This window comes from Rhinopithecus roxellana, chromosome 14, assembly GCF_007565055.1.
Source record: "Rhinopithecus roxellana isolate Shanxi Qingling chromosome 14, ASM756505v1, whole genome shotgun sequence".
NCBI lineage: Eukaryota > Metazoa > Chordata > Mammalia > Primates > Cercopithecidae > Rhinopithecus > Rhinopithecus roxellana.
In genome coordinates, this window is record NC_044562.1 from 115,431,094 (window position 1) to 115,719,451 (window position 288,358).

Consider the following 288,358-nt stretch of genomic DNA (forward strand, 5'->3'; position numbering starts at 1 on the left):
TGTATTCACTGAATATCTGAATTTCTTCTTGCTTGAGAAGGGCATTAATTCTCCACCAAATGAATTGGAGCCCTATTTGCATATGTTGAAAGATTATCAGCATCTTTTGAGGATTTGGGGTGTTTATATTCCTGTTTAACCTACTGATTCTTAGTGTAAATGTACAGGTCTGAGATCTTGTGAGAGGACACTGGAGCATGAATCCTTTGGAGGCTAACCAGTGCCAGGACACAGGATAATTTTTTTTCTGCTATCATAACAAGGAGACTTCCCTACCTTGGGTCACTAGAATCGTGTGTCCATGCATGACATTGTGTATGTAAAGCATCCTCATTCTTGTGCTTGGTTTGATTAATGGTGCATGAGAGCCAGACAGTAAACCTCTTTCCCTTAATTGATTAAAAATGGAAAGGATAGATGTCAAGTGAACGTGTAATTAAGGGCACTGCAAATGGTGTGCTTTTATGCTGTCTTACCCATCTTTTTCGAGATTGTTTTCTCCCAAGAACTCTGAAGAAGTTTCCAGATACCAGATTGTTAAAAGTGACTTATGTAGTAAACTTCAAACGTGGTAGTTGAATATTCAGTTGATGCCTGTGTGTTATAGATAGGAAAGCAGTTCTCTGAAAGAACCAGATTACAAAGCAAATTTCAATATCAATGGGAAATGACTCCCACAGATCCCAGAACACAGCGGCTCTGCGATGCAGTCGGACTGCATTGATACCAGTGTTCTCTTGGTTCCTGCAAGCCTTTCTTGAGGTTTCTTGTTTCGCCAAGCTCTGAACTGGCCTCTGGCTTTGCCTCAGAAGCACAGAGCTGGAGTATCTGTGGGAGAAAGTGGAACTGGACCAATAATCTGCAAAGGCAATTACTGGTGATGTGTGTATTGGCAGGTTTCATTCTAGCATTTGTGACAGGTCATGTCTTGTTATTTGTCTTGTGTACATAATACACTGAACAGAGGTAGGAGTCACCTCTTGGATGACACATTAGTTGAAAATGTGGGTTTACTTGACAAAAGGCATCCCGAGCCATGGAGTTTTCACTTTCCTTTTGGTGTTTGGTGGTTCTTCGTCCAATTTGCAAAGAAAACACCAATCTCTCTGTGTGGTTAGTTGGGTTCAAAATAATGAAAAAAAAAAAAAATCCCATAGGTAACCACTGTTGGTGGTCTTTCTGCCTCCAGTACGCTGGACGGCAAAGGCTGGGATTCTCCACCTGCTTTGCTTCAAGAGCAGTTTGTTCTGGACTTCCAGGAAGCCCTCTCTGCCATCGAGCACCTTTCAAACCTTCACCCTTCCCCATGCCCGGATCGCAAATGATTATCATAGTGTAGCTGTTCAAGATTTACCTACAACAATATTTTATTCCTTCAGAACGTACATGAAATTAAGAGAAATTGACAAATTTGTTCTGGATGAAACGAAACAGCATCAGAATCTTGTAATGCTCAGAAAGCTACAATAAGCAGTCAATTATTTCCAGGGCACTATTCTGGCTGTGTGCCAGACACTGTTTTAAGTGCTTTACATGTATTAATCCATCTAATCTTCCTAATAACCCCATGAGGAATGCACCATTATCTCTCCTTTACAGGTAAGGAAACAGGCGCAGAGAGGTTAAGTAGCTTGCCCAAAGGTCTCACAGCTGGCAACAGGAGGCGCCAGGATTGAAACCCACACAGTCTGCTTCTAAGGTTCATGTTCTCAACAGGTGTAATACTGCCTCTCTGAATAGTGATTGGGATATACATATATGTGTGTGTGTGTGCCTCTCTCACTCACTCTGTCTCTACAGTGATAAATAGCAGCCAACCTCAAAAACCCTTTTGTAAAGAATTTATACAAAGCTTTATGCCTTTGCAACTTTTCTGTTCTCTCCTTTCATTGGAATCTGAGACCTTATTGTTATTTGAATTACTTTAAGCAATCAAATGCATCTAGGAAAGAAACAATAATGAAGGAGGATGCCTTATATCAAGGGTGCCTGATGACACTGAACTCTACAGGAAGGCTGCATTTCAGTAGTGCCCTTGTCAGAATCTTTGTCATACCTAACATACTTAGAAGAAGTGTAGCCATTAATCTGTCAGTTTTCAAATTGTGTGTCGTAAGAATTTAACTTATCATCTATGTGGATTTATTTTTCTTTAAGGTACTAATTCTGTCTGCATTAAAACATGTATAACCTATATTCTTCTGCTTCTTCAGTAAAAAGCTCTCAGTACTCTCTTGCCCCACCTGAAATGGCTCTCAGGGAAGGGTTGAGGGGCACTGGATGGGTTTCCTGTCATTCCCAGGGATGTGTGAGGCCTCAGACGAGGCTGTCCCTTACCTCACCTCTGGCCCCATCATGATGATTAATAGGATCTCGTTTCAGAGCTCTAGGTTTTAGAAAAAAGAAACATGCCAATCATACCATACATGCATGTGCAAGCCCAACCACAGAAGGCTGAAAACAGTGGGGTTCCCTTACAAGCTCCTCCCTTTACCTGTGCTTCTCTTGTCTGAGGGTATTCTGATGGGCTACTGGGGAGCAAGGCTGGTGGCAGATGTATCTAGGTGACACGATGCTGACTCCGTCAGCCAGCGTCCACCTGGCTGCCTGCCTGCAGACCGCAACCTCCAGCCCAGTGTCCTTGCTGCCCTGCAGCACCTTTCTGGGACCTACATGGAACAGCAAAATACCTCTGGAGTACTGGCTGGCAGGCGGTGGTACTGCTGAGTACCACATGGAAAGAATGATGCATGCAGGACCTGGATCCAACTCTCAACTTCCCATCCACCAGCTGGGGGATTGTGGTCAGTGGTTTAACTGTGCAGCGTCTCAGTGAGCTCGTCTCCATACCTGAATTTAGCTCATGATGCTCCATTCTTCACAGTGCCTTTTGGGGATCAGATGAGAAACTGTAGGAAGACATTTTACAACAGTGCTACTCAAATATAAGGGATTGTTATTGTCAAAAACTTCCTAGGAGAAAGTATGGTCATCTTGGACCCCAGCTATTGCCTTCTACCTGGCATCACCAATATTTAGAGTAGAAGAGGAGAGAATATGCGGAGACATTTGGAATTGTCTGATTCTACCCAGTGACATCAAATCTCTTTGTAGCTTTCCATGTAGGGTTCTTTCTTTTCCCACGGTCTTGGTCAGCAGGGGCTGCTATAACAAAGTGCCATAGACTGGGAGGCGTATAAACAACACATCTAGTTTTCACAGTTCTGGAGACTGGAAGTCCAAGTTCAGGGTGCCAGCCAGCACAGTCAAGTTCTGGTGAAGACTTCTTCCTGGTTGCAGATTCCTGACTTCTTGCTGTGTCCACACATGGTGGAAGGGAGGAGAAAGTTCTCTGGGGTCCCTTTTATAAGGGCACTGGACTCATTCATGACTAATGACTACTAAACTCACCGTGATGACCTAATCACCCCAAAGGGCTCTACCTGCTAATATCATCACATTGGATTAGGATTCCAGCATATTAATTTTGGGGAGACACACACATCCAGTTCATTGTACCCACTTCTCCACCCTCTTTCCTCTTGGGGGAAAACACACTCTTAGGCTATTTCATGAGTAGAGAATATGACCTACCCTCTGAAGTGTGGTGCAGGGAATAGGGTTTCAGGCTAGTTTCCACGCTTTATGCCTTGTGGCTTTTTACACCAGAGGGCTCAGGTAAGTGCCCTTCACTCAATGTCCTGGCGCTGGATCATGAATCAAGTCCATTCAGTTTCCCATACATGGAGGCAGAAGCCCAGTAATCACGGTTAATGCTGAGAGACAAAATCCTGGCAGAATATTAGTAGGAGCTTAACAAGTTCCCCAAAGGGAGATTAGAGATGCTCAAGGAGTCACTTAGCCGAACCAGCACACAAAAGCACACTCGGCTTCTGCCAGCATCTGGAAACAAGGTGTCTGCTTCCCTTCCATAACCCAGGTATTGGAAAGTTCCTGTCCCAGCACACACAGCAGAGGCAGGAACCCACTGTTCAGTGCAAGATGACTGTCCACATGCAGGCCGGCTGCTCCTAAACACCAGATGACTGTGATAAGGGCTTCTGCTTTAAATGCTTTGTCTCCAGACTGTCATAAACCTATGAGAACATCAAAATCCAAAGAGTTGAAGTCACGTGTCCAGGACCATTTTGTTAGTTTTGACTGCAGAGCTCAGGTTCCGTCCCTTACAGTCCTCTGCTTGTCCATCTCTGTGGTACAGGTTGGAAGCTGCTATAGAATCCCACCCCCAATCTTCCCTATGAGTTGTTGTCAACAAATAGTGCTTTCCAAATAGCTCTCCCTTTCCTATATTGAACAAATAAGTTGGAGAGTTCTTAAAGAAATAAAGAGTACACCACCATGACTTAGAAGAGAGGACTGTGAGGGACATTGGGTATCATCTGGTTCTACCCAGTGAGGTCAAATGACTTACCTTGCACCATGCACACCCTCAGGAGAGAGCCCAACCCTGGCGCGTCACCCCGCCTCCTCAGGGCTCACTCTGCTGGACCAACCCTCAGCAGGCAAAGACCAAAGCTAGTCACAAGAACGGCACTAGCAATGCACCTTCCTGACTCCATTAGCCCAAGTATTGACATTAGTTGTGTGGAAATGTTTTGCCACAGTCATCTGTTGAGTGAGTACTGTGTGGCAGGAGCCGTGTGATCAAGAGTGAACTTCGGCAGTGTAGAGTGGAGTTCCAGTAGTTCCAACCCTTTCCTTATCAATCAAGTGCCTCAAACAAGTTATCTAACCTCTCTTAGCATCGCTCCTGGCTCACAGTGCATTCTGGAATGGCTAGTCCTTCACATGCATTCTGGAATCTCTTCCAAGGAATGAGTGAGGGTGGCACTGTTATTCACCCAAAATACAGATGAAAAACCTGAGGTGTGGAGATGTTAAGTGAGTTGCCCAACATCAAAAATCAAGGTAGAGGTGGAGCTGGCTCCAGAGTCCACATTCTTAACCAAGAGGCTGAGCTCTCCTGGGGTCACATGGCTGCTGAGGAGTGCAGAGGGACTGGGTTCACATCCTGCCTCACTTCCTGAGCTGAGTTTACTCCCAGATCTAAGCTGCTTTGTATGGAAGCAGCTGAAATTGTCATGTGATGAACTGAAAAAGCCTTTTGTAAAAACGTTAGTGTTCATTCATTATTTCAATAAATATTTGAGCACCTATCTTATACCAAGGATTGTTTTCAGAGCTGGAGAGAGAAGTGAATAAGACAAGATAGAGTCTTCATTTCCTTAGAAGCAAATTATAAACAAACGAACAACACTTTCTAAAATGACTTACTATATTCAAGTGCTACGAAAAGAATAAACCAGGGTGCTGTGATGGCAAGTAACTCCAGTCTAGTTTTGACTGGGCAGTCAGGGAAGGCCTTAGTGAGTGAGGGAGGCAGCCATGCAGAGACTGGGAGACAGTTGCAAACAGATGAACAGGAGCTGCAAAGTTCCTCAGGAAGGATTGTGCTTGGTGTTTTAGTGGTAATAGAACTCTGATTTTACACAGATAATGTTCTCCACACTGGCATTTCTTTCCCTCATTTACCTATCAAAAGGACAATGAGGGCTGGGTGCAGTGGCTCACACCTATAATCCCAGCACTTTGGGAGGCCAAGGCAGTAGGATCATGTGAGGTCAGGAGTTCGAGACCAGCCTGGCCAACATGGTGAAACTTCGTCTCTACTGAAAACACACAAAAAAATTAGTTGGGCGTGGTGGCACATGCCTGTAATCCCAGCTATTTGGGAGGTTGAGGCAGGAGAATCGCTTGAACCCTGGAGGCGGAGGTTGCAGTGAGCTGAGATCGTGCCATAGCATTCCAGCCTGGGCAACAGAGTGAGACTCTTTCTCAAAAAAAAAAAAAAAAAAAAAAAAAAAAAAAGACAATGAGTATGTTTGTGTTGCCTTCAGAAGTAAGAAGCAAACTGGAATAATCAACTTCTTCTTTCCTGGAAATACAACGCCAAAGGCATTTGTGCATTTTTGTGGCCAGCAATGTTGTGGGCAGACCCATACATTTGTAGCCCACGCTTCAGTGCCTGCTCTGAAACCCAGGTAAAAGAGGACAATTTCATCCTGGCTGATGTGTTTTAACCAGCCAGGCAAATTCGCATGGATCCACAGGCCCTGAGAGTGTAAAATATAATACTGAGGGATACATATGGAAAAGCTGATTTGCTGCCCAACCTCAAGGTCAAGCACAGGTCTGAGCGGGCCACCTGTATCTTTCTAGAGTCGTCTTCTCAGCGAAATGGAGCTGCTGCTACCTGCCACCTTGGAAAAGCTGCTTGCTGGCCTCGTACGTGAGAGGTATGCCCAACTCACTTCGGGGAGGTTATTTCAACTTTTTGCTACATCAGGACTCTGTGACTGGTGAACATCAAAAACCCGAAGAAACACACACGCCCTTGCCTGCCCTTGGTAAGCCTGGAGAGAATTTCACTGGTCAATAAGAGATTATTCTGAATTTTGTCTGATTATTCTGGAGCTGACATTTTCGGGCGTCACATTTAACATGGACATTTTTGAAGCATAACTTTGATAACCACTCTTGCCGAGGCAGCTGCCTGCCTGTTCTTGCTTCAGATTCAGTTCCTGCTGAGATCTGCATGGAAAGAAGTATTTCCCACTATGGGGCTCACACAACTAAATGGCACCACTGAAATCCCCTGTCAAGCCCCTGGTTGGTGTCTAATTAGTGTATGACTTTAGGAAGCGGGACAACACGTTTACATTTTTGCAGGCTATTACCTGAACGTGATCGCTGAATAGCCTCGGCTGTTCAAATAGCAATGCTGCATACAATGAGAAATATGTGTGTGTGTGTGTGTGTGTGTGTGTTTGTGTAGGAGGACACACCCCTGCTCACTGGCAGAAGTGACGTATCTGCAATCCTGTGTCAAGAGGGGTCTAGGCTTCCTTAAGATTTAAGCAGTGAACACAGAAGTGGCTGCATTGTTTTTTTTTTTTTTTTTTTTTTTTCTGGGGAGTGGGAGGCAGGAATGGAGTCTTGCTCTGTGGCCCAGGCTGGAGTGCAGTGGTGCGATCTCAACTCACTGCAACCTCTGCCTCCTGGGTTCAAGTGCTTCTCCTGCCTCAGTCTCCTGAGTAGCTGGGATTACAGGCACTTGCCACCATGCCCTGCTAATTTTTATATTTTTAGTAGAGATGGGGTTTTGCCATGTTGCCCAGGCTGGTCTTAAACCACTGACCTCAAGTGATCTGCCTGTCTCAGCCTCCCAAAGTGCTGGGGTTACAGGTGTGAGCCACTGTGCCTGGCCAGCTGTACTTCTTATTATCCTCCTACGAGAAGCCCGATTTTGTTTTCGGAGTGCTCCTTGTGTGAACTGGGGTTGTGGGAAGGAGTGACATTTCCCCTCCTTTGTTCAGGTGGGGTGAAGACTTGACTCACAGGTGACTGACGTGGGGTGGGAACTGTTTCGAGCTGTCCTCATCTCTGGGCCTGTTTCCTGACCTGTGAAATGAGAAGGTTGGGTGGGATCAGTTTCCCAAGCTTGCCAGTAGTGAGTAGCCCCTGGAGCGCTCATTCAAAAGCTGCTCTGCTCTCCCGAATGAGAATGTTTAGGAGTGAACTCTGTCATGAGCAGACATCCAAGTGATCCTCCCCTTCAAGGATATTTGGAAATGGTGGTCTGAGCAGTCTCTAACAGATCTTCCAACTCCCAAACTCCTGTCCCGGCTATGTCTGGAAGGCAGTGACTCCTAACTATTCCTGAGACCCAAATGGCTTTGCAAGTCTAACGACAGCTGTGGATGCTCTGTTTAGTAAAAATGTATACAGACACAGAATATCAAATTCAGTTGCAGGGTCTGTGGCTCTTGATTAAGAATTCCTACTCTAAGGTTAACCCTTGAAAGAGAATGTAAGCATTCACTTGAGCCAGGCATGAAGCAGCTGCTCACTAAAGGGCAGTTATTATGCTATTTCTGTCTCTCAGCTTTTCTATGAAATTCTAGTATTATTATCTCATTGTATAGATGAGGACACTGAGGCATAGTGAGATTAGCATGCATTGTAAGTTGTGGCTGAATTTGAACTCAGTGTGATTCCAGAGCCAGTGTGAACTTAAAATCTGGGCTACCTGATAAAGTGGTTATCAGTTTTGCCTACTTGAATTCATGACACTTTCTGCTCCTAATATTTCTGGCCAGTTCCCTATACTTCCTTATAGTAGTCATAATTAACTTAGCAGCTACTATGTGCCAGGAATGCTACACACATTGTCTCAGAAAATGATATACAGTTTTTTTGTTTGTTTGTTTGTTTTGAGACGGAATTTCACTGTTATTGTCCAGGCTGGAGTGCAATGGCACAATCTCGGCTCACAGCAACTTCCGTCTCCTGGGTTCAAGTGATTCTCCTGCCTCAGCCTCCCGAGTAGCTGGGATTACAGGTGCCTGTCACCATGCCTGGCTAGATATACATTATTAATGTACATGTTGAGTCCTAAGTAGAAACAGGAAAAATTAGGAAGGTAAATGTATCCTAAGACTCAGAAGTTTTTTGGATTGTTGTTTCTTTGGATAATTTATATTTCATTATACTATCAGAGAACTAGAGATAGAGCAGAAACTGAAGATTTTCTAGTTCAAATATCATTCTCCTAGAGACTAGTAGAGAATAGCAATAAATAGTTATTTGCAAGGATTAGTTAATTCATTCTAGAGTCTTACGAAGTCTATCAATGGTTTTGTCTCTATTTCCACCATTTTAATGTTGATCAGATGTGGGCTGGCTCTCTTTGCACTGCTAGGCAGAGCTACTGTTCACTGAGTAGGTGCTTTGTGCTGGCGCTGTGCTCAAGCACTTTACATGGATTATTTCACTTCAGATACCCCTTTTAAGCAAAAAACTTCAAGCAGAGATCTTGTCTGATTTCATGGCTGCACATTTTCCAAGTAGGAGAAATATACAATTGAGGAACACGCCCAAGGCTGCTCAGCAAGCCCAGGAGAGAGAGTGGGGTGGGGAGGGAGAGATCACATGCAAGCAAGCACTGGGACAGAACCTGTACCCTCCTGATGATTCTCAGGCCTGTCTGGGTGGCATCACTTGGCAGACTGGCCCAGCCAAGATCACACGGACAGCAGGAGGATCCTCAATCACAGGGGATCACATGCTCTACTGACTGAAACCAACACATAAAAAGGTCTAGGCCCATTTCATGTGAGTGAGATCCAGAGGGGCTCCTTTGCTCAGCCCTACCTGCTGGTGCAAGTGGCTGTCCCAAAGCGCAGGCCCCACCACAGCCCCACCCTGGGACACCAGACTCCCTGCCACCACAGAGGGAGCAGCAACAGGTAGGGCACACCTAGGTAGGGCATCCCATATAACCTTTTCTAGGTTGGCCTTGCCCAGTGTGACGTAGCCAGCCAGGCAACACCAGATCTGAAATACCCATCTGTGCAGAACCCACTGAAGGGGTTGGGTGTCTAGACTTTAAGAGTGTTGGGCTTGTTGTCGGTGGAGGGGTGGAGCAGGCTTCTTGGCCCTGACCTCACCTTAATAGAGATCCTCCCATTTTGGCCTCGGAGGTTTAATACATAGTCACAGAAGTGTACTGAAATAGTCACAAGAAGGAATGCTCTCCATATAACTTTAACGTTGTACAGTGCTTTCTGAGTGAAATGAATTTTTTCATGGAATGGATTTTTTTAACGAGTCTTGAAATTAACATGTGAGTAGCAGCATGACACATTACCTCGTGTGTGTGTGTGTGTGTGTGAAGGCCATTTGTTAAATAGAACGCCTAAAAATACCATTGTTTTTGTTTTTGCAGTTGTCAAGGGCCTCAATAAATGCAAGCTGGCTCAGGTGATGCTTGACCTGAGAGGTATGGAAAGACAGATTAGAAGTCTCAGCAGAGAACCAAACCCAGACACCACTTCTGCAGAAGTTCTGTACCCCGGTTTCCCCACTGCAGGCATAACCAGCAGCCCCTGAAAGGCCCCAGAGCAGCCCATTGTCTTTAGAAATGCAGGCCCAGGATCAGCTCTGCTACCAGCCGTGGGATCTTGAGTCAGTGGCCCATACTTTGAGCTGTGTTTCCACAGTGCAAGCCTGGCTGGACAGTGTTATTTCAGAGTTCTCCTGTCTGTGGCATCTTCAGAAGTTAAAGATTTGCTTGACCACCATAAGGTGCCCTGGGAGTGTAGACCTCCCACAACCCAGCTGCCTGGCTGGCAGTGGGTGGGCAGTAAGCAGTAGAGAGAGGACAGGTGGCCTGGAAGCTGACAGCCTGCTTCTGGATTCTCCCTAGTAAGCTTGGAATGACGCTGGAGCAGCTCTGGGCCGGGGGGACCAGCCTAAGGCTGGACGCAAAAGACTGGGCGCCACCTAGTCTGCTCATCAGGTATTAAGTGCCCTGAGTTTTCAAAGCTCCGGTAATTCAGTAGTGGACAGGTAAGGTTCCTGCCCCTCCTGGGGCTTCCCGTCCGGGGGTGGGGAGGACGTCACTATATGAAATTATCTTATTTATAGCTTAATGTCATTATTTAAAGGGGGGACATTAAATACTAATGTCATTATTTAAAGTCCCACCCTGACTTGTTCATGGTTAGGCTTCCTCCAGGATGCCTTACTTGCTGACACCATCACGGAAGCCAAGATTAGGCCTTGCCACTTGAGGGGTGGGCAAGGTGGGGACGGGGTTGGATGGAATGGTCAAAAAAAGTCTTTCAGAGTTCTTCCAATCCTGAACTAACTCACCTGCACCCTTTGGCCCAATCATTTTCACTCCTGAGGGTCTGCAATCTTCGTTTCTACATTCTAGGAAGAAAGGGGTTGGACCCTCCCTCTTTAAGCTGGGTGGGGTCCGAATCCCGTGTTTCTTTCACTTCCTGAGCTGGGCTGGCTGGGTGGGAACAGGCTCCTCGCCGCCTCCCAAGCGCTGGCCCCTACCACACGGCCGCCCGTCCGGGCCTCCCTCCAACCTCGTGGCAGAGCCCTGCGGTTTCCCAGCGGAGCCGGGCCCGGGACTGCTCCCTCGCGGGCGGGGCTCACCTGTCCCGGCCCGGCCCCCTCCCGCGCCCCAGGTGGCTCAGGGCGGGGAGGAGCCGCGCCCCGCCCCGCGCGGCCGCAGCCAACGCCGGCCCCAGGCGGGCGCGCTGGGAGCCGGTACCGAGAGCCGGGCGAGGGAGCCGAGAGGCCCGGCGGGCTCGGGCGGCGAGGTGAGCGGGGCCAGTGCAGCAGGCGGGGGCGGTGGTGGGTTCCGGACGGCTCACCCCGCGCCGGAGCGAGTGCGGGGCCACGCGACTGCGGCGGGAGATGCGCTGCGCCCCTGCCCGGCGCGCCGGGGCAGCCAGGAGCTCGCGGGGCCGCGGCGCAGTGGCGGCGTCGGGGTCTCGTCGCTGCCTCGGGGCGAGCAGCTGCCAGCATCTGGACGGGGCGGGAGCAGGGGGCCGGGGCAAGGCTGGAGCGGTGTGGGTCTGTAATCGTCCAGAGCCTTGTGGGGCCAGTGACTTCGGCAGAGCCGAGGGGAGAGGAGAGACTGGGGGCCAAACTGCTGGAGAGAGCGCGGAGCTGGGGCTGGGGTTCAAGGCCGATCGTGGGGCCAAGAGCGAGCGAGCGAGCTCCAGTGTTTTCCTCTGGGCGCTTCACTCGGGGCCAGCGCGGGTGCCGCAGCTTCCCCTGCCCCGGCTCTTTACTTTTGTTGTTGAATAAACGACCTTACACATTGGTTAGTTACCTGGGGCTTCTCAAAAGCTGGGTCTGGAGGCTGCTCTGACTCCAGGGGGCTTGTGTTGTCAGGCTTCAGGTCTGTATGCCCTGTGGCGTTTGCGGGGAGCTGGTGGGTGGAGGGGTACTGTCCACCTCCCAAAGCCAGGGGATCAGGAGTGGGAAAGTGGGAAAAGTCTAGAATGCTATTTAAATTCCAGTAACTAGCTATATGACCTTGAGCAAGTTACTTAACTGCTCTGAGCCTCAGTTCCCTTAAAGTAAAATAGGTATTATTAATATTATAATCATTACAACAGTCTTAGGTTATATGATGTTCATGGAGTACATAGCATACTGCTTGATTTTTTCCCCCTTTGTGTTGATGTGGTGATGTGTGTGTTGTGGGGTGGGGGCATTCTTTCCCACCCTGGCTTGTTCATGGTGAGGCTTCCTCCAGGATGCCTTACTTGCTGATACCATCCCCAGAGGTCAAGATTAGGGCTGCCAGTGCACAGGCCCTGCAGATGGAGGGGGTGTTGTCAGACTGCCCTCATCATTACCTGTCGTATTTGTCAGAATTGTTTTCTTTGGGTTGGGTTTTGGTCACTTGAAAATTGCCTTATACTATGTAGAAATTGATGGGGTAACATAAATGAAAAGGTCGAGGATTTTGGCTTAAAGCTATAGCTAGTTCCAGAGGCTCATATAAGGTTCCAGGGCTAGTTCTCTCTTGTGTATATCTTAGCTGTTTTTCTCTCTGTGTTGACTGGTTCTTAGTATGGACGATAAATAGGACTTGCACCTTCAGGCTTATGTGCTCCTTCAGAGAGAGAGACAGAGACAGAGAGGGAGAGAGAGAATCCCATCTTCTCTATCCATATAGCAGTCTCTCTCTTTTTTTCTTTTGAGACGGAGTCTTACTTTGTCACCCAGGCTGGAGTGCAGTGGCATGATCTCTGCTCACTGCATGCAACCTCTACCTCTCAGGTCCAAGCGATTATCCTGCTTCAGCCTCCCAAGTAACTGAAATTACAGGCGTGGGCCACCACGCTGGGCTAATTTTTGTATTTTTAGTAGAGATGGGGTTTCACCATGTTGGCCAGACTGGTCTCGAACTCCTGACCTCAAGTGATCTGCCCGTGTTGGCCTCCCAAAGTGCTGGGATTACAGGCATGAGCCACTGCACGGCTCCTTATAACAATCTTATTGACATACTGGACCAAAGCAGAGCCAAGCCATCTCAGCAGACAGGAAGAGGTTTCCACAACAGGAATGGGCACATGACCCACTGTGATTGATAGACTGGCGCACCTCAGCTGCAAGGGATGTCGGTAGGGGGCGCAATTCCCAATGAGAAGTCTGTCAAAATAGGACATGCTCATTGTACTATCTCTGTCTTTGCTCACCAGCATCTAAAGGTAGTCTGCAGTAGAATGTAGACACCCTGGGGGCCATATTCCGTCAGTCAAGTCTTTATCTAATGCATGGAAGGCATTCTGTGTGTCTATCCTTTCATTCATTGTTTTTTGTTTATTCATTCATTCGACATTTAATAAATGCTCAACATATGCCAGGGCCTCTGCCAAGGGTGAAAATGCTTGCTTTTGAGAAGCTCACAGTCTAGTTGGAAAGACAGATATGTAGATAACATCGTCTAGGACTCATCTGTTTGGGGACATAGTGAAGACTCCCCGAAGAAACTGTAGCTGAGCTTTGAATTGAAGATGAGAAGGACAGGTCTAGGAGAAAAAGTTGAGAGATTTTCTAGGCCATGTGGTAGGATTCTGGAGGGACACTTTTTGTTGTAACATTATTTAGGTTACTCTACTGTCTTGCTTAGAACATCTGAAGGTAGGTCGTTCAAAGTGGCCACAGCTCTTGGGTGGCTTCTAGAAAATTATCTTGGTTTTCCAGGGTGACTAGAGCTCCATCATGCCTTTACATGACAACATCCAAAGCAGAAAAAAGAAGGTCAGAGATTGCTGCTTAGTCTTTCCATAGATAACAAAGAACAAATTTTCCCCGCAGTACCCTGTGTCACTGGCCAAAGTGGTCTCATGCTTACCCTGAAACCAGTGATTGGCAAAGGAGAAGAGGGGCCTATGATTGTTTTGCTCAAGCTATTTTCTGGAGCTGTAGTAGGGGCTCACCTACTCTGAGCATCCATGCCCCATGTCTGAACACAATCAGAATTTTGTTAGCAAGGAGGAAAGTGAGACTGCCTGTTGGGCTGTTATGTAGGCAACCAACTGTGTCTCTCAGAGGTGGAGACAGGTGATGCAAGGTCTGGCATAGATTGGTAATCAGAAGTCCAATACCGTGGGAGACGCCTAGGGTGTGGCTGAGGGGAGGAAAGGAGCTGAGGTTGGAAAAGTAAGTAAAGACAGGATTACCCTGTATTAGATTCTGTGGATGTTACTAAGAAGCATAGTAAATCTTGGTCCTATTCCTCTGCGAGCTTACACTTGAAACCTGGAAAAGCTTTTCTGAGTTTTCCATACTCTCAATAGTAATAGCAGCAGTGGCTCACTTTATGGTGGTAATTCTCAAGGGGTGGATTGGGGTGGAGGAGTTTCAAACCCTTTGTAGTTTGAAAAGCCTCACAGATGATTTTTCTGGGCTACCCACTGCCTACCTTCCCTGGTAACTCCCCGTCCCTCTCTCGAGAACACTTACTTGCTCTAAATCATGTCTTTGTTTCAGTATTGTTAACTGTCTTCAAACTAACAGGCTGGGACTTGGTGAAGATGCAATTAATGGTAGATCCTGGACTAGAAAACAATTCTCCTGATGCTAAGTCCAATGAGTGATAGCTTTGATAGTTGCATTTAGTAGGAAACCAGCCTCTACCATGAACTGCTTTGAAATCATTTATCCTATTTTCATCTGAAACATGAAGTGGGTGCTGCACTTTGTTTCTGCTTTATACAGTAGACATTGGTGGACATTGGTGCTGGACTTTTGGAATTAGATTGGGCAACCAGGGATGCCGCTTTTCATGATCCTCTGTCCTCAATATCTAGTTAGCAAAGAAATTGGCAAAAAGACATGGTCAGTAATCCTGGAAGAAAGCAGAAGTGGAGGGCAGCATATCTTCCTATTTTCAGCAACAATACTGCCATGGGCTGGCCAGGATCACTGGAAGAATGTGAGGGAATGAGGTAGAGAGAAATGCCTTGGGCAGTCATTCATTTCACAAATATTTACTGAGCATCTATTGTGTGCCAGACACTGTTCTAGGTGCTGGAGATTGGAGCTTACAGTCTACTGGAAGGAGACATTTATTTATGTTTTGTCTAATAAGTCAGGCAGTGAGAAGTATTGTAATAAAAAATAAAATAGATCTAGACAAGAGTGCAGTCATTAGAAACAAACTGGATATAGTGCTGGAAATCATGGCTTATTCTCTCTTGTTTCCAGCAGAGCAGTATGGTCTAAGCAGGTAGGGTTTTGGGCAAAAAGGACAGGTGTTCACTTGGAAAAAGAGAGTTCCATATTCAATAACTCAATTTTATAGGATTTCTTTTATGCAGAATTTCTTTGGTTGGTTGTTACACCTCACAATGTTCCTAAATATGATTTATAATGACTTACAAAAACATGGTACCAGGTCATGAGAAATAAATGAAGAAATATGAGTAAAGGGAAAATAAGGGTCATTTCTTTCATCATTATGTTCCAGAATTGTTTAGTTTTGGTAGCACGGAAAGGAGAAAAGATGGTGATTACAGATGTGGTGATTCATGCTAAGGGTTCGTTATTTATTTATTTATTTTTATTATTTATTTATTTATTTTGAGACAGAGTCTCACTCTGTCACCCAGGCTGGAGTGCAGTGGCGCGATCTTGGCTCACTGCAAGCTCCACCTCCTGGGTTCACGCCATTCTGCCTCAGCCTCCAAAGTAGCTGGGATTACAGACGCCGGCCAACACGCCCAGCTACTTTTTGTATTTTTAGTAGAGATAGGGTTTCACCGTGTTAACCAGGATATTCTCGATCTCCTGATCTCGTGATCCGCCTGCCTATGCCTCCTCCAGGAGATTTTGAATTTATGTCCTGAATTCAAAGAAAACTAACTTTTTTTTGGGTCAATATAAAGTACACCAAAAGTTAACAGATCAAAAATCCAATTCCAAAGTTAAATAATGTGCTACAGATACAAATTGATGAGAGGTTATGTTTGGACCCATTACTGCCTGGAAAAAACAGAAATGCAAATAAAATTTTAAAATGTTGAAGTGTTATGCAGAGGTAATTTTAACTACCTGTTTTTATTGAGTTTTCTTGTTGTTCAGTATAATAATCTAGATATAAGTCTGGTGTCAGAAATGTAATTTGTAGATTACTTCTCCCAACGACTGCCTTGTCATTTTTATTCCCTTAACAGTGTCTTCTCAGAGCAAAAGGTTTAATTTTGATAAACCAATTTATCAATTTTTTAATGCATCCAACTTTTGTTGTTGAATTGAAGAATTCTCTAACCAGAAAGTCTTGAACATTTCTATTTTCTTCTAGAAGTTTCATGTTTTATGTTTCAGTTTTATGTTTTACACTTAAGTCTATGATCCATTTTGCTTTAATTTTTGTATAAGGGATAAAGTATGAGTCAAAGGTCTTTTCTTTTTGTTATGTGGAAGTCCAAATGTTCCAGCACCATTGTGTGTTGAAATGACTGTCCTTTCTTCCCTTGAATTGTCTTAGAATTTTGTCACTAATCAATTAGCTAAAATGTAACGGTTTTATTACTAGACTCTCAATTCAGTTCCATTGATCTGTGTGCTTACTTCATGCCAACACCACAGTGTCTTGATTACTGTGGCTTTAGAATACATTTTGGAAGCACATAATGTAAACCCTCCAACTTTATTCCTTTCCAAAATTGCTATGACTCTTTTAGTTCTTTTGCCTTTCCATATGAATTCTAGAATTAATTTGTCAATATCTACAAAAAATTCTCCTGGGATTTTTGAATGGAATTGCATTGAATCTACTGATTAATTTAGGAAGAATTGACATCTTTACATTATTGAGTCCTGTAGTTCATGAGCAGGATATAATCATCCATTTATTTAAGTCTTTGATTTCTTCCATCAGCACTCTAGTTTCCAGGATATAGATCTTGCACATATTTTGTTAGATTTATACTTAAGTATTTCATTTTGGGGATTGCTGTTGTTGCTGGTATATAGAAATACAATTGATTTTTGTATGTTGATATTGTATCCTGTGGCCTTGCTAAAGTTACTCATCTGTTCTTAGATTCTTTGGAATTTTCTACATAGACAATCGTATTATCTGTAAATAGAGACAGTTTTATTTTTTCCTTTCTAACCTAAATGCCTTGTCTTTCTTTCCTCCCTCTCTCGTTCTCTTCCTCCAACTTATTACACTGGCTAAGAATTGCAGTACAATGTTGCATGGCAGTGATAAGAGAGAACATCCTTGCTTTGTTTCTTATCATAGAGCAGTCAGCAATAAATCTTTCACTGTTAAGTATGATGTTAGTTGAGTTTCTTGTAGATACAATATGATGTTAAGGAATTTCCCTTGTATTCCTAGTTTATTGACAGTGGTTTTTTTTTTTTTTTTTTTTTTTTTTTTTAAATTATACTTTAAGTTCTAGGGTACATGTGCACAACGTGCAGATTTGTTACATATGTATGCATGTGCCATGTTGGTGTGCTGCACCCATTAACTCATCATTTACATTAGGTCTATCTCCTAATGCTATCCCTCCCCCCACTCCCCTAGTGACAGTGTTTTTTTAAATTATGAGTGGATTTTGAATTTTATTGAATTCTTTTTTTTACCATCAACTGACAGAATCATATGACTTTTCTTAATATTTAATATGGTGAATTGCACTGATTGATTTTCAAATGTTGAACCAGCCATACATTCTCTGGATAAATTCCACTTGATTGTAATGTATTTTTGGAGGGGACTATGTAGGATTGGTATTATTTATTCCTTCAGTGTTGTGTAGAATTCTCTAGTGAAACCATTTGGTCCTAGAGTTTTCTTTGTTGGAAGGTTTTTAGCACAAATTTAATTTTATAAATAGATATAGGACTATTCAGGTTATCTATTTCTTCTTGATAAGTTTTGTTAGTTTGTATCTTTCAAAGATTCAGTCCACTTCACCTAAGTTGTCAAATTCATTGATATAGAATTTTTTGTGGTGTTCTTTTATTAGCCATTTATGGTCAGTAATATCTGAATGGTCAGTAATAATACTCCCTCTTTTATTCTAGACAGTATTAATTTATGTCTTCAGTCTTTTTCTTGCTCAGTCTGTCTAGAGACTTATCAATTTTATTGATCTCTTCAAAGACCCAGATTTTGGTTTAATTTTGTTTATTATTTTTCTGTTTTCAATTTCATTGATTTCTGCTCTTATTATTGCCTTCCTTCTCTTTGCTTGGGTTTAATGTACTCTTCTATTTTTTAAGGGATGAGCTTGTATTACTGATTTTTGTTTTAATAGAAGTATTTAATGCTATACATTTCCCTCTAATGCTTTAGCTGCATTATACAATTTTGAAATGTATATTTTAATTTTCATTTAGTTTACATATTTTAAACTAAATAAATTAAATAAACAAAATGAAACTAAATAAATAAAATAAATTTTAAACTAATTATTTTAAATAGTTTAAATATTTTAACATTTCTTTTGAGACTACTTATTGACCCATATGTTATTTTAAAGTATATCATTTAATTTTAAGAGATTTGGGGGTTTTCTAGAAGTTTTTCTGTTAGTTTAAATCTTTTATTATCCTAGAATATGACTTGCATGATTTCTGTTCTTTTAAATTTGTTCATGTTTGTTTTATGACCCAGAATGTGGTTTATCTTGGTGAGTTTCAATGCACACTTGAAAATATGTGTATTCTGCTATTGATGGGTGGGAAGTTGCAGAAATATCAATTAAGTCAAGTTGCTTGATAGGGTTGTTCAGGTCTTCTGTGTTCTTATTAATTTTCTACTTGTTTTCTCTATAACCAAGATAGGAATGTTAGTGTTTCCAGTTACAATTGTGGATGTTTCTATTTTTCTTTTTAGTCATATCACTTCTTAATTCATGTATTTTGACTCTTTGTTATTAAGTGCATGTTGTGATGTCCTCTTGGAGAACATCTTTATCCCTTTCTTATTATGTAATATCCCTCTGTATTTCTGTTAATATTCCTTGTTCTGGAGTCTACTTTGGGTGTTAATAATATAGATACTCCAGCTTTTTTTGATTAACGTTTGCATTGTATATCTTTTTCTGTTCTTTTATTTTTAACTTATATTTAGGTTATAAAGTAACCTGTATACTTAAGGTTGCTTTCTTGTGGCAACATATACTTGAGTCTTACTTTTTAACTAATCTGACAATATCTGTCCATTAACTGGTATGTTAGACCATTCACCCTTAACTGTGCTATTGATATGGCTTAATTATAATTGACCATCTTGCTAGTTGTTTTCTGTTTGTTCTATCTGTTCTTCTTTTTCTTGTTTCTTGAGTTTTTGTTGTTGTTGTTGTTTGTTTTTTGTTTGTTTGTTTGTTTTGAGACAGGGTCCCACTCTGTCACCCAGGCCAGAGTGCAGTGGTGCAATCTTGGCTTACTGTAGCCTCGACTTCCTGATCTTGCGCATTTTTTTATATTTTCCTTATCTCCACTATGGACTTCTTGTCTATGCCTCTTTAAATTTTTTTAGTGATTGCTCTAGAGTTAATAATATGTATCTTTAATTAATCAGAGTCTGCTTTCAAGGAATATTATACTGTTTCATTTGTAGTCTTACAGCAGTATATTCACAGTTCTCTTTTATTTTTTGTGCTATTGTTATTATCATTTTTTATATCAGCTATAAATTTTTTGCTTTATAGGGTCAACAAACTTTTTCTGTAAAAGAGCCAGAAAGTAATTATTTTAGGATTTGAGGCCATAGATGGTCTCTGTTGCATAAACTTTTATTCTTAAACAATTCTTTAAAAATGTATTTCAAAAAACATTCTTAGCTCATTGGTTATGCTAAAACAGACCAGGGGCTAGGTTTGGCTTGTAGGTTATAGTTTGCTTACTCCTGCTTTAGATATTCAATTATCTTTCATAGCAATTAAAATTAAGAGAAAGAAGAATTTTGTTTGATTTTCATTTATATCATTTCCATCATTCATTTCTTTGTGTAGATCCAAGTTTCGGTCTGGCAACGTAGTTCTTTTGCCTGGATAACTTAATTTAACATTTTTTGTAGTGTCGGTCTCCGGGCAATGAATTCTAAGTTTTTGTTTGTCTTTGATGTCTATTTTTCTTGCATTTTTGGGAGGTATTTCACTGGCTATAAAATTCTGGGTTGACAATTTTTATACTTGACAATTTTTTTTTTTTTTTTTTTTTTTTTTTTTTTTTTTTGAGAGGGAGTCTCGCTCTGTCGCCGGGGCTGGAGTGCAGTGGCCGGATCTCAGCTCACTGCAAGCTCCGCCTCCCGGGTTTACGCCATTCTCCTGCCTCAGCCTCCCGAGTAGCTGGGACTACAGGCGCCAGCCACCTCGCCCGGCTAGTTTTTTGTATTTTTTAGTAGAGACGGGGTTTTACCGTGTTAGCCAGGATGGTCTCGATCTCCTGACCTTGTGATCCGCCCGTCTCGGCCTCCCAAAGTGCTGGGATTACAGGCTTGAGCCACCGCGCCCGGCCTATACTTGACAATTTTTATACTAAAAGGCTGAGAAGCAATGGGTTGACATTAAAAAAAAAATTTCAGGACTTTAAAAATGTTGCTTCATTCTCTTCTTGTATGCCTCTGACAAGAAGTCTTCTGTAATTCCTATCTTTCTTCCTTTTTATTTGATGTTTCATTTTTCTTTTGCTGCTTTTAAGATTTTATTTTCGTCTTTGGTTTTCAGCTCTTTGAATATGATATGCCTAGAAGTTGTGTGCGTGTGTGTGTGTGTGTGTGTGTGTGTGTGTGTGTACATGTAATTCTCAGCAATTATTTTTTCAAATATTTCTTCTGCCTATTTTCTTTCTTTTCTCCTGAAATTTCAGTTACACCTAGGTTTGAATTTATGATACTGTCCCACAGCTCTTGGGCACTCCATTCTTTTTTGCTTGTTTTATTCATGTTTTTTTCTCTTTTTATTTTAGTTTGGGTAATTTCTACTGATCTATTTTCAAGTTCAATGATTTTTTCCTTTGCTGTATCAAGTCCACTGAAGAATGCCTGTTGAAAGCATTCTTTGTTACTGTGTTTAGCCTTTCAAATATTTCCATTTGATTCTTTCCTGCAGTTTTTCTCTCTGATGACTTTTTCCATTTAATCTTTCAGGTTGTCTACCCTTTCTACTAAGGACTTTTATAATTAATTTGTTTATTTAAAATTCTTTGTCTGATAGCTTCAGTATCTAGGTCTGGTTCTATTCATTGCAGTGTCTCTTTGTAGTATGATCTTTTCTTGCTTTTCTCATGCCCTATAATTTTTTTTTGTTGTTGATAACTAGATATCTTACATAGGACATTAGATATGGAGATAGGCTTTATGCATGAGAATGGACATGCCATTCTCTTTTTACCAGGCCTTTAGTGTGAAGATTGATCAATCTAGTCAGAAGATGAACTGGGTTTGACGGTTCTCATTCCTCTGGTTATTCTCAGTGTACCCCCAGACTTCAAATTCCTCTAGTGATACCTTGTGTTTAGGATTGGAGCTGGCTTGCCAAAGGCCTTTGCCATTCCCATTTTTTGGTCTTCCTGTGGTACTGGGCCTCAGAGTGGTCTGTCTCCATGCTCTTTCAACTCTCTCAGTGGTAGTCCATTGTTATTTGCGACCTGATGCTTGTTAGTCAGTGTCCAGGTACATCTGCCTCAAGTGCTCATGTCTTGTCTCTTCCTGCAAATGCCTCTCTAGATTTTGGGCTAGTTTGTTCTCCTTTGCCTGAGTTTTCTCATGGATTTGAGAAGATTATGATCTTGTGCTTTACCTGGCTTTTTATTTTTTGCAAGCATGGTAATAATGTTCTTTTCAGTTCTCTACATCCTGAGCAAAAATCAAAAGCCCTGATTTCATGTTTTCAAACTCTTTCTTTTGGTGATCTTGTAAATACTGGTGTTGTTTCCCTTCCCCTTATGCTTTTTCAAATATAATTTACACATTTGGTACATATAAATCAATGGTTCTCCACCCTTACTTGGGAAGCTTGAAAAGGAAAGAAATTTTGGGCCCCAGTGTTTCAATTGATATACGTCAGGATTAGGTATGGATATTATTTATAAGCTCCCCAGGTGAGTCTGATGTTCATCTGCATTCAAAACTCTTGGTCTAAGTATCACTTTCAATCTTGCCTTTCACAGAGGTGCTATTCCAATATAAATGGCCAAATGAAATCTCAGCCTGTATACGTCCACCCTATAGAATCAGTTCTCTCCTAATTGTGCCTTCAGTGTGGTACACAGTGCCTGTGATCTAAGCTGATAGTCTCATAGAATGGGGAGAAAACTTAAGAGTTCTCCTCATTTAACTTTCAATGACTCTCTCATCATTGAAATTTACCCATCTTTAATCTGTTTATGTAACTCACTACCTTGCAAACTGTTTTGAAAGAAATTAGTTTGCATGACTCAGTATATGAGCATGCGTGCATGCACGTGCATACACACACATACATGCTCTCATACATGCGGCAAGCACTTTATGAAACAGTAGTTACTCTTACAATAAGTCTTGTACCTCTAAATTGATTACATGATCGCCCATGTGTTGCTTCTTACAGTATGAAAAACGCTTGCTCAGTCCATCTTCCAGTGGACAAGCTTTTGAAGGTTTCAAAACAGGTTCCTTAGTACCTCAGAGCGTTCTTGTGTCTGGTGTAAAGCTGATTTCTCCAGCAGTGTTTCCAGCTTCTTCACTACCCTGGCCAGTTTTACACACTAGATACTAGAGCCGGTGCTAGGTAACATGGCCAGGATTTCAGAGCTTATGGCTTGTTTGGGGACACATGATATGCTAAGTGAGTGTCAAAAAGTTAGTTATGTTGTGGGTAAGTGCTCTTAGAGGTCACAGATGAAAGAAAGATCAGACGTGGTCAGGAAAGACTTGATTGGGGCCTTGAAGGTAAGCATCAGATATGTATGGAGTGGAAGGTATTTGGGGATGGGGAAGATTCAGAGGGAGGAAAAAGCTATGTTAGCAGTCTCCCAACACCTTGGCTGTCTCTAGGAGTGACTTGGATTCACAGTAACTAAGAGAAACTGTAGGTTAGATACAAAGGGGAAATCTAATTTGAATTGTTTCTATAGCAGAGGATAGACAAAATCCACAGAAGGTACTAGACTCAACTCCCCACATTCCCCTTGCCCCCCAAATCAGAGTCTTCAGGGGCTGTGACTCTGACAAATGTAGTTTGTGTGTTGCTCTGGATTCTGTTTCTTGTCATGGTGAGGTTCAGCTTGCAAGGGGTCAGTTCAAGGCTGGTAGATTTAAGACCTGCCTTTTTGTGACTTCCATCAAGTTTTGGAGCAATCACCCATAGTTACTGACCTAGTTTTGTCCACCTTCTCTTCTCGGGGGCCCTTAACCAGCTGTATTACTAAGAAATGTAATTCTCAAAGTATGCTGCACCTACTGCTCTTCATGATCCGTTTCACCCTGGACACAGTTCTCTGAGCGTTCTTGCTCATTGTGAAACCATGTCACCATCAAAATATTGCACAGAAGCCAGATATTACATCATTGGTGTGTTGAAAACATCTCCTGCATTTTAGGACTATTTCACTAGGGTAAAAAACAGAGAATGAAGTACATTACTGAAAAATAGGCACAGTGTGTTTTATTTGTCTTTTAATAAGGTGTGGAAACCACAGTTTTTAGGCAACTACAGGAAAGTTAGAACAAAGATGAGGGCCGCAAGTAACCCCCTGCTGTGCCAGCACCGTAGAGGTGGCATTAGTGTTACTGAGAAGTGTGCGTTATACATTTCTCCTAGAATTTGGTGCCAGGATGGTAGTTTGTCTCCTGGGAAGAGCCAGTAGATCAAACAGGAGATGCCTCTGTTTTATATTTCTCTTTTTGCCTTGGCACCCAGGAAGTCCAGAGCTAGTTGTAGTGATAATTTTATTTCAAGTTATAAGTTCAGAGATTTCCTGTCTTAATATGATTTCACGTTTTTAAAAACAATAACTTTTTTCTTATTACAAAGATGATATATATTCATTATAAAAGATGTCTAAAATAACATGTTCCCACTCCATCCAGATATTTTCCTACCACATAGAAATAGTCACTGTTTACATTTTAATCTTAATCATTCTAATTTATTCTAAATGTATATGTATATATGTATACATATAACAAAAATGAAATACCTTTCACCTTACAACTCATGTTTAAAACATAACATTTATCAACATTTTCTATGTCATTAAATATCCCTGAACAACCGTTTTTCTTTGAGACAGAGTCTCGCTCTGGCGCCCAGGCTGGAGTGTCATGGTGCGATCTCTGCTCACTGCAAGCTCCGCCTCCTGGGTTCATGCCATTCTCCTGCCTCAGCCTCCCGAGTAGCTGGGACTACAGGCGCCCGCCACCACACCCGGCTAATTTTTTCTATCTTTTAGTAGAGCTGGAATTTCACCGTGTTAGCCAGTATGGTCTCGATCTCCTGACCTCGTGATCCACCTGCCTCGGCCTCCCGAAGTGCTGGGGTTACAGGCGTGAGCCACTGAGCCTGGCCAACAACATTATTTTTAATGTATTTTATATTTAATCATGAAGGTATAGCTGTTGCTATACTTTCAGCTAGAATTCTGCTTTTTGCTGTTACAAACACCTGTCATATACATTCTCATAGCTGAATCTCTGAGCACACCCATGATTATTTTAGTAGAACAAGTTTCTAGAAATGACATAATTGAGTAAAGGGCTATATATTATTATTATTATTTATTTTTGAGATGGAGTCTCACTCTGTTGCCCAGGCTGAAGTGCAGTGGGGCAGTCTTGGCTCACTACAACCTCCTCCTTCTGGGTTTAAGCAATTCTCCTGCCTCAGCCTCTTGTGATCTGTCCGCCTCAGCCTCCCAAAGTGCTGGGATTACAGGTGTGAACCATGCGCCCGTCCAGGATCATTATTTTCTAATTCTATGTTAGGAGTCAGAACTTCTGGCTTATGGCCAAATGAGGAGGTCGGCAAGTTCTCTCTCCCAGAAAGCTACTATAAATCTGGACAAAAGGAACAGAAGCAGCCATTTTATCACTCTGGTAATCTATCAAAGATGTGCAACAATCTGAGAAGATATTTATTTGTGGAAAATTGCTGAACTTCAAGTAAGGACAGTGGGAGTCTGTGGTCTTGTCTGGGGCTGCTCCCTATACCCCACCACCCACAGCTCGGTGGGTGCAGAGGTGTTGCCTGGGCAAAGGAGATGATGAACACCAACCCTACTGCTGTCCAGATGGAAGGGACTTGCTCAATTTGCAGCACACCAAGTGGGTGACTATCCTGTGAGTGTTTTTTGAGTCCCCTTCTTCCCTGTTTTAGTTTACCTTGACTCTTTAAGAAAATAATAACAGTGTTATTTTATTCTAAACATTTATGTTTATTAAAGAAAAAGGGGAAAATAAACATAAAAAGAAGAAAATGAAAAGCCCCCATAAGCCCATTTGGTGTTCATTCTTCTCTATTGGCTTGTTTCAATGGAGGCTTCTGCCATGATGGAAATGCTGTCTGCCACCCAATACGGTAGCCACTGTTCTTGGGTGGTTATTTAGCACTTGACATGTGGAAAGTGCAATTAAGGAGTTGAATTTTTTAATTCTGATGAATTCTAATTAATTTATATTTAAATATTCATATATGGCTACCAGCTATGGTGTTGGACAGAATAGTTTTATGATTTTTATAATATGGGGGTGTGATAGATACCTTTCATACATATATACATACATATATATGGAGGTAAGATAGGTACATAGTTAAACAAAAATAGGATCATACTTCACATTGTGTTTTTATACTCCCTTGTCTTGTTAACAGTATATCATAAACATAATTTTAATGGCTGAATTGTATTCTGTTGAATGAATGTACCGTAAATAACAAAGTCTTAATTGTACCTTTAGGATATTTCCAATATTTTGATACTATAAACAACATTGCAGAGAACATGTTTACAGCTAAAGTTGTAACATTCCTAATTATTTACTGAGGTTAAATTCTTAAATTTGAACTATTGGGTCAAATATAATACCCATTTTCAAACCTCTCTTCCAAGAAGTTCTATCAGTGAACATTTTCACCAGTAGTATTTGAAAATATCTCACTATTATTATTTAATTGAGATATAATACACATACCATAAAATTTACCTCTTTAAAGTATATCGTTCAGTGGTTTCTGATATATTTAAAGAGTTGTGCAACCATCATCACTATCTAATTCCAGGAGGGTTTTATCACTCCAAAAAGAAATCTCATACCCATTAACAATTGCTTCCTGTTCCCACCTCCCTCCATTCCCTGGCGACCACTAATCCACTGTCTGTGTCGGTGGATTTGCCTTTGCCTACTCTGGACATTGCATATAAATAGAATCTTACAATATGTGGTCTCTTGTGTCTGATTTCTTTCACTTGTCATATGTTTTTGAGGTTTGAGGTTCATAATGGTTTCAAGGTTATAACATAAGCCAATACTTCATTCCTTTTGATGGCTGAATAATATTCCGTTGTACGAATACACCACATTTTGTTTATCCATTCATCAGTTGATGGACGTTTGGGTTGTTTTCACTTTTGACTATTACAAATAATGCTTCTGCCAACATTCATGTATAAGTGTTTGTGTGGAATGTTTTCAGTTCTCTTGCGTATACAATTAGGAGTATACTTGTTGGATCATATGGTAACTCTATGTTTAACCTTTCAGAAGTTGCCAAACTGTTTCTAAAGCAGCTGTGCCATTTTACATTCCCACAAGCAATGTGTGAGGGTTCCAATTTTTCCATATTCTTGCTGACGATTTTTTTGGTCAATCTCTTTGCTATAGTCATTCTGGTAGGTGTGAAGTAGTATTTCTTTGTGGTTTTAATTTGCATTTTCCTAATAACTAATGAGTTGGGAATTTTTTGATATGCTTATTGGCCATTTGTATATCTTTGGAGAAATATCTGTTTAAATACTTTACCATTTTAAGGTTTTTTTTTTTTATTCTAAAGTTATAATCTTGTTTTTACATATTCTGGATAGTAGACCCTCATTGGATATAAGATTTGCAAATATTTTATTGCATTCTGTAAGCTCTCTTTTCATTCTCTTAGTAGTATCGTTTGAAACATGAAACACGAAAGGTTTTAATTTTGACCAGTGCAGTGGCTCACACTTGTAACCTGAGTAAGCCCAGGCGGGAGGATCACTTGAGATTAGAAATTCAAGACCAGCCTGGGCAATGCAGCAAGATTCTGTCTCTATAAAAGAGATAAAATAAAATTAGCTGGGTGTTGTGGCATGCACCTGCAGTTCCAGCTACTCAGGAGGCTGAGGCTGGAGAACCTCATGAGCCCAGAAGTTTGAGACTGCAGTGAGCCATGATTGCACCACTGCATTCCAGCCTGAGTGACAGAGTGATACTCTGTTAAAAAAAAAAGTTTTTAATTTCGATGAAGTCCTATTTATTCATTTCTCTTTCTTTTTTCGCTTGTGCTTTTGGTGTCACATCTAAGAAACCACTGCTTAATCCAGGGTCACGTAGGTTTCTTCCAAGAATTTTACAATTTCAGCTCTTCCATGTAGATATTTGGTCTATTTTTAGTTAATTCTGTATACAGTGTGAGTTAGGAGTCCACATTTATTCTGTTGCATGTGGCTTCCCAGTTGTCCCAGCCCTGTTTGTTGCCAAGAGTGTTCTTTCTGCCTTTGAATTGTCTTGGCAACCTTGTCAAAAGTCAACTGAGCATAATAAATACATGGCTTTATTTCTAGATTCTCAATTCTATTCCATTGATTTGTGCATCTGGCCTTATTGGCAGTACTACAAAATATTGATTATTGTTGCTTTGTGAGAGTTTTGAAATTGAGAAGTGTAAGTGTTCCAACTTTTTTCTTCTTGTTCGGTATTATTTTGGCTATTCTGGGTCCCTTACATTTCCATGGGATAAGCTTGTTAATTTCTACGAAAAAGGCCAACTGGAATTTTGCTAGAGGTTGCACTGATTTTGTAGATCAGTGTGAAGAGTGTCGCCATCTTAACAATGTAAGTCTTCCAATCATAAAAACGGGATGCTTTTCCGGTTATTTAGGTCTTCTTTCATTCCTTTCAATGATGTTTTTATAATTTTCTATGTAGAAGTTATGCACTTCTCTTGTTAAATTGATTCCTGAGTGCTTTATCTTTTCTGATGTGGTGTAATGACATTGTCAGTTTCATTTTGGTAGTTCAGTTGTTCATTGGTAGTGCATAGGAATACAGTTAATTCTTGTGTTTCGATCTTGTATCCTGAAATCATGCTGAACTTGTCGATTAACTGTAACCGTTTGCTGGTGAATTTATTAGGGTTTTCTACATACAAGATCATGTCATCTCTAAATGGAGGTAGTATTACTTCTTTCTTCCAATCTGAATGCCTTTTATTTCTTTTCCTTACTTAATTGCCTTTGCTAGAAAAGACAGCACATAGTGCTGAGAGTAACCTCCTTGTCTTGTTCTGTCTGATGTTCCTGATCAGTGAGATGGCCAGTGTGATTTATGCTGTTTTTCTATGATCACTTTTATACTCTTAAGAATCTGAGTGATAGAGCAGGAGGTACGGGCTGATTTCTTTTAGGGAATATTTCCTTTGTCCTGTGCGTAGGGAGACTTGGTATAATGGCTACTAGAAAAGACGTATTTTAATTGAAGAACATACTCATGTAACATATAGGTGCCAAGGAATTTGACTAACATTATCTAATATGTAAACATTCAATATTTTAAAATAAAATTTAAGTACTAGCTTTCTTTCCTGCCTTTCCACAATTTGGGGTGCCCACTGTATGCTTCAGGTACTGTGCTGGGATCCCAAAGATGAATGAAATACAGGCCATGTCCCCAGGGTGCTCATGGAGTGGAGACACACAGGGATTAGGAAGTTACATATTCTGGCAAGTGGTTTCCATCAAAGAGTAACCACTGTCAGAAGGAAACAGGTGATCGACGTGGGCTTCACCATCAGGATTTTGGGGTCTCAATGTGCTGTTGGAAGATTCACTTTCTACCTTGTAGAATCAAAGAACTGTAGAACTGGAGCCTTGGAAATCCTTTTTTCCAATCAGTCCACATTTTTCTAAGAGGAGGAACTGCTTTTGTTCTCTCTCATCAGTAACTTATTTCTCTGAAATGTTTTATCTTACACAACACATGCACGTACATGCATGTACACACATACATACATCCTCTGTAGGGAGGTAATCTGTGTACACCCCACTCCTGGCTCCATTTGTTGTGTCTGGTTTGGGTAATCTAACACCAGCCACGGGTTCATCTTCAATATGACTCATCTAGGATTCCTGCTTCTTCTCGCCTGCGAAGGCTTCTCAGCATTGTCCACAGATACTTATGACCGGGAACTGACAAGGAGCGGGACGTTATCCGACTCCAAATCTGAGTTATCTATAAAGCTTTGGGGATCCTTCCTGTTCTTATTAGTTGTATGTTCAGCTTTCTTTGTAAAGAGTATACCCCATCTGTTTTAAATTTGTCAATTCAGAAGATTAACTAGGATGCCTATAAAGTCAAGCCAAGCCTGTGTGCTTACTGCAAAGTCATCTTTCCAGAAAAGAGTGAACGTAAAGCAATTACATAAGTCATACCTTAAAATAGTTTACATAGTTTTGTGGTAAGTCAATTCAGACTTGTATGCTACATGTCTTTTCGTTTTTACTTTTCTATTTAAAAAGAAACTCTTTATTCTACTTTTATTATATATTATTTATTATTAGGATGAAAATAACATCAGGTTACTTTTTATCATTCTATTGGTAAAATGGAATGCAACTTTACGGTCTTAGGCTACAAAACAAAATGAATTGTCTCCACAAACCTTTCAAGTTTAATTAACTTTTAAATAAGTACAAAGTTCTAGTCTCCCACCCTGACCTTGTCCTGCACTTTTTTTTTTTTTTTTAATTACAGTGCATTTTTTCTTTTGATTGTATGGGAGAGTGAGATAAGGATGTAAAAATGCTTTCGGGTTCACATTGTTAACTGCATATGATACAGCAGCCAATTCAATCAGAAGGGAAATAGGAAAATAACTACTCTATTTGTGCCTTGTAAGCGGTTTGTAAAGTCCCCTCCAGTCCCTATGATTAAATATTGGCTTCTCTCTTGCAGCTCTCTAAAAGGAAATTAAAAGTGGAGCAAACAGCATTTTAAAACCAAACACAAATACTGTGTAGGGACGAACCCAGCAAATGGAAGAATTACAGCATTGCAGGCAGTCCTTTAATTCAGTGTTGTAAGAAATGCAACAGAAGAGGAAAGGGGTGGAAAGGGGATCCTGAGAAAGTCGCAGGTCATCGCAAGCCTCTGATGATTTGACCATGTCAGGGGTGAGCTGGGGTGGGGATTGGTGGTCATAGCAGGGCTTTCCCTATGATGTGTGATGAATGCATCTGTAAGACGTATTGTTACTCAGTTACTGTTTTCCATAGCCTAAGCTCTCGAGTGGCCTGGGACTTGCTAATGGGGACCAAGAAAGGGAAAGTATGGAGGTCCATTCCTAGGAAAGGGGTGGCATTCAACATGTAGAAGAAAGGGCATTTGGACTGGCAGCCAGGAACCTGAGTTCTGTTCTTGGTCCTTTTGCCTTTTGACCATGTGACCTTGGATGAGTCGCCTTGGCCCTCTGAACCATAGTTTTCATAGCTGCAAAATGCAGGTTTGGACTAAAGGCATGATTTTCCAATCAAATTCCCAGGCTTCCATCAAGCCATCTCAGAGGTTGTCCCTGCACTAACAACTGGGGTGCCTGGCCCCTGCACCCCAATGGGAGCAGTCTCAGTTTCCTCTCCTATATTTATGCTTTTGTAAACTTTTGTTTGAACAAAGTGTTTTTGAAAACTACTAGGTGCCCTGATCTCAAAGATCTCTTCTGATTCTTATATTCAATTGTCTGTGACTCTGCATTTTGGTCCAAGCTTAATGTAAAAGAGACCAAGAAGCATCCATTATTCTGGGGCTCCCCATCTTTCTCAGGTAACACAAGCAAGGAATGTGTGTTTTCAGCAACAGAAACACTGCTCATTAGTGATTATGAAGCTGTCAGTGGGGACAGGAATTTGTGTTTATAGAGTCTCAGCCTCTGACTCTAGAAACAGTCCATTTCACATTTTATTTTTTATTTTATTTTATTTTATTTTTGAGACAGAGTTTCGCTCTTGTCATGCAGGCTGGACTGCAGTGGTGTCATCTTAGCTCGCTGTAACCTCTGCCTCCCGGGTTCCAGCGATTCTCCTGCCTCAGCCTCCCCAGTAGCTGGGATTGCAGGCATCCGCCACCATGCCCAGCTAATTTCTGTATTTTTAGTAGACACGGGGTTTCAGCATGTTGGCCAGGCTGGTCTTGAACTCCTAATCTTAGGTGATCCACCCACCTCGGCCTCCCAAAGTGCTGGGATTATAGGCATGAGCCACAGTGCCCAGCCAGTCCATTTCACTCTTCTTGGATATAGTTCCCTTTTTGCTGCGTGATTGTGATCTGTCTCTTGTAAGAGGCATGGAGATGTGAGATTTTGAGGGCAGCCACAGTCTCCATCTTGGGCCCTGTTCAGCTCTCTTGTCGAGAGAAGCCTGAGGGCGCGGCAGTGATAACCACCTGTCAGCTGCACAGGATTCTGAGCGTTGAGCCTCCCCATGAGTCACTTGATCGCTCCTGTTAAATAAGTCTTTTTGACTCCATATCTAGTCCCTACCTATCTGTTCTCTGTCATGGGAATCTTTTCCTTTCACTCCTTAATAATGTGCCTTCCTCTGCCACACACTTTCCTCCATTTCCTTTGGAAGCATGGTACAGGGACTTTTGTGTTGCCAGGAGTGAATGTTTAGGAAGTAGGCCTTCAATTCCTCCTGCGTTTGCAAGCCAATACAGTGCCTTTTGTCACTTGTCCCAAGATACTCTGTTGAACACATCAGCCTGCAAGGAAAGGCTTGGCAGAGGAAACCGTCATGAAAGAAAGATTCCAATTGAAGAATAGATAGCTGGAGACCCAGGGGTGTTGAGCAGTTTAATTAACGTTATTAGAAATGAAGACTTGGTTATTTTAAAATGAAATTTCAAATCTCCTGTCTCTCTATCCATTTCTTCATTACAGCATTGTTCCTTTCACCTGCCTTTTAATGTAGCCAGTTTTTACTGCATTCTCACTATGGGAGCAGGCATCCTGTTGACCCCTGGGCTGAAAGATGAACAGATCTTAGGCCATGCTCTCAAGGGGCTTTCATCCTGCTCAGACATGAGCTAAGCAGACAGCCACAGCCTGGAATCCTTAGTGCTCCGTAGAGAAGTTTCTGGAGCCTGGGAGAACACTCAGAATAAAGCAGCCTGTGCACTTGTCTGGGGACAAGAAATGGTTCCTTCAGAAGTTTTCCCTGGGCCTGTCTCCCGGAAGGTGACCTAAAGGTGGTCCAGGCAGAAGGAGTGGCTGGTGCAAAGGTGTGAGGGAGTTGGTGGATTTGGTAAACTGTAGGCTTAGCAGGGTCGGAGCAGGCCTTGAGGGAGGGGTAGGGAAGGAGAAGGAGGAGGAGGAGGAGGAGCAGGAGTCTGGACAGGATAATCAGGCACTGAGCTATGCAGGGCCTTGACTACTGTACTAATTACTAGTGCTGGTCAGGTCAAATGTTATCCAGAGGGCATGGGAACCCACAGCAAAGGGTTAGACAAGGTGGGCTTGGCGCTTTGCAAGGCCATTTAGCCTAGAAATTACGAGCAAGGGCGCTGGGTCCAGGTGACTGGGGTTTGAATCCTGCCTTGACCACTTTCCAATTGTGGGCAAGTTACTTAACCGTCTCTGCTGCCATATCTTTAAAATAGGGATAAAAATCCTATCTGTCTTGTAGGGTTGTTGCGAGCAATAACTAAATAAATTCACCTAAACCTCTCATAACAACAGCACATACAAAAATCTAGTTATCCTTTTTCTGGGAAGGGGGCATATCATATTTTCTATGAGCAGTCCCCTACGCTATGTAGTAGTTAACTACTGGCATAATAATACCATGTAAAAATACTGTAAAACACAGTGGCTTTAAACAACAATTATTTATTATTACTCCTGCAATTGTGAGTTTCCTGGGGTTTGGCTGAGACCTGGCTGGGCATGCAGTTGGGTCTCATGCCAAGCTGAGGGCAGTGGCATCCTGGGCCAGCTTCCCAAGGCAGTGGTACAGCTGTCAGGGGTAAGAGGAAACTTGCAATCCTCTTAAGGCCTAGGCTTCCACCCAGCAAAGCCCAGAATCAATGGGCAGGACTTTATATTGCTCTCCTATAGTAGGAGGAGCTACAGAGTCACTTGTAAAAGGGTAGGAGCACAGGGAGAGGTGAAGGATCGGGGTCAACAATGTGAGGCACAGGCTGCATTTAATGTCTCCTGATCTACATCTTTGTAGCTTCCCAGAGAGAACTTCCATGAGGGGCAGTTGACACCCACCTTGAGCATGCTTGGCACCCCAAGGGTCCGGTTTCAATTAGTGACCTTCCTACAGTCATTTAGGACTTAACCTTTGGGCCTAGCAAATGTGTTCTTTCTCTTGCTTTCAGAGCCTTTGGGAGAGAAGGGAAAATATGCTGTTGTGGATTTGGATCTAGACTCTGTGGAATGAGATGGGGATGGTGGTATCTCCAGTGATACTTAATGGAAAGCTTAGAGATAAGCAGAGGTGTTTCTGCAGGCATGCTCTGTAGCCTTTCTCAGACTTACCAGGCTGCAGTGCAATTTTTTTTTTTTTTTTTTTTTTTTTTTGAGATAGGGTGTTGCTCTGTCACACAGGACGGAGTGCAGTGGAGCCATGATAGCTCCCTGCAGCCTTGACCTCCTGGGCTCCAGCAATCCTTGCAGTGCATTCTTGAACATGTGAATTGCTATGATAAGACTTAATGTTTAGATTTAGTAATAAAATATGTGTTTGTTTGTATGTGTTTTTAGGTCACTCTATCCCAATATAATTGAAGGAGTTGCATTTTTGGTGGACTCCTTGGGGTTTTCTTTCTACTCCCTGGGAGTCCTCTGTGAGGTAAGCCTGACTCTCGAGTTGACATCCTAGGCAAATGCTGGGAGACAGGACAGGGGGAGGTAGCCCGGTTAGTATTTATTGGTGTGTAACTCTACCTCTCAGTGCTCCTGGATTCCCCAGGGCTTGGGAGAATGGGGGCAGAGATGGAAAGAGTCAAATACCATTCTTTTGCCAGCATGTAAAATAATCTCCCTCCTTTTCCCTGGACTCCTTATGCTGTGTGACAAGCATATCCATTCTTCCCAGACAGAAAAGAGAGAAGTGGGAACGGACAAGACATTCTTATAGGGTATACTTTTCTATTTTACATTGGAGAATACAAGTACATTATAAAAGTAAGCATCAGATTTCTTATAATGATAGTTATTTATTAGGTTAAAAAGTTAAACAATATCTATAAAATTACACCTAATAATTAAGTGCAAGATTAAACTGAGCATTTTTTCAGGGATAGGAAGGAGAAACATCGTAGAATCTTTTGGATAACAAAAAAAGCACTGAAAATCACATGTAAAATATGTAGCAGTGTGATTGGCATCTAGAAGATGCTCAGTAAATTGTAGCATTGATGATGATCGTGACGATGGCAGTGATTTCTCTAGCCCATTTATTGGAGAAAGGGATTAAAAGCAGAGATTACAAAGCTGAGGACTTCTTCAACTCTATTGATCCAGAGGAACCTCTCTCAGGCATTCCTTCCCTACATGGAAAAGTGAACCCACAAGAACTTAAGTTATAAAATCAAGCCAAATGTATACCTGAGAAGTGATGATTTTTTTTTTTCTTAAAGTAGTTGCTTCTAAAAGGCAAAATTCAAAATAACCACTACAAGAATAGACATGCCGAAATCTTAACGGTGCAATGTTATTTTGTTGAGTAAAAAATAGGGCTGGATAATGACAAATCATAGCTATGCAAATGAAAAGAAAGATCATCATGTCCTGTGCTTCAGGGTGTGAATTGATGGCAAAAACCTGTCTGTATTAGTCAGTAGGGGAGATGAATTCAAATAAAAGCTTTCAGTGATACATGTTCTCTTTTTTTTTGGTTAAGTATCATTTGTGGCCGAAGTCCTGAAATAGTTGTCTAATGGCAGGTTTTCATGAGTGTCCCCTGTAAGCAAGGCTCAGTAAAGAAGGAGCTGCAGGTTCACCAAGTCCCTTCTTCCCTCTCTCCCTCTCTCTCTTTCTTCCTTCCTTCCCTATTTAAGCACAGCCTTTGCACTTCAGGAACTTATATCTTAATGGGAATGGCAAGATGCAGACATTAGAAACCAAACAAGAAGTGCAAATCTATATGGTACCTATCGTGTATGTCAGGTTTCTAATATATCTGGAGGAAAAATCGATAGAGTGAAAATGGTGGTGCCAAATCTTGACCAAATTAAACAATGAATTTTACTTCTTTACTTTTATTTTTTTCAGGCCAAGGGGTTTTATTTTCAGTTGTTTCAGGGTTAGAATAACATTGCCACCCAAGAAGTAGCTCCTCCCTAGAACACTATTGAATTCAAACAGTAGTTGATGACTCAGCTACCATATACTTATATACCCTACAATTACATTGTCAAAGTCTTCTGCTGAATAGGAAGGACTGATTTTAACGGGAATTCTTAGCTGACTGATGCTCCAGTGAGGTAGAAATGGCTTGATGATGATTTGATTTGTTGATAATGTCTTACTGAGATTTCTTAAAAAGCTGCCATGTATATTTGAGTTTTTACTTTGAGTTGTTTATGTCTTATATTTTAAAAGTGAATTAGGATAATTTGCCAACTACATGTAGCTAAAGTTTTCAACATAAAGTAGTGAGAAAGGATTATTTAATACAGGGGTTAAACATCATAAAGTATCAATTTAGAACCCATCAAACATGCCATATCCCAGAAATAAACTCCAGAGGGTTGAATATTGCAAATCAAATTATAGAAAAAGCAGCAGAAAACATAATATATATTAGGTTTGTATAGGAGCGACCATTTCTGGCTTTAAAGCAAAAGAAGCAACTAGCAAGGAAAAAATGAACAAGTTTGAATATTCTAATTTAAAACTTCTATATAAAAGACTGGGACAATTCACAGTAAATTTGTGACACATAAATGATTAACAACATGTTATAACTGGAATATATTGCTAACCCAAATGCAGAAGTAAAGGGCCAGGGCCATAGCAGATAACTCTGGAATTTAATAGCTGCCATTTACTGAACATTTTTCCATGCCCATATAGATTTACAAAATCTGATTATACTGATTGTTTTTTATACAAAATGTATTGTAACCAGCTTTTCTGATATAGCAGCACAGACTGTGTTATTAACTAGTCTTCTAAAACATAGTTTTAGAAGTACAGTCCTATTTTGCCTAACTATGTTTTCAATGCCGGATGTTAAGGTTATGGAAAACTAACTTAGGGTGACTTTTCCAGTATCTTTTCTCCTTATGAAGTCTTGATTAGAGTTATGGTTATGGACACCCCCTTGAATGCATCCATGATTTACAAAGAAGCACATTCAATACCGCTTTTATCAACAGTTTTTTAGGTAGTATTTGCCACTAAAACCTGTTTTAACAAAAGAGAAAATATCATTTGAGATCCCACACTTCTGACAACATGTCATCAGTTATCTTTAAAGGCCTGAGTAAAAGAGACATGTTAATTACAATTCCTGTGAGCATCTTAAGGATAGCAGTGACTCTAGTATTATATTAGGGCACTTTCTCAAGCATGTCTTTCCCTTATCATGCTTTTATAGCAGAGGAAATAAAGGCACTAGAGACATATCTTTGAGGTCACACAACAAGTTAACAGCGGATAAACATTAGAACCGGCAGCTCCAGAATTCCCACTGTGTGTAATTAGCTCACTGCAGGCAGGAAATGACAGCACCGGGAATAAATGGCAGATGTGGTGTTTGGGGACCTGGAGGCTGGTGGGAATTCTCTGTGCTCATCTGAATGGTTAATTAAGTTATTTCCTCTCAGGGGCTGTCACTCTCTGGAATGTGGAGGCCTCTCAGCCAGGTACCTTCTTCCTTAGGGTGTAAGGAAACATGATGGTCACCCTCTGGTGCTTTGATGGGCTGGCCTGGTGGAGGGGTTTGAGTGGGGCCTGAGTAATTTATTAGGCACTGCATTGTATTACTGAGGTTTCATGGAGTTTCTGAGTATGATTTTTGGCATTGGCTCCCAGAGGACTGCGATGTGTCTAAGGAGTGCATAGTTGGGAGTAAAAGGACAGGGACTACCTGGACTGTTTTGAAGTTCACCCTCCCTCCCTCTTGGGCAGCTCATGAAGTGTCTCTGCCTTCTTTTGTCTCCTTATGAGTGATAGATACTGAATTCATGGACTACCTCCTATTCTTAGACATCCAACAAAATCATTTTTTGGAAATGATGGAAATAGTAGGAAACAATGTGGTGTTTGAAAACTACTGTCAAAATACTTGCTAAGTGTGTGGCGAACTCTAGGGAGGGCAGAAGCAGTCTGCCAAGTTGATCCAAAGGCTGGTTCCATCAGATGCTCTAACAAGCTTGTTAGTCCTAGAATCATGATTATCTTAAATTTCATTGACCCCCTAGTAAGGACATGACTTAGCATTTAATCATCAGGGGTTGATTAGAGAGAAATGAATCTGTGCTCCTGCTTTAGAACTCTGAAAGAAGGTGGAATCTTGAGTTCACTTTCTCTTCTGCCCAATCTAGAATAAGCGTGGCATGCTTCCTGTGAGAGAACCCAAGCTAGACTCCAGTCACTTCCTGCTGCATCAAACCTGGTTACTCAAAGTGAGCCCGGTTGATTGGCAGCATCAGTACTACTTGAGAGCTTGTTAAAATGCAGATTATCAGGTTCTATTACCTGTGGGGGTCTTCTGTGTGTGCGTGTTCCAATACAACTTATTTATTTATTTATTTTTGAGGCAAGATCTCACTCTGTTGCCCAGGTTGGAGTGCAGTGGCACTATCTCTGCTCACTGCATGTGAGCAATCCTTTTTGCCTCAGCCTCCCAAGTAGCTGGGACTACAGGGGCGTGCCACTGTGCCTGACCCCCTTTTTTTTTGTATTTTTCGTAGAGACTAGTTTTTGCTTTGTCACTCAGGCTGGTTTCTAACTCCCGAGCTTAAGAGATCTGCCCACCTTGGCTTCCCAAAGTGTCTGGATTATGGGTCTGAGCTACCGCACTTGGCCCTCCTACAATTTTATTTACAAAAATAGGCTGTTAGTTCATGGGCTATATAGTTCACTGGCCCATGGTACAGATGGGGCAGTACCATTTTTGGCTACCCATTTGTGTCTTGTGTCTAGAGACACTATGTTCTATTAGCCATTATTTGTTTCCTTTTTAAAATAATTTAAACTTTTATTTCAGATTTAGGGGGTATATGTGCAAGTTTGTTACATGGGTATGTTGTATGATGCTGAGGTTTGGGGTACAATTGATCTTGTCACCCAGATAGTGAGGATAGTACCCAATAGTTAGCTTTTCAACCTTTGCCCCCCTTCCTTCCACTCCCCTTTAGTAGTCCCTGTGTCTATCGTAGCTATCTTTACTTCCATGAGTACCCAATGTTTAGGTCTCACTTCTTTCTTTCCTTTTTTTTTTTTTTTTTTTTTTTTGAGACGGAGTTTCGCTCTGTTGCCCAGGCTGGAGTGCAGTGGCCGGATCTTGGCTCACTGCAAGCTCCGCCTTCTCGGTTCACGCCATTCTCCTGCCTCAGCCTCCTGAGTAGCTGGGACTACAGGTGCCCGCCGCCATGCCGGTCCCAATACAAAATTTTTTGTATCTTTAGTAGAGACGGAGTTTCACCGTGTTAGCCAGGATGGTCTCGATCTCCTGGCCTCGTGATCTGCCCACCTCGGCCCCCTAAAGTGCTGGGATTACAGGCGTGAGCCACCGCGCCCGGCCTAGGTCTCTCTTCTAAGAGCGCATATGTGGTATTTGGTTTCCTGTTCCATGTTAATTTGCTTAGGACAATGGCTTCTAGCCACATGCATGTTCCTGCAGAGGACATGATTTCCTTATTTTTTATGGCTGCCTACCATTCCTGTCACCTGTATTTCAGCACACTCTCCAGGTGGTTCTTATGCCTGCTTCAGTTTGAGAAGCACTGGTACATAATATGTAAATGATTTATCTGGGAAAGGTGGCATGGTCAGTGGTGAATGCTTTTTCCTGATCATATTTTATATTTATACATTATGACCCTTAATAAACATTTTAATCTTTGAATGTTTTAATAATTTATACATCCTTTAAAAAGTTGTTTTCCATTATAAATTAATACATACCATGAGAGCTTCAGAAAACAAAGAAAAGTAAAAAGGAATTTACCCCTCTAGTATATTTATTGATAAGATTTGAAATATGTATATATATATTTCATATCTTTTCTGTATATACTTTTTTAAAACTTCCTTTTTTTTCTGATTGTGGACATTATATATTATCCTTGTAGGGCTATAAAGTGGTACTATGTAGTCTTTGCTTTTTTCCTTTGGTTTAAGGCAATTCTCTTAGATAATCTTTGTCTTGAAAGAAAAGTTTTTCTCTAATTTTTATTTAAATTTTATGTAATTTAGGAAGATTCCTGGTATAATCATTAATGTCTCAAATAGTTATTTTACAGTCTGAATGGAGAATTTATTATCTTCTTTGTGCAACAGAAAAATGTAATTGACTACTCACTGGTAGCATGTATTCTGTATTATATATGAATCTTCTTTGACCAAAACTTTCTAGAGGGTAGAAAAGCTTTTGCTTTGGAAGAAGGTGTGACCCCCCTCCTCTCAAACTGGCCTGATAGGAGGGGAGAAGGAAGGAGTGCTCTCAACAGAAAGTCCTGTTTTTCTAAGGTGAGTGGGGAACATCTCACCACTGTGAGGAAGGAGGTTTTTGTTTCTTGGGCTTGTTTGCTGAGACTGGAAAAATCTTTGCCCAAATCTCTGCTTTGTTAGGCAGTTTGAGAAGAAATCAGCATGTAATTTTTAACCTTTGTAGAATAACTGGCTTCTGTGTTTGAGGTAGGGCAGGAGAAGTCTGGCCATGACTTTTCCTGTAGCCCCTTTACCATGCTTTGTTTTGGAACACATCATTGCCCTCAATAATGCAGAATGTATTATGTTAAGTGAAAAACTTGGTGCATTTCTTATGTCCACGAGTTAGACTCTTTCTCCAAGTCCAGTTGTTCCTGGAGTAATTGATACAACTTAGCTTTGAGAGGAACACAGTTCAGAAACTGAAGTGGACAAACAAGTATTTCTGAATTTTCAAGCTTCATTTGCATCTTTCAGAGAACATTAGTAACACTTTTTTTTGTTTGTTAATATTTTATTGTCACCCAGATGGCAGTTGGGTATATAGTCTCTATACTTTATACTTTTTGTAAATAAAAAATTACAAATTTTAAATAGCCAATGGTTGGTTATGTTTTCAGAAAACATGATTAGACTAATTCATTAGTGGTGGCTTCAAGATTTTCCTTATTATTATAGCTCCAGAAAATTCACCTACCTTTTCTTCCTTCTTAAAAAGCTAGGTTGGCGTGCATTTGACTTCATACTCTGAAGCAACATCCTGACAGTCAGCCACATCTACTTTGAGGAATATCATGTTAGAATACTTTTCAGAGAGGGAATGAAAGAAAGGCTTGATCGTTTTGCAAGGCCCACACCATGTGGCTGAGAAGTCAACTACTCCAGGTTTATCACTTGCAGCCTCCAAGGCTTCCTGAAAAGCAAACTTCTACTTAATTTGCTTCACCATTTTGGCTGCTGGGATCTTCTAAGAAACATTTCTAAAAAGTATCTCCTTTGTCTCTTGTTCCACACTGTTCCACTTCTTCTTAAAACTCATTTTTACTTCCCTATCCATACCTTTCTGATGTTTCAACTGCTTTCCCCCAGCCCTCACCCCGAAGTTCTTTATTATGTAGCCTTTTTTTTTTTTTTTTTTTTCAGTTTTGGTATAACTTCTAACCAAGGAGAGCCAGAAAAGTGACCCAGCCACAGGAATTTGTCCATTTTGTGGGTGGGCTGGTGGGGGTGGCCTCGGGAGAACTTGATGGAGGCAGGATTATGACTGGTCATTAATAATCATAACTGTTTTTTATATTTTTAGTTTTTCTTATTACACAAAATATCCATGTAGCATAATAGCTAGTTTTTGTTACACAGGACATGCCTTGTAGTTGTGCTTTTTGCCTTGGCGACATAGACTGTGTGTACCTAGGAACAGTGGAATCACTGCAGTGGAATTGTTTATGAATGTTTCGTAATGGAAAACTGTTTATGTGATAAATGAAACTGGGTTGATTAGGATTGAATAGAATTGGAAGATAGCAGATCTTAAGGTACCACCCCAAACCCTGCTGTGTCACACATTTTGGCTGATAGCATCTTATTTATGTTGAGAAGCTGGTTGGGCAGGAAGGATGTGTGGTCTGGATACTGCATGAGTCAGCTTGGCATTTAAATTTGCCAAAGACTTCGAAGCATTGCCACATTAAAAAAAAGTCCCTGTGGTAAATTTCAACATTCCCATCTCCTATAACTCTGCATATTATTATTTTTAGCCAGCGTGACATCTTTCCACAGCATCACCGAGTGCCCAGTTGTCCATGGTGCTGAGCAGTGTCCACTACTGTGAGGCCTGGTTCCAGTCCTACAGAGGCTTACACTCAAAGCCATGAACAGTTTTCATTTTTATTAATAGAAACTTAAGAGTTTTCCCCAGGCAAATATGTTGGCTAGCTGTACAACTTTTTTTTTTTTTTAATTGCAGGGGTGGGTGGTGTGTGTGTGTACGTGTGTGTGTGTGTGAATCATTTTCTTGAAATACATAAATTCTTAGAAAAATAATGGCTGGAGAGTTGTGAGTACATGAAAATTTGGTAAACAGGTGGCTTTTCTGTGATGAATAAAAATGCATATGTTTTGGAAGCAAGGTGCTATAGAGTCTTGCCCCCTGCTTCTCTTGGGGCCTATTCCTTCCATGTCTCCCAGTGAGCACGAGGCTTCACCACACTGGCTTCCTTAATGTTCCCCAACACGCCAGCCATGCTCTGCCACAGGACCTTAGCATTTCAATTTCCTCCCCCTGCAAGACTCTTCCCCACTAACCTACAAGGCTGGCTTTCTCACTTTCTTCAAAGAGTGGCTTCTCCCTGAGGATGTTTTTGGCTACCCATCTGCAAGTTTATTCCTTCTGCTGGGTCTTCGGGATTTCATATTCTGCTTCTTAATTTTTCTTCTCTTTAGCACTTATTAATATCTAGCACACTATAAAATTTTAAGCTCTTTATTTTATTGATCTCCTTCCTCCCTCATATAACCTTCCTAATACTATGGTAATTGTAATTTTTGATGGTATTCCCAGTGCCTGGAAGAGTGCCTGGATCATCACAAGTGCTCAATAAATAATGGCTGAATGGAAGGAGGGAAGGAAGAAAGGTTGTGAATGACTCTTGTTGGCTTCTATTCATCATAACTGACCTTCTCCATAATTAGACAACCCATTGGAAGCTAGCAATCAGCTTATTCACTATGTAGAACAGCCTGTGATTTTGAGGTGAATTTTGAGGTGTTCTGGCAGGCTTCTTGATTGATAATCATAGGAAGTAAACTTTCATTAGTATCTGGTGTATAGAGGCATGTTCTGTGAAACCAGTAAACACCTCTCTCTCTACATGATTCTACTATTTCATACATTTCCAAGAAGTCAACAGGTAGTAACAGATGCAGCCTGATTGATTTCTGGGAGGGTAATGACAGAGCATATTTGCCGTGGGATAGGTAAATGGAATCCTTGGCACTGAGATTCCATTATCTTTTGTCTACAGATAAAAGGTGTATGACTTACTTATCATTTAATTCCACACCCAGCATTAGCAGGACTGATAGGTGAGGGGCTAGGAAGAGAGGGACTTGTGCGTGGCTTTGTAAATAGCGATAAAGCAGTGGGAATGTAAAACGCAGCTTGGCAGGGTCTGCCTGGGATTTTGCTGAGTCCATAGCAATACTTAATTAACTGTGTAAACATTCTATTCAAGATAAGACTATAACAGTTGCCTTGGGGAAAATTCTTTCAGTCAATATTTGTTTGATCTTTTGTATAGTATTTTGGCTTTGCTGTTCATGCTATAGCAAAGCTCCTGTTATAAATGCCGTTTTCAGGGATTTGCTGTATTTGCATACCAGGTCAGTCCCGGGAGAGGTAAAGGATTGGAATCACTGTTTAAATAGAGGTTCTAAGGGTTTTCAAGCAAATCTTTAAAAGTTGAAATACTTTGTTTCAATCAGTTGTCAAATAATTATTGAAAACCTGGATTAAGTACTCTGGGAAATCTGAAAACATAGGATAAGATCTTTGCCTTCAGTTTGCTTATGCTCTAGCTATAGAAATAAGACTTGAATCAGTAGATATAATAGAAGGTCCATATACTAAATAATAACAATGGCTGTGATTTCCTGGACACTTAACAAGGACTGAGCACCATCCTGGTACTTTTCTAAGCATGAATTAACTCATTTAAGTCCCCCAGTAGCACAAAGAGGCAGACGCTTTTGGTTAGTGTGAAGTTTTGCACAGAATAAACAATGTCATTTGGAGAAAGAGAAGACCAGGGAATCAAAGAGCCACGAAAGGAAAACTTCAAGGACAAGGTCTCTCAGTCCGGATGTTAAAGATTGGGAGGCAAATGGCTTTTGCAATAGGAAGAAGAAAAAGGGCATAATGGCATTGGTTGTTTTGCTGGTAACATTCCTTTTCTCTCTTGAAAGTTGTTTTACCCCCCCTTTTTTTTGAGCTAGAGTCTTGCTTTGTCACCCAAGCTGGAGTACAGTGGCGCAATCTCATTTCACTACAACCTCTGCCTCCCAGGTTCACATGAGTCTCCTGCCTCAGCCTCCTGAGTAGTTAGGATTACAGGCACACACCACTACACTTGGCTAGTTTTTGTATTTTTGATAGAGACAGAGTTTTGCCATGTTGGCCAGGCTAGTCTTGAACTCCTGATCTCAAGTGATCTGCCCTCCTCAGTCTCCCTATGTTTTACCGTTTCTTGATTTTCAGCACACGTTCCTCTGGTGAAGAGGATAATAAACAAACACATAAGTAAACATACAGGAGGTCAATATAGTAAATGCTGTGAAGGATAACACAGGAAAGGGAGAATGCTAGAGTGGTGAAGGAGGGGATTTGTTATTTTATTTGATTTTATTTTTTTGAGACACAGTTTCACTCTGTTGCCCAGGCTGAAGTGCAGTGGCATGATTTCAGCTCACTGCAGCCTCTGCCTCCCCGGTTTAAACAATTCTTGTGCCTCAGCCTCCCGACTAGCTGGGATTACAGGTGAGCACTACCATGCCTGGCTAATTTTTGTGTTTTTAATAGAGATGGGGTTTCACCACGTTGGCCAGGCTGGTCTCAAACTCCTGACCTCAAGTGATCTGCCCACCTCGGCCTCCCAAAGGGCTAGGATTACAGGTTTGAGCCACCAGTGCCTGGCCTGGATCTGCAATTTTAAATAGGGTGATCAGGAAAGCCTGAGACATTTGAGTCAAGATGGAAGGAGGAGAGAGAAAATACTGTAAAGGTACTTATGGGGAGAGCCTTCTAGGCAGAAGGAACAGCAAGTGCAAAGGCCCTGCGATGGGAACTTAACCTCGTTTATTCAAGGAACACCAAGGAGGCCAGAGTGGCTAGAGAATAGTGAGCAGGGAGAATGGTAAGAGGTGATGTCTTCATGGGTAATGCATGCCCAGTCACTGCTGGGTTTAATGATGATGATAATGGTGAGGTAGGCGGAGCTGTTGAGAGTTTTTCAGTGAGTGGAATGGCAGGCTAGCAGCTGTCACTGCTTTCTGCAACCCCATGCAGTTGTAGCTTCCCTTGCTTTTCACTAGCAGGCCCAGCCCCGTATATCTCTTGGTGTCTGACCCATTGTTGATGTAGGCAGAGGCACCCTGACAGCTTCACACCCATTAGCTGGCAGGTAGAAAACCAGCTGAAGCCCTGAATGAGAGAAGGCATGTGCCCTGAATGACACCCTTGCTTCCACCCTCATGGTGTTTTCTTGATCCGTGTTTCTGAGTTTCTTCTTTGATTTCCTGCTGTCACTGATATGCTGGCTGGGTCCTGGGATCTGCCTTGTTCTTGCTGTCCTCCTGTCCAAGCCCACTGCCATGATGCTGGGAGGCAGTGTTGGTTCTGGGCTGTGTCCTGCAACTGTTTGGGGCTCTGTGCTGAGCAGAATGTTAGGAAGATCTGCTGTGCTGCTGAAGCCTCCTTTTCTTCCACTCAGTGCTTTTGCTTATCATCCTACCACTGCTGTATCTTCTTGGATGACAGACTTGGGGACCCAAGTGGGCACGGGGGCCTGCACTTCTATAAGTACCTGCTGGACCATCGCCAAACCTCTGCAAGCAGGGTGATGCTCTCAGGTTCCCTCCAGCCTGGATTTACCTGTCTCTGATCCTTTCCCTTTAGCCCATGTTGCTGCTCCTCTGAGTTACAAGCAGAAGCTAAATGAGAGAGGGAGAGGACAGCAACCTCGGGTGAGGGCGTGGAGACCTAGACCAGGGTGACGGTCGTACGAAAGGAGAAGGAGGGCAGAAGTGATGGGTCTGGGGAAGGAAGCCTCGACAGACCATTGGCTGTCTGTCCGTTGGCTTATGGAGACTCAATAGAAAATCAGAACCCATACAAGTATCTAAGGATCAGTATTAATCCAGAAGTTTCAAATGCAACGAGTGCTTTCAGAGGATCTTATAGCCAAGACATGACCAAATTACATAAAGAAGGGGTCTGCTGTGGAGCCCTGTGAGTGTCCAGGTGGGGTAGGTCAATGTGGGTTCAGTTCAGAGGCTCAAGTGAATGTTTACTCAAAGGGTTGACCACAGGGCCACTTTTGTGATGGCACATGTGCACACACACACACATGCATGCATGGATGCCTGCACGTGCACACACACACACACACGTGCTCTCTCACTTATTCTCTCCTTTTGTTTTTGGTTTTAGTTGCAGTTATTTCTGTATAGATCTAAAACATCAACTTTAATGCCATTAATAGGAATAATTATATCATATAGGCCTGATTCTTCAACCTACAGAGTACAGATTGTTCTTTGAGGTTTTCTCCTTGCTTCCAGCAACATGAACTTGACTTCTAAGGGCACGCACAGAGGCTTTTGGCAATCAGTTGTGAATCAAGGTGTGCTGATGGGCCCTTCCAGCCTCAGAGGAGAGTAATTGGGGTGAAAAAATGTTATTATAATAAAAATATAATATTGCCATGATCCTAGAATGTAGCTAAATGAAGGGAGGTTCCCTCTTTGAAGAAAAATGTTAACTAAGTGATCTCTCCGGGCCTACCACTTACTTTCCTGGGAAACTGATTAATTTGAGTTAACATTTATTGAGCTCCCAGAATATCCTATGAAATGCTTTAAAATTTTAAAATACAATTTATTTTCTGAATAGGTAATTTACTCATATGGTTCAGCATTTAAAGGCGACAAAAGAATGTACAGGGAGAATCCCCCACCCCATTTTTCCTCCTTCAGGCAGCTAGTTTTTTTTCCGCAAGGCAACCCATATTAGCAGTATCATATGTATTTTGTTAATATACAATACAGTGTGCTCAATCAGTGTTAATAGTCTTAAAGAAAACAAGGTGCCTTTTCTCTTTTTAAGGACTTAGTATTTCATAAAACGCAGTGAACCAATCAGTCATATAGAAATGTATTTTAGAAACTTTTACTATAAATCCAGTGAGTATATAATTCCTAGATGCTCCATAAACTTTAAGCTTTTGATTTTTTAAATTCAGAAATCTTCCTTCCCCTCTATTTCCCTCCCATTTTATAAATTGTTCTCAAATCTTTGGCACTCGCTGTTGCTTCCTTATGGGGCAGTGTCAGTGCTGATTGGATAAGTAGTAAACAAATATTATAGTAATAGAAAAATGTAGACACAGACAATCAAGTGTAGATTGACTGTTTCTATTTAGATGGGTCTATATGTTTATGGCTGTGGTTTTACATTGTGTTTTGTAGTGTGTATATTTTATTGAACACGTTTCTGACCAATTTAGACTTAATGTGTATGTTTGCATTAAATCTGTTCATGTGATGAAGTTAAATAGTTCATAGGATACTGAAACAAATAACAACCAACAAATCATGCTTTTAAACTGTTTAAAAGTTGTCAGACTTCTCTTGGAGAAAAGAAGAAAGAAAACTCATTAATTTTTTGTAAGTGAAGGAATAGAGGCCAGAAGTTAGAAGAACCTGTAACTAATGTGCATAGTTTGAATATGACCTGTGTTTGACTACAGGTTTGTGGAAAATCTTAACAAAAAGGAAAGTATAAAGTTGGTCATATGACAATCCTAGTTTTGTTCTTCTGTGGTACATACCCAATAAATGCTTCTGATCACTAAATGTCATATATTCTGAAAAGCTGGTAAGATAAACAAATATGTAATCCATATAATTTTAAAAACAATGTTAGCAGAGTACTTTTCTGAATGTGTTCGGCAGTGTTGGTGGATGAGTGAAAACATGCAGAGACCAAAGCAAAGACGGAAAGCCTTAGAAACTATGGCCAGTGCTACGGCTGATGAGGCAGGAGGCTGACGGAGTTTAAGGCCAATCTAGGAGAGAAGGAGAGCCCCGAGAAGAATCCAGAGGAGTGGGAGAATGGGTTTTGAATATAGGAAAGTGAAATGTCAGGATTTAACACTGGAGTAACTTACTAGCTACCAGAGTAGCACTAGAGTAACTTACTAGCTTTCCTGCAGCCTGGGGAGGTGAGGGCTTTATTTCCTGGCATGCCTTATATAGCAACCTAGATGGAATAGATTAACTTTGCAAATATGATCCCTTTGTATTTGGAAACCTTATTTTTATACATTTTGATTTTTTTTCTTAAAGAGAATGCAGCATATAATAAGAAGTGATAACTATAGTTTTAAAAAATTTCCCCAGGACTCAGAGAACAGCTCTTGGAAGTTTTCAGCCTAACTCTAGAAATCTATTCCAAGGGAATGGTTGACACACAGAAAAAGATTTGTCATAAAGATGTTCTTTGAAGTGTAATTCATAATAAAGAAAAATTGAAAGCGAGTTATTTGTCTAACAAGAAGGAAATGGATAAGGAAATGGTAGTGCTATGTTCATTTTACCAGTAAGATAATATTTAGGGTATGATTTAAGTTAGGTATGAGGCAGAATAAAATTCTATGAAAAAAAGACAAGAAGGGAATGTTAATGGTGGTTGTGTATATGTGATGAAATTTAAAAAAAACTATTCTGGATCTAATATATGGGCTATAATGTGGATATATTACCTTAAAAGGTAAAGGAAAAAAAATCATCACTAAAAAAGACCAAGAGTTGAAAGTAGATGGACAACTTGGTTGCCTTAATTCAGTGGAGGTTGTTATGAATATTTTAAACCTCAGATGTTCAGGCATTTTTGTGAATTCCTTGGCTGTGTAGTGCTGAGGTTAAGATGTGCTGGGATTGGAGTTGGTTCTGTGAGGAGGAGGAGGAAACTCTTCGTAGGGAGAAGTGAAAACATTCCTAACCCAGTAGGTGCAGGGTTTGTAGCCCCGCAGCCCCACATGCACTCCTGGTATTTGTAATTTGCAGTGATGACAAACTGTGCCTCCGGCCATAGCCGAACTGCTATCTGTTAGAGTGCATGGCCATGGACGACTTGGTGACCAGTGGCCTGTAAAATGCCACAGAATGCCCTGGCAGCTAATTTTTAATTCCCAGGAAGCTGCTTGCAACTTTGCAAAGATAAGGCAAAAGATCAGACTGGGGACATGCCCAGAGCAGAGGCCGCCCCCAGTCATGTCTTTGTAGAAAACTCTAGAGAGCAGTGAAACTTACTCGCTTTCCTGCAGCCTGGGAAGGTGAGTGCTTTGTTTTCTGGCATACCTTAAATAACTGCCTGGACATGATTGATTAACTCTGCAAATATGATCCTTTTGTATTTGAAAACCTTATTTTTATACATTTCGATTTTTTTCTTAAAGACAATGTGGCATGTAATAAGATGTGAGAACTATAACTATAGTTTAATTTCTTGTTGTAATTTCCCCAGGACTCTGCTGGAGCAGGACTTCAAAGTGTTTGTTTTCAGCCTGCTTTTAAAGTGATTTGAAGAGAGTGGCTTTGAAGGTTTCCATCCTTACTTTTTCATGTATAGTATCTTGTTTTTTAAAATTGGTGAGCTGAGCACATCCACATAAATACATACAATTATAATTGCCCCAATTTTAAGCTCACTTGTGCCACAGTGAAGACTCAACACCATTAGCACAGTGAGCCAGCTCTGATCCTCTGAAGTGCTGGGCATCTTTTTAATGGACAAATTGCAAATTTAATAATATAAAAACTGAAGTTAATCACACTGGCATCTATTCTTCCAATTTGTCATCTGGCTAAAAGTGATCTGATGTCATTCAGAAAGAAAGCAAGTTGGAATGGCCTCACGTCCTAATGGTGTAGCTTTGGGCTGAAGCTGAGTTGCCTCCTTGAAGCAACTGCTGCTGTTTCCTGGAGGGCAGACTTTGTTAAAGTGTCTGTTTCTGAATTGCTCAGAATCTTAGGATTCACTTGAGGAATGGGACAGTCAGCACTGTTAATTCACCTGCTAGGCTGAGGATGTCAGGTCACAGTGCCACATTGTCAGGGCAGGGGTCACAGTGCCACACTGTCAGGCCAGGGGAGGGTTCCTGAATGACTGAGGGAGTCCCACTGTGGCAGCAGAAGGAACGCCGCCATCACCTTGCACCCCTGCCTCCCTTCAGAAGGCGCCGTGATCTCTGCACAGAGGCCTGAACATTTCCTGCTATAATGGGGTCTTTATTTGTGTTTGCTTTTGCTTCCCTTCCCATTCATAAAATGTTCTGCACATATAGCATCTGAGTATTTTGGAGAGCATAATCTCTTCCTGTAAACCAGTGGCTTAAAACCTGGGGTTGCCAGCCAGGATAATGAGTACAGTCTCTAAAGTTACCTGGTCCTTTGGTGGTTAAATCAGTGACCTTGGTTTTCTCAAGCTATACCTTTGTCTCCTTCCATGGTTGCCACACAACACAAGCGGGAACACTCTTCCCATACAGTGTACCTAAGAGGAACTCATTTTAAAGATAGCTATGGAGGTCTGGCTCGTTTTAAAATTTGAAAGAACAAATAGAAATTTATAAGATTGTCATCACTGAATTTTCGCTTTAATGAGACTGACATTCTCCCTACTGTGCTAATGAGGCACCTAATTTCTACCTTTAAAGACCAACCTATATAGCCAGCATGGTGGCTCATGCCTGTAGTCCCAGCAGCTTCAGAAGCTGAGGTGGGAGGATCGCTCGAGCCCTGGAGTTTGAGACCAGCCTGGGTAGCATAGCAAGACCCTCATCTCTAAAATATTTATAAAAATCAGCAAGGCATGGTAGCTTGTGTCTGTAGTCCCAGATACTTGGGAGGCTGAGGCAGAGGATCACTTGAGCCCAGGGGTTTGAGGATGCAGTGAGCTATGATCATGCCACTGCACTCCAGTCTGGGGCAACAGAGTGAGATCCTGTCTTTTTTTTTTTTTTTTTTTTTTTTTTTTTTAAAGACAGACCTGCAAATATTACCATGGTGTGAGTTACCTCTGAAGTCTAGTTTGTGAGCTCAACTCTAAGCTCTGTGAGGGTGGGACTGGTGTCTGTTTTGTCCTCCAAGGGTCTAATTTCAGTGCTTGGTGCTTGGACTGGTATCCAGCTTATGGCAGGTACTTAATGTCTCTCAAATGAGAGCATTTCTGTTTCATAAAATGTAACTCTAGCTGTACTGTTCTAGCTAATACTAAATTGAATCCAAATATTACTATGTTTAATGTAATTTGGACTTTTGCCATAGCTGATCCATAATAACCAGAGATCAGTTCATAAAACTCTAACATAAAATCTCACATTGATCACTTTTAGAGGTTCCTTTTTATTTTCTGTGGCTGCGTTTGAAATGGACACCGTTGTGCAAGGTTTTTGCTGGACTGCTGTTTTTGGAAGATAGTGTAGATTAATTCTGTATTAAAGTTCAGAAGTGATTCCGAACTACCAGCCTCCCTAGAAGTCTCATTACTTATTAAAATGCCATTTCTATTCATATTCTCTTTTTTTTCTTGCCTCATTTTCAGTAACTACATTCTTTTTAGCAGATTCAGGCGTTTGAAGAGTAATTCATTCTCGCAGTGGGAATTGGAATTACATGTCTATGGGGGAAGGTGTGCTCGTGTTGGCTTAGATTTCTAGGGGTAGAAGGCACCTTCCGGGATGTGCTTTAGCCCCCAGAGTTCCCTTTAGACATCAGCATCGTAAACCAACGCACCCAGAAGGGTTAGCAGGCCTCCAGAAAAAGGGAGTTTGTCATTTCTTTCCTGCTCACAACCTTTTGCAACAAAATTTATCTCATTCCTGAATTCTAAACTAGATGGCTTTGTGATCTCAGGCAATCTGCTTTATTTCTCTGCACTTCTTTCCCGATCTCTGAGATAAGGATAGCACCGCTTTGTTTATCAACATCGCCAAAAGGGCTATGTAGGTGTATTTTTGTTCGAGTTGCCATAACAGAGTAACAAACTGGTGGCTTAAGCAACAGAAATTTATCATCTCACTGTTCTGGATGCTAGATTGAAATCAAGGTGATGGCAAGGCTGGGCTCCCTTGAAGGCATTAGGGAAAGAACTGTTCCAGGTCTCTCTGGCTTCTGGTACTTCCTATGCTTGTGGCCATATAACTTTATAACTTGTGTTCTTCCTGTGTATGTGTTTGTGTCTGAATTTACCCTTCTATGAGGCCACCAGTCGTGTTGGATCAGTGCCCATCCTACTCCAGCATGACCTCATTTTAACTAATTACGTGCGCAATGGACATGTTTCCAAATTCTGATGAGGTACTGGGGGTTAGAAGTATAACATGTACATTTGGCGGGGGGAACACAATTCAACTTGTAACAGTAGGCAAGAAAGTCAGATAGAATTGGGAGGTCTGATGGAGCAGGCTGTTCTATTTCTCTCAAGTTCTCTATTCTTTCTCACTTTTAAGAATCCAGTATATTAGCTGGGCGTGGTGGCTCATGCCTGTATCCCAGCACTTTGGGAGGCCGAGGTGGGCGGATCACCTAAGGTCAGGAGTTTGAGACCAGCCTGGACAACCTAGGCTGGTTGAAACCTCGACTCTACTGAAAATACAAAAATTAGCCGGGTGTGGTGGCGTGCACCTGTAGTACCAGATACTAGGGAGGCTGAGGTAGGAGAATGGCTTGAACCTGGGAGGCGGAGGTTGCAGTGAGATAAGATCATGCCACTGCACTCCAGCCTGGGTAACAGAGCATGACTCTATCTCAAAAAAAAAAAAAAAAAAAAAAAAGAATGCAGTGTATTCGGCAATGCCAACTTAGGACACATAGATTTACTATCTGACCAGGGTCCTGTTTATAAAGAGTAGATGGGAGTTAACTTATATGAAGTCAGTTTAAGTCATGATGTTCTTATACTAGGACCTTAGTAACCTCTAGGTCCTTTCCTGAATTTAGTTGCTACTGTAGAAAGGTGACTGGATCTGGGCCTGGTGCTGTAAACAGATGCAGACAGGTGGCACTGTCAGAGGACTGCTGGGCCTTGTTTGTTTACTGGCTTCTTGAGATCTCAGATAGAGGACATGATAGAAGATCAAAGGCCTTTGTAATTACTTCCCCTAGCAATTGTTGCTAATGCCCGCAGAGTTATTTGTAAGACTGTGGCAGAAGCTGTGTCTAATTTCACTTTACATACAGACTGGATGTTAGCTCCTAATTGCCTTGAGCTCTTCACTTACTTTAAGTTGATGATTTTAGGTAATGCCACCATTTCTGAGATTGTTTCAGAAGTAGAAGTCAGAGGTCTCTTGGGGTGGGGACATTAAATTGTTTTTATATTTTGAATTAAACTTTTTATTGACATATATACATCTGGAAATTTAATCTAGATATGACTGATGTTTAATGTAAAGCTCGTCGGCTGAGCCTCCTTGGGTACAGCCAAAATTCAGGCCTCGCTTACCACCACATTGCCTGTAGGAAACAAGGAAGTCAGTGTGTGGAACAGCTTTCTGTGTATAGATAGAGGCATACAGTTTAATGCATTCTCACACAGAACATACCTGGGTAAGTGGCATCTGGATCAAGAAACAGAACCTGACCAGCAAGCCTCTCTGTCGTGCCCTTCATGATCCCTACCCCTCCTCACTATTCTGAAGTCTATCAGCATCACGTTTTTTTGCTTGATTTGGAATTTATGTACATATTTTAAAACACATTTAATTTTTGTTAGTTAAAAAATTAAATAAATATCATATAGCCCTAGAGTATGTACTTTTTAGTGTCTGACTTCTTTAGCTCAACATTATATGCGGCTTCACCCATGTTGTTGCCTATAGTGAGAGTTCATTTATTCTAATGGTTGTGTGGTATTCCAGTGAAGACTTCCTGTTTGAGTAATGCAAAATCCTGTGCTATGAGGCATTGTGTAGTTAAGTACTGGAGTCACTTTCCGCATGGTTTTCTACACTTCTTTTTTACACATGTTCATGTTGCTGCTCTCACAGATTCAAATGCTTAACTTCCTCGATGTTTGCAGGTTTCCCCACCCCACTTTATTCTCTCCCCATGGGATATTTGAAGCTTATTTTCTCCCCCTTAATAAATGACTGCAGTAACTCTGAGCAGGGAAACATCTGGTTAAGTCTTTTGAACTTTCTGACATTAATGTGAAAAGAGAGATATGAGCACTGGCAAAATGGCCGATTAGGGAGGCCCCGGGAGGAACAGCTGGATGAGGTCATAGATCTTCACCTCTCTTGCTTTCACTGCCGTGATAGACAAAACCCACGTCAGGAAGCAAGCTGTGATTTTGACTGTGATATATTCTTTCTCGCGATAAATGATTATAGATGCCTAGACATGCAAGAATTTGAAGGAGGCTTGTATTAATGGTTTTTAGGAGAGAAATAGTGAAGTTCTTCCCACTCCCAGTACCAATTCCTGCTTTTTCTAGCAAAGATGACTTAGCATTACGAATGTAAATTATATTGCAATTTTTTTTTGCCTTTGCCGACAGCGTTTTCCATTCAGTACTTGATAGTATTACTTAATGATACTGTGGTAAAGATTAAGCCCATCTGGAAATCCACGAATTATAGTAAATGTGAGACACGTAGAATGGTGTCTGGCATGTAATGAGTACTGAAGAGCTGTGGTTGGCACTGTTATTATTTGAAATCATTTGGGGCTCCTCTTGTGGCAGTGGAGGGCCCAGGCTGGGTGGACTTCCATTGTGTGGTGAATAATCACCATGTAGTAAGGCAGCTGGAAAAGCTTGTCAGCGTTACCTGGCTGGGTACAGCCATAATTCAGGACTCCCTTTCTACCCCATTGCCTGTAGGAAATAAGGAATTCAGGGTGTGGAACAGCTTTCTCACTGACTCCCTGGCTGCACCTGTGTGTGCCTCTGGACAGGGAACCTGATACCAGCATGTAGAGCAGATGCTCCTGCTGTCAGATAATGAAGCTAACGCAGAAATCCATGTCTCTGAGCTAAACTCTGGAGAGGCTGAATAAAGTACCCTTGAATGGGAATAAAATGGCACAGGGGGGCATACCTGCAGAACAGTTTCTAAAAAAGGAAAGCGCTTCATGCATACCATGCCTGTTTGTTGCAGCAGCATACAGTTAGCATTTTGCTGTGTCTGCTCTTCTGTCTCGCTGTCTCTCAAGTTTCAGACATCATAGCATTTCACCCTTACATTACCATAATGCAATATCGTACCGAAGAAAGTTAACAATGATTCTGTTTTATTATCTAATAGTATCTAGCACATTTTCAAATTTCCCTGCTTATTTGAAAACATAGCTTTTTTCCAACACGGGGATAAATATCAAGATTCATGCGCTGTATTTGGTTATTCTTCTTTAAGCAGTAACAGTCTCTACACCTTCTTTTTTAACTTTTTGGAGTCTAGCCTAGCTGTCTTAGAGAATGCCCCATATTATGGGTTTCTTGATGGTTTCTTTACATGTCATTTACTTGTTCCTCTATCCTGTATATTTCCTGTAAACTGGAAGCTAGGTTTACAGGCATGAGTAGATTCAGGTTAAACATTTTTTTGCCAAAGCTACTTCATAGGTGATGCTGTGAACTTCGTATGGCACGACGCCCTGCTGTCTCAATATTAGTGATGTTGAGCTGATGACTACTGGATCTTTCCACTGTAAAAATACACTTTAGGCCTGGCACAGTGGCTCCTGCCTGTAATCTCAGCTCTTTGGGAGGCCGAGGAGGGCAAACACAAGGTCAGCAGATCAAGACCATCCTGGCTAACACGATGATACCCTGTCTCTACTTGAAAAAAAAAAAAAAAAAAAAAAAAAAAATTAGCTGGGTGTGGTGGCATATGCCTGTAGTCCCAGCTACTTGGGAGGATGAGGCAGGAGAATCGCTTGAACTGGGAGGCAGAAGTTGCAGTGAGCCGAGATTGCACTGCTGCACTCCAACCTGGTGACAGAGCGAGACTGTGTCTCACACACACACACACACAAAATATATATATATATATATATACTTTTAATTGCAATTAGTAATAGTTTGTGGGGTGATATTTTGCAAAGTGCAAATATGCTGTTTCCCAACAAGTTTCCAACCCAGTTTTTAAGTTTCCTTTAAGTCAAGTAGCCTGTATTAGCTACTCCACTAGAGTTGCAAAATTAAGATTTTGTAATTCTTTTACTCCTTCTACCTTGAGTTACTGGCATTCCTCTGTAAAGAAGAGTTTTCTTCACTCACCCTTTTTCTGAGTATCACTATGGAGTCATGATTTTTATTTATTTAATATTTATGATCAGTTATAGGCATTAGTATTTTTGACACTCTACTTATCCTTCAAATTGAGCCCCTGTGACAAATAGTGCCTTGTTTTCTGGCACCACCAGATGTCCTGGGCTCATCTTACACGTTTCCATCCCAGACCTGAAATCAGTTGTTACTCCAAGAATCCCTGGGTATATTTTGTGGAGAATGCATTAAGAAACCCAGATGTGGATGCCAGGTGGGCTTGTTGCTAGCAGGAGTCATTATAGGTTTGTTCAATGGACAGAGGTAGGAAATAGATTTTAAAAAAACATGAGTTCATTCATGTTTTAAAATCTAAGATGATACAAGGAATGTTCAGATTAATAAGGACATTCTTTTGACCTGTGGTGTTATGTGAGCTCTTCTGCCTGCATCTTCTGCCCTCTTAGTCGACCTTTCCCATAGACTCCTAGCCTTGTCTGCCCTTGAGTTTCTTCTGTTGATTCATTTTGTCTCAAAGTTAGTTGTGGAATTCTTGGTTCTCAAAGTCAGCCTAACTGTGATTTAGTGTTAGTGACTGGGAAAAGGTAGCCATAGACAGACATGGATACCAACTCCAGATGAAGTACAGCGTAGATCTCAAGGATATGGGAGGCAACAACAGCAAAAACAACAAAAATTGCTTACCAGTTAGTATGTGCCAGCCAGCATCTCACGCTCTTTGAGCTGTTTGTGCATTGATCCTCTTGGCCTCTGACACCTCTGTCACAGGTGCTGATGTGTCATAGTCCCCATACTGATGAGAAAGCTGAGCCACCATGAGGTTGTCTATTGCCCAGTTACACATCTCAGACTTGCCAGAACTGGGCTTGCAAACAGGCCATCTGTCTGTGCACTACATGGACCTAACCCCTATATGTTTGTGCCCCTCAGTATCCCCAGAGAGTGTGCCTTTGTGTGGCCTGCCTGTTCATCTCTTTATGTGCCAGGTCCATCTGCTGCATGTCCTTTTCACCCTGAGTTGGTGGCAAAGCCCTTGCAGTAGGAACCCAAACCCAAAACTCCAAAGAAATGAAGGGAAGACTTTGGCCCCCTGCCTCAACTGGAGTGGGAAGGGGTGGCTTAATAGAATTGTTTGTTTTTTTCCAGTTTTGACTTTTCTTTGGGATTTCTTTTGCCTTTGAGGAAGTTGAGTTAGGTAAGTTCTGTTTGCATAAGAGTTGAGTCCTTTAAAGTAGTTTCTTAACTATTGGCAACAAGCTTAAAGACTGGAATGTCCCAGCAATGGGCTGTGGATGTGGGGAGTTAGTTCTCTTTAGGAATCAACATTCTTTGAGCCAGTTATAACATTGTAGAATTTAAGAAGGAATTTGGTGATAAATAAATACTGCTAAAGTGAAGAGGAGACTGAAGAATTCTTCTAGTTACTTGTATGTTAAGATAACTTTTCTTAAGATGTTTTTGTGTGATTTGAAGCATTGTTCTTTCTCCAACTTTTCTATCACTGATATGGAAGAAGAATGATCACAGACTGGTAGGAGAGGATGGGAAGGCAGCTCCCTGCTCAGAAGGCTGATCAGTGAGGACTGGGATTCCCTGCAAGAGGAAGGTAGGCTATCTATGCCTCAATTACTGCAAGCAACAGAAGAAAGGTCCGTTAAAAACAACTCCATCAAAATCCAGAGCATTGCCAGGTGGAAGGCTCGGCTCAGCTATTTCAATGCATGGATGCACTTTCGATGAAGTGTTTTTACCAGGATGGAAGATGGCCCATTTTCTTCTTCCAAAATCAAAGGTTTCTAGAATGTACTCCCCCACTGCTATACACATAAACATTTCCCCAATACGCAGTTGTCCCAGTGTAAAACAGCCTACCAGCATTTGTATACATTTCATAATAATAAAATCAAAGGAGGCTACATCTAGAAAATAGAAAGCAGCCATCCGTTCTTCCCCTGATCAGGAAGGCAAGGAGAAGAGTGGGCTGGTCTTTGAACTTGTGGATATTGGGTCTGGTTTCATAGCAGCCTTCACCTCCCCAGTCCTCATCTTGCTCTTCCAGACTGAAGAGAGGAGAAGGAGCTGCAGGAAGTTGAACAGCCATGGTCCCATGAGCTTCAAAGTATCATAAACAGATAATTTTAAATCTGGTGCTACTCTCTCCTTCCTTTTGCTGAGTCTTACTCTGGGGTGTCAACTTTGAGCAAGGCTGGCCTCCCATCAGAGCCAGGACAAAGGGTAAGGGGTCATAGGCTGTCCTAGGGAAGGTATTGGATGAACAAACACAGCTTCCCTTTTTTCTGTGGAGAGATGTATTAGTTTGCTAGAGCTGCCATGGCAAAATATCACAGATCCAGTACTCTAAACAATAAAAATTTATTTTCTCCCAATTCTGAGGCTGGGAGTCCAAGATTAAGGTGATGGCAGGGTTGGTTTCCTCTGAGGGCTGTGAGAGAAGGATCTTTTCCAGGCCTCTCTCCCAGGCTGGCTGTCTTTTCTCTATGTTTTCACATCAACTTTTCTCTGAAATGATCTGTGTCCAAATTTTCTTTTTGTTAAATAAGGGTATCAGCCATATTGCATTAAAGCCTACTCTAATGACTTTGTTTTAATATAATTACTCCTTTAAAGGCCGTATCTCCTTTCAATGAATTAAGATGGTATTTAAAAAAGGACCCTATCTCCAAATATTATATTCTTATATATATTCTCAGTTATATATTTTCATATATATATATTCTCAGTTATATATTTTCATATATATATATTCTCAGTTATATTCTGAGGCACTTGGGTATTAGGACTTCAACATGTGAATTTTGCGGGCACACTATTAGCTCATAACAGGAACTAAAGAAACATATCCTATTCTTTGTTTGAAATATTAAAAATCATGATTATACTTGTAACCTTACCCTGTTAAAAGCAAGTTTCCTAAACAGTGCTCTGGTGTGCCACTTTCCCTTCTCCCTTCCCCTGAAAAAAAAGTATCAGAAATAAGAAGAACTATCGTAAAGTTAAGGAGTGATCTATAATAATTGAATTTAGTGAGAAAAAAATACTTACCTCATGCTCTCCTTTTCTTCTCCAATGTTTTAGATTTTTAGGTATGTAAAGAAAGCAGTCATTAAGTATTCTTTAATAGTTGTAATATGGTTGCATTTGATGGCTCATGCCTGTAATCCCAGTGCTTTGGGAGGTTGAGTCAGGAGGACTTGCTTGAACCTAGAAATTCAAGGCTGCAGTGAACTGTAATTATGTCACTGCACTCTACCGTGGGCAACAGAGTGTGACTGTCTCAAAAAAAAAATTATACCTCTCCAACAGGCAAATTGTTTATTTGTTGTGCAAATTCTCCATATATGAGGCACTTTGCCAGAATTTTGCCCACCTACTAACAGGTACTCACAATTACTTGGTGCAGCTAGCAGAATCAGGACCTGGTGCCCAAAGGAAATTCTATAGCCTCTCAGCCTAGCCCACCCGCATCAGAATTACATGCAGTGCTCTAAAACATGTTCATCCCTGGGCCCTTTACTGTGTATCTACTGAATCAGAGCCCATGTAAACAGAGCCCAGGAATTTGCATTTTCAACATGTGCCTCAGGAAATTTTAGGCAAATGGAATTTGAAAATTACTGCTTTATTGGCAGGGTTGATAATTCTGGGCCATCACTAGGGGGTAACGCTCATCTCACATCTCTCTTTGCAGGTAAAGAATTTAGTGCTCTGGTTTCTGGTCCCTTTCAACTCCCATCAACATTTGGCCTCATAAACACAGGATTCATATCTCCTTGCTCCCTCCCCTACAGTAACCTCCTCCTGTTGCCCCTCCCCCACAACTTTATGTCCCCTACTGTCCACCTTTGGAATTGTTATGTTCTCTGTGGGTGTCAAGTATGTCCTAAGCTTCTTCTCTGTGATGGTGAGTGGCTTCTAGAACCTTCTGAGACATCTAGAAAACAGACTAACCTAAAGTCTTTCAGAGGTTTTCTTTGAAATGTTTAGGATTTGGGGATGTTTTCTTAATTGCTTGTGGTCTGTGTTTTCAGTGTAGGCTAGGGTACAACAATCTAGAATATAGTTATGCTAGCAGGGGGAGGGAAATTCAAACAGATACATTCATATCATACATGTTCTTTTGTCCCAGTGTTTCGATTTTCTAGCTTCAAAATTTAGTTATGTGAATATGTGGCTGTCTTCTTGGTTTGGTTGCTTCTTTCTTCTTTGGACCAAGGATTACATGGAAAGTGCTGCTCTCCAGGAGCAAATTCCAGCCACGCTGTCTTTTCTCCTGCCTCTTGCTGGTGGTGCCCATTCCACTTTTAACGCTGTAGGGACACGACAATTTCTGCACAGCTCTACCACATGACAATCCTCCTGAAAGTTTATCACAAAGGAATTCTAAGCACGTGCAATAACGTTCAATGAAATTTAAATGCAATAATAAGAGATCTAGTGGTAGGACCATTGTGCAACAACTAAACAAAATGTTGTGGCATTGACAACTTAGGGGATTTTTGCAGTAGTATTTAACTTTGTTAGGGCCAAGAGACACAGGACAAATAGAGTTTGTGAAATTCTCCTGTTAAAGGTTTCATAAAATACACAATTTGAGCCTTTGAGAAGAAAAGGGGAGACAGTACTCAGTGCTGGCTAAAAGCACAGTCTTTGGAATGAAGACTGGACAGAGCTACCACATACTTCCTTTTGAAGAGTTTTCAAAGACTCAGTTTTCTCTTCCTTAAAGTGGTGATAATATTAGTACCCAGTATAATGAGGATGAAAAGATAGAATACATGTAAAGTGTGTAGTATAGTGCCTAGTGTACTATACATGAATTTGTGTGCAAGTTCAGACTTCTGTGAACGTTATTTTTCAGTATTGAAAGAGTCATTTGACATGTAGTGGAACATGAAAGAGTCTTTCAAACATGGATGAACATTCCAGGAAATTAGTTCATCTTCTGTTGTGTAGAAATCTATGGTGAGTCAAAGTTGGGGTTAATTAACCTATTTGATTTCACATTGGAAGGGGCCAGTTGGCATGCTGGGCTGAGGATGGGGAGGCTGCCTCTGAATGCAGTGGGAAGTGCTATGATTAGCTGGGTCTGCAGGTTCTGGAGGGATGATTGGTAACATACATTCCATGCATTTGCCAGCCCTCTACTCTAACTCATAGCTAAGCTGTTTAATCTAGTAATGTTTTCTTCCATTCCTTTTTATGCTTAATATGGACAAAAGAATCTGTAAAATAATTAAAATACTCAAATCTGATGCTAATATGCTTTCAGGGATGATCAACTCGTACTCTGTGTATTTATTGCTTGAAAATATTATGCTTCAATGGATATGGTAGAAAATTTAAAGAAAGCATTCATTTTAAATAAATAGAGGAAGTAAATTTCTGACAGCTTCTTTTGTCTATTAACAATTCCTGGTTTTCTGTGTGCTGGTTGGTTTTAATTGTTGCTGTGCAGTCTTGTTCATCCTGCAGCTGTAAGGCTTTTTAAAGCATTTATTTCAAAATATTTTGATGGTTCAATAAAAAAGCATTAACAAAGTATATTTATTTAAAAAATCAAAATTGCTTAATTGTACAGAGGCTGGATGGGTGAGTGTTTGGAGCGTTGTTATTGCAGCCAAATGTTTATTTTTCACAGCTGTGGTAGAAATCTTGGCCCTTTGTGCTCAGTTCTTACCTCACGTTCTTCCTCTATTAAATGCATCTAAGAATGTGTAATGGGGCTGGAGACAACCTATTCTGGGAACCCAAAATCTATGGCTCTGCCTTGATTTCTATATTGGAAGGGTCAGTAAATTTTGTAGTTCTCTCTGTGTATCTTTCCATTACTTTAGTGTGGTGAGGATTTTGTGTCATCACAAGATGTTGAATTAATGATAACAGGTGATATCCCTGAAAAAGGCTTTGTATTTCAGAAATATGTGAATTCACCTTTTGAAGGGTATAAATCCAGCTTAACCATTAACATAATATAGACTGCATACAATTATATTCCCTTTTTGGCAAATTGACTGATTTTCCAAGAATGGTTCTGACATAATTTTCAACAGAACAGAGGGTCATGGTGACTTATGTGGCAGAATGAAATCAATGTGCACTTAAATAATACAATTGAATCAGCTTTTCTGGATCACTCCGTTCCATTTTAGAATTCTTTTCTTTGGGCTCAAGTGGGAGAGGTCAGAGGTATTCATAGAATGTTAGGAAATGATCTTTATTAATATTGTCAGTACTCTTAGTCTGTTCCTCCAGGATTGTTCATATTAAACCAGACTTACCAAAGTTCTGCTTATAAGAATTACATAAATGGAGATATATAATATATTTTAGTTATTTTGAAGGAATGCCACTTTAAAGAAAAAAAATCTCAGACTCTTAGGGGTGATAACTCAGGCGGAGGACCCAAAGATATTGGTTACATTAAGCAAATAGAAGGGTCTTAAATCTTTAAAGACTTGATATAAGAGCAATAAGCATTTGTCTTTATTCATTTAATTATTTAACAGATTTCTATTAAGTGACAGACATTGATCATTTTGAAATCACAAGGGTGTAAAACCACAGCATTTGGCAATGTTAGTGCGTTAAGCGTAGAAACAGCTAAAACAATGATTCACATGCACAGTTTTCCCATGAGTTTTGTATGGTTACTTTTTTTTTTTTTGAATGTGTTCTGGTCCATTCAAATTATTCTGAAAACACGGGAGTGCCCTGCATTAAAAACAGTGGTTAAAGTGTGATTATATACAGACTAAAATAGGTCTCACTTCTTGATGTCTTATGCCTATTAAGATAGAATGCAGTAGCGTTAGCTTTTGGGGAACTCTTGATTTACACTAAATTTTGCAATAAAATGAAACCTTAACATATATTTTCATGTGTATAATTCTGTTTATTCTGTTTTGTTGCTGCCTCTGTGAAGTTGGGATTTTGGATCTAAGTAAAGGACCTAAATGAAATGAAGGACCTTACTTTTATCCTTATTTTAATATATATAAATTTATATGTAAAGATTATATAAAAGAATAAAAAGGTTATGTATAAAGATTGAAAGAGATTATATATAAAGACTATATAGAATACATATATATTTATATATATAAAGAGTAAAGATCTGGACCATTATTCTAGCCTAGTGAGAGCTTTCAGATCTTGCTCTGGAGTACCACATTTATTTCACTCTCTTAGTGTCACGTCTTTGGTATTTTTTAATAACCATGCCAACGATGTCCCCATTCATATTTCTGAGTAGGACAAATCCAAGGATAAAGTAATGAACAATACCTCTCACTCCTTTCCTTGGGTTTATATTCATCATGATTGGCATTCTTTTTTTAAAAAAATAGGTGCAAATCTACACATCTACCTAAGTATACTACAGTCCAGTTTCTGTTCTTCTTGTCCTCAATTTACCATCAGTTTATCCATCATTCCACCCATAAACCAATCAACGTTTATTAGATGTCTCCTGTGAATCATATACTGTGCCCCTTTTGGAAATAAAATGTAGAGAAGTTATAGGCCTTAGTAGAAGAGAAAGTGGCATAAAAGGATAATTTTAAGATAATGTGACAAATTTAAGCCAGTTTTGAGGACTACTGCTTTAGAAATAATCAATTTAAGATGGAGGTTTGCTGGCAAGGTGGGGTGTGATTCTATGGGAATCTGGGCTGCTAGTGATAGTTCTTGTAAACAACTGTGTTGTCCAGATTGGGCTGCGGGTGGAAGGGTGGGTGAGGGGTGTGGGAAGGAAGGAGAGGGAGAAAGAGAGAGGGAGAGAGTACAAGCCTAATAGACTGGGAAAAATGTAGCTCTCAGAGGAGTAGAGGTCTTGATGTGTGTCAGGGTAGAGAGTGAGAAAGCTGGAAGGATAGGAAATTGGGATTGGTGGTTGTGATTGTGGTGATGGGGGGTGAATTTAAGATGTCAAAGGTGATGACAGGGTTTAATGTGTGGATAGGGGAGACGATGGAAGAGCTGGAGGGGAAGTGGAAATCTCAGCATTGAGGAAGTAGAATAACTGTGATGCAGGGGTGCTGAGTAGGCTCTGTGAATGTGGTGAGAGTTGCCTTAGACTTGGAATGTCATGAAGACCACAGGCCAGGTATCAATGAGTATGTGGAAGTGACTAGGCGATCTTTATAAACCAAGACAGGCACACAATCTGGAAGTAGCCCAGGGAGTAAGATATTCACATCTGAGACAGAGATTGTGAGTTGACTTTCCATATCTGCTCTTCCTTAAAAATATAAACATAATTTTTAGCTGAGCATATGTCCACCCAGAGCAAGACTACATTTCCCAGACCACCTTGCAACTACTGCAGTCATGTGACTAAATTCTGACTAATAGAGAGTATAAGTGGATGTGGCACATGCACCTGAGTATAAGTGGCTGTGGTACATGCACCTGACACAAAGCCTCCTTAAAGAGAGAAAAAAGAAGCCCTTTGTCTTCTTGCTAACTTCAATATGTTTGTGCTCTCTTGTGAAGTGACAGCCTTCTTGTACCATGAGGCAAAAGGCCCTCCTGAGGATGGTGGGCCAGTAAGATAAGAGTAACCTGGGTTCTTCCTGAGTCTGTGAAGCCCACCCCAAGGTATTTTTTATTTTTACAATGTATTTCTCTCACACATAAAAATAAAAAATAGCCATTGCTATCTTGGGGATTCTGTCACTCACAGACAAACTAATCCACATGTCTTGGATTGGGAGGAGGGAATAGTTGGCATCAGCAGGGGAATAGGCAATATCTCTAAGAGGCAGTCAAATTTCAATTTAAGTCAAAAGTTGGAAACAGTATGCTGAGAAGAGCTATAGATGCTTAAGGGCTGTTTGACCTGGAACAAGGCTGTCAGAAGGTACAGTGGAAAGGTTTGGAGGGCAGGGAGCAGAGGAAGATGGTTGCCAGGGAGAACAAGGATGAGGAATAGAGTTTGGGAATGCATAGGTAGGAATTTACATTTTTGGCAGAGATCAAAGAAGTGGGGATGTGAGGCATTGGTGGTGGAGGCTGGTTTCCAAGATTCAAGCAGATGTTCGATGTAGTCTGTATCGGTCCAGATGCACATGTGGAGGAAGGGCCTGTTGGTGCTGGAACCAGGGCAGGAATAGGCCGTGGTCTAAAGGGACCTCACAATAAACTGTCAGATGTCCTGCTAGTATTGCCATTAATAAGACTGGGCACGCTATTCCAAAAGGAAATAAGAGTAGTCTACTGTTCATCATTGAGACAATCCATGGTGGTTTCTGATGATCTTTACTTTTCCTCTAAGTGCCCATGGGCCATCTCTTTAAACATCAAATTCAGGAATTTTCCTTTGGATTTGAGATTTTGAGCTGTACCTGTTCACTATCTGGACAGAACTGGGTCTCTTTATTACCTGTTTCTACATGTATGTTCCAATATCACATTGTCTTCATTACCTGTGATCGTTAACAAACAATTTGTGAATTTCTGTTCCACCTCAAATTTTCTTCTACATTTCTTGCATATATTAAGAATCTGCATTTTATTTTGCTTATTCAGCTCTTGTCTTTGAATAATCTGATTTTTTTTTCCAATTTGTGATGGTTACTTTAAATTATTTTCTCACATTTACATCCAGCTCTTCTACCAGTTTGTTGATGCATTTGCTTCTTCATCTGTAATTCGTATTAACACTTTGGAACTCCTTTACATCAGTTTTGTCTTTATGATTATAATGAAACAAGAGTTTTCTTGACTTTTTCTCCTGGTGTATTCAATTAGAATATGACTTTGATATTACGGAATGGATAGAAAGTGCTGGAACAAGAAATGGATAAAATAAACATAGTATAATAAATGAGAAGAGTTTCTCCAGCAAATACGAAAATAATTATCTACTTATTTTTTGGTACTGGTTTAATTATTTTTGATCCCTATGTATGAATGAGTAGACATAATCAATAGTTCATAAAGTAAAACTTTTTTTTCTTTTCTAAATGCTTAAGAAAGGATTCGACTGTCGGCACATAATTTTACTAAATAAATGTGAGTGAATGACATAGGAATGATTGGACTCTGGAAAAAATTTGAAAAATTAAATAAAGCCTTATAACTTGACTTCTGGAATGCCAGGGACATGATATAATCTTGGGGAAAATATTGTGTGCATAAAGATCATAATTAAATTTGCTAAACCAAGTATCTAAAGGATTGCCTGAAAAATCTTCCTGAACCCCAGACTGGTGGAAATGAATAGGTCGTCGGGAGACTGCTGCCCTGTGGTTAACCACTTAGGGATTAGGTTCTGGATGTGGTGCCTGTTAGAGCAGTAGAATAATTATGCATTTCCTGTAAGACTGGGATTCTTGAGAGCACTCATTAGCTCTTAGACAGATTCTTCTTTGTGAAGAAGAATAAATAAAAATAGATTTTACTTTTAAAATATTTAAAACTAAATATTTATAGAAAATATGAACATAAGCACCATTAGCATTCCCAAATTTCATTTCTCGTCCTTGTCAAAAGATAGATCTGCCTTGTTACTCAAAACCCCTGCCATATTGTGGCTGCTTTGTTTGCTTGGTGTTGCTTTGCCTCTTATCAAAGGAATTTTAAGGAGGATGAGGCATGTATCAAGTAGCAACTCCAACAGTTGCTATCAAAACAATAAGAAATTATTATTATATCATTATTCTGGCTTGTCATGGAACTTTTAATGTTTAAGAATTTTATTTTACAAGATTATGGCATGGAAACCATAGTTAATATATTAAAAGAAAGGTGGCTGGGAGTGGTGGCTCATGCCTGTAATCTCAGCACTTTGGGAGGCTGAGGCGGGTGGATCACCTGAGGTCAGGAGTTCGTGACCAGCCTGGCCAACATGGTGAAACCTCGTCTCTACTAAAAATATAAAAATTAGCTGGGCATGGTGGCAGGTGCCTATAATCTCAGCTACTCGGGAGGCTGAGGTGAGAGAATCACTTGAACCTGGGAGGTGGAGATTGCAGTGAGCCAAGATTGCATCATTGCACTCCAGCCTGGGCGACAGAGCAAAACTCCATATCAAAAATAAAATAAAATAAATTAAAGGCAAAAGTTAGAAGGACTTTTTTGAAAGGGTAGTATGCACTCCATCCATTGTGATACTGTGCTCTCAGATAAATACAGTTGAAGATATTTAATTTTCACAGTGAAAATTAGTAATAGTGTAGCTGTGTATTTCCCCCACATGGGAGTTTGGTTAAGCATAGGAATACTTAGAGATTTGTATGCATTGCCGGGCGCGGTGGCTCAAGCCTGTAATCCCAGCACTTTGGGAGGCTGAGACGGGCGGATCACGAGGTCAGGAGATCGAGACCATCCTGGCTAACACGGTGAAACCCCGTCTCTACTAAAAACTACAAAAAACTAGCCGGGCGACGTGGCGGCGCCTGTAGTCCCAGCTACCTGGGAGGCTGAGACAGGAGAATGGCGTGAACCCGGGAGGCGGAGCTTGCAGTGAGCTGAGATCCGGCCACTGCACTCCAGCCTGGGTGACAGAGCGAGACTCCGTCTCAAAAAAAAAAAAAAAAAAAAAAGAGATTTGTATGCATTTAGATCAAACAATAAAAATTATTTACTCTTAGCTAATCTAGTTAATTATTGCTTTTTTTTTTATGTTTGGTGCTGAAGCTGTTGGTTTCTGTGGGGCTGGAGAGAGGGAGTGAGAGCAAAACCATGAACTAGGCCATGTGAGAGAGCACAGGATGGAGCAAGAGATCTCAAGTAAGTGAAAGGGAGAGGGTGCAGGTGTGATGCAAGGGGGTAAGAGAGTGAGCCAGGGAGGGTGTTAGAATGAGGGAGAGAGAGAAAGAGGCAGGAGACAGAGAGTGGGAGACAGGAGACAGAGAAAGAGATAGGAGACAGAGATAGGAGACAAGAGAGACAGGAGACAGACGAAGAGACCATAGGCAGACAGACAGAGAGATAGGAGACAGAGACACACAGAGAAAGATGCACACACAGACAGAGAGAGGGACAGAGAGAGAAAGAGACACACGCAGAGAAGAACAGTGAGAGAGAAAGAGAGACAGGAAACACAGACACACACAGAAAGACCCATGTAGAGAGACAGAGGGAAGCACGGCGAGAGACAGAGACACACACAAAGATACACAAAAAGAGTGATGAGAGAGACACAACCAGAAGACAGAGAAGAAGAGAGAATGGCTCACAGAGAGACAAACACAGAAAGAGACAAAGACGAGATACAGAAAGAGACACGGAGAGACTGAGACACAGATAGAAAAAGAGAGAGACACACACACAGAAATAGAGAAGATAACAAAAACAAGCATTAGAACCAGTGGGGAGGGACAGGGAGAGAGAGAGAAATGGGCAGTAGGATGTCAGGTCTGAGGAGGTCATGTGTTCGTAATGACATGAAGTAACTGCCTGAACTCCCTCTTTGTGAGTTATCATGGCACAAATGTAAGTTTGTTGAATGTTAGTTACTGAATGGAAGTAGCAACTTTACACTTGTGGGTTAAATTTCTTTCATTTCTACTTGGGTCCGAATTGGGTCCTGAGCCACATTAATCATTACTTAATATTAATATGGAAATGAGTTTACTCTGTTGCAAGTCCCAGTTTCAATCAGCAAGTAATTATGAAAATCAGTCTTAAAGATGTTGTGAAAGGATGTTGCTTTCCAGGCAATAATTAAACCTCTGAATATCCCTGGGTGGTTGATTTTTTTTCTCTTCTTAGTTGTCTTTTTCCTAAACATACTCTCTGCAGGTGGGAAAAGATAGCAAGTTGCTGACTAAAGGATTCATTAGTTGTGGGTAGGTAAAGGTCTCATCAGGAGCAGAAGGGAACAAACAAAATGTTGTAGAGCTCTAGAGGAAGAAAAAGAAAGATCAGTTGCTTTTTCCTGGCCCAAAGGAAATAATTTTTTAAAAGTGTGAAATAGAACCTCTAAAACTCCAGTTGTTTTTATAGGAGTATTTTTGAGCCACTTCTCAAAATGTGGAGCTAAATCTCCATTCTCAATGGGAGGCATCCAAACATGCTTGCCACTTTCAGTTTCTGGCCAATAGTAACCAGGTGCTCAAAAATAGCAACACATTATTATGATGCATAAAATGCCCTAGGAGCTGTGCATTATTAGAGAAGTGAATCCTGAAAGACTTGTGGGCACACTGCTTCCATGGCACCATGTGCTACTGTCTTCTGCTCCTGCCCGGTGCCACCACCCCCGCAAAGAGAACCTCTCCTACTGGAAGTGCAGGACAAAGCCACTTTGAAAGTCCTTAAAGTATGAGGCCTTCAGGAACAAGATGCAGACAATGGGAATGTTCTTCAACTTTTTATCTGCTTAAATTGCAGTCTTCCCAACAGGATGCTAGGAAGGAATATCCTTTTGTGTACACCATACCTGGAAACAGATTGTGGAGGGAAGTAGGGTTGCCAAATAAATGCCAGGACACCCAATTAAACCCGAATTACAGTAACTAATGACTAAAAAGTTATTTGTTGCTTTTCTGAAATTCAGATTTGACTGAGCATTCTGTATTTTTATTTGCTGAACTAGCAACTCAGGGAGAGTCACCTCCGTTGAGGGCTGCTGGGCCCTAGCAGTCTCAGCCGGGTAGGAGTTAAATGTGCCATCCCCAGCCCGTGACACGTTCCTCTGGCCTAGGATCCTTGTACTTTCTTTTGGAAGATAGAGTAGATGTAACCGGGCATAATTGTAAAAGAAAGAAAGAAAGCAGAGTTTGTGGATTCCATATTATCAGAGATTTATACAAAGTTACAGAGTAGGCAATAAAAAGTCTTAAATACATTCAATTGCTTTACCAGCTTTGAGAAAAATCAATGGCTGTTGATCCATCAGTTGGATATATGAGTGTGCTTGAATCTAAACATCAACAGATTTGTATGGGGTATGTTTGTCATTCCATCATGTACTCAAATGGTTTTTAATGCATAGACATACAGTGTATTTAGAGAGGAAATAGAAGGTAATATAATAGAAAAATAATCATTGAGTGAAATCTTTCACTTTTTTTTATTACTTTGGGCAGTATCTTTTAAAGATCTTGCAAATAAAAATGGTGAATAATTACTTACTTGTTATAACTTTGTCTTTTGTTCACTTTTTGAGGTGGAAAATCCTACGAGATAGTAGACCCAGCCCTCATGTGCTCCCTGAATGATTTCAGCACACCTTTTTGAGCAAGTGCCTATGTTTATACATTCTGAGTTCAATTTTGAATCTCTAAGACTTAAATTTTCTTAAGTTTCTGTAACTTTTACATTCTTAGACTGAGTTTGATCCATGTTGTTGAAATCTGCTTTCCCCACATGAGTTGTGTAGGAAATGACCAAGGAGATTTTTAAAAATGGCTTTGGGCTGAGTGTGGTAGTTCACACCTGTAATCCTAGCACTTTGGGAGGCTGAAGAGGGTGGATCACCTTAGGTCAGGAGGTTGAGACCAGCCTGGGCAACATGGTAAAACCCTGTCTGTACTAAAAATACAAAAAAAAATTAGCCGGGCATTGTGGCAGGCGCCTGTAATCCCAGCTACTCTGGAGGCTGAGGCAGGAGAATCGCTTGAACCCAGGAGGCGGAGATTGCAGTGAGCTGAGATCATGCCATTGAACTCTAGCCTGGGCAACAAGAATGAAACTCTGTCTCAAAAAAAAAAAAAAAAAAAAAGAAAAGAAAAGAAAGAAAGAAAAAAATGGCTTTGGTTTCTTGCATTGCTTCTGTAAGTTAAGCTTGTCTATTGTATGAGTACCTTGGAACTTTGTTTTGTGTATCTACTTATGTATATATACATGTGCTTTTTCTTTTCTTTTCTTTTCTTTTTAATCATACTGCCTTACAGTGAAAAGTTTAAGACAAATGCATGATGACGGGACTTTGATGCACGGCCACATCCTACACTTTCGCAAGGCTCCCAAATGCCTTTCCCACATATTGAACTGTCACAGTAATGATCAGTGGCTTAGAATGCTTCCTGAATTCCTGACCAGCTGCCAAAACAATTGCTTAAGTAAATGTTTCCTGATGGCCAATGACCATTAACACCCTCCATGTACAACTGTTGATGAACTAAGCTTTTGAAGGTCTACTGCCCATTCTTAGTGAAATCTGCAAAAAAACCAAGCTTTGCTGTTGTGGCCCATTGGACTCGGGAGGATAGGTAAATCCCTTCAGGGAGGGACAGAGGCACTTGTCTTAAATCTGTTTCTTCACAGACCAGAGTAGGTCTCTGAACTGCCAGATAAATGCCATGTCATCCATTTAAACCCGAATTACAGTAAATAACAACTAAAAAAAAAATATGTTGTTTATAATTCAGACTTGACTAAGCATCCTGTATTTTTATTTGCTAAACTAGCAACTCAGAGAGAGTCACCCCCATTGGGGACTGCCAGGTCCTTACAATCTCAGCTGGGCAGGAGTTAAATGTGTCATCCCCAGGCTGTGACAAGTTCCTTGGGCCTAGGATCCTTGTACCTAGGGTCCTTGGCCCCCTCATGGTAGGGTCACAGCAGAGCCACCAGGAGGCAATCCATGTTCTGAGATCCTCATCCCTGGAACCCAGTGGAACTCTAAGACTGTCAAATACCACATTTTCTGTATAATGAAGTGAGTCCTAATAACCAGGAGGTAGCTAGGTCCGTCTTGGGCCTCCAAGAGTTCTCAAAAACTTTGTGGCACCAGGGCAATGCATGGTCTAGGGTCAAATGCCTCCTTTTCTAGCGGGCTGATATTCATGAATACAAGTTTTAAACCCAGAGACCTTTAAAATCTTGTTTGTCTCAGAACTGAGAGTAGAACTAGCACTTAAGGTGAGACGACACCAGATTGTGTATGCTTCGAGTTAGACCATTCGTAAGCTTGTTGCCATAGCAGTGTGATATTTAAAAACTGGGCAGCCAGGGGCTTTGGTTAGGAAGTGTTTTCTCGCGTCACACAGGCCTCACAGAGCTGTTCTGGGCAGCCCGAGGGGTCTCATCATTGTTTCAGTGATGCTGTTCTGAATGAGCAGTTTGTCCTCATCATGTTCAGTTTCGTGTTTTTGTTCTAAAGAGAACATTTATGCCAACTTATTTCCTCTTAGGAAAAGATTGATTTTTGATGCTGGCCAGGGGCGGCTGGGGAGGGATGGGCTGTGGTAGAGTACATGATGGTCTAAACTGGGTCATCCTGTATTTTCAAGTTATCATCAAACATAGCCCCTTGTCTTTTGGTCCCAGGTGTAATCCCAGAATCCTTCTTAACTCAGTGTTCAAAGCAGTCACTCCTCATCACTTGGCATTGGCTCATGAACTGATGCCGGTTTGACACTTTTGGTTTAGACGGATTATTTTTTCTCCTTCCTTCTTTCAAAATTAGTATTCAAAAGCAGCCCCTTTGGGATCTTCTAAAAGTGTAAGTTAGGTTGATATCCTTTGACTTTGGCAGAAAAACGCCCGGGCTGGAGGCAGAAGGGGTCGTTTGCCTCTGGGTATGGGGCATTGTTTTGGTAGGGGTTGGCACAGAGGACCTTTGCTTTTATCCTCTGGATCCCCTTGCCGTGTCACCAGTTGGCATGGGTCCTAAGACTGAGCTAGAGGACCTTTTAGATTTACCTTCAAAGAGGGCTAACCAGTCAATGCTCCTGTACTTGGACAGGGTTAGTTCCTTCTCATCAATCCCTCCAACTCCCACTGGTCTTTATGAACTAAGTCTTTCTTATTTATGTGGACTTGTTAAGTTGGTGGCTTTATGTAAGCTATAGTAAAAGGCTAAACAAATTCACCTTTGAACTTATGTTTTAAAATCCTCTTTTAAAAATTATCATGCAGGCTGAGCTGTGAGTGACCTAGAATTCAAAGTGTAAGAAGCAAAACAAATTTTTAAAAATCTGTTTCCTGTCTGTGCTAATATAACCCAGGCCCTCCTGCCGTCAGCTCTCTGCAGCATTTTAAATTCACCTCTTGTTTCTTGAACCCACCCTTGTCAGTGTTCTAATCTTGCAGGTCAGAGCTGTGTCTTCAGACAGTCAGAATGCATTTACTTAAACAATAGACCCTCTTGTTGTCAGTTCTGCTGCTTTCAATAATTTACCTTGACTTGATGTTCACCAGCATGTGCCGTCGGCAAAAGAGGCATACCTCCAAATACAGCTAATTACTGAGCTATTCAATATCAGCACGACTGAAAGGAACCTAGCCGTCTCCGTAAGGGGTGCTTCTCCTCCAGAGCCAGCCTCAAATGTAGCAGGTGACAAGGCAAGCAGGAATGAGCCCAAACCAGGGAACATCTGGAACCCTCAAGGGAACTGCAACTGCTTCCTTTTTTTCCCGGTAGAATCCCCTTTTGCATCCCCGTATTGAGCAACTGCACATGCCAAAGGCAGAAAATAGAACAGAATTGGGGTGCAGTGGGGAGGGACATCACAAGTAGCCCTAAAACGTCCTAAAAGACACAGAATTATGAATGTATAGTAGCTAGTGAAAATGCTGCGGCTTAAGTAATGCTTGGCAAACCCTCATGTATAGTTGTGCCTGTTGATCACTGCCCAGGGGCACCCAGCCAAGAGCTGAAGGGGGGCCAAGATCCACCTCATGTGCTGTCTGGCAGAAGGCTATGTTGGCCTGGAGCAAGGGAGACCTTTTCAAATACTGCCACAGGCACCGTCCTTTCTCCAAACCTGGAACACAACAGGGCTCATCTGCCGAGAGTGGGCACTTTTTTCATTTGGACGAAGGTGCCATATGGGTTAGTGGGGCCCTGACACTTACAACCAGGTCCTCAGAGTAGGTCAGACTTTTATGTGAACTGTGAATGCATCTTGGCCTCAAGGCTCAGAAAGACAGGCTCTCAGTGAGATCTCAGAGGCAGGAACTCGGATGGCTTGAGATGATTTCAGGTGGTGCCCACTCAACACATGTAACCAATTACTCTCTTTTTAAAACTCTTTCAGTCCCATTCATTAGTTAAGAAGAAAATAAAGTATCCCTTTGTTAAAAAGGGATATCAGCAAGTGCTAGAGATACCTTAATTAGACATACCAGCCACAAAGAGAAAGCTGCATGTAGACCTAGAGGCTTCTGGGAAATTCCGTAGGCATTTACTCACAGCGTTAATGTTCATTGTATTTCTTTTTAGAATTACCTTCTACCTTTACCAAGGGCTACTGGCTTCCTATTTAAAGAAGTAAAGGCACATTGGAAAAATAAATTAATACATAAAATGAACGAATCACTTTTAAAAAGTAGTTGGTAAACAATGATATGGGCCATCTTCATTGTTTTAATCAAATCCAAGTTACTACTGGCACAGCTGAATTTAGGAAACAGTGAGTTAGTGTAAAGAGACATAGTGAGATGGAACTATTGAGAGTGAGGAAGAGAGACCTCCACAATAATACAGGTTTCTGACAACTTCTGCTAAGAAGCAAATAAAAGGAAACATTTGCACTGTTGTTGGAGGGATTTGGGGTTCAGATGCACAAGTATGCCCATGTATCTGTTGTTTGTATACTCGTTCCATAAGCAGAAGCTGAGGAATCAATTTGGAGATTTTGAATTCCTGACGGTGGGACTAGAAGATGTAGGAGGGAGGGCAGCTATTTGGAAGTCAAGTGATTGGCCCCATATTTTTTCTGCGAGGAAGGGTTGTTTTGTTTTGTTTTGTGTTTTTTTTTGAGACGGAGTCTCTTTCTGTCACCCAGGCTGGAATGTAGTGGTACGAACCTAGCTCACTGCAACCTCCACCTCCTGGGTTGAAGTGATTCTCCTGTCTCAGCCTCCCAAGTCACTGGGATTACAGGTGCCCGCCACCATACCTGGCTAATTTTTGTATTTTTTTGTAGAGATGGGGTTTTGCCGTGTTGGCTAGGCTGGTCTCGAACTCCTGACCTCAAATTATCCACCTGCCTTGACCTCCAAAACCCACCGTGCCCAGCCAAGGAAGAAATTTCCAGAAAGGGAACACATCTATTAATTAATATTTGACTCAGGGTCCTTTTATATGTGCCTCTGTGTCCGTGTCCTTCACTGTCTCTCAGTCTTCCCACACATGAATGTACTCCAGGTACACATACACCACCCAGTCCACCTGTGGTTCAGATCTGCTGTCTCCCTTGAACTGTTTCTTGCAGAAGTCATGCTGTATCGTGACAGGCATGACAAAGGGAACTCAAGGCATTGTTTTCGGTCCTCTTTAGATGAAATAACACATTCAGCACTTGGCACCAACATGGTGGAGATGAGTACAGATGAGTACAGTGAAAGCATTACATGATATCTAGTGGCAACGTTAACGTATGTTTACATAAAGAAGGAAAGTGTCCTCTGATATAATCTCAGAAAACTGCTGCCACAGGCTTTTGAAACAATTAGTTTAGACAATTTCACAGAGCATTAAGCTTAACAATGTCAGTCTGTTCCTAAATGCTGTTCAAGAAAATTTTTGCAATGAGGCCAAAGTTTAGGTTGGCAAAGAGCACCCTCAAGTAGGTAATCTCATCTTTTTTGAGATACAATTGACCTACAATACACTGCACATATTTAAAGTGTACAGTTTGCTAAGTTTGGACATATGTAGTATAGATCTGTGAAATTATCACCTCAATCAAGATAATGAACACATTCATCACCCCCAAATGTTTTCTTGTGCCCCTTGGAAATCTCTATCTCCCATCCATCCCTGCCTGCCCTGTTGCCCAGGCAGGGAAGTACTTTCTGCCAGTATAATTTGAATTTTGTCTGGCTTCTTTCACTCAGCATCATTTTTGTGAGATTCATACACGTTGTGCATATCTATTTTTTTTTTTTTTTTTTTGAGATGGAATCTTGCTCTGTTGCCCAGCCTGGAGTGCAGTGGCATGATCTTGGATCACCGCAACCTCTGACTCCCGGGTTCAAGTGATTCTCCTGCCTCAGCCTCCCAAGTAGCTGGTATTACAGCACACGCTGCCACACTTGGCTAATTTTTTTTATATTTTTGGTAGAGATGGGGTTTCACCATGTTGGCCAGGCTGGTCTCAAACTCCTGACCTCAAGTGATCTGCCCACTTCGGCCTCCCAAAGTGCTGTGATTACAGGCGTGAGCCACCGCCCCCGGCCATGCATATCATTATTTTTACTGCTGAGTAACAGTCCATTGTATCATTATGCCACAATCTGTTTATCCATTTGCCTGTTGATGGACATTTGGGTTGGCTTTAGCTTTGAGCTATTACAAAGAAAGCTAGTATGAACATTTGTGTACAGATCTTTGTACAGATATATATTTTCTTTTCTGTTGGGTAAACAGCTAGGATTGCAATGGCTGGAACATTTGGTAGTTGTGTAGACAGTGTTTTTCAAAGACTGATACCATTTTATGTTCCCACAAGCAATGTATGAGAGTTCTTGTTCCTCTGCATCCTCACCAACACCCAGTATGTTAGCTGTTTTATCTTGTGGGTTTAAGAGATAAAATGGCTAACATACCGTGTGTTGGTGAGAATGCATCTCCCAACTGAGTAATGATGTCAAACATTCTTTATGTGCTATTTACAATTTATATACCATTTTCTTTGGTGAGGTGTCTGCCCATTTAAAAATTTGGGTGGTTTTCTCATTATTTGTTTTGAGCATTCTTATATATTCTGTATGCAAATCCTTTATCAGATATATACTTTGCAAATCTTTTATTATAATCTTTGTCTTGTCTTTTTATTCTCTTAACAATGTCTTTCAAAGAACTGAAGAATTAAATATTAATGAAATTTAATTTATCAGAATTTTTACAGAATCTTGCTTTTAGTGTTATATGTAAGAAATCTTTGCCTAACCCAAAGTCGTAAAGATTTTCTCCTATATTTTCTTCCAGAAGTTTTATAATTTCAGGTTTTACTTTTGGGTCTATGATCCATTTTGAGTTATTGAGTTATTGTTTTTCTTAATTTAAATTTTAATTAAGAAATTTTAAAATTTATAATTGACACATAATTGTGCATATTTATGGGGTATGATATGATGTTTCAGTGCGTGTATATATAGTGTAAAGATCAAATTGGGATAAATATCATATCCATAATTTTAAACAATTATCATTGCTCTGAATGGTTCAACTTTTTGTGAATATACATCCAATTACTCCAGCACCATTGCTGAAAAGTCTATCCTTTTCTCCATTGAATGGCCATTGCACATTTGTCAAGAGTCAGTCATTCATATATTTGTTAATGTATGTCTATTTCTTGACCCTATTCTGTTCCATGGATCAATGTGCCACCTTTGTCTTGATTACTGCAGCTGTGTGCTAAGTCTTGCAATCAAGTAGTTGATTTGGCTATTCTGGGTCCTTTTGCATTTTGATACGGATTTTGGAATAAGAATCAGCCTGTTGCTGATTTTGGAATAAGAATCAGCCTGTTGTTTCTACAAAAAAAAGCTCACTGGGATTTTAATTGTAGGGTGTATATAATGATTAAGGGAGGATTGCAATTTTAATATAATAATATGTGTCTTCCAATCCACGAACAATGCAGTAACTCAGTATTTATTTAAGTTTTCTTTATGCATTTCAGCAATGTTAGGTAGTGAATGATTCTTTCAGATTATTGTCAGATTTACCCCTCAGTAAATTTCTATTTTTGGTGGTATTTATAAATAATAATGGCTTAAAAAATTTTTAATTCCTGATTGTTGCTGGTATGTAGAAATACAATTGATTTTTGTGTATTTATCTTACTGTATCCTACAGACTTACTAAAGTCATTTAGTAGTACTAGTAGCTTTTTTGATGCTTCCATCAGATTTTCTACATAGATTATCATGGCATGCTCCAATAAAGATAGTTTTACTACTGTCTGGATGCCTTTTGTTTCTTTGTCTTGACTTACTGCACTGGCTAGATCCTCCTGTGCAATACTGAACGGAGTGGTGAGAGCAGACATCCTTGTTTCTCCTCATAAGGGAAAACATTCAATCTTTCACTATTAAATAATATATTAACTGTAGGTTTTTCATAGATACTCTACTCTATCAGGTCCAAAAATCCCATTCTATTTGTAGTTTGCTGAGACTTTTTATTGGGAATGGATGTTAAATTTTGCCAAATCATTTTTCTGTGTCTCTTGAAATAATCATATGGTTTTTCTTTTTAAGTTTGTTAATATGGTAAATTACATTGACTCTTTTTTTCATGAATTTTAAACCAACCTTGCATTCCTGCAGTAAAACCTATGTGTTCATGATATATTATTTTATGTATTGTTAGATGCAATTTGCAAAAATTTTATTTTGAATTTTTGCATCTATATTCATGAGGAATATTGGTTTGCAATTTTCTTTTATTATAATGTATTTTTCTGCTTTTGTATTAGAGTAGTACTGATTTCATGGAATAAGTTGGAGAGTATTTCTCCATTTTAATTTTCTGGAAGTTTGTATACAGTTGATATTATTTCTTCGTTACATTTGGTAGAATTCGCCAGTGAAGACATCTTGGTCTGTTGTTTTCTTCATGGGAAGATTTTTAACTACAAATACAATTACTCTAATAGATATAGGGCTATTCAAAGGTTGCCAGTTTTTCTTGAGTAAGCTTTGGTAGATTGTATCTTTTAAGTATTTTTATATTTAATCTATGATTTGAAATTATTGATATAAAGTTGTTTATAATATTCCCTTACTACATTTCTAGTATCTGTAGAATATATTGTGTTGTCAACTCTTTCCTTCTTCCTTTTTGATACTGATAATTTGTGTTTTTTTCCTTATTTTTCTAATCAATCTGTGTAGAAGGTTATGAAATGATTGATCTCAAAGAACCATCTTTTGGTTTTGTTTATTTTCTCTATTGTTTTTCTGCTATTTTATTTATTTCTGCTTTGTGCTTTTTAATTTCATTTCTTCTGCTTATTTTGGGAGCTAATTTCTCCCCTCTTTTTTTTACTGTCTTAAAGTAGAAGCTGAGGTAATTGATTTGAGAACTTTTTTTTCAGTATCAATCCAGCAATCCCCACTTATCTGCAGGGGATATGTTCCAAGGCCTCCAGTGGATTCTTGAAACCATGGATAGTGTGGAATCCTATATACACTATGTTTTTTATTACACATACACACCTATGGTAAAGTTTAAGTTATAATTAGGCACAATAAGAGTTTAACAACAATAACTAATAATAGAACAATTATAACAATATACTATAATAAAAGTTGTGTAAATGTGGTCTTTCTTTCTTAAAATACTTTATTGTGCTGTACTCACCCTTTTTCTTCTTGTGATGATGTGAGGTGATAAAATGCCTATACGATGAGATACCGTAGTAATCAATCTGATAAACTGAGAAGGGTACTAAGTGACTAATGGACAGGTAGTGTACAGAGTGTGGATATGTGGGACAAAGGGATGTTTTGCCTCCCTGGTGGGATGAAGCTGGACCAGGTGATATTTCATCACTCTACTCAGAACAGCATGCCATTTAAAACTTATGAATTTTTTATTCCTGGAATTTTTCGTTTAATATTTTTAGATCACAGTTGACCACGAGTAACTGAAACTGCAGAAAGTGAACCTGAGAATAAGGGGGGACTACTGCATAGATATTTAGTACTATAAAATTCTTCCTAAGTGCTACTTTAGCAATATCCCACAAACTCTGATATGACATGTTTTGATTTTTATTTAATTCAAAACAATTTTAAATTTTATTTTAAACTTCCTCTTTGATGCCTGGTTTATGTAGATGTGTTGCTTCATTTCTAAATATTTGGGAGTTTTCTAACTATCTTTCTGTAACTGATTTCTAGTTTAACTCTATTATATTCAAAGAACATATTTTCTATGACTTGAATGTTTTAAATCTATTTAGACCTGTGTTTTGGGAGAGAATATATTCCATCTTGGTAATTATCCACTTACGTGTAAAAAGAATGTATATTCTGCTTTGGAAGGGTGGAGGGATCTATAACTCCCAGTTAAATCAAGTTAGTTGATAGTATATCCTTACTTATTGTTTTTCTACTTGTTCTATCAATTATTCAAAGAGGGGTATTTAAATGTCCAATATAATGGTAGATTTATTTCCATCCCCTTTGTTATGGTTTGGCTGTGTCCCCACCCACATCTCATCTTGAATTCCCATGTGTTGTGAGAGGGACCCTGTAGGAGGTAATTGAATCATGGGGGCAAGTCTTTCCTGTGCGCTTCTCGTGATAGTAAGTCTCACGAGATCTGATGGTTTTATCAAGAAGAGTTCCCCTGCACAACCTCTGTCTCTTTGCCTGCTGCCATCCATGTAAGACGTGACTTGTTCCTTCTTGCCTTCCACCATGTTTGTAAGGCTTCTCCAGCCACGTGGAACTGTAAGTCCATAAACCTCTTTCTTTTGTACATTGTCCAGTCTCAGGTGTGTCTTTATCAGCAGCATGAAAACGGACTAATACACCCTTGCAGTTCAATGAGTTTTTGTTTCACATATTTTGAAGCTCTGTTTTTAGGTTCATAATGTTTAGGATTGTTATATCCTCTTTATCTTTATGAAATGGCTATTTTCATCCCTGAAAACCTTTGTTGCCCTCAAATATATACTGCCTAATGTTCATGTTGTCACTCCAGGTTGTTTGTTGATTCGTGACAGAATTGTGAATCTTTTACCATCATTCTATTTTTAACCCTTTTATGTTTACATTTAAAGTGTATTTCCTGTAAGCAGCATATAATTGAATCTTTCTTTCTTATTTAGCTGACAACTTTTGACTTTCAGTGGGGGTGTTAGAACACATATTGAATGTTATTTTTGATGTGTTTAAGTTTTTCATCTTGCTATTTATTTTATAATCACCCCTTTTGTTCCTTGTTCCCCTTTCCTTATTTTTCTGGCTTCTGTTGGATTGAGTTTTTTAAGAAAATTCCATTTTAGCTTGTTTATTGGCTGATTAGTTATGCCTGTTTGTTTTATTTTGATGGTTGCTTTAGAGTTTATAGCATACATCTTTAACTTACATTGTTTACCTTAAAGTGATATTATTTCACTTCACTTAGAGTATAAATTCCTTCTCCCTGCCCCTAGCCTTTATACTATTTTTTGTCATCATATATTTTACTTATACGTATGTAAGGGTCCCCACAATACATTATTATTTTTGTTTAAACAGTCAGATATTTGTTAAAAAGAGTTAAATAATAAGAAAACATATTATGCATTTATCTATGCAGTTACAATTTCTGGTACTTTTCATTCCTTTATGTAGATTCATATTTCCACCTGGTGTCAGTTTATTTTAAATTGAAACTTCTTTTGATAGTTCTTGTGGGGCAGATCTTAAAGCTTTTGTATGTCTGAAAGTCTTTATTTCACTTTGGTTTTTGAAATACATGTTAGGTTGATAGTTTTTCTCTTTTCTTTCAGCACTTTAAAGATATTCATCTTCTTGCTTATATTGTTTCTGATAAGAAATCTGTTTCCTCCTGATCTTTGTTCCTCTGTGCATAATTTGCCCTTTTTCTCTGGCTACTTTTTAATTCTTTTTTTAATCACTGGCTTTGATTAGTTTTATTATTGAGTGCCTTGCTGTAGTTTTATTCATGTTTCTTGAGCACAAGGTTCATTTACTGTCTCAAATCTGTAAGTTTATAATATTCATCAAATTGGAAACATTTTAACCTATGTATCCTCAAATATTTTTTCTGTTCCCCATTCTTAGTTCTTAAGATTCCAATTACATGTAGTATTTTAGGCTTCTTAAAGTTGTCCTTCAGTTCCCTTTATTTATTATTATTATTTTTTGAGATGGAGTCTAGCTTTGTCACCTGGACTGTAGTGCAGTGGCATGATCTCAGCTCACTGCAACCTCCATCTCCCAGGTTCAAGCAATTCTCTTGCCTCAGCCTCCTGAGTAGCTGAGATTACAGATGCATGCCACCATGCCCAGCTAATGTTTGTATTTTTAGTAGAAATGGGGTTTCACCATATTGGTCAGGCTGGTCTCGAACTCTTGACCTCAAGTTATCCACCCATCTCGGCCTCCCAAAGTGCTGGGATTACAGGCATGAGCCACTGCACCCAGCCGTGTTCTCTTCTTTTAAAAAGAGTCTTTTCCTTCTCTGTTTTATTTTGGATAGTTTCTATTACTATGTTGCCAAGTCACCTCATCTTTTGTTCTGCAATATCTAATTAGCCATTAATACCATCCAATGTATTTTTTATCTGAGACATTGCAGGGTTTTTTAATTTGCAAATGTTTGATTTGGGGCTGTACATTTATATATATATATATATTTATTTCTACTTTTCAAAATATATGGAGTACAGTTATAATAGTTTCAGTGCCTTTGTCTGATAATTCTAACATCTGTGTCTGTTCTGGGTGGTTTTGATTCATTTTCTCTTTTCATTATGGTTGTATTTTTCTGCTTGTTATCATGCCTACTAATTTTTGCGTGGATGCCAGATATTGTGGATTTTACTTTGTTGGGTGCTGGATGTTTTTGCATTCCTGTAAATATTCTTGAACCTTGTTTTAGGATGCAGTTAAATTTCTTGGAAATTTTGACATTCTTTTAATGTTTGCTAAGCAGGACCATAGCAACATTTAGTCTAGGGCTAAGTACTCCCCAGTATTGGGGGAAGTCCCTTCTGAGTACTGTATCATAAGACCTATGAGTTACGAGGTTTTTCAATCTGACTACTGAAAATGGCAACCTTATGTATTATGTAATTCCATTTTAATGTAAAAATATACATAGATTAGAGATATGTTTCTCTCATTTATTCAATGACTATTTTTTGAATACGGACAATGTAAGGGATATCAAATATAGAATAGCAAATAAAACAAAATCTTTCCTCTCAAAGAGTTTATATTCTATGTCTGGAAACAGACAATAGTTCTATGTCAGGTAGTAATATGTACTTTGAAGAAAAATAAGGCAGAGTAAAAGACAACAATGGGGAGTGGAATAGGATACAGTACTCTATATGTGTCTGGGAAGAACTCTTGAAAAGGCGATATTCAAGCAGAGACTAGAATAAAGTGAAGTAGCGTGGCTGGTAGCTATCTGGCGGAAGGACATTACAGGTAAATGGAATACTAAGTGCCGAGGTGGAATAGTAGGAGGAGAGCATGGTCTTAGCATTCTTGAGGATGGACCAGGAGGCTAGTGTGTTGAGGTGCAGTGAGAAAGTAAGGGAGAGAATAGTAGGAGGTGAGGTCAGAGGGACCCCCAGGAGGGTGGGGGATCATGTAAGGCTTTGCTGAAGGTGGTAAGAACTGTAGATTTTATTAAAAGCGGGACAGAAACCATTTAGTGGTTTTGAAAAAGGTAATGGCATGGCCTGACTTACCTTTTTAAAGGGTACCTTTGTTGCTTTGTGGAGAATTGACTGTAGGTAAAGGGTAGAGCAGGGAGACCAAGTTGGAAGTTATTATAATCCTCCAGGCCAAAGGAGTTGGGAGTGGTGAAAGTGATGAGAAATCAGTCTGATTTGGGATATATTTAGAAGTTAGAGCTAGGAGGATTTGCTGATGAATTTGATGGTGGGATGAGGGTGGGGAGAGAGAGCTTAAGAATGATTTCAAGGTTTTATTATTGTTGTGTGTCTCTTCATCTGACATTTACTGGGATGGAGAAGATTGGGAGTGGAGAATTAGAAGTTCAGTTTTGATGTGGTGAGTTTGAGATTTTCTATAAAGTGTTAAGGAGGCAGTTGGACACACACCTCTGAAGTTCAGGGGAAAAGTCTGGCCTAGAGATGTAAATTTGAGTGTCATTAGCATATAGAAGGCATTTAAAGGTTTGGTCTGGATGAGACCACATAGAAAGTAAGTATGGATAGAGAATGAGAGATGACTAAAGATTGGGGTTGTCCAACATTTAAAGGTCAGGAAGATGAGGAAGAGCCTTTAAAGGAAACCAAGAAGAAATGGCCAAACAGGCGCGATGAGATCCAAGACAGTGATATCCTGGGAACCAAGAGAAGAAAGTGTTTCAAGAAAGAGGGTGTGATATACTATGTCAGTTGCAAGATCTTAGAACTAACTTTGGGATTTGACAATATGGAAGACATTGAGACCTTGACAAGGGCAGTCTGGCTGAAGTGGTAAGAATGAAAGTCTGATTGGAGTGGATTCAAGAGAGAATGGAGGAGAGGAAATGGCAACAGAGAGCATAGGCAGCTGTTGAAGTTGTGTTGGCAACTGTTGAAGTTGTGTTGTAAAGGGAAACATGGAAATGGGTTGTAAGGAGATGGATGTCTGACTGATTTAGGTGTCTTAGAAGAGATATGAAAAGAAGTTCCCTGTGGTTACCTCTGAAAGACAGATTGAGTGGACCTTGGTATGGAGAGGGTAGAGGAAAATTGTACTTTGCCCTTTATAACTTTCTATGCTGTTTGATTTTTTTCCCCCAATCAAGTTGCAGTGCTCTTGTTCAGATGCAGTCCTCACAAGGTTTAATATGTGAAAATACATATAAAGATAGAATATGGTATACATAGTATGTTTAGGTTAAACAAACAAAAAGCTATGCAGAGAAAAGACAGGAAGAAATGCATAAAGCCTTGAAAATAATATTATATGGTAGAAATAGAATGAGTTTTGGAATCTGGAAATACTTGGGACTAAAATCTGGCTCCCATACACATCCCTTAATGTCTCTCATCCTTGGTTTCCTTTTTTGTAATATGTATATAAAAATACTACCATCATTAATGGTTAGTATGAGGCTTAAATGGAATGACTTAAATGTTAAGTGCCTGAAAATTGGTAGGTTCTTGGGCCATTATATTATTCCTTGAAACTTTTTGTTCCTTTTAAAAGGGACAGAAATACTCATATGTTACTAGTGTAATTAATTATTGAAAACGAACTGGAACAACTGTTGCTGAAATGTTAGCAGTGTTTGGTTCTAAGTGATGGGAATATAACTGATGGTTATTTTCCATTCAGTATAGTTTCTGTTTTTGTAGAATCAATAAGCCAAAATAAACAAAGAGTTCCTTTAAATAGAAACACCAGGTGATACGTATTTTTTCTTCCCAGTTTACTGACTTGTTGAACAGGAGAAGAAAGCAGATAGAAGGTATAGTAGGAGAGGAATGAAAGTTTACATGGTACCTACCATCGGAAAAATCAGGTGGAGAAAATGGAATGCATCAGAAAAATAAATTAATGAAAATGTGTTTTTATTTATAGATATCCTTCAAGGTTTCATCTGTTCCCTAAGTTGTACCTCAGCATAGACCTTTAGATTTGTAAGGAGGTTGGCTTGTAAAGACAGTCTTAGTTTGTCTATTGCCTTTGTGTCATTATTTACAGAGTTCCCCTTCACTTTCGGGGGGTCCTAGTTTGGATGTTGAAGTATGTGATCCCCCTACTTTAAAGGATGTGGAACCCATGAAAGTTTTCAAAAGACTCGATAATACTCTTGGATGGTTTTGCTCAAAGATTTGTGTATTACAATGTGGAGAAGGATGGAAGGCTAATGAGATTGAAAGGATATCAAGGTCAACTTTTAAGTGTAAAATTCTTAGATGAAGTCAAGAAAGATAAATAGCATTTGAGATGTGAAGAGACTCTACTGCAAAGTTTTCTGTCCTGGCTAAGGGGGCAGTATAAGGTTGGGTTCTTCATATACACCGGGGGAACAATATTAAGTGAAATACATTGCAATCTATAAGGCATTATTCAAATGTAAAGTGCTTTCATGTGTATATGCAGTTCCATTTGAGTCTCACTATAGTCTGTAGTGGGTTTAAAAAAATAGATATGGAAATTGCTAGTAATTGATTGATCTGGGAATAAAACCCAGGTTTCATGCTGTTTTAATTGGAACACTCATCTGGTGTTTGGAACACATTCTCTACACTCTCTGGGTAGGGCTTTTTCTGACTACCACAAAAACTGAGTTCAGTTGGCTTCCTGGAGTGAGCTGCATGGTTACTTTTCAGGAGATGAAATTATCTTCACTACATAAAGTGCCTTTGCTATGTAAGGTATTGACAAGATGGTATAGAGTTTTGGACTGTAAACACTTGTCCATTTCTAAGATGGAATATTAGGTGGTTGACAATTGTTAGATTTGGGTATGTGCCATTTATCTTGACATTGGACATTCCATTCCTTGCTCTTTCCCTCTGAAAGCTCAATAAAGCAAAGGGAAGGGAATCTGTGGACAAAACTTCAAGGGCTTGACCTGATACTTGTTGAGGCTCTTGTTTGGTACTTTACTCACATACCAGCCTCTAGATTAAAGATTCGTGTATGGAATTCAAGGATTGAAAAAAAAATAAGAGCTTATGACTAATCACTCTTTCAACTCTTTCTGAGTACACAACCTTTGGAGAAAAGTCTTATAATTATAAGTAATGCTTTTATCTCAATGCTAAGTGATATTTCATTTTGATCTAGGAATCCAGGATATACATTGCTTTTGGAAAAGTGTTAGCATTTTGTGCTGCTGAATTAAATCACTCATGATAAAGGAAATCCCCAGTGCAGTTCTTCCCTGCTGTCCTAAAACCATATCAAGACCCCACATAGCTGAGAAAAGGAAATTGTACCTTAAGGCTTAACACAAAAGTCATGAAGACTGGTTTCCATTAGAGCTGGGTTGTCAGAAGCCTCCAAATTAAAACTGTTGGGAAGTTGAAATTTACAGTTCAGTGTTAATGTGAAGGGGGTTCACACACTACTGTTCTAAGGGCTAATCTTTAGTGATAGATGCAGAGACAGGAGATTCAAGTGTTCTTAGGGAAACCAAAGTGTTCTTCCATCCTAAGCATTTTGGCTTTCATTTTCATGTCAGTCAGTCAATGCCAAGACTATGTTTGAAAGGACTAATTCTAGCTATTTCAAAGTGTCTTCTTTTGTCTAATGTTCTTAGAGATCATGTAGTATTCTATTCTGTGATATAGTGTAGATAAACCATAATGACTACAGATATCAGTGATCCTAATTTTTCCCCTAGTTAATGTCAACATGGACTTGTGGGAAAAAAAAAAAAAAAAAAGCTCATAAAGCTGGAAGGCAATCCTCACTATAGTGATTTAAATAATAATAATTATTATTATTTGAGATGGAGTCTCGCTCTGTTGCTCAGGCTGGAGTACAGTGGCATGGTCTCTGCTCACTGCAGCCTCTGCCTCCAGGTTCAATGGATTCCCCTGCCTCAGCCTCCCAAGCATCTGGGATTACAGGCATTCGCCACCACACTCAGCTAATTTTTGTATTTTTAGTAGAGATGGGGTTTCACCACATTGGCCAGGCTGGTCTTGAACTCCTGACCTCAAGTGATCCTCTTGCCTTGACCTCCCAAAGTGCTGGGATTACAGATGTGAGCCACCATGCCCAGCCTACAGTGATTTAAATTAAATATTACCACTAATTAGATGTTGTTTAAATTTTTTATGCTTCAATGTCCACATCTGTAAATGGAAATTCTAAGCAGCTTTCTATCTACCTTATTGGGATGTTTTCATGCTCAAATGAATGATTAGATGTCAGATCCTTTGAAAAACTAGAATCCTGATTATAGTAGAAATTTAGAATGCTCACCCATGTCTAGTTTATCTTCATGGGAAGATTCCTCTTCCCGACTCCCCTTGCAATTGAACAGGTCTTATGATTCTTGCTGGCCATTGAGTTGTGCTTGAACGTGAGCCACTTTTGAGCAGATCACTTAATTGCTTATGTGAGACCTGTTAGGACTCTCTTCCTCTGCTGTGGTGATTGTGGAATGTTTAGAGTTGAGAATGTTTCACAGTTTAGATCTATCTGGAAGCTAAGGCAGCACATGGAAGATGTTTATCCAGGAGAGGTGACTAGACCCATCATAGACTTTGAGGAAGCAAGAAATAAACTAGTATATCAGTCTCCTCTTATCTGTGGTTTCACTTTCTGAGGTTTCAATTATCTACGGTCAGCCTCAGTATGAAAATATTAAATGGAAAATTCCAGAAATAAACAATTTATAAAATTTAAATTGTAGGCAGTTTTGAATAGTATGACACAACCTCTCCCGGTCACGAGTCATTTCTTTGTCCAGCGTACGCATGCTTTATATGCGACCTGCCCGTAGGCATCTTGGTTATCAGATCTACTGAGACCATATTGCAGTGCTTGTGTTCAAGTTAATAGTAGCCTAACATTATGTCACAAAGCCTATGTCATTTACCTCATTCCATCATGACAAGAAGGTTGAGTATAGTACAATAAGATATTTTGAGAGAGAGAGAGACCATATTTACATAACTTTTATTACAGTATATTGTTATACTTGTTATATTTAATTATTATTGTTTTACATATTTTATTGTGCCTAATTTCTAAATTAAACTTTATCATAGGTATGTATGTATAGGACAAAACATAGTATATGTAGGGTTTGGTACTATCCGCAGTTCCAGGCATCCAGTGGGGGTCTTGGAATGTCTCTGACAAAGATAGAGGAGAACTACTGTACTGTGTCAGATTACTGAGATTGAGGGGTTGTTTGTTATGGCAGCAGAACCTAGCCTAACCATACTGTTCTAGGTATAAATAATTCTTAAAATTGTTAATTGTAATTATTAGTGAGATATTTCCTAACCCTCTGCTAATATTTACTACTAATTTGCTGTTGTGCCATTTTCTGACACCTAGTAGATTTGAATCTGACCACTTTGACTCTTTTCTCATGCCCCACACTCAAGAATCTCTCATGTCCTGGAAGTAACCTGAAGGAACGAACTGTATTAGCAGTCGTAACATATTGGCAGTTACAACATAAAAGGATGGAAGCTAAATTCAAGAAGTACTGTGCCTGACGTATAATGGGCACTCAGCAAACATTTATTGACAATAGGAAGAGAAATTGGATGATATGTGGCTGTTACCAGTGATTTCATGTGGCAAAATCTAGTAAATATTTAGTTCTCATCTTCCTTGACCTTGTAAACAGGGTTTGGAGCTTTTCATCACTCTCTCTTTCTCAAAACTCTTTGATCCTTGGCTTCTTGGACATCAGAAGCTTCTAGTTTCCCCCCATCCTGGTAGCCGCTGCTGGTCACCTTTGCAGAATCCCCCTCTTCCTAATATCTAAATACTCTAGTGCCCTAGAGCTCACTCAGTCTTTGGGTCCCTTCTTGTTTACTTGAATCTCTCAGTCATGTCTGCTGTTTTACTATTGAGTGATTTCCTTTTATTGATTTATACATTCTCTTTTATATGGAGAGTAGTAACCCTCAGTCTATCCTACATTGCTGATAATTTTCCTCATTTGTTATTAGATTTTTACTTTATAGTTTTTAATATACTGCATATTTACTATATTTATAGATTTTCTTAGACAATGTACATTTTTATATAATCATAGTATGTCATTCATCTTTTTTATTATACTTTAAGTTGTAGGGTACATGTGCACAATGTGCAGGTTTGTTACATATGTATACATGTGCCATGTTGGTGTGCTGCACCCATTAACTCGTCGTTTACATTAGGTGTATCTCCTAATGCTATCCCTCCCCCTCCCCCAACCCCACGACAGGCCCCAGTGTGTGATGTTCCTCGCCTTGTGTCCAAGTGTTCTCATTGTTCAATTCCCACCTATGAGTGAGAGCATGCGGTGTTTGGTTTTTTGTCCTTGCAATAGTTTGCTGAGAATGATGGTTTCCAGCTTCATCCATGTCCCTAAAAAGAGGACATAAACGCATCCTTTTTTATGGCTGCATAGTATTCCATGGTGTATATGCACCACATTTTCTTAATCCAGTCTATCATTGATGAACATTTGGGTTGGTTGCAAGTCTTTGTTATTGTGAATAGTGCCACAATAAATGTACGTGTGTCTTTATAGCAGCATGATTTATAATCCTTTGGGTATGTACCCAGTAATGGGATGGCTGGGTCAGATGGTATTTCTAGTTCTAGATTCTGGAGGAATTGCCACACTGTCTTCCACAATGGTTGAACTAGTTTACGGTCCCACCAACAGTGTAAAAGTGTTCCTATTTCTCCACATCCTCTCCAGCACCTGTTGTTTCCTGACTTTTTAATGATTGCCATTCTAACTGGTATGAGATGGTATCTCATTGTGGTTTTGATTTGCATTTCTCTGATGGCCAGTGAATGATGAGCATTTTTTTCATGTGCCTGTTGGCTGCATAAATGTCTTCTTTTGAGAAGTGTCTGTTCATATCCTTTGCCCACTTTTTGATGGGGTTGTTTTTTTCTTATAAATTTGTGTTCTTTGTAGATTCTGGATATTAGCCCTTTGTCAGATGAGTAGCTTGCAGAAATTTTCTCTCATTCTGTAGGCTGCCTGTTCACTCTGATGGTAGTTTCTTTTGCTGTGCAGAAGCTCTTTAGTTTAATTAGATCCCGTTTGTCAATTTTGGCTTTTGTTGCCATTGCTTTTGGTGTTTTAGACATGAAGTCCTTGCCCATGCCTATGTCCTGAACGGTATTGCCTAGGTTTTCTTCTAGGGTTTTTATGGCTTTAGGTCTAACATTTAAGTCTTTAATCCATCTTGAATTAATTTTTGTATAAGGTGTAAGGAAGGGATCCAGTTTCAGCTTTCTACATATGGCCAGCCAGTTTTCCCAGCACCATTTATTAAATAGGGAATCCTTTCCCCATTTCTTGTTTTTGTCAGGTTTGTCAAAGATCAGATGGTTGTAGATGTGTAGTATTATTTCTGAGGGCTCTGTTCTGTTCCATTGGTCTATATCCCTGTTTTTGTAGCAGCATCATGCTGTTTTGGTTACTGTAGCCTTATAGTATAGTTTGAAGTTAGGTAGCTTGATGCCTCCAGCTTTGTTCTTTTTGCTTAGGATTGTCTTGGCAATGAGGGCTCTTTTTTGGTTCCATATGAACTTTAAAGTAGTTTTTTCCAATTCTGTGAAGACAAGTCATTGGTAACTTGATGTGGATGGCATTGAATCTATAAATTACCTGGGCAGTATGGCCATTTTCATGATATTGATTCTTCCTATCCATGAGCATGGAATGTTCTTCCATTTGTTCGTGTCCTCTTGTATTTCGTTGAGCAGTGGTTTGTAGTTCTCCTTGAAGAGGTCCTTCATATCCGTTGTAAGTTGGATTCTTAGGTATTTTATTCTCTTTGAAGCAATTGTGAATGGGAGTTCACTCATGATTTGGCTCTCTGTTTGTCTGTTATTGGTGTATAAGAACACTTTTGATTTTTGCACATTGATTTTGTATCCTGAGACTTTGCTGAAGTTGCTTATCAGCTTAAGGAGATTTTGGGCTGAGACAATGGGGTTTTCTAAACATACAATCATATCGTCTGCAAACAGGGACAATTTGACTTCCTCTTTTCCTAATTGAATACCCTTTATTTCTTTCTCCTGCCTGATTGCCCTGGCCAGACCTTCCAACACTATGTTGAATAGGAGTGGTGAGAGAGGGCATCCCTGTCTTGTGCCAGTTTTCAAAGGGAATGCTTCCAGTTTTTGCCCATTCAGTATGATATTGGCTGTGGGTTTGTCATAAATAGCTCTTATTATTTTGAGATACGTCCCATGAATACCGAATTTATTGAGAGTTTTTAGCATGAAGGGCTGTTAAATTTTGTCAAAAGCCTTCTCTGCATTTATTGAGATAATCGTGTGGTTTTTGTCTTTGGTTCTGTTTATGTGATGGATTATGTTTATTGATTTGCGTATATTGAACCAGCCTTGCATCCCAGGGATGAAGCCCACTTAATCATGGTGGATAAGCTTTTTGATGTGCTGCTGGATTCGGTTTGCCAGTATTTTATTGAGGATTTTTGCATCGATGTTCATTGGTGATATTGGGCTAAAATTCTGGGTTTTTTTGTTGTGTCTCTGCCAGGCTTTGGTATCAGGATGATGCTGGCCTTAGGGAGGATTCCCTCTTCTTCTATTGATTGGAATAGTTTCAGAAGGAATGGTACCAGCTCCTCTTTGTACCTCTGGTAGAATTCGGCTGTGAATCCATCTGGTCCTGGACTTTTTTTGGTTGGTAGGCTATTGCTCTTTTTTTTTTTTTTTTTTTGAGACTTTTTGAGTCTCCCTCTGTTGCCCAGGCAAGAGTGAAGTGGTTCAATCTTTGCTTACTGAAATCTCTGCCTCCCGGGTTCAAGTGATTCTCGTGCCTCAGCCTCCTGAGTAGATGGGGCTACAGGCGAACACCACCATGCCTGGCTAATTTTTATATTTTTAGTAGAGATGGGGTTCTGCCATGTTGGCCAGGCTGGTCTCAAACCGTGGATCTCAAGTGATCAGCCCACCTCGGCCTCCCTAAGTGCTCGGATTACAGGTGTGATTTACTGTGCCTGACCTCATTCCTTTTTTTTTTTTTTTTTTTTTTAAGGCTTTTTGAATTAGTGTGGCACTTTGGGGATTTGTCAATGTGTGAAGTGGCTATGCTTAATATATGTGCATGTATGTTAAAGCCACTTTTCTTTGTATAGCAGGACATTGTTGCTCATCTGTCATTTTTGTCCATGCTCTTTGGGTTATGTAGCTATATGGTGAAGGGTCAAGTTGTTCCAATTTAGTCTTGCCAAATTATCCTCGTTATCATAATACTCATCTATTGTTATGTAACAAAGCACTCCAAAATTTAGTGTTTTAAAGCACCAGTAATCATTTATTATCTTTCATGGTTTCTCTGAATTCAGGAATTCCGAAGTGGCTTGGCTGGGCAGTTCTGAATTAGAGTCTCTTACCAGGTTGTAGTCACATCTAGGCTAGGGCTGCAGTCATCTGAAGGCCGGAGGATATATTTCTAAGCTGGCAGTTGGTGTTAGCAAATTGGTCCTTCTCCATGTGGATCTCTTTACAGAGCTGTTTGAGTGTCCTCATGATGTGGTGCTTGGCTTTCCCCAGAGCAAGTAATCTGAGAGACCAAGACCTCAAAGTTCCACATCTTAATTTCCACCCAATTCTATTGGCTGCATAGGAGACTAGCCAGTCTTCAGTGTGTGTGCTGGGGCTGGGGCTGCTACATAGCTGTGACTACCAGCAGGTGCAGTCTCTGGGGACCACTACCGAGGCTGGGTACCACAGTAACCAGAGAGCACTTTTTATTTGAGAAGTTTTCTTGGGTTTGATATGTACTTTTAAACTGAGAATACAGGAATGCCAACCAATAAATACTGGATTTATACAAAGCACAATTAACTTTACATTCTGTTAAGCAGAAAGAAAATGGATGAGTTTTTGCAGACTGTTTGCTCGAGTAAGGCCCTCAGAGCAGAGGACACCTGAGATTGCCCTGATGCAGTTCCTTCTGGTACACTTTTTGGTACTAATATTAATATTTCTTGATTTTCCTCATCCTCCATCTGTCTCTGAATCCAAATATTTTTAAGAAAACAAATAAGAGGGAGGCAAGAAAATGTTTAAGACAGAGTAGAAATAGCTGCTAATAACAGCAATAACTACTTTATTTCTTGAGTGCTTTCTATGTGCCAGATATGTCTCAGACCTTTTGCATAAGTGATATCTTATTTAGCTCTTCGACTGACCCCATTTTAACTATGAAAAAACTGATGCTCAGAGTAATTTATTCAAGGTGATGTAGTGAATGGTTGGGCTGAGATTTGAACCCAGGTCTGTCTGTTTCTAAAGGCTGTGGTTAATCTACTGCCTCTCACTGTATTCCATTGATATAAACACACAAACACAATGTTTGGGCATCAGAAAGTTGAAAAGCGGTAGAGTTGTGTATTATCTGGAAGGATCTGTCAAAGGTAAAAAATGCAGGAAAATGTAATCCCAGATACGAAAATACTCTGAAACTGAAAAGTGCTTTATAAGTGTAAGGTGGCAGTGTTATTAATATTATTCAGCTCAGAGAAGTAAGAAAATGAATCATGTATAATTCCTCTATTTCTTTTCATTCAGATTATCGCGGAACACCTGCCCATTAATCTTGACCCTGTTAAAACAATAACTGCCTATCCAAGTAATACATTGGAGTTAATGTGTAATTAAAGAAAATTATTATCACTTGGCTATGAAATGGGAATAGCAATATTTCAAGTTAATATGTATTTTAGACCAATAAATGTTTTAGTTTAAAAAAACTCTGCTAAAATGTACAATTTAGGAAGATATCAAACCATCAGTTTAAAATTAAAGCATAAGAAGCTTTATGTCTGTAAAACTATTTTGTTGTAATGTCAATATGATATCATATTTGTCTTCCACAGGAAGACATTGTCTTTCTGACAACCACTGTTTAAGAAAATAGGCCTTGGGAATGGGGAAAGTACATTTCTCTTGGATTTTCCTGTCTTTTGACATGTACCTTGGTGGCGTGAACACATTAACGATGAACTCGTTGACGGTCTTGAGGGTGAGGGATGATATGTAGCCTTCATTACATTGCCTTGGTGCTGGGCCCGTAGGCACCAGCAGCAAGAGCTTTGATTTCATTTTAAAGGAGTTAGAAGAATGTGAAGAAGGTCATGGCCATCAATCTGTTATCACTCTGCTAGATAGGATCTCTTTAAGGAGGAGTATGAAACATATTTTAAAAGCTCCAATGAAGGCCCCCAAATGGTGATGTTCATCCTACTACTTCCTAATGAAAGTGTGCAATCTCTGAAACAGAGCTCACAAGCACTGCAAAACAACAAATTGTCTAAGGAAATGCTTTCATTTTAAATTTTCCCAGCTATAGCCAGCATATATAGACAGTAGTTATAGTGAGGCATGTGGATGAAAGCAAAAAAAATATCTTGCAGTCCAGTTAGCTTTATTAAATGCACATTATTGTGAGTGGGTCAGTAGGCATCCTACTGCAGAGAAAAGGAATGGAGACTGAAGTTAAATGTTCTGCTTAAGGCTGCTTATTGATTGGAAGGCAGGGTATATAGTCTTGGGGAGCCCTGAGCTCCCAGAATACACCTCTGCTGTCACAAGCTATAGCCATGAGGTCTCTGAATATCATGTCCTTTGTTTTATTTCTTTTGTTTCATTTTTAAGGATATTTTAGAAAAGAAATGTATAGTACTTAGAATTTTGAGTTCTCCAACATAGGATTTAGTTTTGTGAAATGTCATGTAACTTTTAGGGACATACATATATATTTTTACATAAATAAAATTCTGATGCATGTCCAAATATCTGTTCTACTTACCATTGTTAGTATAGACATTTTTTGCTACTATGCTACAAAGCCTTTTTTTTTTTTTTTGAAACTGGGTCTTGCTCTGTCACCCAAGCTGGAGTGGGCAGTGGTGTGATCTCGGCTCCTTGCAACCTCTACCTCCTGAGATCAGGTGCTCTTCCTGCCTCAGCTTCCCAAGTAAATGGGACTACAGGTGTGTGCCACCACACCTGGCTAATTTTTGTATTTTTAGTAGAGTCAGGGTTTCACCATGTTGGCCAGGCTGGTCTCAAACACCTGACCTCAAGGGATCCACCTGCTTCAGCCTCCCAAAGTGCTGCAATTACAAGTATGAGCCACCCCGCCCATCAAAGTCTTAATAATATTTCAAGATGGCATCATAGTCCATTAAGTTGATATGTCATAATTAAACAATTCCCATCCTGTTGGACATATAGTTTGTTTCTAAAATTTCCTCTGCTGTAGATGACATGATACTAGTTTCCTTTGTGAAGATAGCTTTTTTATTTCCTAAGGTATTGTTTTCTGAAGCTAAATTTTTTCAAGAGTGGATTTAGAGGGTCCAAGTTCACTTTTGTTGTTTATGCAATTTATCTTCATGGGTGTGCTTCCCTGAGAGATGGTGGAGATGGTGAGTGCTTTGTCTACTTTTTTATGTGGTTAATTTTCAAAACTCTAATCTGGATTCAGGAGTTCACATAGTGCTGATTTGACTGACCAAATCTGATGACTGTAGCAGTCCCAGCAGAACACAGAATTCACCCCATTGGTTCAAATGAAGAGGACGTCCTGAAGGGCTATACTCACAGAATTGTGTGCAGGGTTAAGGAGCAAACAAGGGACTCCAACAGCGGAAAGTCATGCCCAGCTCTGGGCTGAAGGGATGACAGAGGAGTATAGTGTTTCCTGAGGGCTCATGGCCAGCCCTGGGCTGAAGGGGTAGTGGAAGGAAGTAATGTTGCATGACCACTTAGAGCTGCAGCCGTGGAGAAGTAGGACCTGCTGGCGCCGGGGCCGTAGGAGGACAGAGCTTTCACCAGAGATGCCGCAGTGAACCACCTGAGCAGTGGGAGAGAATTTGAGGCCAACCTCCCATTCCTCTTTCCCTCCTGTCTCATGCTAGTGCCTCCCACTGGCAGAACCTAACCAAAAGTCATCTGGCATGGGACCCTGGGTGGTGCTGCCTTCAGGAGTCACCCTCCTGGAACGCAGAGCAGGGCCAATAATGGATCCAGTGCTGGTGGAGGTGAAGGGGCAAATGAAAAAACCCCCAACGAGAAAGAAACAGACCAAAACAAACTATCACCATAATTGTGGAGGTTTGTTTCAGTGGCAGCACTGGGGACCCATTTAGTAGAATCTCAGGCATGGTTCGTGTTTCACACCCCTCTGTACTGTGAGCTTCCAGAAAGGCTTTAAATAGTGTATACATTTTACCATGAAAACTGCATCACAGTGGGAGAGCTGGGGGCTCCCGAAAGAGCACTCAGCGCTGCCAAGTTCGTGTCACAAGTCTGTGACGCCGTGCTCGCTCTGTGGCATCTTTCTAGTCATCTTGCGTTAGCTCTGATTTTATTCTTTATAATAGCTGTCTCAGTTCTGCTCCAGCTCCTAACTCAGTGCCTCCAGGTTTTGATGGAAACGTGTTTCTCATTTCTTTTTTGAAAAATTATTTTTTTTTCTTTTTCTTTTTCTTTTTTAATACTTTAAGTACTAGGGTACATGTGCACAACGTGCAGGTTTGTTATATATGTATACATGTGCCATGTTGGTGTGCTGCACCCATTAACTCGTCATTTACATTAGGTATTCTTCCTAATGTTATCCTTCCCTGCTCCACCCACCCCCCAACAGGCCCCGGTGTGTGATGTTCCCCACCCTGTGTCCAAGTGTTCTCACTGTTCAACTCCCACCTATGAGTGAGAGCACGTTTCTCGTTTCAGTACATACTCAGGGCAGCTTGTCTGTGTAACCATGTCACCAGACAGCATTCCACAGGGCGGTTTCTCACTTTGGGGGCTGAGGGCCTCTGAACATTTATGGACTTTGGGGATTTGTGAGTCCTCTGTACACATTTTCACATGTCGCTTTTATTTGGATGGCAACAAGAATTTAAGATAGGCATTTTCTGGATCATTTGGATGACTACCTTATAACTGAGTACTGTGACATGGTTTCAGTGCCTGCACCTACGTTAGGTTTGTGTTCAAATTAGTGTCAAGCAGGACCACTTTCTATGTGGAGTGTTCTTAAGAAAAAATCATGGTAGATTTAATTTGATCCCAAAGCACTGTTTACATTCAGAGAGCAAATGCCTATACAGCAGGCTGATGAAGAAAGGTTTCACAGTAGTTCCAGAAGGGAAGGTGGCAGGAGAATTCAGTCATCACATGGAACAGGAAGTAAATGCCTGCTGAGCTCCGGAGAATCCATGCCACAGTGATCAGTACCATACAGCTCCTCATTTGGGCAGCAGTGTGGTTTCAGCAGAACATCATCCAGCATGTTAAATTAATGCTTTTAACTTGAATGCTATTGGCTTTATGGTTTGGGTTGTATTTATTTATGCATGTTCTGTGGTGTGGGTAGATGAAGGGTAGTATGTCTAAGGATTTTGGACCTGAGTTTATGTTGGTTGTTTTCTAAGTAACACCCTAATAATGATAATTAGAGTTAACATTATGAGACTTCAAGAGAATATCTTTAAAAAAAAGATATGTACATGACTAAAGTTGGACAATTACTGTGTGGAGGAAAGGGCATTAAACTGGTAATCTTGGCCTTTGTGTCCTCTTCGTGAGAAAAGGGAAGAAAAGAGAAGGGTGGGAGGAAGAAAAGAACTATTTAAAAATGCTGTACACGCCTGTCATCCCAGCACTTTGGTAGGCTGAGGTAGGCAGATCACAAGGTCAAGAGATCGAGACCATCCTGGCCAACATGGTGAAACCCTGTCTCTACTAAAAATACAAAAATTAACTGGGCGTGGTGGCATGCACTCCCAGCTACTCATTCTGGAAGCTGAGGCAGGAGAATCGCTTGAACCCAGCAGGCAGAGGTTGCAGTGAGCTGAGATTGCGCCACTGCACTCCAGCCTGGCTGACGGAGACGGACCTCGTCTCTAAATAAATAAATAAATAATAAATGCTGTAAAAGACCACAATTCTTCACCCCAAGAATTCATGAAGTTTTGGATGATTTAGTAGCACATATTTAGGAAATGTAATACTCACCTGATAGTATCCAAGAAGGCACCACGGGTTCCTTTGCTGTATGCTTTTCTAGTTAAGGACCCACTCCTATGGAATCCAAGGGCCATTCTTCCTGTTGTTACCATAACCAAACAGCATACTGAACTCCCATAAATATTTACTCACTAATTTTCTGAAGTACTAATTCCCTTTGTTGAAAATATTAAAGAATGTCTTGTCCTTTTAATTCCTCACTGCACTAACCCCTCCAAGAATATGGCTTATGAATACAACACTTCTTGGAGGATGCCAATATATAGTCCTTTTGGGGGCTGAGACCAACCACCTTGTAATTATCAATGACAGTTTTTCCGCTGGGCAGAGAACATTGTCTCCTCTTTGCGTATAGCAGATAATTGTTATCAGTGCTCAGGGCAATTATGTGCATGTGGGAAACCCAGATAATGGTGTGTTTGGTGGTAAGTGCATGGTCTGTTTTTTTGGCAGGGGTTCTGAAACCCATGATGTTAAGTGGGCATCACACGATACCATGAACAGGTGTGCATGTTGGAGTAGCTCAGCATTCTTAACTAGGGTTGTCCTTAGCAACCCACAAGCATAGCATCACTTCTAACAGTTCTGAAGTTGCATTAGCCGGGCAACTATTAGCTGTTATTGCCACTGTTCACTGATTCCTCTAATGGAGTTCATCAGAAATAGAGCCCATGAAAATATTAGATAGTTCATAAATAATTTGGAAGTGGCACTTAAATGTGTTACACATTTTCTCCCTGGCCAACTGACCTTTCTACTTGCTTGCTTTAGGATTACATAAAAAGGAGCCTGAATTCCACAAGTTAGGGTACCAATTGCAGTGTTGCTCATCCCCAACTCTTTTCCCACCTCCTGCTCCCTGTACCAGCCCCACTGTCCAACTTGTTAGGGAATGTGATGAAGAAATGGCCACAAGAAGCTTCTGTAGGTCATTTTCCTAGAGCCCAACCTTTAGGTAGACCCAGGCTCAGCAACCAGGTTACAAAGAAGCCTTTGAAGGATGGTCTTTCTGTGATTTATTATTTTCTAAGAAGAAAGTTCACGTGGGTCGATGTGGTCAGACTGCATCTAGCAGAAAAATTCCGGAAGGAAATTGGGTTCTCCCAGTGAAACAGAAACTTTTCATGTTGCCTCATTTCCGCCATCCTAATCCTCTGGATTGGTAAAACCCAGGAACTCAAACACATCTTACCTCCCAGTCAGTGCTGTAACTTCACAAATCACTAATCTCCATGCCTGTTTGCCAAAGTCAAACAACACCTAGCCCGGACAAAGCCCTTCACAAACAAAGCCACACCTGCCCTGCAAGTTAGGCTAAGTAGATTACTCTCTAGACACAGCTGAAAGTTTAAGCTGCCAAAACACTCTTTCCTCCTCCTGGAGGATTTTCTTTGCTCTAAGCCCCTCTTCCACCCAGGGAAGCCACCCTGCCTCCAGGGGCCATGGGATTCCTCTGGAGAGTTTAATTCTGTCTGGAAACCAGTCAGCCTCTTCCCCATCACAAGTGTGGAGGGCAGGCTTGGCTGGGATGGATTAGGTCAAGAGGGAAAGTGGTGAGGAAGTCCTGGCTGGAGGTCTTGGCAGATTAGGACTATGATACCACTTTCTCCCACTGTGAATAAAGTTGCTATCCTAACCCCATTTCCAAACAACTCAGGCATCTTAGAGTACTTTAACTCCAATCACTCTCTCTTGAATTATATGCTATTGTTGTCCGATATTTTAGTTCTGACTTCTTTTACCGCCACAGTGTAGATATCTTTTGTTTTACAAAGACAGTTTAAAAATACTCATTTAAAATTACCTACCTATATACCAACTTTTCTGCTCCTTGACATTCCTTATCTCCTCCTTCCTAAAGTAAGGTCTTTAGAAATTCTTGTGAAGTTTTGTTGTTAGTAAACTCTCTCTGTTTTTGTTTATCAGAAAATATATTTCTCATTCTTAAAAAATTTATTCATTGGGTGTTCTAGTTAAGACTTATTTTCTCTTACCACTTTGAAGATAACTACTGTCAGTTTATAGGTAAATAAGTACAACTGACCCTTGAACTTGAGAAGAGATGCTTAAACTCTTCATAATTAAACAAATGCAAGTGAAAATGAAAAGAAGAGAACTACTATCTTCTGACTTCAATTGTGGCTGTTGAGAAATTAACTGTCAGTCTAATTGCTGACCTCTTTCTGGCTGCCTTCATAATATTGTGGTTGCCTTTGGTATTCTGTAGTATCATTTCAATGTCTCTAGATGTGGAATATAGTTGACTCTTGGACAATGGTGGGGTTAGGGGTGCTGACCCCTCTGCATGTTTGAAAATCCATGTATAATTTCTGACTCCCCCAAAACTTAACTGCTTAATAGCCTACTATTGGCCAGAAGCCTTACCAATAAAATAAACAGTCAATGCATACTTATTTTGTATATGTATTATATGTTGTATTCTTTTTTTTTTTTTTTTTTTTTTTTTTTTAGGCGGAGTCTCGCTCTGTCGCCCGGACTGGAGTGCAGTGGCCAGATCTCAGCTCACTGCAAGCTCCGCCTCCCGGGTTCACGCCATTCTCCTGCCTCAGCCTCCCGAGTAGCTGGGACTACAGGCACCCGCCACCTCGCCCGGCTAGTTTTTGTATTTTTAGTAGAGACGGGGTTTCACCGTGTTAGCCAGGATGGTCTCGATCTCCTGACCTCGTGATCCGCCCGTCTCAGCCTCCCAAAGTGCTGGGATTACAGGCTTGAGCCACCGCGCCCGGCCTATATGTTGTATTCTTACATTAAAGTAAGCCAGAGAAAAGAAAATGCTATTATGAAAATCATAAGGAAGAAAAAATATATTTACCATTGATTAAGTGAAATATACAGATAAAGGTCCTCATCCTTATCTTTACATTGAGTCAGCTGAGGAGGAGAAGAAAGAGGAGGGGTCAGTCTTACATCTCAAGGGTGGCAGAGGCAGAAGAATATCCATGTAAAGTACATCCACGCAGTTCAAACCTGTGTTGTTCAAGGGTCAACTGTACTTTTGATTTCTTCTGCTTGGGATATAGTGTGTTTCTCCATCTTTGGATTGGTGTCTTGCACCAGTTCTAGAAAAACCCCGGCCATTGTGTCGCAAAATTACCTCTCCTCCCTTCTCTTTTCTCTCCTTCTAGGACGTCCATTAGACTTGTGTTCAACCTTCTTCTTCTGTGCTTCATGCCTCTTAATAGCCTTTTAATAATTCCCATCTCTTTATCTTTCTCTCTGTACTGCATTCTGGTTTTTTTCATAAGCCTTGTCAGGTCAGTAATTCTCTATTCAGCTATATAAATCTGTGGTTTAGTCCGTCCATTGAGTTTTCAGTTTTAATGATTTTATACTGTTATCATTTTGTAATTCTCTTTGGCTAGTTTGCAGATCTTTCTGGTTATTTTCTTAAAGTCTCTTTTTGTTTGTTCATTTTAATATTTCATATTTTATTATATGAAATATTTTTATATAGTAATATTATTTGTCTGAGAATACTAGTTATTTGGTAATTGAGGGTGTAATTCTGTTGTTTATCATTTATGCCAACTCTCATTTTCATTGTTTTGTTTTCTTGTGTTTTGAGAAATTATTTGTGTGAACTTATATGTGATAAAATTTAGTAATACTGAGGGCTCAAACTGAGCACTTTCCTCCAGAGAAGATTTAAATTTCTTGTGTCCTGGAACTTGGGATCAGGACTGATCTGGGACTGCGTTCGTAACCTTTAAGGATCTTGACTTATTGCCCAAGTCGTAAGTTCAGCTGCCCCACCATGCGAGGGTCCCATTGCTCAGTCTCTGGTTCCAGAGGTCTTACAGGAACCTGCTCCCAGGGCAACCCTGACTTGGTGTATGCTTGCCACTTACTAATTTGATTTTATATTTCCTTCCTTTCCTCCCCTCTTCCTTGTATGTATGTATGTGTTTATCTATGTACTTTCTTGGGACATTGTCTTTAATTTTTTGGTGGTCATAAATGTATTATAAGATTGTTATAATTACCCAGGATCCCATTATATCGTATCAGGAAGACCTTGCAGAATATGTGCTAGAAGCAGAAAAATTGATCTCTTATAGAATACCCCCAGTTCCTTGTCTCCTTTCAGTTACAGCTAGCTTGGGCCTAAGTGTCAAATGAGACCTGGAAGTACTCTACTCTTGGTTTGTGGGGTACAATGATGCCCTAATACCCAGCACCACTTCACATTCTACCTAATGATCTTCTTTGTTGGACTGATCACCTTGAGGTCATTGGCCAGAGGTATGTCTTCAAAATATAATACTGCATAGGTAAATGATGATTTTTTATTTAAAGAAACAAATTGGACCCCATATTTGGGTATTCAACTCCTTTACAAGATATGTTTTCAGCTAACATATATCGCTTACATGATTTCTTAAAAGGAAAAATATAACCTATTGCTTCTAAAATCTTTTTGTTTTTTTCTTCTTGGATATGATGTTGCCATCATTAGCTTCTTGAAAATCAAGCTTGAGTCTAATATTTCTTTTTGTACCTAGTCATATCTATCATGTAATAAACTTTACTGGAATTGAATTGCATTTTCTAGATGGTTTGACAGAGACCTGGATATGGCATTTAGGGATGTTCCATCAACTAGCATTTTAAATCTCCTGACAGGCCAGTCTTTAATTAGTAGAGCAGATTATTTGGTTCAAATTATAGATCCAAATAATGGACTTTAGGGATACTTTATGAAAACTGCTTCCTTGTCCTAGTTCTAATCACTGGCACTGCATCTTTTCCACATTATTGTTGAGCAGTTACTGTAATTAGATGAGAGAGTCTCACTAGATGGAAGGTGGAGATAGAACTGGGTTTTATTTGGTGTTAATCAAGGCAGTCTTTAGTGTTTTTGTCTCACCTGGATAGAGAGTATTGAAAGAAATGTGTAAGGCACTAAGCATTTCGCAATGAATAGTGGTAACAGGGCCTTTGAATGTGAACGTTTCCTCAATTTTCTCTCTCAAAAAATAAACTTAACAAAACAAGTCAAAATTTCTTAGGGAAATTACAGAGCCTTTGTATCAACAAAATAGCAACAGGATGCATTGTAGAAGGTTATGTATCTGTTCATTGCTCAGGTGCATAAGAAATACCAGTAAAGAACATATCATCTGCTTTTTCTTTGCTTTTGAGAGACTGCTCTATTTTTTATCTTGCCTAGTGTTCCGATCCCCTTGGTTGTAACCATAAGAATATCTGATGAGAATTATGTAGGCCATCTGCCCTAACTTCACAAATGCGAGGAAAGGAGAGTTTACCTGGGGAACCTCATCTTTTTTCTGATGAAAAATGATGAGTAATCCGTGGTTCCTTGAAATGTAATGCTGAGTGGGTGAATAGCAAAGGGCATGTGAGATTTGGGGGATCGATTGCATGCTTTCTAAAACTCAGCATATATGACACATCCTTTAAACACAAAAAGGTCCTCTGCTGGTTATCTGCCAGGGATATGCAAGGTAAGAATGACCAAAATCCATATGTTTAGGACGGTTCTTGAAAAAGTCGTCTCCTATAGACTTTTAAGATGCTAATAAGAAAGCAAATAAATGTAAGAGCTCTAGCGGGTAAAGTTGCTTAGGGTATAAATGATTTCAACAAGCTTGGGAATGTACAAAATATAGGAAGCAGGATGTGTCTTGAGAGTGTGGCCCAAAACACTTTGGACAAGTGCCAGGCCTGGGCTACCCTCTGCATATGTGTCCCAACCCATACTTCTTTAGGGAACCCCTCCTCAAACTCTCTATCTGAAAAATCTCATCTTTGGGATGGATGCAGTGAACTCCTTCCTGCTGAAGTATAAGTGACTAATAAGCTTTGTGGGTTTCCTCCTCCTGGTTTATAGTTGGAGATAATCTTCAAGTCAACGGGATGCAGCCTCAGTTGTATAATAGCCAAGGGTATCTCCTTGGAGGAAGTGGTGAGGAGTTCTAAGTGCTGTTTAGAGTTACAATGCTTTTCCTGTGGTGTATGCAGCATCCCCAGCTGCTGGTGCTATGATGAGGTGGGTGAGACTTATGGTGGACTTTATGCAGACTTCTTGATGGGGCTTTGTAGGCAGAGCAGAGAGCCTGTATAACTCATCTTTGTATTGTTCATTTCTAATTCAATGCCTGGTGCAAGATAGAAACTCTGTAAGTATTGGCTGTTGCATGGAGGTCAGCCTGGGACCTTCCTTCCCAGACACAGGGCCGTGGTGTCTGGGAAGGAAGAAAGAGGAGGTGTACACACAGGTGCCTGGACTTCTGCTTCCTCTTCATCCCAGGTCCTCAACTTTGGTCCAGGAGCCTGGGTACTGCAGGCTTTGTGCTCTGATTAAGTGGGTATACTCCCCTGTTTCCTATAGGCTCCTAAGAGGCCAACCAGACCACAACTCCAAATGGCAGGTTTTTTCCCTCCAACTCTTAAGTCTGATTTTCCAAGCCTTGGATTGGTCAGGACACAGAGGGAAGATTTGTTCTCCCATGAGGCTGTTGCTGAGGACAGTTTGTGCCAATCAACTGATCTGTCCCCCAGCCTTTGCTCTCAAAATGGCAAATTTATAGATGTATGACATTTTTATTATTCTAGGGGAAAAAATTCTTTAAATGGCTTTTGAAGGGGAGGAGAAGAGAAGTCGCTACTTTAATTTGGACAGAGTGGTTTGGCTTGGGTCCTATAGCCATATCATAATGAGTCTTTATTTAGGCACACATCCTTGGAGTAATTAATCCAGGAGGGGCAAAAGCTAGTTATTTATCTTAGGTACCTGACAAGTTCTGTTTTATACCTGGTGGTAAAGTTGAAGACACATGTTCAAAACCAAAAGCTTCTGCATATTACAGAGGGTATCAGGCCTTGTCCCACTAACTTACAACAGAGCTAGATTAAGTGATTTTCTGTGACTGGGGAAAGGAGTATTGACTGCATTCCCCTTCCTAATTCCTGCAGACACTAAAAATGTGTATCCACTCCATCTATGTCCTGCCCAATATTTCTACCCAAGGACAAGAGGACAGTGTACAAAATCTGGGTCTTTCTTGTACCTAGTTTGTGGTTAGGAAAGGTTATTGAGCCTCAGGACCTCTTTACAATGTGTCCCCAGCCTAAAACCCCCTACTTACTTAAAATCCCTTTATCCCAAATGTCTACCATATCAGTCATAATGATACCTTTTCATGTTCATTTGTTTAGATATGCCACACTTCTGCCTGCTGTTGGCAACCCTCCTGGACTAGGCTGCTCTTGTTAATCACATGGATGTTGTGAGTATTATGTTCACAAGTGGATGTAGAGAAGATATTTTTATTTAACTATAAATCCTCACCACATGACCTACTCATGCTTAGCAAAAATATGTTAAACATTTGTGATCTGGAGTTTCATTAATCTCAGGGATTACACTGCTTGTTCATTGGTTAAATAATGTGGTTTCAGTATCTTCCCCTAATCATATTGACTTTTTATGAAAGAACTTTTGACACAAAGCTGTGTCTCAGAATGTTTTGACATAAAGGTAGCTGCTGATCTTAATTTGCGATTGTGGATTCATTTCATCTTGTATGCTTTTATGTTATAGGTTTCTTAATGTTGCCAACATGAAAGTACTTCAGATGGCTTTGAATCCTAATCTTGTGGTTCTGTTCACTGAAGATAAGTTGCAATTTTTTGATTATTTTATTTTCCTATGGATCGCCAATAGGTCTAAATAACCTCCTTAGTTGTACTGGCAGAACTGAGTAAAAAGACAAGGGATAAGAAAGAGGGAAGGAAAGAAAGGAAAGAAAGAATGAGCAAATATGAGAAAGAAAAAGAAGAGGGAAAGAGGAAAGACAGAATTGTCTTGGGAAGGTGATATAAGCCACTAATTACTTTAGACCTGCAAGCCTTCTGCACAATAATTTATTTGTAAGCCCAGTGTTAGAAAGGGCCCATCTTCAGAATCCCAAAAGAAATATATATGTGGGCCTGTATGGTTGGTTGGGACCACTTCTTTCCTCCCTAAGTTTAATGATCAAAGGATGGGAAAGTTGTCAGATCCCTTCCTGGATCTTAAGTCAGTCTCTTGTGTGACTGACTTGAAGAGTCACAATGAAGATTTCCTAACATAAAGCGAAGGACATCTGACCAGCAAAGTCTTTGGGAGCTAAAACAGAATGGGAGGCTAGAAAGAATTGATGATGAAAATACTTATTTCAAAGAGAGAAATATCTCAGAAAAATCCACAGAACCACAGAATCTTAGACAGCACTCTCAGGTGATCATTTTAGTCTTGTCATTTGTGCTTTATTTATGGAGAAACTGAGATTGGAAGAGGGGAAGAGACATGCCAAAGTTAACCCAGTATGGAGCTGAGCAAAGCCATGCATCCTGGGTCCTTTTTTATACTGTCATGCTCCCTTTTTTAAAAGAAACAATCATAGGCAAGTCAGGGCTGGTTGCATAGAATCAAATGAAATAGGGCAGACAGAATTTATTTCATTGAATGCTTAAAGAAGAGCCGTGCCTAGAATGAAGTTTTTTTTTTTTTTTTTTTTTTTTTTTTTTTTTTTTTTTTTGAGGCGGAGTCTCGCTCTGTCGCCCGGACTGGAGTGCAGTGGCCAGATCTCAGCTCACTGCAAGCTCCGCCTCCCGGGTTTACGCCATTCTCCTGCCTCAACCTCCCGAGTAGCTGGGACCACAGGCGCCCGCCACCTCGCCTGGCTAGTTTTTGTATTTTTAGTAGAGACGGGGTTTCACCGTGTTAGCCAGGATGGTCTTGATCTCCTGACCTCGTGATCCGCCCGTCTCGGCCTCCCAAAGTGCTGGGATTACAGGCTTGAGCCACCGCGCCCGGCCTGAAGTTTATTTTTTTGAGGTTTTGAAAATGTAAATTTTCCAGGGCCATGCCAGATTGCGTGTGTGCAGCAAACAGAAGCAGCATTCTAGATGGAACCCCGGGAGCCTGGGACAGATTTACAAAGGGTTCATGTGGAAATGGACTCACGTTTCATGTACCATGAATTGGTTTCGGTTTGGGCAAAAGGAAAGGGATATAGAAAGGTACATAGGTTACTGATAAGTGGAACTTGATTGCTTAGGTCCTTTCTCCAGGGAAGGGGTTAGATGCAGCTCGATTTCTCAATCCCTGGCAACTCTAGTGGGGGTGGGGCTAAAGGCCCACATTCTGGCTCCCTCTCCTTTTCCGCAGATGGAAGTGAAATGAACTCATTGGCAGCTACACACCGAGAAGGAGAAAGACTTTGAAGCCTTTTTAGAGCTACTTAGCAAGGAGACTTACTGCTAAAGACTGGGGACAACCTATTTCCATTTTACAGATGTGCAGTTTGTTAACTGTGCTTGGCCCTGCCCCATTAAATTAGCCTTCCACTCTTGGTAGCTTGTTGAATGAATTGCTAGGGCTCTGCTTCATTGCTGCTTGGCAGGCAGTTTAGTAGAACACTTTGGTAGCAAGCACCAACACAGAATACTGAGACTCAGAATGTCTCAAAGTCTGTCCAAAGCCCTCAGCTTCTGGGAACTGATGCTATTATTTATTTACTTATTTTAACATTTTTTTCTATGGTGCATTTCATTGTAGCAACAGACCAAGAACAATTATGGATCAGGAACTGTAGTGCTTATTTAGTTATATTTCAGAGTTTTGTTTTTACTAGGTTCTAGATCTCCAGTGAATTATGTGGCCCACACCCTCTCATTTCTTCTGTGTACATCTGGGTTGCTTCCTCTTTAGCCAGACTTAAGATTTAAAGGGTCCACAGACTCATATTCAGGAAATTGAATGTCTTTGGCTAGCGCGATTCTAAACTGCAAAGTAATCTTGGGAAACTGGGGCTCTGTGGTCGGTTTAATGAGGTACTAAGACCCAGGAAAGGTACTAAGGCTCTGTGGTCAGTTTAATGAGGTACTAAGATCCAGGAAAGGTACTAAGACCCAGTAGTTATCAGTAAAACATTATATTCATTAGTATAGTTTCATTGATAATTAGTGGGTCTTAGTACCTTTCTTTCCTCCCTGTCCTTTGACTTTAGGTGCTGGAAAGGGTGTAGGGTAGCCAGCGTAAATCTGCTTCACTTCAAGATCATAACTAGGCATTGCTATTGATTTCTCCTCCCTTTGGGAATATCTTAGAGAAAATTTTGGGAACCAGGCAGAGTTGGGCATATTTCAAGAGTATCAGAACCACTAAGTCAAAATACATTCACATGTCAGTCTATAAGATACAATCCTAGATGTATTACTGCAAGATTAGCAGAACTTCTTGGGGCACTTGCTTCAATTGGCTTTGACTTTTTGTAGAGTCCTTTCCTTTGCTAGAATCAGGGAGAAGAGAAGGTTAGAGAATGTTCTTTCTACCTTCATTCAGTGTGCTTCAGTGTCAGTGTGGAGATACACAGAGAGAATGTGTGTGAGCTAAAAGAGTGAAATAAAGAAAATCCATTTAGCAAATATGTATTGAATGCCTACTTGGTGCTAGATGCTGTAGATACAGTAGTGAACAAACCATGGTTCCTGTTCTCTGGGGATATGTTATATTGAGGGGAGAGGAAAGACCAGCAAGCAATATGTTTCTAGTGGTGGCAAGTGCTCTGCAAAAACAAATAAATGAAGGAAAGAAGGGAAGGAAGAAGGAAGGACGAGTAAGCAAAGCGAGCCAGCAGGGAAGGGGGCTGGGGAATGCTTTAGGTATTATTTTATGAAGTGTGGTTCCGAAAAGGGAGCATTGAGCAGAGACCTGAAGAAAGGAGAGAGAGAGAGCCCTGTGTACTTGAGCTGGAGAAGGATTGGGCAGAGGGCTTAATGGGATGGAGTCAGCTTCTCCCTGCGCTCTTCTCTGCAGTCACATCTTACTACCTTGGCTGCTTCTGATTTACAAGTTGGCTATTCTCATTTTAACCATAGTTTTATGAGGTGGCTGCTATTAAATGAGAATTATGCCTAGATTGTACTTTATTAAAGCAGTTGTTGTTGTTGTTAAGCACCAAATTCATTATATTTCAATTACATGGAATTCTGATTTTTTAGAAAGCCACAAAAAAGACTCTAGCCTACTAAACTCTTTATCGCTTCTAAGGTATGTGTACGCCTGGAAAACTATTCCTTGGGGGATGGGAATGCTTACATAAATGTAGAGTTGTTTTACTGCCCCTGCAATTCAGATCACTAGAGAATATTCATCTGAAATAAAAGTAGGTTTGCTTAGGATAGATTTGAATCAATGATATAACTTGAAGCTATGCCAACAACCCCATTCTCTCACAGTATATGATGTGGCAGAGGGAAAAGCTGGTATAAGAGGAGGCAATGGAATGCAAGAGCTTTGCATTAGCCAAATTTGGAAGCAAGCCAGGATCCATCCTGAGATCACGTAGTCAATCTGGGTTGTCAATCACTGTCTACCAGCCCAGGGCTACTTGATCAAGATCTTTGGAATTGGTGTGCTGGAATAAAGAGTAGCAAGGCCTGCAAGGTTAAGAACATGCTATATTCATAAAATAATATTTTAAAACCAAAGTTATTTTAGAATCATGGGAAATATTTACAGGAACCATCTTTGAAGATTACTTGTAGTGCCGGGTGCAGTGGCTTATGCCTGGAATCCCAGCACTTTGGGAAGCTGAGGCAGGTGGATCACTTGAGGTCAGGAGTTCAAGACCAGCCTGACCAACATGGTGAAACCCCGTTTCTACTAAAAATACAAAAATTAGTCGGGTGTGGTGATGCATGCCTGTAATCCTAGCTACTTGGGAGGCTGAGGCAGGAGAATCGCTTGAACCCGGGAGATGAAGGTGTAGTGAGCCAAGATTGCGCCACTGCTCTCCAGCCTGGGTGACAGAGCAAGACTCTGTCTCAAAAAAAAAAAAAAAAAAAAAAAAAAGATTACTTGTGGTTGTGTCTGATTTTCCCAGGGTCCCTTTGTAATGTCAATTGTAAACTATTTTTTTTGTAAGTTTTGAGAATTCCTTTAGGTTAAAAGGATATTGTTTAATGAGCTTTGTGTGCATATTTAAATATGTGCATGTGTGAATAAAGAAATGGGTATTTTTGGCTGGGCACAGTAACTCACGCTTGTAATCCCAGCACTTTGGAAGGCCAAGGTGGGCAGGATCACCTGAGGTCAGGAGTTCAAGACCAGCCTGGCCAACATGGTGAAACCCCATCTCTACTAAAAATACAAAAATTAGCTGGGGGTGGTGGCAGGTGCCTGTAATCCCAGCTACTCAGGAGGCTGAGACAGGAGAATCGCTTGAACCCAGGAGGTGGAGGCAGCTGTGAGCCAAGATCATGCCATTGCACTCCAGCCTGGATAACAAAGTGAGACCCTGTCTCAAAAAAAAAAAAAAGTGCATTTTTCCCCAAACTATTTCTAGAGGCTTAAAACATTTTTAAAGAAAGAATTAAGAAACCTCAGAAATCAAATGAGAGATAATTTACTAAGAACCAGAGCTGATACCTTATGTTACATTAAGGGGATATTTTCCTTGATTCTCCCTGCCATCCCTCCCCACCCCAGGCTGGGAGTCGTACCTTTTCTTTGTGTTCCCAGAGTATCCCATGAATGTCTAACCATAGTCATCGCTACCTGCTAATTCATATCTTTCCATGGCTTTCTGGAGGGCTGACACTGTGTCCTTGAGCTTAAAATTACCAGCAGTTTGCATGGTGGCTGACATATAATAGGGGCTCCATGTATGTTTATTGACTACATAGAAGAATGAATGAGTTATTAAGATTTATATCTTATTCAGAACACTCTGGCAACCAAAGCAAAAAGAAAAATGTGTTAGTTTCACAGTTTCATATGCATGTAAGTCTAAACAGAGCGTTACTTTAGAAGTTACATTTTTCTCCCCTTGGTGCTAGGTGCCTGAAAGTATTTGTCTGATGAAACAGTGAGTTTCATAAGAAACATTATTTTCAATATTTCATAAGCTACCAGTGCCCTGGACTAAATGAAAGAATTACCGTGGCTTTTGGTAGAACCTTACAGCCAGAGGCCAACTCCAGCATCCAGAGATTCCGCGTCTTCATTAGCTTCTTAGCAGATTCACTGGTACAACGTCTCACTCGCAGATGGCAGTGGGTCACGAGCCATCTTATTTTATGCCACTGGATTTTATTTTCGTGATTGCGAGTATCTAATAGATACTCTGCTGAAAGATTTTTCTGTGCTGAAGCATTAAGTGAAGTGTGTGAATTAAGGAAAAACATCCAATAGAAAACAAATTGTGAGGGTGCTGCCGTCAGTTTAGAAGGGTATGGTTCCTCCAAATTCCGCAGAGGCGTTTGTCCTTGCTGACTTACAAGCTTTGTGAGAAAATAATTATTTTGTGAAAAAAAAGTGAATACTGGTGAAAGTAAGCTAATGAATACTGGCCTAGTTAAAAAATGTTTTTAGGCAGCTTATTCTGTGAAGAGGGAACAGTGCTAAGGAGTACAAAGATGTGGTTGCTGAAGGAAAGAAGATTGATTGATTTTTGCTGTGTATATGTGGGCCAAGATAGAGAAAGAGGACAGAGAGGAAAATTAAAAATGCTTTGATCCAGCAACAATAATTCTTCATTTAAATGTTTTGGATGAATGCGTTTCCTTTTAAGTTGGATAATAACTTGGTAAAGAAAGGCAGTGAGAAGTTGTGTTCTGAATGCCAAGGCAGTCTAAGGAGAGAGTGAAGGCAGCAGACATTTATTGAGCATCTGCTGTTTTCTAGGCATTGTGTAAAGGATTTTAGGTATTTTTTTTTTCTTTGAACTCTTATAGTAATCCTGTGAGTCAAAGAGGGGGAACTGGATGAGTGAGGTTAATTAAATTGTTAAGATCATGCAGTTAGTGTATATATCAAAGCCATGAGTGAATCCATTTAAGTGTGTTCCAAAGCTTAGGCTGCTATTATTTTATTTTTAAGATACTCCAGTGGTTTCCCATTTGCAAGTAAGGGACCCACAGGGGCTTCAGAGAGATTACAGAGGGTTCATTTAAGGGTACATCTGGCTTATCTATGTATAAGAAAATATGTATCTCTGAAATATATGTATGTCTCTATTTCAAAAACATGTAGGGATTTCAAAATTTACCAATTAAAGTTTTATTCAAAAACTTTTGTCTGGAATATAAATTGAACAAGAGCAGAGATTTTTGTATATTTTATGTGATATAACTCGTGCTTAGAACCACGCTCAGCATAACAGATGCTCAATAAATATGTGTGCATACAAGAGTGAAACAATCATTATAGTTCTTTAAATATGCCAGGGCTTATTTAATCAAATTTTCGTTAGTAGACATTTAGATCGTTTTCATTTTTTTCTTTCATAAACAACACATCTGTACTATAAATAAGTCCCTATACATATATCTTTGTAACTTACAAAGAAATAGTCTATTATTTCATTATAATAGATTACTGGAAGTAAACTTGCTGGGTCAAAGGAATACATATTTTAAATTTTAATACAATCTTTCTGGGGCAATTTGGTATGATGTACCAATGCCATTACCTCTAATACCATGTAAAATTATCTGTTTTCACGTCAACCCAGCTGACATTAGGAGTTAATCTTTTCACTCTTTATAAAGTATCATTAAATTCCAAAATTCGGAAGGCTAATTGCTTCCTCCAAGTTTCTATTTATCCTGCTTAGAAGCTAGAATAATGTCCCGTGGCTTCTTTCCTGCTGAGTTGAAAGAGTTTGTGTGATGACATTATTCATTGAAATTACTTTTTTAAAAAACACAAATTGGCCGGGCGCGGTGGCCCAAGCCTGTAATCCCAGCGCTTTGGGAGGCCGAGACGGGCGGATCACGAGGTCAGAAGATCGAGACCATCCTGGCTAACATGGTGAAACCCCGTCTCTACTAAAAAATACAAAAAACTAGCCGGGTGAGGTGGCGGGCGCCTGTAGTCCCAGCTACTCGGGAGGCTGAGGCAGGAGAATGGCGTAAACCCGGGAGGCGGAGCTTGCAGTGAGCTGAGATCCGGCCACTGCACTCCAGCCCGGGCGACAGAGCGAGACTCCGTCTCAAAAAAAAAAAAAAAAAAAAAAAAAAAAAAAAAAAAAACACACAAATTATGTTCTCTTTTCTACTCTCTGAACTCCTGATTGAATATATGGATTCAGACTCTTATCATTGATCAATATGAACCTAGGGAGGGAAAGGAAGTCTAGAATTAGTTGCACATTATTAGCAGGTAGAATCTGACCACTTGATGAGAAACAATTTATGTATTGCTGAACAGTACTCCATGTGATTTCTTGTTCCAGGCCCAACAGTTTGAATGAGTGTGACTCCATAGTATGTTCATGTTGGCTATTAAAGATGTAGAGAAGAAGCTACCGACTTTTATTTTTGCCACATAAGCAGGTGCAGATGTGGATGGGAAAATCCATGTGTGACCAACAGATCTTTCCATTAGCAAATAAAGAAAAGAGCACTGGCCTTTTGCATGGGTTTTCAGCAGAGGAGGTTTTCTTTTTTTAAGTAGACACAGGGTCTTGCTCTGTCACCCAGGCTGGAGGGTAGTGGTATAATTATAGCTCACTGTATCATTGAACTCCTGGGCTCAAGCGATCCTGTCACCTCAGGCTCCCAAGTGGCTAAGACTACAGGTATGTGTACCACACTCAGCTCATTTTTAATTTTTTTGTGGAGATGGAGCCTTGCTATATTAACTAGGCTAATGTTGAACTCCTGAACTCCTGGCCTCAAGCAATCCTCCTATCTTGGCCTCCCAAAGTGCTGGGATTACACAGGTGTGAGCCACCGCACATGACCATCAGCAGAGGACTTTAAGAACACACAGAAGCGTGTGTTCAACATTCTCCAAAACAATTTTGGCAGTGTTATGTTTTCTAAAGTAATGTTCTCTTCTGTCTTAGGCACATGAAAACTACATGAACTGGTATATTCCTCTTGCTGTTTACTAGGAAGTTCAGAACCAAATGTAAATCTTAATAACTCATTAATTTATTCATTCAATAAGGATACATGGAAACCCTATGACACGTAGCACCGTGAAGTGCTGGCAGTCCTGAACTCAAGGCCACAGTGTCAGCCTTCCAGCAAGGTGGTTCAAGTTCTGACTTGGGAAGGAATGGTTTATTGCCTCCTGGAGCCCCTACGCTTTGGATGCTTACCCTGAAAGGGGAGAGCATGGCTTTTCCCATGAAACATAACCCATTCTCCACTAAGCTTATTAGCACTAGAAAGGGGGCAGCTCATTTTCCTCTCAGGTGTAGTCAAAGGCTACTGTTGTCCAAGGGTTAAGGGCCCTTGGTGGCTTGATTAGCACACAGCCTGGCCTGTGCCCATTTTCAGATGGAGACCATCAGATAGAATCTGCCACTTCATTAGGTTGACACTCTTCCTACCCCCTCTTGTAATAATGTCACCAGAGCACTTAATAATTTTAGGTAAATGCTGTAAGCATACACTTCAGAGGCAACCCAGGGTCGGCGGTGACAGATGCTAGCAAGGCAAATCTTTTCTCATTCCCTGTGCTGTTTAAAATATAACAAGCAAAGAGGTATCATAATGGGGAAAGTTTAAGTATTACAGGAGCAGAACTTACAGCAACATAACTACTTTTAAAAAAATCTCTTATTCAAATTTGCAGTGTTTCAAGATCAAGGGGGCCATGAAATAAATTGGATTTTTAGAAGAGACTTAAAGAAGAGAACTTGTTTATCTTAGAGAAGGCAGAGAGAGGCCCTGAAGTATTTGAAGATAGGTAATACGGATCATAGTCGTGTGCTCCTCTCCATTTCCCATGAAAATTGGAGACATGTAAGTCTTACATTGGTTCAAGAAGAAATTAGGTTAGACTATAAGAAGAACTTCCTAGAGACTGGAAAAGCCCATGGGTAGGAAGAATAGAAGACTCACCTCTTTTTAAAATTTCTTGTTTCCTTCCTTTTTCATTGTTGCATGGGGGTGGATTTTATTTATTTATTTATTTCTTTACTGGAACTGAATTCCAGAAGTAGTTTATTGGCCTGACACCAGGCTGTGTATAAATTCACAAATGTATATAACCTGCTTCCAGAGGACCTTGTGCATGTGGGAGGGATTGGAAAGATTTGTTCTTTATTTCCTGGGTGATAGGCTGTGGTGGGAAAGGGCTGGGGACCCTGAGTGTTTGGCTTGTAGCCTACACCTACCACCATCTTTTCTTGGTCAGTGCTGGTGACGCCAAGGCAATGGGTGAGCTTGTGGCTCAGTGCTTTGCATGATGTGGGGCTCCCTTAAAGAACCAAAGTGTGGGGATTTCCTTCAGGGCAGGACTGCTGGGAAGTGGCAGGGCGAGGAGGCTTACTTCTGTCCCATTGATTCCCTCACATAGGTTAGCGCTAAGTGAGGTCCAGAGAAGGTAAATGGGAGAAATCTCATAGAGAGTTGAACTTGTGGGAATCGGGGGTGTCTGTTCAGGGCATGGCAGCTGAATCCTTGATCCTCGGGGAGTTAGCTAGATCTGACTCTCACCTGCTGAACCATGAGAGCCAATGTCCCTCCCACACTCTTAGATTCAAATAATTTCTTTAAGCTCATCCTTGCATTTAGAATGCCAGTACTTTTGTAGCATTGTTGTTGTATTCCCCACACTGGCTGAAGGAAGGTTTTTTCCTTCACTTTTATGATTGGGTGACCAAGGAAATAAATGCCTGGTGAATTTCCACAAAATCCAGCATCATGGCGTAAATTCTTTCTCTCCATCCTTGAATTTTCTTTCTCCAGAGAAAACTTTTCTCCATTTGTCCTATCTTTGATGGTTAGTTAGGCATAAAAGGAGAGAGGAAGCTGCAGTTTGCAAAAATAAACAAACACTTTAGAATGGGTTTGGCCAAAACATAAAGAAAACAATGTTTAGATTTCCCATCTGCAAATTTTATGATAGAGGCACATTTTTATTTGGTGCCTACTGTGTGCTATAGGTACTGACAGATGACAGTAAAAAAAGTCCCTGTCCTCATGGAGCTTACCTTCTAATGTGAGAGGCCAACAAAAATCATCAAGTGGTGCTAAGTGATGAAAAAAGCACTAAAACCAGGTAAGGAAATAGAGATTGACAGGGTAGAATTTTTTTTAGATAAACTGGTCAGGGCAGGCTTTTGTGACGTAAGTGACATTTGGGCAGAGAGCTGAGTGAATCCAGGGAGTAAGCCATGTGACTGTCCGGGGCAGAGCATTCCAGGAAATAGGAACCATGCATGCAAAGGTCCTGAGGCAGGGCCACAATTGTACTTGGTGCATCCACATGGAGTACAGCTGGGAGAGAAATCAGGGAGGTAGCCAGGGTTCATCGCATTGCTTTGCTAGGAAAGTCTTCCATTTGTCTGCACTGTTCTTGCCCTGCAGTTTTTACTGAGTACGTTTGCATGTACCAATCAGGTAATGACCTCCTTGAAAGCCTTGTTGAACGTGTTTGCTGATTTCATTGCAAAGACAAGTTAGCCTTGACAGTTCATCAATAAGCGAATTTAAAAGGACTGTGCAAAGGAATTTGGAATATCTGCAATAAGTTTATTAGGCTTATCACCAGAGACTTCATTTTATTTAGATGTTTCATTTTAAATGAATAAATAAAATGACTAGAGACTTCTGCCTATTTATTATTTAAATAGTAATTCATAAACATGGTAAAAATACAAATACTACAAAAAGGTATTTAGTGAAAGTAGGTCTCTCCTGTCTCCCTGTACTTCTTTTCAGAAGCACCTAATGTTGGCAGGTTCTTGGTTATGTTCTTAGAATGTAAATACTCCTCTCCTTACAAATATTAAGATTGTGACTATATATGTTGCTTTGCACCTTGCAGGTCTTGGAGCTCTTCCAATTAGGGAGCATGGAGCTGCCTAATTCTTATTAATATTTAACTATAGGAGAAAACTGCAATTTGGTCATTCCCACTTTGATAGACATTAAGGTTTTTTATATCTTTTGTTATAACAATCAATATTGTGATGACAACCCTCAAACATTTGTTAAGTGTATCTATAAGAAAAATTCCTGGAAATGGATTGGAAGCAAAGGGGGAAATGTATATTTTAAATTTTGATAGATACTGCCAAATACTGTCCATATACACTCTGCCATGGCCAAGCATCCCATTTTCTCCTATCCTTGCCAACACAGGGTGTTACTATTGTTTTGTATTTGCAATATAATTGAAATATCCAATTTCATTTTACTTTAATTCACATTTCTGTCAAAGTTAAGTTGAATTCAGCGATAAAAAATACTGTATTTTGGTCAAGGAGTGTTGTCTGTAGTAACCCTGATTCTTTGAAATTTATTCGGACTTCTTGGAAACCTAGTACATGGTTCATTTTATGAATACTCCATGTACTTAAAAAAAGAGAAAAGAATGTGAATTCTGTTCATAGGGAGTAAAATTTTAAGCATATTTTTAGACTCATCTTGCTGGTCATGTTCACATCATCTGTAGCCCTACTGACTTTCCACTGTGGGATTTTCCATTTCTCCTCAGAGTTGTCAGTTTTTCCTCTAAATTTTTGTAGGCTGTGTTCTTTAGGGACATCTTCTTGGTGCATTGTCACTATGAATTGTTGCCTTTTGCCTCTGATATCAGTATTACCATCTCAGCTTTTAAAAAAAAAAAAAAAAGTTTGGTGTGTCTTTTCATCTTCTGTATTTTTTATATATTTTCTATCATTTTGTTCTGTTATTCTGGAAATGTCACTAGGAATTACGTAGCAATGAATCAGATTTGTAAAGCCATTCAACATTTTGCATTCCAAGTGAATGTAATGTGTCCATAGTTTCTGACTTACTGATATATTGAATTTATTTCTGCCATGTTATTTTGTATTTGTTATATGAAATCTTTCTTACTTTTTTTCCTTTTACTATTAAAAAAATTCCAACCTTCTATTGGATTATGAAGTTTTTTTTTTTTTTTTTTTAATTATACTTTAAGTTCTCGGGTACATGTGCATAACGTGCAGGTTTGTCACATATGTACACTTGTGCCATGTTGGTGTGCTACACCCATCAACTCGTCAGCACCCATTAATTCGTCATTTACATCAGGTATAACTCCCAATGCAATCCCTCCCCCCTCCCCCCTCCCCATGATAGGCCCCGATGTGTGATGTTCCCCTTCCCGAGTCCAAGTTATGTCATTGTTCAGTTCCCACCTATGAGTGAGAACATGTGGTGTTTGGTTTTCTGTTCTGGTGATAGTTTGCTAAGAATGATGGTTTCCAGCTGCATCCATGTCCCTACAAAGGACGCAAACTCATCCTTTTTTATGGCTGCATAATACTCCATGGAGTATATGTGCCACATTTTCTTAATCCAGTCTGTCACAGATGGACATTTGGGTTGATTCCAAGTCTTTGCTATTGTGAATAGTGCCGCAATAAACATACGTGTGCATGTGTCTTTATAGCAGCATGATTTATAATCCTTTGGGTATATACCCAGTAGTGGGATGGCTGGGTCATATGGTACATCTAGTTCTAGATCCTTGAGGAATCGCCATACTGTTTTCCATAATGGTTGAACTAGTTTACAAACCCACCAACAGTGTAAAAGTGTTCCTATTTCTCCACATCCTCTCCAGCACCTGTTGTTGCCTGACTTCTTAATGATTGCCGTTCTAACTGGTGTGAGATGGTATCTCATTGTGGTTTTGATTTGCATTTCTCTGATGGCCAGTGATGATTAGCATTTTTTCATGTGTCTGTTGGCTGTATGAATGTCTTCTTTTGAGAAATGTCTGTTCATATCCTTTGTCCACTTTTTGATGGGGTTGTTTGTTTTTTTCTTGTAAATTTGTTTGAGTTCTTTGTAGGTTCTAGATATTAGCCCTTTGTTAGATGAGTAGATTGCAAAAATTTTCTCCCATTCTGTAGGTTGCCTGTTCACTCTGATGGTAGTTTCTTTTGCTGTGCAGAAGCTCTTTAGTTTGATTAGATCCCGTTTGTCAATTTTCGCTTTTGCTGCTGTTGCTTTTGGTGTTTTAGACATGGAGTCCTTGCCCATGCCTATGTCCTGAATGGTATTACCTAGGTTTTCTTCTAGGGTTTTTATGGTATTAGGTCTAACATTTAAGTCTCTAATCCATCTTGAATTAATTTTCGTATAAGGAGTAAGGAAAGGATCCAGTTTCAACTTTCTACTTATGGCTAGCCAATTTTCCCAGCACCGTTTATTAAATAGGGAGTCCTTTCCCCATTTCTTGTTTCTCTCAGGTTTGTCAAAGATCAGATGGCTGTAGATGTGTGGTATTATTTCTGAGGACTCTGTTCTGTTCCATTGGTCTATATCTCTGTTTTGGTACCAGTACCATGCTGTTTTGGTTACTGTAGCCTTGTAGTATAGTTTGAAGTCAGGTAGCGTGATGCCTCCAAGCTTTGTTCTTTTGACTTAGAATTGTCTTGGCGATGAGGGCTCTTTTTTGGTTCCATATGAACTTTAACGCCGTTTTTTCCAATTCTGTGAAGAAACTCATTGGTAGCTTGATGGGGATGGCATTGAATCTATAAATAACCTTGGGCAGTATGGCCACTTTCACGATATTGATTCTTCCTATCCATGAGCATGGTATGTTCTTCCATTTGTTTGTGTCCTCTTTGATTTCACTGAGCAGTGGTTTGTAGTTCTCCTTGAAGAGGTCCTTTACATCCCTTGTAAGTTGGATTCCTAGGTATTTTATTCTCTTTGAAGCAATTGTGAATGGAAGTTCATTCCTGATTTGGCTCTCTGTTTGTCTGTTACTGGTGTATAAGAATGCTTGTGATTTTTGCACATTGATTTTGTACCCTGAGACTTTGCTGAAGTTGCTTATCAGCTTAAGGAGATTTTGGGCTGAGACAATGGGGTTTTCTAAATATACAATCATGTCATCTGCAAACAGGGACAATTTGACTTCTTTTCCTATCTGGATACCCTTGATTTCTTTCTCTTGCCTGATTGCCCTAGCCAGAACTTCCAACACTATGTTGAATAGGAGTGGTGAGAGAGGGCATCCCTGTCTTGTGCCAGTTTTCAAAGGGAATTTTTCCAGTTTTTGCCCATTCGGTATGATATTGGCTGTGGGTTTGTCATAAATAGCTCTTATTATTTTGAGGTACGTTCCATGAATAACGAATTTATTGAGCGTTTTTAGCATGAAGGGCTGTTGAATTTTGTCAAAAGCCTTTTCTGCATCTATTGAGATAATCATGTGGTTCTTGTCTTTGGTTCTGTTTATATGCTGGATTACGTTTATTGATTTGCGAATGTTGAACCAGCCTTGCATCCCAGGGATGAAGCCCACTTGATCATGGTGGATAAGCTTTTTGATGTGCTGCTGAATCCGTTTTGCCAGTATTTTATTGAGGATTTTTGCATCGATGTTCATCAGGGATATTGGTCTAAAATTTTCTTTTTTTGTTGTGTCTCTGCCAGGCTTTGGTATCAGGATGATGTTGGCCTCATAAAATGAGTTAGGGAGGATTCCCTCTTCTTCTATTGATTGGAATAGTTTCAGAAGGAATGGTACCAGCTCCTCCTTGTACCTCTGGTAGAATTCAGCTTTGAATCCATCTGGTCCTGGACTTTTTTTGGTTGGTAGGCTATTAATTATTGCTTCAATTTCAGAGCCTGCTATTGGTCTATTCAGGGATTCAACTTCTTCCTGGTTTAGTCTTGGAAGAGTGTAAGTGTCCAGGAAATTATCCATTTCTTCTAGATTTTCTAGTTGATTTGCGTAGAGGTGTTTATAGTATTCTCTGATGGTAGTTTGTATTTCTGTGGGGGTCGGTGGTGATATCCCCTTTATCATTTTTTATTGCATCTATTTGATTCTTCTCTCTTTTCTTCTTTATTAGTCTTGCTAGTGATCTGCCAATTTTGTTGATTTTTTTCAAAAAACCAACTCCTGGATTCGTTGATTTTTTGGAGGGTTTTTTGTGTTTCTATCTCCCTCAGTTCTGCTCTGATCTTAGTTATTTCTTGCCTTCTGCTAGCTTTTGAATGTGTTTGCTCTTGCTTCTCCAGCTCTTTTAATTGTGATGTTAGAGTGTCCATTTTAGATCTTTCCAGCTTTCTCTTGTGGGCATTTAGTGCTATAAATTTCCCTCTACACACTGCTTTAAATGTGTCCCAGGGATTCTGGTATGTTGTATCTTTGTTCTCATTGGTTTCAAAGAACATCTTTATTTCTGCCTTCATTTCGTTATGTACCCAGTAGTCATTCAGGAGCAGGTTGTTCAGTTTCCATGTAGTTGAGCGGTTTTGATTGAGTTTCTTAGTCCTGAGTTCTAGTTTGATTGCACTGTGGTCTGAGAGACAGTTTGTTATAATTTCTGTTCTTTTACATTTGCTAAGGAGTGCTTTACTTCCAATTATGTGGTCAATTTTGGAATAAGTGCGATGTGGTGCTGAGAAGAATGTATGTTCTGTTGATTTGGGGTGGAGAGTTCTATAGATGTCTATTAGGTCCGCTTGGTGCAAAGATGAGTTCAATTCCTGAATATCCTTGTGAACTTTCTGTCTCGTTGATCTGTCTAATGTTGACAGTGGAGTGTTGAAGTCTCCCATTATTATTGTATGGGAGTCTAAGTCTCTTTGTAAGTCTCTAAGGACTTGCTTTATGAATCTGAGTGCTCCTGTATTGGGTGCATATATATTTAGGATAGTTAGCTCTTCCTGTTGAATTGATCCCTTTACCATTATGTAATGGCCTTCTTTGTCTCTTTTGATCTTTGATGGTTTAAAGTCTATTTTATCAGAGACTAGGATTGCAACCCCTGCTTTTATTTGTTCTCCATTTGCTTGGTAGATCTTCCTCCATCCCTTTATTTTGAGCCCATGTATGTCTCTGCATGTGAGATGGGTCTCCTGAGTACAGCAGACTGATGGGTCTTGACTCTTTATCCAGTTTGCCAGTCTGTGTCTTTTAATTGGAGTATTTAGTCCATTAACATTTAAGGTTAGTATTGTTATGTGTGAACTTGATCCTGCCATTATGATATTAACTGGTTATTTTGCTCGTTAGTTGATGCAGTTTCTTCCTAGCCTCGATGGTCTTTACATTTTGGCATGTTTTTGCAATGGCTGGTATTGGTTGTTCTTTTCCATGTTTAGGGCTTCCTTCAGGGTCTCTTGTAAGGCAGGTCTGGTGGTGACAAAATCTCTAAGTATTTGCTTATCTGTAAAGGATTTTATTTCTCCTTCACTGATGAAACTTAGTTTGGCTGGATATGAAATTCTGGGTTTAAAATTCTTTTCTTTAAGAATGTTGAATATTGGCCCCCACTCTCTTCTGGCTTATAGAGTTTCTGCCAAGAGATCTGCTGTTAGTCTGATGGGCTTCCCTTTGTGGGTAACCCGACCTTTCTCTCTGGCTGCCCTTAAGATTTTTTCCTTCATTTCACCTTCGGTGAATCTGGCAATTATGTGTCTTGGAGTTGCTCTTCTCGAGGAGTATCTTTGTGGCGTTCTCTGTATTTCCTGAATTTGAATGTTGGCCTGCCCTACTAGGTTGGGGAAGTTCTCCTGGATGATATCCTGAAGAGTGTTTTCCAACTTGGTTCCATTTTCCCCCTCACTTTCAGGCACCCCAATCAGACGTAGATTTGGTCTTTTTACATAATCCCATACTTCTTGCAGACTTTGTTCATTTCTTTTTCTTCTTTTTTCTTTTGGTTTCTCTTCTTGCTTCATTTCATTCATTTGATCCTCAATCGCTGATACTCTTTCTTCCAGTTGATCGAGTCGGTTACTGAAGCTTGTGGATTTGTCACGTATTTCTCGTGTCATGGTTTTCATCTCTGTCATTTTGTTTATGACCTTCTCTGTATTAATTATTCTAGCTGTCAATTCTTCCACTCTTTTTTCAAGATTTTTAGTTTCTTTGCGCTGGGTACGTAATTCCTCCTTTAGCTCTGAGAAGTTTGATGGACTGAAGCCTTCTTCTCTCATCTCGTCAAAGTCATTCTCTGACCAGCTTTGATCCGTTGCTGGTGATGAGCTGCGCTCCTTTGCAGGGGGAGATGCGCTCTTATTTTTTGAATTTCCAGCTTTTCTGCCCTGCTTTTTCCCCATCTTTGTGGTTTTATCTGCCTCTGGTCTTTGATGATGGTGACGTACTGATGGGGTTTTCGTATAGGTGTTCTTCCTGTTTGATAGTTTTCCTTCTAATAGTCAGGACCCTCAGCTGTAGGTCTGTTGGAGATTGCTTGAGGTCCACTCCAGACCCTGTTTGCTTGGGTATCAGCAGCAGAGGTTGCAGAAGATAGAATATTGCTGAACAGCGAGTGTACCTGTCTGATTCTTACTTTGGGAGCTTCCTCTCGGGTGTACTCCACCCTGTGAGGTGTGGGGTGTCAGACTGCCCCTAGTGGGGGATGTCTCCCAGTTAGGCTACTCAGGGGTCAGGGACCCACTTGAGCAGGCAGTCTGTCCATTCTCAGGTCTCAACCTCAGTGTTGGGAGATCCACTGCTCTCTTCAAAGCTGTCAGACAGAGTCGTTTGTGTCTGCACGGGTGTCTGCTGCTTTTGTTGTTGTTGTTATTTAGCTGTGCCCTGTCCCCAGAGGTGGAGTCTACAGAGATAGGCAGGTCTCCTTGAGCTGCTGTGAGCTCCACCCAGTTCAAGCTTCCCAGGGGCTTTGTTTACCTCCTTAAGCCTCAGCAATGGTGGGCGCCCCTCCCCCAGCCTCGCTGCTGCCTTGCGGTTAGATCGCAGACTGCTGTGCTAGGAGTGAGGGAGGCTCTGTGGCCGTGGGACCCTCCTGGCCAGGTGTGGGTATAATCTCCTGGTGTGCCCGTTTGCTTAAAGCGCAGTATTGGGGTGGGAATTACCGATTTTCCAGGTGCTGTGTGTCTCAGTTCCCCTGGCTAGGAAAAGGGATTCTCTTCCCCCTTGGGCTTCCCAGGTGAGGCAATGCCTCGCCCTGCTTCAGCTCTCGCTGGTCGGGCTGCAGCAGCTGACCAGCACCGATTGTCCAGCACTCCCTAGTGAGATGACCCCAGTACCTCAGTTGAAAATGCAGAAATCACCGGTGTTCTGTGTCGCTCGCGCTGGGAATTGGAGACTGGAGCTGTTCCTATTCGGCCATCTTAAGTTATTCTCTGGATTATGAAGTTTTATCTTATTCTTCTTTTACCCCCCATACCTAATTGGAAGCTGTATCAATTTTAATTTCCTAGGTCAGCTGTAAGAAAGTAATACAATCTGGATGGTTCAGAACAATAGAAATTTATTTTCTTATAGTGCTGGGTGTTAGAAGTCTGAAATCAAGATGTCAGCAAGGCCATGCTTCCTCTAAGATCTATAGAGAAATCTTTCTTCTCCTCTTTCCAGCTTCTGGTGGCTTGTTGGCAGTCTTTGGTGTTCCCTGGTTTGCAGGTGCGTGACTCCAGTCTTGTCTGCACAGTGAGTTGGTAGCTGCTGGAGAGACGAAAGTACTAATTTAGAACTCTCACATCTGTACTGTTATAATCGTTAACTGATAACATCGAGACTTAGTCTGCTATCACTTACCTTATGGATTCCTGTATAAGAAACCCTGTTGTGTATTAAAAACTTCTGCTCAGCTTTTAAAAAATACTGGTGTTCTGGCCAAGTTCACTTAAGACGAGTTAAATTGGAATCTTGTTTGGCGTGACTCTGGGCATTGGCTTTTATTGAAAGTTCCCCGGGTGATTTCATCACTCAGCCAGGGTGCAGACCCATCGCGGGGAGACAATCTGGACAAATGTGTATTGAGTGCCAGCCGGGTGCAGCCAGCACTGCACCGGGCTTGGGAGGTGCTCCTGAGGAAGACCCATGGGGCAGCTGCCTTGCTTTTTTCCAGGAATGGGGTCATGTAACATTTACTGAGGATCTTACACCAGGGGCTCAGTTAATATTTGTTCATTGGTTGATTGAATCGCAGATCACTGGTAAGGGGTCTGGGATATGAGTGAAAGAAGTTTTGAATGAGAAGGAAATTGGAGAGTGCCAGCCAAATATTACATTAGGGGAACAGGACAGGAGATACTGCATCCTTAAAATGCAAACCTTGCTTTTGCCACTTTCTTTTGTGTGTGTTGTATATAATGCTTATCAACCTCTCCCCTCATAGACAACTTTTTCTTATTTCCTGTTTTTTTTAAAATAAATGTTTTAATTTTAGAGACAGGGTCTCACTATTTTGCCCAGGCTAGCCTTAAACTCCTGGTCTCAAGTGATCCTCCCTTCTTAGCCCCCCGAGCAGCTGGGACTACAAGGGCATGGCACTACACCTGGTTTCCTGCCCTCTTGAACTAAATATTTTTAAATCGACTTTTTCCTTTTTCATCTGATTACAAGCTACATATCTTAATTGTATTCTTTAGGGAATACCCTTAGTTTTAGAAATTAATAAACTTTTTACTTTAGAATAGTTATAGATGTATGGAGAAGTAAAAAAGATAGTACAAAGAGTTCACATATACCCCACACTCAGTTTCTGGTATTATTCACATCTTCCATCAGTATGATACATTTTTCACAATTAATGAGACAATAATGATACATTATTATTAGTTAACATCCATATTTATTCAGATTTCCTTAGATCTTTTCCTTTTGTCCATTATTTCCCCCATGATCCCATCTATGATATTACATGTATGGACTACACTTTTAAAAAGATGCATAAATCCACTTATTTCCCAGGAAAGTTTAACTTAATAGGTAGTTTCTATTTATATAAGATGAGACCATTAGCACACTCTAATTCCCCTTTGTTTTTCCATCTCAGCTTCTTGGCTCATTGTGTGTAAATTTTGGTTCCAACTTTAAGACAATGAGTTTATGATCTGGGCAGGGACCTTTGGTGAGAAATGGCAGTTCTTCTTGGTCTTCCTATGCTGAGGATGTGAGCGAAAACTACAGATCTATACCATGTTTTGACTATACCATTTGAAAAGTTTAGAAATTTGTGTTCTAAAATTGTAACATGTGATGCAAAACAACAACAACAACAAAATCGTCACACCTCCGTCACCCTAAAACAATGACAAGGGAAATTAGCTATGGGTGACAATAACTTGTCTTATCAATCGCAGCAGATCTCTCCTTACAATTGTCTCTTCTGAGAAGCATAAAGACAGAATCACCAGGAGATGCAGTAAATAACCCCCACAGAATTTAATTGTTTTTAAATTGCAATTATAACTGATTAAATGCTAAGATGTGAACAGCTGCGCAAGAATATTTAACAGATTTCTTGGCATCATCCCCACTTTGAATATTACTTTTAAAAGGCTAGCTATGGAAATAAGTAGTGAGTGGTTATTTTATGCTTTTCACATCAGAAACTGAAAAAACAACCTGAAAATTGGCAAAGAAAAGATTCTCTGTTTTTTTTTTTTTTTTTTTTAAGCCTCTCAAGTCAGTGGACAGCCGCAGCACTCAGCATAATTGGATAAATGTGGTCAGCAGGTCCTGCGAGATGAGATGAGATCAGTTCAAACTGCATGATAAGGGAGGTCTTTGTGGCAGATTCTTTCATCTAACATACATGTATTAACCTTCGACTGTGTACTCATCACTGTGTTAGAACTGGGGCCCCAGGGCAAAATAAATGATGACTTCTGCCTCAGAGGAGCTTGTAGTATGATGGGGGAGATGGACTGGTTCATCAGTGGCTTCAGCTTAATGCAGAGGATGGCAAACTGTGGCCTGAAGCCAGCCTCCTGCCAGTTTCTGTATGGCCCACGAGCTCAGAATGACTTTTGTGAAGAAGAAAGAGAACAAGAATGGGGGTGGGGTCTTTGGGCACTGCCTTTTTTGACATTTCTTTCCAAAGTGGAACCTCTATCTGGCCCTTTAGATGAAAGGCTAGGTTTTGTTTTGTTTTGTTTTTTCGTTTTTGTTTTTTTGTGTATGTGTTGTTTTTTTTCTTTTTTAAGACAGAGCCTGCCCCGTCACCCAGGCTGGAGTGCAGTGGCGTGATCTTGGCTCACTGCGCTTTCCACCTCCTGCCTTAGCCTCCCAAGTAGCTGGGATTACAGGCACCCACTACCACACCTGGCTATTTTTTTAATTTTTAGTAGAAACGAGGTTTCACCATGTTGGCCGCACTGGTTTTAAACTCCTGGGCTCCTGCCTTAGCCTCTCAAGTAGCTGGGATTCTTCTGCCTTAGCCTCCCAAGTAGCTGGGATTACAGGCACCCACCACCACACCTGGCTAATTTTTGTATTTTTAGTAGAGGTGAGGTTTCACCATGTTGGCCCCATTGGTTTTGAACCCCTGGGCTCAAGTGATCCACCTGCCTCGGCTTCCCAAAGTGCTGGGATTACAAGCGTGAGCCATGGTGCCCGGCCAAGACTAGTAGTATTTTATAAGTAAGAATTACAGCATATTCCTGAGGCTAGGACAGCAAAAGCTTTCTGTGGAAATTAGAGAAGTCACCCCCAGAAGAGGAGATACTATAGGAACAAACATTTAATGGCTTTTCCACTTGACATGCCTTCAAATACACAAATTTTCACGTCTTCCACCCCTGATTTGTATTGAATTTGTTCTTTCCGCTTTTCCCTATGAAACCTGGTGTCAACTGCTCTACTTGTCACTGCCCATTGATTGTGTTTCCTAATATGAAATCTACAAATGGAGCTTCAGAGGTCCTGAGAACCCCTTAAACTGACAGTAACAGATGCATATGTGCATTTTTTCTGGGAAGAGGGGTTCATAGCCTCCATCAGATTCTTTAAGTGGTCTGTCCTTTGAAAATGTTGAGAAACAGTTTTAAATTAGACTTCTCAGAATTAAAATCAGTGCTACTGATGGTGGGTTCTGACTAGAACAGATTCAAGCAGAGGCATTATGAGTTTCCTTCTGTTAGTCCAGGCCAAGTTTCCAATAGCTTCATCCTTTCACAGGATATTTAGAGAGAAACCCTTCTCAAACTACTGGATTGCGTGCTTGGACGATAAATGCAGTTGTGCTCTTGAGGGGACCTGGGATATCACAGGATATCTGCCTGGATGCTCAAGAGAGCAGAGTCTGAGAAAAAGATTAAGATGCTAACAGTTTATTCGGAAGACACAGCCAAGGGGTGAGAGTGAGGGAAAAGAGAAGTGAGACAGGGGCAGGTACAGTGAATGCACTGGGATACTTTATTGTGCTGACTGATGCCTTCCGGCAAGCCTGAAGAACCACATCTGTCTCTTCTGCAACTAATGCAGGAGGATCACAAGGAGGGGCCACATGTTGAAACAGCCCATAGAAGAGAGAAAGAGAGGTGGATATATCTGCCAGCCTCCCTCTCTTCTCGCTTTTAACATCAGCAAAATTTTGTCCCGTGAGCCGCTAATGCTACTTCACTTGAAGTTGGCATCCTCCACCCATCAGAGACTTCTCAGGAAGCTCCATGGTGTTGCATTCTGGTCAATGCAAAACAGAGTGGTGACCCAGTGGAAGAGAGGGTGCCAATCAAAAGAAAGAGAAATAAAGGCAATGCTTTAAGGAATCCAGGAAGGTGCACAAGGTTTGTTCCTTGTAGTAGGGGAGGCAGACCTCTGAAGAAACAGCAGGTGACAGTTGGGGGAAAGGAACTTCTGGGCAGAGGAAACATGTGGCCAGAGGTGAAAACTGGAGAGGATAAGTTATGCAAACTAGGGCAGGGAAGAAGACAGTTCTGCTGAGATGGCGTATTCATGCCTCCATCTGTATGTCCATCTGATATTCATTAAACCCCTTCTGTACCAATGATGATATGAGTGAACAAAAACAGACACGGTCCTATCCTCGCAGAGCTTAATATCCAGTGCAAGGGACAGATATTAATCATGTCATTATACAAGCACATGCAAAATTGCAATGATGTGGCATGCTCATGGGAGAATGAAGAATGGACTGTGCTGTGAACCTTTATTAGGTGGAGTTAATCTTGGTGAGAGAGGCCAGGTTCTCCAGGCTGAGTGGTGCATACACTGAGATAGAAAGGAAGACTAAGAGTTAAGAGCAAGTGAAAGGGAGGAAGGGGCACTGTCGAGGAGAGGGGGGAATGCCGTATCCAGAGGCTCTGCAGAAGGATGGAGCGTGGCAAATGTGAACCTCAGAAAGAAGGCCGTGTGGATGAGGGAGAATGGCAGTGGCAAGATGGGAGGTAGGCAGCAGGGCCGGGCCACACCAGGCTGTGTGAAAGGAGTTTGCATTTGTCTGAGGAGCAGTGGGAGCCTTTGGAGGCATTTTTGTAGGTAAGTATTAAAATCAGGTTAGGGGTCATTTGGAAAGCCCAGTAAAGAGAACCCCTAGATCTTAAAGACCCTCTCAGTTTAGACAGTCTTGGCTGAATTATGGCTGTTAGAGACCACTCCTCAGAGACTCCAAATATTAACAACCCCAAGGATGTGTGAAGGAAAAGCAACTCCAGGAAAATTCCGATAGTAACAAACAATAGGCATTGGAGACTTTAGGGCTGGTAGCTGTGGGATTAGAAGACCCTTGTGCTTACCTGCTGGAACATATTTCAGACACTGTAGAATCTTCTATAAATTATTTTTATCTTTTATTTCTTCACAACACTGTCAGGTAGGGCACAAGAAACTCGAGGTGCACACATGGAAAGTTCTGGAATTGCATCACAAATACGGGCACCCTCCTGAGGCCTCATCCCTCCAGTAGGATTGCTGGGGATGGTCAGATGAAGGGCTCCTCCCACACGGTCTGAGACTCCAGGGCAGAGAAGCAGAACCCCAGCTTCTCAGCGGTTCCCAGAGCATTGACTCAGATTCTCTTTGAGCCTTGCTTTGCCCAAGGCCCTGATGCCTACTCTGCTTCCAAGAGGTTTGGGGGTTGATATGTGGCCCCAGACTCTACATGTTCAAAAGAAAGCAAAAACAAAACAAAAAATGAAGCAGAAACCCCATGGTGAAGCAATTTGAGGAGGAAGAGCTATTATCAATCCAACTACGAAGTTACCTTAATTTGTGATAAACAGGGTAACCCAAGTCATTAATCCGGGGGAGGGTATTGCTGAAGGACAGGCTTTTCTGCCTCTTGAAAAGCTTTGAGAGGAATTTAAATGAATTCTCATCTGATAGGAATTTATTTATGTATTGTGACTACCTCTAGTCAGATCATACTGTGTGATGCTTTGAGGGTTTGTTTGTGTATGTGTGTGTGTGTGTGTGTGTGTGTGTGTGTGTTTTGGAGACAGGGTCTCTCCCTGTCACCCAGGCTAGAGTGCAATGGCACAGTCTCAGTTCACTGCAGCCTCCACCTTCCAGGTTGAAGTGATTCTCCCCCTGCAGCCTCCGGAGTATCTGGGATTACAGACGAGTGCCACCACGCCTGGCTAATTTTTGTATTTTTAGTACAGACAGGGTTTCACCATGTTGGCCAGGCTGGTCTCAAACTCCTAACCACAGGTGATCCACTCGTCTTGGCCTCCCAAAGTGCTGGGTTTACAGGCATGAGCCACCGTGCCCAGTCCTTGTATGATGCTTCGATGTGACTACAAGAAGCTTCAAGATTGAGTAGGGCAGGTTTGGCTGATTGACTGATTGCAAATTTATCCACATGGGCCTGTGTGTGTGTGTGTGTGTGTGTGTGTGTGTGTGTGTGTGTGGTGTTTTGAGTGTGTGTGTGTATAGTCAGAAATGATGGTAGTCATGTTTCTGAACTATGGGTAGTTTCCATTCTTCTTCTGTTTTCAGGATATTCAAGATGGCTAATGGAGCAAATCTCTCTTGACCCATTTTGCCTGTCAGTTCAGTACACAATCCGGCAAAGGAAGTATCTCTATGCAATATCGCAGTGCCTCCCGTTCTCTGGAATGCCCTGCATTTTCCTTTCTGAATTGAGCAGCTGCATGTCAAAATTGATTTAACATGTCAAATCTTGGATATTTCTTCTAAAAGCTTTTAGGTGAACCCTTGCTTAGTAATTCTAAACTGTGTTACATCTTTCCAAGGAAAAGAAATGCAGGACTTCACAGTTGGATTTGGACAAATTGGAGGCTTTTAGGAAAGAGTCATAAAAGTGATTAAGGGCTGGAGGGAGTGACTGAAAAGAGATTAAAGGAGTGAAATTCGGACCTTTGCCAAACTACAGATGTGGGGCGAGCAGAGGGCAAAACACTTAGAAGATGATAAAATGTTGGGGAAGGAAGAGGGGCTGTTTCAAGGCTCTTAATCTCTTTTTGGGTCATGGACCTTTTGTAAATTCATTGTAGCTCTGAACCATCTCCTTAGAGGGATGTCCAGGCTCATACGTTTTTGGCCTATCTCTTTTCTCACTCTAGTTTCCAGACATGTGGTGTTATCATGTAAGTCAGAAATGGCCAGCCCTTTTGTTATTTCAATAGAGGCTAGAAATATAGACTTTAGTGTGAATGTCTCCATTTTAAAAAACTGTGTTAGCCAAACTAAACACCTCTCTGGGCCATTGTACCCTCTAGATTGCCAGTTTGCCTCCTCTTGTTTAGAGCAGTGCTGAGGAAGCCTGGATGCAATGGCTCACAGGTGTGACAAGAGCCCTTGGCTGACCTGAAAAGAGTAGGATTATGGGACAGTGGATGAACATGTGTTTTACAGACTTCTACAACCTGCAGTCTTATTGAGCAACACCAAATCAAATATGTAATTAGAAATGATGCTAAGTGCTGTGAAGAGGTGGTGAGTGCTGTGTATGAGGGAGAGTACCCAGGGAACTAACCAAAGCAGAAGAGGGCGTGGAAAGACCTTTAAGAAAGTAGCTAAACTGAAACCTGAAGGATACATTGACAAGGGGTGGGGGGAGGAAGAACATTCCAGGCATTTGGTGTTACACAAGAATGACCAGAGGTCTATGAGGTTGATGAAAAAGTAATGGCAGTTTTCACCATTAAAAGTAATGGCAAAATTGCAATTACTTTTGCACCAACCTAATAGAAGGAACTTGAATTATGTGTCTTCACATGTTATTTTCTTCATTTATAGGTAAAAAACAAAGCCCAAACCAAGAAACTAAGCTCTCTAGAAAGTTTTACAAGAGTTAATTTTGTGTGTGATTTTTATATTCTATTTTTCTTTCATTCATAGTTTATTGAGCATAAATTAGTCTCCTGCTATACTCAAATCCTACACACACACACACACACACACACACACACACACACCCCATGTCCTGTCTGCATAGTAATTGCTGGCCCTATTAATCTTAGTTGATTTTTCAAACATTCAACTTACATTTTTAAAATAACTACTGAATGCAAATTCCTGTAGAAGGTACAAAGGAAGTACCTGCCTTTGAGGAATTCATATTCCAAGCAGCCAGGGAAGACTTCTGTACAAAGAACAAGAATGTATCACATGCACCATAATGTGGGTTCCTTGATTAAATTCTTTTCTCACCCTCCCTAACCCCCTGCTTCATTCCCTATGTATAACCAACCTCCCCTACTTCTAATTGTAAAAGAACATCTTCAACTTTCCTTCATATTGTCTACCCTCAGAAAGTATCCATGAATCAATCCTTCCCCTTTCTTTATCTCCGTGCAACCTCTAAAGGGCATATAATAGAAGCCTTGTGATCCACATCCTTTAGTCCTGCTCTGTGGAGACCACCTTCCTTTATTGTTGTAGCTGTTTCTTTTGGTATTGACCTCTGCATTTGTCTTATCAGTTTTGGATGTTATCTATCACCTTTTGTTATATCAAAAGGCTCTAGTTAAATTAGTGGTAACAATTGACATTATTATAATTCTGCAGTTTTGTCACTGCTTACCCAACATGTACTGTGATCACCTACTCTCTTTCTTGTACATCTTCTCACTTTACCTAGAGATTATTATTGACTGAGTATATGTAAACATCATTGCTATAAGCGGCTAGGAGCCCTGACTTCTCTTGCGTTAATGTGGATGGGTTGCTCTGTATGATTGGTGTGGAGCTGTTGTATTGCTGTTTCCCTTTGTGGTGGTTCTTTGTTACGATATTCTTGTTTTCTGAATCCATCATCCTCTTTATTTGCTTACTCTTTTGTTTTGCTGGTACACACCCCCTGATTTCTTCCTAGGCATCTTTTAATAGGAGGTCAAATTCTTGACCCCTTGCATATCTAAAAGTATCTTTAATTCTGTATCAGAAAAATTATCTCTCAAGTTTAAGGGTTGAACAAAGAGTGAAATAGTTTGTTGTTTGTTTGTTTTAAGATTTTGTAGTTACTTTCCATGCTTTTCTATATATGTGGCTATGGAAAAGTCTGATGTCATTTTGGTTTGTGATCATTTATTTGTAATTTTTTCCCCTTCTTCTCCAGAAACTTTTGAAATTTTCTCTGGTTCTGAAATTTTACAATAACGTACATGTATTTTTTTCATTCATTTTGCTGGGCCTTCTCTGAGCCCTTTCAAACTGGAGACTCATGTATTTTAGTAGTAGAAAATTAAAAATATATATTTATTTGATTATTTCTTAGCTTATATTTTTCTTCCCTTTGGTTGTTTCTAGAATTTGTTTGGCTCATGTACTGATCTTCTGTGCCTTTATCATTTCCCTTCACAAATGTTTCTACTTTCTGAAAGATTTCTTTGACATCATCTTTAACCCTTCTACTGATTTTTTAAAAATTTCTAACTTCTTTTTACTTCTAAGAGTCCTACCCTATTCTCATTATTCCTTTTACAAAGAAATATTGCATCTATAAAACAATAACCAGATGATATTTTTATCTTTTGAGAAAAAAATACATAGTTTTCATATGCCTTATTGTCTCTGAGGTCCATGTATTATTTGTTATTTTTGTACCCACTTTTTCATGTGGGAGGTTTACCTCCAATGTCTGGTGATCTTGGGCTGTCTTTAAGCTGAAAGTTCAGTATCAATAGGTGGGGCTCTCCTGTAGGCACTGTATGGTAGGTATGTATGGTGTCCTCTGGGGCCCTGTAGTTTCTCCAGAGAATTCTCCAGTCTCCTGGAGGAGGGAGGCCAGGTAGGAAGGAGGACACAGGGAGAAGGCTGTGTTTCTGCAGCTGTATAGGTGCGGGGTCCTTCAGTATTCAGACTGTGGCTGAATCTCCCAGTTCTCAGTGTCATACTTTATCCACTGCTTCATTTTACCTGACGCTTTCAAGTCCAGAGAACCTTCTACTTAAAGTTTTCCAAAGGAGAAAGCTCCTTTAGTCTTCTGTAGGATCAGTGCCATGCCATATAGGGCTCAGGAGATGCTCTGGAGGTCTAAGTTGTTCTGTCTACTTTTTAAAAATCACCTTGTTTTCAACCTAAGATTCACCCCTGCCTTCTTGCCAATGGATGTCCTTAGGTGCCAAACTCCTAGGGATTCTATAGAATAAGTTAGCTTGCTTCTTGGTGTCTTGTTAGCAAGCTGTTGGAGAATGGAGACGTGTTGTATTGTTATTTGTACTTTTCTGTATATATTAAGCAATTTGGAAACTCTCCAGGTGATTCTGATGCACATCCCAGCTTGGTTTCTGCGATGCTGTGTAAATGGTCATCTGAAAATGCAGATGTGGCTACATCACACCTGTGCTCCAAAGCCTTCTGTGGCTCCCATCTCCTGTAGACTAAATTTCAAATTCCTTATTGTGGTATTCCAGATGCTGGCCTCACTTTCTAGCCTTGCCTTCTACTACTCACCATTCTGTGCTTTTTGCAGATGCTTTTGGTTCTATATTTAACTCTTTTCCCTCACTCTCTGACATTTGCTCATCAATATATTGTTTCTCCTTCAAGACCTATTTTAAGTTCTACCTCCTTCATAAAACTCCTTTCTTTTGAAAAGCTTTCTTTTCTGTGCTCCCTACATAATTTCATTTATATTTCTTTTATGATACTTAGAATATTATGGTATAGGTCATTGTTACTCACTTTTATGCTTATCGCATTCTCCCTGGTCCCCAAATGCAAGCTTCTTAAAGGCAAGGACTGTATTATTCACCCGTTCTATATATCTTTTACTGATCAAATATTTATGAGTGCATGTCATATGCAAGGCCCTGTGCTAGATCATGGGGTATGTAAGTAACTAAAGCGGAGTTATATTACCCAGGGTCCTGGTTACCCCAGAAAGGGGCTCTTTCCTATTCATTTTCATGAAGCCAACACACAAAACCAAAAGTGAGTGTCAGGCACCACAGGCTTTAGTCAATGGCTATGGAATTGGACAAGTTGGAGTGTAGCTCACAAATCAACTTCTTGATTCCTACGAACTGGAAGTTACAGATATGGGGCATCCTTAATGAAGGGGCTGGGCATTAAGAACAGTAGGAGGCATATTCATGCTTTTTTCTTCGAAAGGGATAAAGATTTTCTAGGAATCAAAGAGTTTCCTTTATTTTGTCCTTTTTTCGTCTCATCCAGTCATTGTCATTGTGATTGTCAACCGTCTTAGCACTAGTGGGAGTGTCATTCGGTATGGAAATTGAATTATAATGAAGCTAGAGGTTCTTCAGAGGTTGAGTAAGCTGCCTAAGAAGGAACTTCTGACCACAGACATCCTGTTTCCTAAAAATAAGCAGGGTTAAAGCTCAGTAGGCATTTACATAAACATTGGGCAAGAAAAGTGGGGTAGGGGTCCAGCTAAGTCACCTAGGCATTGCAGTGGGTAACAGTTCCATCTATATTCTGCCATGAGACTTATGGCAAGTGCTCTAAGGAAGCACTAAGTCCCCTAATGGAGCAGTAAATACCCTAAGGGAGGAGAAAACAAGAATCCCTCATCTGTCAAGCATGCTGTTAAATTTTAAAAGGAGGAATCCAGTGTGGATGATAAAAGCTGAACAGGGTCTTTTAGATGAGTTGTTTTGAGCTGGGCTTTTCTGTGTAAGATATTAACAAGGAACACGGGTTGAGATAGGGGCTTCTTGAATCAATGAATAAATCCCAGGCAGAGTCCTCCGAGACTTGGAGGACTTGTCCTCTATTTAAGGACAGCCAGTCATCTGTTTTGACCAGGGCTTGGACCAAATGGAGGACAGCAGTGGAAAATAAGCTTGTGAGAGGGGTTTGGGACCCATTCTAGTGGGCCTGGGTGCTTGGTTATAAATAGATTGGGTTTTATTTGGTTCAATGCCACTGAAAGCTTTTGGACAGTGTCATGGGATGGTCGGGATCTGTTTAAGGCAATAGTATGTGGTATGATCAGTAAAGGAAATTGGGAGAATAGTTAAGAAGTCTTAGCCGGATGCGGTGGCTCATGTCTGTAATCCCAGCACTTTGGGAGGCTGAGGAAGGCAGATCATGAGGTCGGGAGATCGAGACCATCCTGGCCAACATGGTGAAACACCGTCTCTAGTAAAATATAAAAAAATTAGCCAGGTGTGATGGTGCGTTCCTATAGTCCCAGCTACTTGGGAGGCTGAGGCAGGGGAACTGCTCGAACCTGGGAGGCGGAGATTGCAGTGAGCCGAGATCGTGCCACTGCACTCCAGCCTGGCGACAGAGTGAGATTCTGTGACAAAAAGGAAAAAAAAAAAAAAAAAAAAGTCTTGACCTGGTCTAAGACAGGTGATCCCAGCTGGGGCCAGGGTGATTGTGATGGCAGGCATGGAAAAGAGAGGACAGGCGTGATCACTTTTGCAGGGCACAGCTGATTCAGTTGTCCTTCATTACTGTGGATTATGGAATTTATTGGCATTGGGGAGCAACAAGGTGAGAGCCCTTGAAGATGACTCAAGAATTCAGCCTGGCTCCTGACTAGGAGGATGGTGATTCTAATAATATGAAGAGAATGGGTAAGAAGATGGAGTTTTGTGGTAAAGATGATGTCTTCTCGTTTTGAATATTATAATGGATTTGTATCTCCTCTCCCCGCGGCCCCCCCGCCCCCCGCAAAAAAAATCCAAGTCCCAACCTCTGGTATGTTTGCAGATGTGATTAAGAATCTCAGGATGAGCTCATCCTGGATTGAGTATGGACCCTAGGTCCAATGACTGGTGTCCTTTTAAGAGAAATGAGGGGACACACAGACCCAAGGGGAAGGACATGTGAAGAAAAGGCAGAGATTGGAGTTATGTAGCCGAAGCATGGCAACGATTGTTAGAACTACCAGAAACTAGGAGGAGAGAGGGCTGGAACACATCTTCCTCTGAGCCTCCAGAATGAACCAACCCTGCTAGCATCTTTGACTATGGCCTTCTGGCCCTTCAGAAATGTAAGAATCGATTTCTGTTGTTTTAAGCTACCATTTTTTTTTTTTTTTTTTTGGTAATTTGTTATAGCAGACCTAGGAAACTAATTCAGATTATGTTCAGATTTAAACATAGAGCACAAGCATTTACCAACCAGCTCCTCCTAAACTTTGTTATTTTATGTGATCCACTGAAAAGATAGATATTCATTGAGAAGATCCTGTTGCTGATGTTAGCAACATTTGGTGATGTGGATGGGGTGGGGTGGGGAGAGTGGCGGAGTGATGTTATTCAAAAATGATGCAGGTACAGTAGATTTGCTTCCCTACAGGAAAAACTATTTCAACAGCAAGAAGCAATCAGTAATTGAGCATTTATTGAGTTTCTATTTTGTGTCCAGTGCTATATGCTAGGTACTGAAAGAGATACAAGTTAATACAATTCCATATGGACTTCCCAAATACTCACAATCCAACAATTGAAACAAAACCATTTAGCAAAGCTAATACATAACCAATTGGTAAGGGAAATAAGGAATATTGAACTGCATATGGAAGCTTTGTTTCTTTTTTATTAATTGGATACTTGATTTTTTTAAAAAAAATCTACCATCGAGTTTGAGATTCTGTTACAAAGTCACTCAGTGTCAAGGGTATGTTTCTTGATCCCTTAAAGTAAAATTACCTCTTGGTTTGAGGCATGATGCATGCTGAATTACCACAGGAGCCCTGAAACTTGCAGGCTGAAAAATCATCCTTTTGCTTCTCACTTCCTTACTAGGAAAATGCTCTGCAGCCTGCAGAATCAGCAGCCGGCAGAAGCACAATCACCCTCTGGTCATGGGAACTGAATGCATTCATGGACTGTCTTATCTAAATGGTTTGACAAGTTCTCTATTCACCTGGCTAATTGCATCAGGCCCTCTCCTTTTCCTTCCACTGCTGCAACTTGGCAGATACAAGTGTCAGTATTGCCCTGCGGCTGCAATGTGCCCTGGATGAGAACTCCCAGCCCATCACTACAGCCTGGAGAGAACCAAGGGCCTTGTTTGCTGCCCCAGGGAGTGCTGGAGGGCATTACTTCTAATAACAAAGGAAATTTTGTATTCATTTGTGGATACTTCTGGGTAAAACTGCGCTCAGCTTGTATCGGCTTTGTCTGGAGGCTGGGGAGCAAGACCAGGGAGTGTAATGGATCTAGGACATGAGGACAGGTTAAGTGATCCCTCATTCTACCACTGTCACTGTGACTTGCCTCCCAGCAGTCCATTTTATTTTATTCCCCCTCTGAATACACTGCAATCTCCTTTGAGCCATAGGATTGGGAGTCGGACCTAATGCCCACCTATGCTATAGGTCAAACATTGTCTGTGGAGGCTGTAGAAATTAACTTTGGTGTTCTTGGCTCCCAGCACTGACAAAGGACATCAATCACTTCTCCTGTGTAAACTCTTCCAGTGAAGGAAAAAGTGATTACTTATGAATCAAGCCTTGAGGCAACTGGGAGTCTTTTTGTTGCTGATAGTGTCTTACTCTGGACTTGCTTCTGTAATGTGCAAGGATTTTTGCCCCTACTCTTCCTTTTCTTTTCAGAAAGAGAGGAAACTATGATTGGTTAAGGCATCTGAGCCAGCCCTGGGTGTCAAGGTAAGAGAAGTGAGGATACAATTTTTGAAAACAGCATCCCACAGATGCTGTTTGCAGTGGAACCTCTAGTCAGCACAGAGCATTTGAGAAGGGTGCGGAACAGTCCCATGCTATGGAGATCAGAGGGCGTGGAGAAGGCAGTGTTCTCCTGTTTCGGAGTCGGGATCTTCACGATGTTTATGAGGTGTTCCTGTTTGTCACTTTCTTTGGATTTAGAGATTACCCTGCTTGGGGATAAGGGAATGAATGACAGTGAGGTCCTTGAGTAGGACACAGAGTGTCCCTGTGACCTTTCCAGACTTTTCCCTGGGAATCCTGGCAATCGGAGGGGAAAGAGAAAGGAAGGTGTATTAGCTCAGGCTTCCACAACAAAGCACCACAGATGATGTGGCTTAAATAAGAGAAATTTATTTTCTCATACTTCTGGAAGCTGAAAGTTCAAAATCAAGGTGTCAAGTCAGCAAGGTTGGGTCTTTCTGAGGCCTGTCTCCACAGCCTGTGGCTGGTCTTCTCCCTCTGTCTTCATATTTTCTTCCATCAGTAGGTCTGTGTCCCTATTTCTATTGGACACCTATTGGATTAGATTAGGGCCCACCCATACGACCTCATTTTAAATTAATTACCTCTTAAAACTCTCCAAATACAGTCACATTCTGAGGTGCTGGGGATTAGGACTTCAACATATTAATCTGGTGTGGTAGGGTCGGGGTACGCAATTCAGCCCACAATAGAAGGGAATTGTCATTCTACAAGTTCAAGTTCAATTTCATAACTGATAAACGTTGATTGCCTTATTGGGGTTCTTACCTTTGAGAATTGGATTCAGGCCAATGGGACTTTTTTTGGGAGGAGTAGGGGTGTGGTTGTACATCAAAAAGGCCTGAATTAACTTAATTACACTTGGAGGGTAGGAATGGTATTTACAGTTAAAAGTTTAGCGCTCAAATTGTGCATCTCATCTATCCAGAATACGTATTACTGATGTCCTGAGATGGAGTAAGTAATTACTTGGTACAGAGAGCTGAGTGCCTTTTTCATTCAGGGGCTCCTGATTAGGCTAACTTGAGATCCTTTGTATTAGCATCCTAGTTTCAGCCTGTTGGGGTCCAGCTTCTGCAGCCTATGGGAACGTCTCCTGTTTTAGAGGCAAAGGACTGCTTATATACTAAAAAGAACAATCTTAACCGTATTCATTTTGTCTTTAAAAAAAAAAAAAAAGAAACAAAACAAACAAACAAAAAAAACCTGTTGCTCTAGAAGTCAGTCTTTAAAAACACACAGGAGGAATTCCAGACTTAATTCTCTATAATTTTCTACGACAGCTTTTGTTGTTTAAATGGCATGTTCCCAACTACCTGAACACAAAAGTAGTGAATGAACTTAAACTCAGCCAAGTGCTAACAATCTGAGATGACAGCAGATCCTCCCAGCTGAGAAGTTTATGCTGAACAAAGTGGCCTGAATCCTTTATGGCTATTGATTTTGCTTGCAATTCCCTTGCCAGTGTGCAAAAATGGTTGTTTTTTGTCGAATTCCTCTGGACATCTTTTGATGACTCACACTGTGCCAGTTTTGTGAACTCAGGTGTGCATTGACATGCCTGCTTCATGCCATCGGCTCTTCTATACACGTTGAAAGTGAAGACCAGCAGTAGAGCCTCTCTTCTTTTCTTTCAACTATTAGATTCTCTTGCTGAGAGCTGTGTTCTTCTGAGGACCCATGTTTGCACATAGAAGACTGGTTACCTTATTTGTATACGCTAGAAGTGAAAAACTTTTGGATGATATTTTACCTGCAGGGATAGAAACCAATGCTTCAGGTTACTGCAGTATCTGACTTCTTGACATCAGCTTTTTGACAGAAGCTCATTATCACTGGGTAGGGGGTCAGAAATGACACATTCTAAGCTTTAGGCACATGGTATGAAGAGTTAGACATAGCAGGGGATATTGTAGTTTCGCTTCAGCTTTAAATATGAAGAACATTAATTAAGATTGGGGTGGGGAGATTTACCAAACCCTTAGGGAAGAAAAACTATTTAACAGACTTTTGTTTTCTTGCTGCTACTACTGATTCTGAAACTAGGATTTGTATGATTAACTGGTTTCTTGTGGAGTAGCTCTTCTACCTCTTATATGCAGTTCTTAAGAATATAGTTAATATTTTAAAAAGGCTTTTCATAATGTAAGTACTCTATAGTTACTTGGTGAATTAACTACATAAAAATTGATTCCAGGGTAAACAAAATGTGGTATACTTACAATGGAATATTATTCAGCCCTGAAAAGGAATGATATTCTGATACATACTACCAGATGGATGAAAGTTGAAAACAATGTGTTAAGTAAAATAAGCCAGACACAAGAAAGGACAAATACTGTATGATTCCGTTTATATGACGTACCTAAAATAGACAAACTAGAAGAGACAGAAGGTAGAATAGAGGTTACCAGGGGCTGGGGGTAGATGAAATGGGGAATTAGTGTTTAATGGGTACAAGTTTCTGTTTGAGATGATGAAAAAGTTATAGGAGTGGATAATGGTGATGGTTATACAACATTGTGAATGTACTGAATGCCACTGAATTAGACACTTTAAAAATGGCTAAAATGGTAAACTTTTTATTATGCTTGTTTTACCATAATAAAAAGTTTTAAAACATTGATTCCAATGCAGAAAGCATATTTCAGACTTATATGCATACAAACATATACAATTTAAACTTTTCATTCCTTAGACATGTATTACTTGAGCTTAAAAACCTGCCTGAGGGCAGTTTTTCTATGGATTTGCCACTAATCAGCAATAGAGAAAACTTCTCCAGGCTGTTACCAGGACTGTAGTCTCAGACAGTTATAGCCCAATTCCTACCCAACTTTTTATTGGAAGAAATAATAACATTTATGGAAAATATCTCGAAGGATATGGAGTTCATTAGTATTTTCAGAAATTCTAACTTTTATCCCTGGATCAAGCCAGATAATCAGATTTTTATGTGTTTTTTTTCCTTGCCAGATCACTTTAGTGAGTTGTACTTTGGTGTCATATTTCATGTTGTGGGATGCAGTAAGAAGACATTATAGGAGACCCCCTAATGTGTATACTTAGAGACATTGTTAATTAATTACTCTCCTCTTCCTCCCCAAATGTGGATGATAAAGGATCCTTTAAGAATTTGCCTGAGGTAGTGACATCTTGGAAGACATTTCTCAATGACATGAAGCTAACACTCTTGAGGAGTATGTGTATGGTGTTTTATATTTTGTTCAGTGTGACCATAGTGTGTCTATTTTCTTCTTTGCTTTGGCTACTAGCATGCTCAGAGCCTAATTTATGAACCACATCTAGTAATAATTTAGCACCTTACAACATACATTTCTGTGGACTTTTTCTCGTGTTCTTATAGCCTCTTTTTATGTTTTCTTCTCTACATAGTATATATGTTTTGTAAATGAACTCATTCTTTTTTGAAATTAGATGGCATACTAGTACTAATTAGGGTTCTTCAGAGAACCCTGACCAAGAGAGTCTGTGTGTGTGTGTAGAAAGAGAGAGAGTAGGGGCAAGGGGATTTATTTTAAGGAATTTTCACATACAATTCTGGGGCTTGGCAAGTCTGAGATTCATACGGCAGGCTACCAGGTTGGAGATCCAAGGAAGAGTTACTGTTGCAATCTTGAGTCCAAAGAGAGGCTGGAGGCAAAATTTCTTCTTGGGAGTCCTCAGTCTTTTGAAGCCTCAACTGATCAAGTGAGGCCCACTCACATTATGAAAGATAATCTGCTTTATTCAAGATCAGCTGATTTAAATGCTAATCACATCTAAAAAATATCTTCTTGGCAGCATGGACTGATGTCTGACCAAACAGAGGAGCACCATAGCCTTGCCAAGTTGGTGCATAAAATTAATTATCACAGTAGCCAGGTGTGGTGGTACATGCCTGAAGTCCCAACTACTCAAGAGGCTAAGGTGGGAGGATCACTTGAGCCTAGGAATTTGAGGCTACGGTGAGCTGTGATCATACCATTATATTCTAGCCTGGGCCAGAGTGAGATCCCATCTCTTACAAAAAAAAGGTATAAATATTTAATAGAATTTTCTTAAAATTGGGCATAAGTTTTGTCTTTTATATTTGCTCATTTGAATGCATATAGGGAAACATTCCAGTTCCCTCCCACCTCCTCATCTGGGTTCAAGACTTATGTTGTCATTATTTCATCAGCTGGTAGGGCTGTCTTCCAAACCAGGTTAAATGGCACAGAGTCTTCATTGTGGATATGTTGAATGTGTGAATGCTCCGGCCTGCCAAATACCCTGATATATGCTGGTGTTATAGAGAGTTCTGCCAGCTCTTTGGTAAACAACCATTTTTGTGGAGGGATGTGATGAGGTGTATGATTTCACCAATTATTACCATTCTTAATTAGATGGGGCCCAGGTGTGTGTTAATAAAACACTAGCTCACACTCTCTGTAATGTTAACGGCCCCACCTTGACTTGATTCCAGGGATTTCATGCATTTGATATTGTTCAATTGACTGTATTGCTGTTCTATTCTGAAACGTCTCCAAACATCCAGAAACCTGCCTTTTGTTAGAAAACATTCCAGTTGTTCAAGAACGTTACTCATCGTCAGCAGTGGCTCTTACCTTATCTTTTTTATCTCTGGTAGGCTGATTACTCTGAGTGCAAACCTTTTCACTGTACCAGAGAGGAGCCTGACAACCGCGTTCTCTTTCTCAAGGTAAGAATGGCAGCTGTTACAACAGCCCTCGGCTTTTCATTTGAGAGCTCTGGTTAGGTTGTTGGGAATGGACTCCTAAAAGTCCTGGGATCGTGTCTTTTTCCCATCTCCTTGGCAGTTTGCCCGGTTTCCCATCCTAAGCCCTCACTGCTCACTGTGATCCTGCGGTTTGGAAGCCTGGCTTGAGCTTAAGTTACAATTCTGGTGAACCAGAAAGGGGAGTCCCCATGCTCAGCAAATGGTTAGTAGATCAAAGACTTCTCTGCTTACCACAGAAGCTAATTTGGTCAATTGAAAGAGAACTTCCTCAGAGTAATCTTCTCAGTGGTGGATGGGGGTGCGTCGGGGATGTGGAGCAGTGTTCAAAAGTGTCTGCATTAAATGAAAGACATTGCTGAATACACTTAGAACACATGTGCACTAATTATTGAGCATTTGTAGTTATAGGACCTTTACATGTTAAGCCTTAGAAAATATTTACTGATCTAAAACAGGACAAGAGTGTTACTCCAACAAAGAAGAGAGACAGGATAGATGGACGTGGGAACATTGAAAGTTATGTGTTTAATTGATGATTGCTTTTTACTTGATGCATTTTGCCTTTTGGTTTTAAATGTGGTGCTTACTGCACAGGCTGACCAGGTTAGTGTGTCAGGCCTGACTCCATTTTTTTAGGTGAAGATATCAAATCAGAGGTCTGGTTTTTCTGAGGGCAGGTGGCAAATGCCAAGGACTGCCTGTGTGAGGCTTCGGGGACTGGACCTGGTTGTCTCAGTGGTCTTCTTGGCTATCAAGACTGTCAACTACAAGCCAAGAGGACTTCTGCCTGTCAAACAGGCCTCCCACTTTGCATCTGATGGCTGGAAGAGAGGGAGGAAGCATGCAAAGGAAATCATGTAAGATTATGTGCTGATCTGGCCAGGGCCATGTTTATGTTCCTGTTTCTTGCCTAAAGAGCAGATTGAATTGTTAGCCCCTGTGTTTGTTAATTATAATTATATGTTTCAAGTACAAAGCAGCATTCTGTAAAATATCTACTAAGATGCCTTTCTAAATGGATAACATTTTATGACCCTAATAAGGTCCAAGGCAACAAGCAGGAATTTGTATATTATCATCACTCTTTTCCCCAGGGCATATTGGGTGGTATGTGAGCTGTAACTGCAACTTAAGAAGCTGCTAGTAAGAAACCCAAAGGACATGAAGATCAGAGGAATGACGGTCTAGTCATAAGACATATGGGAACATTGGGTCATTTTCCAAAGCAAGGAAAGGTAATTCATTGTTAGTTACAGTGTTAAACAGTGGCAGGATCATCATCATCATCATCACCACTGTGGTGATAAGATGTAACTCTATTATTAACCATCTCTATCACCACCATCACTGCAGGTAACATTTATTCATTCTTACTGTCTACCAGGCAACACCCTAAGCATTTTGTATGCATTCTGTCACTCAATCTGCACAGCATTCCTGTAAGGAAGGGTCTATTAATATCCACCTTTTACAGTTGAGGAAACTGAGGCTTACCTAAAAGATTAGTAAGTTGCCCAAAGTTAGACAATCAACCCAAAAAGTGGCAGAACTGGGATGTAAGCAATTAAACAGCACCGAATGGGGCCAACCAACACGGAGTATTTACGACTAGGCTTTACTCGATGTCCTCACTCGCCCCTGCTCACATTCCCTTTTGCCCCGACCACCACCTACTATTGACACTCTAGCTATCTCTTCTGCATGAAGGTAGCCAACAAATTCAAGAGCATTTTAGTAGTTCAAGATCGTTAAAGCATATTTGGCCTATGGAGAACAGCAGAAAGAATTAAGAGTAAAAATCACTCAGTTTTAAAAGGTGCCACTTGTAGTCATGAACACTTTAGTGCATTTTGCTGTTGTTTTCCCCTTTGTATTGACTTTCTTCACATAGTCTCTGTGTACTTAAGTTTTGAACTTTAAATGTAACACAAGTCGTTTCTTGTACTTTTGCCTATTTTAATGGCTGCTGAGTACTCTATTAAATGTGTGTGGTTAGAGAGCCTTAAGTCTACACCACAGGAAGTTATATCTTTGACTTGCTCCTACATGATAAGTGTGGAGCTTCTGCTCACCATATATGATAGTTAATTTCTGTTTTCTGGGCAACTGGGTTGGAATTGTGGGGTGCCTGTATCCCCTCACATTGTAAATACCTTGCGTCTTGAGAGGGGTCTCTGTGGGTGGGGCAGGAGTCCTGCTTGCCTGGAGCCCAGATTCAGCTCTGTGCCAAAGCTAGCTGCAAGTTCTTGGGTAAGTTACTTTATTTTATGGCATCTTCATCTGTGAACATCTCATCAGCTCTGTGATTCCACACAGTCAGGAGTTTTCTGAACTCTCTTGATTCATAACCTGAGGAGTTTCAATAGATGCAGCAATTTTGGTTGGGCTGAGTGGAGTTACTCTGAGATGCTTTAAACAGGGAATTTTGTTTTTCAAGATGATGAGACCTGTAAGCTCTTGGAAGGAGAGGTGTCTTACTTTTATATAATTCTTACCATTCTCACTTCTGCACCCTCAACAAACTTTTTCCTCCATGCTGACATGCCCACAAAATAGTACAAGGTATGAAATCAACAAACAGATGAATAAACAAGTAATGCACAGACAAAGGCTACCGGGCTTGTGTAAGAACCTTTAGCACCATGGCTGTCCAGCTTATCAAATAATTGAGTAAGACTGTTTTCATTTCAATGTGGTAGCTTTGTTTATAACAAATGGAGACTTAAGCTTCCAGAACCTCTCATCACATATTTCAGTGTAATTTCCCTATAAACTTGGGTGTCAGTTCTTCCCTCATGTTACAGGTGAGGGAACATTGACTTATGGAACTTGCTATTTTTACCCCTGTGCCCTGGAGTGAAGTAAGCTTTTGCTTAGGTCACAGTAAAATCAAAGCTTAGAATGTAATCATTCTCTTGTGTTGGGAAGGGAAGACTTTCACTCTAACCTGTGGGGTCAACAACTGGGTCTATGAAATAAACTGACAACAGGCAGATTACCAGGAGAAAAGGTATGCAGATTTATTATATGCATGAGTGCATCATAGGGGAAAAAATGTCAATATCCAAAGATACAGTCAGATTTAGGAGCTCATATATTCTCTTTGCAGGAGAGAGGGGAGGAGGGATGTAGGCAACTAAGGGAAGAGTAAATGATTTTTTGGGAAGATGAATGGGCCCTCAGAAGAATAGATGGGAGATATGGTCGTTTGTGACAGAATTTGTCTGGGTGGGGTGTGTGTTCTAGTCTCCTGACCTGTGATAAGAGTTAATCTCCCCTGGTTGATGAAACTTCTGTAGAGGGAATTGATGACAACCTAGTTTCTTTTAGAGTGTCTGTCTGTCTTTAGGCAGATAAGGGGAGCTCAGAGAAAGCCTCTCTCTGCATTTGCTGTTTTTCGAATGCCTTCAGCTCAAAATAATCATACTAATACAGCCTGTTTTAGAGTGGCATATCCTGAAGTCCTTCACTTATTTTGACCAGCAGAATAAAATGAAGGCATTCAGGGCTTCCTGCATTCTTGGAGCCGCCTATCTGGACCACGGAAATGACACGATTAGTTCTGACTGGCTCCCCTGATTCTCCCTTAGTGATGCTGACCTTGAATTTTCTGACTCATGCCATGAAGTTATCTACCCACACTGTTGTGCCATATCCAAGACCCGGGAATAACACTGCTTCTAAGGAAGCCAAATTCAGGCATTTCTGGCTTTGTATTCTATTGCAGACTAAAAGGAACAAACAAAATCCTGTATTCCCACGATATCCCTCTACAAGGATCTAACTTGGCACCCTACCTTGGTGCTGAAAGCTTGCCTCCATCTTCCCAAATTTCATCACTAATTGGTCTTAGCTTTTTCCAAGTGAATGTGCTGCCTCACTGGCCCTAGGTCAGTGAGATAAGAGCTTGGAAGCACCATGTGATGGTTGGTAAACCTGCTGGCAAATAACCAAGTGACCTGGTTTTATGTGTGTGTGTTTGAAATGCTATTGATAATAAAGCCTTATTTGTATCAGTGAGGGCTCTGCATCAATTATTTATTGCATAACAAACCACCTCAAACATAGTGGCTTAAAACAACAACGGTTTAATTTGCTCATGATTCTGTGGGTCAGCAATTTGGGCACTTTTACTAACATTTCCATTTGGGCTCAGCTGGGTGGTTCTTCTGTTAGTTTCACCTGGGGTCACTCATACCCCTGCGCTCAGCTGGTACCTGGGAGCTAGGTGTAGGGGATCTCAGCTGGGATGACTCATTTCTGCCACATCGTCTCCCCCTCCAATAGGCTAGCTCAGCCTCCTTCACATGACAGACTTTCTGGCGAGAGGACAAGAGCAAAAACTGTAAGTTAAACTCAGAAATTACATAGCCTCTCTTCTGCCACATTCTGTTGGTCAAAGAAAGCTACAGGGCCAGCCCAGATTCAAGGGGAGGGGATTGGAAATAGACTCCACCTCTAACTTGGAGTAGCTGCAAAGAATTCATGGCCATTTTAAATTTATTGCAGACTCTTAACTTTGTTATAAAAGCAATCTGAAATTACTTTATTTTAAAATTATTTTATTTTGTCTTTTAAAAATCCTGGAATAGGGATGGTCTTGTCAGCCCATCTGAGAGAAGTCTGGAAAGTGGAGGTCTTCAGTAATGTACCTAAGAATATAATAAAGTTAATAACAACACAAGCAGGCACTAATATTGTTTTTACTATATGCCCAGCACTATTGGAAGTCCTTTACATATCATAACTCATTTGGTCATTACAAAATCTTATGAATAGGTATGATTTTTATCCCTAACTTATAGGTGAGGAAACTGAGGCACAGAGAGGTTAAGCAACTTCCCTCAAAGTCATACAGCTAAGTGGTAGACCTGGGATTCCACCCCAGGAGGTCAGGCTTCAGAGTCTGCATGTTAACCTAATGCTTCTTGAGTTAATGGAAATTACATCTTCCTGACTCTTAGCAGAGTTCTCTCTTGGACTGTGTGGTTTTTCTAGAGACAGGGGGATTGGCTATTTAGAGATGGTTGCTAGGCCTTTCTGGGTACACCCAAGTGACCAAAAATGGTTATGTCACATTATAGGAGACCCTAATTAGATGTAATAAAGACACTCATTATCCCATGGAACACAGAGTAATTCTCCTGAGCCCAACGGTATTTCCTGGGGATAGGGGTGGGGGTAGAGGGTTCTTATTCTTCTCTTTGGTTGACATTCTTCTTATTCTTCTCTTTGGTTGACAATAGGTGGAGTCTATTTGAAGAATGAGGATATTTAATAACGCCCTCTATAACATTTCAGATAGCCTCTTATTTTTTGGCTTCAAGTAATCCGAAAGAGCCCCAAAGAAAAGAATGTTGTGTTTATTTAGCTTTTTGTTTAAGGACTATCCCAAGGAAAGGGTGGGTTGATAGCCTTTTTAATCTACGGTTTGTTGAACTAAATTCAGTCCAGTGTCCAGATAGAACAGGTGGTTTATCTAAGAAAAATGACAAATTTTGCCGACATTTTTGAGGTCATCCTTGCAGCCATGAATGAAGTGGCTCGTAGTACCAACATGAGTTACAATGAGAAGTTACTTAACCTCTCTGTGCCTCAGTTTTCTCATCTATAAATTAGGGACCCTTTCTGTTTGAGGGGTATAGAACACATTTAGGAGCCAGAACTAGACTTTGCGTCTCCAGGATGGCCATATCTCACTCTCCATTTAGCTCTGGAGTGAGGGACAAACTGCCAATCTAAGACTTAAGGGAAGTTGCTCTGGCTGTCTAGCGTCTTATCTCCCTTAAATCCCATACTTGTCTCTTGACTCTACACCTGGCCTCCTTCTGACACCCTCATCGTCTTATGTAGGCTCAGATTGGCATCAATACCTATTCCATTGCTACTGAGAGTGTTTGCTACAACTTTGCACTCGTGAGAACTTGCATGTTCACCCTAATGTGAACTCCAGCTAGAATCTGACCTGGAAAATGGGCAATCTGGACATGCATGGCCCCACCAGAGAGGAGAGATCACAGGTTGGGGACTAGGGAGACCCAGGCTGCAGACTGCCCCGCCCCTCCCATCATTGCTCACCTTCCCACACTAAGAACTCCTGAGAAGGACAGCTTTCTTGCTTGTCAACCACGACATCCTAGGGATATTTTCCCCATACCAGTGGAAACTCTGTTACCTTCATAATCTTTTCCTTCAACTAATCTTGAAGAGTTTACAACCTTCTCCTGCATCAAGTAATTTTTTTTTCTCTTGTGGATGCTCACTTTCCTCTTTTCTTATTCAAACCAGCTGGGACAGTTTATCCCCTAGCGTAGAAATGAAAACCTGACAGGCAGGTCTCTGCAGTAGAGATTGGGATGGTTCTCTCTCCAAACAGTGTTTTACTGTTGGCTGCTGCAGCTGAATAGCTCAGCCTGCCATTATGACAGAATGGCCCAGAACCGACCACAGGCAGGAAGCATCTTTTGTTTCAGAGGGCTTTGGAGCTGTTTTTACCCTGCCATAAACTTAATTGCTTTCTCTGATATATCTAGCAAACCTACCAGTGTCCTTTTTGCTGCCTCCTGCTTGGTCAATCAGGACTACTAAAGCCTGCAGCTTTGCTTTTTAGGAGGTTTGGTTGATTAACATGAGTTTGCCTTTGGCTTTTGCTAACATTGCCTATTTTGGGGCACTAGTGGTGCCCAGGAGATGGATGTGAGTGTGGTATGTGTATGGTGAGGTATAGATGAGAGACAGCTGGGTCTTCTGGGACAGTGGGGGAGCAGGCATGATTTAGTGGGCTCAGAAAATTGTGGTTTACCACAGGGTCCTCACGTGCGTGAGTAAGTCATCGTGCTTCCTGAAAGGGAGGTTTTATTCACCTTGTCCCCATAGAGGATGTTTCAGATCTGGCAATTCCTCTAAATCACTGCAATTTTGACTCACCCTAGGATTTCTGGGTTTAATCGCTCCCCTTTCTTGTTGGTTTTATGACCAGTGTTGCAGGAAAGACAATACTTGAAACTCTGTGGGAGCCCCTTCTTTTGATTTTTTTCTTTGCAGTGATGATGATTGCTTAACAATAATAAACATAGAAAGAGGTTTTTTTATGTTTGTTTTTTGTTTTTTTAAAAATGAACTTTGAGCCAGGTGTGGTGGGTCATGCCTGTAATCTTTGGGAGGCCTAGGCAGGTGGCTCACTTGAGGTCAGGAGTTCAAGACCAGCGTGGCAAACATGGCGAAACCCCATCTCTACAAAAAATACAAAAATTAGCCAGGTGCAGGAGCATTTGCCTGTAGTCTCAGCTACTCAGGAGGCTGAGGCAGGAGAGTCGCTTGAACCGGGGAGGCGGAGTTTGCAGTGAGCCAAGAGATCGCATCACTGCACTGTAGCCTGGACAACAGAGTGAGACTCTGTCTCAAAAAAAAAAAAAAAAGAACCTTGCTCTACGCTGGCTCTTGGCGAGGAAGACGAGCTGGGGATGGTGGTGCTTTGAATGGCTAAAGGCATATTTACACATTTGCACATGCACCCGTCAGATTCCAGTCCACAGTAGCAGCCACTTTAGCAACGTTCTCATAATCCTCAGTGGCACCTTCTTTAAAGCTTGTTATCAACAATCCAACCAAAGCATTGCATTCCAAATTTAACCTTAAGCTGTCCTTGAAATTTTATCCTCAGGAAGTCTTTCTAGAATGGAGATGAAAACCTCTTCTGTGTCTCAACATGGCAAGCCCATGCATGATTTCCCTGTTCTCACCATAGTCATTTCCATATTTAAACTGTGAATATTGAGTTCTGTCTGCTATCAGCTGTGTCTCCCCATGCCTGTTCTCTGAATGTAGGTCCTTGCTAGAAGAAAAAGAGTAAAGGTTGTTACTCCTAGATGGTAGATCTGTGCAACCGCCAGATAGATGATGAATGAATGTGTTTGGACAATAATGTAACCTGCAGCACACACTCTGATCATAGGGGCCTAACTTCTCTTTTGCATTAAGCCTCAGGTATGCTTTGATGAAGCGTGTGGTCAAGTCTTTTTAGGTTTACTTTGGGGCCTTAGCAGGGTACCCAAACAGATTGTTGCCAAAATCACACATGGTATGAGCCTATTTAGGTATTATCTAACAAAACTCTCATGGGCAACAATTATGTAGACAGTTACTTGTCATCTATTAAATCAGTGTATTTTCTATAGGTTTTTAAATAGTGCTTCATTTGTAATTAAACTGTATTTTAACATATCCCCTCAAAAAGGGTAGAGTAATGCAGTATGGAAATGGTAAGGAGATTCAGATTAATTAGGAAATGATTAATTCAGATTAATTAGGAAATACCCTAATTCATTCATGAACCTGCTCTTGGGGGTCTAGGTGAGAGACCCAGCTGTCTCTCACCTGTCCATCTTCAACACACACATCACACTCATGTCTTTCTCCTGGGCACCACTGATTCCCCAAAACAGGCAATGTTAGCAAAAACCAAAGGCAAACTCATGTTAATTAACCAAACCTACTAAAAAGCAAAGCTGGCAGGCATTGGTAGTCCTGATTGACCAAACAGGAGGAAGTGGTACTCTGGAAGTCTGATTGGAGCATGACCTTGAAGGGGATAAGGTTCTCAATTGTCAAGTCTTTAAACTGGACTGCCATTTTAGAGGCTTTTACTGTTCCTTGTCAACATGTGTGTTTGGCTTGTTTCAAAAAGACATTGCATTAGTTGTATATGAGGAATTCCTAAAATAACCAAGGGAGTGACCTAAGAGAGACAACCAGCTAGTGTTCCCATAGGATTTCTCTCCTGAAACTAAAGTTACACATCTCCTCTTCCATTTTTCACCTATCTTCAGTCGATCCCTGTTATCACCAGAGGCCAAATGGATAGTTCTGGGGATTGTTTTCCTTGAGTTGTGAGCTGAAATGCAGACTTTAAATACAGGGTTTTAAGATGTTAGGGAGGAAAGCGACATTGATTTATTTGTTCTGTTCCCTGCCAGCCTGAGAAACCTGTCCCGTCAGGTAATGAACAACTGTTCTTATCCTAACTAGCAACTTCAAGAGAATGATTACTCATCCCATCATTACCACTCCCCCTGAGTCATACAGGCTGGTGCATTTTAGTTTCCACTGAATAAAAATCTCCAGGCAATGGGAGTCTAGGGCCATGGTTTCTATTTAGTAATGTGAATTATATAAATGTGCCTTGGACATGGAAGCTGTGGTTCCTTCTAAAAAGATATTTCATAGGCCCAGGTCTTCAGCCATGTCTCTATTTGAGAAATTGTATTGGTCAGTATTGCCAAAAGTGGACATCTTAATGGTCAGTACAGAGTGATTATATGAGTGACCAGATGATACAGCTAGTCTGGTTGGTCACAAGGGCAAAGATACAGCTATGAAAATGGATAGCTATTTGCCTGTACCTCTTGCTTGTAATTTCGTAGTCGTGTTGCATGTTAGCCACTCAGTATTCATGGGGGATTTTAGTAAACCTTTTTTCAGGCCTTGTTCTTGTGACAGTGCTGAGAGGACATTCACACTTGACATGTGCCATCATAGATGAGGAGTATTGAAAGGCAGCTGGAGTCATTTCCATTTTACAAATACCATCTGTCTTCTATCACGTCACTGTTCTCTGTGCTATTCTTAGGTCCTGTTGTGCCTGATTTGGGAGACAAATGTGAGACTGCATTGTCCTGGATTGAATTTGGATGTATGGGTAGTTACAGAAATCATATTGATAGCCATGTGTGTTCAGTTCATTTCAAGGTTCAGTTTATTTCAAAAGTCTTAATATTTATATTTATTACAGATCTAGAGACACATAGCTTTGATAGGGGCTGTATTTTGAAACATCATGGTTTATGGGAGAACCTGGCATGTAGAAAATCAAAAGAAAATACTCAAGGCAGAATGCTGAATATAAGTTTGTGGGTTAATAGAAAATCCTACCTTTTTTCTACAAATTCTCAACTAATCCTTCCTAGGTTTAAATAAAACCAACAGTCACTGTTATAAGAGCTATCCTATCACCTTTCTCTGTCTTCAGGCACTTGAGATACATCATTAAACAACGTCAGAATTAATCCAAGGCCCTTTAGACTTTAGACAGAACTCCTTGGGGCAGGAACCTTGTCTTCTTCATCTTGAATCCTGAGAACTAAGAAAAATAAATGTTTTATAAGCAGGCGTATATGAAATAATTAGTAGCTGTGAAAATAAAACAAATGGTGATCCTGAAGCCCTGGCAGTTTGCCAGCATGTCCTGTTGGATCAGTGTGAGATAGGACCTGGTTGCAGGTGGGAGCAGCCACTCTGGTACTCTCGGATAAGGCCTGAATGGAAAAGCAATAATGTGTGCCCAGGAGCGGACTGACTTTACCATTGCCTGTGATTCCCGTGTTGAAATAGGAAGTCTCAGCCCAGGCAAATGCTAAGGAAACAACACCAAGTCTTCTATTACTCTCCACAACATTTATAACCAAGTCCTCTTCCATGCCCTTGTCCTTGAGGCATTCTGACAGTCATTTTAATGATTTATTTTCTTTTTCATAATCAAAAAATAAATAAAATATTTTATTACCTTTTGGGTAAACTTGATGTCTTTCTCCTCATTTCATCACTTTCTGGGTCTACAAAATTCCCCTTCCCTTTCTGTTTTTATAACTCAAGGATAGGAATTCTGTTTTTCTCATTCCTTATGTGAGAGCTTTTTTTTGAAGTCTGATTTTTTTTTTTTTTTTTGATCCTATATCCCCAGCCTATTTTCTTGTTGTTACTTTATATCTGTGAGTGGGATGGGTGGAGAGGAAAGGAGTATATGGAAAGGAGGACTCAAGAAATGCCACGTGGCCGGGCGCGGTGGCTCAAGCCTGTAATCCCAGCACTTTGGGAGGCCAAGACGGGCGGATCACGAGGTCAGGAGATCGAGACCATCCTGGCTAACACGGTGAAACCCCGTCTCTACTAAAAAGACAAAAAACTAGCCGGGCGAGGTGGCGGCGCCTGTAGTCCCAGCTACTCGGGAGGCTGAGGCAGGAGAATGGCGTGAACCCAGGAGGCGGAGCTTGCAGTGAGCTGAGATCTGGCCACTGCACTCCAGTCTGGGTGACAGAGCGAGACTCCTTCTCAAAAAAAAAAAAAAAAAAAAAAAAGAAATGCCACGTGTTTACAATAACATATGGATGGCAGGGAAAGGTTTTGAATAAGAAAAATATTTTTTCAATGCCCTTCTCCACTATTTAAAGATGTGAGAACATTGGCACTATGCTGCTGAAGATGTGTTGGTTTAGGGAGAAAACACTCTACTACTGAAATTTGCTCTGTGGTTTCTTTCCCAGGATCTACAATAAAAACTGGTGATCTATGTGAGAGCCCAAGGCATTGTGATTCCCCTCCATCCTGAATTGCATGTCTTCAATTCAAGCAGCCTGCTTTATGGCTCCCAGGCCCCTGGTTTCTACCCTCCGCCCTTTTGGCGCAGTTCCTCCTCAATTTCCATATGCTTCTGTATTAGTTTGTTCGCATGCTGCTAACAAAGATATACTGAGACTGGGTAATTTATGAAGGAAAGAGGTTTAATTGACTTATAGTTCAGCATGGCTGGGGAGGCCTCAAGAAACTTACAATCATGGCAGAAGGGGAAGCAAATATGTCCTTCTTCACATGGCGGCAGGAAGCAAAAGAGGGAGAAGCCCCTTACAAAATTATTAGACCTTGTGAGAATTCATTCAGTATCACAAGAATAGCAGCATGGGGATAGCCACCCCAATGATTCAGTTACCTTCTACTGGGTCTCTCCCATGTCATGTGAGGATTATGGAAACTACAATTCAAGGTGAAATTTGGGTGGGGATACAGCCAAACCATATCACCCTCCTTCCATTAAGGTATCAGCAGCAGGATCTCCTCCTTCAGACCAGTCATCATGGGCTTCAAAACCTACCCGACCACATGCGTGGATTTGTAAGGGCAAAGCTCTTCTTGGAGAGGTGATTTCAGGTCAGAGTTGATACAGCATGTGATTATGCCTTGTTCAGTGGTCCAACCAGGACATCTGTTCTGTGAACCTCCTAATCAGAACTGGATGTGATATTCCAATGGTGATCACACTCATCATGAAGATCTGGGATGCCTAGATAGCTAGTAAAACATTATTTCTGGGTGTGTCTGTGAGGATGTTTCTAGAAGAGATGAGCTAAACTTTAATTGGTAGATGGCCCTCCTCTATGTAGGTGGGTACTGTCCAATCCATTAAGGGCCCGAACAGAACGAAAAGGCAGTGGAGGATTGAATTATCTCTCTCTGCCTGACTGCTTGAGCTGAGACATGGATGTTCTGCCTTCAGTGCTCCTGCTTCTCAGGCCTTCAGACTCTGACTGGAATCAACACCATTGGATCCCAGCTCTCCAGGCTCCAACCTATACCACCAGCTTTCCTGGGTTTCCAGTTTGCAGATGGGGCTTTTTGGCCTTTCTAATATCATGAACCGGTATCTATCTATCTATCTATCTATCTATCTATCTATCTATCTATGTGTGTGTTTGTGTACATATATATATGTGTGTATATATATATATATATTCTCTGGGTTGAATTTCTCTGGAAAACCCTAACTAATACAATTGTGAAGAAGAATTTTGTTTGATTCAGGATAAGGTTCCATTGTGCATTAGTTTCTTTAAGCAGCAGTACTATTACTGTGTTTTTTTTGTTTTTTTTTTTAAAGACATGGTGTTTGTAATTACTTATAATTCATATAGACGAATTGCTAACTAGTGAGGTCTTGGTTACTCTTTGCCTGTGCTGTTGATTATTTGAACCATAAGTTTATCTTTAACATCTTGTTGATTTCAGCTTGATGCTGTAGTCTGTCAGGCCTTTTTTTTTTTTTGCATCTTGATTCTGCTATGAAACATAGTACCTGCTATTCCTGGCTTTGTGCCATCAGTAAGTTTGATAAAATGTCTTATCTTTATTCAAGTAATTGATTAAAATGTTAACTACAATAGATGACAGAGTTCCACAGGATACTATTAACACATTAGGGTTGAGACTCATCTATTAAAATGATTTGGCAGCTCATAATTTGCTATCATTTCCCTAAGGATAAAATATTCTATTTATTGCTTTGCCAAAATCTAGGTTGTGTATGGAATTCTACTAATGTAATATCTTGTAACCATGTCACAAAAGAAGGGAGATTTGTTTGGCTTGACTTTACATTATGATACACATCCTGGACCTAACTAATCACTTCCTTTTTTTTCTGTTTGCTTACAAACCAGCTACTTATCTGCACACTAATCTGCACCTTTAATTATTGATTCAGAGATTTGTTTATTTGTGAATGTTCAGTGTCATGTCTAGTACTCAATTTACAAGACATGGTTCCTGCTTTCAAAAACCTTATAGGCTCATTCTGTGAAGAATGTCAATGGTAGTTTAATGGGAATAGCATTGAATCTATAAATTGCTTTGGGCAGTATGGCCATTTTCACGATACTGATGCCTCCTATCCATGACCGTGGAATGTTTTTCCATTTGTTTGTGTCATCTCTGATTTCTTTGAGCAGTGGTTTATAGTTCTCCTTGAAGAGGTCCTTCACTTCCATTATTAGCTGTATTCCTAGATATTTTATTCTTGTTGTAGCAATTGTGAACGGAAGTTCATTCATGATTTGTCTCTCAGCTTGGTGTAAAGGAATGCTTCTAATTTGCACATTGATTTTGCATCCTGAGAATTTGCTGAAGTTGCTTATCAGCTTGAGAAGCTTTTGGGCTGAGACAATGTTTTCTAGAAAAAGCATCGTGTCATCTACCAACAAAGATAGTTTGACGTCCTCCCTTCCTATTTGAATATGCTTTATTTCTTTCTCTTGCCCGATTGCCCTGGCCAGAACTTCCAATACTATGTTAAATAGGAGTGGTGAGAGAGGGCATCCTTGTCTTGTGCTAGTTTTCAAGGAGAATGCTTTCAGCTTTTGCCCATTCAGTATGATATTGGCTGTGGGTTTGTCATATATGGCTCTTATTATTTTGAGGTAAGGTCCTTTAATACCTAGTTTATTGAGAGTTTTTAACATGAAGGATGTTGAATTTTATCAAAGGCCTTTTCTGCATCTATTGAGATAACCATGTGGTTTTTGTCTTTAGTTCTGTTTATGTGATGAATCGCATCAGTTGATTTGTGTATATTGAACCAACCTTGCATCCTAGGGATAAAGCCTATTAGTTCGTGGTGGATTAGCTTTTTGATGTGCTGCTGGATTCCTGTTGGAGGTTGGGGGATGGGAGGAGGGAGAGAATCAGGAAGAATATGGATACTGGGCTTAATACCTGTGTGAATGGATGATCTGTGCCGCAGACTGCCATGGCACACGTTTACCTGTATAACAAACCTGCACATGCTGCACATGTACCCCTGAACCTAGAATAAGAGTTGGAAATAAAAAAATAAAGTTTATGGTGTAGCGAAGGAAAGAGATATATAATTATAATACTCTGTGCATAATCTCTTTCATCTCTCTGTGTGTGTGTGTGTGTGTGTGTGTGTGTGTGTGTAGTCAGGTGTCACTTAATGACAAGAATATGTTCTGAGAAATGCATCATTAAGGAATTTTGTCATTGTGCAAACATCATAGAGTGCACTTACACAAACCTAGATGGTATAGCCTACTGTACTCCCATGCTATATGGTGTAGCCTGTTCCTTCTAGGCTACAATTCTATACAGCATGTTAGTATACTGAGTACTGTGGAGAGTTGTAACACAATGGGAAGTATTTGGGCATCCAATATATCTAAACATAGAAGAAGTACAATAAAAATACTGTATGAAAGATAAAAAGTGGTACGCCTGTATAGGGCATTTACCATGAATAGAACTTGCAGGACTGGAAGTTGCTCTGGGCGGGTGAGTGAGTGAGTGGTGAGTGAATGTGAAGGCCTGGGACATTACTGTAGACTTTAAAAACACTATACTTATTGTTTTTATACTTTACAGTGGCTACACTAAATTTATTAAAAATATGTTTTAATAGTTTTAATAACTAATTTTAGTTTACTGTAATTCTTTATAAACTGAAACATTTTTAATTTTTTGACTGTTAAGTAATAACATTTAGCTTAAAACACATTTTGCAGATATACAAAAATATTTTTTCTTTATATCGTTATTCTATCAGTCTTTTCTCTTTTTTAAAATTCTTAATTTTTTTTTTTTTTTTTTTTTTTTTTTTTTTTTTTTTTTTACTTTTTAAACTTTTGTCATAAAAACTAAGACACAAACACACACATTAGCCTGGGCCTACACAGGGTCAGGGTCATCAATATCACTGTCTTCCACCACCACATCTTGTCCCACTGGAAGATCTTCAGGGGCAATAACATGCATGAAGCTGACATCTCCTATGATAACAATGCTCTCTTCTGGAATACCTCCTGAAGGACCTGCCTGAGGCTGTTTACAGTTAACTTTTCAAAACAAATAAATAAAAGTATACTCTAAGATAATAATAAAATATAGTAAATACATAAGCCAGTAACATAATCATTTATTATCAGGTATTACGTACTGTACATAATTGTCTGTGCTATAGCAAGCAGCACAGTAAGGTTGTTTACACCAGCATCACCACAAACATGTTAGTAATGTGCTGTGCTATGATGTTATGACGACGAAGTCAATAAGGGATGGGAGTTTTTCAGCTCCATTATCATCTTGTAGGACCACTGTTGTATATGCTGTTCATCCTTTACTAAACCATCATTATGCAGCATGTGACTGTATGTGCGTGTATGCACACACGTGTGTGTTTGTGTTACTTGTATAATAAATATGGAGTTTTATAAACAGAGTAAATCATACCTAGTAAATATATGTCCAAGAGAGCAGACAACCACCTGGTGAGCTCAGGACAAGGGAAGTACAATTTGAGCTGGGCCTTACGGAGTAAGGAGTCAATCATTAGTTTCAAAAAGTGTGCCAGGGTATTGAAACAGGGGAATAAAACCTCCATTGATAAACTCTCTGGAACTGGACTGCAAATGCCTGCAAAGACCCCTCTGCCTGCCCCCATGACGTCGTAACCCCTGACCTGTGGCTTGTACTTGGTCATGTTATCTACTGACTTTCTTGCCCTTTCCTCAACCATTTGATTCCCAGACTTCCAAACTATGTCTGATGTTTTTCTTTGGTGGGGCATTCGGGCTAAACAGGGGACTACAGGCAGTTGATAAGACCTGTCTGAGGGCCACCTACATACTAGCATGGTAGCCACCCCAAAGACTACAGAAGGCAGTGGATTTGATTCTAAAAGACGTCCCATGCAGCCATATAGTATGCATACCTGACAGACTTTAAAATTAGAGTAGCACCTATGCTTTAAACCAGTAATAACTCTGCCAAAAAGTGCCTCTCCCCATATACACACCATCCCCATGTACCTGGTCATCTAAACATCCTCACTTTGAAATGTCTTACCTGCTTTCATCCTCAGTTGAATTGTTTATGAAGATTTGAAGTGGATCAGTTCAGCTGTGTTTGCATTCTGTAGGGCATGAAAAATGGTGTTTCAGTTATTATTGTTGCGAACTGAGGAACCGAATGCACAGTCTGGATTTTTAGATTGCAGGTGGAATTGGCAGCATCTGTGATTAGAGAAATGGCCCCCAAGCACGTGAACTGGGTAAATTTGATTAGCATTGCATGGAGAGAGTCAGCCTTGAACACCCTAATGCCATTCTTCTTCAAATGCATGTCCAGCTACTCATTTGGTGGGGGAAATGCTTTTATTTTTCCATTGTTGGATCTCTGTTTCCATCAAATATGTAGCCATGTGGCTAAGGTGGTAACTCACAAAGCTGGCTGGGATTATGTTTTTAGTATCTTGGCAGTAAAGAGAGATGTTTATTTGGTTACCTTAGCTCTGCTCCCATTTGGCTGTTTCCTCCTGTCTCTTATTCCCCTTCACCTTGTTACTTTGGCAGTCAGTAGCATTGCTTTTTGTAAAGAAAATGGATGCAAATCACCAAGGGCAATGAAACAACTCATACATTGATTTTTGGCTTAGAGGCCCGACATTTTGGGAGTCAACAGCAGGATGCTTTGCTATGGGATCTGCAAGGGATTGGAGTAGATGGCTAATGCTCTGTGAGCAAATCTCATGCCTGCCGGTCTTCATTATCGATTCTGTGCAATGAGCAGCTTTAGCAGGCGATGTGCAGAGCCTATTTATAGGACTGATGGTGGTTCACGAAATCTGCTGCCCAAACAACAAGAAAGCTCAAACTGCATCTTCTCCTTACACAACCTGGCACTGTATCCCTTCTGCAAGAGTTTTTTCGTTTTTGTTTTGTTTTGTGTGTACTATTGAAAGTGAGTAGAATTGGAAGTAAGGTAATGTTTATTGAGCACTTATTATATGCTAGGCATTGTAAAACACACTTTGTACTTATTAATTTAATTTTCACTGTATTTTTTTCACTGCATTTTTTATAATTTACTCTGTACTATATCCCTAACATGTAAGTATTACTGTCCTGATTTATAGATGAGAAAATTGAGACTCCAAGAAGTATTTGTTTTTTTCAGGTTAAACAGTGCCTAATAGTTCTTAAGTTGAGGATCTGAGAAAAATATCCTTGAATCCAATTAAATCTAAAATACACTAAGTCTTAAGAAGAACTCGTGTTCCATTGGGGTCAGAGGTTTAAATGCTCAGGCTGAGAGGTAATTAGGCTTCCAGCACAATCTTTCCATGTGGATTCAGCATATAGACAGTGTCCATTGTTCTTTCCTCTATCGCCATCCCATAATGTCAGGTTTTCATATTTAGTTTTCATCTTTTAGAAATCTATTTTAAAATATTATAAAGATAACATCTTGTCCACCACTGTGATCTAGAGGTCAGTGCAAAATTAACTAAAAGTCAGTTTCCTATCACTTTACTTCCGCTACCCCCGTGAGACTAAACAGTGCTACCTGAACTGTCTCTCCTTTCGGCTAACAACAAACAACGAAGTGACTGACGCCATGCAGTGTGTAGTCCCTGTTCACAGAGCAGAGCCTGTCAAAGTCAACGGACTCTGCGTCTCCATCAACTTCAGACACTGGCAGCTAACTCACCTTGCTTTTGAAATTTTGTTTTCCGTTAAACTTGAGAAATGCCTTTAATGCTTTCTTCCTGATACTAATACATTGTAGACATGATCTTCTAGGCCTAACGGCTGTTTTATGAGCTCTTGGAAACTTGTCAGTGGTATATATTCTTCTCTTTCTCAACAAATGATGCATCCCTGTACTTACTCCAGCCAGTGGGTCTTGTCAATAAATCTGTCAAAGGCCAGGCCAGTCTGCACAAACGTGCTCTCCACCTTCCCTGATGGAATGAGAGGCGGCCCTTTAGAGCTTGGTGGAATGGAGATTGCTTTTAAAATTGAACTCAAGAATAAAAGTATATATCAGTTTTCATTTCTGTCTACTACCATGGTCATGAGATTTCTTATTTTTCCTTCATTAGTCAATTTGTAGATTCCCAAGTTTGGGAGTGGGGAAAGAAAGTCGCAGTGGTATACACTGACTTCAGAATCACCAGCTAGCTGCAGGAGACGAGTGCATGCCGGCTGGCCCACTGCCACCTCCCACCGTGATGCTGGTCCTTCAGAAAGAACCCAAAGGGAGGCTTGTGTATTGCATTATCAGGCTGGGGACCTGAGAGCCTCAATTTCTCCTGACATAATGATGGGTCTTCAACGTGAATTAGAAAGCTCTGCAGTTATGCAGATGATTTTCAGAGACAGCACACGCACTGTTTTAACCCTCAAACCAAGTCTACTTATCTCAATAACTCTTAGCAGCTAGCTGGCAGTGCCGATAATGATGATAAAATCTGTAGCTTTTATGTTGGTGAATTACTCATGATGTGTAGAGAGCTGTGTGACTTATTTTCAGGAGATTTTATATTCCTAACAGGGGTGATTAAAGAGACAGACTCTATTGCTCAGATCAGCATATGTGCCACAAACGTGTTTTTCCACCCAGATTTCTAACTGGGATGTTTCTGTTAGCAGTGTTGGTGAGTGCCTGAAAGGTCATTTTGATTTATTATTTTTTAAACCAGGCATTCAGAATATCCAGAAGTTAATCAGTTCATAGAGATGTGCTAATTCATAATGTATAGTCTCTTGCCACTAATGTCAATGCCAGTAAAGTCAGTCCCCTCAGCATCCTCCATCCTGAAAGGGTGACATGCTGCCCTGCCAGCGGAAAGCTCACCTGGCACTGTTGGTTTGTGTATCATCTACATTCTCCCCAGTTTTTCTAAATTAATAGGAAACCTAGTTGGTTTAGGAATTCTTTTAGTTAGATTAGATAATTCACAAAACCGGTAGGAAATCATTCAACCTAAGTTAAAACCAAAACAACCATATCTTCAGGAGACATTTTCTACAAAATTCTGTCACTTTTATTTATTTTCCTGACAATAAGAAAAGGAAAGGAAATATCGGAAATGGAAAGTCTGTCCCTTTGTAACTGGAGAGAAACTGAGTTTGGGTTTGCCTAACTTTTCTCCCGGAAGATTTAATCAGTATTTGCTGTCAAAGAAGAGAAATGCTGTAGCATCTGCGAAGACACTTTGTCTGTCTCGATAAACATAGTTAAGGTGATGGTAGGCCTTATGTGAAGAGGTGTGAGGAATACTTTTTTAGGATTCGAATACAAAAAAACAGATTTACTAGAGGCTCTGCTGGGGTTTTTTCTCCCTAAACTTCCTGATTCAGCGGGCAGTGCAGGAGCTGGTACAATGTTATATGCTGTTATACGAGTGAAACCAGCCGGATTTAATGATTCCCTGCTTCTGGGTCATAATTCTTTGGTAACTGCGAGAATTCCAAACTTGCAGCTCTTCTTTATCTTCCCCAGGGCACGACAGCCCTTTCTTAAGGTGGTTTTTGTTAGTGGTGGTGGAGGTGGACTTTTACTTTGTTTTGGCCTTAGTCTTAGCCCCTCCAAAGGAGACTAAAGTGAGGAAGAAAAGAAATTATCAAGTGTTAAACTGTGAATGAGTCAGAGGAAGTGTTAACTAGACCCTCTTTCCTATTGGAAGTATCCTAAGCTTAATTTGTGGGCAGGAGGCTCAGCCCTGAAACAGGCTCCCGGTCTCACTTCTCGCGATGTGAGGCCCAGCCTGGCTGCTGGTGACCAGGAGCTGCATCCTGATCCTCCATCCTGGCTGTGTGTGCTGTCCTGGTTAGGACATCGGGGAACCGGCTCTGCCACAGGCACAAAAAGGGCCTGGAAAGAATCCTGACCCTGGGGCTTCAAAGTATACGAAATGATTTTTGTTCTTTCAGTCCTCAGTTGCCCAATTTGATGTACTTTAAAAAGGCCCCTCAGTGGGCCTCACTTGCTGTGACCTGGGACCCGGGACCAGGCCCTGCACTTCACTGGTCCTGCTTCCCACTCTGTCTGTGGCTGGGGATGGACTAGATTGTTGGCCTTTTCAGATGTGTTAAGCTATGGAAGCCTTTACCCAAATAAAATTTTGTGAAAGATCCTAAAAGAAGCAATTTTATAAAATCAAATCTATTCTCATTTAAATGGGGGTGAGAGACCCAGAGTACCTACCCCCCCAGCCCTCTCAAATCCCCTTCATCCGTTGGAACTCCAGCAGGGCTGTAAGGCCCCCATCCATTCCAGCCTAATAACAGACTGGCTGAGTTCAGGAAGTCACATTAAACGGAGGCCTGAAAATGCAGGTAATTTTACCTTTGTTAATCCTGAATCCTGGAGACAGCGTATCTTGCAGGTTTTAAGTGAACCAACCTAAAATGGTTTAATCCATGTTAAGTTTGTAAACACCAATCATCTCCTGTCCCTTGTAGCCAGAGTCGTTCAGCTTTGATGTTGTTCAGTGACATGAGATGGCAAATGCATCTGTGATGAATTCTGCCAGGCATACCCACCTTGATATCTCAGAACTACATCAGGCCCCCAGCCACTCCCTGCTGGATTCCAGAAACCCAGACTCGTTGCCTCCCACCTTCCATCCCTTGAACCCATCTAGCACAGGAACACCGTATCAACTTCCTTAAACTTTGCATTGATCCTGGCAGTCTCCTTTGCAAAAAAGTCTCGTTGCTTGAAAGACTCAAACTCAACTCCCGCCTTTCTGAATCCTCCATGGATAATTCCATTTTCCTATCACACCCTGTTTTCCTTCTAATACATATCCATTTCACGAAATCATTCTTCTAGTCTCTGCCTCTAAACCTGTGGTCATGCTCTTTGCCCCTCTCACTATTTGCCTTTCCCCGTGAAAAATCTTACGTCCTATTTTTCATTCAACAATATCCTTTACAGTTCACCCTTCAAGTTCTTCTTCTCCCTCCCATGGCAACGAAAAGGCAGCGTGGTGTGGCAGCAAGATTAGGGAACCAGAAGAGAGCACCATGGCTGCCGTCTGGAATTCTGCCGTGCATCTGCAGGGTGCTATTGCCTAAGCCCCTTGACCTCTTTGGTTATAGTTTCCTCATCTGTAAGTGGGGTTAATAATATAACATCTGCCTCACCTACCTCACCACGTGGTTATAAGAGTCAAAGAGGTATGTGAATGCATATCATCTAGTTTAAGCACTTTATATTTTATAATTTTTGTTCTTTAATAGTAAGGTATTTATGAGGTATAATCATAATCATTTTCTGTACCCTATAGCATTCATTTAAATTCTTTATTATATGCTGCCCTGGGCTTACTCCAGTTATTTAATGCATCATCAGTTTTTTGGGTCGAAGAGTTTTCATATGGTTTAAAACTCCATGGTGGCTCTCACAGCGTCAACCACACAACACATACTTCATATGGATCTGTTTAATAGAACTTTGATTTCTGATATCCTTCAACACCTACTATTTTTGGTGTGCTGGCCGTAGCAGCCGTTTAATCATCAGAGAAATACTTGAAGTTTTGGCAGTCCTCCCACAGCAAGATTGAAATTCTAAGGATTTAAAACAGACATGGAACACCTTAAGAAGGAGCAGTAAATAAGTTGCTTGGGTGAGATACTCTCTTGAAAATTAACTCAAGTGGAACTCAGTCCTAGCACTGGTTAGAATGAGTCCAGCTGTCAGTCCCTGGAGTCAGCATTGCCTCTCTAAAGCTCTGTGGATGCTCACAACCAACAAGGAGAAAGTCCCCTTCAGTAGGAAAGCATCTCAGACTGTCAGGATATGCTGTTATTTACTGAAGGGGCTGCAGCTTCAGAAATAGCCAAATTGCCCTTCAATAGGGTCAAGGGATTATGTATTTTAACAGCCCACATTACTTTGCATTCAACTTTTTCCTAGTCAAATACTTTCCATGAGAAAAGATTCCTGCATTAAGTTATGTCCATTATAAAAGTGAGTGCTCTTAGTGCTTTAGTAAGTGGATGGCAAATACTTCTTCATGTAAGTGGAAATTATTTCATTTTGGATCACAGAGAAATATACCATTTCTTTTAGATAACTAGAATACCTTTAGGAAAATAAGGTGAACCTGTTGTGATAAATTCTTATCAGAGAAGCAGACATTCTGGGTACCACTTAATACACTGAAGATTTAATTTGCAAAGGGTAAGTTGGTGATCAATAAAATTTAATTTTTTTCCCTTTCAAGCTTGATGTATCTACTGTACCTTATGCTTCTGGAAGAAATAAACTTTGTTGGAAGGGTGAAATTTCTGAACCAAAAATGGAGATAGAAGAGCTATGGAGTTTGCTGGAAATCCTCTAAGTAGGAAATTGCCCAATTCCTAGTTTAGGGTGTGTAGGCTGAGCCTCAGCAAGATACCTGGTCATACTGCAAACCTAAGCACTTGTCTGTACCCATCCATTTATTTTGATGACATCTGCAGAAAATCCCAACCAGTGTGCTTGCTTTCTTTTTTGTTTTTTTAAGAAAAGGTTTTTTTTTTTTTCCTGAGACATTTGTTCTACTTAGCCAGTCTACAGTGTGTGTAGATTTGTTTTCTGCAGATGTGCTTATTTCTGGGAACATCTCTGCATGGTTTCAGCATAAATAATATGCTTCCCTACCTACTATAAGTTACAGAAATTGCTGGCATTTTAGAAAAATACATGTTGTAGCGTTAGTAATGCTCCATAACTCGTTGTCCCTATAGCAACTGCCACATGTTTGTGGTTTGTACATGGACTGCCTTCATCACTATCTTCAAATCACTTTAGGACATGGGTCATGTCTTACTTAAATTTTTATTTCTAGTTCCTCGTATAGTGCAGAGTAAGTGCTCGAGAATGTTTATTCAGTGAATAAAAGAGGAAAATAATACATATACATGTATGTGTATGTATATGTATACATATATATGTATATGCCTGTATTTTCAGTTTTAAAAGTTTATTTGGCCAGGCGCAGTGGCTCATGCCTGTAATCCTAGCACTTTGGGAGGCCGAGGCAGGCAGATCACCTGAGGTTGGGAGTTTGAGACCAGCCTGACCGACATGGAGAAACGCCATCTCTACTAAAAATACAAAATTATCTGGGCATGTTGGCTCATGCCTGTGATCCCAGCTTCTTGGGAGGCCGAGGCAGGAGAATCGCTTGAACCCAAGAGGCGGAGGTTACAGTGAGCCAGGATCACGCCATTGCACTCCAGCCTGGGCAACAAGAGCGAAACTGTCTTAAAAAAAAAAAAAAAAAGTTGATTTTTGATTTGATTAATGCTTTCTCCACTGAGAGAAACTCCAAAGGTAAATTTGGATTGATGATGCCAAAACATGGCTTTTCTAATCCAGTGTGCAACGTAATTATCTACACGGAAGGAAGCCAACAACATGGGATACATTCATCAATGTGTGGCCGTGGAGCAGCTGTGAACTTTGCCAAATTTTCTTAAATCTGTCCTTCTGCAGGGCCCAAGGAACTCAGCCTCATAAAGAAACTCTTGAAACATCTCTCTGTTTTCTTTCATGAGCTACCATTGCCAAAATGTGTAGAAAGTTAAGTAGAAGTATAAGAAGGGATAGCAATTTATTTTTTTTTTTTTGTATTTTTAGTAGAGACGGGGTTTCACCATGTTAGCCAGGATGGTCTCGATCTCCTGACCTCGTGATCCGCCTGTCTCGGCCTCCCAAAGTGCTGGGATTACAGGCTTGAGCCACCGCGCCCGGCCCCCCCAATTATTTTGATATACCACCACCTAGTAGACCTCATCAAGGTATTATATTCCTGAAGTTCTAGAATTTTCCTTGAAGAATTTTATAACCAAATAAACCTTGTTAGAATGTTGATTGTAGCTTGGCTGTTGTTTTCCTGATGGAAGCTTGTGATTTGATACCAGCTTGGTACTTCTCTTCAGCATTCCAGCCTCTATCTCTTTCTTTTTCTTTCTCATACAGACTTGCCACCTCTGACTGTTTTGAGTTAATGATGAGAAACCAGACATGCATTGCTGTCAGGTGTGTATGGAGTGGTGGCCACGTGGCTTAGAACACTCCTAAGTCTCTGTCTTCTCATTTAAATGTAGTATGTGTTCTCATTTACATGTAGTGTGTGATAGGCATGTTCCCTGTACAAGCATTTTTTTCTTATTAAATCCTTTTTCCCATAAAGTGCCTCTTGAAAGAAAATATGACTTCGCTTTCTCTTCTTTGTTCATTCCAAGATGTTCAGCAAACATTTGGGTCTCTGCTCCATGTCAGGCTCATTTCTAGGGATGAAAGATTACTCCTGCCATCAGGGAGCTCGAATATGGTAAGAGAGGGAGACCAGCATCTCCTCCTATACACGTATTCTTCTTCCTGAAGAATCTGGCACCATACCCAACTGCTGCATGGGCTTCTGGGGCACTCAGGGATTAAAGGCAAGATTTTTTCCAGTGGACCAATTGAAGAAATTGAAGAATAATGAGGGTCTGAAGCCCAAAACTAAAACAATCTCACATTAAGCTGGTGAAATAGCAGCAGTGATTGCCATCTGCTGACACACCACCCACCGGTAGAAGCAAGAGTTCTAGGCCAGTCAGGCCTCCTGTGAGCTGGGAACCTATCCCTGATAAGAGTAATTAGAGCGACTCCCTGAGCTGGCTTATAATTTGCTTAATCACACTCATTTCACTGAACTATGGTTTTGGCATAGGTGATTTTAGTGGGGAAAAATACAAGGTTTGGAGAAAAAGGAAAGGAAGCAATTAGGGAGAAGGAATTCCAATTGATTCTCCTCCCTAGTCAGTTTGGGGCTGGCAGAAAAGGAGGCAAATGACATCAATGACCACCTGTAAGTAGAAGGAGGCTGATTTGGAAAATACTGGCCTACCTGTATTTATTGCATCTGGTTTTATTGCCTTCACAGAGATTGTGTTTTCTGCAAATGGAAGGTTTATGGAAAGGTTTAAGCAAGACAATCGATGCCATTTTTCCAACAGCATGTGCTCATGTTGTGTCTCTGCATCACATTTTGGTATTTCTCACAATATTTCAAATTTCTTCATTATTATTATACCTGTTATGGTGATCTGTGATTAGCGATCTTTGATGTTACTATTATAATTGTTTGGGGGCACCATGAAGTATACCTATATAAGATGGTGAACTTGATCCATCAATGCTGTGGATGTTCGACTGTACCAGTGATTGGTCATTCCCTCACCTCTCTTCCCCTCCTTGGGTTTTGCTGTTCCTTGAGACATACAATATTGAAATTAGTTCAATTAATAACCCTATGGACTCTAAGTGTTCAAGTGAAAAGAAGAGTCACATATCTCTCACTTTAAATCGGAAGCTAATAATGATTAGTCTTACCTAGGAAGGCATGTCAAAAGCTGAGATAGGCTGAAAGCTTGGCCTCTTGTGCCAAACAGCCAAATTGAGAATACAAGGGAGAAGTTCTTGAAGGAAATTAAAAGTGTTACTCCAGTGAACTCATGAATGATAAGAAAACAAAACAGCCTTATTGCTAATACAGAAAAAGTGTGAGTGGTCTGGATAGAAGACCACTCTAACCACAGCATTCCCTTAAACCAAAGCCTAATCCAGAGCAAGGCCCTAGCTCTCTTCAATTCTGTGAAGGCTGAGAGAGGTGAGGAAGCTGCAGAAGAAGACTTTGAAGCTAGCGGAGGTGGGTTCATGAGGATGAAGGAAAGAAGCCATGCCCATTACATAAAAGTGCAAGGTGAAGCAGGAAGTGCTGATGGACAAGCTGCAGCAAGTGATGCAGAAGATCTAGCTAAGATCATTGACGAAGGTAGCTACACTAAACAACAGTTGTTTGTTTGTTTGTTTAGAAAAAAGTCTTACTCTGTCACTTAGGCTGGAGTGCAGTGGTGTGATCATGGCTCACAGCAGCCTCAACTTTCTGGACTCAAGTGAGCCTCTTGCCTCGGCCTCCTGAGTAGCTAGGATTTAGAATATTTCAGAAACTTAGTTGGTAAAACAGCGGCAGGTTTGAGAGGCTTGGCTCCAATTTTGAAAAATGTTCTATGGGTAAAATACTGTTAACCAGTATCACATGCCACAGAGAAATCTTTGATGCTGGGAAGACTCAATTGATGTAGCAAACTTTATTGTTGACTTAAGAAATTTCCACAACCACCCCAGCCTTTGGCAACCACCACCCTGATGAGTCAGCAGCCATCAACATTGAGGCAGGACCCTCCACCAGCAAAAAGATCATGACTTGCTGAAGGCTCAGATGATTGGTAGCATTTTAAAGTATTTTAAAATTAAGGTAGGTACAACTTAATAGACTCCAGTATGGTGTAAACGTAGCTTTCGTCTGCACCAGGAAACTAAAACATTTGTGTGACTTGCTATATTGTAGTACTCTGGAATCAAACCCACAATATCTCTGAGGTATGCCTGCAGGTCCTTTGAGTCTTGTTTTTCAAGAATTACTGAGCTCACAAAAGGAAGCAGCTGGTAATTTCCGGAAACATGTTTGTATAAGCCCAGAATTTGAATAATGCACTAAATGAAGTGTATTGCATGTATTTAAATATTTATGCCCAAATGGCTATCATTTCTTAGCCTGCTCTGTCATAGTCTCATGACTTGATACAATTGTTATAATATTATAATTTTCTGGATGTGAAAGGCATTGTACAGAAGAAGATAAGAATCACAGTAAACCAAACAAAGGAAATGCAGAAGAGACATTTTCAGCAGAATATTGCAAAGTAAGATTCCCTGAGAGCAGGAACTCAGGCAACGTCAATGAACAAAATGACGCCTGACACATCGTAGGTGCCCCGTAAGTATTGGTTGAGTAACTGAATAAACGTATTTAGTTACTTAAAGCAGGCTTGTCCAATCTTTTGGATTCTGTGGGCCACATTGGAAGAAGAGCTATCTTGGGCCACACATAAAATACACTAACACTAACAATAGCTGATAAGCTGAAAAAAAAATTGCAAAAGAAAATCTCAAAATGTTTTAAGAAAGTTTACAAATTTGTGTTTGGCCACATTCAAAGCCGTCCTGGGCTACATGCGGCCTGTGGGCCATGGGTTGGACAAGCTTGCCTTAGAGGGTATAAATTGGATTATTTTATGAAATTAATTAAAATGTGGCTTTTTGGTAAGGAAAGTGTAAGGAAAGAAATAAATGGGTGAAGATTTTGAATGTGGCAAAGCATATTTTTCAAACTTTTAGCTGGGAAAACATTAGTTATTCCTCTCATTTCCCATCAGGGACACAGTTTGGTTCCATTTTCTGCCCTAGGATTCGATGACTGGGGGAGCATTTTGTAAAATTGTCTTTTCCTGGGTACAGCATTCCTAGTTTCTTTTGCTCACCTGTTTGGATGTTGTGAAGAGACAGTATAGGAGAGAGACAAGTGCACATTTAAACTACTGATTATAAACGTTATTTTCTCTCATTTACTTCTAGATCATGAATTTAATATCCCCCCTGTGATGCAAAGTAGAGACTCAGCGGTGTCAGATTCTGGAGGCAAATTGAAGGCCTTGTTTTTTCCCTTATAAATAGGCCCTACCTTGGATCTCTTCTAACTCTCTTGTCAAGCCATGGGCTGGTTGGTTCTGACTTTATCTGAATGTGATGTCTTCCTCTGCTCCCATGTTCTAAGCCCTTGCACCGAGGGTGGGAAAAAGGATTGACATTCTTCACCTAACCCCAGCCCAGAGTCATTACTCAGACAAGGTATGATGAATAAATATTGCCTTTGGATGAAGACATACAAATTTGCCAAAGAAAGGAATGCAGTTCTGGGACCTCCTAGCTACAATGTTATGTAAATCACTCAACACCCAGTAAAGTTGAGGTTGTGAAAGTCAATCATTTTCCATTTGTATTACGGCTAATTAGTCTAAGGAAAATGGTGACAGAGGATATATTCCGTAACATCTCAGGAGGTCACCTGGCTCCAGAGAGGTAGTTTTAAACATACTTACCTCTAAAATGTCTCATGTGGGTAGCTAGTATTTATGGAGTTCTTCCTCTCTTCCTGCCATTAGTTTAAGTGCCTTGAGACAAATTAACTCACTCACTTGAGGTCATTGTTTTCTATTATTCCGTCATTTTTGCAATGAGGAAACTGAGGCACTGGGAGATTCAATAACTTGCCCAATGTTATACTCTTAACTTTTAAGACTGATTCTACATATAAGGAAACTGAAATGCTGAGAAATAGCCCAGGTGTGGCAAAATATTTAGCTTTTTCACTAAGCTAAATAACAGGAATTTCCCCCTTAATATATATGTACAAGAAACCATTGCTTCCTTTCCTGTTGGAGTGGATAGTAGCCCCTCTTCTATGAAGACTTCATACCAGGGGCTAAAGTGTGAGAATTCTCAGGCCTCCTCCTCTTGCCTACTCAGCAGCCTGAAATCTGGGGTCCCAGAACCTCAAATGTAGTCGTGGGAGATATGGAGCTATTTTTAATGTTTCACAAAGCATAAAATAAATTGTCTATTCAAGGGCAATAAAACAATATGGGCTAATGAGTATAACATTATATATATATCTCATGTATATATGTATACATCATGTTAAATAGTAATTATCTCATGTGGATCACTTTTTATGGCAATTATGTGCTTTTAATCTTAAAAATAGATAATGAATTATCTTCTACGTAGAGTTTAGATAAATCCTTCTAAACATGGAATCTGAAGTTAGGCATGGGGCAAGATAGAAATAGATCTGGGGGACAGAAAAGTTGATGCCTGTTGGTCTATAGAGTAAGGGAGAAGTGCTGCTAATAGCCAGCACATCACAACACTGTATACGTAAATGGAAATAAACCTGTTGGGGAAGCAAGGCAATGCTTCCTGGCTGTTGATCTTCCTTACCTTCATTCTTAGTTGGCTTTTATTTCAGACAACTGTGAATGTGTTCTTACCAGGATCTCAGGGGACGTTACCAGTGCAATTTGCGAAATGTAATTAGGATGGTGAATTGTCAGGTACCCCTACACCCACCTCCAAATGATGCATTTCAAAGCCAAACAAAAATGCTATTTTGTACCATCTGCTGTTTGAATTTTCCAAGTCATTGGTCCATTAGAGAGAACTATTGAGCTTTAACCATAAACTATAGAGCCAATTGAATTGTTTTAATTTAATTTTTGAATAAGTCATGCATTCACATGGATTATAAATCAAAACAATGAAATGAGTTATACTCTGAGAAGTCCCTTTCTCACTTCTGTTCCCTTGTACTGTATTTGTTTTATCCCTGGCTCTCCACCTGTAGGCCATCACTTTTATTAGTTTCCTAAGTATTCTTACTAAGTATATTTATCTATATATGAGTAAACACATATAGTGTTTTTCATACTGTTCCCTCTCTAACACAATAGGTAACATATGAAGTAACATTGGTAACACAATAGGTAATGTGTGTGTGTGTGTCTGTGTGTGTGTGCACGTATCTATATTCCTTTTAATGGACACTTGAGTTATTTTCAGACATTTACTATTACACACAGTGCTACAATGATACGATGCCAATACATCATTGTACATGTATGCAAGTCTACCTGTAGAATAAAACTAGAGTAGGATTTTTGGGGTAAAGGGTAAGTACATCTGAAATTTCAATAATGTTGCCAAATTGCTCCACAGGGTTTGTATTCCCCCAAGCAATATATTAAAATGTGATTTCCCGTGGTCTTCTCAAAAGGAGAGTGTTAAGCAAACATGTTCATCTATCAGCTTGGCCAAAATCTAGAAGTTATAAAGTACAATTTTAATTTTCATTTCTCCTATTCAAAAAGATGCTCAACTGTTCTCATGGTGTTTAAGGGCCATTTGATGGATTTTTCTATGAAATATGTATTAATTTTCTTTGCCAATTTTTCTATTGGATTTCTGATAATTTTCTTATGATTTCTAGTAGCTATTTCCATACTAGTGAGATTATCTATTATTTTAAATGTAATTGGAGTTGAAAATATTTTCTCCAAGTTGTTATTTGTTTATAACTTTGCTTATGATTTTTTTTGTTATACATACAGAAGTTGTCTAATATAGTTGAATTTATCAGACTTTAATTTTATACTTGGCCGGGTGCGGTGGCTTAAGCCTGTAATCCCAGCACTTTGGGAGGCCGAGACGGGCGGATCACGAGGTCAGGAGATCGAGACCATCCTGGCTAACACGGTGAAACCCTGTCTCTACTAAAAAATACAAAAAACTAGCCGGGCGTGGTGGCGGGTGCCTGTAGTCCCAGCTACTCGGGAGGCTGAGGCAGGAGAATGGCATAAACCCAGGAGGTGGAGCTTGCAGTGAGCTGAGATCCAGCCACTGCACTCCAGCCTGGGCGACAGAGCGAGACTCTGTCTCAAAAAAAAAAAAAAAAAATTATACTTTCTGTGTTTTGAATCATAGTTAGAAAGACCTTTCCCCACTCCAAGAAAGTCACTCATATTTTCTTCTGGCACTAAAAAGAACACATTTTATCATGAACAATTTTAAGCATATACAAATAGAGAAAATAGTATCATAGACCCCAGCTATCCATCATTCAGCCTCAACAATTAGGAATATTTTGCCAATCTTATTTTATCTATTTTCTCACCTATTTTGAGAATGTTTAGAGCAAACTCCAGATATATTATTTTCTTCATAAGTGCATCTATGTATGTACCAATAACATGTAAGGATGGACTTTTTAGAATATACCCCCTAAACCATTAAGATAACAATTCCTTAAAACCTTAATTAAATAATGTAAAATTACTTAATAAAATTATTCTGTGTTCAAATATTCTTTTTGGAAATGTTTATGGCTTTGTTTTTGTGTGTATAGTATGAGGTATGTATCCAACCTTATTTTTTTCCTGGTCACTCAGTTGTCCCAACTCAACTTCTTTAAGTGTATATCCCTACTTTACTAGTTTATGTTTGTGACACAACAAATTCTTATATGTATTTGAGTCTATGTCTGGACCTTCTATTCTGTTTCATTTGTCTGTCTGATCATATGCTAGTCCTGTCTATACTGTTTTAATTATTGGCACATTACAGAGTTTCACCATTAGGACTAGTCATTCTCCAAATGAAATAGTAAATTACCTACTCCAACTCATACTATATAAAAATTGAAGAAAATTATAATTTAAAATGCAGCCTTTTCAGGTCAGGGAAAGGCCTGGTGATTTAGAAACCGGCAGTAGAGAAATGGGAGTCAAATGTGTGACAGTGAATGTGATCCCTAATGAAAGTACTAGTAATAGCATCCTCCTATTATATAGTTATATATTAGTTATATCCTAATATGCTATGAGAAAGTAAATAGTAATAACATAAAAGCCTGAAGCTTGGGGCAAGTGGGAGGAAGAAGAGGAGCCAGCAAAGGAAAAAGAATACGGTTTTGGTGGTTGAATTGGAAATCACCAATCCTGGTTCTTCTTCAGCAAAGTGAGAAAGGTCTAGGATAGAGATGGCTGAAATATTTGCTTTATGCCATTCTCTGGGGAGCTGCTGAGAGACACGCTGCAGAGAAGCAAGGCCTGGGTAAAGTGTGTTAAGGAGGGCTATGCTATCATTCTGCTCCGGGCAGATCACAGGTCTGGACGGGCAGCAACCCTGAACCTCAAGGCTGGCTTGTGCCTCTGAAGACGTTAGAGTGAACCTCACTATGTGCTTCCCAGGAGGACAGATGAAGATGTGTTTTTCTCAGCCTTCTTTCCGGGAGACGGTATTAAATTTACCTAACAACATATTTTTATGGAGAATAAGAGAAGTGGCTTTTTTTTTTTTCTTGGATACCTTCTTTGATATTAGCACAGAAGTGACTTCTAATACCAACTTATTGTAGGAAAGACATCTCAAGTGTTTAGCAGGGGCAAGTCTTTTTTTTTTTTTTTTCCCCCTGAAATGCTCATGTCTCCTAGACTCTGTCTATGTCTTCACCAAAACCCAGAGAATGTTCAGACAGTCAAAGCATGGTGAAAGGTGGAGGAATGGCCTGGGCTTGGTATATCATGACTTCATTCCCCTGCAGACACCCTTAATTACCCTTGGCACAGCTTGTAACCTCCTCATCCCCAATTTCCTTATACCCTGGAGATGATCACACCACTCTTACCTCACAGGGATGTGGAGAGGATTAATTAGTTTCGGATGGGAAAGTTCTTTGAAGATGAATCATGTGCTATAGGGAATGTGCTAATTTGAGGCCTCTCAGCCCTCAATTTGAAATAACTGCCCACTGTCCAAACACAGACACTAAAGGGTAAATGGAAATTGATCTGCCTTAGAGCCAGGGGAGTGGGGTTTGCAAACTGAAGAGAATGGTGAAGTCAACCTCAATCAAGCATTTATTCAATGATTATGTTCCAAGTGTCTATCCTGTACAAATTATAATGAGCAATCTTTGGGGGACTTTGGGGGAGTGTTAAGTGGGAGAGTGATGAGCCCTGAAGGCCATGTGCTGTGCTCACTGCTGGAGTGATTATTACCTACAGCAGAAGACAGTTGCCAGACTTGTGAGTCTGTGGACTAGAAGTCGTCTTTGCCGTCAGTGGATGTGAGCTGGCCATTGGGTACAGTGGGCTCCACATCCCATACACTGTGGACAATTAGGGTCATCGGTGCTTCCCCAGTCCTCTCACCTTCCAGATGTACTTTGGCCAGTCTCTCTTAGGCACTTTTAGTGAGAAGAATCTCTGTATTAATAAAAAAAGGAATAAAAACGAGATGAATCCTTTTTCTTGGCCTCTTTCAGTTCTGTTGTTACATGCAACTCCTTTTAAAGGTACATCCAAGGTGTGCTTTTTTCAAAACACAAGCTAAAAGGGGCTATTTTAGGCATTATCAAAGAACACTTTCTCTAGGAGTTTTATGGTCTGGAAATCAGTGCAGAATATGAATGAGATCTCAGTGTGCGTTTCCAGCTTAACTTCTTTTTTAAACGTTTTTTTCTCTTTGAGGTGACCTTCAGTGAGGGTAACAGGGAGTAGAAGAGGGTGAAGAGGAAATAAAATTGATTAAGAAAGGGGGTATGAGTAAATTTGGAAGGTGCAGGAAAGGGCTTCCCTGGACACATGAGGCTCCTGAGAACATTATCGCTGTGAAAAGGTCTGGGACTGTGGAAGATGAGAGGCCACCAGAATAATAAGCAGACAGCAGTTCAAGAGTAGTTTCTTAATATAAGTGAGAAGCCTTTTATCAAGTAGGAATCTAGTGTTGTTTCTTGAAATACTCGATCTTAGAAAGGAAACTATAGGGCCAAGCATCATCACACAAATAGAGGATTCCAGTTTTCAGTGAATTTATTATATTCAAATAAACTTACATCTCTGTGTAGATATTGATAGGTATAATAATGCAGTAAAAGGGTACAGCCCAGAATATAGTATAGCCTCAGTGGGCTTCAGTGCTATGTCCATACCAACATGTGTCCATCTTTCTGAGCCCTTTTATTAAAGTTCGAGAATCTTGCCCATCTCTCTCTCTCTATTTATTTATTTATTTATTTATTTGTTTGTTTGTTTGTTTGTTTGTTTTTGAGACGGAGTCTCGCTCTGTTGCCCGGGCTGGAGTGCAGTGGCCAGATCTCAGCTCACTGCAAGCTCCGCCTCCTGGGTTTACGCCATTCTCCTGCCTCAGCCTCCGGAGTAGCTGGGACTACAGGTGCCCGCCACCTCGCCCGGCTAGTTTTTTTTTTTTTTTTTTTTGTATTTTTTAGTAGAGACGGGGTTTCACTGTGTTAGCCAGGATGGATCTCTGCTTATTTAATGATGTGCTTTAGTGATGGTAGAAGCAGAAAAAGCTAAATTTTTGAGAGGGTGGTGATATTTGTATGAAATTATAAAATATTCTTCAGCTAGATTTATCTTCTGGTATACTGCTCATTAATATTTTCGTTTTCTTACTAATGGCTTCCTTCCTACCCTGATTGGTTTGTAGCATAAATCTAGTTGTTGGTTTCCTATAACTTAATAGATCATAACAATTGCCCTTACACTTCATAGTAAAGAGGCTACCCCTTTATTCATTGCAACATTGCCTGTAATACCTCTGCTCAAACAAGCCATAATGCTTTGGTCCAGAGTGGCTCTTTTCCTGCTGTTTCTAGCCTAGATTCAAGGCTCAGTCAGGGTCATGGCAGAAACCACCTGGTATAAACAACCTGGCGTTATTTAAGAGAGTTAATAAAGGGACTGTTTACAATGATGTGGGCCAGATTTAGGGGTAGTAACAGATTCCAGAGTTAGCAGCAGAGAAAATCATTTCCACTGCATTGTTTTATAGGCCTAGAAGACAGGAGAAAACAGTTACCAGGAGATGGGAGCTGCAGAGTTGGCCACCTGCTAGGATCTGTGGGACATGATGATAACCTGATGGGGAGGAAGCCAGGGGAACAAATGCCCAATCTCACTGTCTTTCCATCTTCCAATCTACCAGCACCTGCTATTGGCAAAACCAAACCAGCAGCCAGTGGAAGGGGAACCGTGTGAGCATTCTTTAGCTCAGCTTCCCAGAGCACAGTGTAGGGTGGAGAGGAATAGAGGGTGTTTCTGGAGAAGCAAAGAGAGAAGCCAAGCAGAGTTCATTTCCCTTTCACCGACTGGGATAGCTTGGGAAGGTGGTGTGGTTGTAGTGTATTTCAGGCCCCACACAGTGTGTGTTGAATCACAGGCGAATGTACTAGGCCATTGTTGAACAGACCTTCAGTTGCTGAAAATGGAGTTCTCATAATCTCCACGTGGGTAACTGAAAAGAGTGTTGTTAAAAGATTGTCACAAAACTTAAAAGATTATTCACTTAAGTAAACAATCAAAATAGAAATGGCAATTATGATGTTAAAAATGTGAAAAGTCAATTTTTAAAAATTCACAATATCTGCAAGTATATGAGGTCTGTGTTCACTTTGAGACCTTCAGCCTGTCTCGAAACATGGACTGGGCCTTCTCTCCCCAACCCATTGCTAAGCAAGGAAGGACAGTCTGTATCCATAAGCAAACTCTAAGCTTTCTTTAGGCTAGAGAGGACCTCATGGGCTGGAGTAGGCATGGAAAGATTTTGTGAATGAAAAATATTTGAACTGGACCTTTAAAGCAGAATGGGAAGTGTGACACACACTTGAGGCAATAAAGCAATGATACGAATGAAAGCACAGAGCCTGTTGCTTTTTAAAACAAATGCTATTAGAACTACTGCATGTTATTTATGAGTATAGGCAAATCATATAGATTTACTAGAAGGCTGATAAATGGAAACACTCCAGTGAGGCCTAAATATTGCTCTCATATGTATGCTAGAGTAGTTTTCTGAAAATTGGTCTTCAGAGGAATTTTACATTCTGCTGTCATATGTGCTCAGATAATCATAGAATTTGAGAGCTGAAAATATGTATATTGAATTTCAGTCTTAAATCTTGTCAGCTATTGTATGGCCTTAATAATATTGGCCTGTATGATCATCCATAGAGGAACAATAAATCTCTGCATTAAGCTTTCTAATTGATTTAATAATTTGACAAAAAAGTGTAAGGGCTTATTTTTTATTCTCCTTTAATTTCCACAAAACTCTCTGTAATATAGGTATCTGATATCTCCATTTTACTGATAGGGAAACAGACTCAGAGCAATCCAGTGATCACCTAGAGGCAGTAGATCCTGGACAGAGCTAGAATTTGCCCCCAGGCCTGAGCGCCTCCAAAGGCCGGTTTCTCCCCATTATACTAGTCAGCATTTACACTTGACTTTACCCTTGTGGGACCATGAACCATATCATGAACCATTTAATGTAGTTTTTCATGTTGCAATTAAAACACTATTTAATGTACATAATTTTTCAGTTTCCTCTGGGAATATGAAATTACGCACATATATATCTTTATCTATGTACAGTTCCTTCTGCTCAAAGTGGTAATAGTGGCAATTTATGGAGCAAGTGACATGCTGTAACTTTGTTATATATGCAGAATGCAGAAATTTTTTATTAGGATTGCTTTTATAAGCTTGTCAGCTTCCAGAGAGTTCTTTGAATAATCTGTTCTGGATTTTGTGAGTATGCAAAAGTCAGCATGATATTCTTTTGCCGTAGCATGCAGTTTATTGTTCGTTTTTAAATGCCCTCCTGTTTCAAAATGATAGATACTTATAAACATGTTCTTTACTTGGTTAATAATATTTCTAGATGTAAATTCAAGAATGAAGTTGAGTGAGTGGGGGCTTTATAAACAATGGTCAGTGACATAAAACCCTGGGACGGAAGTAAAAAGACAGGACAGATGCCTAGTAACAATTCTGCATTGTGCAGCTCTCCCAGTTAACCATGTGGGTGCTGAAGGCAGCTGAGATGATAGGGAATACTGTCTCTTAAACAGAGTTCTAGGGACAGTTTTGCAATCTGGCACATAGTTAGTGCTTAAGCAATGAATTCATTCAATAAAATATATGTATGTATGTATATATGCACATATACACCTATCCAAACACACATATACAGAGAAATTTCTCAAGTGAGAAACACATCTGTATGAAAACTTTATTTTTACAATCATTTTTCTATGTCAGCTGAGGCTAAACGAAGTCAAAAAGCGCTAGCCGTCACCTTACACACTGAGTGACGATGAATGCTAAATTTCCTCAACTGAGTGCCATGTATTAGACTGCATTTGTGGCATGATACACTCCTCCACTCAACCAATGTCGAGTAATGGACCTTTAGCCAGCTGCTGGACATTTCAGCCTCGATTTCTCTTAGGAGAGCTTTGATTTGTTATTAAAAGAAATGAATTCAGTAAAGAGAGCAGCTCTCCTGCAGAACTTCTGTCCAGCTATATCTTTCTCTCAAGTATAAAGACACTCCTCTTTCATGGAAAAGAAAAACAAATTTTTCGTTTGTATACCTGATAGCAGAAGTATCTGTATAGAATTACCTTTCAATGTTATGTCCTTGGCTTTTTCAAAGAAATGGCCAGGCTGGGCACGGTGGCTCACGCCTGTAATCCCAGCACTCAGGGAGGCCGAGGCAGGCAGATCACAAGGTCAAGAGATCAAGACTACCCTGGCCAACATGGTGAAACCCCTTCTCTACTAAAAATACAAAAATTAGCTGAGCATGGTGGCATACCCCTGTAGACCCAGCTACTCAGGAGGCTGAGGCAGGAGAATCACTTGAACCCGGGAGGTGGAGGTTGCAGTGAACCGAGATCGCACCACTACACTCAAGCCTGACAACAGAGTGAGACTCCGTCTCAAGAAAAATAAATAAATAAATAAATAAATAAATGGCCAAATGACGAATGCATCTGGAGGTCCTCAAAACAAATTTCAGACATTATTCATATGTTGTTTGGTGCCCCCTATATTGTAATGGTGTGACTCATTAGTTAGAGAATTAAGTATCAGGAAGAGTTATTTTTTCTCAAATAATGAGAATCAATGTGTCCCATGTCTCCCCTGGCTTCTAGGAAGTACAGAGCAAAGGGAAACCCACAGCCGAGTGCTTTGTTCATAGAAGGGATTAGGATCTTTACTATCCTCTCATCCAATATGGCTTTTATTCAGTATTTTAAGAGCTTTAATGCATACATCACTTGGCATAAGCCTCCTAAAAATCATTTATGGAAGCAAAGAGGGTAAAAATTATTCCACCTGTGTGAAGGAGACTCTCAAATTTGATCAACGCATTCTTATTAGGTTCCTACCATTTGTCCAAATAGTTGCATAAAACATGACAAGCCAGTCTTGACTGTTTTTAAGGGAGTTTCTAATTCCTAAACATCTAAGCTTTTGTTTGTTTGTTTGTTTGTTTGTTTATTTATTTATTTTTTGAGACGGAGTCTCACTCTGTCACCCAGCCTAGAGTGCAGTGGCATGACCTCGGCTCACTGCAACCTCCACCTCCCAGGTTCAAGTGATTCTCCTGTCTCAGCCTCCTGAGTAGCTGGGATTACAGGCACGTGCCACCACGCCAAGCTAATGTTTGTATTTTTTTAGTAAAGACGGGATTTCACCATATTGGTCAGGCTGGTTTTGAACTCTTGACCTTGTGATCTGCCCACCTCGGCCTCCCAAAGTGCTGGGATTACAGGCGTGAGCCACCACGCCTGGCTGCTCTTAAATTTTGTCTATTGGAGCTCTTACCATGTTACCTTTCTAATGTCATGAAAGCCTTCTCCAAAAAGGTATAAAATCCTGTCTGTGACAGAAATGTAGCTGAAGAGCTGTTACCTTAGAAGAGTCTTTTAGCTTTTTCTTAAAATTTGAATCACATTTAAAAAGATGTCTTTAAAATTGATTAGACTGTTTCTCCACCCAAATTATACACTTATGGGCCATGTATTAATTCATGATTAGATTTAAAATTGATTTGCATAATGAAATTATTTTAACATCAGTGCTGCTTTAGACATTCTCTTTGATCAGGTTGCATGTAGTAGAAAAAGCTCTGTTTTTGGCATTGCAAAATGTACACCTTTATACTTAAAAAATGAGTTACTTGTTTCTATGAGTTTATGATCCTGTGCTTGATGAGATTTTTTGTAAGTTTAGATTATTTAAAGCAGTACAGCAGGAATCTGAAATGTGATGGGACTGCTGTATTACATTTATGACTGTATAGAATAACTATAATTCATTAATCTCTTTCCATAAAAAGTATAGAATATTAGAAGTGGAAGGGACCTTGGCAGTCATTCATTCCAACTTTCCCTCGGTTGCAATAGAGAGAATTTCTAAATCTTCAGAAATCAGTGCACAGAACTCAATCCTGTTGACCAGGTTTACCCCAGCCAGTATGCAATGAAGCTGAACATTTATGCTACTTGATCTAATTTCTATTATGCTGCTAATAATGCAAGGGTGAAGGAGGGAGAAATGGGGGAAGCAGGCACCTAAGATTTCTTGAACCCCACCTAAGTGAAATGTATTTTACTTATGTAATTGTGCTCAATCCACACCACAACTTAGAAGTTTCCTGCATGACTCTAAGACTCACTTTTCTTACTGGCAAATGGGCACAATATTTCTTAACTCTGTGGTCACCTGGTTAGTAAATGTAGAACCAGAATTTTCTTCTAGGTATTTCTGAACCTAAAGCTCATTGTTATGCCTCCTCTCAAAGATGATTGTATTAATTCTCGTCAGTCACATCTTATCAGTGGCTCATATTGACTTTTGGTCCCAATAATTTTTGAGCGCACAGGGACAGTGTGCTCAGTACAGTACCTGGTACAAATGCATGACTTTTAATTGCACTACTTTCAAGATTCAGACAAGCTATAATGAAGGCTAAGCCTGAATCATGATTTTATTTTTCCCTACTGAATGTTGTTATCCAAGAGTAAAATCTGTTGTGCTCTATAGAGAGCTAATATCGTCAGATCAAGATGATGGGGTTGATTTTAAGCTCAACTTCTCTCTCCTATTCTGCTTCAGGCACATAGAATGCTAGATTAAATATATTAAAATTAAAATAATTCATATTTAAACTTGTGGGGGGAAACAACCCTCCATGTACCAGAAATAGAGAACCTACTGGCAAAGAGAAATTGAAGCTGTAGGAACTAGGTTCCCAACGCCCAGGGAAGGTTAGGAACTGAAGCCTCAGTTCCCCTGCAGGGAAGGGAGTGAGCACCTGGTCTTGACTAAGCCCCACCAGTGTTCTTCCTAAATTTCATGGGAACCAGCATATCTCCAGTTGCCAACCTGGCCTAACAGCCAGAAGCAAGTAGCACAACCCTTGTTGTAAATGGTAAACTTTTCTGGCTAATTTCCCTTTGGAAGAAGAGTCTTTTTGTCTATTCCACTCTTTCTGAGTAAAATTTCAGCTCTCATTTTGAATTTCCACTTTGCCTTCTATTCTTTTTACAAGGGAAGCCGGGCCTGTTAAAGATTGTCATTAAAGTGTCTTACTGTGAGATAAGTGGTGCTTGCAGGAAGGTGTGAATGTGAGTGTTGATAGGCATGTTGGACTTAGTAGAGCTGTTCCTCTTACATTATCTATTTCATTTATTTTATTGGCAGCTGAAGTTGGCCTTGTGCTTGCTGACTCATTTTTAGCAATTGTGCAAGAAATGCCAGCATTTGCCACCTTTGTTTAGTCTCTTCTTTTTCAAATCACTTTTCATCATTTCTTTATCATCTTTGGACACCCTGCCAATTCTAAACAGCCCACCACTTTTGTCTTACTGACAAACTAAGGCAGTCTTATAGGTCATAGCTAATGAGGTTGGCTCTATTCCATAAAGTATTTGCTGAGTATCTAGCATGCACTGAGCATGGCCTGGGGAATATAACAAAAAATATGTGGGTCATTTTCCTACCTCAAAAGAGTTTATGATGTCAAAGACGTGCTGCTTCCTGAAGACCCCATCAACTTTCTGTCTTTTCCCTGGAAGTGTAAAATGCCACATGTTGGATGAGATTATTATCCAGGCTCAAACTTGGGAAATAGTCATGCTTCTGGACCAAGTGCCAGGTAAGTCCTTGATTCTGGTCAGTAATAGGCCAAAGTCTCAGGTGGGGCTTCCTAAATTTACAAATCTGGCTACCTGCTATTCTCTGGAAGCCTGAGAGTTGCCCATCCCTGCTGTATCCCTATAAATATGCCTTGCAGAAATCCCTTCCTTCTGGCAAGGAAGCACTCTGCATTCTGGAGCAAGTATTAATGTATCTTCCAAAGGGAGGACTCATAAAACACAGGAAAGATCAGTACCATAGGTGAGGGATTTCTGACCAGGCCTACTATGTGGGAAAGATGGATGAAGGTGATAAGCTCTGTGTTGGGAAAAATGTTTTGAGCTACCCTTGAGTTCACGAAGTGGACCAGACACCTAATATATATGTGGAACTTCTCTTAGTGTCAAAATATGAAAATGTCTAAGTCAAAGGAAGCCAAATTATTATAGCCATATTCTGAAACAGCAAGAAGTCGCTCTTAACCATTATATGGGTCTCTACAATCAATTATGTGGATTCCTTTGAGATACTCCACCCAGAGGGAAAACCTGTCTAGACACATAGTTTTGCAAATAACCTGAAGACGCTCATAGGCCACCTCTCTTTGCATATGAAGAAGTAACACTGCTCTATGTGATGGCTTTGGAGAAAATAACCTGAATGGCTTAATCTAATCCATATGAAAGATTTCTCCCCCTCTGGAGCAAAATATAAGCTCTCTTGTGACCTTGTTCTGCCACAAAGGCTGCAATGAAAGCCTACTCAGCAAAGTCTCAGCAGATAATTTTTAGTTCAGCGTCTCTATGAAATGATTCTAAATGTAAAACAACTGTCGGCTACTATAATTAGTCATTTACTTTTTCATTATCCTAATGTGTTTGAGTTGTGAAAAATAAAACAGTCATGTTAACACAAACCTACACACTGAAGAATAGATAGAGATAGATATAAGTCCTCAGGAAGAAGCAGTAGATGGTAAGAGATTAGAAAACATGCTCTGGAAATAGAAGACATTTTTATTTAGTACTTTCCTCACTTGACAGGCAAAACTTTGGCAGTTTTGCAGAATTTTGATAGAATAAGTCTATGCTGTTTTAGTTAAAAATGGAAATGAAAATACATTTTGTCTATATGGAAGCAATTTTTTTTGGTATACTTCTCATTAGCTTTCAAGTTTAGCAGGCTAGGCTATGCTATATGGAAGTGTTTTGAGAGGATACTATGTTCTGAGAAGTGTGTTGGGATCATTACATATGTTGCCGCCAAACCACAGTTTCCTCACTTGTACAATGATAATGAAGCTAGGGTTCCTATGGTGCTATTTCGAAGGATAGAAAAACCAGAAAGAAGCCTAATCCTTGTGTTTGTTTTCAATCAGTTGTTTTTAAGTTGTCTGTCATTTATTCTTAGAGAGACTTTTGCGGTGTATCTGAATTCCATATTCCTCTATGTTCACTATCGTTTGTATCCCTTTGTTTCAGGAACTAGAGATAAGGCTAGGAATCTGGGACCAATTACTTGATAGAGAAAAAGCATTCTTGGCATTTTTCACAATTAGATGGTCTAAATTAAACAATTTCTTGATTTTGCTAGACTCAAAATTCTTGCCGCGGCAAGTAAGCATCTGTGTGATCTGGCCCTGCCGACTCCCTGACTGTCCAGTCCCCTACTTCTTCATGTTCCAGCCACACTGGCTGCTTTTTTTGAGTTCCCCCATGAGGCAAGCTTCTTCCCATCTTAGGACCTTCGTGCCGGGCTCGGTGGCTCAAGCCTGTAATCCCAGCACTTTGGGAGGCCGAGATGGGCGGATCACGAGGTCAGGAGATCGAAACCATACTGGCTAACACGGTGAAACCCCGTCTCTACTAAAAATACAAAAAACTAGCCGGGCGAGGTGGCGGCGCCTGTAGTCCCAGCTGCTCGGGAGGCTGAGGCAGGAGAATGGCGTGAACCCGGGAGGCGGAGCTTGCAGTGAGCTGAGATCTGGCCACTGCACTCCAGCCTGGGTGACAGAGCGAGACTCCGTCTCAAAAAAAAAAAAAAAAAAAAAAGGACCTTCGTTACTTTTCCCTTGATTCTTTGCTTGGCTGATTCTTTCCCATCATTTAGTTTACCTGTTTGAATGTCACCTACTCAGAGAGACACACTGGGTCCATTGTCTGTGTAAAGCAGCACCTTCTCTTCACTATCGTCTCGCCTTATTGTGTTTCTTTCATGAAACTTATGACTATCTGAAATTATGTTTTGCCCACATGTATTGCCTGTCTTCTCCTCTAAAATGCAATTTGCATTAGAGTCAAGACCTTGGTGGGGAGTCAGTGATAACAATAACTTGTTATTTATTAGGTATCAATAACAACATGTTGAATGAATGAGTGGGCTTTTGTCTCACACTGAGATTACATGAGGAAAACCAAACTTTTTACTTGTGATACCAAACTGGGGATTTGTTCGTAATAGTAAGTGCTTGCTTCGTAAAAATTAGCAAAATTCCACGCACTTAACTAATTTAAGTACTTTACAGGCATTAATTTAATTCCCACAACCCTATGAAATGGGTATTATTACTCCCATTTTATAGATGCAAAATTTTTGGTACAGGTAAGTTAAGGAGCTTGCACCAAATAGCAGTTTTGGTTGCAGGTATTTGAGCCAATGCTCTTTACTATTGAGCAGAAAGTGCTCAATAAATAGAGCTTTAACCATGCGCTCAGCACATGTGCTCAGCTCAATGACTCAGTGCATGCGAACTATGTGCTTCACTTCCTATGCACTGGGTCGTTCAGTCCTCAGTTCAAAACTATGAGGTAAGTACTATCCTATGCTTGTTCTAGAGATGAGGAAGTCAAGGCTTGGAAATCTTCAGCAACTTGTCCAAGGTCCCATAGTTGCTTAGTGGTGAAAAAGAGATTTGAATATAGACAATGCGACACTGAAACCTATATCTTAGGCCTTCTCTCCATATTATGAGAACACTTGAGGATTGCTACTGGAACAGTCATTCTGAGCCTATGAAAAAGGGATTAGTCTCCCCCACTCAAAGGGTCTCCACTGGTATAAAGAAGGGTACAATAATGACTATGGAATAGACCAACTCAGAGAAATGTATAGGAGAAGCAGAATCTGTATCGGTACAACCACTTGACTATAAGGGATAATATTTTTTGCTAACTGTCCATTTCTTCAGAAAGAGCATAAGAATAGAATTTAGAAATCCAATAACTGAAAGGCCAATCTTGGTTTCTAAAATGAACCAGGAAAGATTTATATATATTTTTATATATCACTAGGTATGATTATGTACATGAGCTATAATGCAGGTAGAAAGTCTCGCTATTGTTTTTTGAAACATACTCACAAAAGTTGTTGTTGTTGTTGTTTTATAACTCTGAGTACTTTCTTAGCAACTCAGTTCTATTAGTGGCAAATGCCATCAATAGGGATGATAGGATGTTGTGGCTACATATTGTCTAATAACTTAGTTCCATCCCCATAGGCAGGCCTTATTAGCGACACATGCAAAATCAGTATACCCACAATAAGAGAGAGAAGAAAATTCCTAGAATCTATGCATTATTGCTCTGGCTTCAAACAAAATGTGCATGTGAAGGATTATGCTTGTATATGCAGAGATCGAACTTTTTCCTTTGAAAAATTCCCTAAACCCATTGAAACCTGTTGATTCAGCAAGGAGTTCAGCCAATATTATTGAACTCTAGTATTCCAGTATTTTCACAGAACTTTTATGATGAGTTCTTTTATGTACACAATCCTATGTGATCCCTTCTGAACCTACATTTGATGCTCACATTTACCTACATATGTGGGCAGTGTAGGTATTATTAAGCCACTTCAGAGATGAGGAAATTAAGGTTAATAGAGTTTAAAGAGCTTGCCCAAGGTCAGGCAGCTAATAAATAGCAGAGCCAGCACCTGAACCAAAGTCTTTGGGTTCCCAGTTAACATACATTTTCTGCTGCCCACACCTCCCCCTTGTCAAAGGAAACCTGTCAGTGGTGACATTATAAATGTTCTTGCTACCAGGTCTGCCTCTGGGGGAGTAGAGCCAGGGGGCTTAAGATGTCGTATCTTTTACTCAGTGCTATGTACATGTCTGTCATTTTGTTGGGATTTTCCCCTGCCTACTTAAAGTCTATAAACACGGTGAGTAGTATTTGTGGACCAGGACTAACATTATATGGTTGTCAGTTTTTCAGACAACTTTTATTCTGTTTCCTCTAGAACCTCCTGGCAGCTTCTTGTGCCCAGGGTGGCAGTTCACAGTGACTCTTGTCTCTCTTCTTACTATCAGTGTGCTCTGGGATCTGGCAGAGATTTTATTTCTCAGACTCCTTGTCCTTTCCCCTGCCATCCTTCTCACTGCTCCCACTTTTATTGTTTCTTCCAGGTTTTGAAAAGTTGCAAAATTTATCAAATGTAAATGTTGACTCAAGGAATAGAACTGACAGATAGGTGGTCCAGTGACTTTGGCTCAACATGCCTCAGAACCACGGTTGATTTAAGAAATCCGGTGATTCAGCACAGAGGAAACCAGCTAGCCGCAGGCACTGAGGGAATGGGGTGCAGCCAGGCCAGCTCTGCCTGCTTATCCTTTCTGAACTCAAAAGGCCATCGTGTGTTCTGCTAAAGCCTACCTGGCTAGTGCAGAGGCCTGACCAGTAGAAGGAGGTCATTACTCACCTTTCATCTGATCAAAAACAATGCAATTTACTCACAGGTCCTGGCCCTACAGAACAGGTTAGATGGTTGGATATATTTGAATAATGGAGCTTTCCAAACAGAAGCAAAACAAACACCCACTGATGTGTAAAATATAAAGAAACTGAACCAGTGTGTCTTTTCACCATAGATAGAAGAGTTTGGACTGCCCAGCACACAAGGTCAGCATGCTGCTCCTCTGTCACGCTCTCGCTATAGCTGTTGTCCAGATCGTTATCTTCTCAGAAAGCTGGGCATTTGCCAAGAACATCAACTTCTATAATGTGAGGCCTCCTCTCGACCGTAAGTAGTGGTGGTTGCCATGCTAGTTCGTGGCTGTGGGGTCAGAGTGTTCATATGAAGCCCCCTTTTCCATTTATTGTAACTTCGTCTTTCCCAGAACATTTGGTTTATCCCTAGAATAAAACAGAAAGTCTCCATTACTTCTATGGGTAAGCGTATGGTAAGTGAAAGTTTCTCCATTTCTTAAAATGGTCTGGCTTCCTGCTGAAGTTTTAATAGCATTCTTGTTTTAAAAAACACTTTTGGGGCCAGGCGCAGTGGCTCACGCCTGTAATCCCAGCACTTTGGGAGGCCAAGGCAGGCAGGTCATGAGGGCAGGAGATCAAGACCATCCTGGCTAACACTGTGAAATCCCATCTCTACTAAAAAATACAAGAAATTAGCCGGGCCTGGTGCTGGGCGCTTGTAGTCCCAGCTACTCAGGAGGCTGAGGCAGGAGAATAGGCGTGAACCTGGGAGGCGGAGCTTACAGTGAGCCTGAGATCGCGCCACTGCACTCCAGCCTGAGCGACGGAGCTCACACAAACACACACTTCTGAAACACCATTCCTAATCATGGCATAGTAGAGGAAATTCATTGTTCTTTGTGTCTTCCCTGGAGAAGGAAATTGGCTGTTGAATGTTTCTGTATAAATGATCTATTAATTTTTTCAAATGGCCATTAAGGATTTTGAAAGCAGATTTATTTGTTTGAAATTTGGAAGGAAATATCACCGGGATTTTCATAACTACCAAGCATAATCACCATTAGCAAAGGTTACATAAGACTCAACTTTCCCACTAATAGTTTAAAGATAGGCAAATATTAGTGTATATCATCTATAGAACATATATGTTAATACATTTTACATGCATATGTATAGATATGTATTTGTATACATATGTCATTAACCCTCCTTTCTTTTTAGACAAGTAAAACTTCTTTGATATACTTTATTAAAGAGTGATTCTTATAAATAAAAAATTACTTGGTATACATGTGAGTGCCTGTAGTTCCCACGCCTGGAAGAGTATCAGAATCATTATGAAAGGATCTTTAACTGCATATCCCTAATCACTTCTCCAGAGATTTAATAGTCAAGAGGGTGAGATGCAGAATATATTTATTTCTTTTTTTCCCTGCTTTTCTTTTTTAAGAAGCTCTCCTGATACTGTTGATACATGGTCAGGTGTGAGAACCCCCTCTTCTTATACTACTCCTAAATGAGATCTATATCATTACTGTTCTTTACTTTGTGTTTTATTATTTGGGATGGTTATCTCTGTGTGTGTGCATATATACACATGTATACTACACATGTACATATACATACATATACTACACATATACACCTTGAACTACCATTATACATTCCTAAATTGGTAATAATTATATACTGATAGCTGAAAGACGTGGCACAGACATCATTTTCATAGACCCTAACTTCTCTACAAATTTTGAAATTTTTAAGCTTAGTACAATTTTATGATGAGAAAAAAATAATTTTAAAAAAGAAAAAAAAGTAATACATGTTCATTATAGAAAATTCCAGAGACAGAAAACATATAGAAGAAAATAAAATGTATTCATAACCTCAAGATTCAAAGGAGTTTTTCTTTTGGAATGTTTTCCTTCCAGTGTTTTTTCTATGTATGTGTATTTATATATGTGATATACTGAGATGGTACAAATTTAGTTTTACACAGTTTTTCCTCTCTTTATACATATTTTGAGTATTTCCCAATGTCTTTGAAGATAGTTTAATGTCTTCTACATTAAAAAAAAATCATAAGGCTGGTCTGTAGCTTATTTCACTATTCCCCCACACTTTATATCAGAAAGAAAAATAAATCACAAGCAACCTAAATGTTAAATAATCTTCACTGATTATCTTTTTAAATGCACTTTCTCTTCAGTTGGCTAATGACCTTAGAATAGATTTCCTGGAATTGGAATTACTAAATCAAAAAGGTTGTGCCAATTTATACTTTAACCATTTAGCTACCAGCATTGAATATTAGTATTTTTTAACTGTACTGATTTAATTGGTGAAAATGGATGTCATTATTTATTTATTTACCTAATACGCTTTCGAACATAGGCAAAACTGAAATATATCCTCAGTATTTAACTTCTTGTCCTCCAAACTTTAGCTTTTGATATTTTGTTCTTGTTTTATGCTACTATACATATCCTCCCCTTTATCTGAAATTCCCACTGCTTTCTGATTTTCACCCCAACTTCTAGTTATATTACTAGGATGGTTACCGTCTTACTAATAGAACGAAGAGGATGAAACAATGTCTTTGTCTTACAGAAATGGGAGAATTGAAAGTTGTACACAGGGTCCTATACCTGGTCTATACAGAAATGTCAAATTATTTTAGTTTTTTCTTCTTGTCGACTAAAGTTACAAGATACAAGAAGGCAAAAAAAAAAAAAAAAAAAGGCGTAAAGACAAGTTGCTCTCAGTCCAGACTGCCAGCAACTCAGAAATCCTTCTTTCCATAACAAACTAGTCTAATTATAAGGGCTTAAGAATTACTATCATCCTCATATTAAATGTTATATTCCTGGCCAAGGTCTAATGTTGTGATAATTGGCATATTATCAGATGAGATTACTTGTTTGAGGTTAAATGTAGCTGTATTGGAAGTGCATATGGACAGAAACCAGCATGATCTGATGTGCTAGAGACTACAAGGTATTTGCTTGCAACCCCCCATTTAATCATTATACCTCTGCAAGTCATGGGCATCTTCATTATTAATATAAATATTATTATATCTTAGAATTTTAAAAATCACACAACTAATCTGTGGGAAGAACAGAATTCAAACTCAGGTTAATCTGACTCCAGTTCTTTTCAGGGATGACACATGTGTTCCAATACCTCTCCCACCCTCATTCACCCCCTCAGCCCCTACTTATTCCCAAATTATAAATGATAATAGAACAATACTATGCATCTTTCAAAGTAGCTGTGGGACCACTTTCATTACTCTATAGTGGCAATTCTTAGAAGACATTTAAACAAAAGGGAATAAAGAAAAGTCCCCAAAAGCCCGATGGGTAAATCTAGCTCTCTAGAAACAGAAATCGTAAGGATGAAGGCTTGTAAGTTTTGTTTCATCTGTTAAAGTTGCTAATTTTGTGCCATATTCGATGTTTGAAATTTTTGTCTTCTGTAACTTACTGTTTCATTTTGCTTTTTTCTTTAAAGCTACACCATTTCCAAATAGCTTCAAGTGCTTTACTTGTGAAAATGCAGGGGATAATTATAACTGCAATAGATGGGCAGAAGACAAATGGTGTCCACAAAGTAAGTGTGCTGAGTTTGGAAGACTTCTGTGATCTCATTTCTTTTGAATCTCTCCTGATTTGATGATGTTCTTTAGGAATCAGATGTATTTTTTTCTGAGCCTATCTGAACATCAGACTATATTGAGAGTTCTTGGAAACTGGTGTCAAAGCCTCAAATTGAAGTTGAGTACCTTAAGGAAGAATTTCTTAAATGTTATTTACCAGGGAGAACACATCGACCACAATATTGATTAAGTCATTCTCAGAATTTCAGAAATACTTGATTATACGTCTAGAAAAGTCATACTTACCATCTCAAAACAAAGGATGATTTCTGTACTCTTGAGATACATTGATATTTGGGAAACTCATTCATTCATTTAACAAACTTTCAAGTATCTTTTTAGTTTGTTTAGTTTACTGATATATCCCAGTGCCTAATCCAGTGCCTGGCCCATGTTTTCTCAGTAAATATTTGCTGACAGAATGAATGAAAGTCTCTGATTAGATAGTCAGGGAAATCTTCTCTGAGAACTGTACCTTAGAACTAAGACCTGAGTGACCACACCAAGCTGCCATGTGGAGATCTGTAGGAAGAACATACTGGGAAGAGGGAATCGCAAATGCAGAGTTTTCAAGGTTGATAGTTGGCCTCTTCAATGAACAGGAAGGAGACTGGCTGCAGAGGCTTAGTGGGAGATGGAGGAAGGATCTGAGAGGGAAGCAAGGGCCAGGACATGCAAGAGCTTCTTTTTTCTGATAGTTTGGATTTTATTGTAAAGGTGATGAGAAGGCAGTAGCGAGTTTTAAGCTAGGGAGTACACAGCAGTTGTGTTCCAAAATATTGCACTTGCTGCTGTGTGGAGAATGGAGGGTTGGGGACAAGAGTAGAAGGGAACACCAAATGAGGACTCTTGTCTTCAGACAGAAGATGAGAATTTGGACTAGGTTGGTAGGAGCAGAGGAGGTGGGGAGGTGAATGATTAAATACATATGAACTTGGAAGTAAAGCAGACAGAATGTGCTGATGTATGAATTGAAATGTTAAAACCCTACTTATGAGGAGATTGGGTTGTTCAGATTTTAGGATGTACTGTATTTTAGGTTTTTCAGATATAAAAGGCCAAGAAAAACAAACTCTTACAGAATTAGAGATAACTGGTTTTGGTCTACTGTTACCAGGAATCTTTTGGAAATTCCAATACCACATTATTTACAACAGTGGCATATCCTTATCTCTTCCAGTTAAAACCAATGTGTGAAGCCAACAAATACTACACACTGGAGACCTCTACTATGCCTGAGAATCTTATGCCATAAATTAGCACAAATGGCTGTGACATCCGTATGGACAGTGTTTTTTGTTATTTATTTTCAAGAATAATTAATTACCAAAATATGTTTTTCTTGAGGTTCTTTTACATTTCTGTCAAGGGACCATCCTTAAGTTGTGTGTGCGCTTATGAGTGTATGTGCATGCGTGATTGTATATATTTGGGGATTTATTTCTATATTTTCAACAGAAATTTATCTTTATTTCAAAGTTTTCAAGGTTTGTTGATGCTTCTCTTTACTACTTTGTTTCAGAGAGTATCATCCTTTAACAATTTGCTTTAAGTTGCCTTGAAAACTGGGCAGCAAGGGTTAGAACGGTAGTAAACTGCGGCACTGATGTCCAGCCTATTAGGCATTATCTTCATGGATCATGCTATTGTTTTGAATTGTACCAAAACACTGTTCCTACTAGGTCTGTGGATAATGCTCCAATTTGTCATTAGTTAACCAAAGCCATTTTAGCATGCAGGCAAAGATGATGTGTGGCTATTTCTGGGTTTTAGGATTTCTTCTCTGTTGAAACATGGCTGAACCAAAGGAGAAGCTGCAGCTTTCCATCACCAAAAAACCATCAGAAATGGGAAGGGTGGAAGAGAGTCAGCTCTGCTGCATCCACCTGAGAGGCTGATTCTTAATGGGCTCAATACAGAATGGCCCTGCATTCCAGCATGGCATGACAGGACCATTCTTGACTATAGGCCAGGCAGGTCCCAAAGACACTAACCACCTGGAATTCTAATTGAGGGTGTAACTTCTTACTTTTCACTTTGTCATTTCAGGGAGTGATAGTCAACCATTTCTGGGGGCAAATAGGCCTACGGCTATTGTTCTTTTGTCATCTCAGGTTTCCTTTTCACTTTACAGCTTCACTTCTGTGGTCTGTCGGGGTTGTTAAAAGAAGTTCTCTGTGTAACAGGATATGACAAGAATGACATTTCTTGTTTTATTTACCCTGGCTTTTACGCTGACTTTTTAGGGCTGCCTTAGCATATGTGCCATTCTGTATGAACACATGCAGCTACCAGTTTTCGATTCTTTGTTTGGAATAGAAATTGAAATGTCTTCTCCAGAACTTTTAGCGGCTCCCTTTCCTTTTGAATCTGGAAGTCAGCTACTCTTATAGGGCACTCGACATTATATCACTGTATTAGTCTGTTCTTGCATTGCTATAAAGAAACACCTAAGACTGGGTCATTTATAAAGAAAAGAGCTTTAATTGGCTTACAGTTCCATAGGCTGTACAGGAAGCCTGATTCTGGCATCTTCTTGGCTTCTGGGGAGGGCTCAGGAAACTTACAATCATGGCAGAAAGCAAAGGGGAAAGCAAAGGGGGAATGAGGCATCTCACATGGTGGTTGCAGGAACAAGAAAGAGAGCGGGGAGCTGCTACGCAGTTTTAGACAAGCAGATCTCATGAGAATTCACTCACTGTCACAAGAACAGCACTAAGGGGATAGCGCTAAAACATTCATGAAGGATCCGCCCCCATGATTTAATCACCTCCCCTCTCCAACACTGGGGCTCACAGTTTGATATGAAGTTTGGGTGGGGACACAGATTCAAACCATATCAATTGCCACGTGGTTTAATATTAAGTATACTGAGGAGTAGAATAATGTTCTGGTTAAGAGTGCAAGCCCTAGAAAACCTCCTGGGTTAGAATCCTACTCTTCACCATTTTCTTCCTATGTGACCATAAGCAAGAAATTGTCCTCAATTTACTGTAAAATGAGGCTGTTAATGTGACTTACCTTAAGGCTTATGGTAAGGATTGAATGCTTGAACACAAGTTAGAGGAGTACCTGGCTGATGGTGCACACTCAATATGGGCTTGCTACTGTTCGTATTATGTAAAGCTTACCACCACCCTATCAAAGCACCAAGACACTTGTTATCTATCATCATTTTCCTAAAACCAAAAACAAAAAAACAAAACAAAAAAAATGAGCTCAAAAGATCTAACATGACTTGCTCACCTATAACAGAGGCAGTTCCATAAGCCCAATCTTCTCAACTTTAGTCCAATTTTTTTCCCATTCCATGGCATTGCTGTTGTAGTCTCTGATCAATAAACTAAGAAGCATTTCATTGGCCTCCGGTATAAAAGAGACACAGAACCAAAGAATAATGTTCTAGGATATTGAATGAAACTTCTTGAAAGAACCCTAAGTAATAAAATGTGAGTGGCATAAAACCTTAAGGATAATTCTGGTTAGAAATGAGGTACTGTAGCTATACTAAGCAGGAGGTGGTGGGTGGGAAACAGGGAAAGTAAGAGTTAATTAAAGAGGAGGAGAAAAATGGAAATACATTGATGAGAAAAGTCTAACATATTGGTAGAATTAAAACCAGAATAGAAATTAGTAGGTTGGTACAAAATTAATTGCAGTGTTTGCAATTAACAGATGAGTGAAAAAGGTGATCGTGATGTGTAATTCAAAGCACCTGCTTTTCACCCCAGCTCACCACATGGCCTATTAGTAGATAAAAGAAAAATGATGAATAATGAAACAAGTGTTCTGCCCCATTGCATTTTACCTTCACAATTTTCATTTTATTTTAGATTTCGAGAACGTGCTTCAGAGGGAGAGAGAGAGAGAGAGGTCCAGAGACATAAATATTTTCATATCAAATGAGCAGACCCATGGTTTGATAAAATAAATGCTTTCAGTTTTTCCTCAGCTCTAACCGAACCCACAGGATGAGTGCCCATTTACATTCGTTTTCAAAACACGCATGTGCTTCAGAAGCTGGTGTCTTGAAAAATATCCCCTAGAAACTTCAGAGTTCACTGCTATGAAATGTCTTGCCTAGAAACCCCAGGACTGGCCTGAATTTGAGTCCTTTCTGCATTAATTGTTGAGTGATCTCTTTTGTAATGTGGATAATGAAATTACCTTGTTTCTCGGTTTTGTTTTTTGTTTCCTCTTGCCTAGACACACAGTACTGTTTGACAGTTCATCACTTTACCAGCCACGGAAGAAGCACATCCATCACTAAAAAGTGCGCCTCCAGAAGTGAATGTCATTTTGTCGGTTGCCACCACAGCCGAGATTCTGAACATACGGTAAGGATTGTGTGTGTGTGTGTTATTGTCTAAACTTTCATGCTAGTAACGTAAGTCGTAGATCAAAGGAGAGGCAGGAAGGATAGTAATATGTTGACCATGTTTACATTTTGAGGAAAGACTCCATACAAAGATAAAATGCAGACCAAAGAACAGTTGGACTTTCTGTCCTTCAAAAAGAAATAATGTTACTATAAACAAGCGGCATTTCCCAGACTCCAGAGCTAGACCCTAGACCTCAGACTGTGGGTGAATGATGTAAGGCCAACTCCGGTGACCTGAGAGCAAACTAGCCACAAGAAAATGGCAACGCCTGCTCTGCTCTGTTGATGGCCAGGAGTCACCAAGAACACTGCAAAGGGACACTGGAAGGTGACAAGAGGACTATGGTGACAGTTTTTATGAAGGAAACCTTGTTTTATCCGCTGCTTCTGCTTAGATGAGGAAGGGAGTCTGAAGGATTAGCCTCAGTTTAATATGAACTGTAGGTACCTTTTAGATCAATTGATCACTGTAACGTTCTCATTCTATCATTCTAAATGAGCATTTCACTCCTTTATACGCCTGGAATTCTGAAATGCTTAAGAAAGAATTACTTGAAAGTATGTTCATATCATGAGGTTTTAGAATTTGATTTACCCTGTAAGTACAGAAAATGATTCTTAAATCAGTGGCTTTTAGCTGTAGCTACACAAGAATCACCTGGGTAGCTTTTACAAGCTCTGCTTGTTGTTGAGGGATGTGGGCTGGCAGGCTTTCCAGACCAGTTGAAATGGAACCCCAGAGTAGGGTCCTGGGTGTCAGGATCTTTTTAAAAAGTTCCCCCAAGGTGATTCTGATGTGCAGCCAGGGTTGAGAACCACTGATATGGATGCCTAAAGTTGATGCCTTTATCATACTTAGTCATCCTGGAAGCCTCTATGAATGGCTAGGTTTATCAGGTTGAGGCATTGTACCTGGCAAGGTTTGGTATTACCTGAAAACATCCCCTGAAAACACCTGTTAGGGACAAGCCTTTTTTTTTTTTTTTTTTTTTTTTTTTCCTTACACCACTCAGCAACCATAATTAGCAAACCATTGTTGCTGTAATGATAAGAATCAGGTGTTAGCATAGACAATACACAGTCATTATTATCCCCTAACAAGTAGCACTAGGAAAGAAAATCAATGACTAATCCCAAAGGTTCCTAGCTTTCATTTTTGTCTGAGTGTTTTCCCTTACAAACCTTTAGAAGATTTGTGGATTCAATCAAGCACTCTTATTCAGTTTCTCTTCCTCTTTGCCTTGCTAATGCTTGGGTTGGGTTTGATGCAGATAAATCACAGTTAGGATAAAAGACTTTCAGCATGGTTTTTCCCTTCCGTTCCATTGGCATTCGTGGGGGAAGGGTACCCAAGAGCCTAGATGACGCAAAATTGGATCACCAATTCCAATTGTCTGTCTTCAGATAGAGCTGAAGAAGCCTTTCTTTTATCTTTCTTTCTTTTTCTTTCTTTTGCCGCTTCCCTCTTCTTCCTATTATTCACTGTCGTTTCCTCTCTCCTTTTTGTAACAGGAGTGTAGGTCTTGCTGTGAAGGAATGATCTGCAATGTAGAATTACCCACCAATCACACTAATGCAGTGTTTGCCGTAATGCACGCTCAGAGAACATCTGGCAGCGGTGCCCCCACACCCTACCTACCAGTGCTCGCCTGGGTCTTTGTGCTTCCATTGCTGTGATGCCAGCATTCCTAGGAGAGGCAGAGACCAGCCTCTAAAGCACAAGCCAAAAATTGTGTGAACGGTGAACTTTGGAGTGAAGATCAATCTTGCACTTGGTGAAGAGTGCACATTGGACCCCAAGGCGAAAACCATTGGTTTGCTTTGATAAAATGTTCCCACATGAGGTCACAGGACTGAGGATGGGAATTTGGCAGGGCCTGAGTAGATGGTCTGACTTCCAGGCTTCCTGGTCAAAGAGAGCTACGTTTGGTCAGTTCTGCAGAGAGGATCTTGGCAACTAGTCCCACCTGACTAGGCCTTTAGCTGAAAGAATTTCTTGACCTACTTGACTGCCTCAGAGGCTGCCAGGTCAAACCCTCTTGTTTATGTGATTAGCTCAGAACGTCTCTATGAAATCTAACCCTTCCCCTCACGAGAAAGCAGTTTTCCCCACCAACAGGCTAGTGAATGAGAAAGGCAACTGCCACGAAGAAAACTTCCAGTTGAACTAATATGAAATCTATTTGCTCATTGTGGGGGGAAATAAAGCTTTTAAATTATACAACGTAAATGCATGCTTGTGTGTTTCTTGACTGATGTGGAGACCTCTGGTGAAACAGTTACCAGGGCCATAAAATAGATCACTGACATTTGTGTCCATGCACCGTTGGTGATATGTGTTAAACTATGAAATTCTATGCTTAAGCTACTTAGCTTTTTTCTTTTGGGGGAGAGATGCATTTTAGGGTGCTAATGCAAACTTAGTGATCTGAGAATATCTGGGAAACCTCCCTGATAAAGGAAGATGACACTTTGTCATATGATGCACCCTCAGCAGTAGTAGCTTCAAAAGTTCTAGTCAGAGAAAATGGCAAGGGGGGTCCCTTTTCCTCCTTCAGTCATATTCTTTATGCATGCCATGTCTACCAAGAGAACTTCTGTAAATATATGCTAAAATATTTGGTCCCATTCTCTTCTCTTTCCACTTATAATGCAATCTCTGAATTTCATATGCGCATCTTCTTCCTGTTTCTAGAATTCTGATTTCCTGCCTTCAGTCACACTTTGGGATGACCTTTAAACACTCTGCCCTTGTATTTATAGTGATGAGTTAATGGAATGGGTTTTTCACCCTAATTAAATATCCATCATTTGAATGCTGGGTGCCCTGTAGACTCTATTAGTGATGCTATCCTTGCCACATGGGCTCATCTATGACATGAGTTGGCAAATTGTGGCCCACAGGCCAAATACATTCTACCACCCATTTTTGTGAATAAGTTTTTATTAAAACACAGCTATGGCCACTTGTTTATGTATTGTGTGTGTCTCCTTTTGTGCTATAATGGCAGGGTTGCAGAGATGCAGCAGAGACTGTATAGTCTGCAAAGTCTAAAAACTTTACTATCTTGCCCTTTTCAGGAAAAATTTGCTGACCCCTGATCTATGGGATGTCGAGACTGCTTAAGGAGAAAGAAGCTTTCTTTGCAGGGACCATGGTGCTAATGGTGGTTACTCAACCTGAGCAATGGTTGGCCAAATCACTTCCCTTGTTTTCTCTGTCTTCTGAGTCAGTGAATTTGTCTTCTGTTTTGATTGTTTCATGTATTTGATTCCATCTTAGTAGTTACGTACTAATGTCAGGGGCTGAGCTATATTTGTGTTTCTTCTCATCGTTGATGCACCGGGAGCGTTTCATCTTAAGGCTCCTTAGAGTCCTATCAAACAGGGAGGGAGCAGACATCATTATCTCCCTGTCTCTGGCCCAAACTTAGACTCACCTGGTAGCATCAGTTTTGAAGCCTAATGTAGATTTATCCCATCTTTCACTCAGCACCTTGAAGTATTTGGGTTTTCGTAGCTTATACTTGTTTGAAATTAATTATGTAGGGCTTCGCTTGGAAATTTTAATAGCATCTTTGGCATCTTTTTATTCCCCAGGGTTTCTTTAGACTGTGTAATTGACAAATTGTCTGGTTAAAAAAAAAACATTAGACAGCACCTTTTTTTTTCTTTCCTGATTTTGTTTCTGCTGTATAGATTAATGAAGTTCTTTTTGTGTGTGTTTTTTTCTTTCCTGATGAAATAATTTCTCTTCTTTACCCTGAACATCAAGTTCATATGGATTTCACGTCTCACTTCCACTCCCTTAAGCATTTAAAATCAGGGTATGTTGAGCAAAGGAAGGAGTGCAGAGGAAACAAGCTTCTGGTAAAGGCAGCTGAGTGAACAGGGAATTACAAATAAAAATACGGGATGCCGCATCAAATTTGAATTTCAGATAAAAAATAATTTTTTGTGTGAGTTATTCATGAACTCACAAGACTGGCTCATCTAAGGAAATGGTTTCGAATCCTTATAATAAAATCTTCTGAGTAACTCCAAAACAAAACAAGTCCCCAGGGCATTCTGGAGATGTTGATTCAGTAGCTCTGAGATGAAGCTGAAGCCTACCCCCAATAGCTGAAAGTTAAATTTAAACAAACGGAAAAAAGCTCTCAGGTGATTATAATGCTCATCCAGGTGTTACCTCTGATGTAAGAGGATCATTCCTTTTTCTGAAGCCTGGTCCTTGGGCACATAATAGGTATGCTGATGAGTAATAAACACAGACACAAGCAACCTCGGTTACAGGCATGGCTCTGAAAGTGTGGCCCAACAGCATCACCTGGAAACTTGTTAGAAATGCAGATCTCAGACTCCATCTCAGACCTATTAAATCAGAAACTCTGCAGGTTCAACCCGTGATTTAAAAAGGCCTCCAGGTGCTTCTGATGCATGTGCAAGTTTAAGAACCCCTGTACCAGATAGAAGTGCTCCCTAAAAGTCTTCAGTAAATGTGTCCCTGGTATCGGCCTGATTGCTTGGGGGATATTGTAAAAAAATAAATCTGGGCCCCAACTTCACAAAGTCAGATTCACTGCATTGAGTCAAAAAATGTGTAGTTAAAAAAAATTCCTCAAATGATTCTGAAACACAGCCACTTTGGGAGCCACCAAAGGAAAGAATAAAAGATGGAAGTGATGTTGGTGATCAGAAGGCCCAGACTCCAACACCTGATCTTTGAGTTCTAATCTGAAAGCCCTATGCACTTTAAGTTGACTCTGTGGTATCTTCAATGTAATTTAAAAACTAGAATGCAAAAAATAAATTCAATCATTAGAGTTCACTGCATAGATATTTAAAGTCTATTACATAGGGACCTGGAATGGCCACGCATCCCAGGCCTCACATTAATTTGCCCCTAGTGAGTAAGAAAAGGAGAAATACTTTGGTGTCAAAATGTCCAATGAGAATCGTAGCAGTGGAGTGAGGAAAGATGGGGAACATGTAGATTTGTTAGTATAAAAGAGACAAGGGGATTAGCTATGAATATGAGGAAGATCTGAGGGAATGGCCTGTCAAAGGTCCACTTTCAATAGATCTACATTCTAGAATAAACTTTGAATTCCATCCATCAATCATTCCTTGAAAAAAAAAAGTTACCTAACACCTTTTCCCCACCCATGTGTAAATGCTCTCCCTAAATTCAATTGAATGAAAGCAGTCAGAAATTGTCGGCATTACTTTCTATACAATCTGCATTCTGTCATGTCAATCACTGGGTAGAATATATTTCATAAGAAAAAGGAAGAAGGCGAAGCTGGGTTGGTTTCTCTTTCTCACTGGAAAGGAACTTATGAAGCCACGCAAAGCATGAAATGAACAATGAGGACACGCATGGACATGGGAGGTGAGGTGTGGCATGAAATCGGGAAACTATGTTTTACATTCGTGAAATGATCCTTAGGCAAAACTTTTGTGACATGTAGCTCACCAGTTACAAAGTTTGCTATGACCTTTGGATTCTGGACATTTTATTTTATTTTATTTTTCCTCATTATGTGTTGTCAACTATAGGATTTGTCGAGGGTGACAAGGTGATGCTGGTTGTGTCTGGGTGCAAATCATGCCAGAAGACAAAGGCTAATATGCGCAAAGGTGCAAGTCCAAGAAACTGAAAAACAGTTGTTGTGATTTGAGTCCGCCTTTAGGCATAGTTCCTCTACTGTGTATCTGAAACAGTGCAGCATCTTTCTATGACTCTTCCCACCCCCCTTTCATCTTCACAATTCTGTCTCCTGCCCAGGCCCCCTCACTCCTTGCCTTGGCTTCTCTTTCATCAGATGCTGAGACTGGAAGCTGAGCTGTCTTTAGGGTGATCCAGAGTTGAGATCATTCTGGTTGGGGCTGTGAAAAATAGGGCTTCTGCAACTCAATGCCGGAAATGCTATTTAGCAGGTCTGAGAATCTTCATTTTTAACAAGCATCGGATTCTGATATTGGCGGTTCTCACCCTGGGAGTCTTAGGGCATCATTTTTTAGAAAAAAAAATAACCTAGGCCCTCAACATAAGGCTGTAGAGCTCTGTGTTGAGAGCTCACAGTCTCCTAAGCCACTACACAAGGAATTTTTTAGTTCATGAAAAGTGGTTCCAGCTAAGGGTCTGGGAGCAGGTGGAGGACATTGTGGATTGGCAGAGCTGACACATTGTGAATGGCCCTGAGTTGCCTAGGACAAGTGGGAGCTTCAGGAAGGGATTCTGGGGCCCCTTCCAGGCAAGCAGGATGTCAAGGGTTCTGAGCACTGACTTGAATCCCTGGGCATCATAACTGAGTGCGGCAGTAAGAAGCCATGGAAAGCAATGTGCAAGGTGAGCCCATCCACAGGACCTAAGCTCAGACTCAAAATCAGTTCCAATGCAAATATTTCCCAAATATTTGGAGGACAGGCAACATGGGGCAAGCAGGTCTTGAAGATAAACTCTGATTAAATTTTTGAGTATCCTCAGTCAGGGAAGGCATCTTTTGTAGAATGCTGTAGCCATCAGATAGCTTCAACTACAAATAACAGAGAGTCCCAAATTGGCATAAATGAATTTCCTGGCTTACATTACTGGAGGTTCAGAGAGAGAGAGGGCTTCAAGGTGGACTTAGTCCAGTGGTTCCAGCCCCATTCTGTGCTGTTCTTTTGATTCTCCCTTCCCTCATATCCTTTGGTAACTAGATGGCTATAGCTGTGGCATACTGCCTACCCAGTGTCCAGGAAAACAGGCAGGGGGATGCCTCTGGAAGCTCTCCAAGCAAAGGCCTTTGCCCAGCTTTCCAGCAAATCACAAGCCAAAAAGCTGTGGTCACCCTTGGCTTACTTCAGCTAAAGGAAGCTCATTGTCCACGAGGCATGTGTGGTGCACGAGGCATGTGTGGTGCACGGTAGAGGCTAGATATGTGAACAAAGCAGGAATGAGAAAGGAGGCAGGAAGAAATGCATCTAGATAAGCAACCAGAAGTGTCTGCTACAGATTCCCACAATGTGAGGCTGTGTGGCGAGGCCATTGTTAAGGTGGCTGAGGCAATGCTATCATGTCAGAGATAAGAGAGGGAGCCTTTGTCTTTAAGAGCTGCATGGACTTGCCCGAGGCACACAGCTAGCGAGAAGCAGACACAGATAAAGAAGCTCCCATGCCTACTGTAATTCCCATTGTGCTCCATTGTGATTAATGTACGTTGTAAATCTGCAAGTGCGGGGAAAGAGCCCGCAGCGCTTCCCAAACTATTCCATGAGAGAAACATTGTTCCACCGAGCATCTGGCTTCCACAGAATACACTTTTGTGTACACAACCTTGCAAATGTAGACAGGTATGAGAGGAAACCTGCAAAACATGGGGGTGGGTAAGACATTGACTCCTAAAACACATGGTATATCCTAGGTACTTAATAAATGCATGCTGAATGAATAAACCTTAAACATTCAGAAACACTCACTTCTCCAAGATCATAGGCTCCTACCTGTACAGACCTGTTGCCATCATCCTTAGGTGAGCAGAAGCAGAAAATGTAAAAACTGCCTTAAAAAGGGGAAGCTTCAAATACATTTTCTTTGGTTTTGTCCTTATGTTTGTTCACTGTTCAGTGTCTAGAACGGATATTAATCCAACTCATGCCCACCACTCCTTAGGGCTCAACTGTAAATCAATCAAGAAGTCAATGGTTCCTGAAGATTATATGTTCTTGTTTCTGTCTTAATTTAATTTAATAACTGTCTTAATTTAGGAGAGCTAAATAATTAAACATGAGGCCAAAGTACATGAGAAAGCAGCAGCCTTTTATTGCAAATATGCACACACTCTCTCGGGCAAGGTTCTCCGGTCCTCAGGTATGGGCCCAGGGATGTCGCACCGGCGCTCTCCGGTGAGGTTCTCCGGTCCATGAATGCGGGGGCTGAGGAAGTCACGCGGGCTCCTGCCTGCAGCAGACTTTTATGCATTGGTACTGAAAGCGGGAGGGCAGTGGGCAGGATAAGGGCGTGATGGGGCGTCTCGGTAGGCGTGGCCGTGTAAGTTTCAATCTCTTCAGATTGATGTCACCTGGCGCATGCTCGGTTGTCCTGCACTTTCCGGGGCGCGGGAAAGTTGGTGATGAAGAACCCGGAAGCAATCGGTACTGTGCCATCTTGTTCACCTTCCTCCATTTTGTCCCTTCTCCCTCACCCAAACAGTTTCCTCTCTTTGCATATGTCTTCTGAAGAATTCTCTGAAGTTGTCAGTCATTTGTTATGTCTGTATATTACTAGATTTACTATGAAATCAATCTTGAGTCAGAGATGAGTCCTGAATATTAAGAGTTATCCTCATTGTAACTAATATATTTAAACCAAAATTCATTCATGGACTGCGAGAATGCCTCCCTTCTGGACAGATCTTCAAGAAAAGTCCTTTTATATCTTATCTGACAAAGGAAATGAATACATAATTAAGTGGAAATGTAAAATAAGGAATAATGCAGTATTTTAACTAACATAGGTAAACCCACTGATATGATTTGGTTTGGCTCTGTGTCCCCACCCAAATCTCATCTCGAATTGTAATCCCCACTTGTGGCGGGAGGGACCTGTAATCCCCAGGTGTCAGGGAGGGAGGTGACTGGATTGTGAGGGTGGTTTCCCCCATGCTGTTCTCATGATAGCAAATGACTTCTCACGAGATCTGATGGCTTTAAAAGCGGCAGTTTCCCCTGCTCTTTGCTCTCCTGCTGCCTTGAGAAGAAGGTGCGTGCTTCCCCTTCCTCCATGATTGTAAGTTTTCTGAGGCCTCCCCAGCCATGGTGAATTGTGAGCCAACTAAACCTCTTTCCTTTATAAATTACTCAGTCTTGGATGTTTGTTTTTAGCAGTGTGAAAACAGACGAATATGCCCACATTTGTTTTGGTGGTATTTTTTTCTTATAATTAATCCTAAATTGAATGTCCAACATTGATTTTGGAGGATGTTTTTTTCAGCAGTATTTAGGATCTGAGCATTTTTCTACTTACCTGGCTTTAAGAATTCAGGAATTGAAGAAAGACAAGAGAAAGATTTTGATTATAATTGTAACAATGTCTCGTTTTTAACTATGTAAGGGCAGGGAACTATTATTTGACTGATAGAATAGTGGAATAATTCTACATGACTTGTGTATTTTTCTTTTTAATGTTTCTTTTGTAGAATGTTTAATGTTTAATGTTTCAAAATAAAAAGTGAGTTTAATTAAGTGGAAAGATAATCCATGATTAAATAAGGTAAGAAAGCAGATATTGCAAACAAATGAACATGGTTAAAAACTTAGAGCTCATGATTAGAGAGAAAACAGTCAAATAGTTTAAAGCAAAACTTTGATGGATTATTGAAGGAAAAAAAAGCAAAAATGCTGGATTTTTATCTACTTTTTGAGTGAGGCAAGGGATAACGCTAAATCTTCCCTGTTTCATTATCAGCTGCTCTGGAAATGCAATTACCTGAAGTGGTTTGATGTCCCTTGTCAGACGTGGGTAAGTGTTTGTGCTAACGATGCAAGGACAGCACCATGGTATGTGGGATGCAGTTCCCAGAGTGCACGTGCAGAATCCTAATAAGCATTTAATTCTTTTACTCAGAGAAGCCCGCAGTGCCTTGAGGCAAAGTGTAATCGGAGATTTGCACAGATGAGAAAGAAAACCACACAGACGAGGGGCTTGGCAATGCTTGCTGTCTTGAGATCTCTGCTAGTGTTCAGCAGTGCCTTAAATCTAGGGGTCAAGCCTGGCGCAATAGTTTACCCTTAGGGAACGAGTTTTGGCTCTTGCAGCTCTGCTCTGAGAGTTTGTAAGTAGCTAGAGTTTGAATGACTTATGCCGTAACGTACTAGATGCTTGGTTCAGAGTAGGTGTTCAGGATCAAGTAGTTGAATGGGAATAGCTTACTGCTTGTGGTTTTCTTGAATGGAGGAAGGGTGGATGGTGTTGTGTAGGTCAATAGGTGTGAAGGTGAGTAATTTATAAGATGTGACTAGGAAATGGTTTTGCAGTCTCATATATTATCCCATTTGAGAGGCAGGTTCTTCCCGCTCCCAGTTTTGCCCCCATGTAACTGAAGTTCTGCCTTTTTATAATACATTTCTAAGACTCTGTAATTTTAGCCAACTTTTGATATATTCATCCTTTGTAGTTAGCAGTTAGAAACCAAACTCTGTGGAATCCTTAATAAAGATGAACAGGCAGACGAACAGGAAGAACAGAGAAAGAAGCCCAGAGTCTAACAGTCATGAAATCCTGTAACTCAGTCCTGGAAGAAGTGAACATGGCTTGGGCATATCATGAGATATGATTATAAACAAAACATTGGGCACAGAGGGTCTTCAACTCTCTGTTCCTACCACCTCCCACCATGCCCAGCACTGATTCCTGTACTAAGCCAACAGGTAAACCATGGCTTTGCCCAACAATAAATACCTGTTTGAATTGAATCCATGAGATATTTTTCACAAGGTACTTAACTCATCAGCATTTGGTTTCCCATTTGAACTTATTATTTATTCTCCATCTCCCTCCTAGGCATTGCAGGAGGATCCAGTAATGACTATTTGAAGTATTTGGTAGTCAGCAAGTGCTGCAAAACAACTACAAACTTAAATTATTTCCATTTCATTTTAGATCGGTTATATTTTATTCACTGCCTTTTATATTTTCTGTGGTTTTGATGTCACTAAGATGCCCCTTCCACACTCCATTAAATTGACTTCATTTTCTTGACAATGAGATTTCCATTTAGTTTTCATCAACTGCTTAGATTTCCTCATCTTCAAATGCCTCATTTTCAAAAACAATAGGAAGTCTCTATGCTTCATACCATATAATGTGCAAGGCTTCCATTTAATGCATTGTTTGGCTAATTTTTTTAGGCAAATAAGCACATTAATTTGTACAAGCTATTAATACCAATTATTAATGCTTTTCATTTTGTTGGTTTCAGCAATCTCTGCATGACACATAGTGCAACAAAATGGAAATTGATTTCACCAAGTTTGGCAACTCTGCAGTGTTTTGTAACCTTTGCAACGCTGCTTATTTGAAAGGCTGGGTTTAATTATCCTTCTTTTGCCTGCTTCTCAAGCTGTTGATGGGTAACAGTTCTATTGCACTCGACAGTTAAAAGTAAATTCATCTGGAGTGTTCCTATGCTGTCCTTGATGCTTGTTACATAAGGAGACTTTAATATGCCCACCAGAAAAGCATTAGCCCAGCTTATCTGAGGCTTAGTTTTTCTATGTGGGGAAAAAAGAAAGCGAGCCTTTCAGCTACAAGGCAATGTAGAAACCAGGCCTCCTGGGCAGAACAGAATGTGGTTCAGACAGTTCTCTCTGAGACTGGAACTAAAGTCCCACTGGGATTCAAGACCCTTATAAAGCAGAAGAGCTTGGATCTTCTCTCTACTGCAATACCTTTAATGTGACTTTCCAATTATACTTCCTTTTGGTGTCTTCTCATTTTAGCCCTCCTCCCAGGAACTGGCTCCCTGACCCTCTCTCTACGATGTAGCTTCTGCTTATTCAGATGTTCAAATCCCTCATAACTCTGGCTCTTTTGGCCTTTGTCACTTTTTTATCTTACACTTTTCTGCATTTGCTCCTACTGCATAATTTGATTTGCTCAGTGCTTTCTTGTTTTGGAAATCATTTCCACTCTAGGCTCCCACAGAGGACCCTGTCCAGCCTAGAAGCTGGCTGCCTCTGCTCCAGGAAACTGTGGTCCAATAGTGGGGATAATAGCATGGCTTACAGGCAAGGGGGTATGGGTGCCTGGTGGTGCCCATAGCAGCTAGGTGGGCAATTTCCTTTAAAAGTGGATGTGGGTGGGTTAGGTACTGTGATTGGCCAGCACCCTAAATAATATGTGGGGACACACCTTTGAGGGACTTTTTAAAGCTAAATGTGGCAATGTGGGGACACTTTTCTCTCTTGGTCTCTCTTCTCACTTCCATACTCAAACCTTTCCCATCTTTAAATTTATTCTATCTGCATTTGCGTTTCAAGTAATAAGACCATGAGTTGCTAGCTATCAGATTTTCACTGACTTGAAACTTTGAAGATAAGTACTGGTGGGGAATGCTCTTTGTTCCACTGTTTTGGCCTGTGGGGGTTATGTTTATACAAGGGTAAAATCCAGAGACACAAAGAAGGAGGTCAGAGAGGTAACAGCCCAGAATGCTTGCTTTTCCGTGGGACCAACCCCTTTTATTAGTTGCTCTTAGTTTTCACATCAACACCTAGTCATGAAATGGAGCAGGAGGCTGCAATCCAGGGGTACCCTGCCTGGGATAGAGAATTAGAACATGTGAGATTATTTATATGTGCAGTGACTAATTAACTCTTAAGGAAGTACAGTCCATCTTGGATGCATTCGAGTTGTAACTCACTGCATATTTGCTGGTGTTTCTGTTATGCTGATGTAATATTCATCGGTCTTTCCGAGCCTTCATTGAACCAGCAGACAGATGTGGTTCCAGTTTTGGAGACTTATGATCTAAATATCCTAATGCAGCATTTCCAATTTCCTGCTGATCTTGCTGGAAGATCTAATGAAAAACTGACTAGATTGCTTAAATTTGCTTTAAGAAAGAATATGGAAGTAAGAAATAAACAAGATAGCCTTTATGTGGTCAATATTCAATTAGATCTTTTGGTCTTTATCCTGAATTTTTGGATGGTAAGGTTGTATTTCTTTAATATTCAGGTAGAATTTTTGTATCCTAGGGGCAAATTTCTGAGAAATGTTTGAGACTGCAAGATAACCACATTTTTTAAAAACTCAAGCCACAGGGGTAAAGGTATTTAGTAAAATGATAGAAATAATAAAAGCCAAAACCTGATTTAAAATGCAAGTATGCTTCAGTGGAGCTTCGGGACAAGGTCCCGAGGAACAGCCTGGATTCTCAAAGCCAAGTTTGCCCTGGAAGCGCTCTTGTCAGCATTTCTCATTGCCGGGGGCACGCTCTCTTTCTGCCCCCTACCATCATATTACAAGGTCTCCATGTCGTTAAACACTGGGCATGCCTGGCTGGGTTCCCTCATTCTCCCTGGCCCTGCTCTCTATTGTAATAGATGAGGGTCCTCCCTGCCCTTTGAATTTGCCAATGGGTATGGGGGAGCTGGCAGTTCAAGTGGAGGTCTCACATAATCCTGGTTTTCTGGATCATTTGATTTATTTAAGTACCTATGATGCCAAGGTCCCTGGGCATTCTTCCAACCAACCGCTTATGTTGCCATAAATAATGTCAGCTCTGGGACTCAACTGAATTAGGCCAAGGGCTGGCTACAGGGTTGTCTCTCATGTTTCTTGAAGGTCAAGATATTTGGACTATCGGTGTATAAGAGCTTCTTTGGAAATGTGCCCTAATATAAAAATTTCAAAAGCATTGTCTTATTCAATATTCAATTTTTAATGCATTTCAATATTCTACATGTAGGTTTTGTTTTGGTTGGTGTAGAGAAAGGGGCCCTAGAAATCGATGTGGAGGAGAACTAGAATTTAACATCCATGGATTAACCCTAGTGGATTTACATTAAAAGGCAAAGTCCAACAGGCTGATGTCCAAGTGGCAGAAAAGAATTCAGAGACTGATGAATTACATTTTGAAATGCCAAGATCAAGGAGAAAATTCAAATTCCATAAAATTTGCTCCTGGACCCTAATGATTAATGTAAACACATCAGTCTAGTTAAAATGAACAAATCATTAACCTTGGTCATTGCAATAAACTAGCACTGTAATCAATAAGTGATATTTATTCTTTCCTGCCAAATAGTTGGGAGATGAAAAATGTCTGGGCAATATTTGCAATGGACTCTCAAGAGAAGGCGCTAGCCTGCTACCACGGGAGTCTCTTGAGGAATCTGGTGTCATCATCATCACACAGAACAAACAGATTCCCGCTGCACATAACTGAAGACTTCCGTGAATGGTCAGCCACGACCACGTTAAAAGGACCTGGGGGCTAACAATCAAAACGTGATTCTTGTCGTTTGTAAAAACTGTCCTGAGTGCTGTTTTCTGTAGAAACTGGTTCCCTGGGTCTTTTTGGTCTGTTTTCTCCATTATTTAAACATGCTGTCTTCTGTTCTCCTGCTGTTTGCTCCTGTTAACACCACTCAGGACTTAGAGAGCAGGGCATGGCCTCCCCTACATTAATCCTCTCTCTTAACCTCTACTAGCTAAGACTGCACTGCAGAGTTTGAACACAACTTTACTGAAGGTTAGGTCATCTTGAAGAAGTAGAGCACAAAATAACTGACCACTGATTCATAAAGTGGTTGCACAGGGTCACTCTACAAAGCTCTGACACCCCCGGCCTGCCTCCCTGTGCCAACAGCCAGCTAGCAATTCCTCCCCATTTGCCACTACTCCTCCCTTTAGGCTAAATTAACTTTAGCCTAAAACTGCCTCTTTACATATTGTAAAGGTTTCTTCGTAGGTAGTGAATATAACCTAACTGGATATGTAAACAGACTATACTCGTGTGCCAATCACTGAGTTTCGGCCAATCACAAGTAGCTGAAATCATGTTCAAGTAAGGCAAAGTCTGATTAGGCTAATCTGGCTGTTTCTGTACTTCACTTCCATTTTCTGAACATTGCTTTCCTTTTCCTATGCATAAATCTTCTTTGACCATGCAGCGGGGCTGATCTCTCTGAACTTGGTTTGGGAGTTCAACTCACAAATCGTTCTTGCTCAGTTAGACTCTGTTAAATTTAATTTGTCTAAGGTTTTTGTTGTTTTTTTTTTTCACCCCTAACCACCAGGAATTTATTGAACATTTTAATGCTTTATTTGAAGTCGCATCTGTAGCTGACACAGAAAATAAAAGGAGTTTCTTCCCCTTTGGGTTTCTAGCCTGTCTCCCAGCCCTCTGTTCCTACTCTGGAAGCTGCCTCATCTCAGTATGACTACACTGGAATATCTACTTCATCCAAGAGACCCACCTTCCACCCCGATGGTACGTTATGGCTTCTTTACCTCAAAAATGATTATACAAAATATAAGACTGAAAAACATACTGATGTCGGACCATACTTTGTCCTATCAGAGATGTAGTTAATTTGGGGTAGTGGTAGAAAAAGAAAGATACAAAAGTTAGCAGAAGAAGTAAGGGACAGAAATACGTTTGGAGTTATTGTCTTTCAATACGGGGTCTCAGATATTTTTCCATTCTGACAGCAGCTAGTTGGTTCTCTAAGTTTGTTTCACCAGTCTGGATGGACTCTGTCAAATGTTTTTGTGTGGAATGAAAAGGCATTTTGCCTGAACTGTGTTGTTTCGCTTCCTGACATGCATAGTATTGGTGTTGCCTTGCTGGGAGAAGTCATGTGTGTGTGTGTGTGTGCATGTATATATGGGTATACAAGCATGGTTGCATGTATGTGCATGTGTGTGAGTGTGTATGTGCCCTTGTGTGTGTGGTGGATAATTCTTCAGTGAATTCTTGGTAGGCCTAGCAAAAGATGCCCATTTTGCACTTAGCATAGTGAGTTCATCTTTGCTTCTCACTACGCTAAAAGCAAAAATGGACATTTTTTTTAGAAGTAGATACCATTCATTGGCTATAATAGTTGTCACCAATTTGCTTTTACCCAATAAACTGAACACATTACTTATAGGATAGAAAATGTGGTAGCTTACATGGACTTTTTCAGGTATCTCATTCATTTGCTCGATAAATATTTAAAGACCTGATAAAGTCTTTTTAATTTTAAAATATCAGGATGTGGTAGATGCAAAGAATACTGAGTCCTTTTCTCCAAAGAGTTGAGTCTAGTAGGAAGCCAGATGCGCAAATAGATTAAACAGAAGCGTCCCTCTTCATAGTGTAGGCTTGTTTCAGTTTTGTTTCCCCCAAAGCAAAGCCTGAGGCAAGGATTTGGGTACAGGTTAGTTTTTTTTTTCCCCATCTCTGTCTCTCTTTGTTGGAGGGGGAAAAAGTTGTAGGCAGTACTGTGAGAGAGTGAAGAAGCAAGATAGGGTAGGGAAGGAAGGAGGCTGCAAATGAGTAGGTTACTGCCATGGGCACCTGAGGCTCAATCTTCCTGGGGCCTTTTGAGATACTGTGGACCACAACTATGAACTGTCTCCTTGAGAAGCAAGAAAGTTGAGACATTTATCCATGAATTCCCAAAGGGCTGAGGGTTGCTTCTGGGTTGTTAACTCCCAATTTTTCTGGGTGCTGTTCACTGGCTGAACATGCTCCTATGGCTCCTTCTAGAGAAAGAGAAAGAGATAAAGGGGATGGGGGGAGAGAGAGAAAGAGCTGCAGGCACTTTGGTGTGTGCAGCAATTGTCTGCATGTGACCTCTGGGTTGGCTAGGGGCAAAAATTGCTTCAGCTCAGGGCATAGAACAGCAGCTCGTTACTTTTAATATTCACATTAAATGTCATGGAGTCCCATTCTGTCTATCACACATAATATCATTCTTCCCTCCTTGATATTATCTTTCTTGGAATTTTTCTAAGAACTTCAGCAGTGTCCACACCATCTTAGGATCTAGGCCTAATTTGATACCATCTTTTACTGACAGAAATCCAGGAAACCTTCTCAGTCAGCTAATAGTCCTCTTATTTTTTGGTAGTTGCTGCCTTTATGCTGCTGAAACACTGATTTTAGGCTATCAGGTGCCATGCCAGCCTGTGGCTAGAAGCCCTGCAGTGATTTGACACTGAAATACAGAAGCCTGGCAACTTGGGGTGACATATATTTACTAAAGAAGAAAATGTGGGTGATCTAGGGTCACTGACCATATCAGTAGTCCTGGGTTTAAGGTGAAAGTCTTTATCTTCAATTATGTTGCTCATTTAAACTCATTTCAAGCTTTCCCAGAATTGGACTTCCAAAGTTACCAACTACTTTAGGTCTTAAATACAAACATTTCTCCAGGCATTTCTATGCTGTGATAGCAGATAGATGAGTCTGAGGGGTTTCTAATCTTGGCTACAAATTACATCTGGAAAGAGCCCTTCTTCAACCTCTTTGTCTAAGCTCTTGAGGTCAAATTTGGTCCCTGGCTCTCCAGTCTCAAGACCTGACATTGTTTTCTTGCCCCAGGTAAATGGCACAACTTTCAAGGTAAACCATAATCTTCTCACAACTTTCTGTGTCTCACAGAGATGAACCAAAAAAGAAGTATAATGAAGTTAACTACATACCCTCCAAGACCAATTCTTACTATTCCTTCTGCATGGAAGGTTTTTCCCTTTACCCAAGAAAGTTCCAAGACTATGAGAGAGCCTGGAAGTTAAGGGTGAGTGTGGGAATGGGGGAGTAAATGAGGAGACATATAAAGAGACATATAAATTAATATAACTCCTTCAGAGACTAAATAAAGAGAAAGTTAAAAAGAGCTGGAGAGAGAGAGGCAGAAAGAAAGGCAGAAACACAGAAGAAAAGGAAAGAAGTAAAGAGCATATTGTTTTGTAAATCTTTACTGTAATGACAAAAACAGAACTCAGATGTGAAAAATCTTAATGTCCACAAAGGAAATACATAAACCAGTGCAAAGTACTATGGCTGCACAGGGCCATGCAGGGAATAGTTCAGGGATCACAGGTATGTGGTAGGGCATAAGAAGTGTATTTCCATTGCTACTATTTGGGCAGATTAATTATATCATTTTTGGAGACAAAGTCTGGGTGTTTTCATTTAAGAGGGCATGTGCAGGGGAACTTCCCTTTGTAAAACCATCAGATCTCCTGAAATTTATTCACTGTCATGAGGACAACACAGGAAAAACCTACCCCTATGATTCAGTTGCCTCCCACCAGATCCTTCCCACGACAAGTGGGGATGATGGGAGTTACAATTCAAGATGAGATTTGGGTGGGGACACAGTCAAACCATATCAATGTATGAGATTATCATCTTATTGTGTTACCTTTGTGTAATGAAGGGATTTTTCTTTAAAAATGATGCCACAATTTGCTTGTTTAGCTTACAAGCATGAAGGAGGCTGGGATAATTTCCTAAGGAGCTGTGCTGGACATGTTGAGTTCAAGTTCTAACATCCATGTTCCTCTTCAGTACTACTTCATTTGATCCAAAATCTGGAGAGTGTTGAAATTTCTCCAGACTACATTTGTAAACCAGACTTGAGTGTAATAATCCCATTGTAAAAAATACATGTTTCTACTTTGTTCATGATCAAACTCAGATGCATGCTGATTGATAAAAAGAGTTCTAACATTAATTTCTTCTGTAAATTGAAAAATAATCTCCGTCTATACATTTATATAAGTTATTATGTTGAGTTGATTTAGGTAGAGTTGGTGAATACCAAAGCTAGATAGAAATATGACATGAATTTTGCAAAAAATATTTGGGCAGAGTAGATACTGCTATTGAGGTAGAGTTTATCATCAGCCTATCCACGCCTATGTCAGAGACTTTTGGGAGAATTGCATATGGTTGGTGCAAATCATTTTACTGCCAGAATGCTTTGAGCTCTTTCAGCTCAGTTAAATATGCAATCCATTATTCTAGAACTATATTCTTACTCTCCAAGGAAGCTTCAAAACTTCTACAATGTTTCATTCATGTTTATTTCTGTTCTTCTAATAGTCCCACTCTATTCCAGGTATCTATCATCACCTGCACTATTTTCTGCATTGATTGGTACATCTCCTATTCTCTCTCCCTGCTCCAAAGTTCTTCCTTTGATATAAACTGGTATCCAGTTTATCTTTAGATTCATAGACTTTCTCACATTTCTGAACTCTATTGATGCCCTAACATCTCAGTTCCTTGGCTGTCTCAGCCACAAACTTCTCCCACAGTTCTAGCCAAAAGGAAAAGCTGCCAAATTAAAACTCTCAGTTTTTAACATCATACCCTTTGATAACTCTCAACTCTATAGAAAGCTCATTGGAACTAAAGGGTACAATAACTGGCATTAAAAATTCACTGAGTGGACTAAACAGCAGATTGGAGATAGCAGGATAGTCAGTGAAATTGAAGACCGATTAATAAAAAGTATTTAATCTGGAGAAAAGAGAGAAAAAAGATTGAAGAAAAATGTATAGATCCTTGGGTGCCTATAGAAAATATAAAATGATCTAATATATGTATAATTGGTGTCTAAGGAGAAGACAATATATAACAGAAAAAAATTTGAAAAAGTAAATGGTCTAAATTTCTCAAATTTGATAAAAAAAAAAAAAAAAAACCTAAAATTAGACGTTAAAGAAACTCAGTGATCCCCCAAGTAAAAAACAAAAACAAAAAAAAAAAAAAAAAAAACAAAGAAAATCACACCCAGGTATATGTGGTGAAACTGCTAAAATTCAAAGATAAGAGATAATTTTGAAAGCAAACAGAGAAAAATGTCACATTATGTAGAGAATGAAGATATGAATTATGGCTGGACACTCCATCAAAAACAATGGAGACTAAAAGACAATGTAATAATATTTTGAAAATGCTGAGACAGACCATCTGAAGGAAGAGGACTGACACCCCAAATACTGTGAGTACCCAGCTATGGAAGAGGGAAAGGGAGACCCTCCTCTCCCGAACACACATCCCCACTGGAAAATCTGAAGGTCTGTTTGTGGGAGAAGTTTCTGACTTTACCTGGAGCTGAGTCAATTTAGAAAGCCTAGTGGAATACATGGGTAGAAAAAGCAGCAGAAAGGCACTGGGAGCTCACTGTATCCCCTAGCAGATCATTCCTGCCTGGCACCACAGGGATCCATCAGGAGAGTGACCAGAGGAGCAGGAGGTAAAACTCCACAGGGAGAAGGAAATCTCTAGCTGAATTTTGTGACAATTTGAACAGGGCGAGAAGCCTCCTGGCCAGAACTCAGGGGAAGGTGCAAATCCGGTATGCAGACTCTGCAGGCAAGGGAAGAACAAAGCCCTTTTCTTTTGCAGCTCAAAGGTGGGTATCCCAGGGCAAGTTTTCAAGCCTCCACCTGGAAACAGACCTCAGGGATGTTGTGGTGGGGTGCGCAGTAACTCTCTATCCTGCTGTGTCCAATCTGCTGGCCCTTCAGTTTGCATGGGAACTGGGTGAGGCCTGTGACTGCTGGCTTTCCTTACTTCCCTGACAACCTGAACGACTCAGCAAAGGCACCCATAATCCTCCTAGGTACAAAACTCCGGTAACCTGGGAATCTCACCCCCATCCCCCACAGCAGCCACAGCAAGACCCACCCAAGGAGAGTCTGAGCTCAGACACACCTAGCCCCACCCCCACCTGAATGTCCTTCCCTATGGGCCCTGGTAGCAGAAGACAAAAAGCATATAACCGTGGGAGTTCTAAGGTCCTACTCCCCACCGGTCCCTCTTCATACTACTACAGCTAATGCTTTGTGGAAAGTGCCAACTCCTGGCAGGAGGCCAACCAGCACAAAAATAGAGCATTAAGCCACCAAAGCTAAGGACCCTCATGGAGTCCACTGCACCCTCCGCCACCTCCAATGGAACAGAAGCAGGTATTCATGGCTGAGAGACCCATAGATGATTCATATCACAGAACTCTGTGCAGACAGCCCCCAGTACCAGCCTGGAGCTGGATAGACTTGCTGGGTGGCTAGATTCAGAAGAGAGACAATAATCATTGCAGTTCAGCTCACAGGAAACCACATTCATAGGGGAAAAAAGGAGGGTACTACCTCAAGGGAACACCCCATGGTACAAAAGAAATTGAACAACAGCCTTCAACCCTAGACCTTCCCTGTGACAGAACCTACCCAAATGAGAAGAAAGCAGAAAACCAACCTGGTAATATAAAAAAAACAAAGCTCTTCAATACCCCAAGAAATCATACTAGTTCACCAGCAATGGATCCAAACCAAGAAGAAATCCCTGATTTCCATGCAAAAGAATTCAGGAGGTTAGTTATTAAGCTGATTAGGGAGGGGCCAGAGAAAGATGAAGCCCAATGAAAGGAAATCCAAAAAATAATACAAGAAGTGAAGGGAGGAATATTCAAGGAAATAAATAGCTTAAAGAAAACAATAAAAAATTCTGGAAACTGTGGACACATTTTTAGAAATGTGAAATGTTCTGGAAAGTCTCAGCAATAGAATTGAACAAGTAGATAAAAGAAATTCTGAGCTCGAAGACAAGGTCTTTGAATTAACCCAATCCAAAAAGACAAAGAAAAAAGAATAAGAAAATATGAACAAGCCACCAAGAAGTCTGGGATTATGTTAAATGACCAAACCTAAGAAAAATTGATGTTCCTGAGGAAAAAGAGAATTCTAAAAGCTTGGAAAACATGTTTGGGGGAATAATTGAGGAAATCTTCCTGGTCTTTCTAGAGACCTAGACATGCAAATACAGGAAGCACAAAGAACACCTGGAAAATTCATCGCAAAAAAGGTCTTCACCTAGGCACGTTGTCATCAGGCTATCCAAAGTTAAGACGAAGGAAAGAATCTTGAGAGCTGTGAGACAAAAACACTAGGTAACCTACAAAGGAAAACCTATCAGATTAACAGCAGATTTCTCAGCAGAAACCCTACAATCTAGAAGGGATTGGGGCCCTATCTTCAGTCTCCTCAAACAAAACAATTATCAGCCAAGAATTTTATATTGAGCAAAACTAAGCATCATATATGAAGGAAAGATACAGTTGTTTACAGACAAACAAATGCTGAGAGAATTTGCCATTACCAAGCTACCACTACAAGAACTGGTAAAAGGAGCTCTAAATCTTGAAATAAATCCTAGAAACACATCAAAACAGAACCTCTTTAAAGCACAAATCACACAGGACCTATAAAACAAAAATACATGTTAAAAAGTGAAAATGAAAAACAGAAAAACCAAAGTTCACAGGCAACAAAGAGCACAATGAATGCAATGGCACCTAACATTTCAATACTAACATTGAATGTAAATGGCCTAAATGCTCCACTTAAAAGAGATAGTACTACAAAATATATAAGAACTCACCAACCATCTGCTGCCCTCAGGAGACTCACCTAACATATAAGGACTCATATAAAATTAAAGTAAAGGGGTGGAAAAAGGCATTTCATGCAAATGGACACCAAGAGTGAGCAGAGGTAGCTATTCTTATATCAGACAAAACAAGTTTTAAAGCAACAGCAGTTAAAAGAGACAAAGAGGGACATTATATAATGGTAAAAGGCCTATGTCCAACAGGAAAATATCACATTTCTAAATAGATGTGCACCTAACACTAAAGCTCCCAAATGTATAAATTAATTACTAATAGGCCTAAGAAATGACATAGATAGCAGCACAATAAGAGTGGGGGACTTCAGTACTCCACTGACACCACTAGACAGGTCATCAAGACAGAAAGTTAACAAAGGAACAATGGATTTAAACTATACCTTGGAATAAATGGACTTAACAGATATATACAAAACATTTAATCCAACAAACACAAAATACACATTTTATTCAACAGCACATGGAACTTTCTCCAAGATAGATGATATGATAGGCTATAAAAGGAGCCTCAATAAATTTAAGAAAATTGAAATTATATCAAGTCCTGTTTCAGACCACAGTAGAATAAAACTGGAAATCAACTCCAAAAGGAACCTTCACAATAATGCAAATACGTGGAAATTAAATAACCTACTCCTGAATGAGCATTGGGTAAAAAACAAAATCAAGATGAAAATTTTAAAAAAATTCGAACTGAATGACAAAATGACACAACCTGTCAAAACCTCTGGGATACAGCAAAGGCAGTGCTAAGAGGGAAGTTCATAGCCCTAAACACCTACATCAAAAAGACTAAAAGTGCACAAACTGACATTCTAAGGTCACACCTCAAGGAACTAGAGAAACAAGAATAAAACCAGACTCAAACCCAGCAGAAGAAAGGAAATTACCAAGATCAGAGCAGAACTAAATGAAATTGAAACAAAAAAATACAAGAGATAAATGAAACAAAAAGTTGTTTCTTTGAAAAGACAAATAAAATTGACAGTTCATTAGCAAGATTAACCGAGAGAAAATCCAAATAACAACTGATACCACTGAAATACAAAAGATCATTCAAAGCTACTATGAATACCTTTATGCATGTAAACAAGAAAACCTAGAAGAGATGGATAAATTCCTGAAAAATACAACCCTCTAGCTTAATTCAGGAAGAATTAGATACTCCGAACAGACCAATAATAAGCAGTTAGATTGAAATAGTAATTTTAAAATTATAAACAAAAAAAATGTCCAGGACCAGGTGGATTCACAGCAGAATTCTACTAGACATTCAAAGAAGAATTGGTAGCAATTCTTTTGACACTATTCCACAAGACAGAGAAAGAAGGAACCCTCCCTAATTCATTTTATGAAACCAGCATCACCCTAATACCAAAACCAGGAGAGGACATAACCAAAAAAGAAAACTACAGACTGATATCTTTGATGAACATAGATGCTAAAATCCTTAACAAAATACTAGCCAACTGAATCCAACAACATATCAAAAAGATAATCCACCATGATCAAGTGGGTTTCATACCAGGGAGGCAGAGATGGTTTAACATATACAAGTCAGTAAGTGTGATACACTGAATAAACAGAATTTTTAAAAATCACATGATCATCTCAATAGATGAAGAAAAGCATTTGACAAAATCCAGCATCAGTTTTTGATTAAAACTCTCAGCAAAATCAGCATACAAGAGACATACCTCAATGTAATAAAAGCCATCTATGACAAAACCACAGCCAACATAATACTGAATGGGGAAAAGTTGAAAGCATTCCCTCTGAGAACTGGAACAAGACAAGGATGCCCACTCCCACCACTCCTCTTCAACATAGTACTGGAAGTCCTAGCCAGAGGAATCAGACAAGAGAAATAAACAAAGGGCACCCAAATCAGTAAAGAGGAAGTCAAACTGTCACTGCTGATGGTCTGATCATTTACCTTGAAAACCCTAAGAACTCCTCCAGAAAGCTCCTAGAACTGATCAAAGAATTCAGCAAAGTTTCCAGATACAAGATTAATGTACACAAATCAGTTGCTCTTTTATACACCGACAGCAACCGAGTGGAGAATCAAATCAAGAACTCAACCCATTTATAATAGCTGCAAATAATAATAATAATACTGAAATACACCTAACCAAGGAGTGGAAAGACCTTTATAAGGAAAACTACAAAACACTGCTGAAAGAAATCATAGATGACATAAACAAATGGAAACACAGCCCGTTCTCAGGGATGGATAGAATCAATAATGTGAAAATGACCATACTGCCAAAAGCAGTCTACAAAATGCAATCCCCATCAAAATACCACCATCATTCTTCACAGAATTAGAAAAAATGATTCTAAAATTCATATGGAACTAAAAAAGAGCCTGCATAGTCAAAGCAAGACTAAGTGAAAAGAACAAATCTGGAGGCATCACGCTACATGATTTCAAACTATACATACGTCCATAGTCACCAAAAGAGCATGGTACTGGTTAAAAATAGGCACATAGACCAGTGGAACAGAATAGAGAACCCAGAAATAAACCCAAATACTTACAGCCAACTGATCTTTGACAAAGCAAACAAAAACATGAAGTGTGGAAAGGACACCCTTTTCAACAAATGGTGCTGGGATAATTGGCTAGCCACATGTAGGAGAATGACACTGGATCCTCATCTCTCACCTTAAACAAAAAATTAACTCAAGATGGATTAAGGACTTAAATCTAAGACCTGAAACTATAAAATTTCTAAAAGTTAACATTGGAAAAACCCTTCTAGACATTGGCTTAGGCAAGGATTTCATGACCAAGAATCCAAAAGCAAATGCAATAAAAACAAAGATAAATAGAAATTTTTTTGATAGAAATTACAATAAACCTGAATATCAAACTGGAGGGAAAAACAAAAAAATTAAACATTCTAGTGTTTCTGGATCAAAAACAGGTAATGTTGAGGTTTTAAAGAATATGTTTCCTATACAATTTTCTAAATATATGTGGATTCTGTTATAATTGAGATAATATTATAGATTTTATTCTGTAAGCGTTTCTCAATTACTATAATAGGAAAGGATTATATTCAATATCACTGACTTTACTTACACAATGGGTTTAGTGGCTGTGTAGTATTTTGTTCTATGGTTATTGAAAAATGTACATAATCTATCACCTAAACAAAAGAATATGGTTTTCCCTTCTAATTTTCTGAAAAGACATCTGACTATTTAAAAGCAAAAACAGGCTGGGTACAATGGCTCATACCTGTGATCCTAGAACTTTGAGAGGCTGAGAAGGGGGTATCACTTGAGGTCAGGAGTTCGAGACCAGTCTGGCCAACATGGTGAAACCCTGTTTCTACTAAAAATACAAAAACAAATTAGCTGAGTGTGGTGGTGAGCACCTGTAATCCCAGCTACTCTGGAGGCTGAGGCAGGAGAATCACTTGAACCCGGGAGGTGGAGGTTGCAGTGAGCTAAGATCACGTCACTGCACTCCAGCAAGACTTGTCTCAAAAGTCAATAAATAAATTAAATTAACTGAAAGCAAAAAAGTAACATTTTAAGGTGCAGTTTATAATGAATATAGAAGGAAAAGAAATGACAACAATGGCACATAGGATAAACGGGAAGGCCAATACAATTACACTGTGGTAAACTTTTCCATTTGTGAATGGGAAACAGGAAGCGTGAAGTGAGGAGTGTGAGGAAGGAAATACCAGGTAAGGAGTGTGAAGTGTCAGAGGTGAAGCGTAAAGGGATACAATATAAACTCTAATGAGCAGCCAGTGTTGAAAACCTGCTCTCTCCTAGGTGGTTGGATCTACTTCCAAGGCTTTACAAGTTATCCCTATGTTGCTATGCTTTTAAATATATCATTTTAAAAGCAAATGCACACTTTTAAAGCAAATTAATGATTAGGCTGAGCTCACACGGAATAATGTCATATCCTTCTCTTCCTTGGCACGGCATTTTCCCTCTATTACAATCTCCTCCTCTAGCCTCTGAGAGCATGAGAACATCCTAAAACAAATACCCTTGAAGTTTTCCCTAAAAACAAAAGAAAAGAAGGTGACATGGAAACCAAACCCAAATACAGTAGTGGAGAAAGGTAGATGATGATTCTCTTAGGAATGCCTCTCAGATTTTTATTTCTTTGAGATTTATGAATTTGTAATTATTTCCATGATTGCACAAAGGCTTATAGTTACAACCATTGAATCCAATGAACAGTTGAGACTATTTAGAATATCCAATATATATTTCTAAGTTTAACCATAAGAAACTCTTATTAAAATTTCACTATATAGAACCCAGCTTCTAGGTTTTCCCTTTATGCTTCCAAGATAATAAATGTGGTAATGGTTTATTCATTCAATAAATATTTATTGAATGCTTACTATATTCCAGGCAGTGCTCTCAGGTGCTGAGCTTACAGCAATGAACAAGTCAAAGTCCTTGCTTTATGGAATTTATCTTCTAGTACAGGGAGACAGTAAGCAAGCAGACAATTCAGGAAGAAATATTGCCAGAAAGAAAAAGCAGTATGAGGGGAATGAAGAGGAGGGAAGTGTGTGTGTGAGTGATCAAGGGGACCTGTGTTAGAGAGGGGTTCAGCAAAGGCCTCTTTGAGGATGTGACGTTCGATTAGACACCATTAAGGTATTTTGCCTTGAAGTCTACTTTGTCTTATATTTTATTCCCCAGCCGTCATAGATTGGATTTTCTGGAAGCAGAAGCTGAAACAGACTTTGAGGTGCACAGTGTTAACTAAGGATCAATTCCTGTGAGAGGAAGGGCAGGGGGAGCAGGATTGGGCAGAGGAAGATGTTGAAGTGTCATGCCTTGGCTAATCTGTGTCGGTCACACAGGTCTGATTTAAAAAACCTTTTCCTGGTAATAGCCTTGTTCATCTGAAAGTTCAAATCATCAATTATACTGTTAAGTAAGTTTGAATAAATACTTGATAAGTATTAACTATGTACTAAGCACTCTGATAAGAACTGGGCAGGAAGGAGAAGGAGAAATTCTGTCCTCATGGAGCCCTCATGTCCAGAGTGATAAGGTGTATGCGAATAATTTCAATTCAATGTGGAAATTGTATTTAAAAGGGCTCACTGTGCATCAGAGGGCATGCTTAAATGATTTACCTGGAAGTACATTTGTAGCTAACTGACCTGGCAGGCTCATTGGTATGCAGTCTTCCTCAAAAATCAAGTATTCCACTGGCACAATCTTGAGGTTATATTTGGAAGCAGCAGAAGGTTGATAGACCTTACTCTCAGAATAGCCCAGATCGAGGACATCTCTTCCACACTTTATCAGTCAGGACTCTGGGACTTCAGCTGATGGATTTTGAGAACATTTGAACAGATAATGGATAAATAAAACTTTCTTTCAAGTAAGAGAATAGGCCCGTATTACTTTTCCACTTAAGTCCTCATAGTTACAGCTGTACACAATGCATAGAAAAATAATTTCCCTACCTTCAAGAGATTTTTCTGTAAAGGAGCAATGCATAGATACTTGGAAGATATTTATATATTACAACACAGTATATATAACTTGTTTGTATTCAACTAATGTCTAAACGTTCTGTTAAAGAGGATCAAAGAGAGAACCCTTTCCAGTGTAAGATAAAAGAAAACTGGAAATTCTAATGAAATGAAAAAAAGTAAAGACAAAAGTTGAATAGGAAATAAACCTCCTGAAGAGAACTGCATAAAATTTTCATTTAGAAAAATACAGATACTTTATTTCAGAATGAGAATATATCAACAACGTAATTATTGTGACTATTAGTTTTTATGCATTTATTTTTCTTTATGCAAATAGCATACTTGTTGAAGAACCCTAGGAATAGTTGAAAAGGAGAAATAGTACTACCCACAGTACTAATATTCACACCTCAAGAATAACTATTATTGCCATATTTCTGTGTATCATAATTTTTTCATTTAACTTTTATAACTTACCTTCTTTTCATATCACTATATAATACTGGGGTGAAAGGGGATCTCAAGTTCTAGGACAGAAGAATCACACAGAGGCAGAGAAGCTTTATTTCAATAGCTTTGAGTGTGAAGGATGACTTTGCTATGAAATTCTTAAATGTTAGTGTTGCTAGCTCAGAGCACCCCAATCTATAGGAGAGACTTATTTTATATACAGAAGAGGATAGAGTGAACTTGTATACTGAGAACAAGTTTACTTATTTAGGGAATTATTTCTTGTTATTGGAGTCATTTTACTTTCCAATCCTTTTCCCTTGAATGCTGACTTAGGTGTGCCTTTCCTGAGAATCACCATTGAGGCCTGGGAGTCATGGGGCAAATCATCCATTGTCTGATGGAATTTGTCCTCTGACTAAAATTATCTGCGCATTTGCTAAGTAATGTACAATTTTAGGCTACATAAATGAGGCATGTTAAAAGCAAAGAAGCAAAACATGTCCCTGTGGCTTTTTGAGGCCATCGCTGAATAAGAAAATTTTTACCTGCATCTGTTTGTCTGTTTGTCAACCCTCTAATACACTTGGACAGGATCCTGACTGCATTTCACTTTGGTGCTCTTCCTGGGATGATATGTTTGACATGTGATCTCTGCATGAGGAACTGCAAAGCAAAGAAATCAGCTAAGCCTTCCAGGGTAGATGCTTGTAGGGTTCAAACTGAGATCTTAGTAGGAGACTGTACGAATTCACTTTGCAACGTACTGAAGGAAAATTCTTTTGTCTGACAGGTACAAAACAGCCCCTTTCCTTTCCCCTGCAATCATTGGCAATAATTTAAATTCAGAAAGCTGCTATTCCTGAAAAGCACTTCTCTATTTAATATCTTCTTCATTACATCATTTCTTGTTGTTGCATGAAAAAAAAAAAAAAAAGAGCCATGAAGGAGACCACTACTATGGTAGCATTGCTCTTTTGTTTAATTCATGAGAAATATAATGTTTTTCAATGTTTGAATTGATTTCTTTTTTGTTTTTAACTAATTCAACGTGGCTGAAAATAATAGTGAAATACTAGTGATCATGTAAAAAAAATGAACTAGACTGATTAGGAGAGAATATACACAACCATTGGGAAGCATGTTAATGAGAATACCAATTTTCCTTGGTAAATGCCCACAGAAGCCAAAGTAGAGTTGGGGCTCTGTCTTTTCTTGGGCACATTATACATTTATGGAAAGAGAGATGCTGACCAGGTGCAGTGGCTCCTTCTGGTAATCCCAGCACACTGGGGGCTGAGGCAGGAGGATCACATGGGTCAGAAGTTTGAGACCAGCGTGGGCAACATAATGAGATCCCATCTCTACAAAAAATACAAAAATTAGCTGGGTATGGTAACACATGCCTGTAGTCCCAGCTACTTGGGAGACTGAGGCAGGAGGATCCCTTTAGTCCAGGAGCACGAGTTTGCAGTGAGCCATGATCGTGCCACTGCACTCCAGTCTGGGTGACAGAGCGAGACCCAATCTCAAAAAAATAAAAATGAATAAGAAAGAATGGTGCCTCTTTACCACACACTAAAAACTAAGTAGAATTTATCAGTTTAGAATGATGGGGTTATAATTATTTTAAAAATGGAGAATCTTGCCTGGTTTCTATTGCCTTCTACTTAATTAGAAGTTTTCTGTATTTCACAAGCTGAGAGGATCAGTAGTTGACATACAGGTTAACTTCCTGTTTTCAGGGATCTTGGAACCGATGCTCTTAGATGTGTGGCGATTAAGTCAGAGTTCTTCCTCAGTGACCAGCATCATCCCTGAACATGTACACATGCAAGCACATGCATCCTACAGCATTCTCTTCATGACCATTTGCTCTAGCCAATGGTCTTCGTAATCTCAATTTGCCTTCTTATGTCAGGCGTCAGAGTTAAGCAAATGTAAAAATGTTTCTCTTCATTTCTACTCTTCATTGCCAATTATTCCAGATAGAAATGAAGATTGAATAATAGAAATCTAAGGGTTAATAGTATTATTTTCATCCTGAATATAAAAGCCTTGGCTTTTGGACCTTAACCATCATACTTTATAAATGTGAAGTGACGTCAAGATCTGACAGCAAGTATTTCCCCTTTGGTTGTGAACATATTGAACTTGAATTGGTTCAGTGCTCTCAGCATTTAGTTTTTAAGGCATGTTATATACGTGTTCACACCATAAGAAACAAAGTCTTAGAAAAGAATGTTGATTTTGTGTTTTCAGGTGGTTCAGATGCCATCAGAAAAGGACAACAAAGATGTTAATTGCACATCTGTTTGTCTGCTTCCAACCTTTTCAATAATCTTTCAGGACTTCGATGCTTTTTGGTTTAAAGTTGCATCAAATGATTTTTTTTTAATGGGATGGTTAGAGGTTATGTAAGAGGCAATATTTTATTATTATGACTTGGAGAATGACACTAGAATAAAATCTTAAAATATTTATTCTGTAATTCTCAACTTTGAGAATATAAATGCCATTCAACCTGACAGGGAGAGTGAAATGTGTCTCTGCTTGCCTGCATGGGCATTGATGTGCTTTGGGCTAGGGGATGAATGTCCACTTGGAACAGGAATTAAAAGAAATTAAAGAATGTGTAAGCAAAGACTCAGTTGTATGTAAGAAAACCCAATTCCCGCTGAAGAAGAGAAAGAGCTGGAGTCCTTTAAAATTAACTGCCTGTTTTTCTGTGGCTAGTGAGCCTTATCTCTCCCTTTCCCAGGCATTGTGAAGACTCTGTTTCTCTAGCTGTGCAGCTGCAAGGTCACTAGGCAGATAATCTCAAGTCATAAAACATGTTGTTCCTTAAAAAGTAAGAAATAATGCAATGCATGTCTTAATTGAATAACTGTCTTTGTTTCTCATTTCTGTAATATTCTCCCCCCACCCCATAAAATGCTTAAAAGGTAGCTTGAGTCTTTGTTCGGGGCTCAGTCCTTTGGATGTTAATCCAACTGGGTCGGTGTACCTAAATAATTAAATAATTCCTCCTCAACCCCTCGGTCTCTCTGATTCCATAATTATCCCACTGCACACTCACTGAAAAGCCAAGTGCAGGCATTGCCAAGGATAGGGTACTGCTCTTCACACTCTGAGAATACTAACTCAAATAGGACAGTGGAGGGTTTTGTGTCTAATAATGGGATTTGTGAGGATTTAAGCCAGGAGGAAGAATGGTTACCACCATTAAATATCTATCTCTTCCTCCTATAGCTTTGTTCTCAGTAAAGCAGGCAACCTTTTTTATTTCTAGGACTTGAAGAGCAAATTCAGTTTATTATCATAGACCTGGACTGAGGGCTGGGATTATGGTGTATACAGTTTGTTGCCCACTCAACAGCAAATCCATCTTCTTCCTTGCTAACAGAAGCATATATAGGTGACAAAGTGCTCAGAGAAGGAGAGCCCCCTTCAAACTCCCAGGGATTCTGGGAAATGCTTTTGTCTCTAATAAGTAGGGTGAGCATATATCCCAATTTTCCTGAGATAGCACTGGTTTATGTGTATTGTTCTTGTATAATTATGAATAGTGCTTCATTCACTTTTAAATATATTCTAGTTTGTGTTGGTGTGGATGTGATGAAAAGGGAACACTTTTACACTGCTGTTAGAAATGTAAACAACCACTATGAAAAACAGTATGGAGATTCCTTAAAGAACTGAAAGTAGAACTACCATTCAATCCAGCAATCCCACTACTGGGTATCTACCCTAAGGAAAAGAAGTCATTATGTGAAAAAGACACATGCAAATGCATATTTATAGCAGTAAAATTAATAATTGCAAAGATATGAAACCAATCTAGGTGTCCGTCAACCAATGAGTGGCTAAAGAAAATGTGGTATATACACACCATGGAATGCTACTTAGCCACAAAAAGGAATGAAATAATGTCTTTTGCAGCAACTTGGATGGAGCTGGAGTCCATTATTCTAAGTGAAGTAAATCAGGAATGGAAAACCAAACATGGTGTGTTCTCACTTATAAGTGGGAGCTAAGCTATGAGGATATAAGAATGTGTAAGAATGATATAACGGACTTTGTGGACTCAGGGGGGAAGGTTGGGAGTGAGGGATAAAAGACTACATATTGGGTACGGTGTACACTGCCTGGGTGAAGGGTGCACTGAAATCTCAGAAATCACCACTAAAGAATTTATCCAAGTAACCAAAACCCACCTGTACCCCAAAAACTATTGAAATGAAAAATCAAATAAAAGAGATAAAATAAAAATAATCTAGTTTGATAAATCATGATTTTCTCTGCCTCCAGTAATGTAAAGTGATTGTATGATGATTGGAGCTCAATCATTGAACTATTTTATGACTATGAAGATAAGTGCCAATAAAGAATCAGATCTAGAGCCAACTGATTCTGGAAGTTCAGTGGCTCTGGATTTGATGGTGAAAGACTTGTTTTTCTCATTTACTTTCAGAAGAACATTCTGTTACTTGTAGGAAGGGTAGGAAGGAAAGGAGAAACAGGCATATGGCCTTTCCATGAACTTTTACTCAGCAGTAGACAGACCATGGTTCTTCTATTTTTTACCATTCCCATTCAACCAAATGTAATTTCCAGAATTCCTAAAGAGGAAACATAGAGAAAATAATAAAAAATATAACTCAGAAATCTTACCCAGAATCACTTTGATTCAAAATCTGCCATTATTCCTGCAAAGTGATGAGTCACTATCATCCCTCCCCCTGTTGTCACCAGATGGGTCTGGGGACTCAATAATTTGACTTTTACATCACTGAAGTGACTAGGTTCAAAATTGACATTTTCTTTATAGATATGACATTCCTGGTGTACTATTTTAGTGGTGGATATTTTATTTAAAAACTCTGAAAATTATTCTTGATTCTCTTTCAATTATATTGAAAAGAGAATACATTTCCATTTACTTACTTGAAATCACTTTAGAAAAAAGATGAGTGAAACAGAAAATTTCCAGATGGTTTTTATTGAAAAAATGACTTGTTATCTAACTAACCTATGTTCAGCCAAAGCAAATGAAAATCCATTTAAGATTGTTTTAGTATTGATACCAAACACCAAATTGTTCATATCTCTTCCAGTATATATATAGATAAAAATCGATTATAACTTATGAAACACACCTACTGTCTTTCAAGAAGGAAACATACACAGGGAGAGGATCACACATAATTCCTAGCACATTATTCAGTGAGGCACTTCCTTTTGACTTTCTTCATTGCTGTGTTATTAGATAATGACATCATTCTATGGGGTTTTGGTTTGACAGGAACTGGACACTTACAGGGTAGTTTTATTTCCATTGCCTTAGATAGTGCATCTTTTCTGGCTTTGTCTCTTTAAAAAAAATGTTCTTTTTCTTGCTCCTTCCCCAAAAGTCCATATGTACTTATGGCCAATTGAAAAGTGGTAGATCAGTCCTTGGGTTATTGATTTGTCTGAATTAGTTCAATGCCCTTATATATCTGTAGTAATCTGCATCAGGGAAAGAATTAGTCTTCCAAGCACAACTTCTTCTCTTCCTTCTGTTGGATCCTATGACCATCTTGGGTTTGCCTCTGTGGCAGAAGCATGGATATTGTAGTTGACAGCTCTACGAAGACTACGTGGTGTGAAGAGAATATTTAACACCTGACACTCCTACTAGTATCATATAAAAGTGTTCATCTCCCTGTTCACTTGCAAAAGTGATTATTGCTTTTTTGCATCCCAATGGCAAATATTTTAAAAATTGGTATCTCATTTCTGTTTTAATTTTTTTTCTTCAATGCAGAGGGTGTATTTTTTTGCTATTTCTCTTCTTTTTTAAAAATGGTCCATTCCTATCTTTTCCCTTTCCACCAGAGTGTATTTTTTTTTAGCTTGAATTTCTTGCAACAAAAACGTGTGTCTGTGTGTGTATGTGCATGAGACAGTGGTCCTAAATTGGGATTGGGGTTGAGGAAGTAATGTCAGAATCATCTTACCTCCATGTAAATATGGCTAGATGAGGAAAAGGAAGCCGGATATTAATATTTCGACAAAACAAGATATTCTGGTACCCTAGCTAATTAATTAACTCATCAATTCACTCATTTGTGCAGTCATTTCACAAATATTTATTGAGTGCCTACTGTTTTAGGCACTGTTCTAGGACTTGGAGCCATAGCTGCAGTGAGACAACACCCCTGCCTGCATGGAGCTTGCATTGCAGTGGAGAAAATATATGACAACCAGCACATGACAATGAGCACTGTGAAAAGAATAAAACAGAGTAAAAGAATAAAATGTGATAGCGGTGGGAAATTTAAATACTACAGTCTTAGCCTCACCATAAATGTTAGATAGCCTTTTGGACAAAGAAGGAAGAGTTATCCTTTGGCAAACTTTCCCTCCCTCCCTTCTTCTTTTCCTCCCTCCCTTCTGCTTTTCCCTCCTTCCCTCTTTCTTCCTTTTGCAACTGCAGTTAGGACAAGTAAGGCAGATGCAGTGAAAAGATCTAAGGTTTTTTTTTTCTTTTTCTTTTTCTTCATGGAAAAGCCTATTCCTGGTGAATATTTTATCATCCCCTCCAAGGAGACAATTCAACCTTGGTGAAATTGGCTTATACTTGAGATGAATAGATGTCTTTTAGGTCCCATCAGCTCTCTTTCTTCATTGCCCAATTCCCAAAGGTGACTGAGGTATGCACAGAGTATTCCATGACCTCAGAACTTTCGCATTAACACGCTTGGCTAACGAGCTTTTTCTTGGCCTGTGTGTGTTGGCTTATCTCCATTTTTGAATAGAGGAGTAATTAATTTTCAAGCGTTCTTCTTGATTCAGTCAGAGAGCTAATGATGTTGAGCATAAAAATACTTCTTCTAAAATGAAATTTATGCCAGTTCACTTCTGTCCAGCAGTTCTTCACTCTCAAGCTTCTTTTTTCAGCTTGTTTCAAATTAAGCCTTTTAAAATCTCCTTGTCCTCATTTGAGCCTGTTTTAGAGGAGCAGTCTTAGAGGAACATTGTCATAGTGACCCTCACTTATCTTACCAATTCAGTTCAAAGCTTCTAATTTAGTGGACTCTGTTGATGAGTATTTGTATACATTAGCATAATGTTCTCAGTGACTCCTTGGCCTTTAACTTTTCCTCTGAAAATTTAAGTACCTCTTTCTTGAGATTTCTGTAGACCAGTATCTGGGCATTTGTAATGGTCCTTAAAAATTAAAGTACAATTCATATATTAACATTAAATAAGTGGCTGGCACACTAATCCTATTGTCTTCTTACTTGAGAAGAGAGAACAATAGTGAAAAAATAAAGTAGCAAATATAAAGACATCAAAGATGCCTGCCTACATATTTGCTTGCTAGCAATATCTCCAGTGCGATGGAATCACATTCGCATGCAGCAGGGAAGTGGGACAAAAGGAGGGATTCCTTCTGTTCCTTTCTTTGTACCAAAACTTTAGGTCAAATGTTTTTTCCAATTACTCTTTTAATTGTTATTATTTACATTCAAATGTGGATTACCAATGCTAAGAGTGGCAGATTATTTAGGAGTGTTCCTAATCCAAAACTGACTTCAATTTAGCTTTGAAATGCACTTTGGTGCTTTAATTTTAAGATGGGGATCATGAAGATTCATAATATTTCACACAACGTGTGGTATCTAGTTCAATTATTTAAGGAAGTAAGTAAGCTGAAAAGGGGGTAGTAATGTGTTCAGAGTGTGGACAGCATCAGACATGCCAGAATTCTCATCAACACTATGCTGTTGGAGAAAAAGGTGACCTCAGGAATGGTCACAGTACTTATCTCATCAGATATTTGAAAGGATTAAAAGAGAGAAATGCATGTAATCACTTAGCTAGGGGCTCAGTACGAGATAAGCTTCCAATGTGAATTACTGTCACTATTTGAATGCATCAACGACTGGATGTATGTATTGGATTTTTGAAATATCAGACAAGGTTTCATGTCAAAATCTTTTAAAAATGTATTATCATAGGCTTTGGAAAATATGCTATCAAGGATAAGAAACCAGACGAATGCCAGCAAATGTAAACTAAGAACTACGTAAGTACTTCTCTGGATCAGCAAGGCCAAATGTGAGGTCGTGTAGGAGCTGGTGCTGGGCCTATACATTTTTATGTCTTTTTAATTGTTTTGAAGGCAGGAGAACAGAAGTTGCCAACTTTGCAAAATTACTCAAACCCTAGGAATGTCTAGTAGCTATTTTTTTTTTAGAAAGCTAACAGAAGGATCTGTTCTGGAGTGTTTCAGAATGAGGCAGATGAACTTCAATGTGGCAAATATACAAATAATGCATTTTTTTATAACATGTATGAAAGGTGAGCTAACAGCTTTGGTCCCGGCCAACCAGACCAGTTGCTGTCTTCCTTAAAGCTGCCACAAAGGCCCAGGAAAGGCTGGGCAAGAGATGGAGGGAGACTCCTCCCTGCAGAGCTTCCCCACCTCCTATGTAATCACTGCACATTGTGAACTTAGGAAAAACATAATGAATGTGGACCCAGTCCAAAGAAGGCAACAAAAATGATCAGGAAGCCAGAAGGACATGTATAAAAAGAAACTCCAACACTGGCGTTTCATCAGCAGCTTCTGAAACCTTAGAAATGTTGAAGCTAGGAATATTCAGAGAGAATATACCAAACACATTAGCACAATTATGAAATAGGAAAATGAATTTGTTGATTAAATTTTGGCCTGTTAAGATAGGTGGGATACTCCTCAAGGTTTAAAAGAGACTGTCAGTACATATGAAAAAAAATAGTTTCAGAGCAATAATGAATATATGAAACTTATCAGATCAAATAAAAATAATGAAACTTAAAGATGGTAATAATGAATTATTAGATTAGAGCTTCAGATCAGATTATTTGGACAAAAGAAGGAAGTTTAACTTAATGATAATGCCCCGGGTGGCAACTTCAACACATGGTTTCATTTTCTTGATTTCATTATAAGAAAATTAGATTGAATTGTTCATCAGTCCTATACAGTAAGGCAATATCTCCTTTTTTTAAGGTGTTAGTCAATTTGATAAATGTGTTGTATTCTTTTATGAGATGATCAGTTGGGTGTGGCCATAAGAAGAGATATAGGAGAGGTTCAGGAAAACAAAGTCTGTTATGCTTACAGATCCTAAAGACAAGAGGAAGTCATGCCACACCACACAGGGCCACATGAGAAAGACACCAGGTGGTCAGAAGGAAGAAGAGTTTAGGTCACTGCCTTTATTGTGGTTCCCCAGAAAAAGGCAGGGCAGGGCCAGATAAATAGTTCTGGACTGGTTAGCTTGAATAATTTCCACAGGCTTTGGACTTAGGTGTGGTGCCTAGTTATCTGGCACCTGGCCTGGGGAGAGGATTAAACAAAAAAAAATTACCCCCTGGGGTGTATGGCCAGATAGAGGAGGTGTGGCTCTGGATTGGTTAGTTCGCATATAGATGTGACCCAGGCTGGGCCCTTTGCTACCTGTAAGAATTGACTAGCCCCAAGAAGGGCAGCTTCTCCCTAGCCAGAAAGATTTTTTAAGACATCAAAACATAAAATACAGAAAATTAAAAAAATTACAATAAAGTAAAAATCTATTTTGATAAAAATTTTAATTGAAATATAATATGCATATAGAGAAATGCACAAATCAAAGTGTTGGATGAATTAGCATAAAGTTAACACACTCATATACTACCATCTAGATCAGGAAATTGAACCTTCCCAGCATCCCAAAACCTCACTGACACTTTCCCAATCCCTATGCCCTTCTTCCCCCTGCCCTTTCCCCAGCCAAAGGTGACCACTGTCATAACCTCCAATACCATAGATTAAGCTGCCCTATTTTTGAGCTTTTTACAAAAGCAATTATATGGTATATATTCTTTATTTGTCTGACTTCTTTATTCAAAATTATGTTTAGGAGATTCATTTATATTGTGCACTGTGGTAGTTTATTCATTTTTGTTGCTGGTTATTATTCCTTTATATGAATACACCATAATTTATTTATCCATTCCAATTGTGGACATTTGGGTTGTTTCCACCTTGGGGCCATTAGGAACGAAGCTACCATTGCTATCTTGTACATGTATTTTGGTGCACAATTAAAGCCTGTCTGTTGAGTATACACCTATGAGTTGGATTCTGAGACAGGGTATGCCTGTAATGAACAAATTTTGGAAAAAAGATAGAAAAATTTCACAACTTCCCTTCTCTACATCAACTCCTCAATGTTTTCTGCATGTTGGAAACTATCTTTTCTGCTAAATGAAGCAAGGAGATGACCTTTGTTACTGGGTCAATGCTAAAAGGAGAAACATGCATTCTGAAGCTGCTGGGTGTCATGGCTTATTGGGCAGTTTCAGACCCTTAGAATTTAGTAACTCTGTGAATCTCCATGAAAGGTGCTGCTTTCATGGCACCTGCCTTCCTCAGGCCACAGAATTTGCTTTCACATGTGGATAAAGCTTCTTCGCATTAACAGCTCTATAACATCTGGAAGTGGACTTTGATAATTTCCTTTGCTAATAGATGCTGCTATCTAATGAAGGGTGAATTGCAACCTGACGTTTTCTGAGACTTCAGGTAGGGCTGCCTGGTACATTGCTTTATTCATATTAGATAATTGGAATTTTTGGATCTGCACCTAGGGGACACTCAAGGGTTTAGAGTAGAAGGTATGGGTGCTATCCTTTCACTGACTGTTTGAATGCAAACATAGTGCTGCTTTTGTAAAATATTTAATATCCCTAAGAAAGGATTCAGTCAACACCCCTTTGGTGAGTATGTCGATTCCCACAAGATTGATATGACTTGCATATTCTGCAGAGACCTCATTTAGCCTTTACGTTGTATTTGGTTATGTATAGAAACATAGTGCCAAACTTAATTTCATATCTGCAGTTTTTGAGCACTTGCTGAGTGTTTTATGTGTATGACCTCATTTGCTTTTCCAAACAACCCTATGAGTAAGATGCTACTATTATCTCTTCTTATAAATGGAACAATGAAGATTTATAAAAGTGAAGTACCAATGGTAAGTAAGTGGCCCTCATTGGAGGCAGATTCAGAACTCGAACTCAAGTTTTCATGAATTCCACTACTGAAATTGTGGGCCACTTTGTACAGTCTCCTTGCTCCCTACCGGACTCTTTTGGTCTTTGACTTGTGATCAATCTAGTCTTGTTTCTTGGTTAGTAAGTTGGCAGGCTTCAGATCTCTGTCCTGTAGGAGTATTTTCATCATTACTGTCTTCCTTCAGTTATTGCCTCAGAATTCTTTCAGCCAAGGAGGTAGGTACTGCCTCTGCTCCCAACCCCATCAGATTATATTCTGGTACTTTTGTACAAGGCTATATCCAGCACATAGGTTTTCCTCTAAAGCTTTCTGTTTATTGGTTGATATTTGAATACCAATGCTCATTCAGGAACCGTGCTGCAAACTATGGCATGTTGATGGTTTGCAATGCCATAGTTATTCTACATGGCATGTTAATACCTGAGAATGGTGTATAATGTTAAATGGAAAAGACAGAATATAAAGTGGCATGCAACAGCTAATTATAATTAGAGATTTGTGCCTGTACGTTAATAAAGATTGGAAGATAGTTTTCATAAGGCTGGTATTAATCATTTATTATAGTCTTCATTGTGTGCTAAGTTGCTTAAAAGAACTAACAAATAATAGATTGATTTGGAAAAGTGATGTAAAAATAATTGAAAGAGAACATAAACCAAGGATCATAAGTGGAAATTATACTAATACCTTCTTTGAAATCACATTTACAGTTTATAAAGTATATGCACATATATTTTCTTATTGGAGGCTCCTAACAATGAAATAGAGGAACATGTATTATCTGCCTTATTTTATAGAAGCAGGATTTGAGACTTAGAGAAGTTGTTTGATTTGCCCTGGGTCACAAGTGGTAGGACAAGGATTTCGCTCAGATTTTTTTGTGTGTTTTTGAGATGAAGTCTCACTCTGTCACCCAGGCTGGAGTGCAATGGTGCGATCTCGGCTCACCACAACCTCTGCCTCCCAGGTTCAAGCGATTCTCCTGCCTCTGCCTCCCAAGTAGCTGGGATTACAGGCATGTGCCACCATGCCTGGCTAATTTTTGTATGTTTAGTAGAGACAGAGTTTCACCATGTGGCCAGGCTAGTTTTGAACCCCTGACCTCAGGTAATCCTCCCACCTCTTGCCTCCCAAAGTGTTGGGATTATAGGCATGAGCCACCACACCCAGGCTGGCCCAGATTTGACTCTGGGTTTAATGTTCCTTTTATCATATCATGTTTTATCATATCATGTTGCTTTCTTTTTTACCAGAGGACAGAGCTACTAGCATTGGCTGCATAGCAGTAAACTTATATGCCATATGATATTCATTAAAATTTAAAACCAAATCAGCATTTGCAAACCACATCTTCAAAGCCATCTTCATCTGAGAAATTCTGGCCAGTTACACACCTCTAACCAAACCTCAATCCAATAAATTACTTAAGCTGTGAAGAAGAAAAAATATAATGTGACCTAAATCCAATCTTCCTTAATCCATTCTTTTGGGCTATAAAATAAATTCTCAAGTGTATGGTAGGTTTTATTTTCTTCCTTTTAAAAACTTTAAAAAAGTTTTTAAATTGTGGTAAAATCCAGGTAACTAAAAAATTTCCTTCTTACCAATTTTTAAGTGTATGATCTAATGATACATTAAGTGCATTCACATTGTTGTGTGACCAATGTCTAGAACTCTCTTCATCTTGTGAAATGGGAAGTTGGTACCCATTAAATCACTACTGCCCATTTGTTTTCCCTTCCCTGCAGGCCCTTGCAACCACCATTCTTTCTGTCTCTATGACTTTGACTACCCTAGGTGCCTCATATAAGTGAAATCATATGCTATTTGTCTTTTGTGACTAGCTTATTTCATTTGGCATAATGTCCTCATGTTTCATCCATTGTATCATGTATCAGGATTGCCTTCCTTTTTAAGGCTACACAATATTCCATTATATGCATATACCATATTTTGTTTATTCATTCATCTGTTAATGGACATTTGCGTTGTTTCCACCTTTTGGGCATTGTGACTAATGCTGCTATGAACATGAATATACAAAGATCTTTTTGAGACTCTGCTTTCAACTATTTTGGATGTATATGCAGAAGTGCAATTGCCAGATCATGTGGTCATTCTATTTTCAGTTTTTGGAGGAACTGCTATATATACAGTTTTTCATAGTGCCTGTACAATTTCCACCAACAGGAAATGAGGCTTCCAATTTTTTCTTATCCTTGCCAACATTTGTTATTTTGTATATTTTTGTAGCGAACATCCTATGGCTATGAGGTGATATTTCATTTGGTTTTGATTTGCATTTTCGTAATGATTAGTTATATTTTTTTGCAAGTGGTAAAACTATTTGAAATCTTTTTCTTTTTTATCATACTTTAAGTTCTGGGATACATGTGCAGAATATGCAGGTTTGTTCTGTAAGTATACATGTGCCATGGTGGTTTGCTGCACCCATCAACCCATCATCTACATTAGGTATTTCTCCTAATGCCATCCCTCCCCTTACCTCCCACCCCCTGACAGGCCCCAGTGTGTGATATTCCCCTCCCTTTGCCCATATGTTCTCATTGTTCAACTCCCACTTATGGGTGAGAACATGCGGTGTTTGGTTTTCTGTTCTTGTGGTAGTTTGCTGAGAATGATGGTTTCCAGCTTCATCCATGTCCTTGCAAAGGACATGAACCCATTGTTTTTTATGGCTGCATAGTATTCCATGGTGGATATATGCCACATTTTCTTTATCCAGTCTAACATTGATGGGCATTTGGATTGGTTCCAAGTCTTTGCTATTGTGAACAGTGCTGCAATAAACATACTTGTGCATGTGTTTTTATAGTAAAATGATTTATAATCCTTTGGTTACATATCCAGTAATGGGATTACTGGGTCAAATGTTATTTCTAGTTCTAGATCCTTGAGGAATCGCCACACTGTCTTCCATAAGGGTTGAAGTAATTTACACTCCCACCAACATTGTAAAAGCGTTCCTATTTTTCTACATCCTCTCCGGCTTCTGTTGTTTCCTGACTTTTTAATGATGGCCAATCTAACTGGTGTGAGATGGTATCTCAATGTGGTTTGATTTCCATTTCTCTAATGACCAGTGATGATGAGCTTTTTTCCATGTTTGTTGGCCGCATAAATGTCTTCTTTTGAGATGTGTCTGTTCATATCCTTTGCCCACTTTTTGATAAGGTTGTTTGTTTTTTCTTGTAAATTTGTTCAAGTTCTTTGTAGGTTCTGGATATTAACCCTTTGTCAGATGGATAGATTGCAAAATTTTTCTCCCTTTCTGGAGGTGGCCTGTTCACTCTGATGATAGTTTCTTTTGCTGTGCAGAAGCTCTTTAATTTAATTAGATCCCATTTGTCAATTTTGGCTTTTGTTGCCATTGCTTTTGGTGTTTCAGTTATGAAGTCTTTGCCCATGCCTATGTGCTGAATAGTATTGCCTAGGTTTTCTTCTAGGGCTTTTATGGTTTTAGGTCTTACTATTAAATCTTTAATCCATGTTGAGTTAAATTTTGTATAAGGTTTAAGGAAGGGGTCCAGTTTCAGTTTTCTGCATATGGCTAGCCAGTTTTCCCAATACCATTTATTAAATAGGGAATACTTTCCTAGTTGCTTGTTTTCATCAGGTTTGTCAAAGATCAAGTGGTTGTAGATGTGTGGTGTTATTTCTTAGGGCTCTGTTCTGTTCCATTGATCTATATATTTGTTTTGGTATCAGTACCATGCTGTTTTGGTTATTGTAGCCTGGTAGTGTAGTTTGAAGTCAGGTAGCATGATGCCTCCAGCTTTGTTCTTTTTGCTTAGGATTGTCTTGGCTATATGGGCTCTTTTTTAGTTATATATGAAATTTAAAGTAGTTTTTATCTAATTTTGTGAAGAAAGTCAATGATGGCTTGATGGGAATAGCATTGAATCTATAAATTACTTTGCGCAGTATGGCCATTTTCATGGTATTGATTCTTTCTATCCATGGCGTGGAATGTTTTTCCATTCGTTTGTATCCTCTTATTTCCTTGAGCAGTGGTTTGTAGTTCTCCTTGAAGAGGTCCTTCACATCCCTTGTAAGTTGTATTCCTAGGTATTTTATTCTCTTTGTAGCAATTGTGAATGGGAGTTTGCTCATGATTTGGCTCTCTGTTTGTCTATTATTGGTGTATACGAACACTTGTGATTTTTGAACATTGATTTTGTATCCTGAGACTTTGCTGAAGTTGCTTATCAGCTTAAGGAGTTTTTGGGCTAAGATGATGGGGTTTTCTAAATATACAGTCATGTTATCTGCAAACACAGATAATTTGACTTCTTCTCTTCCTATGTGAATACGCTTTATTTCCTTCTCTTGCCTGATTGCCCTGGCCAGAGCTTCCACTACTATGTTGAATAGGAGTGGTGAGAGAGGGCATACTTGTCTTGTGCCAGTTTTCAAAGGGAATGCTTCCAATTTTTTGCCCATTCAGTGTGACATTGGCTATGGGTTTGTCATAAATAGTTCTTGTTATTTTGAGATATGTTCCATCAATGTCTAGTTTATTGAGTGTTTTAGCATGAAGGGGTGTTGAATTTTATCGAAGGCCTTTTCTGTGTCTATTGAGATATCATGTGGTTTTTGTCATTTGTTCTATTTATGTGATGGGTTATGTTTATTGATTTGCATATGTTGAACCAGCCTTGTATCCCAGAGATGAAGCCAACTTGATGGTGGTGGATAAGCTTTTGAATGTGTTGCTGGATTTGATTTGCCAGACTGTTGTTGAGGATTTTTGCATTGATGTTCATCAGGGATATTGGCCTGAAATTTTCTTTTTTTTTGCTGTGTCTTTGCCAGGTTTTGGTATCAGGATGATGCTGGCCTCATAAAATGAGTTAGGGAGGAGTCCCTCTTTTTCTTTTGTTTGGAATAGTTTCAGAAGGAATGGTACCAGCTCCTATTTGTACCTCTGGTAGAAGTCGGCTGTGAATTCGTCTGGTCCTGGGCTTTTTTTGGTTGGTAGGCTATTAATTACTGTCTCGATTTCAGAACTTGTTATTGGTCTATTCAGGGGTTTGACTTCTTCCTGGTTTAGTCTTGGGAGGGTGTGTGTGTCCAGGAATTTGTCCATTTCTTCTAGATTTTCTAGTTTATTTGCATAGAGGTGTTCATAGTATTCTCTGATGGTAGTTTGTATTTCTGTGGGATCAGTTGTGATATCCGCTTTATCATTTTTTATTGTGCTATTTGATTCTTCTCTCTTTTCTTCTTTATTAGTCTGGTTAGCAGTCCATCTATTTTGTTAATCTTTAAAAAAAACAGCTCCTGGATTCATTGATTTTGTGAAGGGTTTTTCATGTCTTTATCTCCTTCAGTTCTGCTCTGATCTGTTATTTCTTGTCTTCTGCTAGCTGTTGAATTTGTTTGCTCTTGCTTCTCTGGTTCTTTTAATTGTGATGTTAGGGTGTCAATTTTAGATCTTTCCCACTTTCTGATGTGGGTATTTAGTGTTATAAATTTCCCTCTACACACTGCTTTAGCTGGGTCCCAGAGATTCTGATATGTTGCATCTTTGCTCTTATTGGTTTCAAAGAACTTATTTATTTCTATCTTAATTTTGTTATTTACCCAGTAGTCATGTAGAAGCAGGTTACTCAGTTTCCATGTAGTTGTGTGGTTTTGAGTGATTTTCTTAATCCTGAGTTCTAATTTTATTGCACTGTGGTTTGGGAGATTGTTTCTTATGATTTCCTTTTTTTTTCCCCCCCGTTTTTTTGCCTTTGCTGAGGAGTGTTTTACTTCCAACTGTATGGTTGATTTTAGAATAAGTGCTATGCCATGCTGAGAACAATGTGTATTCTGTTGATTTGGAGTGGAGAGTTCTGTAGATGTCTATTAAGTCCACTTGGTCCACAGCTGAGTTCACATCCTGGATATCCTTGTGAATTTTCTGTCTTGTTGATCTGTCTAATATTGACAGTGGGCTGTTAAAGTCTTTCACTATTATTGTGTGGAAGTCTAAGTCTCTTTGTAGGTCTCTAAGAACTTGCTTTATGAATCTGGGTGCTCCTGCATTGGATATATATATATATATATATTTAGGATAGTTAGCTCTTCTTGTTGCAATAATCCCTTTACCATTATGTAATGCCCTTCTTTGTCTGTTTTGATCTTTGTTGGTTTAAAGTCTATTTTATCAGAGACTAGGATTGCAACCCAGTTTTTTGTTTTGTTGTTGTTGTTTCATATTTCCTTTCCATTTGCTTGGTAAATCTTCCTCCATCCCTTTATTTTGAGCCTATGTGTGTCTTTGCATCGAGATAGGTCTCCTGAACACAGCACACCGATGGGTCTTGACTCTTTATCCAATTTGCTGGTATTTGCCTTTTAATTGGGGCATTTAGCCCATTTACATTTAAGGTTAATATTGTTATATGTGAATTTGATCCTGTCATTATGATGCTAGTTGGTTATTTTGCCCATTAGTTGATACAGTTTCTTCATCATGTTGAAGGTCTTTATATTTTGATTTGTTTTTGCAGTGGCTGGTACCGGTTTTTCCCTTCCATATTTAGTGCTTTCTTCAGGAGTTTTTGTAAGGCAGGCCTGATGGTGACAAAATCCTTCAGCATTTGCTTTTCTGGAAAGGATTTTATTTCTCCTTCACTTATGAAGCTTAGTTTGGCTGGATATGAAATTCTGGGTTGAAAATTCTTTTCTTTAAGAATGTTGAATATTGGCCCCCACTCTCTTCTGGTTTGTAAGGTTTCTGCAGAGAGGTCCACTGTTGGTCTGATGGGTTTCCCTTTGTGGGTAAACCGACCTTTCTATCTGGTTGCCCTTAACATTTTTTCCTTCATTTCAACCTTGGTGAATCTGATGATTATGTGTCTTGGGGTTGCTCTTCTCGAGGAGTATCTTTGTGGTATTCTCTGCAGTTCCAAATTTGAATGTTGGCCTGTCTTTCTAGGTTGGAGAAGTTCTCCTGGATAATATCGTGAAGTGTGTTTTCCAACTTGCTTCCATTCTCCCTGTCATTTTCAGGTACATCAATCAAATGTAAGTTTGGTCTTTTCACATAGCCCTGTATTTCTTGGAGGCTTTGTTTGTTTCTTTTCATTCCTTTTTCTCTAATTTTGTATTCATGCTTTATTTCATTAATTTAATCTTTAATTTCTGATATCCTTTCTTCTGCTTGATTGATTTGGCTACTGATACTTGTGTATACTTCACAAGGTTCTCGTGCTGTGTTTCTCAGCTCCATCAGGTCACGTATGTTCTTCTCCAAACTGGTTATTCGAATTAGCAATTCCTCTAACCTTTTATCAAGGTTCTTAGCTTCCTTGCATTGGGTTAGAACATGCTCCTTTAGCTCAGAGGAGTTTGTTATTACTCACCTTCTGAAACCTACTTCTGTCAATTCATCAAACTCATTCTCGGTACAATTTTGTTCCCTTGCTGGCGAGGAGTTGTGATCCTTTGGAGGAGAAGAGGCATTCTGGTTTTTGGAATTTTCAGTCTTTTTGTGCTTTTTTTTTTCTACGTTCGTGGATTTATCTACCTTTGGTCTTTGCTGTTGGTGACCTTTGCATTGAGTTTTGTGTGGACATTCTTTTTGCTAATGTTGATGCTATTGCTTTCTGTTTGTTAGTTTTTCTTCTAACTGTTAGGCCCATCTTTTGCAGGTCTGCTGAAGTTTTCTGGAGGTCCACTCCAGACTCTATTTGCCTGGGTGTCACCAGCGGAGGCTGCAGAACAACAAAGATTGCTGCCTGCTCCTTCCTCTGGAAGATTCGTACCAGAGGGGCACTGGCCAGATGCCATTCACAGCTCTCCTGTATGAAGTGTCTGTTGACCTCTGCTGGGAGGTGTCTCCCAGTCAGGAGGCATGGGGGTCAGGGACCCACTTGAGGAGGCACTCTGTCCCTTAGCAGAGCTTGAGTGCTGTGCTGGGAGATCTACTGCTCTCTTCAGAGCTGGCAGGCAGGAATGTTTAAGTCTGCTGATGCTGTGCCCACAGCCACCCCTTCCACCAGCTGCTCTGTCTCAGGGAGATGAGAGTTTTATCTATTAGCCCCTGACTGGGGCTGTTGCTTTTCTTTCAGAGATGCCTTGCCCAGAGAGGAAGAATCTAGAGAAGCAGTCTGGTTACAGGGGCTTTAGGGGGCTGCGGTGGACTCCACGCAGTCCAAATTTCCAGGAGGCTTTGTTTACACTGTGAGGGGAAAACCACATACTCAAGTCTCAGTAATGGCGGACGCCCCTCCCGCCACAAAGCTCGAGAGTCCCAGGTCGACTTCAGACTCCTGTGCTGGCAGCGAAAATTTCAAGCCAGTGGATCTTAGCTTGCTAGGCTCTGTGGGGGTAGGATCTGCTGAGCAAAACCACTTGGCTCCCTGACTTCAGCCCCCTTTCCAGGGAAGTGAACGGTTCTGTTTCACTGGCATTCCAGGCACCACTGGTGCACACACACACATACAAAAAACCTGCAGCTAGGTTGGTGTCTGCCTGAACAGCCGCCCCATTTGGTACTTGAAACCCAGGAACCTGGTGGTGTAGGCATCTGATGGAATCTCCTGGTCTGTGGGTTGCAAAGACCATGGGAAAAGTGTAGTATCTGGGCCAGATAGCACTGTCCCTATGGCACAGTCCTTCATGGCTTCCCTTGGCTAGGGGGGGAGGGAGTTCCTCAACCTCTTGTGCTTCCTGGGTGAGGCAATGCCCCACCCTGCTTCTGCTCACTCTCCATGGGCTGTACCCAGTGTCTAACCAGTCCCAGTGAGATGAACCGGATACCTAAGTTGGAAATGCAGAAATCACCTGCCTTCTGCATTGCTCTTGCTAGGAGCTGCAGACCACAGCTGTTCCTATCTGGCCATCTCGCCCAGGAATGGTTAGTGATGTTAAACATCTTTTCATGTGCTTGTTGGTCATTTGTATATGTTTTTGGAAAAACATCTATTCACGTTCTTTGCTCATTTTTTAGTCTAGTTGGGTTTTTGTTATTGAGTTATAGGAGTTCTTTATATATTCTGGGTGTGAATCCCTTATCAGAACACACAATTTGCAAGTATTTTCTCCCATTTCATAAGTTGCCTTTTCACTCTGTTGATTGTGTCCTTTGATGCTCTGAAGTTTTAAGTTTTGATGTGGTTACATTTTTCTTCACTAGGTTTTGGCTTACGTTCCCTTTGAGAAATCAATAAAATAAATAGACCATCTCCCAATAAAAATAAAACAGATACATTTGAATGAAATCTCACATGCTAGCTCATGAGGTTTTCTGATTCCCTGGCATCTATCCGGGGGCTCTAGGGAAGTTTTTGTCATTTGTCCGCTGAGTTTACAATGACTTGGCTGGGGTTAGGCACAGATGCTGGGTGCTGGAGAGACAGCACCTATTCTTCTGTGTTCTGAATCCAGACCTGCTTGATTCCAGCCCCTGGTCTTGTATTTCCTCTAGTGGAGAAAAGGTAGGTCTGCAGTTCTTGTAATGACAGAAATTGAACTAGAATGACAAAAAGGAAGGTGTGGATTTGTGTAAGTGGTGGCTGAGTATGTGTGTGGGTGTGGAGTGGGAGTGTTAGAGGAGTGGAGGTAGGCAAGAATGGTGTTGCCTGTTAGGAAAGTGGCTGTTCCTAAGGAGTAGTATTAAGTCCAGGTTCAACTAGAATAATGGAAACCATTGTGAGCACTGAAAACAGAGGGAATTTGATTCAGGGGATTGATTTCACAAAAGATGGAAGAGGCTAAAAAACCAACCAGGGAGTGGATTGCCAAGCCAGAGTTCTGTCTAAAGCAGAAGGGTAGCGGGGAAAAAGTCCAAAGCAGATAGGAAACGGGAGAAACATACTGGCATCTCCTTCCTCCAGACAGTGTCTTCTATTGGCCAACCCAGCCAGAAACCAACTGACCTGAGAACCAGGGAAACAGAACCGAGTGGGGAAAGGGCAAGGAATCAATCTAAGGCAAACAGAACCAGTATGGCAAAGTGTACTCAGTACCGCTGTGCTATGGGATACCAACAGTCCTCTCCTGCTTTATTTGGAAGATCCTACCTGTTTTTATGCATGCCATCTGCTGGTGTTGGCAGTAGCTCTTGAAATCTGCTGACTAAGCTTTATGGCTTAGGCTGCTATCAGTTGGAAGGGATATGACTGTCCTCCTTAAGTTCCACCAAGGCTGTGAAAATTTGGAGGGTAGATAGTGCAGCTGGAAGATAAAGGAGGGGTAAGCAGCCCAATGGCCAAACTCATGACCTTGGCTGAACAATGCAATTAAATCATTTATGGGAATAAGTCTGGCCAGTTGGTTTGGGAAGGTTAAGAACAGGATGACTTCCGTAATGCACCCAAGGAAGCCAAGGTGGGGAATCTTCAAACTAGTAATTTTGAAATGATGCCTTCCTCTTTTGCACACAATGAAAACAAAGGCTTATTTTTCACTTTACTTTCTTTTGTGTATACTTTCTTACATATAGCCCTTAAGTGGAGTGAGCCACAATGACTTACAAAAAACACTTAAAAAATAAATGTACTTTAGTACATTTTAGAGAATGGAGAGAAGTGATAAGATGGGAAATGGAAGAGAAAGGGAAAACAGCCAAGAAAAGGAGCAAAGAGAGAAACGTAAAAGTATATTGTTTTTTAAGGAAAGAGGTAATGGGAGAGTCAAGGTATTAAATGGAAGATAAATAATGGAGAAAAATGAGAGATAATCGAGAGAAAGGTGGAGATGGGTTACAGGGAAGCAGAGGCGTTTTGAAGGAATCTTTAGTTGTGGTTCACTATCAGGTACATTAAACAAGGCATTTAAAGTTTTGATTCTATGGATATTCAAATTTCACAAGTCTAGTTCTCTTCTGTAATCTGTGAGTCACTTGCTTCTTAGATTCAGCCAGGATGAAGTGGTATAGTTGTAGTAGCTGTTGTAATATTGAGTTTGCAGATAGTCTCAGCCCAGAGGTACACCTGCCCACCCAGCCCTTTTTGCTCCTGATGTCTCAGCCCCTTCTCAGGAACCAAACTCCTCACTGTCAATGACCAAAGGGTTAATCTCTGGACCAGCAGAGAGTCTTCAGATCCCTGCTTCAGGGATCCATGATGATTGGTTGGCAAACACTTTGAATGTCACCCCTGTGTTAATGGGGTTGTCACTACACCCAGCACTGAAGGATTATTCTCTGCGTTTCAGCTGTACTGATAAAAATTTTGTCATCGGTAGGCTGGAAGAAATGAGGACAAGGATTAGATGTGGTTTGAAGGCCAGCCTTCCTGACTCTAGCTTAAATGAAAGAGAAAAGTTGAGTCAATGATATAGATATTTCCCAGATATCAGCATAACTTTGGGATTAGATTGCTATGCTTGTCTGGGGCACCCTGACTAGTAAGGAGCTAAGGTGAAGAATAATACTTCAGTTGAGCATAGAACTTTGGCAGTGTTGTATCTAAACAACACCTTGACCCCATGTTATCTGATGATTTGATCTCTTTGAAAGATTCAAGCTATTGATCAAACCTCTTTTTTTTTTTTTTTTTTTTTTTTCCTGAGACGGAGTCTCACTCTGTCACCCAGGCTGGAGTGCAGTGGCATGATCTCAGCTTACTGCAAACTCCGCCTCCCGGGTTCAAGCCATTCCTCCTGCCTCAACCTCCCGAGTAGCTGGGACTACAGGTGCCCATCACCATGCCCGGCTAATTTTTTTGTATTTTAGTAGAGACAGGGTTTCACCGTGTTAACCAGGATGGTCTTGATCTCCTGACCTCATGATCTGCCCGCCTCGGCCTCCCAAAGAGCTGGGATTACAGGCGTGAGCCACCACACCCGACCTCATCAAACCTCTTAAACAGAAACTTGCTCAACAGAGTTCCAAATCTGGGATAAGCATACATTAAGAGTTACATTACAGGTTGGCCATATGCTTCGAAAATCCCATACCAAATTCAGATATCACTTAGTGTGTGAGGGGCAGGCAGGGGGTGAGGGGATGCTTGGCCACCAGTTATCTTTTATCTCTGCTTCTAGCTCTGTATTATGAGTAAAAACTTACAGTTATTAGTATTTCAGTAGTCTCAAACCCCAGCACTTTCATATAGTCACACCTCCCTAGTACTAGGATGTTTGAGATCTTAAATTTACACTCTTAGTTTTTTATTTATGTATTTTTTTCCCAGAAGTTATCACTCTTTTTACTTGATGTCCCAAAGTTACTTTAAGTATAAGAGTTTAATTGCTAGTTTTGCTAAGATATTTTCTCCTTTCTCTGAGAAGCGCCTGGGGTTATTTATTTCCTTACTGCTTCCTTTTTCTTCAATGAAATCTTTTTTCCCTAGTCAAGTAGTTGTGTTTTCTATCCATGCTGTGATCATGGGAGAGAAATCTTGCACTATGTTCTCTTAAACAGAAGTGACTTTCTTCTGGGATGTGAGCTGAAGTTGGCCTTTTCCCTGCAGCATTGGAGCACAAGCCTTAGGACAGCTTTCTCTGGGTGTTCAACATCCTTTCTGGGGAATCCTGGCAGCAGCAACAACAGCTATAGTTTGGGGATATTTCCCAACCACTATTGAGTGGCTTATATTAGCACCAATCAAAAGGAAATTCCAAGAGCACAACTGGATCACATTGCACCATTTCTTTGTTATTTACTTCACGGCCTTCTCTCGCCATCCTATTGGCCAATCTTCATGAATATTTGCCCAGCCTTCCCTTAGAGAATGAGCTGACCGAAAAGTCACTTTGTTCTGTTCTCCTGGAAGGGGATTTTTGGGAAGATAAAAATGAGGGACACTAAACTTCAAACTTAGCCTCTCTACAACCTGAGTCTGACACCTGCCTTGTGCACTGTTCTTTCTGGCAGGAAATTGGGAAGGCTGTGGTAGCCTGAAAATGACAAGACACTGAGAGACACTGGGAGATCGCACTGTGGAAATGGCTCTGACTGTGTGTTTAGCTGTGCAGGTCACAGATTACCAGGTTGCAGTCGTTTCTAGGAGGCCTGGGCTTTCTGCAGAGGAGGCCCTGCTGAGAGAGCAGCTGGAGTTTGCCCCCAAGATCAGAGAGCAAGCTTGTTTAGGTTAAGGCTTCAAAGTACTAGCTTTTATTACATTTTAATGATCAGAGTCATATTTTATTCATAGAGCTCAAGCTGAGCACCCCGGAGTTAGTAAAGCAAAAGGTTTCTATTTCACACTCAGGCCAGTCTACGAAAAAGTTTGAAATAGAAGGAAGCTTGGGGATTGGGCCTCATTATTAAATAATGAACATAAAGGATTTGCTGAACACTGACAATAAAATATCTAGGATAACAGACTTATTATGTAGCTTTCCATGGTTTATGTTGAAGATGTAAATAAGTCATATCTCGTTTGGTAGAGAACTAACGTCTCATTAATTTGTATTTCCACACCTTCACAATATACCTCTAGCAGAAATGCAACTCTCCCTGGAATTCCTCTCCAACTATAAAAATGTGAGAACATTCTCTGTGTTTTATGTTTTGCTTTCTGAAAAAGAAAAAGAAAAGAAAAAGGCCGGGCGCAGTGGCTCAAGCCTGTAATCCCAGCACTTTGGGAGGCCAAGATGGGCGGATCATGAGGTCAGGAGATCGAGACCATCCTGGCTAACACGGTGAAACCTTGTCTCTACTAAAAACACAAAAACCTAGCCGGGCGAGGTGGCGGGCGCCTATAGTCCCAGCTACTCCGGAGGCTGAGGCAGGAGAATGGCATAAACCCGGGAGGTGGAGCTTGCAGTGAGCTGAGATCCGGCCACTGCACTCCAGCCCGGGCGACAGAACAAGACTCCATCTCAAAAAAAAAGAAAAAAAGAAAAGAGAGGAAGATGGCCGAATAGGAACAGCTCCAGTCTCCAACTCCCGGCGCGAGCGACACAGAAGACCGGTGATTTCTGCATTTTCTTTCTTTTTTTTTTTTTTTTTTTTTTTGAGATGGAGTCTAGCTCTGTCGCCCAGGCTGGAGTGCAGTGGTGTGATCTCGGCTCACTGCAAGCTCCGCCTCCCGGGTTTACGCCATTCTCCTGCCTCAGCCTCCCGAGTAGCTGGGACTACAGGCGCCCGCCATCTCGCCCGGCTAGTTTTTTTGTATTTTTTTAGTAGAGACGGGGTTTCACCGTGTAGACCAGGATGGTCTCGATCTCCTGACCTCGTGATCCACCCGTCTCGGCCTCCCAAAGTGCTGGGATTACAGGCTTGAGCCACCGCACCGGCCGATTTCTGCATTTTCAACTGAGGTACTGGGGTCATCTCAATGGGGAGTGCCGGACAATCAGTGCTGGTCAGCTGCTGCAGCCCGACCAGCGAGAGCTGAAGCAGGGCGAGGCATTGCCTCACCTGGGAAGTGCAAGGGGGAAGGGAATCCCTTTTCCTAGCCAGGCAAACTGAGACACACAACACCTGGAAAATCGGGTAATTCCCACCCCAATACTGCGCTTTAAGCAAACGGGCACACCAGGAGATTATACCCACACCTGGCCGGGAGGGTCCCACGGCCACAGGAGCCGCCCTCATTGCTAGCACAGCAGTCTGCAATGTAACCGCAAGGCAGCAGGGAGGCTGGGGGAGGGGCGCCCGCCATTGCTGAGGCTTAAGTAGGCAAACAAAGCCGCTAGGAAGCTCGAACTGGGTGGCGCTCACAGCAGCTCAAGGAAACCTGCCTGTCTCTGTAGACTCCACCTCTGGGGACAGGGCGCAGCTAAAAAAACAACAGGGAAAGCAGCAGAGGCCTGTGCAGACCTGAACGACTCTGTCTGAGAGCTTTGAAGAGAGCAGTGGATCTCCCAACACGGAGATTGAGATCTGAGAACGGACAGACTGCCTGCTCAAGTGGGTCCCTGACCCCTGAGTAGCCTAACTGGGAGACATCCCCCACTAGGGGCAGTCTGACACCCCACACCTCACAGGGTGGAGTACACCCCTGAGAGGAAGCTCCCAAAGTAAGAATCAGGCAGGTACACTCGCTGTTCAGCAATATTCTATCTTCTGCAACCTCTGCTGCTGATACCCAGGCAAACAGGGTCCGGAGTGGACCTCAAGCAATCTCCAACAGACCTACAGCTGAGGGTCCTGACTATTAGAAGGAAAACTATCAAACAGGAAGAACACCTATACCAAAACCCATCAGTACGTCACCATCATCAAAGACCAGAGGCAGATAAAACCACAAAGATGGGGAAAAAGCAGGGCAGAAAAGCTGGAAATTCAAAAAATAAGAGTGCATCTCCCCCTGCAAAGGAGCGCAGCTCATCGCCAGCAACGGATCAAAGCTGGTCAGAGAATGACTTTGATGAGATGACAGAAGAAGGCTTCAGTCCATCAAACTTCACAGAGCTAAAGGAGGAATTACGTACCCAGTGCAAAGAAACTAAAAATCTTGAAAAAAGAGTGGAAGAAGTGATAGCTAGAATAATTAATGCAGAGAAAGTCATAAATGAAATGACAGAGATGGAAACCATGACTCGAGAAATACGTGACAAATCCACAAGCTTCAGTAACTGACTCGATCAACTGGAAGAAAGAGTATCAGCGATTGAGGATCAAATGAATGAAATGAAGCGAGAAGAGAAACCAAAAGAAAAAAGAAGAAAAAGAAATGAACAAAGCCTGCAAGAAGTATGGGATTATGTAAAAAGACCAAATCTACGTCTAATTGGGGTGCCTGAAAGTGAGGGGGAAAATGGAACCAAGTTGGAAAACACTCTTCAGGATATCATCCAGGAGAACTTCCCCAACCTAGTAGGGCAGGCCAACATTCAAATTCAGGAAATACAGAGAACACCACAAAGATACTCCTCGAGAAGAGCAACTCCAAGACACATAATTGCCAGATTCACCAAAGTTGAAATGAAGGAAAAAATCTTAAGGGCAGCCAGAGAGAAAGGTCGGGTTACCCACAAAGGGAAGCCCATCAGACTAACAGCAGACCTCTTGGCATAAACTCTACAAGCCAGAAGAGAGTGGGGGCCAATATTCAACGTTCTTAAAGAAAAGAATTTTCAACACAGAATTTCATATCCAGCCAAACTAAGTTTCATCAGTGAAGGAGAAATAAAATCCTTTACAGATAAGCAAATGCTTAGAGATTTTGTCACCACCAGGCCTGCCTTACAAGACACCCTGAAGGAAGCCCTAAACATGGAAAGGAACAACCAGTACCAGCCATTGCAAAAACATGCCAAAATGTAAAGACCATCGAGGCTAGGAAGAAACTGCATCAACTAACGAGCAAAAAAACCAGTTAATATCATAATGGCAGGATCAAGTTCACACATAACAATATTAACCTTAAATGTAAATGGGCTAAATGCTCCAATTAAAAGACACAGACTGGCAAACTGGATAAAGAGTCAAGACCCATCAGTCTGCTGTATTCAGGAGACCCATCTCACATGCAGAGACATACATAGGCTCAAAATAAAGGGATGGAGGAAGATCTACCAAGCAAATGGAGAACAAAAAAAAGCAGGGGTTGCAATCCTAGTCTCTGATAAAACAGACTTTAAACCATCAAAGATCAAAAGAGACAAAGAAGGCCATTACATAATGGTAAAGGGATCAATTCAACAGGAAGAGCTAACTATCCTAAATATATATGCACCCAATACAGGAGCACCCAAATTCATAAAGCAAGTCCTTAGAGACTTACAAAGAGACTTAGACTCCCATGCAATAATAATGGGAGACTTCAACACTCCACTGTCAACATTAGACAGATCAACGAGACAGAAAGTTAACAAGGATATCCAGGAATTGAACTCATCTCTGCACCAAGCAGACCTAATAGACATCTATAGAACTCTCCACCCCAAATCAACAGAACTATACATTCTTCTCAGCACCACATTGCACTTATTCCAAAATTGACCACATAATTGGAAGTAAAGCACTCCTTAGCAAATGTAAAAGAACAGAAATTATAACAAACTGTCTCTCAGACCACAGTGCAATCAAACTAGAACTCAGGACTAAGAAACTCAATCAAAACCGCTCAACTACATGGAAACTGAACAACCTGCTCCTGAATGACTACTGGGTACATAATGAAATGAAGGCAGAAATAAAGATGTTCTTTGAGACCAATGAGAACAAAGATACAACATACCAGAATCTCTGGGACACATTGAAAGCAGTGTGTAGAGGGAAACTTATAGCACTAAATGCCCACAAGAGAAAGCTGGAAAGATCTAAAATGGACACTCTAACATCACAATTAAAAGCACTGGAGAAGCAAGAGCAAACACATTCAAAAGCTAGCAGAAGGCAAGAAATAACTAAGATCAGAGCAGAACTGAAGGAGATAGACATACAAAAAACCCTCCAAAAACTCAATGAATCCAGGAGTTGGTTTTTTGAAAAAAATCAACAAAATTGACAGACCGCTAGCAAGACTAATAAAAAAGAAAAGAGAGAAGAATCAAATAGACGCAATAAAAAATGATAAAGGGGATATCACCACGGACCCCACAGAAATACAAACTACCATCAGAGAATACTATAAACACCTCTACGGAAATCAACTAGAAAATCTAGAAGAAATGGATAATTTCCTGGACACTTACACTCTTCCAAGACTAAACCAGGAAGAAGTTGAATCCCTGAATAGACCAATAGCAGGCTCTGAAATTGAGGCAATAATTAATAGCCTACCAACCAAAAAATGTCCAGGACCAGATGGATTCAAAGCTGAATTCTACCAGAGGTACAAAGAGGAGCTGGTACCATTCCTTCTGAAACTATTCCAATCAATTGAAAAAGAGGGAATCCTCCCTAACTCATTTTATGAGGCCAACATCATCCTGATACCAGAGCCTGGCAGAGACACAACAAAAAAAGAAAATTTTAGACCAATATCCCTGATGAACATCGATGCAAAAATCCTCAATAAAATACTGGCAAACCGGATTCAGCAGCACATCAAAAACCTTATCCACCATGATCAAGTGGGCTTCATCCCTGGGATGCAAGGCTGGTTCAACATTCACAAATCAATAAACGTAATCCAGCACATAAACAGAACCAAAGACAAGAACCACATGATTATCTCAATAGATGCAGAAAAGGCTTTTGACAAAATTCAACAGCCCTTCATGGTAAAAACGCTCAATAAATTCGGTATTCATGGAACGTACCTCAAAATAATAAGAGCTATTTATGACAAACCCACAGCCAATATCATACTGAATGGGCAAAAACTGGAAAAATTCCCTTTGAAAACTGGCACAAGACAGGGATGCCCTCTCTCACCACTCCTATTCAACATAGTGTTGGAAGTTCTGGCTAGGGCAATCAGGCAAGAGAAAGAAATCAAGGGTATCCAGTTAGGAAAAGAAGAAGTCGAATTGTCCCTGTTTGCCGATGACATGATTGTATATTTAGAAAACCCCATTGTCTCAGCCCAAAATCTCCTTAAGCTGATATGCAACTTCAGCAAAGTCTTAGGGTACAAAATCAATGTGCAAAAATCACAAGCATTCTTATACACCAGTAACAGACAAACAGAGAGCCAAATCATGAATGAACTTCCATTCACAATTGCTTCAAAGAGAATAAAATACCTAGGAATCCAACTTACAAGGGATGTAAAGGACCTCTTCAAGGAGAACTACAAACCACTGCTCAGTGAAATCAAAGAGGACACAAACAAATGGAAGAACATACCATGCTCATGGATAGGAAGAATCAATATCGTGAAAGTGGCCATACTGCCCAAGGTTATTTATAGATTCAATGCCATCCCCATCAAGCTACCAATGAGTTTCTTCACAGAACTGGAAAAAACGGCGTTAAAGTTCATATGGAACCAAAAAAGAGCCCGCATTGCCAAGACAATTCGAAGTCAAAAGAACAAAGCTGGAGGCATCATGCTACCTGACTTCAAAGTATGCTACAAGGCTACAGTAACCAAAACAGCATGGTACTGTTACCAAAACAGAGATATAGACCAGTGGAACAGAACAGAGTCCTCAGAAATAATACCACAATCTACAGCCATCTGATCTTTGACAAACCTGAGAGAAACAAGAAATGGGGAAAGGACTCCCTATTTAATAAATGGTGCTGGGAAAATTGGCTAGCCATAAGTAGAAAGCTGAAACTGGATCCTTTCCTTACTCCTTATATGAAAATTAATTCAAGATGGATTAGAGACTTAAATGTTAGACCTAATACCATAAAAACCCTAGAAGAAAACCTAGGTAGTACCATTCAGGACATAGGCATGGGCAAGGACTTCATGTCTAAAACACCAAAAGCAACAGCAGCAAAAGCCAAAATTGACAAATGGGATATGATTAAACTAAAGAGCTTCTGCACAGCAAAAGAAACTACCATCAGAGTGAACAGGCAACCTACAGGATGGGAGAAAATTTTTGCAATCTACTCATCTGACAAAGGGCTAATATCCAGAATCTACAAAGAACTCAAACAAATTTACAAGAAAAAAACAAACAACCCCATCAAAAAGTGGGCAGAGGATATGAACAGACATTTCTCAAAAGAAGACATTCATACAGCCAACAGACACATGAAAAAATGCTCATCATCACTGGCCATCAGAGAAATGCAAATCAAAACCACAATGAGATACCATCTCACACCAGTTAGAATGGCAATCATTAAAAAGTCAGGCAACAACAGGTGCTGGAGAGGATGTGGAGAAATAGGAACACTATTACACTGTTGGTGGGATTGTAAACTAGTTCAACCATTATGGAAAACAGTATGGCGATTCCTCAAGGATCTAGAACTAGATAGTACCATATGACCCAGCCATCCCACTACTGGGTATATACCCAAAGGATTATAAATCATGCTGCTATAAAGACACACGCACATGTATGTTTATTGCGGCACTATTCACAATAGCAAAGACTTGGAATCAACCCAAATGTCCATCTGTGACAGACTGGATTAAGAAAATGTGGCACATATACACCATGGAATATTATGCAGCCATAAAAAAGGATGAGTCTGCGTCCTTTGTAGGGACATGGATGCAGCTGGAAACCATCATTCTTAGCAAACTATCACAAGAACAGAAAATGAAACATCGCGTGTTCTCACTCATAGGTGGGAACTGAACAATGAGATCACTTGGACTCGGGAAGGGGAACATCACACACCGGGGCCTATCATGGGGAGTGGGGAGGGGGGAGGGATTGCATTGGGAGTTATACCTGATATAAATGATGAATTGAGGGGTGCTGACAAGTTGATGGGTGCAGCACACCAACATGGCACAGGTATACATATGTAACAAACCTGCACGTTATGCACACGTACCCTAGAACTTAAAGTATAATAAAAAAAAAAAAAAAAAAGAGAGAAGAGTTGGGTTGTGCTCCATTTCTACATATAATGTGGAGAAGATTGAGTGAAGTTCTAATTCATTTTGTAGGAGAGAATGAAGAAGAATTTAATTTCCTTTTTACCCTGCTGCTAGATGCGAGTAATAATAGAGGGTGATTAACTTTTATGTTGCTGGAGCATTTTCACATGAAAGTCATTTTCAAAGAAACAGCAAGTAAGCCTGGTAATTGAGAGAGAGTTTAAGGCACTTTCAAAGTGACCTCTGTATTTTGGGGGATATTAGGACGACACCAATGGTGTATGAGACTCAGCAGTATAATTGGAATCAGTTGTGAAAGATTTATCTGTAAATCCGCCTTCAACCCTCTGACCAAAAGATAAAGCCCTAACTGTGGCCAATGTTGACTTTTCTCTTTCTTTTTCACTTTTTGTAGCTGTATTTGGAGATCAAAGGACACTTCTAGAAGAAACTTCAGGTTAATCATGATAACAGTTGTTCAACATCAATTCAGCATCATCAGTTTTCCGTGATCTGCCTTAATTCAGGGTCATATTCCTGCATATTTTGCAGGTTCCCTATAATTATGAAATGAATATGTAAATGAGTAAAGAGAAGGGAACATGAGCAAAATAATTCCTAATAGCAGATAATCCAAAAGCCATTTTTCTTGGGCACGGCAAAACATTATACGGTTTTCTTTTTTTCTGGTGTAGATTTACTTCCTTAATTACATTTTGTTTGGGTTAATACTAAAGTTCATGTTTTTGTTTTTGCACTTTCACACTAATTACGTGAATTTAGAAATGTCGAGGGTGCTGAATAGCAAGAAGACATCAAGAGTAGAGTAAAACTGTCCCAGTAAGAATTCTTAAGGGGGTAATCCAGTTAATTTTTCTAAGTGACAACAATATGTTATTTACATATTTTACCAACCCCTGATTCCCCTAAAGATTGGGGCTTCAACAGTAAGAGCTATTTCATATGCATATTATCAATACTTTGCCTGAAAAAAAGGTATATTTAATTTCAATGTTTTCAAGCTGTTTTTTGTAGACTTCTTGATTCTTGAAACACTGCAGTGTTGGAGATTCTTCTATTTAGATGACAATAGATCCCATTCTTAAGTTTGAAGTTTTTTAAAAATTATTTTTATGGGTACATAGTAGGTCTATATATATTTTGGGAGTAGGTGAGATATTTTGATATAGGCATACGATGTGTAGTAATCACATCAGGGTAAATGAGGTATTCATCACGCATCATTCATCATTTCTTTGTGTTATGGACATTCCAGCTGGCTTTCAAGTTTCAGTTTTCTTATTTGTGAAATGGAAATACTAACGAGGTTGTTATGAGGATTAAAAGAGGTGATCTACACAAGATATTGAGACAATTGTGGCCTCACTATAAATGGTCAACACTATTGGGTATTTTCATTATTACTATTGCTATGTGCTCTGCATTGTAAATTAGCATCAACTTCTGCTTTCTTATAGAACTGTTACTGGCTGGGATATCTTCATCAATGCTAAGCATACAGGCTAATGGTTCACAAACATGTTACCACTAAAGAGCTTTCCATATCTCATAACACAATAAATGAGCTCCTTTTATTAATTTTGAAACATTAATCAAAGATGTTTAACTGCTAATCGGAGCTTCTGATTGATGTGACGTAGTCAGTATTATAACAGATTGATGCAATTCCTGCTGTTTGGCAAACTAATAAATATTTTCTTTTAGGCTTTAAACACTTTGACTTATAGCTCGAAGACCTAATTATTACCTACTGTAGATATAACCCTGATTTATCTGTTCTTTTGCATTTCTCCAGGGCATAACATTGGACCGAAAAGCGTATATAGCAATAAATCGTTCAACAACTTTAACAGATGGGGACGCTAAGGCCCAAAATGGTTATGTGGTTAGGCAGAGTTGAGACCAGGATGAGATCTCCTGATCCCAAGTACTACACTTTTCCCAAGATGCCATGTAAGTGTCCACATAAAGATAACCTAAATCATCCTGTGATATCTTAGCATGTTTTTTATTCAGAAGGTAGAGAATTAAGGTTCTTTGCCCATAACAAGGATAATAGCCAATAGTTGAGCTGTTCCTATGTTATCAGTCAATTATGCTAAGGGCTTTATAAACATGATCTCATTAAATGTTCATAGGAAATTTAGAAGGTAGTTAATAATATTATCCCTATATTACAGTTGGGAAGGTAAGGCTCAGAGCTCAGATTGTGAGATTAAGAGCTCAGATTGCAAATTGTGAGGCAGGATTCAAAATGAGGTAGCCATGACTCTAGAATAATGTAGGCCCTGCAGTTTGACCACTCCACTGAACTGCCTCCACACCCTTATCTCTGCACCAGTGACATGGAAGACAACGTTTGGTGTCTGTCTATGGCTGTTTGTCTTAGTGAGTTTGGGCTGCTATAACAAATTATCACAGACTGGGTGACTTAAACTGCAGACATTTATTTCTCATCATTCTGGAGGCTGGATGTCTGAGACCAGGGTGCCAGCATGGCCAGGTTCTAGCGAGGGCTGGCTTCTTGGATTGCAAATTGCCACCTTCTTGTGTCCTTACAGAGTGGAAAGAAGACCAGAGAGATCTCTGACATCCCTTTTAAAAGGATGCACATTCCATCATGAAGGCTCCGTCTTCATGACTTAATTACCTCCCAAGGGCCCTTACTCCTAGTACCATAACATTGGGGATTATGATTTCAATATAAAAATTGTGTGTGGCCAGGTGCGGTGGCTCAAGCCTGTAATCCCAGCACTTTGGGAGGCTGAGACCGGCGGATCACGAGGTCAGGAGATCGAGACCATCCTGGCTAACACGGTGAAACCCCGTCTCTACTAAAAAAATACAAAAAACTAGCCGGGCGAGGTGGCGGGTGCCTGTAGTCCCAGCTACTCGGGAGGCTGAGGCAGGAGAATGGCGTAAACCTGGGAGGCGGAGCTTGCAGTGAGCTGAGATCCGGCCACTGCACTCCAGCTTGGGCGACAGAGCGAGACTCCGTCTCAAAAAAAAAAAAAAAAAAAAAAAAAAAATTGTGTGTAAACACATTCAGTCCATAGCACTGTTTATTTTAAGGAACGTAGGCCAGTTACATAAATGAGGACAAAGCCATGGATTCTAGGCTGTAAACACAAAGGAACTCTTATCTACTCCATGTTCATGATCTGCATTCTTAGCCTAAGCTACTTGTCTTATAAGTGTAGTCTTGGATTAATGGAAACCCAGTGAAAATGCTGCTTCATCCATAAAAATCCTTCTCTACTTCTATACTTTTAACTGGCAAATTTAACCATTCAGGGACGAAGAAGGGGGCTAGGAAGACCATAACATTACCCAGATAGTAGTCATAAATCCCAGGTCCACGTGCCTCTTTATTTAGGAGAGTCTCTCTAATACTTACTCTTGGCAGACATATTTCCTTCATGCATTGCCTTTGCATGTTCTTTCTCCATTTTTCATTTGGGTGATTTTTATATTGAATTTATGAACATACTAAACTCATTGATCCTTAGGCTGCCATAAATGTATAGCTATTTTTCTATCTGTTTATTGCCTTATAATTGTATTCATTCTACACAGATAAAATTGTTACAGTTTTATGTTGTAAATCAATTATCTTTTTCTTTATTTCTGCCTTGAGTATGATAGAAAGTACACCTTCATCGCAAGAATATCTTAATAGTCACCTACAATGTTCTATTATTGTTTTTATGGTATCTTTTTTGTGCATTTAAAACTTCAATCAACTTGGAATTCATTTTGATATAAATAGGGAGACGTCTTTATTTTTCCTAAATTATTAGTCTTTTAACCCTACCTATGTAGTAAATAATCCACCCCCTTTTCATTTATTTAAAATATTAAAAATTCTGATATATGCATTTTCTTCTTCAATTTCTATGCTGTATTAATGAATACATTTCTGCATCAATATTATACTAGTTTCAATTATTGTTGAATATGCACTTAATTTACACAATGCTTGACTGGGTTTCTAGTTTCCTGGCCCTTAGCAAATTATAGGAAGTAACCCCAAGGGTCTTGGAAGCATGAATATATCAAGAAATGATTTTGTGGAACATTATTCAGCCTTAGAATAAAACAAGGAAATCCTGCCATTTGTGACAACATAGATGTACATGGAAGACATTATGCCAAGTGAAATAAGCCTGACAGCAGAAAGACAAATATCTGAAGATCTCACTTACGTGTGGAATTTAAAAATGTCAAACTTGTAGAATCAAGAGAGTAAGAGGAGGGTTACCAGTTTCTGGGGGTGAAAGGAACAGGGAGATATTGGTCAAAGGGGACAAAATTTCAGTTATGCAAGATAATTAAGTTGTAGAGATCCAATGTACGGCATGGTAATTATAGTTAACAACACTGTACTACATGTTTGAAATTTGCTAAGAGGGTAGATCTTAAATGTTCTCTATAAACATACAAAAGGTAATTATGTGAGGTGATGATGTGTTAATTAATGAGGTAATCATGTCAAAATGTATACACCTACTAAAACATCGTGTACATTCTAAATATATACAATTTTTATTTACCAATTATATCTTGATGAAGCTGGAAAAATAGAAATAATTGTGATCAGCTTGACTACAAGGTGAGAGACAGAAAACACTACAAAGTAGTAGTGGAAATTCAATAAAAATTATTTGGAATTACTAAATAAAAGTCAAACTTCTTTAAAGATCTCCAAAACCTCTGAGACTTTCACTAAATGATTGATATTCATGAAGAATTCAGTCTATAAAAAATAAACATTCACATATTCTTAGAATCAGAGCCTGTCTTTCAGACTGAACTGGGTTATTGTGAAGAATGGAGAAAACCCAGACCCTGTTCTACCAGCTGGATGTTATGTAGTAAATTTCAGCCCTTATTTGTGATCTGTTCAAAATATAGAAGAACTAAAAAGGAATACAAATTTAAATCAGCTCACAAGATAACTGAGCCAATTACTTAGCAAGTGTGCGTTCTTCTCTTTGGAAAATTGCTTGTGGAACATGCAAATTTTGTAATATTGTTCTGCAACATGCATAACTACCTAAATCAGGTTATTTTTAACCTTCGGTACAACTGAGAAAGGTAAAATCTTGGAAGAAATAGCTCTGACATATCTATAAACACGAATTCTACCTTTTCTATAAATTCTTCCGTCTCACCCCCAACATCTCAAGATCTAAGAAGAAGTATCAGTACCTAAGAGGGCTTAGGAGGCTCACACTCTGCTTGTGGGTTCCCTTGATTTCTTTGAGGAGAATCTTGTGATAACATGGGAGAACAGGGAGGAAAACTGCTTATGTGGAAGACAGGGAGGATGACTTTGACCAGCTGTACAGAGCAGATTTATTTTAAAATCAAGATTACTTTTTATTCAATAAGACATAACAGAACTCAAACAGCTTGATGAGTTGTAATAAGTGAGTATACCCATATAAGTAACACCCAAACCAAGAGAGAGAACATTTCTGTAACCTCAAAAAATTCTCTCATGTTATTTCTGGTCAACCCTATCTAACTAAAGAGGTAATAATCATGGTTCTGGTTTTCTAACATTATAGGTTAGATTTCTCTGTTTTTATAATTCATACAAATGGAACATTATTATGCTATGTACTTTTTTTGGCCTGACTTCTTTCAGTCAGCGAAATGTTTTTGATATGCATCCATATTGTTATGAGTCAATAATTGTTTCCTTTTTATTGGTGAATATAATTTCATTGTATGAATATTTCACACTTGTTTTATCCATGCATGTGTTCATGCACATTTGGGTTATTTCTAGAGTTTGGCATCTTTCCTAACATTTGGTATTAACAGCCAACATTTAATTTTAGCTATACTATGAAGGACACAAATCATATATTTATTTCAATTGATGCTGAAAAAGCATTTGATAAAATTCAACTTCCTTTCGTGATAAAATCCCTTAACAAACTGGGTATAAAAGGAACATACCTCAACACAATAAAAGCCATATACAACTGACCCACAGCTAGTATCATACTGAATGGGGAAAAACTGAAAGCCTTTTATCTAAGATCTGGAAAAAGACAAGGATGCCCACGTTCACCACTATTATTCAACATGGTACTAGAATTCCTAGCTAGAGCAATCAGACAAGAGAAAGATATAAAGGGCATCCCAATTAGAAAGGAAGAAGTCAAATTATTTTTGTTTGCAGGTGATATAATCTTATATTTGGAAAAAACTCAATACTTCACTGGAAAACTATTACAACAGATAAACAAGTTCAGTGAAGTTGCAGGTAAAAAATCAACATACAAAAATCAGTAGCATTTCTATCTGCAAGAAGTGAACAATCTGAAAAAGGAACAAGATGGCCAGGTGCAATGGCTCATGCCTATAATCCCAGTATTTTGGGAGGCCAAGGTGGGCAGATCACTTGAGGTCAAGAGTTCAAGACCAGCCTGACCAACATGGTGAAACCCCATCTCTACTAAAAATACAAAAATTAGCCGGATGTGATGGCATGTGCCTGTGGTCTCAGCTACTCAGGAGGCTGAGGCAGAAGAATCACCTGAACCTGGGAGGCAGAGGCTGCAGTGAGCCAAGATTGTGTCACTGCACTTCAGCGTGGGCAACAGAATGAGACTCCATCTCAGAAAGAAAGAAAAGGAAAGAAAGAAAGAAAGAAAGAAAGAAAGAAAGAAAGAAAGAAAGAAAGAAAGAAAGAAAGAAAGAAAGAAAGAAAGAAAGAAAAGAAAAGAAAAGAAAGGGGAAGAGAAGGGAAGGGAAGGAAGGAAAGGGAAGGAAAGGAAAAAGAAAGAAAGAAATTCCACTTACAATAGCTACAAATAAAATAAAATACCTAGGAATAAATGTAACCAAATAAGTGAAAGATTTCTACAATGAAAACTGTAAAACATTAATACAATAAATTGAGGAAGACAGAAAAATGGAAAGATATCCCATATTCATGGATTAGAAGAATCAATATTGTTAAAGTGTCCATACTACTCAAAGCAGTCTACGGATTCAATGCAATCTCTATCAAAATACCAATGATATTCTTCATAAAAATAGAAAAAATAATCTTGAAATTTATATGGAATTACAAAAGACCCAAAATAGCCAAAGCCATCCCAAGCAAAAATAACAAAACTGAAGGAACTACATTATCTGACCTCAGATTATATTACAGAGCTACAGTAACCAAAACAGCATGGTAATGGCATAAAAATAGACACATACACCAATGGAAAAGAAATAGGAACCCAGAAATAAATCCATATACCTACAGTAAACCAATTTTCAACAAAGTTGCCAAGAATATACATTGGAGAAAGGACAGTCTCTTCAATAAATAGTGCTGAGAAAACTGGATATCCATATGCAGAAAAATAAAGCTAGATCTCTATCATATATAAAATTAAATCAAAATGGGTTAAAGACTTTAAGAGCTGAAACTATTAAACTACTAAAAGAAAACATCAGGGAAGCTCTCCAAGATATTGGTTTTAGCAAACATTTTTGAGTAATACCCCAAAAGCACAGGCAACCAATGCAAAAATGAACAGATAGGATTACAGGTTAACAGGCTTCTGCACAGCAAAGGAAGCAATCATCAAAGTGAAGAGACAACTCACAGAATGGGAGAAAATATTTGATAACTATCCATCTGACAATGAATTAATAACCAGAACATATAAGGACCTCAAACAACTCAACAGGAAAAAATCTAAAAATCCAGTTAAAAAATAGGCAAAAGATCTGAATAGATATTTCTCAAAAGAAGACACACAAATGTTGAAAAGCTATATGAAAAAATGCTGAACATTATTGCCCATCAGAGAAATGTAAATCAAAACTACAATGAATATCATCTCACCCCAGTAAAAATGTCTTTTATCCAAAAAATAAGCAATAACAAATACTGGCAAGGATGTGGGGAAAATAGAACCCTCATACATTGTTGGTGGGAATGACAATTAGTACAACTACTGTGGAGAACAGGATGTAGGTTCTTCAAAACACTAAAAATTGAACTACCATATGATCCAGCAACTGCACTGGAAATATCCAAAACAAAATAAATCAGTGTATCAAAGTGATATCTGCACTCACTCCCACATTTATTATTTATTCCCACTGGATATACCCAAAAGAAACAAGATCAGTATATTGAAGTGTATCTGCACTCCCACATTTATTGCAGCACGATTAGGAATAGCCAAGATTTGAAATCAACCTAAGCATCCATCAACAGAGAAATGGATAAATAAAATGTGGTACATACACACTATTGAGTATTACTCAGCCATAAAAAAGAATCAGACCTTGTCATTTCCAACAACATAAGTGGAACTGGAGGAGATTATGTTAAGTGAGATAAGCCAGGCACAGGAAAATAAACTTGGCATGTTCTAACTCATGGAAGCTCAAACTTAAAACAATTGAACTCACGGAGAAAGAGAGTAAAATGATGGTTACCAGAGTCTAGGAAGAGTAGTTGGGAGTGGGAGATGGGGATGTCTAATGGGCACAAAAATATAGTCAGATACAGTAAACAAGATCTAGTATTTGATAGCACAACAGCATGACTACAGTCAGCAAAAATTTGTTGTACATTTTAGAATAACTGGGAGTACAATTGGAATGTTTGTAACACAAAGAAACGATGAGTGCTTGAGGTGATGGATGCCCCATTTACCTTGATATGATTATTTACACATTGTATGCCTATATCAAGATATCTTATATACACCATGTACCCATAAATGTTAAAAATTATTTTTTTTAAAAAAAGTTTGATTATAGCTAATCTAATAGGTTTGAAGTAGTAACTCTTGGGTGTTATAATTGCACTTTCTTGATGACTAATGATGCTGAGCACATTTTTTGGTGCTTATTGATTATTTTTGTATGTTTTTAAATGAAGTGACTATTCAAGAGTTCTGTATAAAAATGTGGTTGTTATTTTATTATTGATTTCTAAGAGATCTCTGTATATTTTGGAGGCATGCTATTTATCAGATATATTGAAAATATTTTGTTATTCTGAGACTTAATTTTTAGAAGATTAAAATTCTGATGAAGTTTGAGTTATGAATTTTCCACATGGGACACTTGGTGTTTCTTTTGGAGTCCAGTCTAATAAATCTTCCTACTTCAGGGTGGTGCAGATATTCTCCCATGTTTCTTCTAAAAGTTTTTAGTCTTTTACAATTAGATGTATAATCCATTTCAGATTAATGTATAGGTATGGTGTTAGGTAGGAACCCAAGTTTACTTTTTTCTACGTAAATACCCACTTCCTGCAGAAACTATTGAAAATATCATTTCCCTATTTAATTATTTCAATGATTTGTTATTCGTTATTAATGTGAGGGGTTGTTTCTGGATTTTTCTGCAAAACTCCAGACTCATATTCAAATGCCCTACTTGATATTGTCTATTGTGTCTAATAGACATCTCAAGTTAAACATATTCCCGGACTGTGCTCCTTCCTCCCCTTCAAATTTCTTCTACATGTAGTCTTCTCCATCTCAATTTATCATATTTCCATTCTTCCAATCATTCAGGCTAAAAATCTTGACGTCATTGTGGATACTCTTTCTTGCATCCTACACCAATTCCAACAGCACTTTTACTTTCAAAATACATCGAGAATGTAATCACTTCCCTGGCCACACCATCTCCCACCCAAATGACTATACTGATCTCTGTCCCCACCCTTTTCCTCAGAGTCTATTTTCAGCAGCTGGAGTTTCAAAACCGTTGGAAAACTTAAGTCAAATTATTTCTCTGCTTAAAACACTGGAGGGACTTTTCCTTGGTTTGGAGGAAAGGCCAAGGTCCTGAAAATAACCTTCATATCCTGCAAACCTTTTCTGACCTCATTTCCTACCACTCCCTTCTGTCTTATTCATCACAATCCCCTTCCCTGCTGCTGTTCCTTGATGGAGGGGAGGTTCTACCTACCTCAGGGCCTTTAGGGCACTGTTTCCTCTGCTGGAATGCACTTTCTCCATTATTCTATATTCCTCCTCCTGCATTTCCTTCATGTCTTTGATTGCTGTGATCTTTTCTAATTGGATCTTGAGATCTCTCTCTTGAGAGTAGCCATAAGCCCAGATAGTCACTCTCCAGGAGAGACTGTTGGGGAGGGGACTAGTTCCCGTGTGTGTGTGTGTGTGTGTGTGTGTGTGTGTGTGTATCAGGTGAAATGCAATGAGGTGATGAAACCAAAAGACTTTCATGAAACAGAATAAATTTATTATGCATATGACCCAGAGAGGTTAGGGGTGCTGATGTGAGGAATCCAGTGGTGGCAGGGAGTGCAACTGGTGTGAAAGAGAGAGAGAACCTGTGGAACTATGCCTTTCTTAATGTCCATGGTATTATCCCCTAGGCTTTCCTTCCCATGTTGTGGATTGGTTAGTTTAAGGAAAACGTGCACAAGGCGGGAACTTATTGACATGACTCTAGCATTGGCCACTAGGTTTTTATCACCATCAGCAGCTGTGGGGAGTGTTGAGTTTTGGGTCAGTGAGATGAGGAATAAGTGGGCTATCCAAAAACAACCACACAGGGAGGGGACATTTTAACCAGGGCAAAGGTGACAGGGTACACCTGGATTTCAACAATTTATATCAGGCCTAAAATTGGATACCCAGGCAACAACTATACTAAACAAATGTATGACATTAATCAAACATCACTTTACCAGCGAGGGTTTGCCTGACTACTTACTGAAAAGTATACCCCCTACCCACCCACCCAGTACTTATTACCTTTTACTATCTTACATAAAGCATTTTGTTTGTTTATCTGAATAAACAGGGATGTTTTTCCTGTTTTATGTCCTGCTATTTACTCAGCATCTAGAACAATTCCTGGCACAAAGTAGGCACCCAATAGATATTTGTTAAATAAATAAGCCTAATTCCTTCCCTTCAGGGCTTGAGAGGTGTTTTGGGAGGATGAAAATAAAGACTAAGATTGAAACAAATTTGTTATTAGTCTTGAAATTCTTAGTCCTTGTCAGCATCATCTTGGGGTCTAATTTTTTAAAAACATACAACAACTGAAAATCCAGGAGGTACAATATCCTTCCACAAAGCCCCCTCTGCCCTTTTCCTAGAATGAACCTTACTTATCTTATGTAATTAAGAAGAATACAAACATATGAAACACATTTTAGAAATACTTTCAACTAAAACAAATGGACATCTTAAAGTTTTAATACAGAATTAGGCTTTAGTCACTTATAAAATACATTGTATTTCCAAACAATGAGCAAAAAAGGGACTATTGTATGTACTATCAATAAAGTTAGATAGCTTCTCATAATAAAACACTTGCCATGTCCCAGAAGACCTGCTCAGGTTTTTGCATGTATGATCTCATTTCATTCCCACAACAATATGATTCGACCATAGTACTATAATTATACATATTTTATTGTTGAGGAATCTGGGACTTAAAGAGTTTAAGTAATTTGACAGAGCTCACCAGCTATGCCTATACATTTCCTCAAGAGCATCACACTAGAAAATAAACCTTTTGCTGAATTCCCAATGTTGACTGCAAAATTAAGAGGCTCTTTAAAACTTCTGTCCTAGAATACAGCCAGTCCTAGACTGGTTAAGGCTATTGTTAGAGATTTAGTATTTGTGGACAAACTTCTGGAACCCACTTTCCCTTACCAGAAAAGATGTTGAGTAATAATACAAATAGCAAATTTAGGATTATTTTGTTGCCATCCAACTACTCCAAAACGAAATTCCCCTTGGCACTCTGAAGCTCTAGGAAGATTAATTTCTACCCACAGATCTCCAGATTCATATACAGTTGAATAAAAAGATTCATGAGTTTCAAGAGGGAAAAAATTTCAAAGACCTGGTTTTGGCCTAGCTCTGCCAGTGTAAGGATTTGTATTAAAGACCATTCCCCTGCAATCACACACTTACATAAGCGAAAACATAAGTTTCACATAAGCTTAGTAACAGTTCTGGTGTTACAGGGAAGATGTTGAGCATTGTGAGACTGAGCAAACGTGCCCTCTGTGAAAGGTGGAATTAGTCTCATATCATGGTCCTCTTTAAAGCTGCTGAACCGCCCTTGGGTATTTCAATGCTGTAATGCTCTACTTGGTACCCTGATATTATCATTTTCTGATCTTTGCAGCCTTGAGTCACCTTGCCCACGGGTATGGGTAAGTCTGTCTTGAGAATCTACAAGGAGAATAGAAACTACATAAGGAGAATAGAAACTTTTCCAGTTAGTTCATTGACATCTGGTGATCTCCCATTAGTTCCTAAAGTCCAGAAATGACTCATGCTTTACTTCTTCAAGACCCTTGTTCCAGTAAGGGTAGCACTGGCTTAACCCCTTTTCCATAAGTTTCCTCCCTTCTTTCTCCTTCTTTCTACTCCTCATCCCTCTCAGGTCCATTACTGACACTCAGTTTCCCTGGCAGGACAGCTCCCTTTACCTTCTCCAGGCTACCTGGTGTCTTTGATCTTTAGGCTCTGGCTGTCTACCAGCAGTTCATTCCGTCATATGCACATCCAGTTATACAACAGGAGTAGGATGTGGAGAAGGCTTTAAATCAAGGCAGCCACATGACATTGGCTCAGATCTGGGACTTAGGCTATATAACAAAGACTCATATGGAACCCAAAGAAAGAACTAGCCTAATCAGAGTGAAGGTTTTGTGCTGAGGAGCAGTGAGAAAGGAGTGTGATGGGAGTGGGGCATGATTTCTGAGAGCTCAGCAGTTAGAGGAATTTCATATTTGATGAAACAGGTAGAAATTGGAAATGCTTGTTCAAGGGGGTAAAAGGATGAAAGCAAAGCTTTAAAAAGATTACAATGGTTATTATGGTATGTTGGATGAATTAGAGGCAGAGAGAGGAAGGTTTTTCAGCAATAGAAGAACAAAATTCCATGGACCAAGTTTGTGGGAATGGACTGAAGGAGGCAAAACCAAAAAAAAAGAGAAAATTCTATAATGGAAGAACAAATAAGAGATAACGACAGGCAGAATTTATATGCTTAACAGCTGGGAGAAAATGAAGACATGTAGTTGAAAATCCAGATGCTTTCAAATACATATTCAATTATTTAATGTTAGATGAATCATAGAGATAAATTTTAAAAGTTTTTTTAAAATTTTCTAATGGTCGATGCTTATTTTGTAGACACAAATATGCTATATATACTGACAATCAACAATGTTTAAGAACAAGCTAATAATTTTTGTCTTAGTTCAAGGAACTAGGTGTTGGTGATACTAAATTATAAGAATAGTATGAATAGAGATCTAAATAAACTTTAGGAATTAAAGGTAACAAATGATTTTATAAGAAGTTTTTCTAGCATGAACACTTATGGAATGACTTGCTTGCCCCAGCTCGCCTGGGAATAATATATGGTGAACCATTACAAAAATTGTGAATTGTATTTATTTATTATTCTGACTTGGGGAGAATGTTGGTTGGTAGGTCTTGTTTTTCTGTTTCTTGAAAGGTAGAATTGGTTTAGAGACAGAATGTTATATTGTAGACAAAGCAGCTATTCTGAAGTCAGGCTAGCGTGGGCACTAATTCCATCTGCTATTTAGCAGCTATGTAATTTGTGCAAAGTCGCTTCACCTGTGAGGTGGTCGATTTCCTATTTGCAAAATAGGAATAATAGTACATAATTCATAAGTCTGTTTGCAATAATTAAACGAGTTAATGTGGTATAATGACAGATGCAGGGAAGGCACTCAGTAAATGCTAGTTCCCTTCATTGGAAAACATCAAGAAAGGTTCATTTGCTCAGCTAAGAACTAGAAAAGTTATCTTGATTAAACCTTAGGGAACTAGTGTAGAACTTATTGGGTGAGAGAAAAGTGTGTGTGTAACCAGTGCTACCTGACTTTTGTCAAATTACTGCAAGGTGTTGACTCTAGTAGACAAGCAAGGACAAAGAGATGATGTGAAATATCCGCTACTCTTAAAGAAAAGTAAGAAACTAATCAAGGAAGTCAGCTGAAAGAATGAATTATAATTCTATCCCAAGTTTGGGCAGATTTATTTCCATTTTTGAAGGAAAGCAATTGTATCAGTGAATAGATGGAAGGGTCAACAATACAAAGATGAAGAAGGGACCAAATCATAGCAATGGAGCAATAAATCCAGAGCATCTGAGAAAGACAGAAACAAAAATATAAAAATCAACAAAAGTCGTGCGTCTGACGTTGTTTTTGGAAGCAGATATTATTGTGGGTAGATCGGAAATCATCAGCACAACGTGAATAGTTGTGTCTTTTGCTGCATAGGAAATGCTGATTTAGTATTTGGGAGATTTTTATTAAGAGATTTAATCTAAGTTTGGTGGAAAACAAGGACAAGTGATTAATAATCAAACTGAAGGATGAAAAAAGGGACAAAAGAAGTTTAAATAAAGGAAGAAAAATGAGGCAGAAACTTATTTAAGGAATCCAGGCTAAATTATGACCTTCAAGCTTGCATAAATAGCTCTAAACAAGAATAGCAATTAGTGAGGTAATGGCCTAGTATTTAGAAAACCAATAACTTTTCTTCTGTGTGTATTCTGGGGGTATACATACCAGCACTATGATATAAAATAATTAGTTGTTAAAACCGAATGAGTTTTACCTTAAAGTAAGGACAAAAATAAGCCAAACAGCTCATGCATATATGTATAGTTTGTGTCATTTAATTTGTACATGAATTCAGCTTGGAAAAGAAAAAGGAACAACACTAAACGACTAGGGGAAGTCTGTAGGAAATTAGAGAAGCAGAATATAATAGAAATGGTGAAGACAGTAAAGAAATTTAAGAAAGAACAATTCCTAGAAGACATTTTAAGTCTGAGATGAGATCCCTGATGTTGTATACATTAAGGGAAGAAGTCAATGTTACCCCTTGAGAAAGGCAGATGAGGGCCAAGAAATGGAAGATAATGATTTGTGAAGATTTTATGGCAAACAGTACAACTGAATGTTCTTTGAGAGCAGAGATCATGAACAGTATGTGGTTGGTGTCTCATTTGGTGCTTTTTAAGTAATATTAATTCTAGAAATTAAAACTGAAAGGAGATGGTATGGAGTAGAAAAAAAAAAACTGTAGTTCTCTATTATTTAAATAATTTTTTTATGATGCCACCTATATGTTTAAACCAAGTCTTGGGAACTCAGCTCTCTGATATTTCCAGATCCTTGCTTTATGCTATTGGTATGTTTCTTTTTCTACTTTTTGTCCACATGAGACTGAAAAATTGATTAAGAGAATCACTGTTTAGACAAATACTTGTGGAGTTGTTCACAAATGTGGTGCCATGCCTATGACAAGGTTTTTTTTTTTTTTTTTTTTTTTAAGAATTTATGCATGCAATTAGTAAGGGAAGAATATGGAAGGTGCTGAGGAGTTAATAATAAATGGGCTTAGTGAACACCAAATGAGTGGCTGTCAATATCTGCCTTCATCATGCCATGTGAAGGACATTGAGCTACAGGCACTCACACCGATCTCTGGTACCTTCACATTCTCATCCCCCCACCATCTACTCTTTTAACATTTCATGCACTGACCCACAGGCAGGGTAGGAAGTCATGGGGAGCCACAGGTAAACCCTCTCAGGTAAGAGAATATTGACTTTAGCAATCAGAGTCAACTATTAGCTCACAAAGTTGATGGATATTAACCTAGTTCAAGACCAAACCCTCAAAAGAACTTAGTTGAAACCACCTCATACAACTTTTAAGAGAAGCTGGAAAAAGCCAGGTCTGACGAGATTTCATGATGGATGATAAAACAGTGCTTTGCACGGCCCTAAGGAAAACAAGTGAAAGATCTAGCATGAGAACCATCACTGTGTGCACTTAAAAGGGAGCAATGAAAATCACCCCACAAACTCCAGGAGACGTGGTTGTGGTTTAATGGCTTGTTTATGATGTTACACGGTCAGTCACGTTGACTCTGCCCACGGTTATCGTCATTATACAGAGAAACTCAGCAAATGAATTCTTCCCAATGGAGAAACAAACTCTTTTGCCAAGTGGGGTAGTAGTTTATCTGTCATCGAGTTGCTGAAACCAATCATTATTTTTAGGACTGCTGAAATTATTTGGGAATTCCTTGTTCCTGGGTAGACAGACCTGAAGCTTTCAGCTGACCTTCACCACTTCTACCATTAGGACCGTAAATCTCCCCCGAAGGCAGACAGCACTTGGGTAATTTCAGAGAGGGCAAAGGAACAGAATTATAGGTTGTCTGGGAAGGGTTGAAAGATTAGACCTCTGGAGAAAAAAACAAAATGAATCATGCTGAAGAGTAACTATTTCTTAGGGTCAAAGTTTAAATGTCTGTAATCAGTGTTTTAGTTTGACTTGCTGCTAAGATAACTAATGCTCTCAGGTCTTGAATTAATTGAAAATAAAGCATTACATTCAGAACAGATGATATTTATTTCAAAAAACAAAGAGAACACTCATTAACAAAAAAAAAAAAAAAAACCCTGCCTATGGGTCATTAAAAACATGAAGACAAAAATGACCTAACTTTACTTTTCTGAAATGAGTAATTTTCCTTTCTTTAATTAATTACAAAAGCACACAATAGATTTCTTTAAAACAAGAATGATAGATTAATATTAGGGTAGCTCCTCAACTTCTTTTTTTTAAATGCCTCTTTCTGCATGTAGCTTAATTTGTATTCTGTCTAAAACTTTCATTTAAAGAGCCATAGAAGATTTTGGAAGAAATTATAGGCTTCTGATCCTACTGTCTAGGGAGGTAGTTGTCAGGTCCTGTGCTTAAGGCAACTTTGAAGGAATGTATGTCATGTGTGATCTTGTATACACATGACTTAATCAACCGAGTGGCATGTTAAAATTGCTTTTGTACTCAGCAGCAAGTACGCCAGCATTGCGTGTTTAACAATTCACTTAAATATTAAATATTTATGATTAAAAAAAATTAACACAATGTGCAATAATTGGAGAGAAAGCATATGGAATATTTTGGTATATCAGAAATTCTTGTTATATACAGATGTTTCTGTAGTCTGCCTACAATATGAGTATTTGAATCCTAGTTTTCTCTGTTCATCTGATTCAGTTATACTGGGAAGAAGATAGCATGAACATTAGTGCTTGGGAATGGGAAACTTTAAAAATTCAAATCTTCCAGATATCACATCTAGAATTCTGTAAGTACTTGTAAGCAATTTGATATTGCATATAAAAAGTATAAGGTGGAAATGAAGTAGAAATCCATGACAAAGGAAGATACTGGTGAATCAGAGCGAGACACAAAAACACGATTATTTTCAGGTGCTTGCTGAGAGTCAGTTTCACTGAAGAACAGCGGGCGTCTTTGTGGCCGACTCATCCCAAACACTTATACTGACAAGCAGGCTCTACTGCACCTGGGCGAGGTGGCTCTGTTTCTCTGATAGAGCAATAGTTCTTCAACTGGCAAGTAATTCTTCAACTTTGACTCAGTTTCCTCATTATTCAACTTCTCAGAGCAATTGTGCCTTTCAAATGTCATGTGGGAAAGTGCAGTGTAAGTAAAATCTCTTGTTCTTACTGTTGGTCTCTAAAGTGCTGTTATCACTCCTTCTAAGCCAGGAAAGCTTAGGGAATGGTGGCCTTGATCTGAATCAAGTTAGCTGCTCCTGTAACAACCCTGGTTTTTTTTCTTTTGTTGTTGTTGTTGTTTGTTCGTTTGTTTTTGAGATGGAATCTCGCTCTATCATCCAGGCAGGAATGCAGTGGCATGATCTTGGCTCACTGCAACCTCTGCCTCCTGGGTTCAAGAGATTCTCCTGCCTCAGCCTCAAGAGTAGCTGGGATTATAGGCACGTGCCACCACGCCTGGCTAATTTTTGGTATTTTTAGTAGAAACGGGGTTTCACCACGTTGGCCAGGCTGGTCTTGAACTCCTGACCTCAGGTAATCAGCCTGCCTCAGCCTCCCAAAGGTGCTGGGATTACAGGCATGAGCCACTGCACACAGCCCAGCCTTGGGTTCTAACGAGATCTTTTAGGACCCTAAGAAGGGCCCCGATGTCTAGTGTATCACCACCAAGACCAGGCAGATCAGAAGCAATTATGTGGATAAAGCTAAAACACAACCCAAAACAGCAAACCAAAACAAAAACACACTACATTCCAAAAACAAAAACAAAAACAAAAACCTTAATTTCTGCTAATTTTATCAGCTATCTTGAAAGAAACAATCTTTTTTCCATTATTGTTATATCACTTGGGTTCTTTGCCTGGCTTATGTTTACATTTTTCTCAAAAATGAGCTCTCTGACATCTTCATTTTAAGGACTAGTGGCCAAAGTAGAAGTTTTGGGAGGCCCCAGAGCAGAGCTATTTCCTTGTGTGAAGACACACCTCTGGGGAAAGACTGCTCATAGAGTGACCCAAACCCAGCCATAATGAAATAGCCAGATGACTGCAATGATCTCAGCCTATCCACAGGTTTAAATAGTTGCTTGAATGTGTTCACGTGGCAGAACTGGTAGCAGGGTTTGGTTGGCTGGGCTCGTCATGTGTTTCTTGTTCTATTCTAACTCTTACTTCATTTGTTACTATAATAATCTTCCAAATAGTATTGTACTTCCAGGAATCTAGGTTAGATCTCTGGCTCTGAGGGACTTGATCAACATGCAAGTTCTGTTTGTTTGAAAATTGCAGAGTTAAGCTCTCTATGCTTGTTAGAGCTAATTGTACATGCATACTTTTTTTTTTTTTTTTTTTTTTTTTTTTTTTTTTTTTTTTTTGAGACAGAGTCTCACTCTGTTGCTCAGGCTGGAGTGCAATGGCACAATCTCGGCTCACTGCAACTTCTGCCTTCTGGGTTCAAGCTCCTGCCTCAGCCTACTGATAGCTGGGACTACAGGTGTTGCACCACCGCGCCCAGCTAATTTTTGTATTTTTTAGTAGAGACAGGGTTTCACCACGTTGGCCAGACTGGTCTCAAACTCCTGACCTCAGGTGATCCGCCCACCTTGGCCTCCCAAAGTGCTGGGATTACAGGCATGAGCCACTGTGCCTGGCCTATGGATACTTTTTGTGTGTGGTGCCTGAAGTGGGGGATGATATTTAAATCCTTTGGTAGCATGATTACTGAAGATTTAAAAGTAATTAAAAAGACAGCCCATGACTATCAGTTCATCGACAACACTGAAGGAAGCTTGCTTTCTTAAAGGCATAGAACCGTATGGCAAGAACTCACAACTACTGATGTTTAGAGATCTGCTGGAATGGGTAAACTGTCTCCCTTCCCAGAGCAGCGGATAATGTCATTTGTCTGCCTGTGGGTCTTTAATTATGGTGAGGCTGCCTAATGCACCCCAATGACCTTACTGCCTGCTCTTTCCCATTAATTTTGAAGTTGTAACCCAAGTCAAGGGATGTTTCAGTGTGACCCTGAGGTTACTTTAGTTTCCCATTTGTGTTTAAGTAAATAACTGTGATCAGTAATTTCCCTCTGGAACTGTAAGAGTATGGCAATTACATGAAATTTGCTTGGCTGTTTTCATGCATGCCTAGAGTTAGAAATAAGTGCATCAGGCACTTGGAATGATAATTTTTAAGATACGCATGAGACCCTCAATAGTTCTGTGTTCTCTCTCTGGCTCATCAACAGTCCCATTGTCACTTTTAACTGCACAGACTCAAGAAGATACTGTACATGGAGGGTATATTCTTTTAACCCACAGAGAAGAAATGGTTTCTATTTTCTCCTACCAAGTTGAAACCATATATTTTCTCTGTATATAAAAGCTAACACTTGGGCAATATTTTCTTGCTTGAATTTTCTTTTTTTTTGCTGAAACAATATTTTGATATTTTTAAACTAAACTATGTTGTAGTTGGCTAGGAGACTGGCTGAATTTTGGAAATGAATTAAATAAAGTGTTATGTCTGTGTAGCCATAGACATAGAAAATGTTAGAAAAGTGTTCACATTCTCAACAGCTCTTAAGGAAAGGCAATACATAATCAATAATGATGTACTGTTTGGTTCTTCTGAAAACCAAACCCTCTGTGTAGGGAGTGCACTGTTTTCTAAGAAATCAATGGACATTAATTTTATAGAACCATAAGTCAAATTTATAACAAGTGGAGAGAAATAAAAATTTTGACACATCAACTTCCTAGAAATAGGATAAATGTTTGATTATGCAGTCTGTTTTGTTATGCCATAGAAATTCTAGAAGGTCCTGTGTTCTAGAATACAAATAGTACTACAGAGTTTTATGATGACTAAATGATACACTGATGTTATAAGGTCTAACAATTTAAGAAATGATAAAATATGACAAAGTAGATAAAATAGGCAATAAAGTAGAAAGCCTTAAAATTTGCTAATAAAAAAACTGTCAAATTTTCACTATGCAACTTAATCACTATTAGACTTTGACCAAGTCCCTTATTATTCTAGAACTTCAGTTTCTTCATTTATAAAATAGAGATTCTAATACTTTACTCCAGTCACACGGTTACTGGTAGGATGAATAAAATATTTATGATCGTGTATTATAAATCATAATATGCAATGCAAATGCTTATATATTCTAACAATATTTAATATGTGGCAAAGATTCTTTAAGGATTGTAATCTTTGCTATCACTTTAAAGAGTTTACTGGAGTGCTGGTCTTGGAAGCTCACATTTTAAATTTTCCTCATAGATATTTATGTCTATAATTTGCATCAATGGTCAACAAAAGAATCATGACAAATGATCTAAACAGCTTAGGTTCTCATAAATGTGGATAACAGATGTGGATAATAGCTTCTCATAGGTGTGGAGAACAGCTAGTTCAATAAGCTTTTCTGCACATATATTCTTTTTGAAGATAAATCAAAATGGAAAACTATTAAATGAGCAAATGTGTGAGATCTCCATGGGGCAAATGGAAAGACCAGTGAGCACAGTATAAAGAGGCTGATGGTGTCTTTCATGTCCTGGCATTACCTTACTGTGTGACTTTTTCCAAATCTCTTCTGATTCCAGTTTCCTGTGGAGCCTGATGAAAACAGGAAACCACAACTATGGAAAGGCTATTTGGGAAGAATTTATGAGGGATGGAGTGAAGGAGAAAGAGTCAGCAAGGATGTGGCCCTGGAAAAGTGGAGGCTTGGCCTGATTCACTGGCACCTCTGGCATAAAACACTCAAGAGCACTTGCCCCTTGGAAGAGGGGAGGGCAGAGGGGGCTGGAGAAGGGGCAGCTGTGAGCTCTTAGGAGGCAATAGCAAGCAATACTCACAGCTGGGGTGGCATGCGCAGGCCCAGTAAAGAGAATGGAGATGGGGCACCAAATCACATCTATGATAAACAAGCCATACATTTTCTTGTGAAGACCTTTCTAACGAAAAGTCATGTACTTGTGTGTTATGAACAAATGACCCCATACAGTTGCTTTCTCCATCTTTGTTGAACCCCTGCGGACTTTACTTTAAAACCTGGAAGTAGGTTTTCCTTCTTCATGCACATCCACCCCAATGCTAACTTTAGTAACAGTATCACCTTGCCTTATAGGATGGACTCCAAGGAAAAGTCTACATTGCAAGAAAAATGCTAAGTTGATTTAAATGGCTTTGACAACTAAGATGCTCCTTTTTTGTGTTCTCCCTTTTTTGCTTCTCCTTTTTTGTGTTATCTTCCCATTCCCCATTTTCCGTAAATATCAGATTTGCTCTTTGATTGACTGTGTAGGGCCAGCAGGGTAAAAGCTGTTATCAAAAACTAGGTATCGAGCATTTAATCATGTAAATTCCAGACCAAAATATGTAACCAATAGTTGATAAAAACTTAGGGTGGTCTTTCTCAAAGAGAGTCTTCCACGTTCCGAAAGATTTCCAGAAACAAAGATTTATGAAGCTAAATAATGTATGAGATATGCTGCACATTTCATTCCCATTGGGAGCTTCATCAGATACTTTGTAATTAATTAGTTTTTGGTTTACTGCTTATTGTCTGCGTTCCACTTGTTTGTGAGTCCTGCAAGTGTGGGTATCTGTCCTATTCATTGTATCACTAGCCAGACCCAGAGCCTGGCTCATGATAACTCTCAATAATTATTGTTAAAAAATTATGTACATAGTACAGCTTTGAAAATTTCTTGAGTAAAGAGTTCTGTTTGGTGTGAGTTTAATGTGTTAATCCAGTGTTTCCCAAATGAATGTATGCACAAGAAATTCTCCTCTCCCCAAATCCCCCCAACACAGAGCACCCATCTGGAATATATTTGGGGAAATACTATCTTAGAGCAAGAAAAGACAGTTCAATAGAGGGTGGCATTTTGTGTTAGTCTAGATGGTGATTGTGTTGGTCATTCACCTTTTGCCCTTCCTCAGATCCATTCTCTACCCTCCTCTATCCTGACCTCCACAGGCTCCATCATCTGGGTTCCATTGCCCTCTGGTTTCCAGTTGGACTTGGCCAGTGGGAAGCAATGCAAGAGATGGAAGAGCAGGAAGAGAGAGGTCAGAGTATGTCTTCCCCACTCCCTTTGCTTGGAACTGCAGCCCTAGCGGTAGATGCATCCCTCCCTGATGATCTTGCCCCCCCAGCAAACCCCCTTACTCTCTTTCAGCTCTCCCAGGATCCAATGACATGTATCTTCCCTCACTCTGTCAGGACTCAGGTCTCAGGGTGGTACTGACTTGCCCTGGTACTATCCTTGGAATCCTCAGTTTTGCCTATAGATTTCCTTGATCACACCCAAACCTCTGCAAAAATTTCTTTCATTACAATCTCTTCAGAAACCCCATCAGAGCATGCCTTCTATTTTCTGTGGGTCCCAACGAATACAGGGATAGCTTCTTCAATCTGAAATGAAATACCAAGAGGAAACTGAACACCTTCGTGGCAGAGACAGAGCTTCACATAGTGGTTTTGTTATTTTGATTAAAGTTTTATGAATTCTCAAAATCTTATCCACACCTCTACAAGTTAGTAAAGAAATAAACTCCAGAATCAGATATAGTACTCTTATGAGTTATCCATCTTATTAGTTCACAGTTGGGAGGTAAACTATGTATGAGATAGTTTTAATCTACTCCTCACACAGATTTTGAGCTTCAAAGAAAATAGGAACTTATTCCACAGAGCCATCAATCATCATTTTTAATATAGTTCAGGACACTGTGGGCACTCATTCCATGTTAATTCAATTCTTATATTCATTTAGATGATGGTCACAGCTGCTGAGAGTAGACCAAGTGGAGGCACATCCATTAGCATCAGACAAAAGTATAACATTTGGCAGCACTGTGAACAAAGGCAAAGAGGGACACATTTGTGAAAAGAAGTGACCAGTTCACAGGTGTAATGTTTAGCATTTTTTAATGTGATACGAAGCCTGAACTAATGTACTTACTTTTTATTATTATAAACTTGGCAATAATTAAGATCTATCCAGTGGTGGTAGAATAATACCTAATATTATCTAATAATACCTAAGATCATATGCCCTATAGATAGGGGTGGTTTTGTAACTGCATGAAGTGTTGGTTTTCTAATGAGCTTTAGTAGGTTTATTTGCCTTGGAAATCAATGGAGATGGGACACTGAAAATCAAATGATGTCATAAAACAAAATTCCCTAAGAGGCATGGAGAGAAAATTCTGCATTCTGATGATGGGGTTGTAGAAATCCAATGCCTTGCACAGGCCCCTGATGGATCCCATGAGCAGTAGGAGGGGGTTGTGACTAGAGAAGATGCAGACATAGACCCATCCCTGCAAGTTAGTTCCCTGAGCTGGTCAGTAATAACCTACTATAACCTCAAAGAGCCTCCAGCAGCATCACGATAAATACTTGACTGTCCATGGAGAGTTGATCTTTTCCATCAAAGATTTTGAGAGGAGTAAAGTCAATGTAACCACTGCTTTTTTTTGTCTGAGCTCTTTTGCTCATTCCTCTATCCTTGACCTTAGTCCATTTCTTCTTGGCATATTTTCTATCAACTTGGAAATTATTTTGCAGGATGAAACAGTTGCTTTTTAGTTGTGTGGGTCTTTGATAAGGGTTGTGTGTTTCCCTTCTGTGGAACTGGTTCATAGGATTGCAGGCTAAACCTGCTTGGGCAGCTAAACTTGTGATGAAAATAATGATAACTCAGTTCTGTTTTTTTTCTTATAATTATTTATTTTAATAATCACTGCTCATATGCTTATCTTCTTCTCAAAGTATTATGTCCTTGGAAACCTGTCTATAATCTCTATCTTGTCCTAGGAGCTGACTCTTCCCAGGATGACTGAGAGTGGAAACAACCAGTCCCCCAGGGAAGGCCCAACCCTGACTTTTTATCTCCTCCAAAAAATGATATCAGAATACGCAAGTGTGGCCAGGTGCTCACGTCTGTAATCCCAGCACTTTGGGAGGCTGAGGCGGGTGGATTGCTTTGAGCCAAGACAACATGCCGAAAACCCATCTCTGCAAACAATACAAGACTTAGCTTCACGTGGTGGCCTGCACCTGTAGTCCCAGGTACTAGGGGGGTGGGGGGTTGCTATGGCAGTGGGAGAATCACCTGAGCTCGGGGAAGTTGAGGCTACAGTGAGCCCTGGTATCATCACGACACTGCACTCCAGCCTGGGCGACAAAGTGAGACCCTGTCTAAATACAAAACAAAACAAAACAAAACAAAAAACACAAGTGTATTTCCCTAAGTCTGACTTATTCAGTCTAAATATCATGTATAGGATATACAGTCAAGGTTAAGCTTTATCCAGCCTGGTCCAGAAGTGACCACAGCTACTTCTCATGAATGAGTTTAGGACCTAGGCTTGCACCACCATTCTTGCTTCCTACTTTGAGGTCCCAGCCCCTTACCTTGCCAGTTTTTGCTGCTTCTCACATAGGTAACTTTTGAACCATTTGACAGTGTATAGCCAGAGCATTTCACAACCCTTATAATTCTAGTAATGGTATCTATCATTTATGTAAATCAATGGTTGATTCTTGTAGTTTTCTCAGATCAAACCATCTAAGTGGATCCAAGTCTCCAACTCTTCCCTGTTGAAAGCAGCTGTGTTTTTCATTCCTAGTATCTCCATTAAGATGTCAAAGATGCTGTAGACAAGCTTCCGAGTATAAACCCAGGGTACTGCATTTAATATGCCAACCTAGCCCTTGAAAAAAATGCAAGTAGATCATGGCAAATTATGGTTGACCACTGTAAGCTTAATCAAATAGTAGCCTCAATCACAGCAGGTGTGCTGGATGCAGTGTCATATCAGTGTTGACAGGTTCTAGAACATATCTACATAGCATCTCACACTTGGGGACTTGGTATGTGGACTATTTATTTGGCATATATACCCTTCAGGTTGCATCAGGAATTAGGATCAAAAGCAGCTTCCAGTCACCTGGGATGAACAGCTGTACTCAATCAGAGCTCTACCCCAGGGTGGTGTTTACTGCTCTTTGACAGAATATAATCCAAAGGATCTTGGTTATCTTGACATTCCACAGAACATCATATGAATCCACTGCTGCCTAGGCATTTTGGTGCCTCCTGCCAGTGGTCTAGCAGGCAGAGAAAGGGGTTTTTAAAGTCACTTGCTGACACTGACATTTTGAGGGGTTAGGGTGACTGCTACAGCGTGGGAGCTGGAAAGAGGCCATCTGACATATAAGAGGCTCCCTGGGGAAATTTTAATACTTCCCTACAATAAAACACCATGGAAGGATGCCCCTCCCATGCTCCTAGGACCTCAATATGCCCTTACATTTCCACAGCTTTCTATTGCAAGACCTGCAAGACTTTCTTCTGGCTGAGTGTTTTTTTTTGTTTGTTTTTTGTTTTTTCTTGCAGTGGGTGGTGGTGGGGCAGTTGATGGGGGACTGAAATCATTCTTGGTCAATTCATGGGGCAGGCCAACATGCCAAGGAGCCAATGCTCCCAGAAGCAGCTCTCAACCTGTGCTACATGGGAGTTAGTGGGCAAATACCCCAACTTCTTCTCCCTTGGACTGGAACCAAATGGTGCTATGGAGAAGCAACTGCTACAGAAGGTTAGAGAGGGAATAATCACAATGGCTGAATAGAAAAGGCTTCACAGAAGAGGTGAAACTTTATCTTTTTTTAAAAAGAACTTATTTTGACAGGCAGCTAAGAGAATGGAGTACATTACATAAAAGGGAAGATACAGGCAAAGGTCTAGGAGTATAATAGCTTTATTTTATCCCAAGCCGAATAAACTAATATTTCTTATTCTCCCCTCTATGTACCAAGCACTGTCTAGGTCATTTACCTACTTTTTTAGGGGGAAAGAAGATCAATTCAACTGAGGCAGAGGCATTTGAGTAGAGGAGCATTCAAAATATATTAGAAATGTGGCCTGCAAGAGTTTGAAAGAATATTGGTGGGATTTGAGTAGTGGAAGTGAAATATACAACTCTTAGAGGTTAATTCGACAGCATGAGTAGCAAAGACTGGAGTAAAAAGATATTGGAGGGTGGGAAACTAATTGAGAGACCTTTGCAATAAACCAGATAAGGTATAACATGATGAGGGCCTCACTAGGACAAAGGCCATGTGGGATGGATAAGAGACTGTCAAAATATGTGAAGGCAAGAGGGAGAAATTAAGGATGTCTTGCTTGGTGGTGGAGGGTGGATGGAGAGAGAGACATGAAATGAAAGAGAAAGAATCAGTAGTCTGGAAGGTGGAAGAAATTATTAACTCACTTCACCACACCTCTCTTCCTTTTGCTGTAAACCCTTGCAGCTAGGAGCTTGTGAAACCTAATGCCAAAATCAGTGTTTGTGTACTGGATTCACCAGGGGAGAAAATGTTGAACCAGATTCTCAGCCTGTCTGAGCCTCCTGCCTTTTGTATGCTTTATGTATCGTAATATTTAATAAAAGGGAAACTGTACTCTTTAATTCTCATTCCAATTTGCTGTCCTCATGGAGAATCTTATTTTCACAACACCAGGGATTGTAGACATCCTGAATTTGGAATTTCCCAACTCTCATCAGGATAAGTCACATCTTTAGTGGTTCTTAAGTACAGTGTTTGGGAATTTAATTATATTATGCAAAATTAGTAAACAGCTATTTCAAGACAGGGCTGATTAAAATGAATCTGCAAGGTATGGTATTTATTAGTATATTTTCAAAACTAAGCGATATAGTGTCCTAGCTCTTGAAGTTGAAAGACGAGCAGCGCCTACAAAACGATATAACAGGGATGATGGCTGGTGTTTAAGTTTCAATGGAACAATTGTTTTGACAATTTCCTGTGGAACCGATTAGCCCCCTTGAGGGGCTGGCTTAGATAGACACCTATACTCTACCTTTCCCCTGCGTCACTTACATAGCCCTGTGAGTTTTTCTCACCTATTCTGTACTTTTTGCTCCTTTTCACATTGTTAGATATCTTGTCCACTGAAAGAGATTCCCAGCACTATGAGGATGGCTATGGGCAAAGGACTGGGGCACTGTGAAGGAAAGATGATAACCAGAAATGCTAAAAATCAGAGGCATCTTTCTGCTGGCCCTTTGGCTAAAGCCATGGGGATCATCCCTCTGTGATGAGGTCACTATGTGCTAAAAGAGGCCCTTGGCTACTGTGTGCCTTATGGAATTCCATACATTCCTCTCTTAAGTTTCTTTGTGAAAATAAGGTGCTAGGTGCAATATATTCCCCAATCCTTTTCTCATTCTCCCTCTGTTTGTATGTTGTCCCTATCTATATGCCCTTTCCTGTTTTTAAGGAATTCTGAAGTGAAGTCACTTACATACTTAATACCAGATCATGTATAGCCTATGAAATCTGCCGTGCTCTCTGAGATTGATTTTTTTTTATTATTATTATACTTTAAGTTCTAGGGTACATGTGCATAACGTGCAGGTTTGTTACATATGTATACTTGTGCCATGTTGGTGTGCTGCTGAGATTGATTTTTAATAGGATTCCACAGTCAGTCTGTTGTTCCAGAGACTGACTGGCTGAGATATTAGTTGGGCCTGATTACAAACTTTTGGAGTCAGATGGCATCTCAAGATCATCATCAACACGCAGTTTCTTTCTCTCTGTCTTTGGCCACCCTGAATATTACACGCAAACACTCATGTCACTTTGATCATATGTAGATCCCGTGGTATTCTGCTTTAGGGAAAGTAGTTGCTGTTAGCTCAGAACTCATTCAAATATTTAAAAATATGGATCCTCTGCCTAGAAATTTAATTTAGAAGAAATAATAGAGGACAAACCTAATATCTGTGATTTTTTTTTCGTGGATACCTTTTCCCCCTTGCATCTTAAATTCCAATCTGTGACTAGTCTTTTTTTCTCCCTTGGTACTGAAGGGAATGACATCTTTCTCAGGTTGTATCTCTCTGGGCTTCAGCTCTAGGAACCATTTCTGTATCTTCTGGAAACCATGGACACTCCTATTATTTGTGGGATATTTTCAATTGTGTGCCAGCTCCTCGGTTATTTTGGAATCAACACACTTTAACCTTTTCTCTGCCTCTTGTCATCCCTTTTCTTCTTTTAATAAGGGACATACGCTTCTTTTTTGTCAGTTCAACATGATTTTCTTTCAGGACCTACCTGCCTGGAGGGGCTGTCTAATTGCATTATCTCCCCTCCTCTGGTACCCAGCTCAGGTTGGCCCCATCCTGTTAGCCTGAACCCTTATTGGTTCAGGTGAGGGTATGTGACCTAAACCAAGTCACTCCTAAAGCCTCTCTGGGAATTTTGTGGGAGCTTTTAGGAAAGCGACCCTTATACTTCATCTGGAATTGCTAGCTGAATCCTAAGAGTAAAACTTAGGATTTGCAAGGACCATCTTTGCCACAACATGGGAGAATCTGCCTAAGAAAGAAGCCAGCACAAAGAATAGCAAAGTCAGGAGAGAGGGGTGGGGGAGCTTCATGGAGTGCTTGAGATATTTGAGCCCCAGGCTTCTAGCCTTTCTAGGCCAATGGGCCAAAACATTCCCATTCCTGCATAAGCTAGTTAAACTGGATTTCTGCCGCAGCATCTTAAGGGTTTTTGACAAAAATACAAACACAAAATGCCAGTTATAGTAAAAAATATCACCTTAAACAAGAAAAGCTCTCACTAGCCTGTAACCAGAAATATAATTCCACAGATATTAAGTAATGAATGAATGAGAGAGGCTAGATTCTTGTTATATTCAGAAGTTGGGGGTCAAGAAACCAAAGTATCTCCAATTTCTAGTTTCTCCAGTCTAAGGCCCACCTCCCCAAACATTACTTCCTTTTCTAGAAGCAACCTATTTCCAAGACAGTGAACAGTGGAAATGGCTTCTCTTGTGGAGGAAGCCCATGCCATCCACAAGAACAAGGTGTTGCTCACCGGTCCCAGCAAGCTGATGGCTCAGCACATACTGGTTAATAATGCATTCAGCCTTTAACAACATCTTGTGTAAGACAGTGCCCCACCAGTCCAGTCCAGTTGAGTTGTTTTTGTTAGTGTCTCTCTTCCAGCAACAGGTGAAGGTCACTCCTTAACCTATGACATTCCTTAACTTATAGCACTTAATGCTGCCCAGTTAACACACCCCTTAACAGTGCCCAGAATTCAGCTGAAAGTCTGGCTTTGCTGCTAAACAGCTATTTGATTGGTGCAAAAGTAGCTATTGGGTGGGTGCTATTACTTTCAATTTCAAAAACTGCAGTTACTTTTGTACCAACCTAATAAATCACATTTTAAGAGTAATCACATTTCAGATGGAGTGAGACTCCATCTGAAAAAAAAAAAAAAAAAAAAAAAAAGAGTAGCTCGGCCACTCTGAGTCTTGTTTTATTCAAATATAAAATGGGGCAAAGAGACTACTTACCTCAAAGACATGTCAAAAGATGAACTGAGACAATATCTATCAGCTTCTTAGCCTAGTGCCTGACTTGTAGTAAGTTCTCTACATAACAGAACTAGATAATAGCCTCTGCTATTGAGTTTCTACAGTCCTCGTTGCCTCAGTGAGCTTCTGTTTACAAAAGAATGTACCCAGGCCTTTTGAAGAACAAGAGATAATTGCAGGCAAAGCGCAATATACAACCAACCTGATAAAACACTTGTGCCCTAACCCATAAAAAGGGGTGAGGAATATTTTTTGCAAAGACATCCCTCTGCTTTACTTTTTCTTAATGGTTCAGATTGCCTGGAGCACTTAGCATCCAGACTAAAGTATGTATGTTTAGCTCAATGAGGACTTCAAAGTTTTCCCAAACAAAACTTGGTAAGAACCTGATTTACTTATGTGAAAGCAAAGGTCCTCTTCTAATAGTTCTCCCAGATCAAGAAAACTGCCTTCCCCAAGATTAAAACAACCTACTACCCCTTGATAAACAGAGCACTTTTTGCAGTCGTTAAGACATTTTCTTTAACCTCTATCCATCCCAGTTTCAAAAGTCTTTGCCAGGGCACTCTGTCCCATGATATTTAAAGCATTATCAGTGTAAAAACACAATGATAAGCAACATGTTGCTATTGTGTTGTTGTAAGGATGGAGATAGTTGGATGGGTGAGCTTGTTTATTATTCATTGGCACAGGAGGAGGTACCAGATTTACATTTTATTTGGGAATAAAGAAGGTACCATCTCTGCACTCTTGAAGCTTACAGTCTAGTGGGTGGGTAAGTAAGCAAATATGTACATATGAAGTGCTGGGAGGTAAACAGGGTACAGTGATAGAGAGTAAAGGGAATGAGGGACAGTATTTAAATATGGTGGTCAAGACAGGGTTCCCTAAGGAGGAGACATTTAAGTTGGTCCCTGAAGGATTAGAAGGAGTGGAGAAGAGAAAACAGCATGTTTCTGGACATAGAAAAGACTCAGCATTTTCAAGGAAGTGAAGGAAGTAAGGTATAGAGGGAGAAGGGGAGAGTAGCAAGGGGCAAGAGTCAAATATACATACACTTGCAGATGCTTGAATTTTATTCTAAATACGATTAGAAGACATTGGAGTCTTCTTTTACACTGCCATTTACACAGTTCAGGTACTTTTAATCAGAGTTATGATTTTAAAAGACTTAGGATTCCATATGAGAGTAGATTGGAGGAGGCAAAATTGTGAAGAAGGGAGAACAGAGGAGAGGCTTTTGTAGTGGTTCAAGTGAAAGATGGTGGTGACTTGGTCGGGTGGTAAAATGTAGAGCCCAAGAGATGTAGACCATTTGAGACGTATCTTGAAGGTAAAATAGTTCTTAGTGGTTGATACGTTGTAGGGTGTGAGGGAGAGAGGGATGAAGAATAACTCCTAAGTCTCTGCCTTATGCCACTGGCGGGTCGGTGTGCCCTCTATTGAGATAGAGAAGACTGGGGGAGGAAAAGGTTTTGAGAGGAGGGAGTGGGAAATAAAGTGAGTTCAGTTTTAAACATGACAACTTTGAGATGCTAACAAGATATTCACATAGAACTTGTCACATAGCAGGTGAATATTCCAGTAAGGAATTCAGGGCTTGGAGATAGACATTTGAGAAACATAAGCAGATTGGTATTTAAAGGCCTGTAGCTGGATGAGATCACCTGGGGACAGGGTAGAGAAGGTAGAGAAGGATCAAGGATCAAGCCTTGTGAAGCCTCATAATTAATGGAGAGGTAAAGGAAGATAGGTTGGCAAAAGAGACTGCAGAGGAGCCACCAACGAGGAAGGAAGAAAACCTGGAAAATGGAGGCTTATAAAGGGCAAGAAAAGAATATATACAGAAGAAGAAGTACTCAGCTGTGAGAGATCTGGAAGAAAAAGCTCACAGAAGGGAGGGTTTTGCTATGTGGGGGAGAATA

The 288,358-nt window shown here is 40.0% G+C and overlaps 1 protein-coding gene and 1 pseudogene across 3 annotated transcripts; one reads left to right on the forward strand and one right to left on the reverse strand.

The window, feature by feature from the left end:
• The first annotated feature begins 11,077 nt into the window (after positions 1-11,077).
• Positions 11,078-199,474, forward strand: LYPD6B (LY6/PLAUR domain containing 6B). Of its 3 annotated transcripts, XM_030915975.1 has the most exons (7): positions 11,078-11,198; positions 105,343-105,413; positions 143,524-143,595; positions 189,364-189,515; positions 192,719-192,817; positions 197,070-197,200; positions 198,757-199,474. In XM_030915975.1, exons 4-7 carry the CDS (start codon positions 189,401-189,403, stop codon positions 198,919-198,921), a joined length of 510 nt encoding a protein of 169 aa, XP_030771835.1. In that variant the 5' UTR covers positions 11,078-11,198; positions 105,343-105,413; positions 143,524-143,595; positions 189,364-189,400; the 3' UTR covers positions 198,922-199,474. The 3 variants fall into 3 exon arrangements, with proteins under 3 accessions (XP_030771835.1, XP_030771836.1, XP_030771837.1); XM_030915976.1 differs by lacking the exon at positions 143,524-143,595; XM_030915977.1 differs by lacking the exon at positions 105,343-105,413 and having other exon boundaries at positions 11,167-11,198.
• On the reverse strand, positions 40,385-40,704 carry LOC104658116 (annotated as a pseudogene).
• Positions 199,475-288,358: the final 88,884 nt, after the last annotated feature.

What these genes read in the sequence shown, in the direction of transcription:
- LYPD6B (XM_030915975.1), top strand. Translation starts at nt 189,401, where the DNA reads ATGCTGCTCCTCTGTCACGCTCTCGCTATAGCTGTTGTCCAGATCGTT. An exon ending in AGACAAATGGTGTCCACAAA is followed by an intron (nt 192,818 to 197,069) that starts GTAAGTGTGCTG and finishes CCTCTTGCCTAG; the next exon opens with ACACACAGTACTGTTTGACA. An exon ending in GCCGAGATTCTGAACATACG is followed by an intron (nt 197,201 to 198,756) that starts GTAAGGATTGTG and finishes TTTTTGTAACAG; the next exon opens with GAGTGTAGGTCTTGCTGTGA.